The 288,358-nt window shown below is 42.7% G+C and overlaps 2 protein-coding genes across 2 annotated transcripts; one reads left to right on the top strand and one right to left on the bottom strand.

The window, feature by feature from the left end:
* Positions 1-44,105: 44,105 nt before the first annotated feature.
* On the top strand, positions 44,106-113,251 carry LOC143928158 (putative ferric-chelate reductase 1). The gene is made up of 16 exons (XM_077452851.1): positions 44,106-44,242; positions 54,540-54,735; positions 62,800-62,936; positions 73,596-73,690; positions 80,139-80,280; positions 83,344-83,526; positions 89,380-89,478; positions 97,442-97,589; positions 97,675-97,788; positions 98,776-98,891; positions 100,913-100,999; positions 104,357-104,454; positions 106,449-106,507; positions 107,524-107,667; positions 109,721-109,782; positions 112,276-113,251. Exons 2-16 carry the CDS (start codon positions 54,540-54,542, stop codon positions 112,366-112,368), a joined length of 1,773 nt encoding a protein of 590 aa, XP_077308977.1. The 5' UTR covers positions 44,106-44,242; the 3' UTR covers positions 112,369-113,251.
* Positions 113,252-123,527: 10,276 nt separating this feature from the next.
* On the bottom strand, positions 123,528-219,014 carry PALMD (palmdelphin). Its single transcript, XM_077452852.1, has 8 exons — positions 218,730-219,014; positions 187,853-187,933; positions 170,860-170,990; positions 142,823-142,937; positions 137,403-137,427; positions 132,493-132,606; positions 129,586-130,578; positions 123,528-125,552 (listed from the first exon to the last, which is right to left on the bottom strand). The coding sequence occupies exons 1-8, from the start codon at positions 218,772-218,774 to the stop codon at positions 125,509-125,511; spliced, it is 1,548 nt and encodes a 515-aa protein (XP_077308978.1). The 5' UTR covers positions 218,775-219,014; the 3' UTR covers positions 123,528-125,508.
* Positions 219,015-288,358: the final 69,344 nt, after the last annotated feature.

Consider the following 288,358-nt stretch of genomic DNA (forward strand, 5'->3'; position numbering starts at 1 on the left):
AAAAAATTGTCATTTAAAAATATAATTTGAAAAAAATGGCACTTTAAGAACTGTTGGCAGAAGTGACTTTTTGACGTAGCCTCCGCCCTATATTGTTATAGAGACAGGTGGGGGCCATCTGCCCCTCACTTGTCTCCATGCCCAGCCAGGGTGAAGATCCGAATGCCTCCGCCACTGCGACAGATCCGGAAGGAGGGCACCGGAGTGCGGGGGGAGGGGGCCCCCTCGCCGCCGATAAGTGATCTTGCAGCAAATCCTCCGCAGAGACCACTCTCATCAGACACCAGACCGCCGGCTGGACACAAGGATACCGAAGTTATAGCAGCTAGCTGCTGCCATAGCAACGATATCCCCCGTCAAAGTTAGAACGTTTATCGGCGTGCGGCGGTCCGGAAGTGGTTCATTTTTTGTTATGAAGTGTATATTGTTGTGAGAGCTGCTGTCAGTCACGGATCATCCATGTCGTTTACTTTTTTTTTTTTTTTCATTTTTGTATGCACTTAGCGCAATATCACATGTTTACTATACTGTGCTCTACCTAATAAATAACAAAGATTAAGTTCCAACTTCCAACAGATGGGATTTATATGAGAAGTAGTTGTCGAATGGGGGGTATTAGCATGCTGTTATTATATTGTTGATTACTAGTTCTGCCACTAGCTAGTAGTGTTGGGTGTTCTTCCTAATGGTACTACATGGTTAGGATGTAATTTCCTGTATCTGTGTGGTCATGTCTAATAAAATCAGAAAGGCTCTGCCTAATAAGAGACATATCTGCAGCAGCTTTCCAACACTGCTATTGTCATTTGTTGTATGTTCAGTCTGCATAATGTACACTGTTGCATCAGATAGTACATCTAGCTGTCTTTTTAAAGTGGTAATAGACTCTCTCCTACAAGTAAGCCTATAATAAAGGTAGGTGCATGTTCAGGAGATCTTCTAGCGTGCAGTAGCTGGTGACGTCACCGGAGCATGCGCTCTGAAGGAACGGCATACCTGTGCCTTTCCTTCAGAGCTGTGTGCTGTGGCTGAGACTCCCACTGACATCATCGCTGCTTGGCCCTTAAAGCAACCGTAGCATGTGAAACTGGAAAGAAGACCAGGTGAAGATGAAGCCTCTGTGGTGGTGACAACACACGGCTTGAGGGCTTTGTTTTAAGGTAAGTCTCTCATGATGTGCTAGTATGTGTTGCATACTAATATATTATGATATTGCCTTGCAAGAAGAAACTTTTATTTTTATTTATTTTTTTAAGAATTTACTACCACTTTTAGGCTCCATGCACACTGAAGCTCAAAAAAAGCTTTTTCTGGACACCAGATTGCTGGCAGAAAACGCTGGTTGAAAAACATGCTTTTAACAGCATTTTGTACTAGCGTTTATGAGCGATTATTAGTGTTAGCGTTTATGGGCGTTTTCAATAAAAATACACAGAGGACACTCCAAAAATCCCACAGTGCATTCCAAACTTGTGTGTTTATGAGCGTTTATTGGCGTTTGCCGTTTTTTGGCGGTGAAAAATGGCACTTTGAACGCAAATTTCTGGGGTTCAGAAAAAAGCCCAAAAACTCTACTGCTCATTAAAGCTAAAAAACTTCCATGTGTGCATGAACACACAGGCTAACATTGAGTGGAGTTTATGGGCTTTTAAAAAAAGATGCCCAAACTCCAATAAATTGCAGTTTATGAGCTCCAATGTGCATGGAGCCTAAGGATCTGTGTCGGTGGGCTGTGGGCTTGTGTTGTTGGCATCAGTTTGAGATGCTTTTGAGATAATTTCCAATTCATTGACAAGTGTATCTGCACTGCAGTTAAAGCGGGAGTCCGCCGGGACTCCGCGTTTTTTTTTTTTAAAGCCAGCAGCTACAAATACTGCAGCTGGTGACTTTTAAAATAGTGACACTTACCTGTCCAGCGCGCCCGCGATGTCGGCACCCGAAGCCGATCTCTCGATCGTCTCTCAGGTGCTGCCGCTGCCATCTCGGGTATTGGAATCAGGAAGTGGAGCCTTTCGGCTTCATTTCCCGGTTCCCTATTGCGCATGCACCCCCCTCCCCCCTGAAAGGTGCCAATTGTGGCGCCGGAGGGGGGGAGGGTTCCGATGAGCGGAAGGTCCACTTTAGGGTGGACCTCCGCTTTAACTTTCTTCTCACATGCATTTGATCTGTTTTAGGTGAGTTTTGCATGCCTATAGACTTGTATGGAAATGCAAAACACTCTTCAAGCATGCAAGCCCAAACAGGTTTGTCCAGCAAATCTGTTGAAGTGGCAGTTTCAGACATTTATCCTACCTGTTGCTTGGCTTTAGCTTTTGTTGTGGCTTTAGCGTAAAAACAAAAAACAAACTTGTGATTTTGTAAATTGCTGATTTTTGCAATTGCCTGGTCATGGTTTATCATCATGCTTTCTTTTGCCTACTTTATGATTAAAGAACACATGAAAACATTTATCAGATAGTTAAATACAAATCTGTTACAACACATCAAGTTATTATCTTATAATTATGTTTATGGAAACTGCTTTCTGTGCAACTTTTGACATTTTCCAGGTTAATACAGGGTGACTCAGTGTTTAATATCAAAACACATTGTTAATTTTATTTATTTGTCACATTTGAAGGTGGTTACACATGCAGACTTTATCCAACCACCCAGACTTTTCAGACTGTGCCATAAATATTTACCCATAAACTGCCCTGGGGGGCATGCTTATAGAAACAGGAGCACAGCCAGACATCCCCAGCACTGTCATAGAAGCAAACAATAGCAACTGGCTAGAATTATGTAAAATACTGGATCTACCCTGTCTACTCTAGGGGTGTAGTAAAAATGTTAAGGGGTCTGCTTTCCGAAGCCAAATGAAGCACAGACTTAAACCGGCCATACATGGCTCAAAATTGTGCTGGTTCAGCAGGGATTGGCAAAATTTAGGCCCATGTGGTTGTACAGAAGTCAGTCTACCGGTTAACTTCTGTACACCCTTCCTGACGGATTTCTGCTGCTTGATCAGCGCCATTGGCTATAGCCAGCAGTGCTGGTCAGTGAGTGGGCCCTCTTTTGCCCTGCATGTGCATGGACTCCCATACCTCTTCACTCCTTTAATATATGCACTTATCAAATGCCCAGGGCCCCGTTCATGTGACAGTCAACATTATGGCGGTACCCCAGCTTAGACAAGAGCCATATACTGTGTGCAGTGGTGTGACATACAGATTTACTCTGTGCGCATACCATCCCATGTCACTTCACACCATGCTCGATGTACTCCATGTTGCATTTAGGGGGGATATCAGTGAACCCATGCCCTCTCCACCAGTGCAGCGTAACTCTGCTATCTTACTCCCAGTGACAGAATGGGGTCCCACCATGCATGTAGTGTGGACCTCATGTTCACACTTGCCTAACTCCTTCAGCTCTCCTGTACCATGCGGCTAGGTTCATAGAGACTCCATACTGTGGGTTAAGTCCCGATTGCCTTTGGAGAACCGACCGCTAAAGAGCCAGAACACCGACTCCCTCACTTCCACTGGACCTGTCACCTTCATGGCGGCTATACATTCACACAAGTTCTTGGTTATCCATGGCAACTGCTCTCCTTCTCTTCTGGCAAGTTAACCCTTTTTATGATGACTTTTCTCCTGTACCTGGTGTGTGCTTTACAGGCTCTGTTCCTTCAATACACCATGTACAACCATGCACCCCTTTGAATAACTTCAGACCACTCCTGCCATGGTTAACATGTTTTACTGAACTAACTATTCTGTGGCTGCCCAGGCATACCTGTAAAAGTTGTGAGTCCATTTAAGTAATGTCAGTGACTGGTGAGTTCCCTTGGGGGCGCTGCATTTCTGCCAATAGAGTTGGAGATATGGTCAGAATCAATGGTGTCTTCAATGCTGAGAAATACAGGCAGATACTTATTCATCATGCCATACCATCAGGGAGGCGTGTGCCTATCCCCAAATTAATTCTGAGGCAGGACATTGACCCCAAACATACAATTTCGCTAAGAACTATCTTCAGCGTAAAGTAGAACAAGGAGTCCTGGAAGTGATGGTTTGGCCCCCACAGAGGCTTGATCTCAACATAATTGAGTCTGCTGGTATTTCATGAAGAGACAGAAGGATCTGAGGCAGCCTACAATCACAGAAGATCTGTGCTTAGTTCTCTTGTTTGGAACAACCAATCTGCCGAGTTCCTTAATAAACTGTGTGCAAGTGTACCTAGAAGAAATGATGCTGGTTTGAAGGCAAAAGGAGGTCACACCAAATATTGATTTGATTTGTATTTTTCTTCTGTTCATTTACTTTCCATTTTGTTAATTGATTAAAATATACTATTAACACTTCTATTTCTGAAAACATTTGTAATTTACAGCATTTTTTCACGCCTGCCTAAAACTTTTGCACAGTTCTGTACTATGTAACCAACTAAAACAGCTCTAGCTAAAGTGAACCAGTGTTCCCTCCCTGTACTTAGAGGCTACCCTCCTTTTTTCTCAACTGTGTTGGAAATGTCACATAGTTACACATCATTCATGTTACTGCGCAGCAATGCAGTGATAAGTGTTGCCATCCTGTGCAGTGAGAAAAAATGAAGACACGCTGCAACACACTACATATCACACCTGTGTTGCAGTGTGAACTGGGAAGAGAGAAAACAATTGTATTCTATGTGTCCTAGTGGTGGCCTGGCATTTATCCAGCACAGAAAAATGCAGATCACTACATATATAGTGTACACTAGACATACTTCACAGTCTCATTCATAACTGTTTTGTCCCCAGTTCTCTCGCCCTTTCACATTCTCCTCTGATATCTGCTGGCCCTGGGGGATCCATAACAGTCACTGCCACACTGCTGACAGGAAAGGAAAGAAATGGCTGCACACCACCATAAATCCAATGTCCATTTATTGATCTAACATGAACGAAGACTGCCACCAAGACTCAGGACACAGCCAGGAGGTGACGCGTTTTACACTTAATTTGTGCTTCTTTAAATTCTAAGGGACAACTGAATCATTAAGCCTTAAATAAGAGACTCCCTACCCCACACATGTGTTGGGTAATGAATACAGTGTCTGGGTATTTGACAAGTGAACTATCCCCACATATGTATGTTATATGTATACAAATAGTATCCTGATAATCAATTTTAAAAGCATATAATATACAGTGCAATGTTAAGAAACAAAACTGATATCCAGACTATACATAAATATAACAAAACTAAAGGATGAAAAATTAAACATTAAAAAACTAAAAATTATATAAAAATGTAAAAAGAACTATATAAAAAAAATGGAAAATCTGAATTAAATGTAAATAATAAAGAAGGATAGATGGAAAAAAAAAGAAAAATGAAAAAAATCCTAAACACAACTCTCTCTCGCTATATATATATATATATATATATATATATATATATATATATATATATATATATATATATATATATATATATATATATATATATATATATATATATATATATATATATATATATATAGCAGGTGATACTCAAAAAATTAGAATATCATTCAAAAGTTTATTTCACAAATGCAACTTAAAAGGTGAAACAAATATATGAGATAGACTCATTCCATGCAAAGCAAGATAGTTCAAGCTGTGATTTGTCATAATTGTGATGATTATGACAACAAGCTTTGTACATACAACAATATTGGACCTCTGAAAAGTATAAGCATGCATATGTAATCCGTACTTGGTTTGGGCCCCTTTTGCAGCAATTACTGCATCAATGTGGTGTGGCATGGAAGCTATCAGCCTGTGGCACTACTGAAGTGTTATGGAAGACCAGGATGCTTCAATAGCGGCCTTCAGCTCTTCTGCATTGTTCAGTCTCATGTCTCTCATCTTTCTCTTGGCAATGACCCATAGATTCTCTATGGGGTTCAGATCAGGCGAGTTTGCTGGCCAGTAAAGCACAGTGATTAAACCAAATTTTGGTACTTTTGGCAGTGTGGGCAGGTGCCAAGTCCTGCTGGAAAATGAAGTCAGCATCCCCATAGAGCTCGTCTGCGGAAGGAAGCATGAAGTGCTCCAAAATCTCCTGGTACATGGCTGCGTTGACCCTGGATTTAACAAAGCAGAGTGGACCAACACCAGCAGATGACATGACTCCCCAAATCAACACAGACTGGAAACTTCACACTGGACTTTAAGCATCTTACAGTGTGTGCCTCTACATTCTTCTTCCATACTCTGGGTCCTTGGTTTCCAAATGCAAAATTTGCTCTCATCAGAAAAGAGGACTTTGGACCGCTGAGCAACAGACCAGGTCTGTTTTTCTTTAGCCCAGGTAGCACACTTCTGACTTTGTTTGATGTTCAGGAGTGGCTTTACAAGAGGAATACGACATTTGAAGCCCATGTCCAGGATCCGTCTGTGTGTGGTGGTTCTTGATTCCACACGTTTCCCCTTCTACATAACTTTCTATTAATGTGCTTTGATACAGTACTTTAGGAACATCCAACTTCTTTTGCAATTACCTTTTGAGGCTTTCCCTCCTTATGGAGGGTGTCAATGATGGTTTAGATATTGTAATTTTGTGGGATTGTGGATTTGGCGTTTTCATGAGTTGTAAGCCATAATCATCACAATTATGACAAATCACAGCTTGAACTATCTTGCTTTGCATGCAATGAGTCAATCTCAAATATCAGTTTCACCTTTTAAAGTTGCATCAGTGAAATAAATGAACTTTTGCACAATATTCTAATTTTTTGAGTATTACGTGTGTGTGTGTGTGTATACCCAAACAAATTATCCAAACAGAAAGAAACACACTAATTAATGTGGGAGTGACACCCTAGTTCTTATGAGTGTATCCAAAACAGGAGATGAAAAACAATATATATATATATATATATATATATATGTGGAACCTCAGTACCCCAACTCTGAAGAGGGAACAGGACATAGATGTAAAAAGGATGTACCAAACACTCAAGATATGAACCCCAAAAACAGAGACCATGTGGTTGATTTACTAAAGGCAAATTCTACACTGCACGTGCATTTGGAAGTGCAGTTGCTGTAAATCTGAGGGGCAGATCTAAATCAGGGGAAGCTCTACTGATTTTATCATCCAAACATGTACAAACAAAAATGCTGTTTTTCATATTCCTTGCATGCCCCCCTCGGATCTAAAGTGACTGCATTTCCAAGTGCACTTAGTAAATAAACCCCCATATGCACTAAATACATTTAATCATAATGACTTACTGTGTAGATATAGAGGGGTAGGTGGTGCTGCCAAAAAACTCAAATGTGTAGTGATCAATCAATTAGTATAAAATCCTCATGGATGCTCATGAGCATTTGTATATATAATTAAGTGCAAAACAGGTGCTGATCAGTGAAGTGAAAAGTGCTTGTGCAAACCTGAAAATCAATTATTGATTCACAGAAAAACATATATAAAAAGTGCTGATGCTAAATTTCTAATAGTCCATGTAATGGCAGCAAAAAAATTACAAATTGTATAACAAATATATAATGTCCTTATAGTGACTTTCCAAAGTGACTTGTGAAAATATTGTCTTTATAAGTGATTTTCCTAAATAACTTATGCAGATTTTCCAACATGACTTATATAGAAAATTATTCACAGCTTCTGTGCAGAGAAGGGAAAACATTTGTGCTCCCCTCTCAGTTCCACACTCACCAGGTAGCAGCACCCCTACAGAGGTAAATCGCATGTAGACAAATCTGCCTTTGGTCTCAGTATCCAGGGGAGGAAAAGCCTCCTCCGCACTGCATTAGATCATGGGATGTCCACATATGAATGGATGGGAAAGATTGACGCTCGTAGTGTAAATCCAATAAGAAAGTTTTATTTGTCAATCACAAGTTTAAAAATGTCATTACAACTCATGCCAGGGACAATTGCAAAGAAAATTCATAGGTCTGGGACAGCGTGCGTTCCACAGACCGAATATACTAAAACCGTAAGTGATGTGATTGCGTTCCAAGCTCCACTTTCCTCATTTTGTCGTCAGATATCATCAGAAGCGTAATGACTTATGTCCCATTTGAAATTAAGGCTGGAGGGAATCTTAGTCTGAAGCTGGGAAATTCCAGAAGACCTCCCTCTAGGACAATATATGAAAAATATCTCCCCCCCTCTTGGGTGCTCATACTTTTTCTATGACCTGTACTTTCATAGCCGAAGTATCGCCAGCAAGACATGCCCTACAATGTTTTCCTGGCAGGACACTTGCTCCTCCTCTGCAGCACAGCAGAAATCACAGAGCAAATTCTTCCAGTAAGACCTCTTTCACACTGAAGACTAGCGGTAAAGCACCGCACGTTCAAGCGGTGCTTTACCGGTATTGTACGTGTGTGAGCGAGGCGCTTTTAACTCCAAAGAAGGGCTTAACAAGGGGTTAAAATCGCTCAAAAAGCGCCACTGCCGAAGTGATTTCAATGGCAGAAGTGGTGCGGGAGTGGTGTATACACCGCTCCCGCACCACCCCAAAAATGCTGCTTGCAGGACTTTTTTTTACATCCTGCAAGCGCACCGCACCAGTGTAAAAGCACTCTGGCTTTCACACTGGGGAGGCATTGGAGGCTGTTTACAGGTGATATTTTTAGCTCTAAAATGCCTTTAAATCGCCTTCAGTCTGAAAGGGGTCTAACACTGGCAGTTGTCAGAACAGCTGCAGCAGCCCTACTGAGTCCTGTGCACTGTGTGCAGAACAGGAGATCTCGGGAGGGCTGTTACAGCTGTTCTAATGACTATCAATGTTACTGGAAGACCTACTCAATAGAGTGCAAGCGGACCTCTGTGTATAGTACCAGTGAAATATGGGGGGAAGAGGGAGCACAGCCCATCACTGTTGGTGCCATATAAATCCTGTGTAATAAAAATAATCCCAGCACCCTCCAAGTCCAGCCGTGATACTCATTTAGGGCTCTTTCACATGGGACAGATCCGTGATGATCGCCCCGTGGACATCCGCTTGCTCGATGGAGCGATCCCCGCTGAGCAGGAAGATGGCAGGTCCATCCCTGCACACTGTTCAGGGACGGACCTGTCAGAGTCCCTCTTCATCCAATCTGCAGATGGATGGAAGAGTAGGAACGGAGCGGGTCGGATGTCAACAGACATGTCACCGTTGACATCCGACACTCCATAGAGGTCTATAGAGCATCCGTTCAGGTCCGCCTAAAAAACTGACAGGCGAACCTGAACGGATCAGTCGTGTGAAAAAACCCTAACTGTTTAACTTATATTCTGCAACTTGCTTTCTGGTGGGGCTTACACGTGGGAATAATCATAATGATGGTCTTATGATCCAGCTAAATTCTACCAGAATGTAGTTGACTCTAGGCCATGTCACACAAGCATGTCACACGAGCTACTGCAGAGACCACTTACCTTATCCTGTGAGATCACTGCCTCATTGGATGGACTAGGGAGATCTTGCAATCTAGCTATTCCCTCATTAGCTAATGGGATTCTGCAGTGCTCCAGGTCAGCAGGGGGGCAACTCCCATTGGGCAGTGGTTGCTACACCCCTGTGATATTGCCAAAGGCCTTGTTTCACCAACAGCATAAGCTCCAGGATGATAGACTTTAAAGAGAAGTATGGGGTTTGGGCTTTTTGCAGATTTATACTTACCTATGTGGATGCAGCGTGGGTCCCCCACTGGCTCTAACACTGAGAACCAAATGATAAAACACCACCAATCGCTCGGTTCTCACAGCTCCCTGAGCAGTCAGTCAGCACCTCTCTGCTTTTCCCCCTCCTCGCTCACTGGAGTGAAGAGAGGAAAGATCCCTGGTGTCGCACATCCATGGAGTCCCACGGTGGCATAAGAGAGACAACCTCAGCCTGGGCTCCTGCCAGGCCATGCCCCTAACTCATTCCTCCCTGCCCCCCGGAGCCTAGTCATGAGGAGTGCTGGGCTGTGGAGGGGTGGGAGCACTCGGCTCAGGCTCTCAGCAGCTGGGTGAGAGGCTGAGCCAGGTGCAGTTCCAAGCATGTGGGCGGATCCCTTCTGCTAGGGGGTTTAAGGTTTATAACTACCTAAGCCACCTCATGGTTGCAAATGTCTGCAATCCTTGAAATGTGGATGGCCACCTCAGTGAATTAATAAAGTATCTCACCAAAGGAGAATCTGTGGATTCCTGAAATGTTACTTGTAGCTCAGTGCAGGTGTTTGGAAAATTAGTGAGCCAAAACGCAAGCAGAATTTAAAACTGATCTCCAGGCACCAAAATTTTCACATATTATTATTATTTAAGGTACTTATATAGCGCCATCAATTTATGCAGTGCTTTACATATACATTGTACATTCACATTGTATACTCCGCAACAGCCACAAAACATATCCTCTCTTTGTAAACCAGACGCCTTTTTAAAACCCAGTTATTGCTCTGTAAATGTAGCAATGACGTCATCATGTAGAAAACTACAGCAGGGGGTGCATAAAAGATAGATATATCTATATATTTCTATGTTTACAAAAAAAAAAAAAAAAAATTAAAAAAAAAAAAAAAACACAAAAAGAAAAATATCTAAAAAAGAGGCACTGGTTGGATTGTGCACTATTAAAAAATCAAAAAAAAGATGTGTGTGTGTGTGTGTGTCTACTTCTTTCAATACTCAATACCAGTTTGGGAAGTCATTTTGTGTTTTCTGTCACAAAGGGCCTTATTTCCTATTGTCAAAAACCACTTTGCTATACAAATGCACTAGGACAGGAATATGCAATTAGTGGAAATCCAGCTGTTGCAGAACTACAAGTCCCATGAAGCATAGCAAGACTGACAGCCACAAGCATGAGACCCAGAGGCATGATTGACTTGTAGTTTTGCACCAGCCGGAGGTTGGCCAATTGCATATCCCTGAATTAGGACAATGTAGGAGACAAGCAACGTGAAAAGCAAACAAGAACCAAACTTAAAAATTTGAACAGACAATACATATTTCAAGAAAAATACATTTTTATTGCTCAGCTGGCATTGGAATAACCCCCCTACCATTAAAATAGCTGACATAGCGGTCACGCACCTCACGTGCTGTTTGGGGGGCTAAGCCAGGAAAGGCATGATCCAGCCCTGTCAGTTCTGGAAATATTAGTCCGGCCTCAGGCCCAATAGGCTGCAGGTACTGGTTACCTGAAAATTTCCGTAGAAAATTGTGCAGAATGCAGCAGCACAGAATCACATAGTTCAGTTTATATTCTGCAAGGTTGATCGCTGTCAGTAACAGACGGAACCGGCTGGCCATAATGCCAAAGGCACTCTCCACAACCCTTCTTGCTCTGGCCAGCCGGTAATTAAAAACCCTCCTCTCCGGGGTGAGGGTCCTTTGGGGGAAGGGTCTCATAAGATGTTCACTCAGACCGAACGCTTCATCAGCCAGAAACACAAACGGTAGACCCTCCACATTCTCGGCATCTGGTGGCAAGTCCAGGCCACCAGTGATAAGACGGTGGCAGAACTCGGTCTGCCTAAAGACTCCTCCGTCAGACATCCGGCCGTTCTTCCCCACATCCACATAAAGAAAGTCACATTGTGCCGACACCACCGCCATTAGCACCACACTATGGAACCCCTTATAATTCCAATAGTAGGACCCCGAATGGGGTGGGGGCACAATCCTCACATGTTTCCCGTCGATCGCCCCTCCGCAGTTGGGAAAGTCCCAACGGGCAGCGAATTGGGAAGCCACAGTCTGCCATTCCTGTGGCGTGGAAGGACACTGGGGAGTCAAACACAGGAAAAAAAAAATAGTCATTAAATAAAAACAATTCATAACAAATAAAACTCAAAAACATTTTGGAACAACAGTTAAACAGAAATATTGCAAATTTGTTTTCTGCAAAAAAAAAAATAGGCGGACCAATTCACAGATTAATCAGCCCTCTGATGGACCAGGGGACATAAATTAGGTGGGTAAGTGGGGTGGGGTGACTAATTAATGAGTATCCAACACCTGCAAGCAATTTGATTGGGGTAGGGTGACTAATTAATGAGTATCCAACACCTGCAAGCAATATTTATATCTATATTTATATCTATATCTATATCTATATCTATATCTATCTATCTATCTATCTATATCTCTCTATATCTATCTCTATATCTATCTATCTATCTATCTATCTATCTATCTATCTATCTATCTATCTATCTATCTATCTATCTATCTATATCTATCTATATCTATATATCTATCTATCTCTATATCTATCTATCTATCTATCTATCTATCTATCTATCTATCTATCTATCTATCTATCTATCTATCTATATATCTATATCTATCTCTATATCTATCTATCTATCTATATCTATATCTATATATCTATCTATCTATCTATATCTATATATCTCTATATCTATATATCTCTATATCTATCTATCTATCTATCTATATATCTATATCTATCTCTATATCTATCTCTATATCTATCTATCTATCTATCTATCTATCTATATCTATCTATCTATCTATCTATCTATTCATATAAAGGGGACATTCACATCATATTTCTGTCATGGATATTAAAAGTCATGATGAAATGAATACAAACATACAATGCATATAACGCATATAATGCAATATTAAAAGAACAAACTTACCTTCATATATTCCTTCTGCAGGACCCGAATAATGGCAGAACAGGTCTCTGGAATAATGATCCCCAGAGCCTGGGGGGAGATGCCTGTAGAGAACTTGAGGTCCTGAAGGCTTCTCCCTGTCGCCAAGTAGCGCAACGTGGCGACGAGCCTCTGCTCCGGAGTGATGGCTTGCCGCATGCAGGTATCCTGCCTGCTGATATAAGGGGTCAGCAAAGCCAGCAGACGGTGAAAAACGGGGTCCGTCATCCTGAGATAATTCCTGAAATCATCAGGATTATTCTCACGGATCTCACGGAGTAAAGGCATATGCGAGAATTGGTCACGCTGGCGCAACCAATTCTTTGTCCATGAACTCCTTCTCACCCTGTTCACAGACTGGGCTCGGGTCAAAGTATTAACCCCAACACCAAGCCCCAATATAGCACGAACTTGTTCCCGAGTACATCCACTCTCCATGGCTTTGAAACGGTCGGCTGGACAGACAAGCTCAACTGAACGCACTGAAGAACAGCCAGACCTATGAAGAACGACCTGAAACCCAGAAACGAGCGGACCAGAAGCGCCTAATAACAGGTACAACTGATCCACGCGCACCGAAAGACAGATACAAACCTCACAGGTAGACTGCGCCGCAGTGAACGGACAAATTAAGCTGAAGTCTGAAAAGCGCGAATCGTCTCTAACCAAACTTCTACTAACGCAAAGTCAGCAGAAGGAGCCCAAAGGGTGCTTTGCTGTGTCTTGGACTTCCTATTTCTAGTCCCGTCGTACGTGACGTACGTCATCGCGCACGCTTTCAGCGGACTGTTCGTCCATCGTGTGTGGTCAAGTCCGTTCATGCAAATTTTGAGCGGACTGTTTGTCGGATTGTTTGACGAACTAAGTTGGGCGAACAGTCCGCCCGAGTGTACGCGGCCTAAGACTACAAATGTCTTTTGTATTTAGACAACATTTTTTATATCCCGCAGTTCAGTGTTTACTGGAGGATTTACTGGATCGTTCTCAACATTAAAACAAGGAAATGATATTTACATTTTTTGGCAGTTCTATAAAGTCACAACAGCTGCTGATTAAAATGAAAAGTTATAAAAAGGCTTCCATAGCAATTAAATAGTTATATTTCTTCGAAAAGTGTAGTTTTCCTTGGAGATAACCTGACCTTCCCCATTACCTATCCCCATTGCTTTGAAGAGAATTATGTTAAAATGACCTGGCATGCATGTTAGATCATTCGGATTCCTGGTTGTGCTGCCAACATAGAAAGAAATAGATGTGTGACATAGGGTTAAAAGCCTGAAAACCCTATGATAACATTAAATTAATCAGACTTAAAGTGTATGTCTAGCCTTAACTTTTTTTTTCTGTTTTAGGTCTCTACTGTTGTCAGTGGCTCCATCTGAGAGATTTACCTTAACGTCTTTACCTGCTGACAATTCTTTTACCATGGAGGAAGCGAGGGGGACTCTCCAGCTGCAACATGGACCAAGTCTGGTGAAAGCAATGTCACCAGAAAAAGCAAAGAGGGTAAATATCTCTTACTGACCCCAGATTAAGGCCGGCCATAGACAGTTTGAATCTCGACAGAAGATTCAAACCATTAATAGGCAGGTTGAATGTACCAAGCTAGCAATAATCATTCGTTTCTCATGGCAGGGATGACTTCCCCTGACCACCCCCACGTCCCCGCTTTGAGCAGACAATTTGCTTGGCCGAAGGAATTCCCCTGTCAGCACTGTCTGTGTTTATGGGGGAATCGTGCAAAATCCTGTATCCATGGGCTACAGGTAAAAAAAAATTGCACCGTCTATAGCCTGCCTTACATTAAAGCGGAGGTTCACACAAAAATGGAACCTCCGCTTTTTGGAACCCCCCCACACACAAATTTGCCACCTTTTAGGGGGGAGGGGGTATTTGCACCCACTTCCAGGCATAGACTCCCACGGGAGTCTATGCCTTTCCCCGCCCCACCGCGCTGTCTGCTGGGACACACAGACCATTCGGATCACGCTGCGCATCTCGCGTATGCGCAGTAGGGAACCAGAAAGTGAAGCCAAGGCTTCGTTTCCTGATTCCCTTACTGAAGATGGCGGTGGAAGCATCCGAGGATGAAGCTGGACCCTGGAATACATGAGTGCCCTTATTTTAAAAGTCAGCAGCTGCAGCATTTGTAGCTGCTAACTTTAAAAAAAAATTTTTTGCGGGACTCCCGCTTTAAGGACCCATGCACACTGAGCATTTGTCCAGCTCTTCTAAACTAGTTTTCTCCTGGCAGGAGAAAAGCAGCTTCAAAAGCAAGCCCAAAGAGCAGAGCAGGCGTCCTACAGGGGAGGAGTCTGTCTGTAATGATGCGTGTCTGCACCTAGCGGGTGCTCCATGGCCCCCATCGCACGGACAACGCTGCCGTTCGCGGCTGTCTGCTGATCTCCCCCTTCCGACCCGTCCCCCTGGCTGCTTCCCTCCGCAAGGAGTATCTCCTCTACCTTCCCCCTTCGTTCCTTCCCCTCGGTCCGGGACGCAGGACAACGGGCCGTGCGGCTCCCTCGTTGGCGGGCTGGATGCCTCTGTGAGGTTTCGGAGATTCCATTCCATCGCTGGAGCGCTCGTATACCGGCGGCCGAGGCCGGTCCATTGACACTGCGGGCAGTGCAGGGCTGCGCTCGGTAAACTTCGGTAAGCCTCGGAAATGAATGCATAGTGCTCCGGACGCCATCTGCTGGACAAAGTAAGACACTGCCTATAGAACATATAGTGAATGTAATGTGCTTAGGAAAAAAAAAAAAAGCCTGAATCTGCTGGATCTTGAATGAACCTAATAGGAAGATAAAGTTATACTCCAAAAAAAAAAAAAAAATTATTACGGGGTAAGTGGACACACAAGTATAAAGTGTTATAAATACTCCGTATCGTATTTTCTGTCAAAGACTGGGACTGTGTGGTAAACCTGCAAGATCAACATTAACATATATTTAGGAACACACATTTTCTGGGGCGTAAATGTATTGGCAAGTAATTGAAGCGGTAAATTAAAATTAAGTGATTTACCTCAATAAAAGGAAAAAAATTTTCATACGATCTCGCTAGATCATTGAAAAAAGAAGGGGGAAGAGGCACATTTAACAAAAGCAATAGAGGCGATTAACCAATACCGTGCTAGATGAAGGGAAAAACAGCTAAAGCAGGGGCTACCCTGAAATCCCCACGCCGGAGCTTAGTCGCCAGCCCAGGTGCTATGAATAAATATGTTACACAGTCGGCGGTCACAGAGAAACAGCAGGCAGAAAAACCTCAATCTCAACACACAAAAACCCAACAGACAGAAAGTACTGAAAAAAGGGAAAGAGAAAAGAACAGAAAAGAGAAAAGAAAACTACAAACACAAAATATTTCTGCACAAGATATGGAAGTATTACCTGATGTTCCACCAGAGGAAGGAACAGGCTTAATAACTGAACCTGATCATACGGTCGAATTTTTTTCTCAACAGATACAAGAAGAAAACCTTCAAGTATTGCCCACTAAAAACGAGATAATCTCTATGTTTGCAGCCTTGGAAAATACCATGAAGGTGGAAATGGAAAGATTACATCAGAACCTAGGACATATACTTGAAAGGGTGGTAGAGGTGGAAAAAAAAGTGGAAAAAGACACGAATACAATAAAGAATTTGGAAGCAGAAATACAAAGGTTAAAAATGACTCAGCAAGATCAAGCATTTAAGATCGAAAATCAAGAAAATAGACACAGAAGAAAAAACCTAAGAATACGTGGTGTCCCAGACGCACAACAACGTGAGGACCTAACGGATATAATTAGGAAGATTTGTAATCCTTTAATGAATAAAGAAAGTACCAATGAGATAAAAATAGAAAGGGTGCATAGAATAAGGAAACCTAAAGGTCTCCCACAAGAAACGCCACGAGATATTATAGTGCGATTTCAAAACGAAGAAGAAAAATACCAAATATGGAAGAATATAAGATCAAAAGCACCACTAAGATATGAAGGAAATGGCATTCAGATATTCCAAGATATCTCTCAGGAAACTCTGAAGAGGAGAAGAGCCCTAAAACCGCTATTGACAGTTCTGGTGGAGAACGAAGTGCAATATAATTGGGGTTTTCCGGCAAGTTTAATAGGGAGAAAGGAAGGTCGCATAGCAAGACTAAGATTTCTTGAAGAAACCGCAGAATTTTGTGGCAAATTGGGGATCCCGGTTCCGGGGGGTGGGGTGGAGGGGAGAGTTGGAAATAGAGATGAAAATTAGTCCCGCCCCTTCCCGGGAGGAGATAGGGCGGAGGCGTGAAAGATGGAGACATAAACGGTAGAGAGGGGGGAGTTCCACTCCAAGGAGGGTGGGATGTGTTTCTATCTGGTCGATGAGGGGGAGGGAGGGAGCGGTGGGGGTTGGGGGCCCCTTTGTGTGTGGATTAACCACCCCGCCAATGATAGACGGGATGGGTGATCGCACCTTTGAGCAGAACTCCACCCTAGGGCCAAGGGATAACTGGAACGAGGACGTTCCAGATAATAGGTCCCGGACCAGCAGGTCAAATATACATCTAATGGGGGGATGGGGAGGGGGGTGGGACAGGAGGGTAAAGGGGGAGTGGGAGGTGGGCAGAGGGTGGGGGGGGAGGGTTAAATCTGTTGACAAGAAACCATTGCTCCCACTAAAAAAGGATAAAAAAATGTTAGATACGTATAATGCCAGAAATTAAAATAGCAACATATAATGTCAGAGGTATGAATTCTCCAAAAAAAAGATATAATATACTAAAGGAGCTGGAGCGTTATACAGTAGACATCGTGTTTTTACAAGAAACACATTTGCCTCTAGACTTAAGTATTAGATTAAACACACAGAATTTTCCAACGTGGTATTATGCAGACACCCCAACTAGGGGCTCTAGGGGAGTGGCAATTGGGATCTCTAAAAAACTCAATTGGAAAGTAGAAGAAATAAAAACGGACCCACAGGGGAGGTTCCTATTCGTAAAAGGACTAATAGAAAGAGTTAGATATACATTGGTAAATATATACTGCCCCAATAAAGGCCCAAAGAAATATTTTAATAAAATGCTGAACATTTTAGAAACATGCAAACAGGGTCATATAATCTTGGGAGGGGATCTAAATTTCGCCATAGATCCGTACATAGATAGCACTTCAGCGGCCATGGTACACGAAATTAAACAACATAAAACCCTGAAAAAGAAGATGCTGCAACATCAATTAATGGACACCTGGCGAATACTTAATTTAAGGAAAAAGGACTATACATATTATTCCACAGTACACGACATGTATGCTAGATTGGACTATATATTTGTAGACCACGAATTACTAGAAAATATATTGGAAGCTAAAATAGGATCTATAACCCTCTCGGATCACGCTCCCGTAATAATAAAATTAAAAGATCTAGGAAGAGAATATAGTAAAGGGTCATGGAGATTAAATGAGTCCCTCCTGGAAAACGTGGAAACAGAAAACACTATTAAACATGAAATTGAACAATATTTCTTAGCCAATGACTTAGAGGAGATCCCAAGGGCTACACTCTGGGAGGCCCACAAAGCCCTAATTAGGGGGAAACTAATATCCATTGGATCCTGGGTAAAAAAAGAGAGTGAAAAGAAGCTAAACGATTTAAAAAATGAACTTTACTTATTAGAGCAAAAACATAAGGGTCAATCCGATAAAAACATATATAAAGAAATAATACATAAACGTATGCAATTAAACAATAGATTGGAGCAAGAAGCAAGAAAAACTTACAAACACGTAGCTAAAGAAAGATACATGTGGGGTAATAAACCGGGGAAACAATTGGCTAGAATAGTAAGGGACAAAAAAGCTATTAATTATATAGAAAAAATCAAAAACGCGAATGGTGAAATAAAATACAGAACATCAGAAATAGCAAACGCGTTTAAAACATATTATAGTGCCCTATACTCAATTAGGAACAACGAGACTGAAAATCAGAAGGAGATCAGGAAAAACAAAATACAAGAATACTTGAGGGAGGCTGACCTACCAAAGATATCCCCCGAAATGGCTAAAAGTTTAGAGGCCCCAATTACTCCAGAGGAAATTGAGTATGCAATAAAGGATACGCCCAACGGGAAAAGCCCAGGACCAGATGGTTTTACCATCAGGTACTATAAAAAATTCAAACAGCTGTTGGTCCCCCAGTTATGCAAACTCTGGAATAAACTGGCAGAGGAGGAGCTCCCGAGGAAAGAATCACTCCTAGCTAATATCATATTAATTCCAAAGCCGGGTAAAGATCCTTCGAGTTGCTCTAATTACCGTCCAATTGCACTTTTGAATACAGATATTAAATTGTACGCAAAAGTGTTGGCAACAAGGATAAAAAATCTACTTCCAGAATTGATCAATGAAGATCAAGCAGGATTTGTACCAGGGAGGGAGGGTCGTGATAACAGTCTGCGAACGCTGTTATTAATGGGGAAGGATAAGGAAACCAACCCTCCAATGATTCTGGTCTCGATCGACGCAGAAAAAGCTTTTGACCGTGTTGATTGGATCTTTATAATGGAAACATTACAGTCAATGGGACTTGGCCCCAAAATGCTAAAATGGGTAAACAATCTATATACATATCCATCAGCCAGGGTGGGGGTAAATGGGAGTATGTCGTCCGCGTTTGATATGCAGAATGGTACGAGACAGGGGTGTCCCCTGTCGCCATTGCTATATGTGTTAGCTCTGGAACCCTTATTAGCAAAAATTCGCAACAACCCAGTCATAGAGGGAATAAGACTGGGGGGCGAAGAGCATAAAGTGGCGGCATACGCGGACGACATACTCCTATATTTGATCAACCCCCAAACATCTCTATCAGGTATGATGAAGGAGATCAAAGAATATGGGGCCCTTTCTAATTTCAAAATAAACCCAATTAAAACAGCTATCCTGAATATAGGACTAGACCTGCATGAGGAAGAAAAAATACGGTATAAATTCCCTTTCACATGGGAAAAAAAAGAAATAACATATTTAGGGATCAAATTGACTAAATCAATTCAGGGGTTATATCAAGCTAATTTTATCCCGTTGATAAACGAAGTCAAAGCGGAATTAATGAAGATGAATAAAGGAACAATATCTTGGATGGGAAGAATCAATGTGCTGAAGATGGTGGTACTGCCAAAAATTATATACAAATTGCAAATGCTTCCGATAAAAATCCCAATATGTTTTTTTAATATAACAAAAACATTATTTTCCAAATTTATTTGGCAAAAAAAAAAACCTAGGATAAAATTTAGTTTATTAACCAGGAAAAAAAATAGGGGAGGAATGGCACTACCGGATATTCACAGATATTATTTAGCAATTATTTTTTCAAGATTGGTTGAATGGACAAATCAAAATACAAAAAAGAAGTGGGCAAAAATGGAGGAGACACTGATCGGGTCACAATTAAAAAAAAATATATGGATTCCACCTAAATTTAGAGTAATTAGTAGCAGGACACACGATATCACTTTAACGGCACTAAAAAAATGGGACACAATACAGCGCAAAAATAATTGGCAATACAATTCACCACTAATCCCTTTGGAGGGAACGAGTTTTTTTACACCAGGACACGGCACATCACTAGGGAATCGAATGAGGGATTTACAATTAAAAGACATCTTAATGGAGGGGAAGTTAATGTTAAAACAAGATTTAATGACGAAGCATAATTGGCAAACATTGAAGGATTGGGAATACCTCCAGATTCAGCACTTCGTTAATTCCATCCCAAAACCAATAAGAAATGAAAAAAGCTTAACAGCAATGGAAAAATTATGTATAAAGAAAATAGCAGTTAAACATTGTGTCTCGCAGCTATACGACTGCTTATCGGAAATAGAAGGCCAAGGACATATCCCATCTACAGCTAAATGGGAGAGGGACCTGGGCTATGAAGTTGACGAGACCCAAATGATTAACTCAGTATATCAGTCTGTATTTGACACAAGATCAATAGAAGTAAATTATAAATGCCTAATGAGATGGCACTTAACACCAGATAAATTGCATAGAATGGCACCATCCAACTCGAAGTTATGCTGGAGAGAATGTGGGTTACCGGGAACGATATTCCATTTCTGGTGGGAATGCCCAGTAATAAACCAATATTGGAATAGAATAATAGAATATATAGAGAAAATAACAGGGCAAATAATACCTTTAACCCCAGGGGAATGTTTGTTTTTGGGGGTTGATGTAAAAACGAGTAAGTCTTTCAAAAGAAGTATACAAAATTCATTAATACCCGTTTTACTCAACGCCGCAAAAGCTCTAATACCAAAAAATTGGTTACAGGTGAAGCAACCCCTGATTAGAGATTGGATCCAAAGAATAGAATATATTAACAATATGGAATACCTAAGAAAAATGGAGGAAAATAAAATGATAAAATACCGTAGAACGTGGGAAAAGTGGAGAATATTTAAAAGGACGAAGCATTATACTCAAGCATTAACGGAATAAAGAATAGTGGGTATGGGGTATGTCAACAGAGGGGAGAGAAGATGGTAGGGCGGGTGGGGGAAAATCTAACCAAATAATGGTGTCAAATAAATAGTTAAGGCAGTAAGAATATGTTGGCAACGATAACTAAGTCGATATCAAGTTTATTGTGGGTTTTTTTTTTGTTTTTGTTTTTTTCCAAATATGTATGTGTTTTCTCTTTTTAATGGAAAATATTAAATCGAATTAAGCCTATTATGGGAAAAAGGAAAAAAAAAAAAAAAAAAAAGATTGGGAAAAGATAATGAAATTTTTGCCACAATGATGTTAAGAATACAGGATAAGACTCAGACAGCTAATCTGATTAGAATCCATAAACAACAAATCTTACTGAGTGGTAAAGAGAAAAAAAAAAAAAAAAAAAAAAAGCAAGCCCAAAGCCACATTTTTGCAAATGTGTTTAGGCTCCTCATTCATCTAATTTCAGTGTCCAGCATAGAAATGTATTCTGATCATTGAAATGAAAAAATGCTCAAGCGCTTGACACGCTTAGGCACGTCCAAGGTTTGTAAGCAGCAAAATGCTCCTGGACGTTTTTTTTTTGCCTCTAAACGCCTGTAAATGTCTATGTGTGCATGGGTACATAGGCTAACAAGGAGGGGCATTTAGGGAAGAAAAAAAGTCAATCGCCCTTATTCATGACCACTATTCATAATGCCTAAAAACCAGATAAGTTCTAATCCCTTTCCACTCTGTCCAAAACTAGTAAAAGTTTTCTTTGGCTTGACATACACTTTAACAATACAATGGCAGGTCATGGATGTTAAGTGCATGAATTATTGAAAAATTGCCAAAATAAACACCAATGACAGATACAGAACTAAGGAGAGTAATTTCAAGGAGCCTCTGATAAGCACTGCTAAATAAATGCTGTCATATTGTCCATCTAGAACTGTATAGACGGTAGACACCTTTGTTCCATATGTTATGGAAAGTATGACAATCCTGCGTGTAGCAGAGGGTGTTGTGATTAGTCAGAGCAATTTGTCTGGGTTTTGAATACGCTACATGGAAAGTCTCACTGGCTACTAGTATCTTCTCCAGAATTTTGCATACTTGCGTATATGTCCAAATCTATTTAATTGACTCTAAAGGCATGACATTGTTGAACTTTACAAATAACAACTTAAAAAATAAAAAATAATTTTAGTTAACAAGAAACATACTGTATATTCTACAGTAATAATTATGCTACCAAAATGAGTGTGTGCTGTAAATGCGTCCAGCATCGTTCCTGTTTCTTCTTGCTGGAGGCTGCCATTTTGCTGAAGCCCAGAGCCCCAGAGCCACTATTTTGGGGGCCACCAGGGAAGCCTTTCTCTGGGCAATTTAATCAGTGTCACCCTGCGTAAGGGAGCTTGTAAAGGCTCGAAGATGCTGGCATGGTAGTTAGACCTACGTGAAATTATATAGTCATAATAAATTGTAGAAACGCATCTTTTGGAGTGCTGGTGAATTCTTACTCTCTATGCACAGCACCATCTGTTGCAGCTATTACAAGCACTTTTTGAAGATATGTATGGTCTTAGCACTGTCAGGATTGTGTAGCTCTGTCTAGGACTCATTTGGGAGTCCTGGGACACGGTTTCAAATTCAAAATAAAAAGTACTAAATTCTAGATCCTCTACAAATGTTTCTCAACAAACACATATAGGAAGCAAAGGACAAACTCTTATGTACACTTGGGATCATTTCACGGGGGTGGCACAGGAGTAGTAGAACCAGGTGGTTGATCCGCATTCTTCACATTCCCTCTGACCACTCAGCTAAATACTAAGATTGTAGCTTGTATAGTATAGTATAGTACAGTATAGTGTGTATATATATATATATATATATATATATATATATTATATAGTGTATGTATATATATATATATATATATATATATATATATATATATATATATATATATATGTATGTATGTATATATATGTATATATATAAGAGGGCCAGTATGGTGGCCCGTAATTATGGGAGGAGCCTGGAGGATATTTAATCAGACCACCCACAACGGTCTGTGTCGGTTCCAGTGCAAGGTACTGCACATCAAGGGGCCGACTCTTCTCAGCTCCCTCACGGTCGACTATCTGTGCGTCCAATCGCAGGTGCACTTCGGCTTCTTTATTCGTGGTCTTCGTCGGCGGTTCCCGCTCATGGTCGCAGATAAGTAGTATCCGAATCTTTTCATATCATGTGCAAACTTGCGGCTTATCATGCTTACTATCCTGCACCCCTTTCGCAAAACCTACCTCTGAGTTGTTGGCACTCATGTCCAGACATCTTTCGGCACAGGCATAGTACATTTGTAAATTCCTTCTACCAAACATACGATTCATTCATAGATCCAAGCCTCCGAGTCCCTGTCGGTCGTTCTCCAATATCACTCGCCATAGGCTTCACTGGTTATAAAATTCACTGTTCTCATCCTTTTTTTAGATAAACCGGTATTGTTTGTATGGGTTTCTGTGGCTGATTGAGGTGTAATTAAACCCACCTGATGTCTTTCCTGCACTTGACTAGCCTGGGGGGGATGGGTGGTTGATAGGTGTTTGGTTTCACAGTAAGGAATGGCATACACTCTACAACCAATTCGTATCAGATACTCCTTACTGCCAATTTATATCAGTTTCATCTCATACATTTCTTAAGCTGATTCGTGTCAAATGCATTGCAGAGGCTAACTCTGCCAACTGACTGTGTGTCCACGTAGTTGTACCTTCGAGATCGGTCGTATATCTTCATCGATTGTCCCACGCTCGGACCGCTACACACTCGCTGTCGCAGGTAGGACTTTGTTGTTACCGCTCCTCTAAACTCTAATAGTTACATTATCATGTTCGTTTATCATGTTCGTTTTGCAAAAGTCACACCGTAAGTCTTTCTATGTCATCTTTCATGTATTTCATGCTTTCTACCCAACGCGGGTTTACTCAAGCTGTTCACTTCGCGGTCGATGCGGTCAAATCCGACATTCAAGCCCCTTAGTCACCTCGCATCTACGGCTGATTCGAATCTAGTCGCAACTTCGCTTCTATGTTTCGGATCCTCGGCAATCACAAGCCCCTTCAACCGCCATCACCATTTGGTCGATTCAAACCCAGCCATATCATCGGCAATACGGTCAGATCTGTCATACGAGCCCTGTAGTCACCTCGCATCTACGGCCGATTTGAATCTAGTCGCAACTTCGCTTCTATGTTTCGGATCATTGGCAATCACCAGCCCCTTCAACCACCATCACAATTCAATCAATCCGAACCCAGCCATATCCTCAGCGATACGGTCGGATCCCATATACGAGCCTCTCAGTCACATCTACGGAGGATTCGAGTCTAGTCGCAGCATCGGCGCAACAATTCCAGTCCTTGCCAAACACAACTCTAACAACCAAGCCGAATCCTGTTGCATCACCGACTCAAATGAGTCAAATCTTTTGCAGACTATTCCATAGCTATAGCCCAGTTCAAACTAGTCACATCAACTGTACGAATTCAGCAGTACTTACGTTTGACTTTCTCAGCCTATCCATACATGATCATACAATTCTCTCCACCAATTTGCTCAGTGTTGCGCACGATCATTCCTATATAATCACATTTCCTCTATAACCTTTTCTTTCGCCTTTCAACAAGGCTGCGTTCTTGCAATCGCTGCAAGTCTTTCTGCATTTGGCTCAAAACTGCCAATCGTCTCCAGTAGCAACACTGCTGCTCACCTCATACCTACACACTTATAATTCTGCAAAACATTGCTTTCACCTTTCAAATAAAGCTGCTTCCTTGCAATCGCTGCAAGCATTGATGCAATGGCTCAATACGGCCACTCATCTCCAGTAGCAACACAGCTGCTCACCTCATTCATTCATTCATTCTCACCTCATAATTCAATTTATAATTCAAATAAGCCCGCTTCCTTGCAATTGCTGCAAGTAGTTCAGCAAGTGGCTCAAACTGCCACTCATCGTCTCCAGTAGCAACCCAGCTGCTCATCATTTTCTCTGTCGCTTTCCCCTTTTTAGGCCAGTTAGAACACCAGTCAGTCCACCCTGCACCAGGTCTGGACAGTATCTCCCCAAAATAAAAACCCATTGTCGAGGGCTTGCATCTTGACCAGGGGGCCAGCTTTGCCCCAAACAGCTCTTTGCAATCCCCCTTGTCAAAACGAAATTCTCATGTCACCTTACTACAGGCTCCCATTCAACTCAGTTCTCGACCCCAACCAGTCGGCTTCACAACTAGGGCATAAAGTCAGGTGTGTAGTTCAATGGGATTCCCCCTTTCTCTTAAACACTCTTTCACTACATATTTTTACTTCACATACAGAATTTGACCTGCTCCTGAGGCGTTAGCAACTGTCACATACTTCTGTGCACTTCACTCTGTTTTCGAAGCACAAGCCTTCAATACGCAGACAAGGTTGCCTAATCTCCATACTTGCTGGCAGTGCAAGCATTAGTAGACCGAACCCACGTCAATTAACTACAGATCGCAACATTCCTACTTAGTATACCAGACTTCAGCTACCCACCCCAGTCCGCCCTGGGGCGCTCTGGTTCATTAGTCTGTGCCGAGCACAGACGGACACCCAAGCTATCGGTTACCTAGCCAGTCACCTCCTGCCTCACCTCGGTTGTCACGCATTCTTTTGAGTTTTCTAAAGTCACACTCCACAGCGCTCGAGCGCAAACCAACTGTCACTATGGCTGTCGTTCCTTGTCCTGTTCTTCTTGTTTTCCTTATGCCTTTCATCTTATCTACCCAAACACAACTATCCCCTCATACCTTTGCAACTTACCCCAAACATACGCACCCCCCCCCCCTTGCTTTTAGTTGACGCCATCTCGCAGGCAGACAGTGAGGACTTTGCCTCAGTCCTGCCATCACCCTTTGCGGGCTCAGCAAGCGGCGGTTTACAGTCTCACAAGAGCTTGGACCATTAAAAAAATAAAAAACTCATAGCAGAACGGTGTCGCAGGAGTAAATCCTACCCTGCCGCAGCCAGGAAACCAAGCTTTTAGGCTACTGTTTCCACCGCCAGTGGCAGCCCTTCCAGGCACCACTTCAGTCTATCTTCTTTGCAACTACTCAGCTGCACTCCTGGGTAACCACACTGTCAACAGCAGTCGCCGAAGTCCAAGCAGAGTGACAACCCTGGAGTTACGCCCAGCCGTGCCCCTACCAGCTCCAGTCACCACCGTCGTTCCCGTACCTTCACTTACAGGTACTCCCAACTTCTGCACTACTGTCTTCCCTGCACACCTTGTCCTAGCAGGGCATCTAGGAGGACATCTTGGATGACAACGACGTTAACTTAGCATCCCTCCTCATAGCAGTACACAACTTGGTCTAGAACAAGTCATTCGTGGGGAGATGTCTCCGTCATCCTGAAGGCCAGAAACCCTTTACTTAATTGCAAGCTCACTGTCACAGAGTTTGTTCTGGCCTTAGGGACAGTCAGAGACATGCTAGGCAGAGAAACCCCAACAGGAGGGTAGAATTGGACCCGTATCTGCATGCAGCAGGTCACAAGTATGCAGGGTGCCCATCCTTTGACTATCACCGTTCATTTTCAGCCAAGGCAGCAGCCAGACTCAAGGTGATCGTTTATCCCCCACCTTTTAGTGTTTCTCTCCCAGGTACAAGTCCCTGACTAAATCCTTAAATTAAGATGTGCCAGCTATAGCAGATCTGCCCATGGGAGTCGAATTTCTCACAAATTGGAATCGCATGCCAATGTTTATTCCCTCAGCATCTCTCTCTTCATCTCAGGTAGTCATGGTCACCACAGCCTCCACAGGTCCTCGCCTCAATTTTTGGCCAAGGCCGTGGCCGTCAGAAATCCTCTTGATTCCTGGGTTCAGTTAGTCCTCCTCTTTGTTCGACCTCTACCCCATTGTTGCAGCAGCTCAACTCTGGTGCAACAACTGGGCAGGACAAACAGTGACGTTCGCCACAGACAACCAAGCCACAGCCAGTATTATAAATAAAGGAGGTCCTAGTAGCTGGCCATCGTGGCCTTTCTGCGCAGGCTGGTGCCACTATCCCCACAGCACCAATCTAATGTCCTATGCGTCCACATCCCAGACAAACGCAATAATCTGGCCGACGCACTACCTGTTAACTTTGCTTCGTTATTTTTGCAGGAACCTGGAACTAACCCGACCATGTCTCTTATCCCACACTGGTCATAGCTAACCTCGGATTCAAACAAACTTTCACAACGCTACCTGCCTTATTAATCTTTCATTATCTCACAACACCCTGAAGGCCTACCGTGCAGCCTAGAGGTTCTATGTCAGGTTACTAGCCTCAAACCCCAGAGCAATACCAAGAATTCTCCATCACATCCTGGTCTTCATATCATGCCACCACACACAGTTGGCATTGTCACATAATACCTTAGACTCTACTCAGCTGACATCCAGTATTTCATCCCCTTATGAGATCCTAACAAACCGTCTTGTTTGCCGCCCATATGGTCAAGACCATGTTGTGCGGTATTCACAGGCAATGACCCCAAATCAGTATCAAACGGCTACCCGTCACCAGCGACATATTCCGAGACATGTCTTTCATCCTGTCACATTCCCCTTTGGTTAAATTCAGCCTGGTCGTTCAAGCAGCCATCTACCTGGCTTTCTACAGCTTCTTACGCCCCAGTGAATACTGTCACCATCCCAGTTGTAAAGTGTTACGTAGACGCCACCTCACACGCCATCAGACTTACTTCATCTTGCTCCTCAGGGTGTCCAAAACACAATAGTCCGGTCCAGGGGTTGACATCAAACCTTTCCAAACTCTCAAAGCCTGGTGCCCCGTGTCCATCCTAGATCAATTTTTTGGCCCATCTGTTTGATCCCTCGCAGGACAGCCCATTACTACCATTCCCGATAAATCCCCCCAGCAGCAACCAGTTCATTAGTCACGTCAGGTTCCTTTTGAGAAAATTAGGCCGGGACCCTGGCCATTTTCTTGGACATTCCTTCACATTGGAGCAGCATCATCAGCCTCACGAAACGGGGTCACAGTCCACGCGATCAAAAGATGGGCAGACGGGAATCCCCCTGCTTTACTCGATACATCCCCAATCCACAAGTGGAAATGTCATGAGCTTTCAGCAACTTTGCCCTGTTGTGTCTTGTTGTACATAAATTAATAATTACCTCCCTACACCAAATCTTTTGCGGCCTTCTCTTGGCATATCGCCCAGCAGACCAGGGCTCACCGCCCAGCTCTCCAGGGCTTACCTTACAGCAGACCAAGGGCACAATTCAGGTCTATTTTATGTTGTTAGTCTTGTGACGTGTTTATGTGTTCTTTCATATCTCTTAGAGAGGAGGGCTCCGACCATAAATAAGAGGGCCAGTATGGTGGCCCGTAATTATGGGAGGAGCCTGGAGGGTATTTAATCAGACCACCCACAATGGTCTGTGTCGGTTCCAGTGCAAGGTACCACCCACCCATTTCCCTTTTCAGAGTACTTCTCTTAAAACACGTTTCTCTACAGAAACATCCATTTACTTTCTTAAGGTATGCTTACCTTACAGCAGACCAAGGGCACAATTCAGGTCTATTTTATGTTGTTAGTCTTGTAACGTGTTTATGTGTTCTTTCATATCTCTTAGAGCGGAGGGCTCCGACCATAAATATATATATATATATATATATACATATATAGTACCGTATATACTCGAGTATAGGCCGACCCGAATATAAGCCGAGGCCCCCAATTTACCCCCAAAAAAACTGGCAAACTTATTGACTCGTGTATAAGCCGAGGGTGAGACATGCCTGTCCATCCCTGTGTGTGTGTCCGTCCATCCCTGTGTGTCCGTCCATCCCTGTGTGTCCGTCCATCCCTGTGTGTCCGTCCATCCATCCCTGTGTGTGTGTGTGTCCATCCATCCATCCCTGTGTGTGTGTGTCTCCATCCATCCATCCATCCATCCCTGTGTGTGTGTGTCTCCATCCATCCATCCATCCATCCCTGTGTGTGTGTGTCTCCATCCATCCATCCCTGTGTGTGTGTGTGTCTCCATCCATCCATCCATCCGTGTGTGTGTGTCTCCATCCGTGTGTGTGTGTGTGTGTGTGTGTGTGTGTGTGTGTGTGTGTGTGTGTGTGTGTGTGTGTGTGTCCAGCCTACCTGTGTCCCGAGCCTTTGTCCCGAGCCTCCGTCCCGTGTCGTGCCTTGCCTTCGTCCCGTCCCGTCCCGTCCCGTCCCGTCCCGTGCGTGCCTTGCCTTGCCTCCGTCCCGTGCCCTCTTCGTCGGCGGCCATTGTAAAATTCAAAAGCCGCGCCTCCTCCTTCGCCTGTGATAGGCGGAACACTGAATTTCCCAGCAGCCTGTGTTCCGCCTATCACGGACGTCGTATCATCCTCGTCCGTAGTACGAGGATGAGCGGATGCCCGTGATAGGCGGAACACAGGCTGCTGGGAAATTCAGTGTTCCGCCTATCACAGGCGAAGGCGGAGCCGGAGGCGCGGCTTTTGAATCAGAATGGCCGCTGTCTGTCTGCTCGACACGCTGATCGAGCGGGCAGACAGCGATGACTCGAGTATAAGCCGAGGGGGGCACTTTCAGCCTCAAAAAAGAGGCTGAAAATCTCGGCTTATACTCGAGTATATACGGTATATATAGTATAGTACAGTATAATACACACACTGCAAATTTATTTCAGCTTGCAGAGTTTGACATGTGGCCTATCAAACTTATCCACTGAGATTGCAGCACAGTATTTCAATACAAAATCTGCCTTGGTATTTAAAAAAAAGCCTGTAAAAACAGACAGCTGCTGCTCTACAGAAGTAGTAGAGACTGCTGCCCATTTAAAAGAGCCCTCAGTCATCACACTGTGTATCAAGCGCACTACGTTTTTTTTTCTGCAGCCAGTAAACTCCCCAGCATGTTATCCTATGTGTCCATGCACACATAGGCTGTTATCAGCGTTTTTTGGCAGGGGCGTTTTCTGGCTGGAAGAAAAACCAAGAACTAGTTTGTTTGAAAATAAGTTTTTCAGCTATAAAAAAAAATGCTGAAATGCAACTATTCAGCATTTATGAGCATTTTTGAGCCATAAGCCTTTGTGGGGGTATAGTTTTTCTAAAAACGCAAACACTAAAAAAGAATGCCAAATTGCTGCAAAATGCGACAAAACTCATGTTTTTAATGCGACATTGTATAGCTAAAGCTACTGGCACTTTTAAAACGTCCAGTGTGCATGAGTCCTACAAAGGAAGGGTGGTGAAGGTAAATGCCAATTTAGCATATCTCTTTAGGCCACAGACACACTTTGACAGTCATTCCACTGTGCCCGTGCACTTGAAAGCAGGGCCAGCAGAACTACATTGATTACACTAGAACAGTGATGGCGAACCTTGGCACCCCAGATGTTTTGGAACTACATTTCCCATGAGAGTCATGCACTCTGCAGTGCAATTAAGCATCATGGGAAATTCCAAAACATCTGGGGTGCCAAGGTTCGCCATCACTGCACTAGAAGCATAGCTCTTTTAGTGTAATCTGCAGGGTTGGCCTGTCAGTATTACAGCCTGATATCAGAGTGCAGGAGAGAGCCAGCAGACCTGTAGGCATATCTCCCAACATTTTGAGATGGGAATGGGGGACACCTACTAGCAAATGTATGCAGGCATAGGACGCGCCCCCTGCCACACACCCTTAAAGGAGAATTAATCCCAAAGAAAGGTTAATTAAATCCACAAGGGCTTTTTTTTACCACTACTATTCCTTTATATTGGCTTTTAAAATTTACACATGCAGCAATTTAGAATTTGGATGAAAGGTTTAGCACTGGGAAACACTTTTTGAAAGATAAATAGTGCATTTTATATATAACTATATGGATCAGACCAAAATGAGGGACAAATGAGGAGGAAAGAGGGACAGAGGGACATTGCCCCAAATCAGGGACAATCCCTCGAAATCAGGGACAGTTGGGAGATATGTGTAGGGAAAGCTCTCTCTCTGCAGCTGGGACCCTCTACAGCTCTTAATGTGGGAGCCCATCTTGTCTCTGTGTCGGTCCAGCCCTGTTTAGAGAAAATTGTATTTATGTTTGACTATCCAGATATTTTAAGATCGCAAAAATATAATAAAATATATTGATTGGAACATGAGAGCATCAATATAAAAATGGCTGAGCCTTCCTGAAAAAGACTACATCTATAGGGACCACTTTTTAAATTAGGGGTCACTGGTGGCATAGAATTGTGTTAAAAACTGCGTTCAACATTTTTTTCCTCAAAAGGCCTTATACTGTGCATACAAGTCTGGTAAAGAATCATTTAAAATGCATATGGTTTTGAGACAACAATTGTCTCAACTGCCAAATTATTTCCCATAAAGCAGCTTTTAGGGATAGTAACAAGAATCAGTGTCAAATTATCCAGTTATGGCACTCATGTATGTGTAGTAAATATATTTGTCAAGTGATAGTTGCCGTGGCCAATTGATAGGAGGTCAAATGATTTCACCCTAATTCTGGAATTGCTGCTCTTCTCTCATCTGTCACTAGATGGCCGGGTATCTGGTGGCATTAGATAAGACAAGGGCATTGCAAGGACAGATTAGGAATGAATGGGGTGTCTCAGCCAATGGGCAGGGATTTTCTTGAGACATATTATCTCCCTGTCTGTGTGTCTCCTGGGCTGATAGGATCGTCCAACTTCACAGGAGCCCAGCAGAAGGAGCAGCAAGTGCAGCTGATGACCTACTGCTTGTAACACCTGCGAGAAGGCCGCAGTCTACAGAACAGTACAGCAGGAGACAGGTGTACAGAGCACCACTGTCTACTTGACTACTGCCCCCCTGTCCACTCTGCTTCCCCCTGTCCACTCTGCTGCCCCCCAGTCCACTCAGATGCCCCCCAATCCACACTGATACCCCCTGTCCATCCCACTGCCCCCCTGTCCATCCCACTGCCCCCCTGTCCATCCCGCTGCCCCCTGTCCACTCTGCTGCCCCCCTGTCCACTCTGCTGCCCCCCTGTCCACTCTGCTGCCCCCCTGTCCACTCTGCTGCTCCCCTGTCCACTCTGCTGCCCCCCATCCACTTTCCTGCCAGGTCCACTCTGCTGCAACCCGGTCCACTCTGCTGCAACCCGGTCCACTCTGCTGCCCCCCTGTCCACTCTGCTGCCCCCCTGTCCACTCTGCTGCCCCCCTGTCCACTCTGCTGCCCCCCTGTCCACTCTGCTGCTCCCCTGTCCACTCTGCTGCTCCCCTGTCCACTCTGCTGCAACCCGGTCCACTCTGCTGCAACCCAGTCCACTCTGCTGCAACCCGGTCCACTCTGCTGCAACCCGGTCCACTCTGCTGCAACCCGGTCCACTCTGCTGCCCCCAGTCCACTCCGCTGCCCTCCTGTCCATTCTGCTACCTCCCTGTCCATTCCAATGCTTCCCTGTGCACTCTACTGCCCCCAGTGCACTCTGCTGCCTCCTGTCTATCCTTCTGCCCCCAATCCACTCCGCTGCCCCCTGTCCATCACACTGCCCCCTGTCCACTCTGCTGCCTTTGTGTCCACTTTACTGCCCCCTGTCCACTCCACTGCCCCCTGTCCACTCTGCTGCCTTCGTGTCCACTTTACTGCCCCCCTGTCCACTCCACTGCCCCCTGTCTACTCTGCTGCTCCCAAGTCCATCCCACTGCCCCCCAGTCCACTTTGCTGCCCCCTGTCCATTCCACTGCCCCAGTCCACTCCTCTGCCCCCCAGTCCACTCCTCTGCCCCCCAGTCCACTCTGCTGCCCCCCTGTCCATCTCACTGCCCCCCTGTCTATCTCACTGCCCCCCATTGTCAGAAACCATGAATCAGATTGAGAGAGAAGTTCAGTTAAATCACACTTGTTTAATAATAAAAGTATATAGAACAAATGTAGTCAAAACAAAGCCAAACTTTGGTAATCAGAACGGATAGTCAGACCAGCCAGAAACTCAGCAAGCAGGATCTGGAGCCAGAAGGAATGTCAGCCAAGCAAGTCTTTAACAGGAATGCAGGAGATCTGTGATGTTGACCAAGGCGAAGGCAGAGATCATCTGGGCTGGACGGCTTAAGTAGGCAGGACTGAGAAGCAGGATATCATCAACAGGTGAGTCACTGTGGAGAGATGGGAGCTAGCAATTAGCTGGCAATTAGCCGACAGCTAAGTGGTCAGCTCAGAGGAAGGAAAGGCTGAGCCCAGCCCTGACAGTACCCCTTCCTCAATGACTCCTCCCCCTCGGAGGACCACCAGGCTTGAGGGGAAAATGTCTATGGAAATCACGAGGAGGACAGGGGCATGTGCGTCCAAGGATGAGGCCCAAGAGCGTTCCTCCGGACTGTACCCTTTCCAATGCACCAGGTACTGTATGCAAACCTACGGTCAACAATGGACTGTACTTCATACTCCTCATGGGTTCTCAACCTGTACAGGGTGAGGACGTGGCACCGAGGTTGTAAAGCGGTTGCAGAGCAAAGGTTTTTTGTGAAAAGCAATGGGGACTGCACGTGTTTCCTTGCAGGTAACCATAGTTAACAGAGGAAGAACAATGATTTCAAGCACCACCCTCCTTTTACAGCGTCCAGTCTTTTATTCTAACTCAATCAGTGGTGATACGGCTGAAATGCAGTGTTTTTTGGGGGATTAAGAGGGACTTTGCAATTAATTGCAATTCATCTGATTTCTCTTCATAACATTTTGGCGTATATGCAAATTGCCATCAAAAAAATTGAAGCAGTAGACTTTGTGAAAATTTATATTTGTGTCATTCTTAAAAGTTTTGGCCAGGGCTGTACATTTCTAGGACTATTGTCGGCTAGGATTGCACCAGTAGGCACATCTCTCATTCAACTTCCCAAACATTGGCTGTAATAAACAATTCTCTGTCAATCACATGGAGGCTCCAATATAGTTCAATAAACTTTACTTATCCATATCATCAACAATGAATGCAAGGCATTCCAGCTTGGGAATTGTAGGTGCTTGTAGCTTTTTTGGTCCCCTGCAAGATCAAGGTTTCCACACTGTCTGCGATCTATAGCTAAAGGGGAGAGCAAAGGGAAACACCATCTTGTGCCCTTAAAGTGTTACTAAACCCACAACAGTAAAATCAGTCTGTCTGCATTGTGTAAAAAAGGCTGTTTGATCCTGGCTTCTCTGATCCTCCCCTCCTTCCACTGCCCCCTGATAATTTCCTGATAACACAGAGTCTATGAAGCCAGGCTGCACATGCTCAGTTTGGTGTGTATGGCTAAAGAGTTTTTATTTCTTGGGAGAGTGCATGTGATCAGCACAGGGCCAATCAGCACTGTGCAGACAGAGGGACAGGGGTTTTGCCTTCTCATAGGACAGTCAGAAAACTCCTCTTACAAGCCTGAACGAGTACTTGGATGGATACTGATAGAAGTCACAAGACTGCTATAACTGCTAATGAGAAAGGGTATTTAGCAGTCTATATTTACAAAAATAATAGCATTTCCATGTTCTGTGTACTGTGGGAGACAAAATATAGTGAATGCAGGGTCCTGGGTTTAGTAACACTTTAAAGTGGAAGTAAACCCATGGATTTAAACAGTTAAAAAAAAAGGCATGCCGGGAATGCTAACTGCACATTGGCTGTGCTCTCAGCCAAACTATCAAACCATCCAATGGCTGGTGTCATAACGAATCACATGTGCAGCACCATAGCAGTTGAAGATTAAACAGAGGCAGCTTCCTTGGCTGAAAACGATAGGGGAGTTTACTTCCACTTTAAGTCTCTCAAAAGACTATTGTCTATCCCAGTGGCGACTGGTGTTTTTTTTTTTTTTTTTTGAGGGGGGGGGGGTGGGGGCAGAAAACAATCCACCTGCCGCCCCCCCAGACAGCAGCCCCCCCTCCCCTCCCCCCACAGTCAGTTGGGGCCCCGCCATTACCCCATCTTGCGGGCAGCGTGACGGGCGGCGACGGCTTATCTCCAGGCTGTGGGCTGTTTGTTTGCTGCTCGGTCCCCCGGCATGCGCCTTTTCCCTTTTTATGTCTCCTGCCGGCCAATCTGATCTCAGATCTCCTTTTGGCCAATCGGGTGATGGGTCTCATGATCAAATTCCTGATTGAGCAGTGTTAAAAGGGGGAATATTCATCACATGCTTCACCCCCCCTCATTGGAATCTATGCATCCGGCACCCCTGCATGTAGATTAGAGACACATGGATAGGGGGTGTGATCCCCATGCGCCCAGGGCCATCTTAATGAGAGGGCACACCTGGGCACTGCCTAGGGGCTCCCTGCAATTTCCCCAAAGAAGCTGCTCCTTGAGCCCACGCTGCCCGGATATTGGGGGCCCTGCAATGGCACTGAGAGTGGTGGATACACAGGGGAGGCAGACTATCAGCGGTGCACCATGCTGTGCAGAACGATACCTATTTCACAGCCAGCAGGGAGGGGCATGGCCGGAGCGCCAGTGATGCTCTGACCCCGCCCCATGCAGCTTGAATGCTCAGGACTCGGAGACCATGGGGTTGTTATGAAAAGTTAAGGAACCTAAAAGTTAAAAACCCAAGAAGTCAGCACAGCACAGGGATGGTGGGAACCCCTCATAATGATAAATTCATCATAACAAACTTTCATTATTTTAACAAAAAGTTTACGAATCTAACGAAAATTCATATTTCGTACAAATCCAAATTGAATCGTACACGAATTATGAAATCATTTTTTTTTTCATACCGTAACGTTACGTAACGTAGGAAAAGAAAACACATTTTACGATGGCGCCCATGTCTAGCATGCACCCCTAGTGGATGTTGTTGATGAGGGAGCCTCTCTCCCAGAGGGGGAACATGGACAACTCCTTCACGCCTGGCTTCTCTGTTAGATAGTACCCCAGCTGGAAGACCCTAAATCCAAGCTCCAGCCACCTTTTTTATAGGGACTCCCAGTAAGCTCTTCAGAAGGGAGGCAGCAACTTTTAAGGGATCCTCTCCTTAATTTTTACCTGCCAACATGCGCAGTGCGGAGCCTGCTGTATTTCCTCAGGAAATAACAATGGATACAAGGCACCCGCAGCAGTGAGAAGAAAGGTGCAGGAAAAGCTGCGGGAAGACACAGCTGAACCAGGCACTGGTAAGTACCTGAAGTTTAAAAGTCAGCATTTGCAGCTGCTGATTTTTATTTTTTTTATTTTTTAAACGTTGAAGTTCCTCCCTAACAACTGCCCAAGCACATGCGTTCAAACACAAAACGCAGCAAATGGTTGCTTTTGACCTGCCTTGTCTGAAAGCAAACATTATCCCAGGAGAACATGCTACAAAGCAAATGCAATGCAAAGGAGGTCATAGGCAGCCTTTAAACTGTCATCCACACTACATCATTAAAGTAAATGGGAATCTGATAATCAATGTTTGATCTGCAGTTCAACGAACATCAAACACAGTAAAAAACACCCATCTACACAGGTCCTTGTACCCATGTTAAAAAAGGTGGTAAGTGTATCCAAGAATAAAAGCAAATATAGGTTGTACATATACATTTAACGCATTTATGTATTTTTCCTGGAGTATCCTTTGATGCCTATTGTTGCGAAAGGTAAATTATCTTTATCTTTTATTGTAAATGGCAGGATCCTCCGATGTCAACAAGTAAATTATTAAACTGACATGTTCAGAAGAACATGCTGAGCAGTTATCAGAACTGTGTACAGCTGGTATCTCTCTAACACCAGAGCCCCTTATCTAAGGGCACAAATGTAAGCTAGGAGCACTTATCAGCACTAAGGCCCAGAATGATGCTGGTATCTGGGAAACACGAGTCTCTAAAGAGAATCAAAGGGATAATGTTTGCTGCTGGTTTGGCAGAAGGTATCCCTTCATCCACAGTGTGTCATGTAAATGCATATCTGTGCGTGCCACATAATAGAGATTACAGTATCATACTGAACTTTTTGCACTTTCAGTGGAAATTAAGGAACCCTTAAAACCAAATAACAAAAGACTCCTGGCACAAAAGGACTTTAAAGTGACTCTAAAGTCATGTTTTTTTCTTTTCTTTAACCACTTTAATTGAGGGCATTTATACACCCTTCCTTCCCAGATCCATTTTTAGCTTTTGGCGCTCTCACATTTTGAATGCCAATTACTCAGTCATGCAACACTGTACCCAAACAACATTTTTATCATTTTTTTTCATACAAATAGAGCTTTCTTTTGGTGGTATTTAATCACCACTGGGTTTTTTATTTTTTGTGACATAAGTGAAAAAAGTGTGAAAATTTGAAATTAGTTTCTATGATAAAATTTTGCAAATAAGTAATTTTTGTGCATACATTAGGGCCAACATTTATACTGCGATATCTCTGGTAACAATAACCCAAATTAGTGTACATTATTTGGTCTCTGTGAAAGTTATAGAGTCTACAAGCAAATGGTGCAAATCATTGAAAATTGATCACACCTGTTGCACTGACGGCCACGGTTTCATTTCTTGAGGCCCCCAAATGTCAAGAAAGTACAAATATGCCCCAAATTAGCCCTTTTTGAAAAGTAGACAGTCAAAGGTATTTAGTAAGAAGCACGGTGAGTTTTTTGAAGTTGTAATTTTTTCCCACAATTCTTGGGAAAATTAAGATTTATTTTTCACAAAATTGTCATAATAACAAGTTATTTCTCACACACAGCATATGCATACTTCCAATTACACCCCAAAATCCATTCTGCTACCCCTCTCCTCACAGAGAGATCCAGCATGCAGGGAACACCATCAGGGGTTCTAGGAGCATACATTATACTTCTAATTTCCTAATGACCTATTACAATTTTTGAAGGCCCTGGAGCACCAGGACAGTGGAATTACCCACAAAATGACCACAATTTTGGAAAGCAAACACCCCGACGTCTATTCTATGAGGCATAATGAGTCCTTTAATCTGTTAATTTATTTCCACAAGTCTTCGGAAAACATGGAAAGAAATTTTTTTTTTGCACAAAGTGGTCGGTTTATAAAATATTTCTACCTCAAAGTATGTATATAGGAAAAATGACACCCCAAAATACATTTTGCTAATCCTCCGGAGTATGGCAATACCACATGTGTGCGACTTTGACACAGTCTGGCCACATACAGAGGCCCAACATGCAGGGAGCACCGTCAGGCGTTCTTGGAGCATAAATTACACCTCTTATTTCCTAACAACCTATTACACTTTTGAAGGCCCTGGGGCACCAGGACAATGGAATTACCCACAAAATGACTCCATTTTGGAAAACAAATACCCCAAACACCCTGATGTGATATACGCACTGTATTTAGTTTTTATCGATGCCTGGGGCCCACTTTTCATCTTGTACACAGCTTACTGATTTCATGATATGCCCTGGTGTAGATCCATAATAAATATGGACAGAAGAGACACGTGTCTGCATTTCACAATGTAACTGTGGCCGCATTGGTGGTAAAGGCCCGCTCGTTTTAGCGGCACTTTACCATTGTTTTAGCTGTGCTTTTCGCCCGCTAGCTGGGTGCTTTTAAAAATTAGCATGTTGTGGTGCTTCTGGATCGCTTTTCAGGTGCTTTGGAAGAACTGCTTATTCATTGCAATGGCCAGGGGCGTTTTTGGAGCGCTGTATACAGCACTCACAAACCTCCCTAAAGATGCTGCCTTTTCGCAAATTCGCCTTGATTTCCAGCTTTAAAATCAATTTTGAGAAATCATACGCACTCAATATTTCCCTTACCCCAGAAACGGTGGCTCAATGTAAACTCAACTTCCCATTCCACTGGAATGATAGAGACATAACTTACTTAGGCATCAAAATCCCGAGAAATCTAGATGACCTTTATACCATAAACTATCCTGATATTCTCAAAAAAATAAATAAGGATTTAAAACAATGGAACACAATCTCCTTCTCATGGTTTGGCAGAGCTGCTGTTATAAAGATGAACGTCCTTCCACGCCTGCTTTATGTATTACAAACAATACCGATACGCCTCCCTCCAGCTTTCTTCAAAGAGTATAAATCAATTTGCAACAAATTTTTATGGGGAATGCATAGACCCAGAATTAACTACTCACAGCTTACTCTGCCTAAGCATCTGGGAGGAATTGGATTACCTGACTTACAAAATTATTATACGGCCACGCACTTGACCAGAATTGTAGACTGGAATATTCATGCACAAGTGAAGGACTGGGTAAATTTGGAAATGGACTTTACCAATCTCCCCCTAAAATCGCTCCCGTGGCTGAGGTACTTAAGTTACAGAAAAAACATCGAATAACACCCTCTTATTGCACCAAAGCTGAAATGCTTCCGCAACTTGTGTACGAAAAACGTAATCTCCTCCAATCCGGGCCCGCTCACATCACTAAAGCTGAATCCAGACTTTCCCCCTGGGATGCAAAAAAAACTTTCTACAACAAAATTGGACTCATGACCAGATTTTACTACAACACTTTTATGCTAATGATCAATTACTGACGATCACCCAATTAGCCATGATTCACCAAAGACCACCCATACCTGCATGGACCTTTCAACAAATGTCACATTACATAAGAGCCACATTTGCCCTAGACCGTTAACACCTTTTGAAACTCTATGTACATCTACGACACCCCAGTCTCATCTAATATCGCAAACATACTCACTATTATTTCTACATATCAAATATAACACCTCCAAAGCCTGTGCAAGTTGGGAGAAAGAGTTAGGGGTAGTGTTGTCGCCTGAGGACTGGGAGAACATCTTTCTCCATATACACAAAGGTTCCCTTAACGTTACCACCCAAGAGAACGGATATAAATTGCAATCACGATGGTACAGGACACCAGTGCTCTTGAACAAATGGAACCCCAGCAGCCCAGACACATGCTGGAGGTGCCTCCTATCAAGAGGCACCCTATTACACATTTGGTGGGAATGTCCCAATATTCAATCCTATTGGAGGGCTATTCACGTTCTTATACAAAAAATCACTACCTATGATCTGCCTTTCTCTCCGGCCCAATTTCTTTTGCATCATACTACTGTACATACTGCATCTTACCGTAAATCACTTACTATTCATCTTATCAACGCAGTGAAACAATGTGTTCCACTATTTTGGAAATCCCAAACCAGTCCTTCCACTAAAGACTGGATTATGAGAGTCCAACAGATAGCTGAAATGGAGGAACTGATACATATTTACAAAGACACCCCTCAGAAATGTAACCATAAATGGGCCTGCTGGAAACACTTCGAATCCACTTCCGAATGTAGAGATATCCTTTTAAGACATACCTGAATATCCCTTGCATCTTCACGCCGATAACAACTCAACTCATATCTTGCAATTACGGCCCCCCATTTTGCTCTTTCTGGTGGTTTATGATCCGATCTAACTCAACTGAACATGGAACGTGGATTATTTGCAAAGCTCTATGTCCCCTTCCCTTTTCCCTCTCCCCTCTTCTCCCCCCCCTGTTCCTTTTTCTGTTACCCCAACCCTAGTTCCCCAACCCACCCCATCCCACTCTATATTCCTCCTTCCCCCTCCTTATCTTCCCGATCAAAGCATAAGAGTATGAAAATCTTAATATGAAACAGATTTTGCTTTACTTCTATATTCAACACCATGTACTGATGACATATTAAATGACTGTTAGTCAGAAGCTTAGTAGATTAGCTAGAAATGTACTTTTAATTGGAAACTGTAATGATTGGAGACCTCACAATAACAAACCTGACTCCTCTCCCTTAATCCCTTATTCATCTTTGTTCACGCTAAGGATATATTGGATATTTTCCGTTCCGCAACGATCAGGAGTTTATCTCTTTTACAGCCCGGTTTCCTTAACATGAGGCCAGGAAACCAATTCACACCGATAAATACCCCTACAGTAGGTCCCCTCGGCCCTAGGTAATCCCCTTCGAGTTATACATGTGAAACTGCATTTTGTTAAACTATAACAGATCTGAGGTGATGTACTATCTCTGATATATTGTATATGTTGTTGATCTCTGTTTAGATTTTCAAACCGATCTGTATGAACATTTGCATGTTACCCTAATTGTTCCAATAAAATCTTTAAAAAAAAAAAAAAAAAAGATGCTGCCTGCGGGATTTTTTATAACATCCCGCAAGCACACTTCCCCTGTGTTAAAACACTCAGGCCGCGTACACACGCGGGGACTGTTCGCTCAACTTTGTCCACTGAACAGTGTTTCGGCGGACAGTCCGCTCGTGTGTGGGCTTTCAGCGGACAGTTTCAGCGGACAGTCTGCTGAACAAAGTTTTTCGGAAATTCCGAAAAACTGTCCGCTGAAACTTTGTTTCAGCGAACAGTCCCCTCGTGTGTAGGCTTGTTCGTCAAACTAAGTTCCGCGCATGCTCAGAAAGGATTTACACGCCGAAGTTTGCATTGCAGTGTATAGGACGTCGTTTTCTAGTCCCGTCGTACGTGCCGTTCACGTCATCGCGCACGGTTTCAGCGGACTGTTCGTTCGTCGTGTGTGGGCAAGTCCGTCCATGCTAATTTTGAGCGGACTGTCCGCTGAAACTGTTTGACGGACAAAGTTGAGCGAACAGTCCCCGCGTGTGTACGCGGCCTGAGGCTTCACATTTGGGCGGCATGGGAGGCAGTTTTCAGGCACTATTTCTAATGCTAAAATGCCTGAAAACCACCTTCGGTGTTAAAGGGGTCTTAAAAACATGGTGCCATGTGGTGTGAACAAGACCTGAATACAGGGCCGTCTTAATAGCATCATGGGCTCCTGGGCAAGTAATGCACTGGGACCCCTACCATTCTGCCACAATTTACACAGCTACTCTCAAGAATTAAAGTATAAATAGTTGATAGAATTAAACATATATTTATTAGTACTTTCAATAAAATCAATTTTAAACTTGCAATGAATCAAAGACCTATCAACACAAAGGGTACAGTACAGGGGTGGAAGAAGAAAGGCAAAGTACAGAGGGGCCAGGAGAGCACAGTACAGAGGGGCCCGGAGGGCACAATACTGGAATCAGGAGGGCACAGTACAGAGAGGTCAGGAGGGCACAATACTATGGTTGCCACCTCATCCCTTTAAACTTGAACACATATTAATTACACAGGTTCTGTGGCCGATTAAGGTGGTAATTCAACTCACTTCTGCATTTAATTAGCCTCAGAACCTGTGTAATTCAAAGTTGTTCGGGTTTAAAGGGATGAGGTAGCAACTCTACACAATACTGGGATCAGGAGGGCACGGTACAGAGGGGTCAGGAGGGTACAATACTGGGATCAGGAGGGCACAGTACAGAGGGGTCAGGGGGGCACAATACTGGGATCAGGAGGGCACAGTACAGAGGGGTCAGGAGGGCACAGTATGGAGGGGTCAGGAGGTCACAATACTGGGATCAGGAGGGCACAGTACAGAGGGGTCAGGGGGGCACAATACTGGGATAAGGAGGGCACAATAATGGGACCAGGAGGACACAGTACAGAGGGTTCAGGAGGGCACAGTACAGAGGGGTCAGAAGGGCACAGTACAGAGGGGTCAGGGGGCACAATACTGGGATAAGGAGGGCACAATGCTGGGATCAGGAGGGCACAGTACAGAAGGGTCAGGGGGGCACAATACTGGGATCAGGAGGGCACAATACAGAGGGGTCAGGAGGGCACAATACTGGGATCAGGAGGGCACAGTACAGAGGGGTCAGGGGGGCACAATACTGGGATAAGGAGGGCACAATAATGGGACCAGGAGGACACAGTACAGAGGGGTCAGGAGGGCACAGTACAGAGGGGTCAGAAGGGCACAGTACAGAGGGGTCAGGAGGGCACAATACTGGGATAAGGAGGGCACAATACTGGGATAAGGAGGGCACAGTACAGAGGAGTCAGGAGGGCAAAGTACAGAGGGGTCTGGGGGGCACAGTACAGAGGGGTCGGGGGGCACAGTACAGAAGGGTCAGGGGGCACAGTACAGAGGGGTCGGGGGGCACAGTACAGAGGGGTCAGGGGGGCACAATACTTTGATAAGGAGGGCACAATGATGGGATCAGGAGGGCACAGTACAGAGGGGTCAGGAGGGCACAATGCTGGGATAAGGAGGGCACAATACTGGGATCAGGAGGGCACAGTACAGAGGGGTCAGGAGGGCACAGTACAAAGGGATCAGGAGGGCACAGTACAAAAGGGTCAGGGGGGAACAATACTGGGATAAGGAGGGCACAATGCTGGGATTAGGAGGGCACAATACTGGGATAAGGAGGGCACAATACTGGGATAAGGAGGGCACAGTACAGAGGGGTCGGGGGCGCACAGTACAGAGGGGTCAGGGGGGCACAGTACAGAGGGGTCAGGAGCGCACAGTACAGAGGAGTCGGGGGGGGGCACAGTACAGAGGGGTCGGGGGGGCACAGTACAGAGGGGTCAGGGGGCACAGTACAGAAGGGTCAGGGGGGCACAGTACAGAGGGGTCAGGAGGGTACAGTACAGAGGGGTCGGGGGGGCACAGTACAGAGGGGTCAGGGGGCACAGTACAGAGGGGTTAGGGGGCACAGTACAGCTTCTGGGACACTGCTCAGGAAATGACCATCCTGGGACAGTTTAGTAAAAAGTGAGTGTGAGGGTCCCGGCAAGTATGATGTAAGGCAAGACTATCATGGGGCCCCAGGGGCAGTGCCCAGGGGTGCCCATGCATTAAGACAGCCCTGCCTGAATGTCAGGTGAGATACAAAATCGGACATGTTTGTCCTTTGCTGGGTCTGGACTGTAACACACAGGATCTCTATTTGTGACTCTCATTATCACATCCCAATAAATTCCCTTTTTAAAAACCAAGGCTTCCTATCCTAGTGGGAGAGTGAGCTGAGCCTCATACAGCAGCTTACAGGACCGGCTGAATGAGCGCTGACTCTGATCTGTAGAAGGAAAAAAGTTTCCGAGAAGACACGCCCACCACAGAATGCACCCAATCATCAAGTAGGGCTGACACAGACACGCCTCCAGAGGTTTGGTGTCCTGGCTGCCGGTGAGTGTGGCAGTGCCGCTGTGTTGGTGGAAGTGGAGGGCGATCGGTCGGTGTGTCACCAGTGAGACCCCGGTGTGAGAAGGTAAGTACATGAGATTTCTATACAGTGTCCTCTCATATTACCTGATAGAAGGAGCTCATTGTCCTCTAGGTGGGAGCCGAGTTCCTGGCATAGAGTGTCACTTCCTTATGTCTGCACCCTGTGTGTATAATGTGTGTCTATTATGCGGTGTGGGCAGGACTGGCATTGTGCTGAGTCTATACACACCTACACCTCTCTCTGAAGTCCACAGCAGTGTTTCCGAGCTCTACTATAATAAATACAAGTATGTTTACCTGGGTGTGGGTCCCCTGATTTCCCAGGAGCCCAAGGTGTGGGTCCATTGATTCTGGGGATGCCCCAGGTGTGGGTCCCCTGATTGTGAGGACCCCAAATTCTGTGGATCACCCAGTTGTGGTTCCCCTGTTTGTGAGGATCCCCCAAGTGTGGGTCACATGATTCCATGTGTCCCCTTGATTCTGTGGACCGCCTGGGTGTGGGTTCCCCCTGATTCTGTGGACTGCATGGGTGTGAGTCACCTGGTTCTGTGGATCACTCGAGTTTGAGTCCCCCCACTGAGGATCCCCCAGGTGTAGGTCCCTCGATTGTTAGGATCCTCCGGGTGTGGGACTCCCAATTCTGTGGGTCCCCCTGAATCTGTGGATCGCCCGGGATTGGGTCCCCCCGATTCTGTGAACCCCTTGGTTTGGGTCCCCCCTGATTTTCAGGGCCTCCCAGGTGTGGGTCACCCGATTCTGTGGATGACCCGAGTGTGGGTTCCCCTCAATTCTAAGGTCCCCCCCCCACCATTGATGCTTTGGGCCGCCTGGATGTGAGTCTGCCCCCCCCCCCCGATGCTTTGGATCGCCCGGGTGTGGGTTAAAACTTGCCTCCTGGGATGCTGAGCTGTTAATAACCAGGCAGCTAGTCCAGTATTCCTGAGATTTGAAATCTTCTGCTATTCTCTGTGCAGCACGTCTGGGGCGGATTAGAGTGATTCTGATTGGTCAGCACCTGCGTGGCGAATTGCTAAGGTCAGCCTCAGAAGTGCTGCACAGAAATGAGCAGGGGTTTTACATCCCCAGATCTCTGGGCCAGCTGTTGGGCACTGACAGCTCAGCATCCTCTGAGGTAAGTACAGCAAGGGCCAGGGGGGTGGGGAGGGTGTTTTTAGTTCACCTTTTCATCTTCTTTCTGAAAAAGTGAGCAAATACTTTAAAGTGGCCTCCCATCAGAGTAAAGGGCCACTAGTAAAGCACAAGAAAACAGATAGGAGAGGGCTGATCAGAAATCTAGCCACTGGCATTCTGCACACAGGCACTTTTGCCCGCATATGCCAGTGCCCAGGATACACGGGGGACACCCTGCTCGCAGCCTTGTAAAAATCAATGACTGGCTGAAATACATAGCGACTGTACAGTGTTAAAGGATGCATGCCCTGAATGCAGAAAATCAATGTTTGGACCATACATCCCTGGGTTCATACGGCTCAGAATGCGAGTATCACTTTGAACAGCTCATAGCCGCTGTGTATTTTGACAGAATTACTGGCAGCGGACTAGAACTCCGCGATTAATCGTTAAAAGAATGGTGATCTCAATTCAACCCCCCCCCACAATCTTAATCCAGCATTTCCACGATTCGTGTAAAAAGTGCAGAGCAGTTCCCTGCTCACAGCTGTCATAGAAAAAAAAAAAAAGTAAGGCAATGTTTATCAACAAAGCCTGAAATTGAGATAAAAAAAAAAAGTATATTTTTAACCTCTTTCACACTGGGGCCACGTTTGTGGTAAAGCGTACAGGATTTTGACAGCACTGATTTGTGAATGACAAAATGCGACGCTCACATTTGAGATGCCATTCATTTGAATGACACCTCAAATCGCAGTGCGGGTCTTCTGCGATTATCGAGTGATGAAACAAGCTGCAATCACAAGCTAGGCGAATGGTATCTCAAATGCGAGTTCCATGTTTTGTCATTCACACATCAGCGCAGTCAAATCGCGGGCAAATTTGCCCAAAATTCAAAAGTGTGAATGCAGCCTTATGGTCGCTAGGGGGGCGCTTTTAACTCCAAGAAAGGGGTTAAAAATCCTGTTTTGTGGCGCTTTCAAATCGCTTTTCAGGCACTTTGAAAGAGCTGTCCATTCATTCCAATGGGCAGGGCAATTTGGGAGTGCTAAATACAGCACTCCCAACCCACCCCAAAGATGCTGCTTGCAGGACTTTTCGTAACATCATGCAAGCACACCGCCCCAGTGCGAAAAAATCACACTGGAATAAATAGGAGGTGCTTTTCAGGTGCTTTACAGCGCTAAAGAGCCTGAAAACCACCCCAGTGTGAAAGGGGTCTTGCAGATCAAAGGGATGACCTTCGGTCTGTAAATGAGAGCAGTTTAACCACTTGAAGACTAAGGGTCCTTTCACACGGGGCGGATCAGTGCTGATCTGCCCCGTGGATATCCGCTTGCTCAGCGGGGATTACCGGAGCGATCTCCGCTGGCAGGAAGATGACAGGTCTGTCTCTGCACGCTGCGCAGGGATGGACCTGTCAGAGCGCCGCTCTCCCCTATGGGAGATCGGGTGACAACGGACCACAGTGTCCGTCGTCACCCGATCTGATCCGATGACGGATGGAAAAATAGCTTTTTCCTCCGTCACACTTTTTCGGATCGGAGCAGGTCGGGTGTCAGCGGACATGTCACCGCTGACATCCGACACTCCATAGAGCTCTATGGAGCATCCGTTCAGGTCCGCCTGAAAAACTGACAGGCGGACCTGAATGAATCGTCCATGTGAAAGGGGCCTAAGCCTTTTTTTGATCCTTGTTTTTCAAATCTGTATTTTTATTATATATATATATATATATATATATATATATATATATATATATATATATATATATATATATATATATATATATATATATATATATATATATATATATATATATATATATATATATATATATATATATATATATATATATATATATATATAATTTATATATTTTTTTTTTTTAGCACAGACCCTAGAGAATAAAAATAAAATAGCGGTCGTTGCAATCTTTTATGTCACCACTGTATTTGCGCAAAGGTCTTTTAAATGCAAATTTTTTGGGGGAAAAATACACTTTAATGAATTTAAAAAAACTAAACAGTAAAGTTAGCTACCAGGCACTGGCGTGCACCCATTTTTCTCAAGTCATCTTCCAGGACGGCACACCTGAGAGATGAGAGGCTCCTCCCTACAGGAAACACAATCAATCGACAGCTGTTTTAAGTCCCCACCCTTCCCCTTCCCCTTGATCCTCAGTTTTTGATTGTGTTTCTCCCTACACAGCGAAACTGTTTGTTTTTTTCCAAATGACCCGAAGCCTGGGGCTGGTGGTCTCCCCCTGGGAGCCGGACCACAAGCCTGGGAAGCCTCTGGGTCTGGTAGGATATTCTTGTCCTTCCTGGGGGGTTCCCCTATCTTTTCCTCAGGGCGGGCAGCAGAAATTGGAAGAGCCCCCCTGAGAGCTGAAGGACCCTGGGTACAGTGGTGTACCCAGAACTTCAGGGGCCATTATCCTGTCTCCCCCTCCTTACCTGTACAGGTGGCTGTTCAGACGGGGGTGCTGGCCATCGGTTCTTTCCAGGGGGATCTTGTCCCCGACTCCTGGGTCCCCGGTAGCTCGCGTGGGCTGCCGGAGAGGGCGTGGCAACAAGCACCCGCGTCATTTTCAAACTTCGGGAAAATGGCAGCGGCGTTCTTACCCAGGAGGGAAGGCTGAGAGTCAGTAGGAGCAGGCGCCCACATCCTCCTTTCTCTAGAGCGAGGAGGCACCCGTTTACTACGGTGTATGTCTGCCTTAACCACCTCAGATATGAAGACGGGAATGAGGAATGGAAGGCATTGCCCCCCCCCCCCCATGTGTATATAGACTGACTGACTGGTAACCTAGCACCTCCCTATGGGGACAGCAGTTGGGGGGGGGGGGGAGCACTTTGGCGGCTATCCTCCTTGCGTGTGGACCATAAGGATGGAAAAGCAAGCCCGCTGGCTGTGGCAAAAAGAGGAAGACGACAACGGTGAGTACTTTACTTTCCTTTTGCCGTGGGAAATTAGCTGCAAAATCCCCAATTCCAGCCAGAGGGTTTCTGGGCATTTGAGATCTCACCTGGGGTCTGGATTCAAATAGCCCTTAAGCTTCTGCTAAAAACACCAGCTGCAGCCCCTCTTACATCAGAGAAGCTGTATGGTGGACAGGTGGTGCAGAGGAACGAGTGTGCCTAAACCACCTCAGATGAGAAAGAGGTAGGTAGGCCATTGCTCCCCCTTCCCCGTGTATATACTGACTGGTGCAGTGCAGAACTTGGGGTCGGGATACAAATAGCGCAGACGCCACTGCTAAAACCACCAGCCACAGCTCCCTCTTACAGCAGAGACACTGTGGTTATCGCAGCAGTAGGTTGCCAGCCTCTCCCTACATGCCCAGTTGTGGTACATTTAGTAGGGATGAATATAGCGTACAGAGGGGACCTGGTAGATACAAAGTTACTTACAGGCCAGGTATACCACTGAACAGGTTATTAATTGGGCAGTGGTTGGTGGATTCAGAAGCTCCCCTGGTCAGCAGGGGCAGTAGGTTACCGGCCCTATTAGCCCAGCTGCTAGGAATCTGAAGTTGCTTCACAATGTTTAAAAGCTGACCTAACATTCAAGGATGGGCAGAGACCAAGCTACTGTGTGGCACAGTAGGGGTTCCCTTGTCACAGATCCTCCTTTTGGAGGTTGCCTGCTATAGTTAACTTTCATAAGCTCCAACCTCCCACTCCACCTTTACACTGTGTTTATATTATAGTGTAGGAGGTAAGAAGAAACTTTTTTTATTGGTTTGGGCTACAATCCACTCAGTGGCAGATCTAAAGGCGATTCACCATAGATCGCTCCCTACATCCTTTTAATTGAGGATTTTCTGTGCAAACCTATGCAAGAGCTACATAATTGATTGCTTGAAGCCTGCAAATAGCTATTTACCTCCCAGGCTAAACTGGTAACCACCTCTTCTAGAGAGGTCTTAAATTGGTCTCTAGGGCTGGGCTCATTGAGACTTTAGTTGCTAATCAGCACCACCTGGATATGTGCTGGCTAGCGTTTGCTCAGTCTATGGAGGTAAGGTAGGACAACAACTACTACTAATAGTAGGGTGTCCAACCATTTTAGGATCTGTTCCTTCTCTGGTGGTGAAGGTTTAGTATCTACAGCCCAGGCTATGCCTATGAAATAAATTGCCTGTTGGTTATTTCATAAAGGGATAGACCATGACTCCTCATTGGCTGCACACCAGTAGACCTCAGTAGTGAAGGTTTGTGCTTGCTGGGATGTTTTTGTGGCACAGCAGAAATACACATTGAGATTTGTGACATCTCTGCTTAATAAGGACTATATTGCTGTACATCAGAAATGCACTGCACTGAAGCTTGTTTTCTGTCCTTTATATACTAAAGGTACTGCTTTGTTTGGCTACAGATCAGAAGAATACAACAGTGAAGGTGGTCTGTACTTTCTGGTTTTGTGTTGCACAGCAGAAATGCACATCATTGAGTCTGGTGACATCTCTGCTCATAATGGTTATATTGCTGCACATCAGACATACACAAGATTGAGGTCTGTCTGTGGGGCTTTGTGTCCTGTTTTACTGCCTTGTTGGTTACTTATCAGAAAGGCAGCAGTGAAGTCTGATGATCCTGATTTGCGTGGCGCTGTGCTGATTCAGACAGTGCTATTAACAGCAATGGCTGCCGAGTTTAAACATGCGATTTGACATGTTGAGTCGCATGACAAATCATTTCAATATGGATGTGCTATCTCTATTCATAGTGTTTTATTGTTGCACATCAGATTTATACAGCATTAAGGTCTGTGAGGTTTTGTGTCCTGTATTACTGCCTTATCAGAAAGGCAGCAGTGAAAATTGATGGTTCGAATTTGTTGGGCTACATAGTAGAAATACAAATTGAACCCCTGCCAGGTGTAGTACATATACTGCCTTTGGTAATCCATGTAGCACCACAAAGTGGTGTTGTGCTGATTTTAGCCATGCGATTTGACATGTTGAGTCGCAAGGCCAAATCGCTTCAATATGGATGTGCGATCTCTATTCAGAATTGTTATATTGTTGCACATCAGACATATACAAGATTGAAGGTTGTCTGTCCTTTTATGTCTTGCATATACTGCCTTATTGGCTGCATATCAGAAAGGACACAGCAGTGAAGGTTGCTTGTCTTTTTCTGATTTTGTTTTTGCTGCTCAGCTGAGAGACACATTGAGGATGGTGGCCTCTCTGCTCAGTATTGGTATATTACTACACATCAGACATACACAAAGATTGAATGTTTGTGTCCTGTATGTCCTATATTTACTGCCTTATCGTTTGTATATCAGGCACAGCAGTGAGCAGTGTTTCTCATGGATCTACCTTTCTGCATCTTAGGGATACACAGCAGGGGTTTGTTGGCTGCAATCCTCCAGGGAGTCACAGCATTGGGGACCCCTTACTTGTTCGACCTGAAAATTGCTATTTGTTTTTTTTTCCCTGCGACCTGTGTAATCTTGAGGTCTGTGGATCCAGGAATCAGGGACTGCTGGTGTCGCACAGACACAAATGGTACCCATTGGAAGCCATAGTATATGACTTCTCATGCGTCTTGCAGTCCCAAGTCGCAGGTTGGGTCGCACGGGTGTGGGAACCCTAAACTTATCTGTCCCTTCTGATTGAGGTTTTGCTACACAGCAGGAATACTCATCATGACGTTATTGTTTTATTTTGCAGCAGACCAGAAAGATTGCAGCTGTAAAGGCTGTCTGTCTTTTTCCTCAGTGTCTGCTTTTATGTTGTTGCACAGCAGAAATACTCAAGATTGAAGCTTGTTGGTGCTTTCTGTTTCAGAAAAACACAATGCTGCAGGTTGCTTGTGTCCTTTCTCAGTGTTGGTTCTATCTGAACTACACTACAGAAGTGCATGACAGAAAGGATTGTCTTGTGTTCCATATTTTTCCCTGTGGCATAGCAGAAATGCACAACACGGGAGTTGGTGTTCATATTAATCTTATAACTGTGGTGGTTTGTCAGAAATACACAACATAGAAGTTTGGGTCTTTCTGTCTTTATAGCCTTGTTTTGCTGTACATAGGTAAAGCACAACAGTAAAGGGGGTTCCTGTCCTTTCCGTATTTATATATCAGTTATGACCTAGCTAGCTGCACTAAAGAAATACGCAGCATTTAGGGTTTGCTTGAGTCTTAATGTTTTTACGTCTTGGCAGCACATCAGAAAACCAGACTATGAGGACTGTTTGTCTACGTTGAGGTTCAGATTTGGGTCTCTTCCCATATTTGATATATTGGTTTAGCTAGTCACACTCAGGCACACAACATTGTTGTCTATGCTTGTGTCCTTTCTGTCTAAATCTATTGTGCCGTGCCCACAATCTATGATCATTTTATTTGTGATATTAATAATGCATGTAGAACCTTTTTGTATTTCAGCCTTCTTTTCCATGGAGGGGCCAGGAGTTCGGGCTGCAGCTGCCACATGTCAGAAAACCTTGACCACTTGCATTCAGGGATGCCAGAACCATTTCCTAGGGTTGAAGCCCTGTAGGGTTATGGGACACTGGAGGAAGGGGATAATGATTCGCCCTGTTTAGTAAGAACTTGGAGAGTTCTATTCAGAGGAGTATTAGGGCCTAAGGATGAAGTATAAAGATGTATACCCGATCGAATAGGTTTCGGCTCGGTGCATGGCCTTCATTTTGCCCTTTTAGCAAACTAGACATAGCAATATGGGTAGTCTACTCCTGCTAGGGACTTTAATCTCCTGAAGAAGGCTCTCAGGCGTAAGTAAGGACATAGATTGGGCGTGCCTTAAACCCAGGGTTCAAGCTTCTGTTAATCTATTTCCCTTAAGTAGGCTTCCCTTTAGTCTTTTGCTGACATAAAGATAAAAAGGAAGCAGTTTTATTTCCCTCAACAGGATAGTGTTAAGACAGGCCCTCTTATTGATTAATGTAGTGTCCTTGTCTTACACAGGTCTCTTATTTATCTTTTTAGTGGTTCTAAGTACCGTATATACTCGAGTATAAGCCGAGATTTTCAGCCTCTTTTTTGAGGCTGAAAGTGCCCCCTCGGCTTATACTCGAGTCGCCGCTGTCTGACTGCTCGATCAGCGTATCGAGCAGACAGACGGCGGACATTAATTTTCAAAAGCCGCGCCTCCTTCTCCGCCTCCGCCTGTGATAGGCGGAACACTGAATTTCCCAGCAGTCAGTGTTCCGCCTATCACGGACATCCGCTCATTCTCATACTACGGACGAGTATGAGAGGATGTCTGTGATAGGCGGAACACAGGCTGCTGGGAAATTGAGTGTTCCGCCTATCACAGGCGGAGGCGGAATTTTGAATTGTAGAATGGCCGCCGAGAAGAGCGGCGATCCATCGGCACGGGACGGAGGAGGCACGGCACGGCACGGGACGGAGGAGACACGGGACGGAGGAGGCACGGGACGGAGGAGGCTCGGGACGACGGCGGCTCGGGACGGAGGCTTGGGACACAGGTAGGCTGGACACACACACAAGGCTGCACGGACACACACACACACACACACACACACACACACACACACACACACACACACACACACACACACACACACACACACACAGGGATGGATGGATGGATACACACACACACACACACACACACACACACACACACACACAGGGATGGATGGATGGATGGATGGATACACACACACACACACACACACACACAGGGATGGATGGATGGATGGATACACACACAGGGATGGATGGATGGATGGACACACACACAGGGATGGATGGACGGACACACACACAGGGATGGACGGACACACAGGGATGGACAGCCATGTCTCACCCTCGGCTTATACACGAGTCAATAAGTTTTCCAGTTTTTTGGGGGTAAATTGGGGGTCTCGGCTTATACTCGGGTCGGCCTATACTCGAGTATATACGGTAGCACCTACAGGCATAATAGGCCATGGTTGTTAGATGTGTGAGATAGGCAACATTGCTAACCTACAAGTTTAACATGTTTTCTGATTCCATTTTTAAGAGCCCATTTCACCTAGATACTGCATCTGAAGCGGAAAAGGCAGGAACATCTGTGGAGCAGACCTGCAGATCAGCCGCATGATCCAGCTAAGATGCCTTCATCAAGCATATGAGCGTATGGAATGGAGGTAAAGCTCACTGCAGAGCCAAGGTTCGCCAAGAGGGTTTTGCAGTGGCCCCACCCTAAGGTAGGCCTGAGGTACTTGTTTATCCTCTCAGGTGTGCCGTCCTGGAAGATGACTTGAGAAAAGTACCAGTTACTTACCGGTAACTGTCTTTCTGGGAAATCTTCCAGGACGGCAGGCCTACTTCCCGCCCGTTGGAGGAGGGAAAATTCTAGAACACTAGAAGGTGAGTACCTATGAGGAATGATTTCCCTTGTGAACCTGGTTCAGGAGTTACTTCTCTACAAACTGAGGATCAAGGGGAAGGGTGGGGACTTAAAACAGCTGTCGATTGATTGTGTTTCCTGTAGGGAGGAGCCTCTCATCTCTCAGGTGTGCCGTCCTGGAAGATTTCCCAGAAAGACAGTTACCGGTAAGTAACTGGTACTTTTTTTACACTATATGGGCAAAAGTACCAACGTGCATTAGGCCTGAGGGGTGTGAGTTTCTGGGGGGAGTGCAGAAAAACAAAAGTGACGCTGGATTCACACCTTTCATTTTGCGTTTTTATATGTATTGTCAATATTTATGAATTTTTACACACCGCCAATGTCATCAAAAGGCCCTATGATATGCACAAATTAACAACACTATCAGCTTTTTAAACAATTGCTAACCCGTTGACATGGGCTGTCATGCAGTCGTTGGATATTTGTTGGCAGTCGTAGGTTCACTTTAAAGGGTGTAGAGTTGCAATTTTTTTTAGCATCTTCCAATGATTATCTATGGTTTATAAAGTTTTATAATAACCACAAAGTAAGAATTAAGCTTACTTGCATAAAATGTGTTATTTATTAACCATTCATGCTAGTAACCTGCAGTTTATTTGACATAGAAGAAAACCATTTGTAGTAACCCAGAGGGTACACTTACCTCTGACTGAGTACCTTTGTTCTATAGCCGTCATGCATGCAGTCTTTACCTTGAAGCCACAATGAAGCAACTCTTTACCATGCTCTTATTACTATTATTAGTACTTTTGATACAATCTAAAAGGTTGAATTACCAGACTAATTGTGTCTTTTTGTATAGATGACTCCAGTGGCTGCTGCCCTTGTCCTTTGGCTTGTGATATACTTTACTACACCGGTGGACAGCTACCCTGATGGAAGAGTAGAACGAGTCTGCGGCTCAATGATGCCTCAGCATGGTCATGATCCACAAGCAGGGACCATTCATAGTATAACCGTGGATAAAACCACATTTAAACCTGGCGATCAGATTAAAGGTAATTTTTGTGTGTGTTTGTGTCTGTAGTGATGTTCTTTCTAGAAAACAGAATAGAAAATATTAATGTAGATGTATGAAAACCTATGTAACTCATGGCAGGTTTCTTCACATATGGTGGGGATGCCCCAAGCCTTGGACAATTCCTTTTCATCTTGCACTCTCTGAATAAAGCAATATAAATGTAGGGGTTCAGTTACTACAACTGGAAGAGAGTGCAAAATCTGGTGCAGCTCTGCATAGAATCAGCTTCCAGGGTTTTTGTCAAAGCTTAAGCCGCGTACACACGTAGCCGTCTGTCCGACGTACTTAGTATGGCGGACGTCCGCCAAACTGTCCGTCGGAATTTTCGAACGGGCTACTTACCCACACATGGCACTTTTTCAGCGGACTAATACGGCGGACTAAGTCCGCCGTACTAAGTCCGCAGTACTTTCGAAATGAACGGACTCGCCCACACACGCGGAGGAAAGTCCGCTCATTTCGAGCGCGTCTCCAGGAGGCGGGGCCCGCGAAGGAGACGTCGCTGGCCCCGTTGCCTGGTATGGACTTAAAGGGGAACCCCCAACGGCGAAAAAAATCGGCGTGGGGGTCCCCCCCCAAGTCCACAACAGACCCTTGCCCGAGCACGCTACACGGCCGGCCAGGAAAGGGGGCGAGCGAGCGCCCCCCCCCCCCTCCTGAGCCGTACCAGGCCGCGTGCCCTCAACATGGGGGGTGCCTTGGGGAAGGGGGGGGGGCGCGCGGCCTCCCCACCCCAAAGCACCTTGTCCCCATGTTGATGAGGACAAGGGCCTCTTCCCGACAACCCTGGCCGTTGGTTGTCGGGGTCTGCGGGCGGAGGGCTTATCGGAATCCGGGAGCCACCCTATGTGAATGAGTATGGAGTACAATGTACCCCTACCCATTCACCTGTAAAAAAAAAACACAACACACAAGGTTTAAAAATAATTTATTGCACTGCTCCGGGGGTCTTCCATATTGGGGGGGGTCTTCTCGCCGGACTCCTCCGCTATCTTCTGCTAGCTCTTTTACTAGTGGAGGAGCCCGGCTTTCTTCTTCGTCACTGCCCGGGGGTCTTCTACCGACTTCGGGGGTCTTGTCCCCCTCTTCGGGGGTCTTGTCCCCCTCTTCGGTTCTTCTTACAAAAAAAAACACAACACACAAGATAAAATAATTTATTGCACAGCTCCGGGGGTCTTCCATCTTCGGGGGTCTTCTCGCCGGACTCCTCCGCTATCTTCTTGTAGCTCTTTTGCTAGCGGAGGAGTCCGGCTTTCTTCCTCGCCGCCGGCCTCTTCTCCCGACTTCGGGGGTCTTGTCCCCCTCTTCGGTTCTTCTGCCGGGCCACCGCGCCTTCTTATAGCTCTTTTACAGGCGGTGGCCCGGTCTTCTGTCGCCGCTGCCGCCTTCCGTTCTTCTTCTTCTTCTCCTTCTTCTCCTGGAGATGTTGACTCAACGCTCTCTCCGGCCACAATGCCAGGGACGCGCTGCGCGGCCACTTATATAGGGACAAGGTGCGGTGTCACATGGCTTTATGTCACATGGGTTGGTGTCACATGGTGACCCCGCCCCCTTACGATGTCACAGTCCCCATGTGACATCAACCCATGTGACCAACCCATGTGACATAAAGCCATGTAACACCGCCCCTTGTCCCTATATAAGCGGCCACGCAGCGTGTCCCTGGCATTGTGGCCGGAGAGAGCGTCGAGTCAACATCTCCAGAAGAAGAAGAAGAAGAAGAACGGAAGGCGGCAGCGGCGACAGAAGACCGGGCCACCGCCTGTAAAAGAGCTATAAGAAGGCGCGGTGGCCCGGCAGAAGAACCGAAGAGGGGGACAAGACCCCCGAAGTCAGGAGAAGAGGCCGGCGGTGAGGAAGAAAGCCGGACTCCTCCGCTAGCAAAAGAGCTACAAGAAGATAGCGGAGGAGTCCGGCGAGAAGACCCCCGAAGACGGAAGACCCCCGGAGCTGTGCAATAAAGTATTTTATCTCGTGTGTTGTGTTTTTTTTTTTTTGTACTTTTATTTTACAGGTGAATGGGTAGGGGTACATTGTACCCCATACTCATTCACATAGGGTGGGGGGCCGGTATCCGGGGGCCCCCTTATTAAAGGGGCCTCCCGGATTCCGATAAGCCCGCAGACCCCGACAACCAACGGCCAGGGTTGTCGGGAAGAGGCCCTTGTCCTCATCAACATGGGGACAAGGTGCTTTGGGGTGGGGAGGCCGCGCGGCCCCCCCTTCCCCAAGGCACCCCCCATGTTGAGGGCACGCGGCCCGGTACGGCTCAGGAGGGGGGGGGGGGGGGCGCTCGCTCGCCCCCTTTCCTGGCCGGCCGGGTAGCGTGCTCACACAAGGGTCTGTTGTGGACTTGGGGGGGGGGGGGGGACCCCCACGCCGATTTTTTTCGGCGTTGGGGGTTCCCCTTTAAGTCCATACCAGGCGGCGGGGCCAGCGACGTCTCCTTTGCGGGCCCCGCCTACCTGGAGACCCGCTCGAAATGAGCGGACTTTTCTCTGGGCGGGAAAAGTCCGCTCATTTCAAAAGTACGGCGGACTGGCATACACACGGCCGGATTGTCCGCCGAAATGCGAGTCCGCCGTACTGTTGGGTCAAAAAAGTATGCCGGAGGCTACACACGGGGGGATTGTTTGGCGGACTTGAGTTTGCCGGACTTTTCCACCGGATTGTTTGATCGTGTGTACGCGGCATTAATGGTTCTAAAGCCTTAAGGGTTTTTCACCTTAAGGCTCGGTTCACACCATCACACATCAGGGGTCCGGTGCATGCTGGTTCACCATTTCAGGTTCAAATGAAATGGACCAAAAGACACACAAAAATGCATTGGACCTGCTGCGGAGATATGTGAATAGACCATAGAGAGCTGGTCAAAATCTCCTGCTATTGCGGATTAAATGCAGAGATCCCGCATCCAATTCACAATGGTGTAAACACAGCCTAAAAAATTCTATGCATTTAGGTGAAAAACCTTCTGTGCTGCGACTGTATGGGGCCTGGAGCGCCTGTCGGGGACCCCAGAAAAGGATTGGGGGCTGCTCTGTGCAAAAGAATTGTACAGAGCAGGTAAGTATCGGCATGTTTGTTATTTTAATTGAAGAAAGAAAAGAAGGTTTAATACCGCTTTAATTAAATAAATTAAAGTTGGAAGCTGATTGACTACCATGTACTGGTGCACCAGATTCTGAGTCCTCCAGTTTTAATAAATCCCCCTCATTAAATGTAATTCCTCAAATGAGCTGATTCCTCTCCACTGAAAACTGGATGAACTTCCACTGATCCCCAAATGTATTAAGAAATTGAACGAAATTCTGGAAGCGGAGAGATGAGCTCGTCTTGATAAAGCCCAATGCAACAGATTCTATAATGTCCGGGCCACATGGATATATTTTGACTCTTCTAGTTTCCTGCTGCTCATGCACAAGATATAAGATCGTACAACTGCTTTGCAAGACAGATTGATCTCTAACCTCCCACCCCAGATACAGACCTTCAGGTCCCGTGTCTCATCTTCTCTCAACGTTCCTTCTCCAGTGATTTTTGTATATCAAAAGTTGCTCAGAAAGACCGGGTTTGGATTGAGAAAATTAACAACTCCTATATGCTTGTTGTACCACTTCAATTTGCAATTTATACCATATTTGTATTTGCAATATTGCACCGTTGATCCAGTTTGCTTAACCAATTTTCAGCTCTGTAGCAATTTGAATGACAAATGTGCGGTCATGCTACACTGTACCCAAACACATTTTTTTTTATCATTTTGTTCCCACAAATAGAGCTTTTTTTTGGTGCTATTTGATCACATCTGCGATATTTTTTATTTTTTGTGCAACAAGTAAAAAAAGACAGAAAATTTTGAAAAAAACACGTTTTTCTTTGTTCCTGTTAAAAAAAAAAAAAAAATGTAAATGAGTGCGTTTTGCTTCTTCAATGACGGGCACCGATGAGGTGGTACTGATGAAGTGGCACTGATAGGTGGCATTGGTATGTGGCACTGATGGGTACTTTTGGGTGGCATTGATAGGTGGCACAGATGGGCACTAATGGGTGGGTACTGATGGATGGCACTGCTGGACGCTGATGGGTGGCACTGATGACACTGATAAGTGGCATTGCTGGGTATCACTGTTTTTATTTTGGTACATGATGGTGCCAATCAGTGCCCATTTGTGGGCACTGACTGGCACAGATTGGGAATCATTTGCACATGTGGATGGCCATGGGGTACATACCTGGCCATCCACATGTTGCCCACTTCCCTGGTGGTCTAGTGTGGGAATCTGAGAGGAGGCTGCGCTGATAAACAATCAGCGCAAATCCCCCCCCCCCCCCCGTCAGGAGAGCCGCCGATCGGCGTTTCCTCACTCGCAAGTAGAGGAGAGCCAATCACAGACTTCTGTTTACATCGTGATCAGCCGTGATTGGACATGGCTGATCACATGGTAAAGAGCGTCCGCCGGTCGCCCCATTCACCGTGATGCGTGCCCCCACGGGCGTGCGGCAGCATGTCCTTCTGAAGGACGCCATATGACGCCCAGTCGGGATAACAGAACCACTTCCCAGATGTCAATTTGCTATTGACCGGGCGGGAAGTGAGATATATATAAAAATAAAGATTTTAAGATATAACCGCAATAGGCAGTGCTGTATAATATTAGGTACACCACCAAGTCCCGCTATCAAGCCAATTTCCTAGAACGGGGCTGCCCAACTCTTTACCTTAAGTGTTACTAAACCCACAACAGTAGAATCAATCTGTATATGCAGTAAAGCATGCTTGTTATAATAAATGTTGAACCTGAGGGGTTAATACTCTGTATTATGTATGAAACCAGGCTGCACATGTTCAGTTTGGTGTGTATGGCTAGAGAGCTTTTTTCTTTTTCTTGGGAGAGTGCATGTGATCAGCACAGGGCCAATTGACACTGTGCAGACAGAGGGTCAGGGCACAGGGCTCAAATGAACCCCCCCCCCCCCCCATTGGCATCCATGCATCTGGCGCCCCTGCATGTAGATCAGGGGGGTGGACACATGGATAGGACCCCTAGTGGACAGACCATCACTGGTCTATGCCCAGCTAGGCATCGCTTTCTCAAGAGCTTGATGTTGTACAGGGGGGTTTAAGCCCCTAGGCCCCTAGCAGCCTCTCTCCCAGAGGGGGGAGAACATGGACAACTCCTTCAGGCCTGACTTCTCTGTTAGTACCCCAGCTGGAAGACCCTACTCATTGTGAAACCTAAGGGGTTAATTCTGTGCATTGTGTAAAAAGGCTGTTTTCCCTGATTCTTCATTTCTTCCACATATCTTCATAGAACAGAGCCTTGGGGGCTTTCTGCACATGCACATTTTGGTGTGTATTGTCAGAGTTTTTTTATTTTTTATTTATTTTTTCTTGGAAGAGTGCATGTAATCAGCACTGTCCAGACAGAGGGTCAGGGGTCCTACAGCCTCATAGGACAGTCAGGGGAGAACGAAAACTCCTCCTAAAAGTTTTAACCAGACACAGATAGAAGTTACTGCTCTAAAAGCTGATGAGAAAAGGTATTTAGCTGTTTATTAGAAAAATAGAAAAAGAAACTGCGCTAAGGTGACCAACAAATTGTGTAGTGGCTGGTCACCAGGGGGAACCAATTCAGCTGCAGCTTAACTGTATCACATAATTACAGAAAAACAATATAAAAAATAAATAAGCTGTGCTAAACCCAAAATGTGCTGTAAAGAATACCTCCCGTGCATGTACTTAACATAGACAGTGATGATATCACATAAACCTTAGCCTTACCCTTTCCATATGGGTAATATAAAAAGTGAAAAGTAATTGTGAATCCCAATCAAAAGTACAATAGTGCAATGAACACCCCAGTGTACAATTATTGAACAATATAAAAAACGAAAAACCAAAAGAGAAAGCCTTTCAAATAGGCTTGAATATAAATGAAGAAACAAATTCTTCCACTTGTGGATAGTGCCCAATCCGCCAACAAAGTTTATAGATCTACTTCTTATCAGAAGTTCATGACCCCCCACTACAGAGGGTCACAAAGCGCATGTAGATCTAAATATGTCCCCCAATCCGAAATGGATCTTTGCTGCTCTCCTTAAACCGCCTCTTCCGTCAGATAGATTAGTAGGTACACCTCTTCAGTATATCTCCCATATGGTTAAAACTCGAGGATACACATCATTTGCATGGAAGGAAAATAAAGCTCCAATAGTATAAAACCTTTTTTTTTTATTTCACTCCAATAAAATATAAGTTGCACTTACAGTGTACAGGAAAACATCAGCCCTAAGCCCTCTGCGCCGGCCGGACGCACGTGGATAAACCCATCCTTCCTGAATACAGACTACTCCACACGAGGTAACGTCAGCATGTCGCTCTTCCCTGCGCGTTTCGTAACAAAATTTACGTCATGCAGGGGCACATGGGTCATTTTGTTATGAAACGCGACTTTCTCTTTTGGTTTTTCGTGTTTTATATTGTTCAATAATTGTACACTGGGGTGTTCATTGCACTATTGTACTTTTGATTGTGATTCACGATTACTTTTCACTTTTTATTCATTTTTTATATTACCCATATGGAAAGGGTAAGGCTAAGGTTTATGTGATATCATCACTGTCTATGTTAAATACATGCACGGGAGTTATTATTCTTTACGGCACATTTTGGGTTTAGCGCATCTTATTTATTTTTAATTTAGCTGTTTTATATTTACTAAAACTTTTGCATTTCCATGTTCTGTGTGCTGTGGGAGATCAAATATAGTGAACACAGGGTCATGGGTTTAGTAACACTAAGAAACCATAACCCACTAATTATGCCAGTACTACCAGTATAATAGAGTGCTCTCCTCCATAATGAGGAGGCATAGTCTCAGCCTGTCACTGAGGAGGGAGGAGCATTTGTTCAGGTAAGTAACTGAATCCCAATGGAGAATATGTTATTGTTTTTTTTTTTTGTTTTTTTCTTATGATTTGCTATCCATTGTTCCCTGCAAATAATACAAAATGGCCAAAAGTGTAGTGCTGCCCCCTTAAAAAAAACTAAGTTAAAGCTGGGTTCTGCCCACCCCTTTAAAAATTTTAAGTCCGCAACTACACATGCTGTAGTTGCTGACTTTTAACATTTAGGAGGAATGTCCTGGAGTCCAGTCGAGTCCATCGGCTAGTCGAGTGCTGCCGCCGCCATTGCGGGTAAGGGAGCCTTTCGGCTTCACGACTGGGTTCCTACTGCACGAAACGCGCTGTGCTCTCACTGGTCCGGCAGAAGAGGAGGAGGAGGGGAGCTGAGCTGCTGACGTAATTTGGCGCGGTCTGGCCTCCCGGAAGTGGGGACAGGGTACCTGTAAAAAAAAAAAAAAAAAAAAAAACGAAAGGTGCCAAATCTGGCAGCGGAAGGGGGGGAGGAATCAGATTAACAGAAGTTCCACTTTTGGTTGGAACCCAACTTTAAATAAAACTAAGTAGAGCTACACTTTTTGCCTATTCAGTTCTAGCAGGTGTGGAAACGCATTTCAGTGATTAGCAGCATGCGCATTATATATTTTGGCAATGCAACACTTGCAGGAGTGGCAGATTCGTGGTCCTGCGCTGTGCTCAGTGGTTCAAACCACTGACCCCCTAAGTCACTGCTGTGTACTATGGTGAAGTAAGGGCATGTGGGGAAAAAACACTGATTATCTGAAAAACTTTAACAAACTCCCTAGTTGGCACTACCAGTATAACACGGATAATCCAGAAGTGCATTGGGCAGCCCTACAGCTTATAAAGTCACAAACAAAGAGGAGCTGCAGTACCTGTTGGGTGAGAAAGGGATTGCCAGAGGGCATGATAGTTTCCTGTTTGTAGAGTACCTTACAGAGTTTGGTTTCATTTTGAGTCTGACATTAATTCTATATATTGCATTTATTTTGTGCCCCAAACGTTTAATGCCAAATACACAAGGTATGATTTGTTCAAGTTAACCAGTGTTATCTGATGGGGTAAGAATGATTTACTGTTCTGCACTGCAGTTAATCGTGTCTTTACATTTCAGTCACATTATCGGGTCCACAGTTTGCTGGATTCTTTATCCAAGCGAGGGATGCCAGTCATTTGGAAGGCAGTGCAGTAGGCTCCTTCTCCTTAATTGATGATAGAATCTCCCAGCTTCTTACTTGTGGCACCGTACAGGTAAGGTTCTAATGACTTTTTGGTTCGTGTGCACTTGTATTAAGTTGATGTAAAAAGCTGGTGTAATAAACAGAAGACAGATTGCAACACTGATTTTTAAGTACAGTAATTAGTTAGAAACCATTGTTTCATAATCACATTGTTGTTTACAACATTTGCTTTCCTGTTGGTCAAATGGTGTTCTTTTTCAGTTTCAAAGGCCACCTCCTCCAGCTTCCACTTGATCCTCGGATCTGTAGACACCATAGTGTCAATCATTTTAGACGCTGAAAGGCGCCCGGGTGGGAAGAAGACCGGATCAGGAGTGTTCAGGTCCAAAACATTGGGATCCAGAGCTAATGCAATGATCCAAGATTATATTGAACTAAGCCCCGAGGCCCATAGGAGACTGAGTGGGCTCAAGGTGTCTCCTTGCCAGATTCAGCAGCCAGCCAAATTTGAGGAGCATAGAAAAGACCTGAGTTCTGGACTCTAGCAGCTGCCCTCTGTCTTGGGATAGTATAACAAGGACATCAATATAACTAGGCAGGCGTATGCTCCTTGTTTTGATAAAAATTCTAAGAATTAATAAGACCCTGAAAGCTCAAGTGGTTGGAGCTGGAGATGGTCTTGACCTACAATGAACCAAAGGAACTTGCGGAAGTCTTCTACAATAGGCACATGGAGGTAAGCATCTTAAGTCTACTGGAAACAAGCCAGTCACTTGGCTGGATCCCCTATGACTCGGGGATGATGTTTCCACCTAGAACTTCTCCTCTCCTTCTCTCCTGAAAATTGTCTCAGGTTTGCAAGGTCTAATGCCCCGTACACACGACCGGACTTTTCAACATCAAAAGTCTGACGGAATGATTCCGGCAGACTATTCGATCCTGTGTGGGCTGCAATGGACTTTTGATTCGCAAAAGTCTGACAGACTTTAGAAATGGAACATGCTTCAAATTTTTCCGCAAGAACTCTGCCGGACCCAGTTCCTACCGAGAAATCCGCTCGTGTGTATGCTAGTCCGACGGCCAAAAACCGACGCTAGGGCAGCTATTGGCTACTGGCTATGAACTTCCTTATTTGAGTCCAGTCGTACGTCCTCCCGTTCGAATCCATCGGAGTTTGGTGTGATTGTGTGTGGCCAAGTCCGCTCATTCGGAAAGTCCGTCAGAACTCTGTCAGAACTCCGGCAGAACTCCTTCGAAAGTCTGTCGGACATAAGTCTTAAAAGGCTTAAAAGGGATTGCTACACTACGCCTATTTAGAGGTGGGAACAGCAAGCCCCAGCCACAGCACTCGCTTTGCCGTAACTGACAAGAGCATAACCCACGCCACTGTGCGGCTGATGTAATTTGGAGCCTTATCATGGAAACCGACACAGCTTCCAAACTGAACTACAGAGTCTGAAAGCACTCCTGAATACTGTGTCCACATTCTCCGTCCACATTTCCATCCTTGCGATATGGCCACAATAGCCCAGGCTGACTTTCGGGCTATTCACTGCATCTTCCAACGAAGAGCATTATGCTTTATCGCCTCATCAAGGCCTCAGCCATTTAGAGAGGCAGCTTTTTAGATACTTCACATCTTTATCTCTAAATGGCTAGAGCTCAGCCATCTTGCTCCACTTATCCAAAATTATGTCCCCTAGTTCTGTTAAGAATGAGAATTTAGAACACTCTCTCTATGGCTATGTCTCCAAGTTGCGTGATTCAGAGTGTGACCCGATCCGACTTTACAGTCTCTGGATCAAAGTTGCATCAAAAGTCATATCAAAGTCACACAGAAACCCCTCAAAGTTGCTGGAACTGTAAGTTGCCTAGATTGGAACGGGTGCCATTGAACTTAGTGGGCTATGACCCGCCATGCGATCCCATTTGTCCAAAGTCACATGATAAGTCGCACTAGTGAAAACAGAGCCCAAAGGTGCTTGCAGAACTTCCTTTTGCTTTGCAGGAGACTCTAACTTGGACTCTACCTTGGTTGGGGAAGTTCCAGTTCTTCCTGGTCATCCTAGTGGGAGAACACTGACTGACTGTTGGACTTCGTGTGTGTGGCTTGTATTCTTGCACCACGTGCCTCACTGGGGATTCCATTTGTTGGAAAACACCACTGCCTGGGCTTAACATGGCTCACACAGAGAGTTGCCTTCTGGGACTGGAGTCCCACATTCCCAGCAGGCTCCCTCCTTGGAGCAGCTGACATAGTGGTGGGTGCGTAGAGGAAGATTCAAAGTTTCTGCTATGAAGGCTGGACCTTGACGGTGACCTATGGACAAAAACATCTGAAGAAAAATGTTGTGACTAAATTATGTATTTATCATCTTGTGCCATCAACCTGACCTAGAAAGACTCACAAAAGCTAAATGGGATAGAAAGGAAATGGTAAAAAAAACTCAGAGTACCCAGGTCAGAAAGGAAAGGGTTAAACCAGTGATGGCGAACCCGTGGCACGCATGCTGCTGCCAGCACGCTGAGCCCTCTCTGGGGGCACGCCAGGAAAAATGGAGAAAAGCACACACTTAAACACTGAAATCGTCCACACTAAACCATGAACTACATATCCCTCAGGTCTGAGGTTAGCGTGACATGTCCGAGTGGGCGTGACAAAAGAAGAAGCGGCCAGGGGTGACGTGCGTGCGCATGTAAATCCAGACATAGAAGCTGCCTCGTCCACACTGCACCCCCACATCAAACTACATCTCCAACAAATCTTTGGGGCCAGCGGTGATGTGTCTGGGGTGGGCGTGCCTGAGAGAACACGGCTCCACGTGGCTGTGATTGATCAGGGGTGATGTGCAGGTAGGATTGAGCTGCCGGATCAGGAAACACTGGAGACAGCTGAGATGTTTATATGGACAAAAAATAGAAAACTGCGCACCACGCTGTGGAATACAATTATTACTGAGAGCTCATCCACTCACTATCCAAAGTGGGGCTCAGTGTCCAAAAAGCTGCATACAAGGGAGAAGGACTGTGCCAGGGACAAGGAACCGTGAAGATGCCACAAAATAGAGCCACAGGGATCTAGCAATCAAAAATTATAAAACAAAAATAATGGAAAATTAATGACAAACATGTATTAATTAAAACAGGTCAAATACAAAAAAGATGCTCCTCCACTTACAAACATCTAAAAAGACAACGTTGTCTAAAACAAAAACATCTAGGTGCCGTTATGCATCCACATACCCAAACAATCGTGTAGTAACCATATAACCATGGAATGTATGGCTGGGTATACACAATGCCCAGCAAATGCATCCTTGCCAGTGCTCAGCAAATGTATCCCTGCATTCTGTGCGTAACACACTCCTGATCCCTGCAGTCTGAGCGGAATGCACTCCTGATCCCTGCATTCTGAGTGTAATGAATTCCTTTTAAAAAAACACAAACGTTTTTTTTTTCTGGGCAGAATAGTACGTTTTTGGTCACTAGGGGCTCATTCAGAGGGATGATCAGTCCCATCCTCTGTATAGAGCTGCTGGTAGGTTTAATTCCGTGTTGGCACTTTGAACAAAAATATGTTGATTTTGTGTGTCGCTCAAAAAGGTTCACCATCACTGGGTTAAACCCGCCCTCTCATACCTGCTACACCAGGGCTAGCCACATGGGGGCCAGTGATACATCCACAGTGTGAACGCACAGGTGATCAAATCATAGTAGAAACACACAGAGGCAGCATACCAGTGTAAGACCCCTTTCACCCTGGGGCGCTTTTCAGGTGCTTTAGCGTTAAAAAAAAAAAAAAAGCACCTATAAAACGCTTGAAAGAAGCCTCATCAGCAATCCCAATGTGAAAGCCTGATTGCTTTCACACTGCGATCCCTTTTACACTGGGGCATTTTTCAGGCGCTTTAGCTTTTAAAAAAAAAAAAAAAAAAAAAAAGCACCTGAAAGAAGCCGCAACTGCAATCCCAATGTGAAAGCCTGGGTGCTTTCACACTGAGGCGCTGCGCTGGCAGGGCATCAAAAGTCCTGCAAGCAGCTTCTTTGCAGCGCTTTTGGAGTGGTGAATACACAGCTCCTAAAGCGCCCCTTGAAATCAATGGGAAGCGCCTGCAATACGCCAGAAAAGCACCTGCAAAGCAATTTTGGCAGGAGCGCTTTTAACGCTTTATTTGGCCACTAGCAGGAGTTAAAAGTGCCCCACTAGCGCTCAAAAAAACGCTGGTAAAGCGCCGCTCGTTTAAGCAGCGCTTTACGAGTGTTTTTTGGGCGCTGACAGTGTGAAAGGGCTCTTAAAGCACTTTTGATTTTGATTTTACATAAAGATAGATCCCTCACATAATGATCAATGGTTAAAAAGCATAATTTGTTTTGCTTTGTCACATATTATACCACATCTAGGGGTTTAAGCCTTTAACCATTGATCATTGTTTTGTGATGTGATCTATCTTTTTATATAAAAATAAATCAATTTTCTAAAGCACTTCAGTGTTTGTGGCCTTAAAAGTCCCATCCAAGGGGGATTTGGGAACAGTCCTTTGTTCTAAAATAACTTGAGCCATAATACACTGGCTTCAATCAAACAAAATGTGAAATAAAGAAATTACAATTACTTCAAAAAACATTCAGGTAACAGTTCATCTTCACTGTCAGACAGTGTTGCCTAAGAACAGATAAGAGTGTAAAATCCTAGGACAAGAGTCTGGATTGTTGCTGCGAGCCTGAGGCTGCAACTGGTGCCCCTTCACTTTGTGCAGCTTTGAAAAAGCTACCCAAGGTTCAGGTTGTGAATGTACTGCAGTGGCCACATCCCTGGATTGTATAGAACAAAGGACTGTTCCTTCCCCCTTGGCCTTTGGATGGGCCTTTTAAGGCCACACTGAAGTGCGTTAGAAATTGATTTATTTTTATATAAAGATACATCATCACATACATTGATCAATGGTTAAAAAGATACTTTGTTTTGCTTTGTTTGTCACATGTATTATTATACCACATCTAGTGGTTATGCCTTTAAGTCTTTAACCATTGATCATTGATGTTGTGTGATCTCTCTTTTTATGTAAAAATAAATAAATTTTCGATTTCTAACAAACTTCAGTCAGTGTTTTGTGGCCTTAAAAGTCCCATCCAAGGGGGATTGGGGAACAGTCATTTTGTTCTAAAATAAGCCATAGTAGTACTCTGGCTTCAATCAAACACATTTTAAAGAAATGACAATGAATGTAATGAAAAAACAATGTGAAAGAAAGAAATTTCAATTACATTAAAAAAACATTCAGGTAGGTACTTAGTATCATCATGATACTACCTGAATGTTTTTGAATGTAATTGTAATGTCAGATAAAGATAACAGATTTGAAGATTTTTAGCTAGAAAAACGAGCCTATCCACATTTTGTGGCTTCAGTGCAGAACGGCGACAAGTGACAATGTTGCCCCCTGTGCTAAAAACCCTTTCAGAAGGGGAACTGGTTGCAGGAATGCAAAGGTATTTTCTGGCCAGTGCAGACAATCTCGGATACTGCTCCTTGTGAGTCTTCCACTAGACTAACGGATCATCTTCACTGTCAGTGTTGCCTAAGAACAGATAAGAGTGTAGCTCCAAGGACAAGCTTTCGGATTGTTGTTGGTGTGAGCCTGAGGCTGGATCTGGTGCCCCTTCGCTTGTCGATTTGAAAAAGCTACCCAAGCTCTTTCGAGCCTTCTTTGCATGACATTGTCCACTAGGAGTTGTAGGGGGGCTTTCCTTAACTGTTGTTAGTTTTGACATCTCCTCTTTTAGTCTGTTCTGGACAGCAGTTTTGTTATCTTCAAGTCATCTTAAACCTGGGATCAAGGGTTGTGGCTATGTCGAGAAGGTCTTGTGTTTTTTTGGTCCTGATATTTTTCCTCCAGATACCCCATTATCTTTGATTTCATTTTTCAAATAAGATCAGAGTCATCTTCCTGCAAAGCCAAAACAGAAGACTGAAATAGGTGTAGAGCAGGTTTCACAGAAGAGACACTGACATACTGCTCTCCTGAAAGAGCATCTGTGAAGTCTGCCAGTGGGGTGAGAGTCTTGTCCACAGCCTCCAGGATCTCTAGATCTTGCCACGTTGGCAAGAGGTGCCTAGCCTTGCGGTCAGAAGAGAGGACATGGGTGATGGCAGCTTGCTGCTCAAGTATCCTCCTCACCATAGCTTGCCTAGATCCCCACCTTGTTGGGCACTCTGTCTTGAGCTTGTGGTCTGGTAAACAGAGTTGTTTTTGTGCCTCAGAAAGCTCCCTCTTCCTCCTCCAACTATAGCTAAAACACCCGACAAGCTTTTTGCACAAACCCATAGCACGCTCAATTCGTGGGTCCTTCATTGCATTCTCTATTGCGAAATGAAGCCTATGGCCAAAACACTGCAATCGTGTCCAGTGATTTATGAATATGCCCTTTACAATGTTGCTTCCGTTGTCTGTAGTGATGCACACAAGATTCTTCTCCTCCAATTTCCAGTTGATGAGAGCATCCTTTAATCCCTGTGCCAAAACTTCGCCAGTGTGGTCCTCAGGGAAAAACCCAGTTTGTAGGCACCAACTTGTCATCTCAAAATCATCATTAATGAAATGGATTGTTAAAATCATGTATGGTTCCATTGCTCTACTGGACCATAAATCTGAAGTTTCTGCAAAATTAACTACATCTTGTAATTCCATTGCAACTCTTTCACAACATTTGACGTACAGACCAGGGATTGCAACACATGAAAAATAAGTACGAGAGGGCAATTGAAAGCGCTCATGAAGGGTTTGAATTCGTTTTTTAAACCCCTCTTTTTTCAACAGTGGTCATGGGAGCCATGTCTTTAGCCAGGTGAAATGTGATTTGCTTCTGTTATTTCTTTGCGTCTGAGAGAGTTTGTCGAGAACGGTGTTGCATTAAATAATGTTCCTTTGATTGACGTTTGTTTCGTATGCTTGCACTCCTTGCAGGTACTTTGTGATTGAGCACTGGCAGTATTCTTTTTCCCTACCGTCTCATATTCTTGTATGTGATTACGTTTCAGGTGATTAAACAGATTGGTGGTGTTACCCTTTGGTGCACGAACAACGGCTAAACATTGCTTGCAGTAGATGGTTTGCTGAGTATCATCATCTGGTTTGAATCCGAAATAAGCCCACACTTGGGAATAAGCTCCTCTTTTTGGAACAAAAACTTCTGGGTTTTTAATTTTATCAGACTCACTTGCGCATTGCTCTAACTCTGAGTCTGTGCCTGCGGCAGCTTCTGCACTGTCTGCATTGTCTGCACCGGCCTCTGCCTCACTCATTTTTCTACGGCCAGGCACTGCAGGCGCCAGGCAGGCATCTCCAGTGATTGTGCCGATACAGAAGACCCCCCCTGGGCTAAAGAGACCTGTGTATATTCTCCAAATTGCTAAGGTGTTGTTGCAGCTCTCTCTCTCTTTCTGTTATATTCAACTGGGTGTGATGTGGTGGACGGAAGCAGACAGATCTGTTGACAAGGTTCTTGTTGTATGTACCTAGAGAAAACAAATTGAGAGCGCACACTGTCATTTGCCATAGGTTGAAAACACTGTCTTAAGTTGCAGCTAGCTATATGCGCATTGCACATGCATGCACTATTGCACTCAGCACTGACATTTAAAAGACAACAAACAGTTTTTTTTTTGTTTTTTTTTAAGTCACACAACCTGGTGCTGTCATGGCTGGGCCCCAAACCGCTTGCAGATGACAGTCGGACAGGCTAGGCTATTAAAGAGGGGCATGTGAGGAGTGGACTTAAAATACTGGCAACAACCACTGTCCCTTAATATATTATGAATATTACCACAGTCAGTCAGCTACCCCCCCAGAGGCCCAGACTGAGACTCTCTGGGTCGCACTAGCTGACTACTGTGGTAATATTCATAAATAGGGGGATATCTGGGGGTAGCTAAGGGGGTAATATGGGGGTAACTAAGCTGACTCAGTCACTGTGGTAATATTCATAATATGGGGGTAGGTGACTCAGTCAGACTGTCACTGTGGTAATATACATAATATGGGGTAGCATAGCGACTCAGAATGTCACTGTTACTGTGTGTGTGCTGTGGTAATATTCATAATATGGGTAGCGTAGCTGACTCAGAATGTCACTGTGACAGTAAGTGTAACTGTGCTTGCTGCTGTGCTGTGGTAATAATAATCATAATAAGGGGCAGTGGTCCGCTCCTCACTCGGCTTAATCACTCACACACAGGCTCACACAATATACATGAATATACAATATACATGTGGTGGAAGGAGGAATCGACACTCACGTGTTGGAATTGGAAATCAGATCCACGGCGTGCACACACTGTTGTGCTGTGTTCATTTCCCGGCCACAGTGAGGGTACCGCCCACGCCCAGGCATCACGACTTCCAGTTCCACTCCAGCGGTGTGTGTGTGTGTGTGTGTGTGTGTGAACTGCTCCGCATCGCGCTCTCCAATGACTGACATCAGTTCCGGTTGCTGACGTCAGTGTTACACGCCGCCGCTTACGCAGAACTGGCGGGGAATATCGAAATCGCGGGTCATCCAGCCTGGAGATCGCGAGGGGGTGAATCGAGATCACAATCTTATTACGATTAATCGCGCAGCTCTACTTGAAACTCTTACAAAAGTGTTTGCGTTCCTAGTGTTTTCATGTATTTTTTGCATATGGGCCCTGGTGGCCAACCTGTGATCCCTTGGCAGCTTTTGTGCAGTCCTCAGGACTACCTAAGGTAACTGAAGACACTTAAGCTGCGTACACACGATCGGATTTTACTACGGGAATTGTATGATTACAGGCTGTTGGCGGAAAACCTGACCGTTTATACGCTCAATCTGACAATTGTCGGATTTTCTGCAAACAAATGTTGGATGGCAGGTTTTAAATTTTTTCCTGCGGACAAATGTCTGTTGTCGGATTTTCTGAGCGTGTATACAAAAGCTCAAAGTACAAACATGCATGCTCAGAAGCAAGGACGAGCTGGAGGCAGTCGATCCTGTAAACTAGCGTTCATAATGGAGAATCAACATTCGTAATGTGGCAAATTATGTATGAAATCTCAAAATGCAGCGCACATTCTCTTCTTTAATGGGATAATAATCAAGCTGCTTTGCTGGTGATATTGATGAGTTATGGCAAACGAATTTTCAAATGTGTTTTTTTTGTTTTGTTTTTTTGATAGCAAGAATAATATTATTATGCTTGATTTTTTTTATTATTTTTTTTTGTGCAAGTTACAACAACACCATTATTAACAATTGTATTTATTACATTGTAATACAATTGCATTGTATTTTTTTTTTTAAATGTAACCGCCTACTCCCAAACTGTCATTTTGAAGTAAAACACATAGCCAAGTATTATTCTTTTTATTGTGCATTGAAAAAAGCATGTCTAATTTTATTTTTCTATCTGCCAATAGAACTGAACCAAAAATTGAATTCTATGCATCCAAAAATCTCGAAAATATACCAAATCATTTATTCAACCAAAAAATAAAATAAAAACCTCATGCATATGTCCTGCTCCTTAATATAGGGGGTCAACAATGCAAAGAGTTGGTGAAAGCAGGGGTCTGACATCTGGAGATAATTCCGAAAATCACCCGGATTGTTCTCCTGGAGCTCCCGCAGCAAAGGCATATGACATAATTGGTGCCTGTGAATAAAGCAACCAATTTTTGGTTCAAGAAATCCTCCTCCTTCTGTTCCTGGACTTGGGTCAAAGCAATAACTCCAAGGCCAATAATAAATAACATGTTCTCTCCTCCGATTCCGCAACATGGCTGGTTGACGAACGGCTGTTCAGAAATGAACTGAAAAGTATGAAATGAAAAAAGCGATCAAACTTCTACTAACACGAAATTGGCAGAAGGAGCCCAAAGGGTGTCGCTAAAGAGCTGAAAAAACATAGTACGTCACTACGTTCGTGTTTGTTGGCTGACAGTTCCTTGCCGTTTGTATGCAAGACAAGTTCCTAGTCAACGCCCTTCGGACAAAAGTCTGAGGTTTTGTCTGCGAAAAATATGATTGCGTGTACGAGGCTTTAGTGTTTCCTATCTTAGTCCTCTAAATTATGCTTGTGGGGACCCTGGAGCTAGGACAAGGCTATAATTTGACCTACATTTACTGTCAATCAACAAGAAGAGGCAATGCTCAGGTTTCCTGCCAGTAGTGTGGTGGTTGGATAAGGGTCTCCACCTTTTTCTATGAGGCATGTGGCGTGACAGAGAGATGTCTTCTCTGACACTCTGCAGCTGGGTAGTGCACAGCAGACAGAACTTCCTTCAATGTTGTTGCAGTCTCTTGGTGGTTTAGGAGATAGATGAGGTGTACATACGGAGTTCACACTTTTACCCAGCCAGACTTTTCCCATATTGGGTGCCGCAGCCTGGTCACCGATTGGAAGCTGAGGCTCCAAGACAACCGTGGCCTGAAGGAGATTTTGGTTTGGAGTGTCTGGTGAAGTGGAATAAATTAAACTTTTGATAACTGATGAGCAGCAACTTTACTTTCTCTGTTTTGTGGCAGGAGAAAATGTTCCTTGAACTAGCTGTGGAAAATAATTAGTGTTGTGCTGACTGTGGAAAGTAAATATTTGCTGGAAAAACTGTCATTGGCGCATTTGTGTGTGTGTGTGTGTATGAGAGCTGTCAACAGGTAGGGTCATCCATTAGTAAGCTGTAACCTCTGCATACCTTATTTTCTTCCTTTTTAGGATTCTGCAGTAAGTCATGTAAACAAGAGGAAGAAGTCTATGGTGGAAGTGTATTGGATTGCCCCCAGCAATGCTCCACAGAATGTCCAGTTCCTGTATGTGAACATATTGCTTTAAATCCATATTGGGTATTGGTACAGGTTTAAACATCAGGAGTTACAAACTTTCACACAAGCACACACAATGGGGGACATTTACAAAAAGTGGTACACACAGAATGTGGTGTAGTTGTGCATAGTAGCCAATCGGCTTCTAACTTGAGCTTGTTCAAGTTAAGCTATGACAGGTAAAACCTGGAAGCTGATTGGTTACTATTCACAATTGCACCACAGCGTTTGACTCGGTTCCCTACACATGGCTAATGTGTAAGATAAAGTCTGCAGGCTTGGAGAGATCAATTTGTAAATGGATAGAAAACTGGCGAAAAGACCGTATTCAGAGAGTAGTGGTTAATGATCCTTACTCTGAATGGTCTAAGGTTATCAGTGGTGTACCCATGGTTCAGTGTTGGGACCCTTAATTTTTAATATCTTTATAAATGATATAGAGTCTGGGATTAAAAGTACCCATTCAGTCTTTGCAGTTGACACCAAGCTATGCAGTGGAATAACGTCCTTACAGGATGTCTCTGATTTACAAGCCGATCTCAATGCACTGTCTAATTGGGCAACTATGTGGCAAACAAGGTTTAATGTTGATAAATGTAAAGTTTCGCACTTTGGGGGCTCAGAATATGCATGCATCATACATACTAGGGGGAGTACAACTAGGGGAATCAATGGTGAAGAAGGCTCTAAAGGCTTTGGTAGATCATAAGCTTAATAATTGCATGCAATGCCAAGCTGTGGTTTCCAAAGTGAACAAAGTCCTTTCTTGTTTTAACCACTTTCAGACCGGACCATTTTGCTGGTAAATGACCAGAGGTCTTTTTACAATTTGGCACTGCGCTGCTTTAACTGGTAATTGCGCGGTCATGCAATGTTGTACCCAAACAAAATTTGCGTCCTTTTCTTCCCACAAATAGAGCTTTCTTTTGATGGTATTTGATTGCCTCTGCGATTTTTATTTTTTGCGATATAAACTTAAAAAGACCGCAAATTTTGAAAAAAAAATGATATTTTCTACTTTTTGTTATTAGAAAAATCCAATAAACTCAATTTTAGTCATACATTTAGGCCAAAATGTATTCAGCCACATGTCTTTGGTAAAAAAAAAGTCAATAATTGTATATTTATTGGTTTGCGCAAAAGTTGTCACATCTACAAACTAAGGTACGTTTTCTGGAATTTACGCAGCTTTTAGTTTACGACTGCCTATCTCATTTCTTGAGGTGCTAAAATGGCAGGGCAGCACAAAACCCCCCCAAATGACCCCATTTTGGAAAGTAGACACCCTAAGGAAATTGATAAGTGGCATGTTGAGCCCATTGAATATTTTATTTTTTTGCCTCAAGCGATTGAATAATGTCACTAAATGATATATTGCTCACACATGCTATGGGCATATGTGAAATGACACCCCAAAATAAATTCTGCTGCTTCTCCTGAGTACGGGGATACCACATATGTATTACAGTTTTGAAGGCCATAAAATGCCAAGATGGCACAAAACCCCCACAAATGACCCCATTTTAGAAAGTAGACACCCCAAGCTATTTGCTGAGAGGCATGTTGAGTCCATGGAATATTTTATATTTTGCCACAAGTTGCGGGAACATTACAAACTCTTTTTTTTTTTTTTTTACAAAGTTGTCACTAAATGATATATTGCTCATGCATGCCATGGGCATATGTGAAATGACACCCCAAAATAAATTCTGCTGCTTCTCCTGAGTACGGGGATACCACATATGTGGGACTTTTTGGGAGCCTAGCCGCGTACGGGGCCCCGAAAACCAAGCACTGCCTTCAGGATTTCTAAGGGCGTTACAGTTTTGAAAGCCATAAAATGCCAAGATGGCACAAACCCCCCCCCAAATGACCCCATTTTGGAAAGTAGACACCCCTAAATTTAGGGGTACACTAGTGAGACTAGGTAATAAATGGCGGGTGCCCTGAAACTATAAAAAAAATAACTAACCAACCAGCGTCACCTGTAACAGTTATATGGTGATCACTGGTGAAAGGGTTAACTAGGGGGCAATCAGGGGGCTTTATGCGGTAGTATATGGGGGTCCCTGGCGCTATAAAAAGCTGCGGCGAACCTAAATACCTACCTGCCTAACTAGCGTCACCTGTGACACTAATACAGCGATCAGAAAAACGATCGCTTATTAGGCTGGGTTCACACTGGAGCGATGTGGGAACGCCACGAATGCGCGGCGGGTTCCCGCATCACATGCCTCCCAGCGGCAGTTCACACTGCCCTATGCGAACTGCTGGGAGTGTCAGTGAAATGTTAATGACACCCCCAGATCAGTTCGCATATCGCAGTGCGATCTGCAAACTCTGATCGCATGGTGTGAACACCCATGCGATCCGATTCTGCTGCGGAACAAAAAAAGGGTCCCGTGCGAGTTTGCGGCGGGTGCGACACGAATTCAGCCATACTATCTGTATGGCTGAACTCGAATCGCACAGAGATCGGATGTGATTTGCACTGCAGTGCGGTGCGAATCACATCCGTTCTCATAAACCGCTGCAATGTGAACCCAGCCTTAGTGACACTGGCGACGGGGGGTGATCACGGGGTTAAACCTTTATTGGGGGGGTTAGGGGGGTACCTTAGAACTAAAGGGGGCTAACCCTAACTGCCCTAACAGTTATTACAGTCACAAATGACACCCGCCGGGTGATCAGGGGGTTAAACCTTTATTAGGTAATAAATGGCGGGTGCCCTGAAACTATAAAAAAAATAACTAACCAACCAACGTCACCTGTAACAGTTATATGGTGATCACTGGTGAAAGGGTTAACTAGGGGGAAATCGGGGGGCTTTATGCGGTAGTATATGGGGGTCCCTGGCGCTATAAAAAGCTGCGGCGAACCTAAATACCTACCTGCCTAACTAGCGTCACCTGTGACACTAATACAGCGATCAGAAAAATTATCGCTTATTAGGCTGGGTTCACACTGGAGCGATGCGGGAACGCCACGAATCGAACGCCATGCGATCCGATTCTGCTGCGGGCCAAAAAAAGGGTCCCGTGCGAATTTGCGGCGGGTGCGACACGAATTCAGCCATACTATCTGTATGGCTGAACTCGAATCGCACAGAGATCGGATGTGATTTGCACTGCAGTGCGGTGCGAATCACATTCGTTCTCATAAACCGCTGCAATGTGAACCCAGCCTTAGTGACACTGGCGACGGGGGGTGATTACGGGGTTAAACCTTTATTGGGGGGGTTAGGGGGGCACATTAGAACTAAAGGGGGCTAACCCTAACTGCCCTAACAGTTATTAGTCACAAATGACACCAATGCAAAAAAAAAAAAAAAAAAAAAAAAAAAGCAATTGGTGTCACTGTGACTGGGGGGGCAGGGGTAATTGGGGGGTGATCGGGGGGTAAAGGGGGGGGTGTGAGTGTGCCTGGCATGTTCTACTGTGTAGTGTAGTGCTTGTGCAACTCACCGATGCTCTCTCCTCGGTGCCAGAACGAAAAATACCGACACGGAGGAGAGAATACATCACTTCCTCTCCTGTGTTTACATTACAGGAGAGGAAGTGATGTCACCGGACATTTTCATTCGTCGGGAGCGATCGCGAGGGGGTGGCCATGAATGAATGGCCGTCCCCTCGTCCGGGATCGCTCCCGAACGAATACCGACCGCCGCAGGCACCGGGCGGGGGCCCGATCGGGCCCCCGACCCGCGGGCAGGCAAGGACGTACATGTAAGCCCTTATGCCTGCCCGTGCCATTCTGTCGACGTACATCGTCGTGCGGCGGTCGGCAAGTGGTTAAGAGAGGTATGAACTCCAGAGAGTGATAGATCATTTTTGCCCCTCTACAAATAATTAGTTAGACCTCATCTGGAATAATGCAGTTCAGTTTTTCGGCACAAGTTCTCAAAAAGGATATGGGCAACCAAACTGATAAGAGGCATGGACGAGCTCAGCTATGAGGAAAGATTAGAGGAACTGAATTTATTCTCCCTTGAGAAGAGGAGATTAAGGGGGGGATATGATCAACCTGTACAAATACATAAGTGGTCCATCTAGTCATCAGAGGACAAGGGGGCACTCTTTACGTCAGAAGGAAAAGAGATTTTAGCTCCAAATACGGAAGGGTGAGCTGTGAAAATGTGGAATAGACTACCTCAGGAGCTGGAGCTGGTTCTAGTCAGCTCAGTAGCTTGCTTTAAAAAAGGCCTGGATTCTTTCCTAAATGTATATAATAATATACTGTATTGGTATATAACAAGTGCTGGCGTATAACACGCGCACCAAGTTTAGGAGGGTATTTTAAAGAAAAAAAACTTTTAGGAGGGAAGTTTAAGGAAAAAAAACGTACATTTAAATGCTCATCAATGCAGCCTTATCCGTGTCCATTGCAGCCTTGTCAGTCATTTGCAGCCTTGCATGTCATTTGCAGCCTTACATTGCAGCCTTGCATGTCATTTGCAGCCTTCCATTGCAGCCTTGCATGTCATTTGCAGCTTTGTCAGTTTCTTTTGCAGGCTTTCCGTTTAAAAATGGCGCCGCCGAGATACAGAGCGGATGTCCTGTGTATCTCGGCGGGCGCTCGGTAGCTCTCGGCTATTTTCAGCCGCACTTGGTGGCTTCCGAAAGCTGCAGAGAACGGCCGAAAATAGCCGAAAGCTGCCGAGACCGGCAGAAAAGGCAGAAGAGCTGACAGTCGGCGGGGATCAGCATATAACACGCACCCACGATTTTCCCCTGATTTTAAGAGGGAAAAAGTGCGTGTTATACGCTGATAAATACGGTTATTTTTATAGGTAAAATTGATCCAGGTAATATCCGATTGCCTCTTGGGGGAACAGGAAATAATTTTTTCCCCTACTGGAGAAAACTTTGCTGGGGTTTTTTAATTTTAATTTTTTTTTTTTTTGCCTTCCTCTGGATCAACTGTAGGTATAGGATTGTGTATATGGGATTGTATAATTTTTATTTTCAATATATTCTATTTTTTTTTTTTTTTTTTTATTGGTTGAACTAGATAGACTTTGTCTTTTTTCAACCTGACTATGTAACCAGATTCTGTGTGCACCAGTTTTCTTAACCCTCCCTCAATATCCTTGAGCTTTTTAGCAATTACAGACCTGCAATAACAGCGTGTTGGTATTACAGAATGGATTTACACATACAGATTCTTTTTTAGCATTGTGCAACATAATGTAACATAAAAAAATGTGGGGAGGTTTCCAGCTTACAAAGATTGACTGACTGTAATACTTAACTATGTGAAAGAACTGGAAAACCATCTATGTGGTATCTTTGTACTTGTAAAACTTTATGGATAATCTTTAGGTGTAATGCAATTCATTAAATGTACAAGGTGGTATCCAAAATTTTCGAGACTAGTTTTGTAACACACCAACAGTCACAGGGAGCGCCAGCCTTCATAAGTCAGTGTGCCATTGGGTGCTGTTCTGACCATGTGCGTTACCACATCTGCTATTTTATCATGGACAGCAAGTTAGAACAAACGTTGTTTCTCGCCGGAAGCAACATGATTTCACTTCCGCACCCACCCTACTCACCAGATTTGGCTCTTGCGGACTTTACCCTCTTCCTGAAGATGAAGATCCAACTCAAAGGTTGCCGTTTTGACACCATTTGCGAGGTTCAGCACGAATCGCAGATGGTGCTTGAGCCGCTTCAAAAAGACTTCGTATTGCTGTGCAAAGGGAATATTTTGAAGGTGATGGTGTGTAAACGTAGGTAAATAATTACTTGTAAACAGAGCTAGTCTCAAAACTTTTTGATACCGCCTTGTATCATTAGACATGCGCATTTTCCATTTGTCATTCTGTCCCCCTTTTCTTCCTAATTTAAATCTATGTATGGAAAAAGTATATGTATCCAATATCCTACCACATTAAAGCCCCCTATTCCCCCATTCCTTTAAAAAAAAAAATTATTTTGGTTCAAAACTGGACAAATCTCCAAAATCGGAAAATGTTAAACTCTTATTGGTGGGTGTTGTGGTCCTAACGAGATTAAAGAGTATCTAGAATCAAAACCTTTTTTTGTGTTTGTTTTGGATAGTGGTAAAGGTCCAATTCCCTTGTAAGATTTTTATTGTCACTGGGGAAATCCACTCCATTTGTCCTGGCGACCATTATCACCTGACTGAAAGTAAGGGAAAATCCAGAGTTTAAATTTTCACAAGAACAGAACAAAGGACAAAAATATTTTGATGAGTAGATTTATTTCATAGGACATTTCCCTCATTTTAAAGGTTTATATGAAATCGTCTATAATTCTGTCACATTTTTTCAAGGACAGTGCTTGACAGCTGGTTGCTAGACTAAAATAGAATTGTATACAACTCTTCACTATATTTTAGGATGAAAGGTGAATATTTTGATGTATTGCACATACCGAACCTATAATTGTTTATTTTTTTTTCTGCTTTTTAGAGTCACTGTTGTTGCAAAATACTCAATTTACTGGGTGAAAATTCCAGGACCAATTGTTTCTCAAACTACTCCTCCACCTGTCATACAGATTTCAACTACTGCTGCATTACCAATACCAACCAAGTCGGCTCTAACACAGCGGGTACAATGTGATGTCTTCTATAACTGATTAACTGGCTCAAGCTGCATTTGAATTATATTTATAAGTAGTAGTCTTGTACCACATTAGCAATGAATTTAAAGTGGTTGTACAGGTAAAAGATTTTTACCTTAATGCATTCTCTGCATTAACCTTAGAAACCCCTTTCACTGGCAGCCCCTCTCCTTTATCTAGCGATAACAAACTGTATAGGTGTTTATTGAAATCGATGCCTCTAAATACCTTTTTCCAGATATCTTCTGGCCGGTCACGTGACTCTTGGCAGCTCTACAGCTCCAATCCAGTACTACAGCAGGAGGGGCCAAGATCTCCCTCTGACGTCTGCCGGTAAGTCACATGGCCGCTCTGCCCCTCTTATTGTAGCCCTGGATTGGAGTAGGAGTCACGTGACCTGCCTGAGCATATCTGAAGAAGGTATTTAGAGTCATCAATTTCAAGAAAGGCTTACGCTATAAGTTATAGCTGGATAAAGGAGTGTGACAGGCAGTGACACTTCTTAAAGTTGTATGTACTACTAATAGCAACAGGAGGGGGGACTGAGTCAGCTCACAAAGACACAATGAGCTGACAGGCAGGGAGGGAGGGGTGAGGGGGAGATGAGAGCTGCGCATGACAGAAGTGCGTAAACTGACCACGGTAATCAGGGCTTAGCAGCCATAATTAATGTGCCAGGTTTTTTACAGCTTAGAAAGGGGCAGGTTAGACAGCACAAACGCTATAAAGGAACAGGAGCGCCCTTTTTTTTTTTTTTTTTTTTTTTGGGTGGGGGGGGGGTTACAAACACACTTTTTTTAAGTTAAACATTTGTAAAAGATTCTCCTCCCAGCCCTCCCTTTAAACACTTCTCTGAGCCCAATCTCGATCCAGTGCTGTGCTCATTTGCAGCAGCTCTTCTCCCCTCTCTCTGCTCACAGGAGAGCAGCAGTGGGATCCATTGGCTCCTGTTGCTGTCAGTTAAAGCCTGTGAGGAGGGGGCGGGACTGAGCCGGGGCTATGTGTGCATGTCTATAGAAACCCAAAGCTCGGCTTGGGATTGAGCTTGCAGGAGTTCCCCATGGCAAGTGGCTTTCTAGAAGCTATATTGTCAGCACTGTAATAATAATAAAAGGCTGCTTCTGTGCTCTCTCTGTATTGCATATTTTGGGAATCATTTGTCATGTATTAAATGGGTAAAAAAAATAACTGTTTAAAATAAAATTAACCCAAACCTATTCGTTTTAACTGCTCCTTGTTCAATCCTAGAATAAAATTGAGTGGTTTGAGGTTTTTAAAACCTTAAACTTCCAGTATCCTGTAATATTTGAATCAAAGTTGCATACAGTGAGGACAGAAAGTATTCAGACCCCCTTAAATTTTTCACTTTTTTTTTTTTTTATATTGCAGTCATTTGCTAAAATCATTTAAGTTAATTTTTTTTCCTCATTTAATGTACACACAGCACTCCATATTGACATAAAAACACAGAATTGTTGACATTTTTGTGGATTTATTAAAGGAGAAAAACTGAAATATCACATGGTACTAAGTATTCAGACTCTTTGCTCGGTATTTAGTAGAAGCACCCTTTTGATCTAATACAGCCATGAGTCTATTAGGGAAACATGCAATAAGTTTTTCACACCTGGATTTGGGGATCCTCTGCCATTCCTCCTTGCAGATCCTCTCCAGTTCTGTAAGGTTGGATGGTAAACATTGGTGGACAGCCATTTTTAGGTCTCTCGCAAGATGCTCAATTGGGTTTAAGTCAGGGCTCTGGCTGGGCCATTGACGGAGTTGTTGTGAAATCACTCCTTCATTATTTTAACTGTGTGCTTAGGGCCATTGTCTTGTTGGAAGGTAAATCTTCAGCCCAGTCTGAGGTCTTGAGTACTCTGGAGAAGGTTTTCATCCAGGATATCCCTGTACTTGGCCGCATTCATCTTTCCCTTGATTGTAACCAGCCCTCCTGTCCCTGCAGCTGAAAAACACCCCCACAGCATGATGCTGCCACCACCATGCTTCACTGTTGGGACTGTATTGGACAGGTGATGAGCAGTGCCTGGTTTTCTCCACACATACTGCTTAGAATTAAGGCCAAAAAGTTATATGTTGGTCTTATCAGATCAGAGAATCTTATTTCTCACCATCTTGGAGTCCTTCAGGTGTTTTTTTTTTTTTTTTTTTAGCAAACTCCATGCGGGCTTTCGTGGGTCTTGCACTGAGGAGAGGCTTCCGTCGAGCCACTCTGCCATAAAGCCCTGACTGGTGGAGGGCTGCAGTGATGGTTGACTTTCTACAACTCTCTCCCATCTCCCGACTGCATCTCTGGAGCTCAACCACAGTGATCTTTGGGTTCTTCTTTACCTCTCTCACCATGGCTCTTCTCCCCTGATAGCTCAGTTTGGCCAGACGGCCAGCTCTAGGAATGGTTCTGGTCATCCCAAACGTCTTCTATTTAGGGATTATGGAGGCCACTGTGCTCTTGGGAACCTTAAGTGCAGCGGAAATTTTTTTTTGTAACCTTGGCCAGATCTGTGCCTTGCCACAATTCTGTCTCTGAGCTCTTCAGGCAGTTCCTTTTGACCTCATGATTCTCATTTGCTCTGACATGCACTGCGAGCTATAAGGTCTTCTATAGACAAGTGTGTGGCTTTCCTAATCAAGTCCAATCAGTATAATTAAACACAGCTGGACTCAAATGAAGGTGTAGAACCATCTCAAGGATAATCAGAAGAAATGGACAGCATTAAGAGTTAAATATGAGTGTCACAGCAAAGGGTCTGAATACTTAGGACCATGTGATATTTCAGTTTTTCTTTTTTAATAAATCTGCAAAAATGTCAAGAATTGTGTGTTTTTCTGTCAATATGGGGTGCTGTGTGTACATTAATGGGGGAAAAAAATGAACTTAAATGATTTTAGCAAATTGCTGCAATATAACAAAGAATGAAAAATTTAAGGGGGTCTGAATACTTTCCATCCCCACTGTATATTCGTTCTAACAGCATATTCAAGATTATGTAATTTAAAATGATTGACTAACGTGATGTGATTCATATTTTTTAGTTCAGCGCATCTGGATGTGGCCGCAGTAAATTCTGCGTAAGGAATCCAACTTCTTGTGACCCTGAGCGGGATGTAGAGTGCTTTTTCTTGTCCTTCCAGAAGAAAGCCAACTCCATGCAGGTTGAATTGAGCGGACCAGGGAAAGGTTATGTGTCGTTTGCCTTGTCACATGATCAGTGGATGGTTAGTACTAAGCCTATAAGCAGGTTCATTCACCAGTAACCTGGCACAGATTGTAACCCCTTCATACTAGGTCACTTTCAGCTTGTGTCTGCAGAGCTGGGAACATAAAGGGAGTTCCAAAACTTTGTTTAGGTTCCAGCTTCTTCAGTTTCACTCTTGATTTTCACTTTGTTTTCAATAATTGTTGTTGATTGTTGACGTTGGGCATCACCAAAATGCTTTTTTGTGGAACATTTTCATGTCTGAGATGGAACCTCATAACCAGGCAATTTGAGCAATTTTTTTTGGCCAACTGCACTACCTTAAAAGTTTGCCATTTGGTGGACCAATTTATTCAAGTCTATTAAGAAAGCTGCTTGTGTGCATTTTTCAAAACATCATTCAGTTCCTGATGGGGATAGAGTACGTGTGGGAGAGGATAGACTTCTCCCTTTGGCGGACCTGCCCCATTACCCTCTGCATTTCTTCTACCAGTGCTTGCCCCTGGCAAGTAATGAGAGCTGGGGACAGGCGCTTGCTATGAAAGCAATAGTCAGAAGCCTGTTGGTTTTCTAGGCGAGAGGGGAGGATAAATGAGGGTTAACTGTATATGCTGCAATAGTTCAAATTGTAATATGTTTTGGCTGTAAAATGAGTGAGACCCATAAGAACAAGATCATTTCCACAAGAGTTTTAATAAAATGGATTAGCACCTGAAAAGCTAGCACTTGATGGAGTTTTGGGCAAATGGAAAAACCTTCTGTTCTAGTATGATGATACAAAATTGGATTTGTGGCCTGTTTAATAGATTTGAAGTTACCTCAGATGGCTTTTTCAGATTAACTATTGACCTACACTTTCACACTTTTCCTAGCCCCCTTAGGCTGCTTTCACACTGATCGGCTTTTCTGTCCCTTTTTTGCATTAAAAAAAAGCAGAAGAAAAACACATTACCATTAAATCCTATGGAACTCCTCACACTAGTCAGTTGTAGGTTTGTTCCTTTTTCAAAGTCCTGCAAGCTGCATTTATGGTGCAAGTTTGGTGCTGTAAAAAATAAAATAAATAAAAAAATGCTCCAAAAACACACTTCCCCATTGAAACGAGTGGAAAACGCATCAAAAACACACCTGCAGTTGAGTTTTTGGTACGTTTTGAGCCACGTCCTTTTTTCACAGATGCAAAACGTACGTAAAAACGTCAAAAACTCCAATGCGTTTTTGCAACAGTGCTGTGTGAAGGCAGCCCAATGGAAATTTTACCCTGGCTATTCACCCTAAATAGCTAGTCAGATTTAGGGTAAACTCTTAATTATTCTGATAATAAATAATAAACAGTCCTTATTTAAATTCATGCCTGTGTTGGTTACCTCTGGGTACTCCAGTTTTCTCCGACGCTCCAAAGACATGCTGGTAGGTTAATTGGCTCCTGGATAAATTGGCCCTAGTATGTGTATGTACAAATGTGAGTTGGATACCTGAGATTGTAAGCGTCTTGAGAGCAGGAACTGATGTGAATGTGCAATATACTGTATATGTAAAGCGCTGCGTAAATTGATGGCACTATAGAAGTACCTATAATAAATAAAAATATTATGAGCCGTTAAACAGGTATTCCCAATAACTGTAATCTCTTGTTTTGCATTGTTCATATTTGTAAATCTAAGTCTTGTCAGGGCAGATATTTTCCCAAATTGGTGTCTTGGGAAAGGAAAGTTAAGGTCCACAACTGAGCTATTTTTAGACTGCACTTAGTCTACTTTTAAGAGGCACAATTGTTTATCCCATCAATTACGCTAAACACCAGGAAAATCTCCTACAGCTTTCCTATGTAATGAAGTAGCTGAAAACATGGATTCATTTATATTGGTGGCAACACTCGCTTGCTTTCTCTATTCACAACCACAGGAGGTTGGTATTTCAGGGATGTAGCTGGTTGGAAAACTTCCTCTAATAAAGTAGAAATTGACCCAGAACTACTCCCCAAGTTGACTGACGCCTTGAGACACCATTTCATTGACAATGCTTCCGAAGACCTCTCTCCCTTAACTATTTGGGAAGCCCATAAATGTGTTATGCGGGGGGAGTTCATTCGAGCAGGGGCGGCTCGTAAAAAGCTGGCCGCCCAACAGCTTCAAATGTTAACTGATAAAGTAGCGCTCCTGGAATCCCGACACAAGGCGACTTTGGATGCCTTACAGGTTCAGGAGCTGTTACAAACACGACAGGAGCTCAGGGATCTATTAGAGACGAAGAGCAAACGCACCCTCTTCTTAAAAAAGAGAATTTACTATGAAAAAGGCGACAAGGGGGGGAAACTGCTAGCCAGGGCTTTGAAAGACGCCTCCTTAGCTAACAACATCTTAACCATTAAGACAACAGACGGCACTTTGACAAACCGAACTGACAAAATAGCAGAGGGCTTTCACAAGTTCTACTCCCACCTCTATAGTGTTCCTTCCCAACATACCCCGGAAGGGCAACTGGGGGACAGGAGCCACATTATAAAAGACTACTTGGCTCAGAGTGGTATGCCAACACTTTCCCCAGAAGATGCAGAATCACTAGAACTCCCTATCTCATCCGAGGAGCTCTTGGCAGTGGTCAAGGGCCTTAAAACGGGAAAAATCCCCGGCCCAGATGGGCTTACGGCCCACTACTACAAAGTCTTTTTTTTTTTAGCCTTCTAGAAGACCCTCTTTTGAAGGTTTTTAATTTTCTCAATGAACCACGTAACCTACCAGACACTTTTTTGGCCGCACACATTACAGTACTCCCTAAACCTGGGAAAGACCCCACAGCATGCTCTAGCTATCGCCCTATTTCTCTTTTAAATTTAGACTTGAAAATTATGTCGAAGATAGTGGCGAATCGTCTGCGGACCTTTTTTACCACATTTGATAGGTGCTGAACAGGTGGGGTTCATGCCGGGGAGGGAATCCAGGGACAATGTGACTAAGGCCTTAAATTTAATACACCATTGTCGCACCGCTAGCGTCGAGGGCCTTCTCCTGTCTACGGATGCGGAGAAGGCCTTCGACAGGGTTGCTTGGGATTACTTATTCCAGACCTGTAGCCACATTGGCCTGAGACCTCACATGTTCTCCTGGATCTCCTCCCTTTATTGGAACCCTACCGCCCAACTCAAAATTAACGGTACCTTGTCGGAACCGGTACTTATTCACAATGGCACGAGACAAGGGTGTCCTTTGTTCCCTCTCCTATTTATTCTATCCCTAGAGCCCTTTATTCGTACCATCAATAACACCCCCTCCATTGAAGGCTTCCAGGTTGGCCCGAAGACCTACAAAGTAGCTACGTATGCAGATGATTTATTGTTTTTCCTGGTACAGCCCCACACCTCAATCCCCAATCTACTTAAGGCCTTTTCTATCTTCGGTTACATATCAAATCTTAAAATTAATTACACTAAATCCGAGGCGATGAACCTTTCGTTGCCCCCAGCTACACTTCATTTGGCCCAACAGAATAGCTCCTTCAAATGGGTTACAGATTCATTGACTTACTAGGGATTCAGCTCACCCCACAGCTCCCCGCCATTTACGCCAAAAATATTGTACCCTTGTTACGCCGGTTAGAAATAGATTTAACCAAGTGGTCCCTCAAACACTTTTCTTGGTTTGGCAGGGCAGCCGTCATTAAAATGGTGACACTACCCAGGGTATTGTATTTACTTCACACTTTGCCTGTTGAACTTCCAGCAAATTTTTTTAAACACCTACAATCTATTTTGCGGAAATTTCTATGGGCCGATAAGAAACCCCGTATTCGTATACGCACTCTAACGCGCCCTAAGACAGAGGGAGGACTGGGGTTCCCCGATTTTAAATTCTACTATTATGCAACGCATCTCGCACGCATTATCGACTGGCACTGTCACGCTAACAGAAAGGACTGGGTCTCCCTAGAGGAAAGTTTCTCGCTAACACCTCTTAAATTCTCGCCTTGGATACCTTGGAACAAATGTCCAGTGGGTTTTGCACAACACCCCCTAATCAGGGCCACTCTGAAAATTTTCCATAAACTTGCTGCCTCACACCGGATAGCGACAGTACCAGGCCCTATGTCCCCTATGACCCAAAACCCAGACTTCCCCCCCGGGCCTAGAGCCTGGTTCTTTCTTACTTGCGGATTCTTCTCCTATTCTCGCCTCCTTTATATTGGCAGGTCAGACGCGTTCGTACAGCGATTTACGGGACTACATCTCACTCCGAGCGCTATCCTTTTGGAGCTATAGACAAGCTTGCCACTACATACTGACGTCCACAAGGAAACAGACCATGTTGGGGGATCTCACCACCTTCGAATCCTTATGTCACAAGGGCGAACCAGTGGCGAGAACCACCTCCGTCTTATACGCATTCTTACACGACCTTGAGAATCAGGAAGCACCCAGATTCAGGGTTCAGTGGGAGTCGGCTCTCCAAACACAGTTTACGGACATGCAATGGCAAAATGCTTGTATACTAGCGCATAAGTGCTCGATTAGCACTAGATTGCAGGAGAATTCATATAAGCTTCTCTCACATTGGTATGCCACTCCGGATAAAGTGAAGAGATGGTACCCGCTGTCCTCAGACTTGTGCTGGAGATGCGGCGAGGCTAAGGGCGATATGCTACATATCTGGTGGAACTGCCCCAAGATAAGTAGCTATTGGGATCAAGTGTTGGGACTAGTTAGACAGATAACAGAAACCAAGATGACTCTCTCCCCGGCCTGTTGCTTACTTCACATCTCTGACCTCTCACTGGGGTGATATAAAAGATCCCTGACCAAACACCTTCTAATGGCAGCAAAATCACTGATCCCTAAATATTGGAAATCCCAACTAATACCGACAGTGAAAGAATGGTTGGGCCTGGTTAACCTTATTTATACAATGGAGGAGCACTCGCTATTGCAGATGAAACGGCTGACAGATTTCACACAACCTGGTCCCCGTGGGTACTTTTCAGGTACTCGGATGCTTTTTCTAGACTCGCTAAGGGGTGATTGTGATACACCTACTTTAGGTGGAATGTGGCTCTCCGGCTCCCCCTCCCCTCCGGGCCCGGTGGGGAGGAGCTGACGGACCCCCTCCGTTGAGAGGGGATCGCTCTCCGTTGTCGCCTTGCTCTCTCTTACTCTTCTCCACCTTTTGTTCATACCTGCTTTTTCTTTTCTCCTTTTATTCTTTTCTTCATCTCCTTATACCTACCTCCTTCTTTGGAATTCATTGCCAAGATCTACAGATACCTGGCTACTGATTCTAATGTACAATTAGTTTTATTGGCATGATTTCAATGTGTTTGTGTATACACCTGGATTACGTTTTGAAACCGTTCTTGTAACGGATCTGCTGCTCAGGTGACAAATTTATTTCTTCTTTTCTTTTGAAGACAAGCTCAGACTTACTGTTTATCTGTTGGATATTTTGCTGTATACGGTAATATGATGTAACCTATGTTTTCTACTGTATCTGTTTATTGGCTTAATAAACTCTTTTAAATTGAAAAAAAAGGAAATTAGTATGGAGAGTTTAACACAATGAGGAACCAATATTGCCTGTGTGGCAGTAATGGGGGGGGGGGGGGGGGGGTTGCCTTGTATACACTGGTAGTGGTTATGCTGTTGTGCTGTTTTTGTTTCCCCATTGTGTTCCTGCATCTCTCTAATCTCATGACAATTTAACTGGGTAATTTCTAAGTTAATACGTACTATGCCTTTAGGTGTGGCAGCTAAAAATATCATCATGACTGTATTACACCCTATTAGCAATTGTAGCAGTTTTCTATTTTTGTCATCTGCTGTGGTTCTATACATGGCAACTGGTTACTTGCTGCCAGATAATCTTAGTTTTTTTTTCTTTTGCAGGGAGATGATGACTACTACTTGTGTGTGATGGATGGCCAGACAGTTGATGTAAACCCGGCATACACTACAGGGCGGATGCACCCAGAAATAGCATCTCCGGTAATGATGAATTTTCTGTACTTGTTTTTCTGCTCCCTCCCCCTTTTTTTTTACGTAAAATATTGTTCACATTTAGTAATGCTAATAATAATAGGAAATATTGTCCTCTTAAGTCCGCCCTCTTTTTTTTTAGTCTGTCTATTTAATACCTTTCTGCCAGTTCCAGTAGGCTTTTTCATAAAGTTTTGGAAAGAGCCACATGCTCAATTTTGGGGTTTCTCCAAAGGTATTGGTGAAGGTAGCATGGCTACCAGGTACTTTTAAGCTGGGTTCCCCAATGTTGTATTAATTACAGGATTGATGATGTAGACTTCATTGAATCTTTAAAACAAACATAAAGTGTTTATTATTATTTTTTTTTTTTTTTTATCTAGTTTCAGCAAATACAAGGTGGTTGCAACAGTTTGTGATTTGTTTGTTGATTTTGGATGATGTGAGAAGAGCTATGCACACGCTTAATTCTATACTAATTAGTACTGATTTATTATGCTTACTGGATATGACGTTTTTAAAGAATAGCATATTGTGCTGCACACCTTTTGAAAACCTTTTTGGCTATCAATATATATTGGCAAGCTGTAACGTTTTCTGGTTTATGATACTTGGTGAAATTGACTGTTGTCACTGCTACCATTTTGCCACTGATACAATTGACTCTTTTCTGAGGGTAAGTGGGTATGGTGTCCATTTTTTTAGGACATTCCAATGAATAGAACCCTTCATTCTCTTTTAGTAAATAAATTAACAAGGGCCAGCAGGAGATGAGAGAAGGTGCTAGTCTGTAGCTGAAGAATTGGGAAGTGTTAAAAAGAAGACTGACCTAGAAACATACTTGTGTTTGAGGGATATGAGAGTAAGGCATTTGTATCCATTAAATTGGAAGATCTGAAATGAGCCAAAAACATGTGTGGCCATTTTAAGTACACCTGTATAGCATCCACAAAGTGCATATGGTTGGCAAAAAAACTTGCGTTTAAAAATTGTGCTCAGACGGAATAGCCTTATGTGTTCCAAGAAGACATTTCCCAGATTCTTACACAACCAGTATCCTAAACGGTTCCCACTGGATTAAATGTAACATAGATTCATTCTGTGTATGCTACAACAAATTCTGGTCATACTATTTACTTTTCACAGCATAATTTTGAGACCTTTTTAAATATGCATATGCATAGCACATTTTGGTTAAAGAGCTAAACTGTAGAAGCTACCTTGTAAGAAACCTTTCATTCACATGTCGTTCAAAGGATCATGCCTCTTTGGATCAGCCCTAGATGTTCTCCTCAGGGATGTTACTGGTGGTAAGAGGACTCCTCTTCCCCAGAGGAAGAAGCCTAAAAAAAAAAAAAAAAAACTAACCTCTGATCTTCTCAACATTTGGTTCCTCCACTGCCTCAACTTAGGCAGGGCCACCTGTAAAGTCTTGCACTCAAGTGGTCCAAATTCTCAAATAAGCCTTCTTTTGCTTGAAATTACACCCCCAGTTGAGGGAAATCTGTTGGGGACACTTGGAGCATTTTGCATTACAGATGCTTGGATGCACAAGGTAGTGTCTCATGGCTACAAACTTGAGTTTTCGTTCCTGTCCCTTCCTTGTTTACTCTCCCCCCACACATTCCTGGGTCTCCTTGTTCAGGTCCAGTGGTGGCTGGTGGGTTCTTCTTTTGGGGGGTGGCAAACAAACAACACCCTCCCCTGGGGTTTGGCATGGCACTGAAACTGCATATCCCCCCCCCTCCGCAGGCGGCCTGGCACTTGCCCACTCATGTGGCGGGGCTGTGGTGTCCTCTCCTGGAGTGCGGGAAGCAGCCACGGCGGCTCCGGTGTCTGCTACTCCAGCTTCCCTCATCTCCTCATCTGACAAAGTGTTAGGCATCTAATAGGATCACCTGATGCTTTGGCTAATCAGGAAACAGGTCTCGCAGACCTTCCTCCTGATTGGCAGGGAAGAACTTTAGTGTGATAATAGCTAAAATTCATTCGCTATGGTCACACAACTGGGTAGGCTCAGAGCGCAATGCTCAGCACTCAGCACTTTTTTTTTTATTCGAGCCCCTGGCTCTAATCAGGTGCTTCAAAAAAAAAAACACACACACCCCACACAATCACTGGAGCCACTGATATGTAGATCAGAGGGCCGGACGCATGTATGGATGGGCTGCCACTGCTCAGGTCTTCAGGAAACATAGTTCATGTTCTTGCTACTAAGTGGTTTCAGGTTTTTTTCCCAATTCCAGAGAGGGCATTTGTCCCCATCGCAGATGTCAATGCCTTGCATGTCTTCATTCGGGTCCACAAAATCTTCATGAATCAACCAGATCTGTCATTGTCTCCGTTCATCAGGAAGACGTTTTGGACTCTGTAGACATCAAAGATACTTACTTGCATATACCAATTATTGCAGCACACCAACATTTTTGGAGATTTGATGAAGGGCCTTGACCCTGCCATTTGGCCTTTCTTCAACAACTGGGCTGTTACCAAGGTGTTTGCTTTATTGTTAACCTCAGTTGCACTCTTGTGGCATCTTCTGGGCTATCTCTGGCTTGGTGGCTCAGTAATCCGGGTCTGAAGTTTGAAAGTTCTGGTTTTTGTCACTTTGGATGTCAGCCTGTCGGACTGGGGGGAGTCTTGGGCACATAGTCAGCACAGGAGTGCCAGGATTTAGCAGCTGGGAGAACAGATACTGTATATGTAGCTACACACAGAAACTGGGACCAGACCATGCATGTATATCTTTAAAGTGAGATTTATTTACAGTGAACAATAACCACACACTAACAGCAATAAACACAAGAATGCATGAAAATCAAAACTGAACAGCTAATATGCAGCAACCCAACTAACTAAATATACAAATATATACACAGAAAATATTCAGGGCAGGGGAAAACTGTGGGAACCGATGGGAAGAAGGGAAACAAGACTGAAAGGAACAAGGCAACAGGATACTGGATACAGGGCAAGGTTAAGGGTAAATGGTAACAGCGTCTGGCAGCAACACAGCAAACTGGAAAATGGGGCAGGAGTAGCCAAAAGCCTGAGGCAAGGTGCCATAGCAGAAGTGTAATTTGCTGGAACCTACTGACTGGGAGACCACTGCTGGTGGACACTGGAACTGCAGAAATCGGCCCAGAGCACCATGGTGCCACCAGCAGGCGAACTTGATCCTGTGTTTGAGTTTCAGGTGACTTAGCTGTTCTTTAGCATTGGGCCACCCTTGGATGGCCATCTGATCAGGTTTCGGTCAGTGCTGCCCCCTTTTTTTTTTTTTTTTTTCTTTTTTAAGCCTAGTCAGCCATGTATATTTCTGGAATCCACAGGTGGAAGCAGTAGATGCTCTGTTGGCTCTACGGGATCAATACACCCTGATATCCCCCATCCCCAAAACTTTGTGCACCTGGTCTGAATCAAGGTGGAAGGCAGTCTGGTGAACCTCATTGCTTCAGACTGGTCCAGGCAGATGTGGCATGCTGTAAACCCAAACTAAAGTGCAGCAATCCATAAAACAAAAATAAAGATGAAATAATCTTCGTATGGTGTGCTAATCTAGTTAGACATCTAGCACCACTGGTCTAGCAGATGCACTGTGGGCTCTGCCAGACCATCCAGACATTGTCCCAAGAGCTGATTTGTCACCCTACTTCATTCCCGGCTTTTATAGCACAGCTGTTTTGAAGCACAGGTTTTAAACGACACGAGCATCTGAGCCCTGATTCCTATATTGCTCATGGCTTGCAAGTCTACTTTCTGCGAGGTCTATAATTGGACATGGAACGTTTACGTCACTTGGCGTGAATTAAAGGGCTTTTACCCCAGGGGTTTCTCCATAGAATGACTTCTCTCCCTCCTGTAGTTTGAATTTGGACCAGAGTTTAGCTCTGTGCACCATCAAAGGTCAAGTATCTGCTCTCTCAATTCAGTTTTCAGTTGGCCCGTCACCCTTTCGATTAAGACCTTTTGTGTAGGGGATCTCAATGTGGTTCCCCCTTCATTTTTCCAGTATGAATCTGTGGGATCAGAACCTGGTTCTCTTTGCACTCCTGAGTTTGCCATTTGAACAGATTAGAGAAATTCTTCCTCTCTATCCTCGATGCTATAACATCTGTGGTTGTCTGAACTGACATTCTTATCTTGCAGTGAACCCTTTTTGGTAGTGGATAGAGACAAGGTGCTGTTGATGTCTGGTACTTCCTTCTTGCCAAACGTAGTCCCTGCCTTTCACTATAACCAGAACATTGTTCACTTGTCTGTCTCCTATCCCTAAATTCTGTGTATATCCCGTAGTTTGGGCTGTGCAAGTCTATCTCTCATCCACTGATTCGTTCAGTAAGACATATTTTTCTTTTTTTTGTCAGTTCCAGTTTGGACCACAAAAAGGGTGCCTCGGGTTCTGATTTTACCATCTCTAGGTGACTGAGACAGGTCATCATTAAAGTTTATGGGTTCAAGGATCGGATATCCCCCTTTCTGTTTCAGGCTTACTCTACTAGATCTGTGAGCGCCTCTTGGGCTTTTTAGCATTAGGCAATGATTTCCCAGATTTGTTAGGGCGCTACCTTGTCTTCTGGTTACACAAGTTCTACTAATGTTACGTATACACGATCGGATTATCCGGCATCTGGGCTCTAGTGGACTTTTTATTCCCAAAAGTCTGGCGGACTTAGAAAGAAGTTTTGACTCAAAATTTTCTGCTGGACTCGGCAGTCCGGTGGACAATCCGCCCGTCTGTGTGCTAATCCTCCAGACTTTTGAAATGAACGGACTTGCCCACACACGGAGAAGTCTGTTCATTGTGAACATGGCTCCAGGTAGACGGGACTAGTGAAGGAAATCCTCACCTCCCATTGGTGAGATTGACACCTCGCTAGCCCCGTCACCCAGTATGGATTTAAAGGGGAAGCTCTACACTGAAAAAAATTGTGTGGGGGTCCCCCCAAAGTCCATAGCAGACCCTTATCTGAGCACACAGCCCAGCCAGTCAGGAAAGGGGGTGGGGACGAGCGAGCGCCCCCCCCTCCTGAGCTGTACCAGGCCGCACGCCCTCAACATGGGGGGATGGTGCTGCGCCCCCCCCCCCCACCCCAAAGCGCCTTGTCCCCATGTTGATGAGGATAAGGGCCTCTTCCCGACAACCCTGGTCGTTGGTTGTCAGGGCCTGCGGGCGAGAGGCTTATCAGAATCTGGAGCCCCCAGATTCTGGCCCCCCACCCTACGTGAATGAGTATGGGGGACGATGTACCCCTACCCATTCACCTGGTGAAAAAAGTGTACATTAAAAAAAACACAACACAGATTTTTAAAATACTTTATTAGACAGCTTCGGGGGTCTTCTCTTCTTCCGTCTTCGGGGGTCTTCTCGCCGGACTCCTCCGCTATCTTCTGCTAGCTCTTTTACTAGCGGAGGAGCCCAGCTTTCTCCTTCGCCACTCTTCGGGGGTCTTGTCCCGCTCTTCGGGCGTCTTGTTCCGCTCTTCGGTTCTTCTTGCCTCCACTTTCTTCTTCCAGCTCTTTTACTAGCGTTGGTCCGGTCTTCTGCCGCCGCCGCCGCCACCTTCTTTATTATTTCTGCTTTCTTCTTCTTTCGATGTTGACACAGCGCTCTCTCTGGCCGCAATGGCAGGGACGAGTTGTGCGGCGAAGTTTTTTTGGCGTTTTTTCGGTGTAGGGCTTCCCCTTTAAATCCATACCAGGTGAAGGGGCTAGCGAGGTGTCAATCTCGCTGATGGAGGTGGTGACATTGACTTCCTTCGTTAGTCCCATCTACCTGGAGCCACGTTCAAAATGAACAGACTTTTCTCCGTGTGTGGGCAAGTCCATTCATTTCAAAAGTCCGGCGGATTGTCCGGTCGTGTGTGTCTGTGTGTGGGCATGTCCGCTCGTTCGGAAAATCAGCAGGGCCTCCCCTGCAAAGTCCGGCGGGTTGTCCGCTGGACTAAGTCCGCCGCATAGTCCGATTGTGTCTACACGGCATAAGTGGACATTCCTGTTTTTTTTATTTAATGTCCGCTTCGAGTATAAGGTCCTTCAATTAGCTGTTTGAGCTGCAGGCAGTTCTCAGTTTCTGTTGTTCATGTTAGAACTGTTAGCATTGTTTGTTGTTGCCAACCTCTAAGCTGGGCTGCTTTTGAAAAGACCTGAAGACTTTTGTACTTCCTTTTTTTTTTTTTCTTGAAGTTTGAGGGCCACAGGTTCCACCCTTCTGTTTATGATCATGCTTTTGTTACTGCTTTGCTACAAAACTGAGGTCTTCTGGTAATGGGATGGGTTTTACCCTGTGCTGGCCTACAGTTTATTTTTGCTTCCCAGGGTCCAATCCTCCTGTAGACGGTAGTAGAACTCAAAGGTTTAAGGCTTCCTGTTTCTCTCATTGGACTCCAAGATAAGTATTTTATGCAGAGTACAAAAATTCTATTGTCTGCATGTATATAAATATTTCCAGCTCTGTTCAAACTTTTGGACTCCTTCATACATACACTTGTGTTTTATATATGGTCTATGACTTCTTGCTTGATGTGTGTGGTGTACTTACCTTTGCTGTAGATGCATTTCTTCTGAGAAAGAAAAAAATAGAATTGCCTTCTAGTATCGGCGGTTTAAGGTGCGTATTTTCAAGCCAGCAGAGAACCCTTCATATGCATCACTTCAGTTGATTCTTCCCATAAATGTCAGGACCACTTAAGGGCTTGTTCACACTTGACTAAACTTCTAATGATTTACAAACACCCCTATGGGGGTTAGACTTGTGTTAATGAGCTGTAGTATGGGCGTTAGTCTGGCGTTTTTCAAGCGTTAATGATGAGTTAAAAATGCTCCCCAAACACCCTATGGGCAGTTTTGAAGCATTTGAGTGTTAAGGTGCGTTAAAACAAATACCTATTTCATTAGTTAATAAACTAATCTTAACCCCCTCCCCCGCAACCACACTGAAACTCCCAGCCAGAACATTTGCGACACAATGCTAACGCTTCATGTCTTGTAAGTGTGTTGTATATTTGCATAAGCGTTTGAGGGGTGTTTTTAACTCCTGATTTTAATGCCAGTGGGAACTTAGCCTAATAGCTGGTTCACACTAGGACGACTTGTCAGGCGACTTGGCCACCTGACAAGTTACGTTCCATTCTGTACAATGTAACTATTCTATTAGGAGCGACTCAAGTCGCTCCGACTTAGAAAAAGGTTCCTGTACTACTTTGGGGGTGACTTGAGGTGACTTGCATTGACTTCTATATAGAAGTCGTTTTGCAAGTCACCGCTGCTGTCGTGTGCAGGTCGCCTCAGGCAGTCGCACTGCAAGTCGTGCTGCCTCAGTGTGAACCGGCTCTAAGGATACTTACTTTTACTAGAAAGTTGATTTGTTTCTGGTGAGTCATCCAAACGACTGGGGTGTGAGCACTTTATTTGTTACTGGCTTAAACTCTCGGGCAGCTTGCGGAATAGAAATTCACACAAGATAAAAGAAAAGGACTTGCATATTCTTCTAAGAGAACTTTTTTGGCACAATATATATATATATATATATATATATATATATATATATGTTTTTAAGCACACTGATTGCTATAGAGACTTGATTGATTGGAATGCTATGCACAGTTCTTTGATAGAACATTGATAAAGAGATTTAATTGTCTTTTGATATTACACTTTCATTTATTGTTTTCTTATGATGTGATAAACTTTTTTTTTTTTTTTTTTTTTTTTTGGTATATTTAAGCGCTGCCAATAGGGGTACGCTTTTTTTGCTAGCTGCTGGGAAGTTTTTTGAGATGCTTATCAGTTTAATTAGACGCAGCTTTCTATTTCATAATCTTAAAAAAAATTATATATTTTTTTTAACAGTGGATGAGTTGTCTGAGGCAGGGAATTAATGTCACTTTCCAGGGAGAAGGTCTACTTGTAAGTAAAGTGTTTAGCTTGTCCTTGCTGTAATGACAAATAACGTGTTATGTCATAATTACAGGGTGTTCTGCAGGACATTGCATGGCGTGTGGCAGACGGAGTCCTTCAGTGTTCTTTCCGCAGGGCCATCCGGATCCCATCATCTATAGAGAGGTTTCCTTTAAATGGCAGTTACTACATATTCTTAGCTGATGGAGATGCAGAGAATGGTATTGCTCTGTACATTTAATCTTGTAGCCATATTTTAGCCATATTTTAAAAAACACATTGTAACTTATAAATAATATTTTTAAGGACTGATCAGAAGACATCATAGACAACCCCTAATAACCAAAAAAATGTTTAATGTTAGTGGAACTCCTGAGGATGTTGGAGGATCACGATCTCCAATACTCATAAAATTTCATGGTAAGTTAATGCTTCTTATATATTTTAAAAGACCTTTTTTTTTTCCCCCAAACTTGAAGTTTATTGATGTTTATGAGACCCTTTAATTACCTTGAGCATGGTTACATACAATAGTGTACAGTTCCATAGTATGACCATACCCTTGACTACCCTTCCCTGAGCCAGTTCTATAGGCTGGGAGTCTGTAGGTTACTAATTTTTGTCCCTCCAGATTACTCAGTAGAGCTTTACTGAAGAGGCTTTAAAAAATGAAAGTAAAGTGGCCTATCCACATTCAATTAATATTTTTGTAACGCCAGAAGGAAGCGTCCCTTCTTGGAAACAAACTGAACAATCAACATGTCCTTCACTGGCAGTGTTATGTTGTGCAATGTGTATTCAATTACCAAAATGATGTACCCTTTCAACACACTGTCACACATACTATATGCACTTGCAAACTATGAGTGGGTATGTGATTAGACTTCGTAATCTTTGTGCTGACAAAGAAATGATTTTAGAAAACTTTCATATTGGTTAGTTAAGCTTTCATCCATTTCTAAAGGTTTATGTAACCATCCTCACTACATTGCACAAAGAATACAGAGCCAAAAACTTTTTTGTGCGGGTGTGTTTTTTTGGATAAAGTAAAAAAGGCTCAAAACCCAATTTTACATGGTATGTTTCCTGTGAAAGGAAGAAAAAGAAAATCTCTGTAACTGAGGGGTATTCCTGTCTTGAGCAGTTGTCACTGAAACGTGGAATATTTGCCATTGCCTTTTTGTTCTGGTGATAGCTCTAAAATTAAGCATTTCTCCTCCTTGTCCCATTAAGGTATGTCAAAAAGGCACATTGGGAAGGGAGAGACAAAGCCTTCTATTTTAAAAAGCTAGGGGGAAAAAAATTACAAATACATTTTTAATTGTATTTGAAACCAAAATTGCTGATATTGGACAACCGGTACAATCACATTGGGGCAGATTTTTCTGTTACTTATTTCTTTAATAGGTGCTATGATGTTCCTGGCCTGGATGACCACAGTTAGCATTGGTGTTCTTGTCGCCCGCTTCTTCAAACCTATCTGGCCAACATCGACATTGTGTGGAGTGAAAATATGGTTCCAGGTGAGGAAAGGATTATTCTATTAAACAAGTCTTCGTCTTCAATTTTCTTAAGCTAGCATTAAATGTACAGTGTGACTCTTAGAAGATGGGTCACTTCAAGTAAATGTGCAAACCTGGAAGGTAAATTTAAAGGCGAAGAATGGCATAGTCCAAATAGTTTTACCTACCCTCACCTTAGAACAGTTGTTTTTTCTTTCATCTGTTGCTCTTTTTATTCTGTGTTCCCATTCCAAGTCATGGTTAGGGGTGAGTAACGGTCCACTTCAGGTTTGAAAGTTCTCTCTTGTGGCTGCGCTCTCCTCACAGGCTCAGGACTGAGCTACAACCTCGAGCGTGCATGCAATCCATTGTAACATTACAAAAAGGGTGACCACTGCCTCCACCTATAGCTGGCCATTGCAGTAAGCAGCATTTGAGGGCAAATAAGATATAAACAGGGCCCAGGATAAATCCAAGGAAAAAGAACGAGCTTACTTACCGACCAGCCCACAGACAACCAAATCAACCTGTCTAACAGTATGCGCTAAAAACAGGTTTGGTCTGCATGGGTTTGCAAATGCATGCATAAGCACCCTGGTATCTGTAGTATCTATCTCTAATGAATGAGCGACCCCACAGTGGAGACACATGCATTATGATAGGTGGAGAGCAGATGGTCTGAAGGGGATCCTCACCCCTTCTTAAATGTACAGAAGCACACTGAGCACCCAGCATGTAGCTTAAGGGCTGCGAAGGTGTCAGTGCGTTGCCTGACCAATACACAGTGATACAAAAATGTGACCACTGCCCCCACCTATAGTTGGCCATTACAGTAAGCAGCATTGGGGGGCTCATAAGATATAAACGGGGCCAAGGATAAATCCAAGGAAAAAAACAAACCTACTTACTGACCAGTGCACAGACAACCAAATCAACCTGTCTAACAGTATGCGTTAAAAACAGAGGTTTAGTCTGCACCTTTTTTGTATCCCTGTGTATTGGTCAGGCAATGCACTGACACCTTCGCAGCCATTGAGCGCTACATGCTGGATGCTCAGTGTGCTCCTGTACCTTTTTAAGAAGGGGTGAGGATCCCCTTCAGACCATCTGCCCTCCACCTAACCATCAGAATGCACGTGCCTCCACTGTGGCGTCACTCATTAGTTAGTGATAGGTACTACAGATATCAGGATGCCTTGGTGAGGCTCTGTAGCTTACGCATGCATTTGCAAATGTGTACAGACTAAACCCCTGTTTTTAACGCATACTGTTGGGTTGATTCGGTTGTCTGTGGGCTGGTCCACGGCAATGTGAAATCAAATTGTCAATAAGAAACGGAGGCACATAACTGTATGCTAAGCTGTGGGGGTTGCAACTCCAGGAGACTGTACCAGAAAACAATAACTTTATGTTCTTCGTCCACTTCCCTGCTCCACTCTGCAGAGATAGAGCACTTCTGAGAAAGATTGACATTGCAGTTCTTTTTCTTTAGTGTGTTTTATTGTGTCACTGACACAGTGAGAGATCCACTCTCGGCCTGGAAGAGAGGAGGGAGAAATGATAGCATGTGCTGATGGGATGATACTGGATGATGGACCTTAGCACCTCCCAGAATACAACTCCACAACTCCTCTTTTTTTTTGGTCCTTGAAAGTGACAGATTATTTGCCAGCAGCACTTTGGTTTTGCCAGACACTTGGTCCTCTGCCATGCATTTTGGCTCCTCCCACTAGCTCCTACATTACTACTGGACTGAATAGTAATGTCTCCAACCAGCAAGTCAGGTTTGACTAGGTGTGCCTAAAAAAGCTACATTCTAGTTCCACAGCAGTTGTTTTACTTGCAATGTTGCAGCTTCTAGGTTCTCCTGAAGCCAGCATGTAGCTTGTGAGTTAGGCAAAGTTCCCCTAGGTCTAAATTCTTCCAGTGAAACAGTTGAAATCTGTCAAATGCTTCCTCTTATGTAACCAGTTTTGCTATAAAACACAAAGAGTCTACCAAGTTATTTGTGAGAGTCTTACAATTGTTTCTTCTTTTACCAGGTACATCGTATTCTTATGGTGACCACAGTGATGCTAACAGCGGTGGCTTTTATACTTCCTTTCTTATACCGTCGTAAATGGAGTAATGTAAGCGAAAATGTGATCTGTCATAGCGCAGTTCATAGTGTGTCTCAAGTCTGAAGTGTACAGTAAGATTAAACTACACATAATATGGGCTCTTTATATAGGCAAATTTTAGTCTATTTTCAGTGTGTGTGCATATTCTTTTTTTATTTGCAGTGCTTGCCTTAAAACACAACTGAAACCATTTGCTTTGGAGCTGCCAGTTGTAATTCCAGGACATAAGTGTTAATGTCTTGGATTGAGACTGGTGACTTAAGCAAGACGGGAGATTTTCTGTGGTTGGGTGATTTCTTGTGAGATCTGATATGATCCCAACCAGCACATGACCTGGCTTTAGAAATCAATTTAGTCATTGTTTAATTTAGTTTTCTATCGAAGACCGGGATAGAAGAGTGGAATTCTAGTTATTTTTTAAAGCAGTTTTTAAATATGGGCTTCATATTTAGTATTTGCTTGCTTTTTAATTTTGTTGTCCCAATTATAGAGCTTGTTAGATCAGCCAGTAAAAGGTGCTCGACGTGCAATTGTCCTATTAAAAATTGAGTTACGCTGTCAGCTACAGAGTGGGCATTGTTTTTAGCAACTCACCTGGCCCTGACTTGTATTGTACTTGTATTGTGAGAAGTAATAAATCTAACCAATTGTGAAGCATCAAAGGCTGCTTTTGCTATCCTCTTGAAAATTCTAGTTGCTTGTTATACTGAACCTCTACTTTGAGTCACTGATCCAGAACAAGTAATCAGATGAAGAATGTCTAAGTAAAGACAGAGGCCTTTATCTGCATCCTGGTGCTGGCTCAAAATATTGAAGTCAGAGGGGTCAGCAGGACAGCCTGGCACCTAGCATTTGCAAGGAGTGCTTTAAAATTAAAGGATGTAGGCTATTTACATGAATCCCAAAACCTGGCCAAAAAACTCCCAGAGATCGGGTCCTCCTGTCTGTCCTCCTGTCCGTCCTTGGTAGGATGTTGCAATGATTAGAATCCGAGAGAGAACTCGCTCCTGTGATAGTGAGGTGAGCAATATTGATTGGAATTGTCTTGGCAATCTCCTAGCAGCAAAGTAGGAATGAGGAGACGTTATTTACTGTTACTGACCTGGAACAAGGATGCAGTATTTGAATCAAGACATCCCTGTTCTGCATATTTTTTGCTCGAGAGTGCTTAGTAACACAAGCATCCTAAATTGCCCACAGGCTGTAGAATTTTATGTTGATGACAATTGCACCTTAAAGTGGTTTTAAAGGCTCAAGTTTTTTTATCTTCTTGCTTTCTTTGGATGTATGCATAGAGCGGGGCTGGGGCAAGCATGCACCAGTGCTTCCAGAGCAAGCGGCTTGCTATTGGGGGCACTGGCTTAAAAGTTGAAGCAAGTAGAGCCAGTGGGGGACCCGAAAAAAGGCGGATCGAGGCTGCTCTGTGCATAACCACTGCACAGAGCAGGTAAGTATGTTTGTTATTTTGTTTTGTTTTTTAAATTAGCCTTTAATGTCACCTTAGAGAGCCTCAGTACTTTTAAATATATACCTTTTTAGGAATAAGAATACATTTTTTTATTTACCTTTTTTATCAGAGCAAACTTTAGTCTAAAATATACAAGGTTGGTGCAACCTATGTGAGACCTGTGCTTGCAGAATAGATACTTCTAAGTAACAGAGGCCATGTTTGTTAGCACTATGAGATGGCATAACTGCTTACCTGCTTCGTAATGATCCAACTTTGATAATATAAAAAAGAAATGGAAGCATGTACAGCCAAGTTGGGGTTTGATAGGCAAGTCTCTCTCATGTTAGGTAATTCTCATTCTATGTTGGTGATCCTAAGTGTTGTATTATGGAAAAGGTTAATTGAATAAGAGAGGTGGTGATATTGGATACTATAAGGCCTCATGCACACAGGCGGTGAGGAGGCTGAAAATATATCCAGTGTAAAATTCTGGGTGTTTTCCTTTTCCGGGGAGTGACAAGTGTCATGTACAGCCAATCATTTGTATGAAGGCTGTATGTGGCATGTGCAATTTATCTTGCGTGGGAAAATGCCTAGAATTTTGCACCGGACATATTTTCAGCTTCTCACCATCTGTGTGCATGAGGCCTAATCTCAGCAGAGCCATCTCTCCCCTGTGCTAGGCAGATAAGTCATCAGTAATCGAACAGAATAGTGTATAGTTTGATACACTGAAGAGAGTTACCTTGAGACCTTATCTTATAAAATACTGTATTAGTGCTCAGCAGGTAATGGTTGCTTGTGATATTTCCATAGCTGGAATTTTCTTTAAAAAAAACAAGCACTAGTATAGCTTCCTGCTTTTCTAATAAAAGCAAGTCTAGTTCATGTAATGCCCCGTAATACCCCGCTATACTTGTGCTAGCAAAAGTAGGACAAAGGGACCTGTGGATATTTGCATGTCTTCAAGATGCAAGGGTAATCCACAATGCAATAGGTTCGTTCTCGCTGGGACTGTTCCAACACCCCCATAACCTAATAAGTCAGTTGGTTAAAACTATTCCCACCCTCACCAACCCCCCATAACTGACTTTTTGCATTCTTTAATAGGTGTTTGCTAAAATTTATGGAAGCACCCTCAGTTTTGCAATTACTGATCTTCATGTTACTGTATTGAAAGGATAACTATAGCCATTGTTTTTCATTCTGAATAGAGTAAGGGAGGGTTATAACCCCTGTCTGTCTTCCTTTCCTTAAATGGGACAAATGGAGAGGGTGAATCTCCCTAACTGGTGCAGGGGTATCAATAAAAACAGGAGTTTTAGGTTCGCTTCACACCTCAACCGGCCACGGATCGCACAACAACGCTGTGCGTCCCTGTTTTCCATGTCAGGGATGAATCTGGGCAGAATCTTTGCCTGAATTGGGCCCTGAAATGGAGGCAAAGATGCACAGCATATCTGCAGTGAGCTCTGCAGTTGTGCAGTGAGCTTCGCAGCCGCCCCAGAGAGATGATAGTCAGTCACGTTCTCCTACCTAATTGCAAATTGGATGTGTGGAAATCCCCATACAATTCGCTTAAGTGTGAACCCAGCCTAACTCCATCTCCATTCTATCTATACAATTTAGTTATACTTGCATTTTTCTGCCTTAGGCTCTAGGTCTTCTGATCTTTGGTTGATAGAGTGCTGTTCACTGTCTACAGATTAAATGGACCTTTTAATACTTAGATGCCATATTCTTTTACTTCACTTACAAGAGTAAATATGTCTGTACAATAGAAAGGTACAGCAGGGTTGTGTCTGCGTGGAAAGTGCTGCTCTGCGGGACATTAAGGTATCTCCTTTTTAATGATGTATAGGATTTTGGAAGACCATACGTTATGTAATTGATAATGAAATCTTGTATGTTTGCAGCGGGCAGGTTATCATCCGTATTTGGGCTGTGTCGTTATGGCTTTGGCAGTTCTTCAGCCTGTAATGGCAATCTTCAGACCTCCGCCTCATAGTCCCAGGTATAAAATCTGCTACAACACATTTTTTCCAATAAAGAAGTCGTTGATTCACCATGAGAGAAATGCAGAGGCTGCTGTAGATGACTTGCTTCTGGAAAAGAAAACTGCCTGGTTGTCCAGAACAAGTAGTCATAAGTCATAAATTCTGACATGCATACTTGTTTCAGGTCAGCAACTCCAAGTGTTCAAGTTGGGGCAGTTGGGCAACTATAATTTTTAGGTGCGCAGTGGCAGCCCATTATTTTAAAATAGTATTGTAACAGGTCAACTTTAAATTAAGATATTTTAGGGACTTTGTTTAGTTGACGAGGCATATTTTAGGGCTACCTTCCCACTTTTAATCCTAAAGGGAGAAGAGTAACGCAATGTTCTAGCTTTTCAGTTGTTATTTCAGCACAGTGTAGAAATACAAGATTTACCAGCCTCCTGTCTATTCATTGCACAACTTTTTTCTGTTTAGTTTTAGCCTCCTTGCTGGACTGATTTGCTTAGGCCCAAAGTTGGTTCACACCCAAGCTACCTCTGTTTATCCATGGTTGCGCAGTTAAAAGATTTCTTATGGCCTCTCTTGTCTATTTCACAACTGGCCTGCCCTAAGCAATCAAAACCATCTCTGCCATATGTGGCTTTCCCAGTTTCCTTTACCACATATACACCCCGACACTGCTACTATTACAGTATGTATATAACTTTCCATGTGTCTATTTGTGGTTTTGAAATCTCTTTTGTGCTCTAACTCCAACATCCACTGTTCCCAGCTGACTACCAGCATTGAATGTTTTAGGGACATTAGGCAATAAAGGCTGATTTATAAAGTTGATGCCTCAACCCAAAATACCAATTTAAAGAGCCTTCAAAGTACCAAGTCTGTACATGTGGGAAGTCCAGTATAATGCTGGCTGTTGACTTTTTCTGCACTGCCCAAAATAAAATGTTTCTAAACAGGGTAAATGTGTAGAGTCCCTCTTGCCTACCGCTTTGCAGTACTTTGTGTCCCCAGCAGGGGCTGTGCAGGCTTTATGCAGATACTGATTTTTAGAAAGTCAGTATTTGCATGGGGTTTTTATGGGGCTTTTGGGGTGGATCTGGGTGGTTTTGTACCACTGAAACCTAGGATAAGCAGGTAAGGGGGTTTATCTTAAATCCCCCATGGTTTACTTGTACCTACAGGTAAGCCTATAATAAAGCTTACCTGTGTGTATATATAGTGCAGTAAATATCTCCTAAACTTGCACCGTTTAGGAAATATTTACTATAGTAGCAGCTGTCAACCTCACTGGCGCATGCACACTGCACTCTCAATGGATGGTGTGGTGTCCATTAAGAGGTCCATGGCTCATGTGTGCATGCGCAGGAGTGACATCATTTTAGCTTGGGCCAGTCAAACAGCTGAAACCTGTGAACCCAGAAGGAAGACTGGGTGAAGATGGAAGTATCAGAGAGCCGTGACAGCGCACTACGGGATGGCTTTGTTCTTAGGCAAGTCTTTTTCATCATGGGCTAGTATGAGATGCATGCAAGTTCATTGTGCTATTATCCTACAGAGGCCCAATGTTTTGGATTTTTTTTTTTTTTTTTTGCGGTTTACTACCGCTTTAAGCTATGCAAATCATAATTTTATATTATAATGTAAGGTGCTTGGCATAACTCAGGGGTCTCAAACTGCTGGCCCTCCAGTTGTTGCAGAACTACAAGTCCCATCATGCCTCTGCCTGAGGGAGTCATGTCAGCCTTGTAATGCCTCATGAGACTTGTTTGAGACCCCTGGCATAATTGATTGTGAGCTAAGATACCTATTGAAGTGATGGCGACCACTAGACTGAATAAACATGTTTATATGTCAGACCTATTCCTGCCAACCCATCACTCTGGCTGGGACAGTTGAGTAGACCGGTGTGAAATCCTATCTGACTTCAAGTCTCTTCTCTGCATTGAAAACTGTCTAATTTTCCTCTTGATTCTGTTAGTAAACTACATTTTTTTTATTGTTACAGGAGGTCACTTTTCAATTGGACACACTGGGGGGGTGGCACAGCTGCCAGAATTATAGCAGGTATGTTGTGTAATAGGGGGTTTCACCACTATTTGCACATTGCTTCTCTGCAATAATTATTACCTTTTGCAGAACAGGTGACACCACCACTACTATGTTCTAATATACTGGTTGATTTGCATCTGTTATTATTATTGTATGTAGGGGGTTTCAGCATTATTTGCACATTGAAGCTCTGAAATTTCTCTAAATGTTTTTGCAGGGGAGGGGGTGGCATCATCACTACTATATTGCAATGCATTGGTTGATTTGCACTGGATATTTATAGGTTTTACCATTGCACTTATAAGTCCGTTTGTAGAATTGTATAAAGCAAGTGTAGGGTTGTGCTGCATTTTTTGCCTTTTTAGTGTTATACAGAGGCCAGGACATACTGATCACCATTGTACGCCATGAAGAAACCTCCACTTGCTGATCAAGCCAACTTGCTGGCCACACCCACCTTTTTGGCCACTCCCCTAGGTGTGTGGTAGCGTGCCACATTAGCACCCTCACTTTTACCTCAAATGGCACCCCCAAAAAAACATTCTGCAGCTTCCCCTGCCTGGATTGGATTTGAATTTTTCCGCCCCATCCCGCCCTCCAAGTTTTTTTCTCTTATCTTATATTCTTAACATTTGGTAGTCATAGCCCAAAAAATTCTAACAAGTATAATTTTTTTTTTTTTTTTTTTTTATCTCATGGACGAATTGTGAAAAATAACATATATATCATGCAATCATTCCATTAACACCTACCACATATACTTTATATATCATTTGAGGAAAATATGCTTATAAAATAGTTTACCATTTGCCAATAGAAAAAAAAAGTATGTCCCCGAATTTAATTAAATAAAATCTGGTCACCTTCATTGAGAAGCATACATACGTTTTGTCTACTCCTATATTTGTAGTCTCCAAGCAACATTTGTTACAGCAGTAATTGTTACATCACTGTGAAATTACATTCTTAATAAATAAATTAAGTAAACAAACGTTAGACTTCCTTAACCAATATTTCCTTTTTATTTGTAGTGGCTGCAATCTTCCTGGGTATGAACTTACAAGCTCTGGACCTCCCAGATCCTTGGGACACCTACACAATGGTTGGCTTTGTACTATGGCACGTCTGTATAGACATCTTGCTGGAGTTGCACAGTTTCTGTCTCCTGCGCAGTGGTGAGCTTTGTTGGTAGCACTCTGTGTTCTCCTGGCTGAAAAGCTACCTTAAGATCCCATAACGTGTTTTTGTTAGCATAGGAAATGATACTGTATATTGTTCTGTGGGATTCAGTATAGAGAAACACTGCTTTTATTTAGGTGGATTTTCTGGGGTTTCCAGTTGGAGGCCCTCAGTAATTGAAAACTGGCACAAGTAGGTTTATTTAGTAGGGAATGACCAACAGGCACTGCAGTAGCTCATTATGTCCAACTAAAGTCTAGTCTGAATTCTGCTTTAGTTTATTGCGCTGTGCACAACTTGTTGCTTTTTGTACTCTGCAAGCCCAATAGTGTCTAAAATGCAATGTTAAACAGTGACTTATGATGAAGCTTTGTACCATTGGCATACAAAATGGTTACCTGTAGCTAAGCTTTACTATAATTATTGCAGGCCTGTGAGTTTTTTCCCTGGCTTTGGTGCAAAATAAGACAAACCTCCAGCATGGATTTTGTGACTATTAAAGAGGTACTGCAGCATCTGAACAACCCCTTTTACTTTAAAGGCTTACCTTTTTACTGCCTTCAGCACAGCAAGCATACTCTCCTAGCCAACAGGTCCAGCATTGAGCTGCTGGGTCCTCCTCTCTGCAGCTGCTGCACAGGTCTGGCGCTGCCATGTTGTCTGTGACAGCTGCCGGCCCTTCTGGGTGAAGGTGCCACTAGGCCCGCCCCCAGGGCCGGCGCTCCCTCTAGGCAAACTAGGCTCTCGCCTAGGACACACTGCTGCCCAGAGGGCGCAGCTGGCCCAGCTTCCAGAGACTCCACAGCTCTATGCCTGTGCGCACAGATTGGATGGATATCATGTTGTTCGCCAGCAGCTGCAGCCAGCGCCACAGTCTACTCCATCCGGCATACTGCTGCAGCTAGTGCTGCTCACTATCACTGTGCACAGTGCAGGCCTAACCTGTGCACGAATTGGAGCATGACCCAGATTGGTTGATGTTAGCTGGGCCGGAATCTCTCTGCCAATCCGGATTGCAAATAGCAAAGCTGCCAGCAGTGCCAGGGGTCCGGTCCAGGACAGGTGCCAGGCAGTGCTTCCAGTCAATGAGGTGCTGCGTGCGTCATGCCTCAACATAATTTCATCCTCCCACCCACACAACAGAGCAGTTAGTCCCTGTCCTTCCCTACAGGTAGCCGAGAAGGTAAGGTAAGAGAGAAGAGATGGGGGGACCAGTGTGATCCCCAATATTATATATCAGCACCAGTATTATAATATATACAAAAGCAGCAGTCTTTTAATTTAATAATACATAATAAAAGCCTGCTGCTTTTTGTTATAATAAAAGACTGCTGCTTTAGTATATATTCTATTACTGCTGATATTGATAATATAATATTGGGAATCACACCGGTCCCCATGTGTACTTAGAGGCTGAGAGTTGTATTGCTAGCAATTTCAGTCCTGTCATTCAGCTGTAGGAGCCGATAGAAATATGAATCAGGTTTTTTATCATTTAAAAGACTTGCGGTTTGCTGATTGCAGCCACGTGTCTTTTAAAGCAAATTGCAAGAACTAATCGATAATGAGAATTTGGGGGGATGTGCAAGTAGCTGGTCTTGACTAGGGTGAAAAATAGTCTAACACCGGCCCTGCAACCCCCCCCCCCCTTTGTCATTCAGAGGCCAATTCTGGAGGCTGGGGTGCGGGCCAAGACTTTGGAGGAAAAAAACCTGTATGTAAATAAACAAAAAAAAAAGCATATATTGGCACAGTTGAGCAGGCGCAGGATGAAGAAGAGGAGAGTGCCGTGGGAGGGTGAAGGTCCGCTTTAAGCATCTCCTGACATCACTATTGCTGAGGTCCAGGATGGCTATCTCTGTTGTGATTGCTACCCTGTAATATTTACCTTGGTAAGTTGCATATGAATAAAATACTTTTTGTGATAAATAAAGTCTTGACGATCGATGGCTTATTTTACACCAGTCATTCATCTTTATAATCTCGAAATGCGTCCCTCTCGTTTTGGGAAAATACTCAAGTATTTTACTCTTTTTCTGCTTCTCACAGAATCGGGAAAAACAGAAGATGATCAGACTTGGATACTAAATCCTTCCTTTATTGGGGAAGAGGTAAGTCTATTCTTAAAATTCATAAATGTATACTGCATCTGTAGATCATTGTCAGTTCTTCTTTTGCAAGATTCCTGTGTATTGCTTCCCAGCAATCGGTATAATTCAGATTTTCATTCTTCGTTTATTTTTTTTATTTTTTTCCAAGTTTTGATTGATTTTTGTAGAACAGAAGTTTTGTGTTCTTTTTGAAAGGTGATAACACAAACCGGTTTTCTACTTATTCACAGAGAAAGCTGAACTCTCATCTCTTCAGCTTTCACAGGAAAAATAAGAACTTAGGCACCATCAATTCACTCAGTATAGAACTCCCATAGGGGATCTTGTTTTGCACCACTCCTGCTGTAGGCCCTATAGACACAAGGTTGCTATGGCTTTCATTCCCATATTAAATCTACATGCAGTGCTGTTCTATCAGTGGCCCTTTAGGGATTGCTTTCTGTTTCATCCAAATTCTAGAAACCCTTTAAAATAAAAGTGTATATGGAAATAAGTTGCTTGTTTTATAATAATTATGTAGCCCTTCCTCTCTGGCAAGGATAATTTAGATTCCAGTTATCGGGAAGGTGAATTAGTATATTTTCATTGAGCACCTGTTGTGGTCTTTTTTTTTTTTCCTGAATTAATATAAAGGTTTGTAGATTGGCAACAAGAAGCAGCTGTCATTGACAACAATTTTGGGTGAACTATAAAAATTCTTGCTTATAACCTTCATAGTATATTTTTATATAGTAATGTATGTATGTATGTATGTATGTATGTATAACATTGATATTGTATATCTTTTTAAAATGTGTACATCTCAAGGCTAGGTTCATATTTGTGGTTCATATTGTGTGCTTGTTCGCAGGAACGAGCACAAAATTCCATGCTTTCCCACAACCCACAAAAAAGTACACCGCTTTTACAGGTGCGTAGCGTGGCATTAATCCTTAGTGGCACTCCAATGCACCTTGATAGCACGTGAGCCAGAAGGCATCATAGCCATGCATTTTGGTGGAGCATAATTAAAAAAATAAAATGTGGGGGTCATTAATTTCTTTTGTGTGATTTCACATGTAGGACAATCCATTGAAATGAATGGACTGCCATAAACATGATGTGCAAAAAACGCATGCGTACCATCCATCAGACCTGCATTTTAATCCCAACTCCAGAAAAAACTTATTTTGTATTGAATGTCACCTGGAAGGGCTAATGACCCTACTGGTGTGGTTTTTTTTTTTTTTTGGGGGGGGGGGGGGGGGGGTTTATGCTGTAAGAACAGGAAGTGATGGGAAATCTCTGCAATAAAACAAAGACAAAGAAAAATTCCTAGCTCAACTTTCCAACCTGCAACCAACCAAACTATCCTAATGCCCCATACACAAGGTCGGACATTCCGACAACAAAATCCATCGGATTTTTTCCAACGCATTTTGTCTCAAACTTGTCTTGCATACACCCGGCTGCACAAAGTTATCGGAAAATCCAATCGTTCAGAACGTGGTGATGTAGAACATGTACGACGGGACTATAAAGAGGCCAGTAGCCAATAGCTTTCATCTCTTAGTTTATTCTGAGCATGCGTGGCACTTTGTCCATCGGAATTGTCTACACACGATCGGAATTTAAACAATCAGATTTTGTGGTCGGGAAATTTTAGATCCAGCTCTCAAACTTTATGCGTCAGAAAATCCAACGGAAAAAGTCAGATGGAGCCCACACACAATTGGATTTCCCGACAACATGATCCGATCGCACATTTTCCGTTGGAAAATCCGACCGTGTGTATGTGTGTGTGTTTAGTTTGCACATATTTGCAAATGCATAATTTATTGCATATACAATATATAATGCGTAAGCTTCAGAGACAGTGACAAGGCACCCCAGTATTGTCGGCAGTCCTAACTCTATAAACTTGGAGAGCCTCAATAGTAGGAGCACATATAAAGTAATCTCTCCTATTGTGGGGAAGGTTTAGAACAGGGATATGCAATTAGCGGACCTCCAGCTGTTGCAAAACTACAAGTCCCATCATGCATCTGCCTCTGGGTGTCATGCTTGTGGCTGTCAGTCTTGCTATGCCTCATGGGACTTGTAGTTCTGAAATAGCTGGAGATACGCTAATTGCATATCCCTGCTTTAGAACATATGACAAAACTTTATTGCTTTTCATATCTTCTGTCTTCGCTCTTTCCATTTCTCATATAGGCTTCATAGGGACAGAAAGTGAGGCAAAATCTGTTCAATGTAAGGTCACAGACTAATACCTGGCAGAAATATTAACTCCTTCCAACACTAGCCAACATTTAAATGCTTTGACTAGAGCTAGGCTTAATTCAGTTCCCTCACTCTGTGGTCAGCATCACTGTTAGATTTTATTATAAGGTTTTTTGTGTTGGCTTCAGCGCCTGTAACGCTCAAATTCAGCACCAGAGGGCGTAGCTGTCTTCCTATGTTGTGCTCCATCCCCATTACTGGTATGCCTAACTGCTATTTTTATATTGTCAGGGACACACCTTTAAGAAGATTGTGCTGACAATATACATCTGTGGAAACTTTGCCTTTTTGATAACGTTCCTGGCTGCGATCTACCAACTTTGACCACACTCAGGACAACTAGCCTTTATTACTACAGCAATTACAGCAACTGTGCAAAACTGCTTTCATCTGCCTGCGTGTCATAAAAGTCTGGACATTTGATGATGCTGTAAGGATGACTCCGAGCTACCGTCTGATAAACGAGTAATTCACCTCCATTCCTTAAGAGACTGTTTTAATCAAATAATGGAGTGCCTTTAAAAAGTGATAACCATGTATAGGTTATTTTTATATTTTTCTGGGTTAAAAGGTTGTGCTGTTCAGGTGTTCAGTGAGCAGGGTAAATAGAATCGGATCTATTCATATAAAGAAAAATTAATTCAGAATATTTGTAGTGTGCCTATAACAAAGGAGCTCCTGTTTCCAAGCAAACAGAAGATGAGTTGAACCTTTCACTGAGAAATATGGAGACGGTCGTGGCAGAACTCCTTCCTAAAATTCTAGTTACCTGGCTGTTTCGGGGCTTCACAACGGAGTTGGACACGCAAACCAAGCATATAGAAAATGAAGTCCTAAATCTTTTTCTGCACAATTGATTCCTGGTCTAGAAGTATGCCATTGGATTGATGTGACTTTTAGGGCAGTTGAGCAGTGGTGGCCTCCATACATTACCCGCCCCCCCCCCCCCCCCCCCCCGGATTTTTTTTGAAAATCCTTGCACAATTTGTTCGCAAGTAACTATTTGCAACTGCAATGCAAAGTAGCATAATTCATATTTACCAATCCGATAAAAGGGAATATTTAACCGCTATGAATTATCGCGTGAATGGAACTACGTGTACCTAGAAGTATATATCTGTCTTAGTTAATGCATGTACAGAATGAACAGCAAATCAGCCATGCACAATTATTTTTTCTAATGCAGCACACCACAACACATGGTAGTGTGTTGCAATGCATGTGCTTGGATTAATGCATAGGGGTGCCATTCACAATGAATAACGCCTCATAACTGCTAACGCATGTAACCTGTGTTAATGTACATTGCTGTAACGTGTACATTTCTACAACACGCCACATGGGAATGGGGTGACTAGGTCCTTAGTCTTGTATTCTAGTGCTGTATAATTGTCATTTTGACTTGGCAGATGTCAGTCTTGAAAATATAGTTGAGTGTGTGTTTTTTATCATACAGAGTTGATGGCCAACCACTATACCTTTTCCAATTTGTTCAGCAATGTGGGTAGGTCTATCGGTGAGCAGAAGTCCTAGGGTGACACTTCTGGCAATTTGTATTACTCAGGGACTGTCTGATCACAATCTCCATGCACTGCACATCTGATGAATAGCTGAATGAGGAAGTCATGCTGTCTGGTGGAGTCTTTTTAATGTAAAATTAAATCGGTGCAAAAAAGTGACTCTCTTTAATATCTGAAAGGTATCCAACAAGGTTGGCAAAAGCTGCACTTTTCCACCCAAAGCTAAAATGGATTTGTTGCTGGGAAACAAAGAATTGAAAATTGTTGATAAAGTGTAATTGTATCTTCTAATTTTGTCCCTTTGCCTTGGCCTGCAGCCCCATGACAGCCTTATATTTGCCTTCTCCAATCCAGCAGGATATTGCTCACTAAATCACACAGCCACTTGTCAAAATGGTTCTAGCCAGGCTGGCACATGTACTCTGCACTTTCTTTGGTGCATGTGTGGGTTTGTCGGGAACCATTTCACAAGCAGCTTTTCAATTTAGTTTGTAAAATACTTTATATCCCTAGATCTATGGACAGAAAGGGTGTTTTACTTTAAAGCTACCCTTAAATGGGTATTTTAGACCAGGGTGGAAAAACTTAGTATGGAATTCAGGAGTAAGTCTATCCAATCTGGGGGCCAGCTCAATTTTTTAGAAGCCAACCCCAATGACCACAGGTAGAGAAAACCTCAAATGTTAGGTGTCAGGTGTAATTTTTAAAGGGCTTTAGCTACTTGGCTGCTGGGATTTGTCCAGCCCTTTTTTTAGACTTTTTAATTGCAAATCAGCCTTCCTTTACCCATCAAACCCTGCAAACAGTACTTGTGTGTGTCTAGATAATCTGTCAGACATTGGCCTAAACATTGGCGGCCCAATCTGTACATGTGTGGCTGGCTTTGAGCCTAGTACACACGTACAGAAAATCAGCAGGTTCAGCATGGCTTTCAGTACATGTGTACCACTGCTGTCTGTTCAACAGAAGCCGGTCTAAGGCTGAATTCACACCTATGCATTTTTAGTGCTTTTTTCATTTTGAAGATTTGCACAACAGAACGTGTTCCATAGGAAACCATGGTAAATGGACTGTAGTACAAATCTGCAAAAAGCACTAAAAATGCATAGTGTGAATCCAGCCTAACAACCAATTTCTGTCTAATAGTCTTGCTGGAATATCAGCCTTTAATCAGCACTTGCAACCAATGACTGCAAGCACTGATCAGTGTATTCTGGTGGGGGTGGGGAGGAGTCCCCAGTCAGAATACAATAGCACAGCGGTGGGAGATTCCCGCATCACACATTGTTGTGATGTTTTGTTTTTCTTTTTGTTTTGTTGCTGTTTGAACAAAAAAACACAGCTTTATATTGGAATCATTTTAACCGATTAGCCATCATCAAATTCAGAAAACAGTATGAAAACAGTATGAAGGAGATTGTATAAAACAAATCCATGATTTCAATCTGCTCTTGAAATTTGCTTTATTAACAGAAGTATAAGGTTTGCTTTAAAAAAAAGTTGACTTGTGTCAGTAATTATGAAATATGAAAATTATATTTAATGAGCAAAATTCTGGTAGCTGTTAGAAACCAGCAAAACTTTTTTTTTTCCTTTTTAACTGTATAAATGATAGTTGGAGGCTGATTGTTTTTCTGCAGGCGACAAGAACATTTCATCATGGTTTTTATACACAAGCCCTAAATTGTTATAGAATTGCTATTATTTTAATAAAATGCTCAGGAAATATCTTTAAATAATTTATTTGAAATGTCTTTGCTATATTTGTAATAGTCGGGGAGACTCCTGGTCTCCCTGACATGTTGTATATGAATCATTAATACAGGCTGTTAATATTTGTACATATTTGATATGTAAAATAAAGTACCAATACCTGTACAGAAATTCAGATACTGCGTTGGTTCGTTTTCCTGTTCTTAGACATTTTAGGTAGAAGGGTATAGAAGTGACAGGTAGTGGTAAACGTTAATGAGATTACTAATAAAGTTTTTGTGCCAGAAAATACAGTATATAATATATATTAAACTTTTTTTTTTTTTTTTATCATTCACTTCAATAGGTTCCCAAAGTGTGTATACATTTTGGTGCACTTAAAGTGGATGTAAACCCTCACATATACTCAGTGAAGTGAACAGCCTCAGTTGATACACAGAGATGAAACAAATCTTACAGTGCCTTGAAATTTTCCACATTTTGTTACAACCAAAAATGTAAATGTATTTAATTGGGATTTTATGTGATAGGGCAACATAAAGTGGCACATATTTGTGAAGTGGAAGGAAAATGATAAATGGTCTTTAACATTTTTTACAAATATCTGAAAACCATGGTGTGCATTTGTAGTTGGCCATCCTGAGTTAATACTTTGTAGAACCACGTTTTGCTGCAATTACAGCTGCAAGTCTTTTTGGGTCTGTCTCTACCAGCTTTGCACATCTAGAGAGTGACATTTTTGCAGATTCTTCTTTGCAAAATGGCTCAAGATCTATCAGATTGGATGGAGAGCATCTGTGAACAGCAATTTTCAAGTCTTGCCACAGATTCTCAATTGGTTGTAGGTCTGGACTTTGACTGGGTCATTCTAAAACATGAATATGCTTTGATCTAAACCATTCCATTGTAGCTCTGGCTGAATGTTTAGAGTCATTGTCCTGCTGGAAGGTGAACTTCCACCCCAGTCTCAAGTCTTTTGCAGACTCTAATGCTGAGTACCCATGGTCGGAATTTCGGCCAGCAAAAGATTACGTTATTTCGTTACGACGGGACTACGTTCACGCTAGTAGCCAATAGCTTTGGTGTAGGAATTTGATCTGAGCATGCGTGGCACTTTGTCTGATCGGAATTCTCTACACATGATCGGAGTATGTCCGATCGGAGCATTTTGTCGGAAAATTTTACCAACAAGTTGGAAACTCGGATACTCTGACAGAAACAGTCTGATGTAGACCACACACACAGTAGGAATATCCGACAAAACGGTCCGATCAGACACATTCCGTCGGAATCTCCGACCATGTGTACAAGGGCTTAGAAGCAGCTGTAGTGTTACACTATAACTGCAGCATTGAGGTGAGCATGCAGGTTTGTTTTTGTCTTACCAACCCCCAAACTTCTCCTTTTTAAGCAAAATTTGAAAAGTGGGCATGCTCAACAAGCTGAGGAAAATCAAGAAAGAGTGTAAATATAATTGACCTAAAAACAATTGGTAACATCCTTACTGGGTGGTTAAAGAGTAAGTGCCCATTCACACCAGAAACTGCACATTTCCATGCATTTGTTGCAAGTTTTTATTCGCATTTACAGTTGACGCATGTCTTCCATCCACGTTTGTCCTTTGAGGTCACTTCCTTCCTCTGTCTTGCTTTGTGCTTTTATCGGTAATGTGTTAAATGCTTTTGCATGCATTTTTGCATGTTTGCAATGTGGAACAATAGAGCTTGTACTTTTTTCACTGCACTGTAATGGTGTGAACTATGCCTATAGGATAACCTGGATTTTGAACTGTCTATGCAGTAGTAATGCAGTCAAAAGTGCATACAACTGCATCTGGTGTGAATAGGCCCTAGAAGTGGTGCTGGCATTTACCTTTTCTGAAAAAAAAAATGTTTCTCTAGGTTCAATTCTGCGCTGGCTTATGTCAGAATCCCTAGGCACCTGGCTCTTCTAAAGAGGCAGGGCAGACCACTGATTCTGCCTGGCAACAGTTCAGATTTGTTTTATAGACATGAGCACAAAAAGAAGCCTGATGCATCACATTCTCCAGCAAAGGAAGTATTCCACATTTTTTTTTTCCCAACCCAGCAAGACTTAACATACATGTTGGCTAACAATTGCAGGAGTATTTAAAGGGTAACTCGACTTTCGTGGGGAAAAAACAAATCGCAAAAAAAGAAAAATATAGAGTATACAATTGCGACACAAGTCATATTGTAATTGAATGTTATTAAAGATTACCTTTCCTTTTCAATCTGAATCCCCTGTAGTTTACTGAAAAATGCAATCCAATATGGCTACCTGGAGGTGTTCTGTACATAGAATGTGTGCTGAACACCCCCCAAAAAAAATTATTTTCTGCTTGTGTGATTGGCTCACCAATTATACCCAGAAGTCTGCCTAATGCCGCGTACACACAATCAAACAATCCAGCGGAAAAGTCCGGAGGACAATCTCCCCGTGTGTGGGCTCCGGCTGACTTTTTTTTTTTTTTTTACCCAAAAGTCCGGCGGACTAAGAAAGTAGTTTGATACAAGTCAGATTTCATGCACCCCCTGGAACGAAAATTAAATTTTTAGTGAGATATTTCCAATAGGAAATCCCATCTAAAGGGATGCAGGCCCAGCAGCTTTCCTTATTAATGCCCTGCAGGTGCCACAGCTGATTGATAATTATGAAACCACTCCCATTAGATTCACTTCCCCATATGGGCACAGACAAACGCACAGAAATCTTCAGAATAACAAAAGGTAGGAATCTGCAACAAAGGTTCTTATAATCCTTGCAATGCACATAGATCACCCAAGGGTGAATGTTTTTTTTTTTTCAACAAAAGTGGAGTTATGCTTTAATTGTATTAGAGAGAGAAAAAAAGAGTATGCTAACGGTTAAAACATGTCAAAGCGTAATGTCCAAAAATACACCATTGTTCCCTCTTACACTATTTATTCCCCCAATACTTGGAAATCATACAACACAAATAAGTACGTGGAGGTAAGCACAACAGAAAACATATACAAGACAGATTAAGGCACAGTCCCTTTTTAACAATATTTGAGCGTAAATATGAGTAATTTATTTGGCATAATATGTGCTGGTCACGACTAGTATTGGCAGAAAAAAAATCAACAGGCTTCACCGGGGTGTTTTGGATTTTGGATAATGCATTCAATGACCAAAAAATACCTCTGCAGGTGAATGTTCATAATGCAGTGTTTTACATCTAGATCTAATACTTGTGATAGATGACAATAAAAGTGTACATGTTAGAACTTTTTAACACTGTTAAACATAATAAAATTAGTAACAGAAATATGGTAGCGTGTACAAGTTGCCTGGTTTTGTCGAGAAACATCTTATAGCACAAGCTCAAAAAGTTTTATGGGGGGGGGGGGGGGGGGGGCACTTAGTACTGAAGGTTTAGAACTTCTGTTGTTTTTTTTTTTTAAGTCTGTCTCCATTGGGGGAATTTCTTCTCAATTCCTGTTCCTGAGTGTCACCTAAATAAGGAATGAAACTCTTTTTCTACACTTAAATGTATTTAGAATACTATAAACATTCACAAGGATACTGTATGCCGTAAAATATCAGATGATATTATCTGCTCTCTGGAGATCTAAGGTTACTGCCTTGCTGGGTAAAGCAGGACTAATGTTCTAAATGAGAGAGATCATTTGGCTGGTATTTCCCAAGAGAGGTGGTACCTTTTATTTTGGTCATCGGCTATCAGGCTATTTTACTATAAAGTCTTCAAGTGCAGGGTTTCCATCCTAGGGTAGGTGTGCCTCAAAGGATACTTGAAAACAGTGGTGGCCTGTCCATACAGGGCGCAGGGGCTCCAACCCCCTAATCCATGCACCCGACCCTTAATCTACATGCAGGGTGCCGGACGCATGGATTTTTGTGGAGTTTTTTTTTATCTTTTGATGCACGTGATTAGAGCCTGAGGCTCTAATTGGCTTAAAAAAAGAGTGGGCTCGGGGCACAGAGCACTGCGCCCCGAGCCTTCCCAGTTGTGTGACAATAGCGAATTAATATTCACTATTGTCTTCCTGATTTTCCCCCTGGCAAACCAGAAAGTGGGTCCTGAAACCCGATTGATCAGGTAGTCTTAAGATTTCCGCCTAATCGGATCTCAGGACCCACTTCTAGTTCGGCCAGGAGGAGAAGCAACAGCCCCATCCGTCTCCCGCAAGGAGGGGGGATTCGCCCCCTTCCCATCCATCTCCTGTGGTGGGGGGCTTCACATTAGTTTGCCACCACCGCCTAAAATATTGAGCATCAGTCTGCCACTGCTTCAAAACATTTTTTTTTAATGGCAGAAAAGGGCTGTGGCAGTGCCAGGTACCTAAAGCATTATTAAACCAAAAATGTAGTTTATTGCAGCTTACCAATCATTAAATGCATATCAAGTGTCTGCATATGTTCTTTTTATTTTTTTATTAGGATTTGCACAGACACCAGCATTGTCAGTATGGTGTAAGTGGTAGAGTAAATGTACTAGCAGATTTAAATGCACAAAAAAATTGATGCCAAACTCCAGCTAGTACTTTTTATTCAGTTACAGCAAACTGATTTTTTTTCTATTTAGGATAAAGGTTTTACATTCATTTATTAAAACTAATCATTGAAAGCACCCCTGCCAGTGTTAAATCGATTGTTTCCTCTCTATAAACTGATGCATCTGCAGGAGAGCTTGTTCTTATAAAAAAAACAGACTTACTGATCGGATCACCAGGTGAAAAGAGAAGGAAGAAAGCCTAAAAAAGAAAAATAATGCAGCCATCACAGCTAAGTATTGTTAAGGCGCAATATAATGTTTGCTTTTGGGTTTAAAACTGCTTTAATTCTGTTTGTTTGGTCCACGAAGTACAAGGCTGTGGCAGGGGCAAGTCTGTCACCATGTTTTCAGACACTTATTCTATAGTTGCAGCTGCCTGCACCTCAATTGGTCCCTGCTGGAGTGATATGTTCTTTTCCCATATTAAGTGTGGATGTTGCCTTTTGTGCCTTGGTGTGAAAATTAAGTAGCATAGAACAAAGACTGTGAGACCCAAGTCCTGGGCAGCACAGGAATTGCCATGACCCACCTTATCTCCAAGTCCATTAAGTTGCCTCCTTAAGATAAGACCCACTCCACTAAATTCCCATGGAGCATTGAAAGCATTGTGGCCCTCCCTAAATTGCAACATACAGGGGAGCCGCCAGACTTGTAAAATTGCTCCATCTGCATCCTCCATGGCCCAGTCACCCATTGTGGAGAAATGCCTAGCCTCCCAACCCACAACAGCCCCAAAATACAGGCAATGCAGTGTCACAAAATAAAAGAGGCGCCTTCATAGAAAAAATGGCTGCTAGTACTAATAGTAAATATACTCAAACCTTTGCTATGAAATATAATAAAAAGTGCAGTGCTCAAAAAAAGAAAATGTCTGGAATATTCTTCACCAGGCCTGTGCAGTTTACAGAGGAGAAGCTGAGTTGGATGCTCACTTTGAGAACCTATTGACAAGAGCTGACAATGCAAAGAACTAGACTGAGAAGATCCTGCGCCAGACAGAAGTTCTCTTACAGCCCTATCCTAGTGCATGGGTTGAAGAATTCTTGTGTGAGAAGTTGAACAGAAAATTCCCCTCTTGAGGGACAAATGGAGAATTGCGGCGTCAGTACATGAGGCTGCTAATGACTTTGGACCAAGCTCCCCATTTGGACAAACGCTCATCAAGGTTGGAGAGACTCGGAAACATTTAGGAATTGCAAGAGACTTCCCTCTTCAAACTATTTTTTTACCCCTCTGTGCAATTTCCTAAAAGGTATCTGGAAAACCATTTCAAAGGAGAGAAGAATCTTGCAGTACTGCTGCTTAGATCTGGATGCCTGCAAAGCATGGGAAGACAAAAGCACCAGAGCCCAAACCTGTGTCCTACCATTCATTTGGATGTTACTATGTGATACATACCTCGTCAGGGCCATATTGGGAGGACCACTTCCTTAAAAGGACCGTTCTTAAAGTATGAATTGCTGGGACCTGATGATTTCTACTGTGCCTTTTTGCTGTTCACATTTTTGTGCAGCAATCTGATTTGTACTCGGAGTCCGTGTTGAGTGCATTGGACTGCTGGTGGCACACACCGTTGAGAAATTTAACTATATATTTTTTGTTAAGATCACGTTTATTTCACTTTTACTTTTTATTTTTTCACTATATTCTTTCAATACTACACTATATATACAATTTTTTACCCTATTTGTAGGGTGCGTCTGTTCCACATAGTCCTGCCAAATATCTGTTGTTTTCAATGGTAAAAGAGTCCAAGACGTTGCCATCTCTATAGGGTCATCTTTTAAAAGGGACTGTCTCCAAGGTCATAAAGTTGGTTTTTGGATGATGTCACTGCACCCAGGTTGCTGCCTAGAATTTGTGCAGCCATATTCTCTGGTGAGTACATTGGATTGGTGGTGGGACACTTTGAGGAATTTGTTGGAGAGTTCAGAAAGACTTGTATATCACTGAGAGGTGTTAACATCCCTATGAGCTATCACTAGCAAAGATTTGTATATACTGTACATGGACTACTTTTTTTTTCTATTTAAATATTTTAAAACATATTTTTGGGGAAAGTTTGCACTTCATGACACATTCCACACTTTTTATTATAATCCGATGTCACAGGCTGCACCCCAAACAGGCCCAAATATAACACTGCACACACCACTGCAATGTGGCACACCCCAAAGAACTCCCCAGCCTCTGTCTTTCATCCCACTTACACCAGCAAAGCTCTATTTTTATCCTCGTACTGACACCTACACAGTGGCATTTTACCTTCCACTTTAAGCCCTTCTCACTGTTGGTGCAATTTAGTCACATCCGTCATTCAGTGTGATGTGATATTTGTACTGCTATTGGCCCAACCCCCACTGAGGGGTACAATTTATACAAATAGGTTGCCAAGGGGTACCCAAGTGGGAAAAAAAGGTGGGGGACCACTGATTTAGTGGCTCTACATTTCTGTTAGTATATGGCAAGTGTAATTTTACCCCACCTTTGTTTTAAAGATCTTGGTGTTGGATGCAGCAAGGTTGTGGATAAATAACAGTAAGGGAGGATTTTACCTGGGACAAAATTTGCAAATAAACATGTACATACTGTATAATAGTACTTAAAAAAATGATCCACACGATCACTCTCCTTAGCATTTTTGTTGATGGAGAATAATTGTGGTCAAATAAAAGTCTTTGTCACAGAATTTGTAGCTGATTTACTGAAACTAGTTTCATGTGGCACTAGCAACAAAATCTCCTGCCTTGGTCAATAATCACGTTATCCAATGCACCCGCTGATGATCATGGTACATCAGCAATTGGTAGCTACCTACAAACGAATTTCAGGCACTTTGGGTTGTCTACTTTTTACTGTAGAGCTCCAGTAGAAATCAGCCTAAACAAGAACTATAAGAAAAACCTTTTTGTCATTTTGGATAGAGCAAGGGAGGGTTATACCCCTATTAGGTTTATTTTTGCCATCCTTGTCCCATTGGAAAGATTTACCTTCACTTCTTGTCCCATAGCCAAACAGGAGAAATCTCTGCAAATTAAGAAAATCTCTTGGGGGCCCCTAGGTCACCAGAACTAGTGTCCCTATTGAAAGATTTCCCATCTATTGCTTATCTTTTAATGATAATGGTCAATTGGACAAAGCGAGAGGGTGAATCTCCCTAACAGGGACACAGCAATAAAAACTAACAGGTGTTCTAAACCTTCCTCTCTCTATCCAAAACCAAAACAAAAAAGTTTTTACTTTAGTTATACTTTAAAGATCAATTCGAATACCCTTCTTTAGTGCCAAGCTTATGTTAATGTGCTGTTTTGAAGCTGCCTAACAGTTTTTTAATAACTACTATGCAAAAATACCTGTGCTCAAGGTTAAGTCACTTCGTGGATGAAAAGTGGATATTTTCCATAATGGCACTTGTGAATATAGGAGGATCTGCTGTTGAATTAATCAACATTTTGTGCAATCGAAAGTTTGTGTCTCGGGCTGTTGAGATTATTTTTCTTCTTGAAAATTGTGATTCACAATAAATATGTATGAGGATTTTTGTCTGGAGTTCTGTGACAATAAGGTTTTATTGTTTACTTAAAGCAAGTAAAAAGAGCAATCTATCCTGAATGCCATACGAGGGCTTGGATTAATTTGTAAATCATTTACAATTTTTAACACTGATGCTAAAATATGAAAGCAGAACAAAAGAAAGAAAATGCATTTATTTGTCAAGTGATATCTTCTGCAATTGCAACTGTCCATAGTCAGTAATAGTTACATAAGAGGAATGGTAATGATATATGCCCATTGCCATACTGGTTATTGTCTGGAGCAAGTTGTTTCATACATGGAATAATCCTGTTTGCAATGCAACTGAATGGAGAACATGGAATGAGTCTTAGTGATGGGTTCATCCAAAGATTTTCCACTATACTTTGATCTCTTTGTCTTATGTGAAATGCCTTTCATGCTAGATAGACTCCAAAATGAATTTCACCTACAGTCTGCCTATTTATGCTGAACTGTAAAGCAAACACCAGTACAGCAGCCAATGTTGTCTTCTTATTTAATGAATTAGCTGGGTAAAAATATATTTGTGGGCATGCCAATCAACAAAAAATGGCTTCCTCACCAGTGTTTCAAAGTATTTTAGGAAGGAGGAACAGTCATCAGGTATCAGAAATACTTTCTGAAGCGGTTCATACACAAGTAGGTTGAGTTATGTAGTCCTTCTGGTTCTCGGTTATGAATAGCCAAGTTACAATATATTTAGCTACATTCCCATTTAACTGCATCCACTTGCCTTGTGGACCTTCATACAAAGTCTTCTTAAATCTCATCATGTCTATAGTTCCTCTAAAAAAGGGGTAGCATCTATATGTTTCGGTTGTCAACAGAGAAGGTCTAAAATATTTGCGCTTATGTGTGGTCACCTTGATACTTGTCTTTCCAGTGACATCATATTATACTGGAAGCCAACAAAAGCAGAAGCTATAGTAAAGATAATGGGATTATCACCTATATTGATCTACAGCCACCAGCATTCCAATTTTGCCCTAAAGGTTATACTCATGGTGGTAATGGAATGCAATAAATGGAATAATCAGTTTACTTTTTGCTTTCAGCCCTACTATATTTTATGTAGCAGTTTTACCTTTATCACTATTTGGTCATTTTGAAAATTTTGTGAGAAACAAACATTACTGAAATTTGTAACTTGATCATGTACTGCATTTTAAATTTGTAATTTGATCATGTACTGAGAATTTATGATGGGCTGCTTGAAACTCTCATGGTAGTCACGGTAGCTCAAACAGTATATGGGATGAAAACAACTCCCATGACTTGTCAAAATCCATTCAGACATTAACTAGACAGAATAAAACATCTGGTTATACAAAAGCATCTGTCAAGTATATATACAGTTATCCTACAGCTGTTGCCATCATTTCCTGTGCAATACTGTTGCATCCGTTTCCTGTTCAACTTAAAGACTAAACATTTGAATTTTCAGTTAATATACATGTATGGCCAAAACATTTAAGAGCCCTTCCAGCCTTTACATGAGTCAAGTGGCTGGAACTTCAGATGCCTAAGCACCTTTTATGTCTGAATATATAATCTGATGTAGTACAACAGACAACATTCGGGAGTCAGCATTGTTCAAGAACCCATCACCACTGTCAGTGCAGTACTTGTCTGCTTCACCGACACACACAAAAAGAATAATTCATCAGTAATTATGTAACTCTCAATTAGTATGATTATGATGCATGTTTGATATTTAATTTGCCAGCATTCTTTCATGATGTAAGACCAAGCTTGGGAATAGGTGGAAAATTCAGACAATTCTTGCCTGGATCTGCTTCTGTTTACATGACTAAGTAAATGCAATAACAAATGACACTGACAGCATGTATCTTCCTGGTTACATAAGGGATCGCCTTCCATTATCAAAACAAAATAAAATATTCCTATATAAAAACACATGAGCTTGCATAGCAATAGACAGAAAGCTGAAGTATAGGAGATGAACACCAGTGACTCTCCAGCTATCGTTGAACCACTGGAGCACCATGAATGGGTTGTCTGTCGCAGGAACAAGAAGAAAGTCCATGTAAAACTAGTATACACAAAAATTCTGGGGATCTTCTTCATCCATATCTCTTTATGTAGTTATGAGTCTTATATCACTTTTTTCCCCAGCTTGGCCATTCTAATCCTCAATGCTGTAGACAAAAAGAACAGAATCAGAGCCATATTTTCTTTATGTAATTTATATAAAAAAAAAAGGAAAAAGCTGGTTTGCCAACTGTTGAGATTTTTTTTAAATGGAAAGTTAAAAGCACTTCCAAAGTGGGATCGCATAACACATCAAAATGTTCCTGTAAACTTTTTTTTTTTTTTCCTGAAAGGTAATCTGTTAGGGTAGTTGTTAGCAAGCTTAGCAAAGGTTCCTGTCTTAGCAGGACAATGGCATTGGCTGTATTCCAGAAATGGTGTTAGGTCCACGGCAGTTACTAACAGTGCATGATGTTACATAGGACTTCTATAGACATAAGTCCTGGTTAGGAGCCTCAGCCATCACAAGTATCATATCCATCTTGAAATGAAACTTCACAACTGTTTGTACACCCTTCCTTCCCATGCTCCTTCATATATTAAACTGCAGTCAATTCTGCAGGCACAATTCAACTGATGAAAGATCCTATTTGAGGAAATATCTTTCCATAAACATGCATGCTCTGCCCATTCCAGTTTTCATGTTTATATACATAAAACAAAAATGGGATAGCTGGAGCACACCCATAGCTAGCATTTTAAATCACCACAACCCCCTCTTCCCCCAGACTTTAGTGCCTTCCCTCTCTTCACTCCTTAATTGTGGAGGGCTGATAATAACATTAGAAATGTGTTGTGCCGTGTACACACGATTGTAAATTAGGCCAGCAAAAGACCGATGAGAGCTTTTGGTCAGAAAATGTGATCGTGTGTATGCTCCATTGGACTTTTGCTGACCGAATTTCGGCCAGAAAAAGATTGAGAGCATGTTCTCAATTTTTCGGTTGGAAAAAGTTCCTATCCGTAAATCCGTTCGTGTGTATGCAATTCCGACGTGCAAAAACTCACGCATGCTCAGATTCAACTACGAGATGGAAGCTATTGGCTACTGGAATTCCGTCAGGAAAACCAAAAATTCCGATCGTGTGTAGGTGGCATTACTGTCACTAAAGGCTAAGTTCACCTTTGATGGAAATAAATAAATACACGTGATTTTGCATGTAAACAAATGTGTATTTATTTAATTTTTTTCATAGAAGCCTGTGGATCAGTGGATTGTGGTTGCTATCTCAGATTCCTGCAGACACTACCTATACCACTCTGCCAGTTCCTCTGTATGGGCAGACAGTTACTGAGCTGCAGGAAGTGTCAATGGACTATAAGAGGGCGCTGACCGGCGCACGCTTAGTCCATTGAGAACTACAAGTCCGTCTGCCACAGTGGCAGAAATTACTTGTAGTTGATTCATTCACAGTCGCACCAATTTAAATATTGTGGAGCAGCTGTTACAGGGGCTCTGGGGTAGAGGGGGCTGGTGATTACAAGCATATTCCATGTTATACCCTAAATATGGGTGTAACATGCTGGGAAAGGTAAATCCATCCTTTAAAGTGGAACTAAACCCTCCTATCCTTTGCAGACAAGGAAGCTGCCATCGTAGCCTCTGTTTGATCTGCAGTTCAGTTGCCATGATGCTACACATGTGATTCGTTATGACTAGGGTTGCCACCTAATACCTTTGAAACCAAACACATGTTAACTGTACGGGTTCCGTGGCTGATTAAGGTGGTAATTCAACTGACCTAATGCCTTATCTGAATTAAATTAGGCACAGAAACTGTAATTAAAATGTGTTTGGTTTTAAAGGGGTGAGGTGGCAACTCCAGTCATGACGCTATCCATTTGATGACTTTAAAGTTTGGTTGAATCCATAAGCAAATGTGAGAGTTGTCATTCACAGCATGGCTTTAATGTAACTGTTTGGGAAACCGTTAAATAAGATAGGTTTAATTCCGCTTTGAGCGTCAGTGGCTGTGTGCTGCCTCTAGAAGCCCTGCCGATTTGGGCTATGGCTATGCAGAAATCTGGCTCAGCTTGTATGTGATTACTCTGGCATAGCTGACACAATGATCACATAATCGAAAAACATTTGCCGCAGGTCAGTGACAGCCTGGGGCTGACAGCTACCAGCCACACAAAGTGTCAGCTGTTGGCTTTTTAGAGGAATGGGTTACAAATGTATTCCCAGCATAGAGAAAGCTAATATACAAATTGTAGGTGGAAAGGGGTTACTGGCTGAAGCAGGTGTGCAGACCTAAAATATAAAACACTGGATTTTACCATGCAGGCTAGTGTGAACCTAGGCTTAAAGTCAGAGATCTTCTCATTTGAGTCCCTGAGTAGCATAGCAAACCCTATGGTGTTTCTTTTTAAGTTTGCCAAAAACTGAATATCATACTTGGCTAGACGTTATTCTTTCTGTTGTAATAGGTTTGTTAGATACCTAAGAATATTTTCCTATTTAAATTAAAATACATTAATTGTAATAATTTTATATTGTAAATTTAAACCACACAAAATTATAATACCGTCATGAAAGAAGGCTGTTTCGCAGTGATTTGAATAGGATCACTATTTTGATTGTTAAAATTTATGATTCTTAAGATTTACACATAAGGCTAATCAAATGATTGTGCCGATATCATAAGTAATTCATCCTACATAAAAATCAGGACATGTGTTGAATGTGTAAATATTCTGAAATATATACAGTACTTGTCAATGGAAATAAGTATAAGCAATCATTAACTGTCACTTGAAGATTTTCATGGCATATCGCTTATCACAGTAATAATGGTATCGTTATTTGTAGTCTACAAATTTAATGTAGTTTCTGTATCGCTTGTGTAAAAATGTCTTGCAATAAGAAAAGTAAGTTTAAGAAATATATATATATATAACAGTTCCCTGAGAGTGTTTAATATTTTAGATGTTAAAATGTGAAAATAAGTGCGTGCACAAAGTATACATCCATAGGAGTGCTGTATACTTGCTGTGATCAAGTCTCTACAGGAAAGGCATAGTAAACGTCCTGAGAGTTGAAGACATGTACTCCACACTGATAATTGCTTTCATGAGAGAGCGGTCACCTGACCAAGACATTGTTTCATCAAGAAAGATTACCTCCCCATGCACTTTGTGTCAAGGGGCAAACAGAGAAAACAAGGGCATTGATAATGAAATACTGTATGCAGGCTGCATATGTTGATTTCCTTCTGAAGATGCTACTTACCTGGTTGTCTCTACAATCAATACTTTACACCAGTGGCCTCGAGCAAGCAATTTAGACCAAGGACAGCTGGATCAGGTGGCAGTGGGCAGCAAGAATTTTCAGAAGGAAACTTTGGCAATGTTAGCCAATTATATTTTTTCAGAACAAGCTTCCATAAAAAGACTTCTGAAAATCACTTTGTTATAAAAGTACATAACTAGATCTGGTCCATAAGAAGTTAATGTAAACCAGGACATGTATACACAAGTTTCACGCTTATAAGCAAGTCAGGTACTTTTGCGATGTGTTGCCAAATGTTTGAGTTACTTTAATTTGTCCTCCAGTTGCTTAAGGATCAGCTTCTGCATGGACCAGTTTCTGAGTTGCCTTGAACCGCTTTTTGTTGCTTTTGCATTCATATTGATATGTATGGGGAATAAAAGCAACTCAGATGCAGTATTGAATAAAATATGTAGGTTGCTATCAGTGTGCTCAAAAGCCCTGCCCGGTTTCCCTGAGTTGTTGCAGTAAGTGCAAGTATGAACTGTTGTTCTGTCAATAGGAGGTAAAATCAACAAGTTCTACGTGTTTGTCCTTGTTTATCAGTAAATCTTATATAAAAGATAAATTGCCCATACCAACCAGTCAGATTGCAATTTTCACTTTCCAACTGTCAGTTCCCATAGCAGATTTGAATCTTATTGGTGGTTGTGACTCACTGATAGACAAGTCCTGTATCTACTATAGTTTAAATTCGATTTCTAAATTTAGCAACACCTGAGTTACTAAATCATGCAACTCTAATAATAATAACTCAAAATTAAGCCACATTAAACTTGCATGATAGTTCTGCTAGTACAAGTTCGTAAGAACAAAGCAGGGATGTTACATTATAGAACAGCAATTGCGTTTCTTCACTCGTATCTCACCTGTTAATGATGGGTCCTCAGTTCCATCATCTGTCATCTGTTTGGAAACAGGAACATAGTTATGAGGACCCAGGCTAGATTCTTGTTCTTGTAAGGATATTGAGTTCTTGTAGGGTTGAGGACCATGCAGTGTGATATTGTGTTTGGGTAGTTTATGTGCAACGCTATTTGGCAAAGGAGGATTAGAAATGGGTTCTGCTTTGGTTTCCGGTTGCTTAATCAGTCCTTCCACAGTTGCTTCTTCTTCTTTGTCATTGTCATCATCAATGATGACCAGTTCAGCTCGAATGACTCCCTCGTAATCTGTAAGTGGTCTGCTTTCATTTTCATCAGCATCCTGATAGCCCATGAAAATCATAGTAACTGGCTCAGAGCCATCTATGTAACATGGTGTGGCATGGACAACACTGTGTTGGACGTCATCTTCCATATTGGCAGCAGTAGAGTGTTTGGTGGTGCATCCTTCTGAGTTAACAAACACTGCCTGATGGTAATCTTCTTTCAGTTGTGGTTCTACATGGGTTGATTGTCCATTTTGCATGATAACTTTTGGCTGTGAATAAACTGGGGCTTTTGGCACAGATTGAATCTTTGGGAATATATCTTCCTCTACTGTCGGACTGTGACCATTTTGCTGGTTCACAATGATGGGTGAGTTGTGACCATTTACATTTTGTTGAACCTGCCCTTTATGGAGGGTGGAACTGTTGTAAGGGTTGGAGAACACGGGTTCGTGGTATTCTGTGGGAGACTGTGTGCTCTTCTCTGTAGCTTTCCTTAAGAGTTCCTCTACTTCAATGGGAGCAAGACTGTTTATGTCATTTTTAGCTGTCTTTCCTTCAGAGCTTACAGCAAACACAGACTTCCTGCCATCATCATAAACTTTAACTCCTGTATCTTGAAACTCACTGGAGGGGACCGGGATTGAGGATAACACTATGTTCTTTCCAGTCTTTGTGTCTTTTTCAACTTTGATTTCCATGGCAAATAATGCTGGAACGAAATTACATTGTTATGTAGAATATTCAGGTTTTTGATTTTGATTATGAATAAAGCTGTAAATCTCCCTGTAATAGGCACAGCTAATACAGTGATGGCATTGGCTTTTGGGTCTCATCCCAAGCGGGTGCCCTGCTGCTTAGTGAACACAGGAGGTCACTTGCCCAGCACAGGCGCCATTTGGATAACACATTGCATCTTCTCAAACAATCCAAAGCGTTCTCTGATTGAATGATGTGGAGATCATGGCATCACCGCCCTGCCCCTCCACCTCTTCCAATCAGAGAGCACTTTGCATAGAGTTGCTGTGCAATAGCCTGGAATTCAACTTGGATTTCAACTAAAGATTATATCTGTGTAAAATATTTGTTCTTTAGGTCAGTGGTCATCAACCCTGTCCTCAGGGCTCACAAACAGGTCAGGTTTGCAAGATAACTGAAACACATCACAGGTGATATCATTTGCTGCTCAGTGATTGCAGTATTCTAGTCTGCATCTCCCCAAGTTAATACATAAAACCTGGCCTGTTAGTGGGCCCTGAGGACAGGGTTGATGACCACTGCTTTAGGTGATCATTTAAAAAAAAAAAAAATTATATATATATATATCACTGTATTGTCAAAAATATTGGGACATCTGCCTTTACACACACATGAACTTTAATGGCATCCCAGTCTTGGTGTCCGTGGGGTTCAATATTGAGTTGGCCCACCCTTTGGAGCTATAACAGCTTCAAATCTTCAGGTCTTTGGTGTTCTATCGGGTAGGCAACTTAACTGGATAGAACAACTTTGGGATGAATTAAAGTGAAGACTGTAAGCCAGGCCTTCTTGTCCACCTGTGCCTGACCTCACAAATGCGCTTCTGAAAGAATGGTCAAATATTCCCATAGACACCCTCCTAAACCATGTGGACAGCCTTCCCTGGAAGAATTGAAGCTGTTATAGCTTGCAAAGGGTGGGCCAACTCAATATTGAACCCTGCAGGCTAATGCCACGTACACACGATGGGAATTTCCGACAACAAAACCGTGGATTTTTTTCCGAAGGATGTTGGCTCAAACTTATCTTGCATACACACGGTCACACAAATGTTGGGCAAAAATTCCGAACGTGAGAACGCGGTGATGTACAACACGTACGAGGAGCCGAGAAAAAGGAAGTTCAATAGCCAGTGTGGCTCCTTCTGCTTGATTCAGAGCATGCGTGAACTTTTGTGCGACGGACTTGTATACACATGATCAGACTTTCCGACAAGTTTTGTTGGCTGAAAATTTGAGAACCTGCTATCAAACATTTGTTGGTGGAAATTCCGACAGCAAATGTTCGATGGAGCATACACACGGTCTGACTTTTCAAAAACAAGCTCACATCAAACATTTCCCATCGGAAAATCTGACCGCGTGTACGCAGCTTTTGACTGGGATGCTATTAAAGTTCCTGTGCGTGTAAAGGCAGACATCCCAATATTTTTAGTAATATATTGTATGTGTTGCTGGGCAGCCACTGTTTATGTGCTGCGTTCACTGTGTGCTATCAGCACAGACTGAGCTTTCGCAGTCAGCGCATTGTCTGGGCTGCAGATCAGTAGCCAGATGGACTAGCTTCCGATCATGTGACCACTGTGATAGTGCCAATCTTTCTTCCCACCCTTGAACTGTTCCAAACTATTTAAAGGGACATCAGGGCAGACGGGAAGGGGGTTAAGAGAGTAAAGTTATTCATACTAATAATTCTTCACTATTAACATAATGTGCTTTAATACTATGAATAAACCCTACATAAGCAGCTCTTTCCAAGCACCTTAATAGACACGTCAGCGGATAGTGTGAGTTTTTCAGTACCAGTTTATGTCTGTTAGCAGAGCAAAAAGTAATTAACAGGAAAGTGATACATAAAATAAAGATACCCTTTCTTGGTTCTTCCCCATTCTCAGTATGGGCGCTTTCCATTTTTCTGACAAATTTTGGCTTATAAGAAGGTGGTAGGTCTGGTATGCCAGCATATATATCTTTTATGGGTTCTGTGAAATAAATCATTATTGAGAAAATGAAACATGTATAACAATAAAAGTTCAGGCATTATAGACAGTAAAATCTAGGCAATTTACAACTTGATAATTTTTTGTTGTTCTTATTAAAAAAAAGATTGAAATAAAAAAGTTCAGGGTAGCCTTGTGTAAAGAACACCTGAGATTGCATACGTCTTTATTTGATATTTGATCTGTCATAATTACCCACATGGCTTTCATATATAGAATTGCTACTTTGCTGCTTTGGTGACAAAAACATGGTAAAATTAAACCATGTCCCAAAAAGTCCATGACATCTAGCCCATGCCTAATTCTTAACCTGACCCCATTGACTTTCTTCCTTCTAAAACCATTAAAATGGACCTGTGCCCAGATCATGCATGCTAAAGTATTTGGTTTGTTTTAAAAAAACAAACATGTCATGCTTACCTCCTCTGTGCAGTTGGTTTTGAGCAGAGTGGCCCTGATCCTTCTATTCTGGGGTCACCCAGTGCTGCTCCTGGCTCCTCCTCTTCTCAAGTGCCCCGTCAGAGAAGAGCTGTCCCTCTGAACACCCGTGCGGGTGTGCACCCGTGTCCTGCTGCTGTGTCCATTGACACAGGCAGCAGGACTTGGCCCCGCCCCCAGCTTCTGCGTCATTGGATTTGATTGACAGCAGTGGGAGCCAATGGCTGCACTGCTATCAATTCAATTAGGACCGGAGACACCGGCTTGAGTGGGGGTGCTCGTCTCCAGAGTATGAACGATCGGGCTCAGGTAAGTAAAAGGGGGGCTCTGGGGCGCAGATGCACTACAAGAGGTTTTTCACCTTAATGCATAGAATGCATTGAGGTGAAAAACAGCGAGGGTTTACAACCCCTTTAAGTATAAAGTATACATATTTTTGAAAAAGAAGTAAAACCTCTTTAAAACAAGCCTCCGTTCATCTACATATCTACTGTATAAGCATTGTGAAGAAACAGAGCAGTGGGGGTTAAAGGAAAATTACCCACTTGAAGCCTATACTGACACATTTTGTTTACAGTTTAAAAATCAGCATTTTTTTTCTAGAAAATTACTTAGAATCCCCAAACATATATTATATATATATATATATATATATATATATATATATATATATATATATAGTATCTCACAAAAGTGAGTACACCCCTCACATTTTTGTAAATATTTTATTATATCTTTTCATGTGACAACACTGAAGAAATGACAATGTAAAGTAGTGTGTTTACAGCTTGTATAACAGTATAAATTTGCTGTCCCCCCAAAATAACTCAACACACAGCCATTAACATCTAAACCGCTGGCCACAAAAGTGAGTACACCCCTAAGTGAAAATGTCCAAATTGGGCCCAACGTTTCAATATTTTGTGTGGCCGCCATTATTTTCCAGCACTGCCTTAACCCTTTTGAGCATGGAGCTCACCAGAGCTTCACAGGTTGCCACTGGAGTCCTCTTCCACTCCTCCATGACCACAGCATGGAGCTGGATAATGTTAGAGACCTTGCGCTCTTCCACCTTACGTTTGAGGATGCCCCACAGATGCTCAATAGGGTTTAGGTCTGGAGACCTGCTTGGCCAGTCCATCACCTTTACCCTCAGCTTCTTTAGCAAGGCATTGGTTGTGTTGGAGGTGTGTTTGGGGTCTTTATCATGTTGGAATACTGCCCTGTGGCCCAGTCTCTGAAGGGAGGGGATCTTGCTCTGCTTCAGTATGTCACAGTACATGTTGGCATTCATGGTTCCCTCGATGAACTGTAGCTCCCCAGTGCCGGCAGCACTCATGTAGCTTCATGCAGTGCCTTCTTAAGAGCATTATCCCCCCCCCCCCCCCCCCCGCAGACAATACAGTGCACTGGGGCCCTGTCTACACAATCACGCATGATCTTTCTCCTCTGCAGCCTTTTTCCTCTTCTGTGCTCCACTCAAAACATTACGTTTCATTTCTGCTCTAAAGGTTATTTTCACTAACGCGTAATAAAGTTTATTTTTCGTCACCCTTCTTACACTTCCTCGAACTAGTGGCAACTCTAAGATTGATATATAAGGGGGACACATAAGATATTACAGTCAAAACTTGGGGGGGCCCGGGCACTAATAACTTTCACCACTAAATCATACAACTAAAAAAAACTAAATAAATATATATAAATGTACACACTCACACTCTGGTGCTGCTGGTGCTGCCTGGTGGGTATTAATGCTGGCATGGGTACTGCTGGTGCTGGTGGGTATTAATACGTGCGTGTGTACTGCTGCCTGGCTCCTCTGAGACGCAGAAGTGTGACAGGAAGCTGCAGCATGTGGCTGCAGTAGAGAGCAGAGCCGATGCTTCATGTATCTGTCAGAGGCGGAGTGCATTTCATATCGCCTGTGAAGAGCCTAAAATACACAAAAAGCATCGGCTCCATTCTTCGCAGTGACAGCTGAATCACACTGCCCACTGCTGAGTCGCTGACTGATATTGGGACTGATTGTTTGGCACTCTGTCTCTGTGAGGGAGGCAGGGGCTGCACCGCACAGCACTGGCACAATGCGGCAGCAAACTTTGTGACATTTGAATGATGCTTGGCTGGGGCCGCTGCGCAGGTGGGGCCCCCAAGGCAAGTGGGGCCCCTGGGCAACTGCCCAGCGTGCCCATGCGAAAAGATGGCCCTGGCCCCATGCATTTTATCAGTGGGTCTAGTGAGAGACCGGGAGCTCAGTGGGCTGAAGAACTACAAGGAGTGATTGTAGTGGAATAGAAAGGAACTGGTAAACTTTGGGTTAGGAACTGTTAAAGACCGTTGCCATAGGAGACAGCATTCCTGCACATACAGTTGCAGTCCTACTGGATGCTTTTCCTTGCATAGCTGTCCACCTACTAAATTCTCTGAGTCTGCCAATTGAACTTGCAACTACCTGGCCCTAACCCTCTCTCCCCCAAAAAAGGTTTGTTAAGAAAAATAAACTTTCTTTTGCATCCAAGAAGTGTCTGATGCCCAATAACTTTAACTACTCTGCACCTACCATGCCTCACAACCCACTACATACAGAAGGATGTCAGCTATCCCTGAGCCTGGAGGTTCTCATGAGATCAAAGGAGGCATGGGACCTTGCTACACGTACATGTACATGATTTAGCAGCAAGTGGTTACTAATGCTAAGGGGGGGAGTTAAGTGATACAGTGCTGCAACCTGTTTGATTGCTTTAGACACTGCTCAAAGTAGAGGTGAAAGCATATCCCTGTGTCCAAGAACATGGGGTGCAGGCCTGTCCTAAAACCAATCAAGGGGGTTAGTAAATGTAAATAGGATATTCATAGGGTGACTAAGCCCCTATGGGTGTATGATTTGATGGAGACATGTAGGCCGAGGCCACTCTTTATCGTTTATTCACCTGGGCTGGTTGGAAGTAGTGGCGATCCTTTCCTATTTACATTTTACTGATCATGTGCTGCAGTTACCTTATCAAGGGCTCAAACTATCATTTACCACACCTAAGATCACTGTGCCAAAAAATAGCAATCCAATGTGTGGGCGGGGCTTACTGCTCACTCAAGTGTGGGACCTGGAGCGTGCTCTCACTATAGTGCTCCCAATGGCTGGTTGAGGCCAATTTTCACACTGATACAGAGTTAAGGGGGCACTCCAACTTGAAAGCAAGGCTCCTCCTCCAGAACTCCAAAGTCCAGTTAACTCTTTGTAATCTGGGGGTAACTGTTGTAACACATTACCTTGTACACTATGGACACAATTCTTTAATATGCTTCAGAACACGTCTCCTTCACAAACATTTTGCAACATTTCTGAGACAGTATTGCTGACCTATCCAGTAATCCTATTCACTTGGATTCTAGGAAGCTCATGCATGTGCATTGTCTGTGCTTATTCTTCTCCTGAGGCCTCCCTACATCTTCCTCCATGACTCCCAGGCTAGGTCCCTGGAATGCCCTGTGCTGTGAGGTTGTTCCCAGTATGAGGGGGACTTGGTTGCCAAGGAAGGAGCCTAAGCACCTAGCTCCTTCACTACCAGGGCCTCCATCACCCGCTTGTCTACTGGCTGGCTGCATATGCACACAAAACTAGTACTGTAGTCATTAGCAATGGCAATATAGCCTCCTCCGAACAGCTTCTTCTCTTACTCATCTCTGTCCCCTGCTAAGCCCTGTTCCTTGGATTCACCATCCTTGCACCCCTCTAGTGACTTTGGACCAAGCAATTTAGGTACCATCAAAGTTCTTTTACTGGAGTAGTTAAACATAACTAATTAACAGTTCCCAAAGGCATTTTCTATATAGATTCCTCTACAAAGTCCTCTAAATGCCCTTTTAGTTGTGTCCCTGGTGCTCCCTTTTGCTCCATGAGGTGGTCATACCTTAAATAGGTGAAAAAGTCTATTAGTCCATTTAGCAGCAAAGTCCACATCTATTGGAACACTGACTAGGCTCCCACAAGGGGCAATTAAATTCCCAGCACCTCTCTCCTTTTCTACCCATATGGAGAGCAACCAAAAATCCCTGACCTAGATACAGTTTCCATTTTATATATTTTTTCCAGCAGAGGGTGGTACTTCTCAGAAAAGCCCGGGAAAACCTGGCCAGCAGTGTTAACCCTTAACTCTCTGGCAGCACCACTTCTGCTGAGCAACATTAACTAAATAGTGCAATTGATTCAGCTGAAAAAAAACTTAACCCAAAAAGATAATTAACACAGGCAGCAACGGTACCTTATTAAGCACCTGCTTACAAATGTCATTCATACTTTACAAATATTATTATTTACTGAATACCACCCATGTACATACCTTTTCGAGCTTCTGTTTTCACGGCCTGCAATAATTAAGATAGCTAGATTAAAATGTATATCTAAGCCCTGCCCACAAACAGTTTCACTCTCTTAAGCAAAAATGTATTTTACAAAAAAAGATAACCCAAAAACTTTTATATTGTGCCGTTTATTTTTAAATAAAAAAAAGGTAGCATTGTATTAAACCTTATTTTTTTGTGTACTTTTTTTTTAAGTTTACTAAATCAGTATTAAACCCAAAAACAAAAAATAATATATTGCAGGTTGCTAGTCCTTAGATGTGGTGGTTGCATTTGTTTTCTTCTTTTAGGCCTTTTTTTTCTTTTCTTTTCATTTGGTGATCCTGCCAGTAACACACTTCCTGTCCTAGGGTGTCTCCACACTGGATGGTGGAGATATGGAAACATCCTTAGATAGCAGCATTGTCCATCTGGGGAGAGGGCAATGTTAGGTTCACCAACCATTGTAAGCACCCCTGTCAGTGTTAAATGGGTTGTTGCAACCCTCTAACTGACACTTTTGCTGGACAGCTTGGTCTATTAAAGGAAGTTGAAAAATAACAGATTTACTGGCCAGATCAACAGGCGAGAATTTAGGAAATTCTAAAAATGAAAACAAATGCAGCTGCCACATATAATTATTGGTAAGCTGCAATATAATAATATAATACATTCTTGTTTTTGATTTTAATACCGCTTTAATATTTTAAATTAAAAAAAAAATCTATAACAGCATCACAATGCAGGTCACAATGTTTTATAAACAAATTAAACAATATCCTAATAGTGCATCTCTAGAACAAAAGAAAGAATGGCACACATTGATTTGTTAATAAAAATACTTTTTTAGTTTTTTTTTTCAATTTATACCCTTTTTTATTTAAGAGGAAATCAAAGAACACATTTTACAGAAATCATACATGACATGGTATTGATACCTAGCTACTAAACCATTATACATTAGGTTAAATTTTCCACAGAACAGAATACAGCAAAAGCAACTATCTCCCCTCAGTCATGCACTCAGTACCCCCACCCCATGTCCAGGGCCCTAAAAAGTGTCCCGGGCTCTGAAGCGGTCTCTTTATATAATTCATAAATGTCATACCGTCTCCTCCTTCCCATTTTAATCAAAAAAACACCACAGAATCCAAAAACCATAAGGACAACAGAATAAAAGGGGGAAACAATATCTCATACCGTTCTCCTATCCTCCCCTCCCCTCCCTCCCACGGGTGTCCCTCCTTGGAGTAAACCGCTCCGTTATTTAATTCTTAATTAAAAGCTAAGTTGACCTTTTAAAAAAAAAAAAATTTTTTTGAAGGTAAAAAAAATGTGCATTTATTATTTTTTTTCTCAGGAGCCTGCGGAGCATTGCACCCACGATTGCCCCCACGCAGCTGCACCAACTTTAAATTGTTACAATAGGTGTGGGGAGAAAAACCGACATTCACTGTCACAGTGAGGAATAGGGGTGGGGGGGTGCATACTTAGAGCATTTGGCACCCGGGGCGGATCCTATATCTGGCACCTCCCCAAGTCGGGCAAGCGACGCACATGTAGCGCTTCCGTGCACTCCAGCCTGGAACCCGGAAGAATCCTCCTCCTTCTACACTCCTAGGCAGCCAGACCCCTCCTCCTCTGCAAAAATGTCACGATCGACCCAAGGAGTGTCATCGGCTGGCCCTAGACAGAAATACATGTAACTGGCAGTGGCACACTTACTATGTGCTACTGCCAATGGCGTCACTAGGGTTGGTGTCACCTGGTGCAGTAAAACATGGTATCACCTCCACAAAAAAATACATATTTTCCTGTTTTCTGAAAGTGCACTGAAGATTTTTGGTGCGCTTTCAGAAAATGCAGAAAAAAAACACCCAGCCTAATAGAAATCTATTGCACTGCAGCTATAACTGCGGGCAAAAGGTAGGAAGGCCCCCTTTACATTACACAGGCCCCATACCTCTGGACCCCTTTTACATTACACAGCCCCCACACCTCTGGACCCCTTTACATTACACAGTCCCCACACCCCTGGACCCCTTTACATTACAAAGCTCCTCACCCCTGGACCATTACACAGCCCTCGCACCTATCGACCCCTTTACATTTCACAGCTCTGCACCTCTGGACCCCTTTACATTACACACACACACACCTTTGGACCACTTTATATTACACAGCACCCACCCACCTCTGGATCCCTTTACATTACACAATCCCCCACACCTCTGAACCACTTTACATTACACAGCCCCCCACACACCTATTGACTCCTTTATATTATACAGCCCCCACCCCCTGCAGCTCAGCCCCTCCGTACCTTATTCGGGCATGCAGAGCAGGAGAGCGGAGCAGGGAGCAGGAAGCAGAGAGGCAAAGAGAAACAGCAGTCCTGAATAGACAGCGTGAGCTACCAGAGTTAACTTTCCAAGTTACCCAGCAGGTGATTGGTTTCTAGGTCCTCCTAGCAACCAATCACCTGCTGGGTAACTTAGAAAGATAACTCCAGCAGCTTTCACTGTTTATTCAGGTATTCAGGACTGCTGTTTCTCTCTCCCATTCTGCCTCCTGCTTCCTGCTCCACTCTCCTTTGTTAATGAGTGGCGGAGGCAATCCAGCGGCTGGCCCAGGGTGTCACCCCACTGGCAGTTGTCGCCTGGGTGTGGCTTGACACCCCCTAATGTGTGGCACCTGGGTTGGAATGCACCCCCCATGCCCTCTCTGTTGGTATGCCACTGGGGGGTGCTGCATTGTAGCATGTTACATATTACACCCTAAATAGGGGTCTAACAGGTAACATGTTACTAAAGGTGAACTTAGCCTTTAAAATGGTAAACATCAAGTATTAAACAAAGTCAGCACTGTCATTAGCCAGGATTTTGAAACATAAACCTGATCCTTAAATATGATGGTTCAAGAAAATGAATGCAAATAAAAATAACTGCAATATATTTACTATACGCTATGGGATTGAATTGCTAAAGGCAAATAGGCTGTTAACTTTGCAAAGGAATTTTCAATTATCTTAGTAAAGTATGTAGTGAAGCTCTGCTGGCTTTCATAATTCAAAGACGTACAAGCAAAAGTATGATGTTCTTTTTTTCCTTGCACACAATTGGGTATTGTTTGTAGTGATTTTTTACCACATTCAGCAAGTTGAGGAAAATTTCAAAGTGAACAGCCCATTTGACTTTAATATCAACCCCTATTTTATTTTTCTAATCTGATTTTTTTTTTTTATGTTTCTCATTGTTAACAACTCAAAGGGAAAATAGCCTGCTACCAATTTCTAAGAACAGGTGGAAACATACAATCCATCCAATGTGACCATACAGCATCAAACTTACCCATGGCATTATGCAAATAATAAGGTGTTCTGTCAGTAAGGGTGTGCCAAACAGGCCAGTTAGAGTGACAACTACTTCAACCCAGTACCTCTTTAGTTTTGGGCATTGCCATAAAAAGTGAATTAGGGTCCCATTTGGATGGCAACATCTGTCACAGCTGGAGTCAGCCCTGACTCTGATTCTTTGAAGAAATTAGTGGGTTCTGTGTACTCTATGTAGGAGAAACACCTTGGTCAGTTTGAGGAGGGGGGGCTACAAAGATCAGTTGTGTAGACTACACAATTTGATCCCAAGCATTATTGATAATAGGACCTAAATCTGAATCTGGAAGCTAAGGAAACTTCAATAAAAACCTGTCCACCAGAGTCAGGTACTGAGAGATGATGAAATAAGACCTTTGGTCGTGGGCACTTCTACTAAACTATCTATTAACAGTATTGGGGAAAAAGACATGGAGGCCTGCTCCATCTGCAGTTATGGATCATGCTTAAGTTGAAGGTATTATTAAAACCACTTTGGGTCTAAGGAGAATTCAGAGGATAATTGAGAGGATTTAAAGGCTAAGTTCACCTTTTTGAGAAAAAAATATTAAATGTACATATTTTTGGGATTGTGCATCTTTTTCCACAGGAGTCTGCAAAGCATTGCACCTGTGATCAGTGGATCATGGATGCAATGCCAGGCTTCTGCAGACAAGCCCTACACAGCTTTCAGCTTGTACTTCTGTACAGGCTGTCAGTTTGAAAGCTGCAGGGCTTCTGAATGAATTAAAAGGGTGTTCATCAGCACCCCCCCCCCCCCCTCGTAGTTCATTGAGAACTACAAGTCATCTGCCGGGACTTCTCTCATTCACAGATTACTGTAAAATAAATGTAAATTAAGGAGTTCTGGAAAGTGCAAGCTGTCCCAAATTGGAGTAAGCCTGGTAAGGTTTGAGATTCCCAGTATTTTTTTTGCTGCAGCACAAATTTTCCCAATCAGGAGGGAAGTGACTAGGGTGGGTTTTAGCTTGGTGTGAATAGGAGTCTCAAAAGCATATAAGGGATGTCTATTGTAGAATACAACTATAAGTATTTTGAAAGATATGGTACAGTGGTTCTCACTGTCCCAGCCTGTCAGATGTCATAGTTGGGCAGCAATAAAATACACCCAGGCATTTGGGGCTCCAAGTCCTTCTGAAGTTTTGGGGTACTGTAGGAGCTCAAATGAATCCTGCAAGTTTTGCTTCTCCAAATAAAGTCTCTGAAAATAATTACTTTTCATAAAATACCCTAAATGGATCCAGATTGGGAAGTTATGTAAATAATATAAAAGCTGCGGAAACATCTATATTTTAGTTAATGTCTTCAGTGAAGGGTACTGTTAATGTTACAGCATACAGAACAATGGCATTTTGTAAATGGGGAAAACTTTTTTTTTTCCCTGTTTTAACATCACTGTGCCCATGTGCACAAAGCCAGCCATAAAGACATATTTTGATGAATTTGTGAGAAGGAACTCAAGTGGCTTGCAAAGACCTCAACCCCACTGCACATCTTTGGGATGAATTGGAATACCGATTGTGAGCCAGGGGTTTCTCATTCAACATCTATACCTGACTTCACAAAAGCTCTTTTAGCTGAATGGACACACATTTCCACATACCTATATCTGTGTAGGCAAGAACCATAATAACTCTATCCTGACAGTCTGGCTGCATACTGGACCCTCCTTTGGCTTCTAATTGAAGACTACAGCCAATCAGATGGGCCCAGTGAATATACCCTTCCTGCTGGGAAGGAGAAGGTGACTTGATAGCTGCTCACGATGTGGTACCATGGCTCTTGGCTACACACATATGGGGTTAGAGGTCAAGGGGAAAGACAATACTTGAACTATTTTCACTTGGTGGCACCTTAGTTTTCCATGAGCTAAGAGTCCTCTTGCCCCTACCACCCCCTCCATCCATAGATGCTCATATTTTTTAATATTTTCTGCATTTTTCTGGCTTTATGCAAACAATTGGAATTGTAACCCTGAGCATAAAGCTTAGGTTGACCATACCACATTACTGGTAAGCCTTTACATACCTTTATGATATCCTCTGTAGTTCTCTCCACAGACTTCAGTCTCTTTAAGACCTGTACTTCCTTGGCAGACAGCTGTGTTTCTTGCATCTCAAGATCGTCAATCTCTTGCTCTAGTCTGTAAATAGATAGCAGTGAATCCCCTTGTAATGTGCTAGACAAATGTATTCAAAATATTTTAAATTCTGATATTTAATGCTCTTGCATTCCTGCTATTCCTGGAGATTGGCCTAAACAGACCTGCAGTGAACTTGACTCTCAGAGGAAGTTTGCATATCAGTATCAATGGATAAAGCACGCTTCTAGAACACACTGTATTTATCACTGTCATAAACATGACACAAGTACGTAAGATACATTTCTTCCCTCCATATTTTATAAAATTTGTTAGGGACATTCCTGTGAGGTTTAAACATATTATGATGCCACAACTTTGGAAGATATAGAAGTATAAGTAGCACCATGAGTACACCTACCTAGCTCCTTACTCTCCTAGAGGGATCCTTACCTCTCCTCTATGCTTGTGTTTTTATATTCTTATATTGATATACATATCTGCATTATTAACCCGTAATATCCATCTCCTGTATTGGTTTGAACAAGCTTTATTTTGGAGAAATCCCCCTGAGGAAGCCACGTGACCCTGTAAAGTACTTGTAAAGTCACACGCTATCAGGTGAGCGAATATGTGATGGTGGGGAAGTATGAGTCAATTATATTAAATTACCACTGCAAGGGCATATACACAAGGAGGAGACTTGTATGAGGAGCACTTATTTGAAAGACTATTTGTATGATATTATTATTTGGACTTTTTTCTTTAATAAATTTTTTATAATTTTTTACTTATTATTTGATTTATATATTGGCATATATGTTTATTTGGATCACAAGATGATTACCAAGGATTTTTACCAATACTTCACCAATGTTAACATATCCAAGAACACATTATCTAATAGGAGATGGTGTAATTAATACACAGAGGAATTGATTCACTAATTAGGAACGCAATTAAGAGTGTTTAATTTAATAGCGCGACACAATATTTAGATTTATTAAGGTTGCACATATATATATATATATATATATGGGAATGTGTTAGGTGTCAGCAGCTCTCATTAGCTATATAAATTGGTAGCTCATAAGGTTTTGAATAAAGTTATGTTGGAGTATTATTGTATTTTCCGAAAACTCAATTAAATTAGAAATAAAACTAGAGGACACTTGATAGTTTTTTTTCCCAACCTTGTCACATAGCATGTGCAATATTCTTCAAAACTACAGTACATTGTAAACACAACAGTTAGAAGCAATTTAAGATTTTCAATGGCAATTAAATTAGTTGTAATTAAATTATTATTACAGTTAAATTAGCTTAAATTAAATTGTTATGGTTTGGGATCAAAGCTATATAGGATGGAATTTTATGGTTTATTTTACCGGAGCTCCACTCAAAAAGGGGATGTTCCGCTTGTTTGCACACCCCCCCCCCCCCCCCCGCGCTGCCACATTTGGCACTGGTTTTGACAGGTACCCATTCCTACCTCTGACACAGATCACTGCATCAATCTGAGCCGGAAGTTTGGTCTCCCCTCCTTCCACCGCAGTCTTCTGGGACACATCACACGTCCCAGAAGACTATGGGACCATTCACAAGACGCAGCATGGCTCGCGTATATGCAATAAAAAACCTTCTGTGAAACCGTAAAAGGCTTCACTTCATGTTTCCCTTACTAGGGACATCAGGACCTGCACCTAAAGTTGATTGAAGAATCAGCTTGGAAGACGACATCGTGGGAACCCTGGACAGGTAGGTGTCCTTATATTAAAAGTCAGCAGCTACAGTATTTGTAGCTGATGACTTTTAATTTTTTTGTGGGGAGCCTGGAGCTCCTTTTTTAGAGCAGGATCCCAAAACCTTTCCTAGGAGAAGCATGGCTCCCAGAAAGAGCTTTGTTTTCGCCAGGGAACAGAAGGGAGTAGTCTAAGTTCACACAGTTTGTGACTTCTCCACATGAGTTGAGGCAGTGACCAGGAAAGTCACAAAAAAACATCATCTCAGTAGAATAATTTTATTTTCGCTGCACACACCCCAGTTTGTCTTGATCATACATAAGCATTTGTACCTCCCTACCAAAGATCCCACTTTTAACCAGGACAGCTTTAGAAAGCTACAAAGGCATTCTATTGTTCTGTTTGAGGAAACAAGGATCATAAGCTACTAACAAGACCAGACAAACCTTGTATGTTAACGAATATGTTTGTTCTCACAACAAACTACTCATTGCAAAAGAGTCTTTATAATTATATCCTAATGATATAAATAATAGCACTGCTTGTTTAAGGTATCTCAGTTCTCATGAATCTTGTACTGATGCCACAACTAATAAAGCCTCGAAAATCTATGACAAAAACTTTGCTCAACTAGTGTTCTCAAAATGCAACTTGTTATTATCAGTGTGAAATTTGCTTTATGAAAATATATACTGTAAGCCAGGGGTGCCCAACCTTTTAAAGAGAAAGGGCCACTTAAGCACTTGGTAACCAGTCGCGGGCCACAATGAGCGGAGTGGGCAGATGACAGGTCACGGCTACTCTATGGGCCCTCCAATCCGATCCAGCCAGAAGGAAGGGGATGGATTCCTTTCTTTTTTTTTTTTAGAGGATCGGATTGGAGGCAGGCGGGAGTAGACGGACAAAAGTCTGTTTACATCTGCCGCTCGGTAGAGGTGAATTGAGGGTCCAGTTGGGTAGGGCTGATCATGTGAAAAGGGCCTAAACTGCTTTGACGCTGATATGCTGCGGTTTGCCCACACCCCGGGTGCAGCATTGTGCACCTGTGTCTATCCTGAGGGTTAACTGAACTTTGCCATAGACTCTGCCTGTGGCAAAAGCCGGCACTGTACAGGAAGCATCGGCTTATGGGGCTCTGCTCTACAGCCACTTTCTTTCTCTACCACCAGCTTCATTCACAACACTGATGCTGTGGTATGACGGGTCTGTAACCTGCGATCTGGGCTTGCTAACCCACCATTCCGGAGCAGGAGGTCACGGGCCACATCAGAGGGCCACTGGTTGGCCACCCCTGCTGTAAGCCAATATTGCAAAAACTCTGAGAATCAACAAAAGGTTGAGTAAAGTAACACACTTAAATGACAACTAAGATGGTCTTATTATTGGATATCACATCTCAGGAATAATTACATTACTCAGCTTATTGAGTTTTGTATATCCTCCATGTTACAGCAGTTCTAAACCCTAATGTAATACTCACCTGTTTTATCAGATCTTTTAATTCAAGCAAATACATAATGCTTCATAATACTTACCTATGAGCTTGCTTCAGTTGGGAGCACTATAACACAACAGACAAGAATGACATTTGGTCTCTTTTAGGGTGACAGTAAAGGCAAATCAAACAATCAATTGATTTGCCTAAATACAAATCCCACCACTTTGACACCAATGACATGTGCCACCACTGTGGCTAGGTTTGGATGACATTAGCTAAAGTGAGGCCAGAGTAACTGCTGTATTTTAGCAACCTTTTAACACACTACATGAACATGTAGGATCTCTCATTTTGTCCTATGTAAACTGGTAAGATTAACCACAATACAGTATAAAAGCAATGTTCTGAGAAATATTTTTTACCTGTATGAACCTAGGCTTAATGATTTGTTTAGATAGATACGCTTTTTATTGATTAAGGCCCCTTTCGCACTGACGTCCCGTTCAGGCCCGCCTGTCAGTTTTTCAGGCGGACCTGAACGGGTGCTCCATAGAGCTCTATGGAGCGTCGGATGTCAGCGGTGACATGTCCGCTGACATCCGACCCGCTCCGATCCGAAAAAGTGTGACGGAGGAAAAAGCTATTTTTCCATCCGTCTGCGGATCGGATCGGGTGACGACGGGCACTGCGGTCCATCGTCATCCGATCTCCCATAGGGGAGAGCGGCGCTGTGACAGGTCCGTCCCTGCGCAGTGTGCAGAGACAGACCTGTCATCTCCCTGCTCAGCGGGGATCGGCGGAGTGATCCCCGCTGAGCAAACGGATATCCCCGTGTGAAAGGACCAGGGTAGTGTTGTAGGGTGATTGTAGTTTTGTTATATGTTTTACTTTTTCCCTCCCAAGTCCTTCTGTATCTTATGTTATACTTATGCATACAGTATTTTGCTCAACTGCTGGAAATGGCACATACAGTATATGGTAGATGAAACACATATTTCATTTTTATTCTGAATTTCTTTTTGAATTACAAACGCTAAAGGAGAATTGCACCTTTTTACTCCTTCAGACTATTCCTCCATCCCCCTGGGTCATACAAAAATACTAACCTTCAGCTGCAGAGCCACAGAGCTGGAGGAAGTATCAGTGGACAATATGGATCCACTTTGCATTGGCTGCAGCGCAGAGTACTGGCAATTTTAGTGCAGTTTAGTTGCACTTTGCCATAGACTTCTATTATGTCCTGTAGTTTTGGTGTATTTCTGAAAGCGCACCAGAAGGCCCTGCACGCAGGGGGCAGTGTGAGAGCAGCCTAAGTGCATTGATGTCACCACACTTGTGCTCCAATTAGAGCTACAGTCCCACAGTCATCGAGAGGAACTGTCATTTTTTTCATTTACAGCTACCTATACTGTGTCTGGGAAAAATGACAGAAGCAGGCATCAAGAAGAAAGCTACAGTCATCGAGAGGAACTGTCATTTTTTCATTTACAGCTACCTACCCTGTTTCCCCGAAAATAAGACCTAGCGTGATTGTCGGTAATGGCTGCAATATAAGTCCTACCCCCAAAATAAGCCCTAGTTGTAGGTCGTGTTTTCAGGTTAGGGCTTATTTTCAGGGAAACAGGGTAGGGCTTATTTGGGAGGTAGGGCTTATATTGCAGCCATCACCGACAATCACTCTAGGTCTTATTTTCGGGAAAACAGGTTATGCTGTGCAGGAAAAATGACAGAAGCAGGCAAAAAGCTACAGTCCTTTTAGTGGGAGGGGCAGTTTGGGGGTGGGAACCTTACATGGCAACCATGTTTCATGGTACATTGTAAATATGGGTTTACATGATACATGGTCTGAAAGCTGGAAGTTTGAACCACCTGACCTCCGGAAGGTTTTCCCCCCCCTGCCCAAGCAATTTTTTGCTATTCGGCACTGTGGTACTTTACACTGAAAAATAGTTAATTCCCTACCAAAAAGAAGTACTGGAACTTTAGAGGTACCACAAAATATGAATGTCAGACATCCAGGTATTGTTTCAAAACACAATACAATTACAGATCATGCCAGTATATTGTTGGAGCTCCCAGTTGGTCACCAAGAGGATCTCACATAAAATTCTTTCTCTCTGATATGTTTTGCAGGACAAAAGCCTGTTTCCTCAGGGAGAATGTGCATAAATCTCTCCTCTAGGTTAGCTTTACATGTAACTTGTTCCCAAACATTGAAGAATTGCAGCCGCCATGCTGGAGAGGCAGTACAAATTCATCATTTACTATGTAAAGGCATTATTAATGGTGGTCCCAATAGTCCGTAACTATCTCTTAGCCCTTGTACGCACGGTCGGAGATTCCGACGGAATGTGTCCTATCGGACCATTTTGTCGGATATTCGGACTGTGTGTGGTCTCCATTGGACCAACTTTTCCAACTTGCCGGTAAAATTTTCCGACAAAATGCTCTGATCAGACACACTCTGATCATGTGTAGCCTACTCCGACGGACAAAGTGCCACGCATGCTCAGCTCAAATTCCTAGATTCCCGTCGTAACGAAATAACGTCATCACGTTATGTACAATCAGATTTTCTGACAACTTTGTCCGACCGTGTGTATGCAACAGTTTCAGACAAAATTCGTCGGACAAAATCCAACGGATTTGGTTGTCAGAATTGCTGACTGTGTGTACAAGGGCTTAGACTATCCCGAGCGTCCAAAAGCAAAAGGTCCCCCAGAATCCATCCAGAGAATCAAGCTCCAGCAAACTAGTCTTACTGCCTCTCCAGCATGGTGCCTGTGATCCTCCAAGTTTTGGGAATAAGTTACATATAACCTGCTGCAAAGATTTATGCAAGTTCTCCCTGAGGAAGTGGGCTTTTGTCCTGCAAAACATGTAATTTGATTTGGTGTCGTACCTCTAAAGTCCTAGTAGCTCTTTTTTGGTAGGGAATTAACAATTTTTAATTGTTTAGTAATAGAGAATGTGGTACCAGTAAAACCTTAGAATAAGTAGAGACTCATTTGTTGAGATCTCCTTCCTATTTCTTCAAGTTTTTTGCACTGTGCTACTTTAACTGGCAATTGTGCGGTCATGAAACACTGTACGCGAATTAAAATTATATATTTTTTTCCCCACATATAGAGCTTTTATTTGGTGGTACTTCATCACCACTGGGTTTTTTATTTTTTGTTATATAAACGGAAAAATTTGATTAAAAAAGTATATTTTCTACTTTCTGTTATAAAACATATACAATAAAATCGAATTAATTAATACATTTAGGTCAAACTGTATCCTGCTACATGCTCTTGGTGAAAAAAAAAATCCCAATAAGTGTATAATAATTGGTTTGTGTGAATTTCCAGTTGAGTTAATATCCGGGAACATAAATAGGCGTGCTTGTGTCAGAAGGCCGCGGCCTTACTTGCATACAAACCAATGATCATTTTAACTACTGTTTTGTAAGTACAATCTCAATAAACAGTTTGACTATTTCCTATGGGCTTCACCATGCGGTGCTTTCTCTTCATTTGCTGGTGATACCGGTTTTATGATTGGGGAATGTCATAAGCCAATTGGATATCGGATACACTGATTTAAATTGGCCGTGGCACTTGGTTTACAAAATAATATGCATATCCATCAGATATAATAAAAATTGATAACAAGATCAAATAGCGTATTCTATTTCGGCTCAGTCAAAGGACTCAAGCCAGATAACGCAAACGATAAATTACAAGTCCCCCCTTGATGCAAGCGTGACAGACCACATAACAGTGGCTGCGAGAAGGGTGGGTAGATGGTTGCTTGTTTGTCCTGAGGTTGTCCTGAAAAGGCCCGTTCTCTAGGGTAGGTTGCTTATATAACCTTCTTTCACCAAGGGTGAAACTTCCAGAATGGCATGTGATGAGGGGAGACCCAATAAGACACCTGCACAGCTAAGCTTGGACACAATTAAAGGGGCAATGGCCCCACACCCCTGTATTAATAAGCCTGCATTTAAATGAGGATAACCTTCAGATCAGAGCCGCAGCCACAAGCCCATGATGGTGGGCCCACATTGTGCCCACCTTAATTCATTCCTAAAGGGGTTGTAAAGCTTTGTTTTTTATTTTCTAAATAGGAATAAATATAAAATTTAAGCGAGTGCATTGTTGATTCACTTTCCTTTTCCTTCGATTTCCCTTCTAAATGTTTTTTTTCTTTCTGAATTTCTCACTTCCTGTTTCTCTTCAGTAAACTTCACACTATCATCTGAGCGGTGTTTAGTCAGCCAGAACAGCTTACTGAACAGCTTACTGAGGAGGAACAAGAAGTGAGAAATTCAGACAAAGAAAACAAGGATAAAAAAAAAAACATTTAGAAGGGAAATCGAAGGAAAAGGTAAGTGAACGAACAATGCATTAGCTTAAAGGAACCTATTTTGAAAAAAAAAAAAAAACCTTTACAACCCCTTTAACATACTCCAATTTTTACAGGTCTTGACATGAAAAAGCATTTAGATCTTCCCACAAACATAAAACATACAGTATGTATGAACCCTTGGCCATTTACTGCATAAGCCAAACTTCTGTAATGTGTGAATGGAACCATCAATGCAACCATGGAAGATGTAAAAAATTATAATCTGCCTACAACTGCCGTTCTGGCAATTCATGATATGATCTCTCTTCATTTAATATTAGCCAGCAGTGAAGACCAAATTCATAATTTTATTGTTAAGATATTAGAACTAGAATGCTCAATTCAACCATGATCCTTGCATGAGATCAGTAACTTTAGCACTAGCCATTTTGTTAGTTTCAGATGTAGTGCTGGTATATGTATACTGGGGAGACTAGTGCTCTTGTGGATTTTCCATATCTTAAGATTGGACTCCAGAAAGGACAGAAAAGTATGTATATGGGAACATCTCCAGAGTAATGGACAGCAATAAATGCTAAAATCAAAACCCACCTTGTTCCTCCCACAACTGAAAAAGTATTATATAATGTTCCTTTTCACATGCTGACCAGTTACCCTCAGCTAGGAAAGCACAGTTCTGGTTAAAGATTAAACAGCCAGGAGTATGAACAAATAATCCTCACGAGTGCCAGAGACTGAAACAATCAGCCTGCTAAATCGCAGGATTATAGAAGCTTTGGCTTTAAAGGATAAATCAGTGATACATGCGCCACCACTTATCTCACATTAAGGAACGCATCCAACAGCTATCAAAATCTATGCCTACTAAACAAAAAAAATACTAAAAAAATAAAGACAAAAAAATGAACAAAGAAATGAGCCAAGCAAAAATGAACATAAACAATACTTTGTAATTAAAATAGAACTTTTGGACAATATCAAAAATGCCTTTTAAGATGCAGTCCGCCACTAGCATTAACACAGAGGCTTTTCTTTTTCTATATCCCTCCATAAAATAGTTTTATTACCTTTTGATCCTGCCAGTAGAATTGTTGTTTTTTCATATCCTGTTACTGGGGCGAAAACACTGTTCATTCTGTCATGAAATCATGCAGTGTTGTGACCCAGTGAATTTTTTTTTTTAAAACCAAGTGAATAAAAACGGACAGTTATAAGCACCCAGCACTGTTATATGGTTTTCTATGACCCTGGTAGCTGTCACTTTTGCTGGATATTTGAGTATCCATGTAAATGTGGAAAAAACTATTTTAAAAAGTGGAATACAAAAGGGATTTTTATACTGAATACTTTTGTTGTCGGCTATAACTCCGCACAGGTACCAGAATATAAAATAAATAAATAAATAAATATATAAATATATATATATATATATATATATATATATATATATATATATATATATATATATATATATATATATATATATATATAATTTTTTTATTTTTATTTTTTGCTATGGGCCTTTAAGTGATATTAAAAAAAAAAAAACAAGTGGAATACAAAACTGAATACATTTACTGAATACTTTTGATGTGGGCAATAACCCCATGCAGGTACCGGGTAATAATATTTTTTGCTCTGGGCCTTTCATTGACATTTTCCTTAGCTGCCTTCATGTGTCAGTTTAATGTAGCAGGCATTTGGAGATATGTATTATTAAAAACCCGTTGCGAGACTGCTAAAAGTACAATATGTTATCAACGGTAGTTGAGAGTCACTGGGTCTCAACCTCTGGTTGGGAGCTGGGGACATACAGTAAACACCCACTTTTCCGGATGGAAGCATCTGCTCCAATTTGCACCTTGATTTATACCTTCTAGTTGATTTACACTAGAGGAACAACACAATTAGTTCTGACACAGAGCCATAATAGCGCAAGATGACCTTTGCAAAAGAGTAATGGATTGCAAGCTATTAAATGTTTGCTAATGCCACACAGTATGTAAATAATTTATATTCTCAGTTGAAATCATTAAATGAGTATTTCTTAAATTAGGAATCATTCACCCAGGACAGAGACTGTCCTCTTCATGTAATAGCATACAAGTTAACATTTTATAAAATCAAAAACTAAATGTAAGCTACTGTATGTCTACTGTTGAATCTGAAATCACAATCTGTCCAATTCGTTTATACGGTTTTCATTGAATGCCACTTTTTCTGACTGAAGTCAGTCTGTAAAGCAAACACTGTAGGGAGGAAGGGTCCATCCAAAACTGGTCTCTTTGGGGAAAACTGAAATCTTTGACTCAACTCAACTCCAAGAGGGAGATTTCAGTTCCATCCCAAACCACCATTGCAAGTGACATAGCTTGGCCCATGCATCACTCTTGTACATGTTTTCTATATACAGTGAGTGCCCTGCAGAATTACTTAGCTTGCACCTGAATGAAATAATATCAATACTAAAAACACAATCATAGTGGCCAGCCACTGTGGTTATATACAAATATGCTACATTTGACTGACCGATGTGTGCTATCAAAAAGTTCTTGTCTTGGCCATTAAGTTCACTACTCTTTCAATGAGTATCTCAATTGTAACCCATAATCAAAAGCTAATAGTCAGAAAACAATTAAATTGAACGGAAATATTACCTAATCAACAACAAATTTCAAAGACCCTGCAACAGCTATAAAAGTTTAATAGTAATGGAAACCTGCACCGTGCTTTACTGACCTATAATACTGTATAGATGAACAAAAATATATTTTAGTAGTGGGATTCTCTAAGAACTACAAAATACTTGTTCTGGGTCAATGACTCAGAAAATACGGAGGCCGTTGGATTAGATTGACAACTTCACCCCCTTCCTATCCACGCCAATTTTCAGCTTTCAACACTGTCACATTTTTAATGACAATTACGCGGTCATGCAATGCTGTAACCAAATTACATTTTTATAATTTTTTCACATAAATAGTGCTTTCTTTTGATGGTATTTAACCACCACTGTGTTTTTTATTTTTTGCTAAAAAACTAAAAAATACTACATTTTTTTTCCTGCAGCTTCTTTTAGAAAATATTTTAAATAGGTAATTTTTCTCCTTCACTGATGTGCACTGATGAGGCTGTACTGATGGGTGCTGATGAGGCGGCACTGATGAGATGGCACTAATATGCAGCACTCATAGGCGGCACTGACATGCAGCACTGATGATCTCTGATAGGTGGCACTGATGGGCAGTAATTGATGGCACTGATGGGCAACCATAGGCAGCACGGATAGGTGGCACTGATGGGCAGCACTGATGGGCAGCACTAGCAGGCACTGATGGGCACTGACTGGCATCACTGATGGGCACTGATTGACATCACTGCTGGGCACTGTTGGGGCTGCACTGATAAACAGGGCACTGATGATCAGTACCCTGATTATCTGTACAGGTCTCCCTTCTGAAGAAATGCCACTGATCGGCTCTCCTCTCCTCACACGCTGTCAGTGTGAGGAGAGGAGAGCCGATACCTGGCATTTCCTTGTTTACATGTGATCAGCTGTGATTGTACACAGCTGATCAAATGGGTAAAGAGCATTGTCATGTCCCAGTCATGTCTCTGCTGGCGCGCAATCAAGGTGAGACTGAGGCGACATCATATGACATTGTCCCAGAACAAGAGAGCTACCCCGCCGCCATCATTTGTCTATACCAGTGTTTCTCAACTCCAGTCCTCAAGGCGCCCCAACAGGTCATGTTTTCAGGATTTCTCTCAGATGAAACTGCTGTGGTAATTACTAAGGCAGTGAAACTGATCAAATCACCTGTGCAAAATAATGGAGAGCCTGAAAACATGACCTGTTGGGACGCCTTGAGGACTGGAGTTGAGAAACATTGGTCTATACGGCAAACGGGAGGTAGTTAACAGTTGGGGAACTGCATTTTCCTGAAAAATCAGCAATGCCAGCTTATATGCCTCCTTCAGTATCGGTTTACTTTAATAGGAGCAAATTTACGCACATCAGTGCACTTGCTCTATTCATTGTAAATGGCAACCTAACACACTGTAAAGAAGATCACAACCCACATCAGCACTGTGGTGCACTGCATTGCAAAAGGAGGATTATGTGCTTATTTTTCTCCATTGTGGTATATTGGTAGCCGATTCATAGGCGTGTGTGTTAATGCATCACAACAGAAAGCTACAGTGTGAATCCAATCACAAAGGCAACTCTGCTTTTAGTGAACTTGTTTTTTATAGAACTCCTCCCGCTATAATCGATTCTCTAGGTCCTGCTCCTGAGTGCTTCATTATGGACTTTTCCAATGCTGAACTTTTTTCTTCAAAGCCTTCTTCCTTCAAAGCAGTCCTGGTTGATCCTTTACCCTAGGTTCACACCCATGCGTTTTCAGTGCATTTTTCAGCTTGCAGAAACACACTACAGTCCATTTAACATGGTTTCCTATGGTACATGTTCACATCTATGCGTTTTTTAGCCGGTGCGTTTTTGTACCATAAACGCAAGTGTTGTGTTTGTGATGTGATTTTTGATGTGCTTTGCGTTTTTTATTTTTCCATTTAAACACTGTATATAGCTGATTGCTAAGGAGTGGGCCGGGAAGCCAGCCAATGCATCCTCAAGAACTGGTGAGTCATCAGCTGTCAGTGGGCTTCCCCGCTGACAGCTGAATGTAAAAAACAAACAAATTTCCGGCAACAAAAAAAATGTGACAAAAATGTGAAAAAAATGGTGTGGGGTCCCCCCCAGGTCCATACCAGACCCTTATCCGAGCATGCCTCCTGGCAGGTCAGGAAAGGGAGGGGAGGAGTGAGCGCCCCCCTCCTGAACCAAACCAGGCCACATGCCCTCAACATGGGGGATGGGTGGTTGTGAGGGTCTGTAGGCAGGGGGCTTATCGGAATCTGGAAACCCCCTTTAAGAAAGCAGGCCCCCCCTATGTGAATAAGAACATTGTACCCCTACCCATTCAACCCAAAAAGCAGTGAAGTGTTAAAAAAAACAAGAGACGGTTTTTGACAGGTGCTTTATTAAAAATGAAAAATGTCCTCCGACGTAGCTCCAATGTCTTCTTTCTCTGGTAGTTCCTTCTCCCCCTGGTGCTGTCTTCTCCTTCAGCTATCTTCTCCTTGTGCTGTCTTCTCCTTGATCTGTCTTTTTTCTCGCCGCTTAACCACTAAAAATTGTAAAAATGATCTTCTTCTAAAGCTGTCTTAGTTCATTCGTTGTTGTCTCCCGCTGTCTGCCTTTCCTTATATAGCCATGGAAAGTGGCTATCCGATGACGTCACCCAATTTTATTTTCACATTCAGCTGTCAGCGGGAAACCCCACTGACAGCTGATGAGTTATTGGTTGTTAAGGATGCGCCGGCTTCTCCTTAGCAACCAGCAATGTACAGCGTGTTTAAAGAGAAAAAAAATGTAAAGCGCAAAATGCATGAAAACTGCATGCAAAAATGCATAAAAAAAGGGTTTAAAAATACAAAAAGCACTGCAAAACATATCTGAAAACACGTCAAGCACAGCTGCATAGATGTGAACCTAGATTATGCTTATGTGTCACATAGTCCCCATTCATTGCTGATGATGGCTCTGCATAAATTCTACCTAAGCATAGATATCCATGGGAATGAACAGAAATTGTGGTGTGTAGATGCACTTCATTTAAAGTGGACCTTCAGTCATTTTTTCATCTTTCCATATATTAAATATTCTGCCCTTGTTGTTTTAACTTTGGATAGTAAAACATTTTTTTTCTGCCAGTAAATACATTGCAGAACCCACTTCCTGTTTCTTTTCTGGTAAAAAGTCTAGGCTTATGACATCATTCACAGCTCTCTCTCTCTCTCTCTCTCTCTCTCTCTCTCTCTCTCTCTCTCTCTCACTCTGCTGAAAGTTTGCCAGGAAGGGAGGGGGATGAGTAATAAGAGGGCCTATGAGAGCTGCAGAGCTGGAGGTGTCTTTGTGTGTCTGTGTAAATCCAGGAAGTGAACAGGCAGCAGCTTCAGCTGCCCACAGTTAAAATGGCTGCAGACTTGGAGTGGAGGGAGATGTCTGCAGCATATTTGGCAAGTACAGAATCACAGTATATATTAAATAAGATGCAAAGTGGTTGGAGGGAAGCTTCAGAGTGGCAAATATATTTTTATTACAGATTATGTGAGCAGACTGCAGTTCCACTTTAAAATAAATGTGTCCATAAATGTGTGAATCAAACACATCTTTTTTTTTTTTTTTCATTTAGAATAGAATAGGAAAGAACTATAAGTTCTACTGTGCCTTTTCCCTGTTGGGATGATTCACACTTACTTCCTGAATCAATAATCACTATCACTGTGACAAAAGGTCCGAGCAATCTCTACAACAGGGACACAACAGAAAATCAGTCTGACAAAAGTTTTAACCCTTTTCTACACAAAGAAAATAAAAAGGTTTTTAGATGGTGTCCGAAGTTAAGGTGCCTACAGAAATAACCCTCTTTTATCATTTACATGTGAGGCCTACTGTAAGGCTTTTCATTTCAAAACATTTGTTTAACATTGTTAGCTTTACAATTTATTATTTCTATAAAAGATATGTAAATGTGTGCTTAATTTATATAACACTTAGAGGTATATATATATATATATATAAAAATTTGCATAGCCATTCATCCATTTGTAATCTGAAACAGATGTTCCTTAAGCTATTTTCTCTTCTGACCCAAGTAAAGTAGTAAAATATTGCATTGTGGCCACTAGATGGAGCTGCTGAGTATGAGGAAAGACATAATGTGAGATACAATGTAACAATTCTAGAGATTGCTGGAGGGAATTAACAAATAAAAGTAACCACTGTTTCGTTCTTTGAATTGCTACATTATATCCTTTCTTACTACAACATACATCACCCATAAATGTATGACCATTGACAGATTAAAAGAGAAGTTTGGGTTTGTTGTGGAAATTCCACTTTACGCTATGCGTAATCCATGTCTCCTGCGCTAATAAAGCACCCTTTCAAGTCTTTGGTATAATGCATCTGTGTACAACCCCATTTCCCGTATCTTCCCAAGTAAACAGACATGGCCACCATCCTCACAGCCTTAGCTCCACAGGCAGACCTGCCGATAATGGGAGCTTTTTTTTTCTTTATTTATATTACAATAGAGCTTGTTAGCTTCACAATCGGCCAATCAAGCACAGGCATTCCTTCAAACAGGAGGAGTTATACAAATCTCAACCAATGAACGACTAGGGGAGTCTATGGGGCGTGTCTGGGCAGGGGCAGTGTATATGATTTCCCGCCTCCTGTACCTGAAAGCCATGCTCTCCAGTAAAAGCAAGGAAGCACATGGCTGGCCTCATAATCATGGACGCTATCCTGACCATAATGCATTTAAAGACTGCCGTTTTCACCATTGGCGTGAATCCTTATTCTGCTTTGTTCAGAGAACAACGCATACCTGGATTATACTACCATTCCTGAGGAAGGGAGATTATCTGCAGGGACACGCCATAGCCTCCCTATGTGCTGATCAGACACACAGACAGACGAGCGCACAACCCCTATAACTGATCATGTCTTTGCAGAGTGAACACATCCCCCCCAGACGATCGTCTGTGCATTGCACAGGGGCCCCCTCGTTGGCGGACATATCCACACTCTGCTAATACTTCTCTGCATCCTCAAGAAGCTTTCCACTACCAAAACGGGTCTCAACCAGTGTCAGTCTGTCCCAGTGTGCTCTTTACAGCAGGCTGTAGGAGAACTAACACTGGGAGACACTGACAATACGATCAAACACTGCTGATCACTCAGCTCTCAGTCTGCAGGCTGTAGAGAGCTGGTGACGGTCAGTCACCGGCTCTTTGCTCTGCCCCCCCCCCCCCCCCCCCAGTGCTCACTGGAGTGCTGGGCTGTGGAGGGGATGGGAGCGGCTTGCTCAGGCTCTCGGCAGGTCACTAAGAGGCTGAGCTAGCTGCCGGTCCAGGCATCTACAGTATATCACAAAAGTGACTACGCCCCTCATAGTTTTGTAAATATTGTATTATATCTTTTCATGTGACAACACTGAAGAAATGACACTTTACTACAATGTAAAGTAGTGAGTGTACAGCTTGTATAACAGTGTAAATTTGCTCAGCACACTCAACACACAGCCATTAATGTCTAAACCGCTGGCAACAAAAGTGAGTACATCTCTAAGTGAAAATGTCCAAATTGGGGACAATTAGGCATTTTCCCTCCCCGGTGTCATGTGACTCGTTAGTGTTACAAGGTCTCATGTGTGAATGGGGAGCAGGTGTGTTAAATTTGGTGTTATCACTTTCACTCTCTCATACTGGTCACTGGAAGTTCAACATGGCACCTCATGGCAAAGAACTCTCTGAGGATCTGAAAAAAAGAATTGTTGCTCTACAGAAAGATGGCACATGCTCAGCGTCATATCCACAGATTGTCTTTGTAAAATAGACGTATGAGTGCTGCCAGCATTGCTGCAGAGGTTCAAGGGGTATGGGGTCAGCCTGTCAGTGCTCAGACCATACACCACACACTGCATCAAATTGGTCTGCATGGCTGTCATCCCAGAAGGAAGCCTCTTCTAAAGATGATGCACAAGAAAGCCCACAAACAGTTTTCTGAATACAAGCAGACTAAGGACATAGATTACTGGAACCCTGTCCTGTGGTCTGAAGAGACCAAGATAAACTTATTTGGTTCAGATGGTGTCAAGCGTGTGTGGTGGCAACCAGGTGAGGAGTACAAAGACAAGTGTGTTTTGCCTACAGTCAAGCTTTGTGGTGGGAGTGTCATGGTCTGGGGCTGCATGAGTGCTTCCGGCACTGGGGAGCTACAGTTCATTGAGGAAACCATGAATGCCAATATGTACTGTGACATACTAATTCAAAGCATGATCCCCTCCATTCGGAGACTGGGCCGCAGGGCAGTATTCCAACATGATAATGACCCCAAACACATCTCCAAGATGACCACTGCCTTTCTGAAGAAGCTGAGGGTAAAGGTGATGGACTGGCCAAGCATGTCTCCAGACCTTATACCTATTGAGCATCTGTGGGGCATCCTCAAACAGAAGGTGGAGGAGTGCAAGGTATCCACCAGCTCCGTGATGTCGTTATGGAGGAGTAGAAGAGGATTCCAGCGGTAACCTGTGAAGCTTTGGTGAACTCCATGTCCAGGAGGGTTAAGGCAGTGCTGGAAAATAATGGTGGCCACACAAAATATTGTCCTTTTGAGCCCAATTTGGATATTTACACTTGTTGCCAGCGGTTTTGACATTAATGGCTGTGTGTTGAGTTATTTTGAGGGGACAGCAAATCTATATTGTTATACAAGCTGTACACTCACTACATTTTAGCAAAGTGTAATTTCTTCTCTTTTAAGTGAATATAATTTCTTATCTTGTTACAATGGCATCTGAAAGTGGGTGGGATATATTAGGCAGCAAGTAAACATGTTGTCACTGAGGTTAATATGTTGAAAGCAGAGAAATTTGGCATCGCAGTTTGTTGTATATGGAGTTGAGTAGCCGCAGACCAGTCAGGGTGCCCTTTGCTGACTCCTGTCCACAGCCAACAGCACCTGCAATGGGTCTGTGAACTGATCCTCAGAGCAATGGAAGAAGGTGGCCAGTCTGATGAATCATGTTTTCTTCTACACCATGTGGATGGTCGGGGTGTGTGCATCACTTACCTGGGGAAGAGATAACACCAGGATGCAGTATTGGAAGAAGGCAAGCTAGGGGAGACAGTGGGGGTTATTTAGGAAAGGCCAATCCACTTTGCACTACAAGTGCAAAGAGCACTTGAAATTGCACTAAAAGTACACTTGGAAGTGCAGTCACTGTAGATATGAGGGGGACATGCAAGGAAAAAAAAACAGCATTTTAGCTTGCACATGATTGGATCTACCCCTCCGATTTACAGAGACTGCACAGTGTGGCCCTAAACCTCATCTTCTGGAGTCCCCCGGCGGCGCTCGCCGCTCCTCCTCGCATCGGTAAACCCCCTGGGAGAAGCGCTCTCCCTGGGAGTTACCTTGCGGGCGTGCTCCTGAGTCCAGCATTTGCATGCATAGACACAGAATGGCGGACTCTGCCCTGCCCACTGGCGCCCGCATCATTGGATTTGATTGACAGCAATGGCTGCGCTGCTATCAATCTATCCAATCAAGAGCTGAGCAGAGAGGTACAGCATGTCTCCACCAAGGGAACAAACTGGCTCAAGTGATTAAAAAGGGGGGGCTAGGGGGCCAGTCAGTGTCAGAAGTTTTTTCAAACACAAAGGTTTACAACCCCTTTAAAGGATCTGCTACTGACTGCTTGGTGCCAGATACCACAGCATACCTTCAGAGGTCTAGTGGCATCCATGCCTTGACAAGTCAGGGCTGTTTTGGTGGCAAAAGGTGGAACTACTCAATTTTAGATGGGTGGTCATAAAGGTATGTGGCAATGTGTGTGGCCATAGGATACAATATGGGCATCTCTTTGCTCTGCTCTGCCTGCTGCATATCTACATGGAGGAGTTAATCAGTGCTCAATGCAGAACAATGTGTACTCTGACTGCAGGAAAACATGAAACAGAACAATAAAAGGCTAACAAATAGGGTGGATGATGAAAAGGTCATTGCACTCTACAGTTGCTCAGAAATCAATGTTCCATTGGAAGCATTATACAACTCCAAATAAGGTAGTAATAATACGAGTGCTGTGTCTGATACATTGTAGGATGACAAAGCTCAACCAATAGTTTGATCTTATTAATGAAAATGTTTCCTTGTTTAACCTTTTCAGCCCCGGAAGATTTTACCCCTTTCCTGACCAGAGCACTTTTTGCGATACGGCACTGCGTCGCTTTAACTGACAATTGCGCCATCAAGCAACATTGCACCCAAACAAAATTGGCATCCTTTTTCCCCCCCACAAATAGAGCTTTCTTTTGGTGGTATTTGATCACATCTGTGTTTTTTATTTTTAGCGCTATAAACAAAAAAAGAGCAACAATTTTGAAGAAAGCGCAATATTTTTTACTTTTTGCTATAGTAAATATCCCCCAAAAATATATAAAAAAACGTTTTTCCCTCAGTTTAGGCCAATACATATTCTTTTACATATTTTTGGTAAAAAAAAAAACGCAAAAATAGGGGATATTTTTATGGCATTTTTATTATTTATTTATTTTTTACTAGTAATGACGGCGATTTTTATCAGGACTGTGACATTATGGCGGACATGTCGGACAATTTTCAAATTTTTTGGGACCACTGGCATTTTTACAGCGATCAGTGCAATAAAAATGCATTGATTACTGTAAAAATGTCACTGGCAGTGAAGGGGTTAACCACTAGGGGGTGATCAAGGGGTTAATGTTTTCCCTATTATGTGTTCTAACTGAAAGGGGGATGGGACTGTGCAGGGGAAATGACAGATCTCTGTTCATACTTTGTATGAACAGATGATCTGTCACTTCTCCCCTCAGAGAAGTGGTTCTCGGTGTGCCCCGAGCGATCGTGGGAGCCTGGCGCTGATCGCGACCGCTGGGCACTCGCACGGGCGAGCAGTTGTACTGCTTTTGTAATGTGGCAACATGGCTCGGCTGCGTGAATCGCCGTCATGTTACGTCGGTAACGTATTTTGCACCCCCTAGTGGCGCAGCCGAGCCATGTTGCCACAGTACAACTGCGGTGGCTGGTCAGCAAGCGCTTAAAACATCTATATTTACTGCTTACAGTGACATCATCCTGCTGAGCTGTATGTGTATGTACTGTAGTAGAAGACTGTGAGCAGGTAGATAGAGATGTGTTGTATTGCAGATAGACATAGCATGTTTCTTCTGTAATAAAGACCTGCCTGCTCACAGTCCTCTACAAATAAGGTTTAGTTCTGCTTTAAAGTGGAACTTTAGTCAGTAAACTAAGTCCTGCTAGATCACTTCAGACTGGCCCCTATTGAAGGAATAGCATATATTATTGTTATGTAAGACATTAAAAAATATGTGTCTTTAGTGTTTAATATCCAGTAATACACTGTTTCACCCTGCTCTGCACAGGCTCAGTTGCTCTCCATTTTTAGGCACTACTGAGTTTGTAGAGGCCGATCTGCTGACAGCCTTTAATCGGAATTAAAACCTCCTATCCTTTACAGCCAAGGAAGCTGCTTCCGTTTGATCTGCAACTGCCATGGTGCAGCACATGTGATCTGTTATGATGCAAGCCATTTGATAGTTTGGTTTGGTTAAGGACACAAGCAAATGTGACAGTTAGGAATCCCACGATTTCAGAAATGTAATTCTTTTTTGAAACCGTTAAATCTAAGGGCTTAGTTCCGCTTTATGATTTACTGCTGTGCAGGGGATGGGCTTCAGCAAAACAGCTGCCTCCGGCAAGAAGAAACAGGAGCAATGCTGGATTATTTACAGCAGACAGTAATTTTGGTAGCATAATTATTAATGTGGAATGTACACTCATCGGGCACGTTATCAGGCACGTTATTAGGTACAACTGTTCAATAGCTTGGTAACACAAATTGCTAATCAGCCAATCACATGGCAGCAACTCAATGCATGTAGGCATCTAGATGTGGTGACGATGACCTGCTGAAGTTCAAACCCAGCATCAGAATAGGAAAGAGGATTTAATTGACTTTGAATGTGGCATGGATGTTGGTTCCAGATGGGCTGGTCTGAGTATTTCAAAAACTGCTGATCTACTGGGATTTTCATGCAAACCATCTCTAGGGTTTACAGAGAATGGTCCGAAAAAGAGAAAATATCCAGTGAGTGGCAGTTGTGTGGACAAAAAGGCCTTTTTGATGTTAGAGGTCAGAGGAGAATGGGCAGACTGGTTCAGGATGATAGAAAGGCAACAGTACAGTAACTCAAATAACCACTCATTACAACCAAGGTATGCAGAATACAATCTCTGAACACACAACACATCGAACATTGAAGCAGATGGGCTACAGCAGCCGAAGACCACACCGGATGCCAGTTCTGTCAGCTAAGAACAGGAAACTGAGGCTACTATTTGCACAGGTTCAACATAATTAGACAATAGAAGATTGGAAAAACGCTGCCTGGTCTGATGAGTCTCAATTTCAGCCATGACATTCAGATGGTAGGGCAAGAATTTGACGTAACCAACATGAAAGCATGGATCTATCCTGCCTTGAATCAATGGTTCAGGCTGGTGGTGATGTAATGGTGTGGGGGATATTTTCTTGGCACACTTTGGGCCCCTTAGTACCAACTGAGCATAATTTAAACACCACGGCCTACCTGAGTATTGTTGCTGACCATGTCCATCCTTTTATGACTACAGTGTATCCATCTTCTGATGGCTACTTCCAGCAGGATAATGCACCATGTCACAAAGCTCAAATCATCTCACCACTGGTTTCTTGAACATGATAATGAGGTCAATGTACTCCAATGGCCTCCACAGCCACCAGATCTCAATCCAATAGAGCACCTTTTGGATGTGGTGGAACAGGGGATTCGCATCATGGATGTGCAGCCGACAAATCTGCAGCCACTGTGTGATGCCATCATGTCAATACGGACCAAAATCTCTGAGGAATGTTTGCAACGCCTTGTTGAATCTATGCTATGAAGAATTAAGGCAGTTCTGAAGGCAAAAGGGGATCCAACAAGGTGCTACCCTGCTTCCCCGAAAATAAGACCTAGCGTGATTGTCAGTAATGGCTGTAATATAAGCCCTACCCCCCAAATAAGCCCTACCCTGTTTCCCCCAAAAATAAGTCCTATCCTGAAAATAAGACCTACAAGGACTTTAACTAGGGCTTATTTGGGGGGTAGGGCTTATATTGCAGCCATCACCAACAATCACGCTAGGTATTATTTTTGGGGGAAACAGGGTAGAAAGGTGTACCTAATAAGGTGGCCAGTGAGTTTATGTTACTAAAGAACAATTATTTTTTGTCAAGTTGTTTTGGGTAAAGTTCCATGAGTTAATCTGCTGGAGACACTATAACATTCTCGGACCATCTTGTTGGTTTCTATGGTAATGTTGCTTCAGCCAAGGCAAACCCACAAAATGGAAAAATGTCTATATGCCTTAAGATTACCAACCCTTATTTCTTATTACATACTTTATACTAAGTGAACGAGAAGTGTGTTATTGGCAGGATCACCAAGAGAAAATAAAAGGGAAAAAAGCCTGAAAAATGGAGAGTAATACAACCAGATCTAAGAATAGATAGATTCCATTTTTGTGTCTATGCAAATTCTAGGGCTGGTCACGTCTCTTTATTTAAAATACTGCATATAGTTACTAAAACTGATACAAAATCAACAGAGTAAATTCTTAAAAGTTTGAAAAAACTGTAAAATAACATTGATCAGAACCTATGGAGCTTTCTTTTAACAAGGCCCAAGCTGGACTTATCAATGCCTCTTACACTAAATAACTGATATACGGGGAATAACCACGATGTAAAATCCGCAGAATGATACTGCTTGGATAGGGCAGGGTGCAGAAACCCCAATTAACCAATCAGACTTCAGTGTACACCAAAAGATAATTTCAGGTTGGCCCCGTGTTTTTGAACATACTACAATTACAATAACTACCGTATACACCTTCTCATGCTGAAGGAATCTCCTTTTCTGGGTCAGGATACGGCCCTTAAGACATCTATGGGGTTTAACTCTACAGAAGCAGCCAGGGAAAAGAAAACATTTGGCAGAAGGTTCAAAAGATTACGAGAAATCACAGCCGTCCCCTTCTGGTTGGCATGAATCTGAGGTGTAGAGCTTATCTTATCAAATTTGTGTCAGTTCTTTGAATGGGAAAATTGGAATGGGTGATGTTACCCTAAAATCATCCCAAGTATTTTACTTGTACAGTTATCTGTATAGAATATTCGATATGACTGCTATTGTAAAAACATTGGGACTGATTTACTAAAACTAGAGAGGGCAAAATCTGTTGCAGCTATGCATGGTAACCAATTAGCTTCTAAGTTTTTCAATTAAGCTGACAAAAACAAAAAAAAACAAAAACAAAAACTGGAAGCTGATTGGTTTCTATGCAGAGCTGAAACAGACTTTGCACACTCCACTTTTAGTAAATCAACCTCATTGCATTCCAATAACATGGTTAATACAAGTATTTTACAGTATTACGTATGTGAATTCCTTTTTTCCTTCTTGCCTAGATGTTTCCACTTAACCACTTGCCGGTCGCCGCACACCGATATACATCGGCACAATGGCAGCAGTGGGCAAATGCACGCGCCGCATACAGCGTGACCGTGTGAGCCTTGTTTACATAGGCACTCCCCCGTTCTGAGGCTCCATGACACGTTCGCCGGGATATCGGCAGACATTGAGTCCGCCGGTCTCCCGGCGATCGTGTCACGGAGCCTCAGAACGGGGAAGTGGCTATGTAAACAAGGCATTTGCCCATTCTGGCTTGTGTCATGACAGAGATCACTGCTCCCTGTCATCGGTGTCATGTACCTTGAAGCCCCTCCCCCCACAGTTAGAATCCCTCCCTAGGACACACTTAACCCCTTTATTGCCCCTTAGTGGTTAACCCCTTCACTGCCAGTGTCGTTTACACAGTAACCTGTGCATTTTTATAGCACTGATCGCTGTATAAATGACAATGGTCCCAAAATAGTGTCAAAATTGTCTGATGTGTCTGCCATAATGTCGCTGGCCCGATACAAATTGCAGATCTCCGCCATTACTCATAAAAAAAATATGAACAATAAAAATCGCCTATTTTGTAGATGCTATAACTTTTGCGCAAACCAATCAATATACGCTTATTGCATTTTTTAACCAAAAATATGTAGACGAATACATATCGGCCTAAACTGAGGAAAAAAATTGTTTTTTTTATATATTTTTGGGGGGTAATTATTATAGCAAAAAGTAAAAAATAATGCGTTTTTTTTGTTTATATCGCAAAAAATAAAAAACGCAGAAGTGATCAAATACCACCAAAAGAAAGCTCTATTCGTGTGGAAAAAAAGGACATCAATTTTTTGGGTGCAATGTTGCACGACCGCGCAATTGTCAAAGTGACTTAGTGCCGAATCGCAAAAAGTGCTCTGGTCAGGAAGGGAGTAAATCCTTCCGGGGCTGAAGTGGTTAAGCTTTGATAAAAAAGATCAATAATAAAAAAAAAAAAAAAAAACTGGAAGCTGGTTGGTTTCTATGCAGAGCTCAACCAGATTTTGCACACTCCAATTTTAGTAAATGAACCTCATTGCATTCCAATAACATGGTTAATACAAGTATTTATAGTATTACATATATGAATTCTTTTTTTTTTCTTCTTGCCTAGATTTTTCCCCTTAAATAGAGGTTCAATGGAAATGTGAAGGTGACCCCAGCTGAGAAAAACATCCCTTTAACAGTAATCATAGAACGTTCCATAAGCCAGGCTAACAAGACGCTGTGACCTCTGTCAGCAGTCATACAGATAAGTTATGGCCTAGGGTATTGAAACGTGCCTAACTACAAGAAAAGCTGAACTCAGGTGAGAAACAAAGAAGGGGCATGACCTTAACTAACATAAAGGAGTATTCTAATCAGATGAGTAAAACCATGCTAAGAAATCTGCTTAGCACATATTAGCAGTTAAGGCATTGTTCTAAGTAATTGCTTCTATTTAGAGCTCAACTGTGCTACTGTATGCACAATATCTGTGTCATTGTGTCAAAGGATATCTACCTTACCTATTGAAGGAAAAAGTAGCCATGATGTTTTAAACATGCTATATAGTAAAAAAAATAAAAAAAATATGTATATATTTTTAAAGTGGAGGGCCACCCGGAAAAAAAAAAAATATCCTTGTAAGGGAAACAGGCAGTGGAGTCTTACGGCTTCACTGCCCGTTTCCTACTGCGCATGCGCGAGTCCCGCAGCTACTGCGCATGCGCGAGTCCCGCAGCGCTTTCTGAATGGGACGCGCTGTGTTCTGGAACACACAGTTCCCAGAACACAGCGCGACTCATTACCCAGAAGACGCCGCAACGAAGACAGAAGACAGAAGATCTCGGCGGAGGAGGAAGAGGAAGATTAGGAGAAAGTGCCTAGCAACAGGCATTTCTGGTAAGTAAAAAAAAAAATTTTTTTTCATTTTTATTTTTTTTATATTTTTTTGTAATTTTTAATATTTTTTTTGTTTTCAGGGTGGTCCTCCACTTTAAGTCAGCAGCTGCAGTGTTTGCAGCTGCTGACTTTTTTTTTTTTTTTAAACGGCCCTCCGCTTTAAATATTTAAAAAAAAAAATACTTTACAGGTATACCCCACTTTTAAGTACACAATGGGGTTTATTTACTAAAGCTGAAAAGTGCAAAATCAGGCTCACTTCTGCATAGAAACCAATGAGCTTCCAGGTTTTATTACCAAAGTTTAATTGAACAAGCTGGGGTTAGAAGCTCATTGGTTTCTACGCAGAAGTGAGCCTGATTTTGCACTTTTCAGCTTTAGTAAATAAACCCCATTGTGTACTTAAAGGTGGGGTATGCCTGTAATGAAGATAATTCAATCTGTCTTATGGATGCCATACATGCTGCATGAAATGATCAATTTATTTTCCAAATAATCTCCCGCGATAGAAATAGTCAATATAACACACACAGGGAAGTGGAATTCAATTTGTAGTTCAGATACGATCATAATTTATCATCATAAATTATCGATTGCATCCCTGATTCCGTGATGTAATGTCATAATCTATTTTGTATTTTTTTTAAATATATATATGCATCCTATTGTGACTTATGGGAAATAAGTCTCCAATTAATTTTTAAACTTTTCTAATAAAATATCAATATATTTTCATTATATTTGTTGTCAAGGAATTTCTGCCTTTAAAAGTCCCACAGAGGAAACTGTTAGATTTTGTAGCCATTTTTCAGGGATGTGGGCAGACATTCCGGTTTCATAGATCAATGGTATTATCACAACTTAATGTAATAATCTGATCGATTGCATTCATGAACAAAGTATTTCAGTGCTGCTGCACCCAATCAAACATTTTCTGCCATGGCTGATCAACTCAGTTTAAAACAAGTCCAATTTAAATTGAGACTAAATCAATCGGGGGCAAGTTATGGCTATTCAATTATTTGTGGATTCAGTTGTTTTGATCAAATCGCACATCAATCCCATACAAAATAGGCATTTCCCAGGTATTACGATAAATATATGACAGCACTGTCAGTATCTTATTTCATATGTCAGAAAATATATGTGCTCCAAATTCATATGTGGCATCAATAAATATAAAAATATATAAATATAACACTCCAAACTATAACACTCCAAATCTTAACTTGCAGAAATGTGATTTGGTTCAGTGCACACACCCCTGTGAATCCTCCACCTTCCACTCTAATACCTCACCAGAGGCAATTACCTGTCTTATCTCGCTCAAAACACAATACAGGTCCAGTTCTCTTCCAAAATGGTATTCCTATTTCTCTAAAACTCAAGAGGATAACGATGGAAAGCAACAAATGGTCCATATGTAAAACGCTCTATTTTTAAGAACATTAAAAGCAATACATTGCACTTAAATGGTTTAAGTGTCTCTCCCGACACTAAGGAATACAATGCATATTTCTTTAAGCTGTGCCGGTTCCAGCTGCATACTAAGGCTGCAAACGGTCATAGCTGTTCTGGATAACGTCACTTCCAATAAACCCCAACCTACGCGTTTTGTCAAGATGACATCTTCAGGGCTTATTAGACATGAAATTATCCCGCACAGTGGTGCCCAATTATGGCCTAAAGGCCCTGCACACAAAGGCTGAATATCGGGTGGTATTGACCTGTTCATGGCCAGTGTGTATGGCAGCTGTTATGACAGAAGGTGGTCAAACGTACGACTTCTGTGAAAGGGGTATGACCGGAAAAGGTCTGCTGATCAGCATCTGACTGCTAACTGGTGTGTTCTGGTGGGGGGGGGGGGAGGCATCCCCTGGTGCCCCCCTGTCAGAGTACAAAAGCCGAGCAGGGGGATCGCTGTACTAACATCGGATTGTTAATACAGAATCTTTTTGTCGCTGAAAGACAAAAAAACTGATAGTGTGTTTAGGCTTTAGTGTGAGGCCGGTGCCAGCATGGCCTAATGACATTTGTGTTTTATTCTTTAGTGTTTCTCAGCAATCCTGAAAGATCGGCCCCATTCACACCTGAATGATTTTCTGCTTGAAGCTTGTAGCTCTAAAATGCTCAACAAGTCAAATCCCATTTATTTTAATGGCCCTGTTCACATCTGAGTACTCTATCACCCGAAGCAAAATGTCCAAAGCTCAAAAAAGTACATGAGTTTCTTTTCGGCAGATTACAAGTGTTTTTGGTCCCATGGACTTCAATAGAAACGCCTGACTTGTGCGTTTTATGAGCTTTTTGAGGCTCGTTTTATGCTCAAACAGCAGCTTTTGACCCCTAATCTCATCTTCAGCTCCCCCTAGTGCTTTCTACTGACTATACAAAAATGCCCGAAGCTGTAAAATGCTTGTAATATGCGTAAATAGCTGCAAAAAAGCTGCAAAAAATGTCCAGAAAACACCAGTAAATCGATTCGCTCAATTTCCTGCCCCCCCCCCCAGCCAGCCAGCCATCCCCTCTACCACCCTGCCAACCGTATAACCCCCCCTCCCATCGATCGCTTTTTCGTCTGCCCCGTCACTTGATCGATTGCCTGTCGCCCGCCAGGCCCTTCACAAGCCCCTGCACTTACCCCATCCAGGTGGCAGCTTCCCCCCAGCATCTCCTTCAAGGCCAGGCGGTTGCTTCTCCTCCTGGCCAATAAGGAGTTAGGACTCGTGGCCAATCGGGTCTTAGGACTCCCGGCCAATTGGACTCAGAAACCACTTCCTGATTGGCCTGGGAGGAGAAACAGGAAGACATTAGCGAATGTTAAATTGCTAATGTCACACAACTGGGTGGGCTTGGGGAGCAGTGCTCTGCGCCCTGAGCCCACCCTTTTTGAAGCCAATAAGGCTCTACTCATATGGCTCTAAACATGTGCTTCTAAGAAAATAATAAAAATTGGATTCCATGTGTCTGGTGCCCTGCATGTAGATTAGGGGCCGGACTCATGGATTGGGGGAGGTCCCTGTGCCCCTAATGGATGGGTCACCACTGAGCGTAGGAGTGAATGGGAATACGTTCAGGTATGAATAAGAATACATTTTTGTAAATTGCAAAAAACTGAACAGCTAAACATCTGTCACATCTGTCATATGTTGTCTATTTATATCATTAGACAATTCATTTATTTATTTTTTTAAACTGACGTACGAATGTGAGAAAGCAGCCGTAATGCTAACTAAATGTGCAATGCTGTATTATTGTTAGCAGCATCCTATTAACCATCCCTGCCAAAAACAAAACATAAACTGCTTGCATCAACAGGGAAACAGCCAACAACTATTGCTACATTACAAACCTGCCAATGTTATGTTCCAGGTCTTTGATCTGATTCTGGTCTTCTTGGTTTTGTCTCAGCATGTCCTGCTGTTCCTCTGGGCTCATTGTATTTAATCCATCCAGCAGCCATTTTTCCCGCGTGGCTTTTTTCTAAAAATGTAATAATAAAGACTTTTTCATATGTATCATAATACCAATATCATCAGTAGATACTATAAAGAGTTGTTTCAAAGTTTCCATGATTCTAAAGCTTGTATTTAATATCTTTTTTTTTTTGTGCCATTAGGGTAGGCAAAGAGTTATGTATATATCAGGCATGTGGGCGGCTGCTGTGCTGACTCAGGCACTGCTGCACAGAAGCCCACTGTTGTTTGTGCCCACCACTGCACAGCAACTATGAATTCATTCAAAACTTACAAGCGAGTTTAGGAGGAACCAGGTCAATCATTATGTTGCCATGGAGAGCTTTGTTAGACTTGATTTAACTTTTTAAAGATCATATCAAAACTGAAATGCTAGAAACGTAAAACAATCATTTTTAGAGTTTATAGTCATTTTAAGATGGTTTCATGTATTTTAAATGCCACAGAATTTGTCTTCGCATCACTCCCCTTTATTCCCTTTTAAAGAACCTCTGAGACTAGGAGAGGGACGCCCAACACTAGAAGACGGTCAGGTTCTGCTGCAGTTCATATTTGCTATCAGTGAGCATGCTGACAGCAGGAGAGAGCAGGGAGTGTGCTGCTGCTCCATCACTGTTGTATGAGCAGACTCAGGATATGTTCCTGACCAGGCTCTGCTGCTGTTGTTGCTGCAGTGAAGGTCAATGATTTGTCTGTGTACTCTGGCCAGACTGCCTGGATCCGAATACTAATTCACAAATCCCAGATAAAACACTTCAATTTTTTTACATAGTTGGAGTATTTACTTATTTTGCTTTAAAGTATACATGTATTGCCCTATTATACAAGCTAAAAGCTAATGTTGCAAATCAGATACCACATAGTGCCACAGTGTACATTTAGTTTGCCATCCTCCACCCCCAAAGTGCTGCTGGAGCAGTGGCGGCCTGCCCACTAGGGGCGCACGGGCACCGACTCCCCTATCCATGTGTCCGGCCCCTGATCTACATACAGGGCACAGACTATGAAATCCAATGGATGGGAGGTGGGGTTTTTTGAAGCACATGATTAGAGCCAGAGGCTCTAACAGGCTTCAAAAAAGGGTGGGCTTGGCGCGCCGAGCACTGCGCCCGAATTCACCCAGTTGTGTGACAATAGTGAACGAATATTCACTATTTTCACACTAAATCTCCTCCCCACCCATCAGGACGTGAGACCCGTTTCTCAGTTGGCCAAAATGTTAGACAATCCTATTGGACACCTAGTGCCTAGGAGGAGGAGACAGGAGATGCATGGTGGAAGCCCCCGTGCCGGAGGAGAGGACACCTACCTGTTACATAGTATGATTATGTGCAGACTGCTGGATTCTGTAGAAATCTTCACTGCCAGCCTGCCCTGTCCTCTTCTTGCTTCTGAACTTCTGGTGCTGTGGGGGTTAATGGCTTCGGGTTTCTGGGCTCAGCTCCACTAAAGATGATCTGATGGGGACCCACCCCCTTGTGCCTTCTCCTACATTGGGTAAACTTCTTTCACTGATTCCACAGTCTGTAACATGGTCTGTGAATGGGGGGAGTCTGAGCCAGAGGAATCTCTCTACCAATCACAGACTGTTACAGCCAGTTTATTTAGTGAAAGACTTTTTCTTAATGGAGGAGAGGTAAAGATGGGGTGTGTCCCTATAATCTTTAGCCCTAAGACCTGAAACTGTTAACCCCCACAGCGCCGGAAATTCAGCAGCAGGAAGAGGACAGGCACTCTGCAGTAAAGATTTATACAGAGTCCAGCGGCCTGCACATCGATGGACATACTACATAACAGGTAATTAATGCAACTAAAGCTTTAGAAAAAAAAATACAGTAAAACCTTGGATTGTGAGCATAATTTGTTCCTGAAATGTGCTTGCAATCCAGAGCACTCGCATATCAAGGCAAATTTCCCCATAATGCCGCGTACACACGATCGGAATTCTCATCGGAAAAAGCTCTGATGGTTTTCCTGGCGGAATTCCGATGGAATTTCTGCTCAATCTGTCTTGCCTACACACAGTCACATCAAATTCCGATTATTTATAACGTGGTGACATACAACACGTACAACGGGACTAGAAAAAGGAAGTTCAATAGCCAGTAGCCAATAGCTTCTGTCTCGTAGTTGAATCTGAGCATGCATGATTTTTGGGGTGTCGGAATTGCATACACATGATCGGAATTACCGATAGAAAGTTTTTCCGTCGGGAAAATTGAGAACATGCTATCACTTTTTGGCTGGCGGAAATTCGGACAGCTAAATTCCGATGGAACATACACATGGTCGCATTTTCCGATGAAAAGCTCTCATCAGTCTTTTTCTGTCCGGAATTCCAATCGTGTGTACGCGGCATAAGAAATAATGAAAACTCATGACTCATTCCACAACCATTTGTAACCATATTGCTAGACTTAGAGATAAAAAAAAAACACAGGTTATTGGCATACTCTAGCTGGGGTTGTTTCTTTTAAAAAGTCCTAATGAGGTGACACAAAGGTCAAAAAGAGCAGCATCATCTAAGTTTACTCTAGTATGATCACAGTTTTAATGTAAAAAAAAGTGGAATGACACTTACAATGTTAAAAACAATATCCAGCATTAAGGAGTCTGGTGCTCATCTGCCTAAAGCCGCTGGTAACGTGGCCATTGGTCCGCGGGGGCACTGATGGCTCCCAGCACTTCCTGGAGAACTCAGAGACACTGGGGAACTGATGATGTCACTTCCGGGTGCTCTGAACGTGCACTGCACCCATCACACCTGACTGGAGTGTCTACGAGTGTCTTTGAGTTCTTTATATTTATATAGATTTCCTACGATTCCTGTCCCAGTGATGGTTGTCACAAAGCAGGAAATGATGGGATACCAATATAATTGGGGCATATATAGCAATAATAATACTTTTTAGTAGACTGGGGAAGAGTTATGCCGCGTACACACGAGCGGACTTTTCAACATCCAAAGTCCGACGGACTGAGTCCGTCGGACTATTCGATCGTGTGTGGGCTGCAACGGACTTTTGACTCGCCAAAGTCCGAAGGACTTTAGAATATGGAACATGCTTCAAATTTTTCCGAAGGAACTCCGCCGGACCCGGTCCCTTCGAAAAATTCGCTCGTGTGTATGCTACTCCGACGGACTAAAACCGACGCTAGGGCAGCTATTGGCTACTGGCTATGAACTTCCTTATTCGAATCCAGTCGTACGTCATCACGTTCGAATCCGTCGGAGTTTAGTGTGATCGTGTGTGGCCAAGTCCGCTCAGCCGAAAAGTCTGTCAGAACTCCGACGGAACTCCTTCGGAAGTCTGTCGGACTTAAGTCCTCTCGTGTGTACGGGGCTTTAAAAACCTTGTTTATTGCTGTCTGTGTCCCCAATGGAGAGATAACCCCTTACTTCCAGATAATGGTCACCGAAACAGGATAGGGATAGCCCCCGAAAGAAGGTTTAGGTATACATTTTGAAAAAAAAAACTGACCAAGGTTGTAACCCTTAATTAACCCAAATCTAAACATTTTTGAAAGTTATACTATGTTGGGCATTTTGCATGTTGCATTTGATGGAAAGGACAATTTGATGGAAGCAGACATGTTATAAAAGCTAAAGCTGGCCACAGAACTCTGAGCTATGGAGGCATGGTCCAACTGTGAGAAGTACAGTTATTTGGCCAGATATTGGCATAAATGTTAACACTAGAGTTGCCTAAGCATTCATATTTATGTCTGTGGAATAGGGAAGGACAAAGAGAAGGGAGCAAGGAAGAGTCACTGCTGGTGCTGGCATAAATTAGAGGAGAGGAGCAAGTAAAAAGTTTGTCAACCTTGTCCAATCAATCAGATAAAAATGGCCGACTCTCATCTCTTCTATGGCCACTTTAATCAAAATTCATCTTGGCTGCTTAAAGGTCAAAGCTTTGTTTTCTATCTTGAAGTGTCAGGCTGATGTAACCCAAGTTTGGAATGAACATTGTTTGAAGGCATTTCAACACATTCTGTTTATCAAGTGCACGTGTTTCAGAGCAAACATAATTATGCACAAAGGATGTCTTTCTGTGCCCGCACTGTATTTATTTTTCAGCAGACCACATGGCATGCACTCCATTGTTCCCAGTTCTCTACTGAAAGAAGTAAATCAAATCTATCTCTGTGGTATGTGCAGTTATATAATTCTATGCAAGCTTCACAATATTATGATCTGAAGTCATAAAGGAATTTTGGACTATGAGAACAGAATGTGTGCATATGTAAAACTGAGATGTTCATTCCAGCTAGTGCTGACATTCACCAGATAACTCGGATTGTGACAAAAATCCAGTATCAGCAAAACTGCTGAGAAATTTAAATCCCAGTGATAGCAGAGCTAATAATAGGTGGCAAATACTTACAGTAAGTACACCCTCACATTTTTGCAAATATTTTATTATTATCTTTTCATGTGACAACACTGAAGAAATGACACTTTGCTACAATGTAAAGTAGCGAGTATACAACTTGAATAAAAGTGTAAATTTGCCTTCCCCTCAAAATAACTCAACACACAGTCATTAATGTCTAAACTGCTGGCAACAAAAGTGAGTATACACCTAAGTGAAAATGTCCAAATTGTGCCCAAAGTGTCAATATTTTGTGTGGCCACCATTATTTTCCAGCACTGGCTTAATCTTCTTGGGCATGCTGTTCACCAGAGCTTCACAGGTTGTCACGGGATTCCTCTTCCACTCCTCCTTGAGGAGATCACAGAGCTGGTGGATATTAGAGACCTTGCGCTCCTCCACCTTCCGTTTGAGGATGTCCCACAGCTACTCAATGGGGTTTAGGTCTGGAGACATGCTTGGCCAGTCCATGACCTTTACCCTCAGCTTCTTTAGCAAGGCAGCTGTCGTATTGGAGGTGTGTTTGGGGTCATTATCATGTTGGAATTCTGTCCTGCATCCCAGTCTCCGAAGGGAGGGGATCATACTCTTCTTCAGTATGTCACAGTACATGTTGGCATTTATGGTTCCCTCAATGAACTGTAGCTCCCCAGTGCCGGCAGCACTCATGCAGCCCCAGACCATGACACTCCCACCACCATGCTTGACTGTAGGCAAGACACACTTGTCTTTGTAAGCCTCACCTGGTTGCCACCACACTCGCTTGACACCATCTGAACCAAATACGTTTATTTTGGGCTCATAAGACCACAGGACATTGTTCCAGTAATCCATGTCCTTAGTCTGCTTGTCTTCAGCAAACGGTTTGTGGGCTTTCTTGTGCATTATCTTTAGAAGAGTCTTCCTTCCGTGATGACAGCCATGCAAACCAATTTGATGCAGTGTGCGGCGTATGGTCTGAGCACTGACAGGCTGTTCCCCCACCCCTTCAACCTTTGCAGCAATGTTGGCAGCGCTCATATGTCTATGAGCCCAAAGACAAAGACAACCTCTGGATATTAGCACATGCACTCAACTTCTTTGGTCGAGCATGGCGAGGCCTGTTCTGAGTGAAACCTATTCTGTTAAACCACTATATGGTCTTGGCCACCATGCTGCAGCTCAGTTTCAGGGTCTATCCAATCTTCTTATAGCCTAGGCTATCTTTATGTAGAGCAACAATTCTTTTTTTCATATCCTCAGAGAGTTCTTTGCCATGAGGTGCCATGTTGAACTTCCAGTGACCAGTATGAGAGAGTGAGAGTGATAACACCAAATTTAACACACCTGCTCCCCATTCACACCTGAGACCTTGTAACATTAATGAGTCACATGACACCAGGGAGGGAAAATGGCTAATTGGGCCCAATTTGCACACTTTCACTTAGGGGTGTACTCACATTTGTTGCCAGAGGTTTAGACATTAAGACATTAATAGCTGTGTTGAGTTATTTTGAGGGGACAGCAAATTTACACCGTTATTCAAGCTGTATACTCACTACTTAACATTGTAGCAAATTATCATTTCTTCAGGGTTGTCACATGAAAAGATATATAATAAAATATTTACAAAAATCTGAAGGGTGTATTCCCTTTTGTGAGATACTGTATCACCAGTCACTAATGGTGACAAGCCATTATGAAATGAAGAAGAGAAACAGAAAAAAACTTAAAAAGAGAATTAAAAATTATAGATCATTTGTGAGATTAGACCTGTGAGTTTAGAAGGCCATATTTGAGGCCATCCTTTTGCATTTCAATGTTTTTGAATAGTACATACCAGCATCCCTCTATTTTAGATGATGCACCTTCTCCCACTGCACATGAAGCTGTGTAGGGGGCCCTCCTCAAAAACCACTAGCCCCTCCAATCACCCTTCGCCCTGCCATTTGGAGACTGGGCTGGACACAATTGTGCGCCCCTTAGGCCGTTCAAACTGCATGCATGGGCAATTCGCTCTGCCCTTCTCTAGCTGAAACAGCTGAGCTTAACACATATTCACACAGTACACACATAATTTTAAATGCCCTGAGCAGCCATAATAAGCTCATTTAACGAAAGAGAGAGCATGTGCACTGCTTGTGCAGCCTAGAGTGTCTGCTAGGGGCACACAACTGTAGTGTCCAGCCCATTTTGCAACATTGGTTTGGCAGAATTAATTATGGCTAGAAGGAATTCTTTCGGAAATATCCTCACATTGATTTTAGGATGTAAAACAGCATCCCTTCTCCAGCTTTTCTGAGCATGTAAAGGGTATTGATAGTATTATAGAAAAGGCGGACAATGATGTTTCAAAAAAGTTGGAAGTCTCATCTAAGCTATCAAATGATGAATACTTAGTGCATCAATAAAAATCTAAATGTGGGTGATTTAATGACAGCCAGTCAAGAAGACAAATAAAGGACAGAAAGGTAGTCTAATGCCGCGTACACACGTAGCCGACTATCCAGCAGACTTTCCGTCGGACTTTCCGAACGGGCTACTTGCCCACACACGGCTATAAGAAGGCGCGGTGGCCCGGCAGAAGAACCGAAGAGGGGGACAAGACCCCAGAAGTCAGAAGAAGGGTGGCGGCGAGGAAGAAAGCCGGGCTCCTCCGCTAGCAAAAGAGCTAGAAGAAGATAGCGGAGGAGTCCGGCGAGAAGACCCCCCGAAGACGGAAGAGCCCCGGAGCTGTGCAATAAACTATTTTTACCCTGTGTTGTGTTTTTTTTAAACTTTTTTCACAGGTGAATGGGTAGGGGTACATTGTACCCCATACTCATTCACATAGGGTGAGGGGCCGGTATCCGGGGACAAGGTGCTTTGGGGACAAGGTGTTTTGGGGTGGGGGGGGCCGCTTCCCCAAGGCACCCCCCATGTTGAGGGCACACGGCCTGGTACGGCTCAGGAGGGGGGCGCTCGCTCGTCCCCCCCTTTCCTGGCCGGCCGGGTAGCGTGCTTGGACAAGGGTCTGATGTGGACCTGGGGGGGACCTCCACGCCAATTTTTTCGGCGTTGGGGTTCCCCTTTAAGTCCATACCAGGTGGCGGGGCTAGCGACGTCTCCTTCGTGGGCCCTACCTACCTGGAGACGCGCTCGAAATGAGCGGACTTTTCTCCGGGCGTTAATTTCAAAAGTACGGGGGACTGGCACACACACGGCCGGATTGTCCGCCGAAATGCGAGTCCGGCGGGAAGATTGGAGTGCAAAACTACTTTCTAAGTCCGCCATACTTTCGGGTCAAAAAAGTATGGCGGAGGCTACACACGGGGGGATTGTCCGGCGAACTTGAGTTTGCCGGACTTTTCCACCCGATTGTTTGATCGTGTGTACGCGGCATTAGCTAGAAAGTCAACACAACAAGAGTATAAGTTGGTGAAGTAAAATTAGAAAAATATATACATAAAACTATTTTTCAGAAATAAAAAACTTATAATTGGCATGTGCGTATGTATTCACCCCCTTTGTTATGAAGCCCATAAAAAGCTCTGGTGCAACTAATTACCTTCAGAAGTCACATAATTAGTGAAATTATGTCCACCTGTGTGCAATCCAAGTGTCACATGATCTGTCATTACATATACACACCTTTCTGAAAGGCCCCAGAGGCTGCAACACCTAAGAGGCACCACCAACCAAACACTGCCATGAGGACCAAGGAACTCTCCAAACAAGTAAGGGACAATGTTGTTGAGAAGTTACAGTCAGGGTTAGGTTATAAAAAAATAAATCCAAATCTTTGATGATCCCTGGGAGCACCATTAAATCTATCATAACCAAATGGAAAGAACGTGGCACAACAGCAAACCTGCCAAGAGATGGCTGCACACCAAAATTCATGGACCAGGAAAGGAGGGTATTAATCAGAGAGTCAGCTCAGAGACCTAAGGTAACCCTGGAGGAGCTGCAGAGTTCCACAGCAGAGACTGGAGTATCTGTACATAGGACAACAATAAGGCGTACTCTCCATAGAGTTGGGCTTTATGGACAAGTGGCCAGAAGAAAACCATTACTTTCAGCAAAAAACAAAAATGACATGTTTTGAGTTTGCAAAAAGGCATGTGGGAGACTCCCAAATTGTATGGAGGAAGGTGCTCTGGTCTGATGAGACTAAAATGTAACTTTTTGGCCATCAAAGAAAACGTTATGTTTGGCGCAAATCCAACACATCACATCACCCAAAGAACACCATCCCCAACAGTGAAACATGGTGGTGGCAGCCTCATGCTGTGGGGATGTTTTTCAGCAGTCAGGACTAGGAAACTGGTCACAGTTGAGGGAAAGATGGATGGTGCTAAATACAGGGATATTCTTGAGCAAAACCTGTACCGCCCTGTTTGTGATTTGAAGCTAGGACGGAGGTTCACCTTCCAGCAGGACAATGACCCCAAACACACTGCTAAAGCAACACTTGAGTGATTTAAGGGGAAACATGTAAATGTATTGGAATGGCTTAGTCAAAGCCCAGACTTCAATCCAATAGAAAACCTGTGGTCAGACCTAAAGATTGCTGTTCACAAGCGCAAACCATCCAACAGGAGCTGGAACGATTTTGCAAGGAGGAAGGGGCACAAATCCCAGTGGTAAGATGTAGCAAGCTCATAGAGTTATCCAAAGCAACTTTTAGCTGTGATTGTTGCAAAAGGTGGCTCTACAAAGTATTGACTTTAGTGGGATGAATAGGTAAGCACATTGACTTTTTTTGTTATTTTGCCTTATTTGTTGTTTGCTTCACAATAAAAAACAAAACAAAAAAAAACATCTTCAGAGTTGTGGGCATGTTCTGTAAATTAAATGATGAACATCCTCAAACAATCCATGTTAATTCCAGGTTGTGAGGCAACAAAACATGAAAAATGTCAAGGGGGGTGAATAGTTTTGCAAGGCACTGTATTATCAATGCACGTTGCTGGGGGAGCACGTTGCTTATTGGGCACTTAAACCCCCCCCAGTCCCAGACCAATTTTCAGCTTTCAGAGCTGATGCACTTTGAATGACAATTGCGCGGGCATACAACACTGTACCCAAATGAAATTTTTATCATTTTTTTCCCACAAATAGAGCTTTCTTTTGGTGGTATTTAATTACAGCTCGGAGTTTTATTTTTTGCTAAACAAACAAAAAAAGATGTAAAAAAAAAAAATCATGTTTAATAGTTTGTTATAAATATTTTTCTCCTTCATTGAAGTGCGCTGATGAGGCAGCACTGATAGGCTGCACTGGTGGGCACTGATAGGCTGCATTGGTGGGCACTGATAGGCTGCACTGGCGGGCACTGATAGGCATAGTTAAGGCGGCACTAATAGGCACAGATAAGGTGGCACCGATAGGCACAGATAAGGCAGTACTGATGGGCACAGATAAGGCGGCACTGATGGGCAAAGATGGGCACGGATGGGTGGCACGGATGGGTGGCACTAAGGGGCACTGATAGGTACCACTGATAGATGGGACTGATGGGCACTGATAGGTGGCACTGGTAGGTGGCTCTGATAGGTGGCACTGCTGGGCACTGATGGGCGGCACTGCTGGGCTCTGATGGGCACTGGTAGATGACACTGATGGGCACGGATATGTGGCACTGGGGTGCAGCACCGTTGTTGAGGCAGATTGTGGGCACTGTGGGTGGCACTGTGGGTTGCACTGCTGGGTGGCACTGTGGGCACTGCTGGGTGGCACTGACGGGGGGGCACTTATGTTTTATTAAGGTGGCACTGGCAGGGGGCAGGTGGGCATTGGCAGGGCTGGCCGTGATCGGGACTGATGTCCCGATCACGGCCGCCGGTGATCGGCTCTTTTTTTTCTCCTCGCGCTGTCAGCGCGAGGAGGAATAATAGCCGATTACCGGCTCCGTTGCATCACATGATCAGCTGTCATTGGCTGACAGCTGATCACGTGATAAGGGGTCGGGATCGACCCCTTGCTCGGATCAGTGATCAGGCGAGTCTCATAGACTCGCCGATCACAGAGCGCGCCGCGCGCGCCCCCCAGGGGGCGCGCAGGCCACTCGTGCACGGGACGACATCAATAGACGTAGTCCCGGCAAAGGAGGTCCGCGCTGTAGCCGTCATTCGGCTATAGCGCGGATCTCAAGTGGTTAAGGCTTCTTTCTCTACGTGATTCTTTATACAAGTGATATGCACTTCAAGCTCTGCTCTTCAGCGATTACACAAAGCATACATAGCAAACTGCACTGAAAAGCACCAAACAGGCTGCTGGTGACCCTGTCTCTCTCAGCTCTCCTTCCACTCTGTAACATATGCTCTCTACCACTCCTTCTGGCAGTTGTGTCCTCTCTCCTCAAATTTTCTTACCTTCACCCCTCAGCTTATATATATTACACTCCCTTCTGTCCTCTTCCTATTATGATCCTACCAACTCTTGCTAATTCTACATCCATATACTAATAAAACCTCTTGGACTCTGGGGCATGTCCCTTTATATAAATCGCACTCCCACATTACCTCCCTCACCCTCCTGCTTCTCCTAACCTCTGATGACATGTGCCCAAACACTGGGCCTCTATCGTTTGGCTTTGCCCGGCACTCCTACCTCTCTACACCCTCTGGCAGCAGCTGCAATCCACAGAACTTGATCTCTATTCTCTTCCCAAAACCAGCCTCCTTTTCTCTTGTGCTCTCTGGAATGCCTGCTCTGTCTGTAACAAACTCACCTCCCTCTATGACCTGTTTATCACAACTTCCTTTAACCTTCTTGCCATTACCAAAACCTGGCTTCCTGAATCTGACACTGCTTCCCCTGCTTCCCTCTCCCATGGTGGCCTTCTCTGGAATCACTCCCCCAGACCCAGTGGATGGAAGAGAGGTGTAGTGGGACTCCTTCTAGCCCCACACAGCACCTATCGGTACTTTACTTTACCCACCTCCCACTCTGACACTCTCATTGTATTTGTCTGTTTTCTCCTGGGTTTCTAAGAATTGCTGTCATCTACTGCCAACCTTGACCGGTATCAACCTTCCTCCTCTCACTGTCATCCTTCCTGGACAAGCTCGTCCTCCTCACTATGCGCAGAATCAGGCCCCGATGTCTACAACCCTGGCAAACAGAAGTCTCAGAAAACATCCCAGGAGGACTTCAACCAATATAATTCTGCCCTCCAAAAATACTATTCCCTATTATCACATCCTCATCTAATTCCTGTCAACACTTTTGTACCTTTAACTATCTACTCTGTCCTCCCTGTCTCCACCCACTAACTCACTCATTGCCCAGGAGATCGCCAATCACTTCAAAAATAAGATTGATACAATTTGTGAGGAGATCCCCAATGTGCAGAAACCTCACCCAATTAAAACCCCATGTCCACAGGTACAATCATTACTTCCTTCAGTCAACCCTGCTAGTCTTATCAAGGTTGATAAAGTTTTTTCTAACCCCCATCTAACCACCTGCCCCCTGGATCCTTCTCCCACGCAAATACCCCTGTTTTGCTCCTGTTGAGATCATTAGTAAGACCTTATCTGGAATATGCAGTTCAGTTTTGGGCACCAGTTCTCAAAAAGGATATCGGGGAACTGGAGAAAGTGCAGAGAAGGGCAACCAAACTGATAAGAGGCATGGAGGAACTCAGCTATGAGAAAAGATTAGAGGAACTGAATTTATTCACTCTTGATAAGAGGAGATTAAGGGAGGATATGATAAACATGTACAAATATATAAGGGGTCCATATAGTGAACTTGGTGTTGAGTTATTCACTTTACATTCCACAAAGAGGACAAGGGGGCACTCTTTATGTCTAGAGGAAAAGAGATTTCATCTCCAAATACGGAAAGGTTTCTTCACAGTAAGAGCTGTGAAAATGTGGAATAGACTCCCTGCAGAGGTGGTTCTGGCCAGCTCAGTGGATTGCTTTAAGAAGGGCCTGGATTATAAGTGTACATAATATAACTGGGTACTAACATTTATAGGTAAAGTTGATCCGGGGTAAATCCGCTTGCCTCTCGGGGGATCAGGAAGGAATTTTTTCCCCTGATTTAGAAAATTGTATCATTCTCTGCTGTGGTTTTTTGCCTTCCTCTGGATCAACTGTGGGTATAGAATTGGGAATATGGGATTGTATGATATTATTTTTTTTTTTTTGTGGTTGAACTGGATGGACTTGTGTCTTTTTCAACCTGACTAACTATGTAACTATGTAAATGCCACGTTCACCCTCTGACTCTTACACTCCCTAACTCACATCTTCAGCCTCTCCCTCTCTTCAGGCATCTTACCCAGCTCTCTAAAACATGTGCTAGTCACCCCCATCCTTAAAAACCCTTCACTGTTCTGTACTACTCCTCCTGGACCCATCTGCTGCCTTTGACACAGTGGACCACCCCCTCCTACTTAAAAAAACTCCACTCCTTTGGTCTCCATGATTGCATTCTTCAGTGGTTCTCATCCTACCTATCCCACCCCACCTTCAGTGTCACTTACAACTCTACTGCCTCCTTTCCTCTTCTATTCTCCATCGGGTTCCCCAAGGTTCTGTTCTTGGACCTCTCCCTTTCTCAATTTACACCTCCTCTCTGGGTCAGTTGATTGCCTTCCATTGCTTTCAATACCTTTTCTACGTGGATGACACAAATCTATCTCTCTACCCCCAGCTCACTCCATCAGTCTTCTCACACATCACCAACTTACTAACAGACATATCAGCCTGGATGTCACATGACTTCCTCAAACTCAACCTATCAAAAACTGAGCTCATGATATTTCCTCCCCCACGCGCCTCTTCCCCTGATTTCTCTGTCAAAATCAACGGCTCAACTATCAACCCATCCCCCATGACCAGATCCTAGGTGTAATCTTGGAACTATCCTTTCAGCCCCACATTCAATTTCTGTCCTAAGCTTGCCGCCTCAACCTCCATAACATCTCCAAGATATTCTCCTGCCTAATCAATGACACCACAAAGCTTCTAAGCCACTCCCTGGTCATATCTCGCCATGACTACTGCAACTCCCTCCTCATTGGCTTACCTTTAGCCACTGCAATACCACTTTCGCCCCTTCCTGCCCAGGACAATTTTCAGCTGTCGCACTTTGAATGACAATTGCGTGGTCATGCAACAGTGTACCCAAACAAAATTTTTTACATTTTCTTCTTACAATAGAGCTTTCTTTTGGTGGTATTTGATTTATTTTATTTTTTATTTTTGCTAAACAAACTAAAAGAGGCAGAAAAAAAAGCTTTTCTTAGTTTCTGTAAAAAAAAAAGTTTGTTTTCTCCTTCACTGACGGGCACTGATGAGGCGGCACTGATGGGCACTGAGTTGGCACTGATAAGGTGGCACTGGTGAGGAGGCACTGATATGTAGAATTGATGGGCACTGATAGGCGGTACTGATATGCAGCACTGATGGGCACCGATAGGCGGCACTGATATGCAGCACTGATGGGCACTTATGGGCACTGATAAATGCCACCGATTGGCACTGATAGGTGGCACTTATTGGCACTGACAGATGGCACTGATGGACACTAATAGATGACACTGATGGGCAGCACTGATGATGAGGCACTGACAGGTGTTACTGCTGGACACTGATTGACACTGTGATGTGTACTGATTGGCACTGTGGTGGGCTCTGATTGGCACTGTGGTGGGCACTGTTTGGCACTGTGGGGGGCACTTAGAGTCATAACATGATTGAGGATGCAGTGCGTGCTGGCATGTTATCCTGCTGGGCGTCATATGACGCCCAGTCAGGATAACAGAATCATTTCCTGGCCATCAATCTGCTATATGCTGGGTGAGAAGTGGTTAAATAGGTTATTCCCCTTCAGTTCATCATAAATGTTGATGCCAGGCCCATCCATCTTACAAATCGCAAAGCATCTGTTATCCCTCTCTGCCAATCCCTCCATTGGCTGCAACTCAACCAACAAATTAAATTCAAGATACTATTAATACCTTACAAAGCCATCCACAACTTGGCCCCCAGCTACATTACTAACCTAGTCTCAAAATGCCAACCAAATCGCTCTCCTTGTTCCATCCAAGACCTCCTGCTCTCTAGCTCCCTTGTCATTTCATCCCATGCTCGCCTCCAAGACTTTTCCCTGAGCCTTTCCCTTCCTCTGGAATGCTCTACCCCAATCTGTCTGACTGTATCCTGCTTTGTCCATTTTCAGATGATCCCTGAAGCTCATCTCTTCAGAGAAGCTTATCTGACACACACACACTAACAACTGTACATTCATTTCCTCCATCAGCACATCCTCCAAAGTTATTACCTTTTGTATCTGTTGACCCTCCCTCTTAGTTTTTAAGCTTTAATGAGCAGGGCTCTCTAATTCCTATTGTATTAAAGAGGAAGTAAACTCTTCCACTCTGATGCTTCCTTTCATTTATTCCATTATAATAAGTAATTATCAAACTATAGCCACTGTAATCCAGCCAAAATCTCATATTACTTACTGTTTAAAGAAACTTTAAAAAACTTGTTTCCAGGGGTTAGGCAGCACCATCTTAAGTATTGTTTTCTGAGTCCACAGTGGAGTGTATTTCTGCCCTTACATTGAGCACTTCCTGTACTGTTAACCAAGCCTCCTTCTCAATCCAACGTTTCTATGGAAACCCTGCTTCCCCATTTATAGCTGACTTGTTTTAGTTCATAGTATTTACTTGTGCCGATGGTCTAATGTTTGTCTTTGTCAGTCTTATCAGCTTCAGCTGATAAGACTGCAGTAATGGCCAGGTTTACACTGCATGTGATGTCACATGGTCACATGGTGTGTAGGAGGAAGCTATGAGTGATTCTGCAGCCTCCTGGGATTTCAGTGGTGTGCTGTAGGAAGTCCTGATAACAGATAGATAAGCACATAGAGAGGGTGCCGTAAATCAGGGGAGATCTGGGCATGCTCAGTGACGTCATTCTAAAGAACAAAAAGGATTACAACAATACTAAGCAAGTAAGGAGATATCTACAAGCAGTGTTCATAAGGGCTTTTTATGCTGATTTACATGGGACAAAGTTGTGGGGGAGAGTTTACAACCACTTTAAAGTGTATTGTAGTTGTACTGTCTACCCTCAAGTTGTTTACGCAAGTTGTGTGTAAACTATGGGCGCTATATAAATCCTGTACAATAATAATAATTATATTCCACTAGAAACCTAATTTAAAGGTCTTCTGTCCAGCCTACTTTGATTGCATGGAGGCCAGATAGATTAGAGCTAATGAATATTTCTGATTGCCAAAGAAGACAACACTTCCTCGCCTGACAAAGATGAAGTGTTTGATGAGAATGTACAAGTTGACTTTGCTAAAGCAATCCAATCCTTTTGGCAGTAAAATTATTTTTTTGAACAAAAACACTTTATATTTATGCAGCTGCTTGTATAAGGCCTAAGTGTATTTAGGCAGCTACTGAATTACTTACCATTCACTGTGTGAATGCATTTTAAATAGATAGTTTTGCCTCTTGTGCTGTTATGTCACACTGACTGTTTTTATTTACTGATTAATAATGGCACTAAAAGTTTCTAAATTTAAAAAATGAAGATACTGTTTAGGCTACAGAAGTGTTATAATGGCCACCAGACATTTTAAAGTGATATTAAAGCTCCATTTTTGTATATATATTTTTTATAACAAACATGTTATACTTACTTGCTCTAGTTTTACACAGAGCAGCTCTGATTCTCTTCTTTTCGGGTCCCCTGCCAGCACTCCTGGCTCCTCCCCCTCATGCAGTGTCCATGAAGAAAGCTTGCCCTGGGGGCACCGATGCATGCTGGCTTCCAAGCCACTGATCTATGCATCCATAAGACACATAGAGCTGTGGCTCAGCACCACCCCTGCTCTCTTCTCATTGGCTCACTGGCTGTGATTGACAGCAGTGGGAGCCAATGAGGAGGGAGAGTCCCCATACAGCCGAACATCGCTGGATCAGAGGGGGCTCAGGTAAGGATTAGGGGGGCTGAAGGGAGCACTGCACACAGAAGTTTTTTTACCTTCATGCATTATGCATGAATGTAAAAAACCTTCAGCCTGTAGAACCACTTTCATCATGGATCACAGATGTAACTGGTGTAACTATTTTTTTTTTTTCGATCTCTGGACACAAACCACTTACAAGCATTTTGGGCTATAATAAAAAGGCGACCAGGAGAGCAAGACTTGTAAACAATCACAAGAGGCTAATGTAAGCATGCATCTATGGCGGGAGAGGGTGTTTTAGTTTATATTAAACTCCACAGTACTTTTTAAATGCTTTAAAATGCTCCAAACAACAGTAATAAAAGCAGATAAACACGGATAACAAAATGTAAAAATGAAAGAAGATAAACCCACTTAACATAATATTTATCAATGAAAGCAGATAAACTCACACAACATAATATTAAAGCCAATCAAGGCAAATAACATAATATTTATCCATAAAAGAAATGGTGCAAATAAGCAAATTCTGGAGATACAAGGAAACTATTTTCAAATACCGATATACTGCAATTTGCTGTACCTTTAAATGATGTAGTTTTAATTTTCCTTCTTCAATTTTAAGGCGTCTTTGTGCAATTTCTTCTTGCAACTTCCTCTTATCCTGAAGCAAAAAATATATATATATAAATTAATCGATGAATAATTTATGGAAACGTCTAACTAAGGTATGGTCATAAAAGTCCCAACCCTACCTTCATTATATAATGACCTAATGTTGTCCAGTTAAAGCGGAGTTCCAGCTGTTTCTGTGTTTATTAAAAGTCAGCAGCTACAAAAAGTGTAGCTGCTGACTTTTAATAAACACACACTCACCTGTCCCACGATCCAGTGATGCAGCCACCTGTAGCCTTGGTTGTCTCCCCCACGCTGGCATCACTAGTATGGCACCCGGCTGTGACAGCTGGGTGCGCATGCATGAGTCGCAAGTCTCTTGAATGACCAGGCAATCTTTTGGGACCTGTGACATGTCCCAGAGGAGGAAGGGGGAAGAGGAGAACTAACGCTCAATTCGCCTAGGTAGCGAGAGTGGAAGTGGGAGCTGGGTACCTGTCAAACCAGGTACCCCCCCAAAAAAAAATCATGCCAAATGTGGCGTGTCAGGGGGTCAGGAGTAATTAAAGCGGAAGTTCCACTTTTGAGTGGAACTCCACTTTAAGGACAAACTATTTAAGGATATTCTATTACTATTTAGGGAGCAACAATGAGAACATCACCTGCTGGAAATGTACATTTTTACAGTAGTGATTTCCTGGCTTGGTGGAAAATCTCAAAATGTCAATGGGTGAATAGCATGAGAAATGACAAGTCATAATCATACAGAGGACAGACAGATGTCTCCCCATCTGTCATTCTCTAGAAGTTAACTCCCCACCTGTGGCCACCCCCACAGTGTACTTCCCAGGGTCTATTGGTTGCCTAGCTTTGTGAAAGATAAACTCCTATTTCCTTTAAATAGGTGTTCAAAGAAACAAAGCACATGCCCTAAATCAATAATATTGCGCTCCCCACCTTAAATAATATTGCATTCTATTCATTGGCTCCTGCTGTTGTCAAAGTCAGTTAGCCAACCAGGAGAGAGAGGGGGTGGGGCCAAACTGCAGCTCGTGGTTTGAATGGGCACACTGAGCTGCAGCTTGGCTTGGGTGCCCCCATAGGAAGCTGCTTGCTGTGGGGGCACTCATCGGGAGGGAGGGGCCAGAAACACAGAAGAGGGACCCAAGAAGAGGAGTAACTGGGCTGATCTGTGGAAATCCACTGCAACAGAGCAGGTAAGTATAACCTGTTTATTATTTTTAAAGAAAATAAATACACTTTACAGTCACTTTAATTGCTTTATAAGTATAAATGTAAAAATCTTGCAAAGTTGTTGTAAAGTCACAACATAACAATGAACACATTTATGAAATAGTGTATATTCAAATAAATCACCAACACACACATTTATATCTAAAGGTGAACCACACTCTTTAGGGTCCACAGTCATCCAGTAGAGTACATGTCACCTTCATGGCCACCACCATCAGAAAATCATACCAAAAACTACCGCTTTCAAAGTGAGCATACAATAATCTGATCATTAGTACACAGCTTTCAAGAGCCAATCATGACAGTTCATTTGATAATACCCGATGGGACTGGCACGAAAATATTTCTCAAACAATATCAGATCATCCAATTTTCATGTAATCAGTACAGTTGTTGCTCAAAAAATACAATACAAATACAATACATCACATTACATCACTTCCAAGATTTTAATCTGTTGTAGGAGATGTTTTGGCACTTTAGTAAACTCTTCATTTTCCTTCTGAGACTAGAATGTAAAAATAAAAATGGACAATTATTCGTCCAATAATCTCATTGTGTGCACCAGGCATAAGGATTGAATGGGTGCGCATGCACAGCAATAAAAGATCACCACACGGATGTTTTGCGGAAAAGGATGTGCAGTGTGCATCGCCAATCTGAGCCATACAGTCACGTATTTGACTTGGTCGTCTGTGCTAAGGGGGGTTAAATAAGGGACAATTGTGCCAAAGGTCAACACTGCCAGATCACAGTATTTTGCGTAAATAAGACCATCTTGCATGCCAAAAATAAAAATCTGAATTTCCCAAGTTCCAACCCAGGTCATTTGGTGTTTACTATAGCGAATACAGTATATATATTTTTTTTTATGCAAAAAATTAGATAAAAGGAATTGAAGGGCTATCCCATAAATATACATAATTACAAAGTATACAGAAGAAAAGGTTTTACATTTTTAATCAAGCTAAATTATTTTACACAAACATTAAATAATGTAAAGTATAACTAAAGGCAAAACTTTTTTTTTTAGATTTTTATAGCGTGGAGAGGGATTAGTCCACCTGTCAAGGGGGTGGGGGAAATGGGATGAGTGGCAGTGCTGGCAAGGAGTTGGGATCAGTGGCAGTTCTGGTGGGGGATGGGATCAGTGGCAGTGCTGGGGGGAGTTCTGATCAGCCAACTTAGGTGTCCTTGATCAAGGTCATTTGCTGATCTGAGATCTGTAGTAGGGACTTTTAATGGCAACTCTAATCATAGGTAGTGTTACTGTGTCTCCAGCTTCACTGTGTCTCCAGCTCTGTGGTGTCTCGCAGCAGTGACACCTATGCCGAAATCAGGAGATACTGTCTCTACTGGCCCCTCCCACTTCACATTCCTCCCCAGTCAACTGACCTCTAGTCTCTCCCTCCCAGCCATGCCGTGAACTGAATAGATGGCTGCAGGCTCCAGGAACAGCCCAGCAGGGTGGCTACAGGCTCCAGGGACAGTCCTGCTTGGCCGGCTACAGGCTTCAGGGACAGTCCTGCTGGGCGGCTCCAGGCTCCAGGGACAGTCCTGCTGGGCGGCTACAGGCTCCAGGGACAGTCCTGCTGGGAGGCTACAGACTCCAGGGACAGTCCTGCTGGGAGGCTACAGTCTCCAGGGACAGTCCTGCTGGGCGGCTACAGGGACAGTCCTGCTGGGCAGGTACAGGCTACAGGGACAGTCCTGCTGGGCAGGTACAGGCTCCAGGGACAGTCCTGCTGGGCGGCTGTGAAAAGGCTGAGAGAGCAGTGCGGACTTCAGGAACAGCCCAGGATTCGGTGACCCCGGGCAAATTGCCATTCAACCCCCAAGGGGGTCCCGACCCCCAGATTGAGTACCACTGTGTTAGGGTCTCATTAGTACTAGCTAAGAGCACAATTTTGGACATATATTTTTTTATCCTTTTAATTTCCATAAACCTAACACCAAGAACTAATTGTGTTGAGCATACATTTTTCTGAAAAATGTAGAAACCTTTGCATAAGCACATACTAGATATTTATGTTGTTTTGTGTATGTAATTTAGCACCATTCGACAACTAACACCTCATTTTGAGAATCTGCACTATAATTCTGGCAGGGGAAAACATGTCCTAAAACAGTCAGCAAAACAAAAGTAAATATTAAGGTTTAACCTGGGAGAGCTAAAGATTATAGTTTTTACAGTGGGACATATTCTTGCATACAAAAACAGATAATTGTTGGCATAATGAATATACAGTATATACTGTATATACACAGTATATACTAATATATATATATATATAAAAATAATATCTCACAAAAGTGAGTACACCCCTCACATTTTTGTAAATAATATTTTATTATATCTTTTCATGTGACAACACAGAAAAAAATGACACTTTGCTACAATGTAAAGTAGTGAGTGTACAGCTTGTATAACAGTGCAAATTTGCTATCCCCTCAAAATAACGCAACACGCAACCATTAATGTCTAAACAGCTGGCAACAAAAGTGAGTACAACCTTAAGTGAAAATGTCCAAATTTGGCCCAATTAGCCATTTTCCCTTCCTGGTGTCATGTGACTCTTAGTGTTACAAGGTCTCAGGTGTGAATGGGTTAAATTTGGCCTTATCGCTCTCACTCTCTCATACTGGTCACTGGAAGTTTAACATGGCACCTCATGCAAAAGAACTCTCTGAGGATCTGAAAAAGAGAATTATTGCTCTACATAAAGATGGCCTAGGCTATAGGAAGATTGCCATGACCCTGAAACTGAGGAAAGGTTCCCCCCAGAATAGGCCTTGGTCCAGTTGTGTGCATGTACTCAGCATCAAATACTGTACACACATTCCACGATTCTAAGATGGAAAAGAGGGACATCCTGTAGGATTGAATATGTAGGTAATAGACAGGTCCCTGTAACATGGACCATGAGAAGTTTGGGATTTAAAAAGGACAAACAATTATACTCAGCTAGGTGAGGTCCCCCACCAGCTTTGCAGTGAGAACTGAGCAATCAAATGCTGTGGATCGCTCAGTTCTCCCCATCTGCTCTCTCCTCTGGTGCTCACTGAAGAGCTGGGCTGTGGAGGGGGCGGGAGGAGCAGGCTCAGTCTCAGAGCACATCATTGAGAGGCTGAGCCAGGTGCTGGTCCAGGTATCTGGGGGGTTCCCGACTATGTGGTCGGGATCTTTCCTGAGCCTGGACCCGCTGTGACCTCAGAAGATAGTGGGTTTTAGCCTACTGTAGGCTGAAAATATGTCACCGGAGAGCAGAATCAACTGCATTCCTGTGATCCATAGGAGAAGTATGACCAAAAAAGCTTTGGCCATACTTCTCCTTTAAAACATATGAATGATCAGTTAAACCCACTAGGCTTTCTTTACAAAGACTTTTTCTTGGTAACCATTGCAACGCTCAGAAAGATGGATGAAAAAAAATGATATAGCAATTGGTTAGGTTCTAAACCATGCTGTGATTGCTGAGCTAGTGTGGTCAACTGGTCAACAGTGTGATCCCTCCCGCCACTTCAGTTTAACCACACTTCTCAGAAAAAGAGGTACTGTATATCTAATGAGGTTGAGAATTGAGAATGCTCATATCTGGCAGCAGGTGCACAGTGGAGACCAGGATCCTCATTCACCACAGCAGGGGGAGGGGATCAGCTCAGGTCATAACACAAACACTCCTGATTGTCCCTTATTTAACCCCCCTAAAGTATTTGGTGGGGCTGGGAAATCTACAGTATCTGCTGCCTGCCAGTAAACATCCACTGCACTCACAATAGTAAAGGATTAGTCAGCGCTGGTGGGGCTGTGTAATTAATCTATGGGCTGCTAGTAAACATCCACTGCACAGTGCAGTGGAAGTTTACTTGGAGCTTGCAGATCAATCACACAGCCCAGTCAGTGCTGATTGACTTCTTTAAGTGCAGCCCTAATTCTGTATATAGCAGGCACATATGGACATCTTACTCTTGCTGCCATGTGCTTGCCTTTATTGATATAACTTCCTCAGATAAGCCATACACCCAGGTATGATCATCAGTAGCACAGTCATTGCAGGCTGCCAGTTTTCTCAGATCATGTAATCTATGGCCAAGCTGGTTCACAGATATGATTAATGGAGATTGACTGTGAGTGTTTGCTCTAGGGCACCACCTGCCACTACATCTTATCTTCATGCAACCTCCTGCAAATCTAGCTACTAGTACTGCAATAGGAGGAGCGTCTGTGGAGTCACCTAGAAGTGTACAGTATGTCTCGTCTGTTCCTCAGTTGCCTGCCTGTCAGGGAGATGTATGCATGAACACCACCTTCACCTGCACCAGGCCTACACATACAGTAGAAACCTGTTCTCTGGAATTACATAGAGATGGTGGTGTTTCCCTGTTGGTCTTCCCCCTCCAGCTGGCTCTCTAGGGCATGGGTCTTCAAACTATGGCTCTCCAGTTGTTCAGGAACTACTATTCCCATCATGCTCAGTCATGTCTGTGAATGTCAGAGTTTTACAATGCCTCATGGGATGTGTAGTTTCGCAACAGCTGGAGGGCCGTAGTTTGAGGATCCTTGCTCTAGGGGGTTGCAGGCTTCAGTGATATTATTAGATCCTGTAGGGTGGGGGTTGGGTTGCAGCTTCTACTGGTTCTAATAATAATAAGGGCTCAGTCAGCATTGGCAGGGCTGTGTGAGCGATCTGTCGGCTGCTAGTAAACATCCACTGCATTCATAATAGCACAGGATCAGTCAGTGAAGACAGGGTTGCAACAGCTAATCCAGGGCAAACAGTGTGTGTGTGTGTGATACTCCACAGTGAGTGATCTAATTCTCAATTTTATTGTTATATTTTGCTATATGGGAAGATAAGAGAGAGGTTGATGGCTACAGTGCTGTGCTGTAACTCCACCATAGCAATGCCCATAAATTGGACTTCAGCTTGGGGTGGAGCTGACAGCCACCACACACACATAAAAATGTGCTTTTATTGGGTCAGAACAGGCACAGTGCTACATGCATTTGGTGCTCTGGGGTATTCAATAAGTTATTGGGTATTCAATAATTCAAAAAGAATATTTAAGTTATGATGATACATTTCTTAACAGTACATTTATCGTGCTGTGTAATCTGCTTTAAGGGACCAGGAAATCATTTTTTTGGGGTTTCACAAAGACTTTAATTACTGCTTTGTTACAGATATTAAAATATGGAAATACACACACACACACATATATATTATTGCATTTATTGCATACCACAATAGTTGAAGCAACACAATAATTTTAAATATTTGATGAATGTTCTCAGATGTATCAGGCCAACAGCACTGAGTAACAACAGAATGTACTGTAACATTAATTGGCATCATACAAGAAACTTCCTTCCTGTAGCAAGAAAATCCTTTGTTAAACTGTACTATAAATGTCTATAGTCCCACTACTTTAGAAAGTATGCAGCAATACCTGTAACAAACAGGACATGTTCTAATTTTATGAGTGCAAATAACCATATTGTGCATTTGTGGTAAATACCTGCACACTTATTTGGTGAGATAGGTTACAACTTAAAGCGGAGGTCCACCCTAAAATGGACCTCCGCTCATCGGAATCCCCCCCCTCCGGCGCCACAATTGGCACCTTTCAGGGGGGAGGGGGGTGCAGTTACCTGGATAATCCAGGTAACTGCACCCACTTCCGGGATAGCTGTCTGCGGAAAGGGGCGTAGATTACGCCCCTTTCCGCAACTGCCCGCCCCTTTGCGCAAGTGCCCCGCTGCCTGCTGGGAAACACACAGTTCCCAGAGGCAGCGGGGACCGTCCGGATTGCGCCGCGCGGCTCGCGCATGCGCAGTAGGGAACCGGGAAATTAAGCCGAAAGGCTCCATTTCCTGATTCCCATACCCAAGATGGCGGCGGCAGGACCCGACAGACGACCTAGCGATCGGCTTCGGGTGCCGACATCGCAGGCGCGCTGGACAGGTAAGTGTCACTATTTTAAAAGTCAGCAGCTGCAGTATTTGTAGCTGCTGGCTTTTAAAAAAATAAAAAAAAACGCGGAGTCCCGGTGGACTCCCGCTTTAAACACCAACTTCTTAGACTGCTGTCAAAAGTGCTGAAAAGTCAACTAACGCTAAAGCAGCGCTGACAGCACTCTGCTTGCTCCAATTATTCACTGTATTATATTTGAACCTAATAACTAATCTTGGATTTCACATTTTTCGCAAATATCTGGGAAACAAATTGCCTGTCTTCAACGTTTTTTATACTTTCACCCATGCCACTGGCTTCAACGTCCTGTGTCCTAAGTGTAATGCCCTGTACACGCGGTCGGAAATTCAGACAGGAAAGGTCCGATCAGATTATATTGTCGGAAAATCCGACCATGTGTGGGCTCTATTGGACTTTTTCCGTTGGAAATTCAGATGGAAAAAATTTGAGAGCAGGACAAAACCCGATCTGACTTTTTCTGATCCTTTGTAGAGAATTCCGATCGGACAAAGTGCCACGCATGCTCAGATCAAATTACGAGACCAAACCTATTGGCTACTAGCCTCGACATAGTCCCGTTGTAACGAATGAATGTCATCATATTCCGAACGATTGGATTCTCCTACAACTTTGTCCGACCGTGTGTATGCAACACCAGTTTCGGACACAATCCGTTGGAAAAAACCTGAAGGATTTTGTGGTCGGAATGTCCGACCGTGTGTACGGGGGCTAAGGGTCTGCCTGTTTACATAATCAGCCCCAGTAGCAAAAACTGATGAAGAAAGCAATGATTTAATCACACAAGGAGGCTATTTCTGCACACAGGGTAAAATGTCCCTAATGCCATGGTGACCATGATTGCAAGACAGCAACATTTGAATTCTATATCAGCTTTTAGAAAATCATATAACTACTAATTTAAACAGTAGTAACTTTTAAAGCACACAAAAAACACAAACAAACTAAAACAATATATACTCATATAATATAAGAAATTATTTTTGTGAAGTAAAAAAAAAAGGGAAACCAATATAAATGAATCAAAAGTCTTATAAATAATTCAATGTGCCCAAAAAAAAACATTCACACTAAACATTGTTTAAATTTAAAAAGTGAATTGTTCTTACAACGTAAATAATCCATAAATCATTCAAAAAATCACTTCTTGGACAATCCACCCAGTGACTCTTAAATCCATAGATAAATGCATTCCACTGTGCTCCATTTATTAAAGTTTGGAATTGATCTCACCAGAAACTTTTGCCAATCTTGCCACAGAAAGGCAAATACAGCATGGGTCTATTTGAAATAGATTACCTGGACCACCACTTGGCTCTGAGCAGCAGTGAGCTAAGTGGCCAGTGGGATACAGGGGGTTATTTACTAAAACTGGAGGGTGCAAAATCTGGTGCAGCTCTGCATAGAAGCCAATCAGGTTATATTGCCAAAAGCTTAATTGAACAAGCTTAAGATAGAAGCTACATAGAGGGTTAACTGTAGATGAAGGAGACATCTCACTAGTGACTGTGAATCTAGGATCTAGCAACTGGTAATTCAAGTTTATGCTGGTAACACAGCTGTTCCTGAGAGTGCCAAAGCCAACAGGCCAATTTTCCAGTGTCTCACCCACAAAGTCGACTGATGCAATTGGAGATTTACAGACATGGGTGTAGGTAGTTAAAAAATCCATCTGACAATTCCATGGTAACTCCACTTTGTGTATTTGTGTGTATATGTGTATATGCAAGCAGGATATTACTGAGGCATACAGGCTTCAAGGTTACAATAACATTTCAATCAGACTTTCCCAGTTTCATCTCAGCACAGGTGGCATTGTCAGCAGCTTAGTCACTTTCATATGTTGGGCTCTGATAATGACATTGTACAGCTGTGTTTTGTTTAGGTAGCAGAGAGATTATAATCCATTTTTAAAGAATAGCATATTGCTCCCAGCTAAAAGGATAAGCACCAACGTAAGAGTAGGTTGAATCAATGAACAATAGCCATCACCTCCAAAAATAGTTTTATGAAAAGTGAAGCCATAGTGAGTATGAGTTGTCATGAGTAAGGACGCTAGTTTGAAACATGTAATTGCGTTGTGATTCTTTTAAAAGAATGAATAAAAGTTGACATTTTAATATCTTAAGCGGCACTGGCTATTCTACATCGGTTTTACGCAAACACAAGAACTGTGACTGAACAGACCATGACACTGCTGAAGGAAAGGGAATGTTGCAGGGTGAATAACCTGTTCATCCATGATTTTCTTTCACCTGTATTTTGGAGAGTTCAGTAGTCAGTACTCAGTAGCAGTTGTGCCTATGTACCTAGTTATCACCAAGGTTATAGTGTTCAGCTCCTGTATTTACATAAACTGTCTGTTCTGTCTATCTATGATGTTCTCTAGAGCAGTTGGCGAGTAGAGGATAGGGTTGGGTAACAACAGGTTCCAGCATGATGTAAGATTGCATGCCGCCCAGTCCTGTGTTAAACTGGCTTTAACAGTGGCATTCTGATTTCTTATATTGGATTTCATATCATTTAGGGTAAAGATACACAGCCCAAGCATGTTAAACAGTATATTTTCAAGGTTCATTGCTTGGCATTTTGGCACATAGTCCATTGGTATATATACACTATATGGCCAAAAGTGTTTAGACCCCAGTGGCGTCACTAGGGTTGGTGTAACCTGGTGCGTTAAAACATGGTGTCACCCCAACCCTCCCCCCGGGACTGAGCGGCCTAGTGCTTCAGAGCGGCTCTCCTCCCATAACCAGCCACAATGGATGGAGCTGGGATGGGATTGGGGGGATGGAAGAAGCCGGATGGGATTGGGATGGTGGATAGAGCTGAAATGCGATTTGGGAAATGGATGGAGCCAGAATGGGATTAGGGGAATAAATGGAGCTGGAATGGGATCGGGGGATGGATGGAGACAGGATGGGATCAGGGAATGGATAAAGTCGGGAAGGGATCAGGGGAATGGATGGAGCCAGAATTGGATTGGGGTGGTAGATGGAGTTGGGATGGGATCGGGGTGATGGATGGAGCTGGGATGAGATTGAGGGGAATGGCTGGAGCTGGGATGGGATCAGAGGGATGGATAGAGCTGGGATGGGATCACGGGAATGGATGGAGCTGGGATGAGATTGGGATGGTGGATGGAGCTGGGATGGGATCAGGAGAATGGTGGAGCTGGGATGGGATCGGAGTGGTGCATGGAGTTGGGATGGAATCGGGGTGGTGGATGGAATTGGGATGGGATCGGGTTGACAGATGGAGCCGGGATTGGATTGGGGTGGTAGATGGAGTTGGGATTGAGGGGAATGGAGCCGGGATGGGATCGGGGGATGGGTGGAGCCAGGATGGGATCAGGGGGATGAATGGAGCCAGGATGGAATCAGGGGATGGATGGAGCTGGGATGTGATCAGGGGAATGGATGGAGCTGGAATGGGATTTGGGTGGTGGATGGAGCTGGAATGGGATCGGGGGAATGGATGGAGCCAGGATGGGATCGGGGTGGTGGATGGAGTTGGGATGGGATCGGAGTGATGGATGGAACTGGGATGGGATCGGGATGGTGGATGGAGTTGGGATGGGATCAGGGTGGTGGATGGAGCTGGGAGGGATAGGGGTGGCGGATGGAGCCAAGATGGGATCAGGGGGGTGAATGGAGCCGAGATGGGTTAGGGTTGGGTGGATGGAACTGGGATGGAATTGGGGGATGGATGGAGCTGGAATAGGATCTTTAATTGGAAGTGGGTGGGGGTTAAAGGATATGTGCTAGGGAGTGCTTTGGGAGGGGAGAGGAATTGTGCTGGGGGTAGCAAACTTCAAATCTGCCCATCTCCTTCTAGCACAAGTCCTCTCTAACCGAAAGCAAAGCACCCTTCTACCACATATCCTCTAATCCCCACCCCCTCCCTAAAATGTACTTCTTACATAGTAGGTGAGGTTGAAAAAAGGCACAAGTCCATCAAGTCCAACCTTTGACTTTTGCCAGCATAATTGTTAACTACCCAGTTCCAGGCCCTCCAGAAGTGCCCCCCCCCATCACAATGTCCCACAAGACTCCTGTTATTACAAACAATAGCGCCAGACCCTGGGCAGATGCTATAGCGTGCTGTCCCTCCTCCTCCTCGACTCTTCCTCCCAGTCTGTGTACTTGTCATGTCAGAGCTGAGGAGGAGGCAGCTATAGTCTGGTGTGCAGTGAGTGCAGACGGCAGTGAGAGGAATGTATTTGTGGCGTGTGGGGGGCGTGTGTGGGACCATGACAATCAGACCATGGGCACCCTGCCTGTCTGTCTGTCTCTGCCTTGGTCCCTCCTCGCACATCGTATGTAACTAACAAAATCTCGGAAGGGAAGGAGGAAGAGGAGGGAGCCCCTGTGCTCCTCTCAATGCGGCGCCGGTGTCACCCGGGTGCGGCCTGCACCCCCCGCACTCCCATAGTGATGCCACTGTTTGGACCCCTCCCAAATTATTAAGGTTCAGTGTTTCCTGGTGAAAGGTACTGTTAAAGCTATAGCATACAATGACATTTGTGCACTTCCAACCTTGTGGCCACATGACTGTACCCCTGTGTACAAAGCCAAGTTTGGTTTGAAGGAACTTGAGTGACCTGTAAAGAGCTCTGACCTCAACTCCAATGAGCACCTCTGTGATGAATTGGAGCTAGGCAATTTAGGTCTTCTTGTTCATAATCATTAGCTAACTTCACAAATCCTCTTTTGGCTAAATAGGCGCAAAATTACTACAGACACACTCCAAAATCTTGTGGAAAGCCTTCCCAGAGGAATGTAGGCTGCTATAGCAACATTGGGATGTACTAGAAATTCACATATTTATGCCCATGGTTTTGGAATGGGATGTCCAGCAAGCTCATCTAGGTGTGATGGTTACACGTCCACAAACATCTGGATATATAGTGTATGTCATATTGGGTTCCAGAAAATTTGAACTGCCAGTACAATATTTGCATCCTCATGCAAGATGTCTTAAGAGCCATGGTGACAGTGACTATTGACAACCAATAGGAATCCTACTATCTGCATTAGAGGATGGCTTGACTAATAACATTTGATTTCTTATCACCCATCTATAACCAACCACTACCAAAAATAACAGTTCTAGTAGGAAAATCCTACTATTCCCTCACTGACCATTGTTTTGTTTTGTTTTTTGACACCAAGCATGTTACTACAACGTGATCTGAGCTAAAGAATTATAACCTGACACTGCTGCAACCTCACAGGAATTCTGATGGTCTTTATAGTTAGATGTTTAGAGCTGCTACAAGGTGAAAAACCCCATGCTCAAGTACTAATAAAGCCGGCATCATATGTTTAGAGAAACTGATCTCTGGAGCATGCTACTGCTCACTTAACTGTGCTTTGGTATGAAGACACAAAAGAAAGTGTTTGTGTCATTGTACCTAAGCAAAGTTGACAATGGCTCTTGATTTAGCATAAAGGTGACGATTTTCATAGGTTGTGACAATTTCCTATTGACGTCCATGTATCTTGTGTCTTTGACATCTTGACAAAGTCATTGTGCTTTCTAAAGACAACTACCCTTCCTATGTTCTCCATGCAATTCTCAGTTGCATTAATGATGACTATGCATAATACATTTATAATGGCCATGTCCTAAAGTTACACTATTTTTGAAATATGATATGGAGCTGCTGAAATCCCACATAGCACATAGTTATGAACGTTAATTAAAGTTTATTAAATGCCAAAATGTTTTCTTCAGTTTTATATACAGTAGGGTTCTTTCACTTTTTGTTCTTAATGTACAACAGGAAGCAAAATAAATAATCCACAAATTCAGACAGTTGTCCCTATTGAATACTTTTCACATTTCCTGTCCAAGTGACAACTTTGGATTTTCCTTCACATTCTATCCTAATAGAGAATAAATATAATTGATTACACAAAAAGTTACTGCTAAAAAAAATTGCTAAAAGACCATTTTACATTTATATCAGTTATACTTCAACTTTCTTTTTACTCCTAAATGTGGGTCATTTGTTGGCTGAGCTTGACTTTGTAGCAGCCAGCATTATATAGCAAGCCAAAACAGGCATATGTGAAAAAAAAAAAAGGCACTCACTGGCACGTTGTGATAGTTCTGTGTAATTTTGTGGGTGTTGCGTCTTTTATTATAGTTGTTAAAAAGGTATGTTTCTTCTGAACTGGACTGAACTATGTAGAGACAGAAATGAATGAAGTGTGGCTGGTAGGCAGACTGACTGCTGGTAATTGTTGTACATTTCTAATAGACTTCTAATAAAAGGATAAAACATTGCACAGACTGCTCTTGGCTTATTTAATAAGGCTAAAACACAAACCTGCAGAAACCAATCACCTTCTACTAGAGTGCTCTAAACTGATTTATGGTGAAATCTGATTGGTTGTTATGGTTACGGCACTTTCCACTTTATCATTTACATCTGTAAATCATATAATAGGGAATAAATTATTTATTTGTTTTCTATAATTCATGTACCAAATAAAATACATTATATATATCTCTTCCAACCTCACACTACAATATTACTCAACATAGGAAATGGTTTCATAGCAACAGATTCACTTAGCGGAGATCTGGCAAGCTAGTCTCAAAGTTCTGGAAGTTTTCTATTTTAATTTTACTCTAAAGCTGGATACATACTATACACATTTCGGTAGATTGTTTTCCTTTAGATTTACCAAAACCATATAATATGAGGTCAAACCTTAGGAGTTTCAATTTGTATGCAATCAGGCAGGCCCTTGCACTACAAGGTTTTGGTAAATCTAAAGGAAATAAGGAAATCTGACCAAAAAAGTTTTATAGTGTGTATGTATCTCAGCAGGCATGGACTGGCCATCGGAACTACCGGGAGTTTCCCGATGGGTCGAATGGCTCAGTGGGCCAGTCAGGTGCAGTCCTGGAGCCGCTCATCTCTGACGTTGAGTGATAGCGATTTCACTCCTGTCAGGAGGAGCAGCTCCATCACTTGCTGGAGAGAGCATTAAGCGTTATGTTCCCTCCAGCCTGCAGGGGGAGATAGACAGCCAGCAGACTTTCCTTCCTCTCTCCCCAATCACTTGTTATCACATGACTGGAGAGAGGAACGAAAAGCTGCCTTCAAAACTATGGATACATGTGGGAGGGGGAGGAGAGGGAGGACACTCTGATGTGAAGGGGGCTGCTGGTGGGGACTCTGATGTGAAAGGGGCTGCTGGTGGGGACTCTGATGTGAAGGGGGCTGCTGGTGGGGACTCTGATGTGAAGGGGCAGCTGGTGGGGACTCTGATGTGAAGGGGGCAGCTGGTGAGGACTCTGATGTGAAGGGGGCAGCTGGTGGGGATTCTGATGTGAAGGGGCAGCTGGTGGGGACTCTGATGTGAAGGGGACAGCTGGTGGGGACTCTGATGTGAAGGGGGCTGCTGGTGTGGACTCTCTGATGTGAAAGGGGCAGCTGGTGGGGTCTCTGATGTGAAGGGGGCTCTTGGTGGGGACTCTGATGTGAAGGGTGTTGCTGGTGGGGACACTCAAAGTTAAAGTGGGCCGGTCATGATGAAGTCCAGGGCTACATTTTTGTCCCAGTCCAGCCCTGGTTCTTAGGGTGCAATGCGTAAAACCTCATACACACTGATTTTCTGCTGTTTTTTTCCTTCAGATTTACCAACACCATATAATATGAGGTCAAACCTTAGGAGTTTCAATTTGTATGCAGTCAGGCAGGCCCTTACATTACATGGTTTTGGTAAATCTGAAGGAAAAAATCATCAGAAAATCTGATAGTGTTTATAGTGCTTAAGACATTGCGGGGAGCAATGGTGATGTTGAAAAAGTGTCTTATATCAACCAATCAGAAATGATCGATCTGATTTTACTAATGATTTTCAATAATGCATCTATGATGTGCCTTCTTGTGAGATGAAATTGGAGTGGTAGCTATTGAATTTTCTTTCTTATTATCATCATTCTTCTTCCCACTCACATACAGGATAAAACATTGTGAGCCTTTATGCTATCACAATGCACATTATGGAGTCAACCTAAGTTCAGCAAGAATGTTTTAGCTGCCCTGATGCTAACATATAATTAGTTTGTACTGATGGCTGTATTTTGAATATCATCTGCGTTTTTTGCAGTGTACTGCTTAATAAACCTAGCAAAGTACTATTTAAAAAGCAACTGTCATGAAATTAATTATTTTTATTTATTTATTTATTTTTCCATAATTTTTTTTTTAATTCTATAATACCTTTTCTGATATAGACAAGAGTTAGATGGCTGCTAATACACTATATTGTCAAAAGTATTGTGATGCCTGCCTTTAAATGGCATCCCAGTCTTAGCACATCGGGTTCAATAATGAGTTGGCCCACCCTTTGCAGCTATAACAGCATCATGTGTAGGGTATGGGGTAGATGTGGGATCACAGATACTCCTGCAGAGGCACCATCCCCTGAGAATGTGCAACTATGTTTAAAAAAAAAGGGTAGGACAAGGTGGGACTTTAATTGTGCGTCAGAGGAGTATAATGAAAAACAAAATACACATACTTGAATTATAGAAAAATATCTAAACTTTATTAATCTGCCATTACTGTGGTACCTTCTAAGAGTAAACAAATTAAAATGAGTTATAGTTTTGGAATTTTGACATCAGGGTGTGCAAAGTCCCAAACAAAATAGAAAAGGTATGGCCTACGCATTTTCCCGGACAGTTCCGCTTCATCAGGGCCTTGAGAGAAGCACAGTGGATATCACATAGGTTTTAAAAATATTAATAAACAATGTATATGTGACATGATTAACCTGAATAAAAAAGTTTCAGATAAATGAAAAGAAAGTAAAAGGATATGGTAATACATTTGTTTCACATAATGTGAAACAAATGTATTACCATATCCTTTTTCTGGGATGCTACTCTCAAAGCCCTGATGAAGCGGAACTGTCTGCGAAAAACACATACGCCATACCTTTTCAATTTTTTTGGGACTTGCACACCCTGATGTCAAAATTCCAAAACTGTAAAGCCGCTTACACACGGGCGGACTGTCTGGCCAACTAAGTCCGTCAGACAATCCGACAGACAGTCCGTCCTACTTTTGAATGAACGGACTTGACCACACACGATGAACAGACAGTCCGTTGAAAGCTTGCGCGATGACGTGTACAGCACGTACGACGGGACTAGAAATACGACGTCCAATACACTGCAATGCAACCTTCGGCCGTGTAAATCCTTTCTGAGCATGCGCCATACTTAGTCCGTCCAACTAGCCTACTCACGAGCGGACTGTCCGCTGAAACCAAAGTTGGACGGACAATATTACAGAAATTCCGAAAGACTTAGTCCGCCAGACTGTCCGCTGAAAAAGTCTGCTGAAGCCCACACACGAGCGGACTGTCCGCTGAAACACGTTTCAGCGGACTAAGTTGGACAGACAGTCCGCCCGTGTGTACGCGGCCTTACTCATTTTAACTTGTTTACTCTTAGAAGGTACTGCAGTAACGGCAGATTAATAACGTTTATATATTTTTCTATAATTCAAGTATGTGTATTTTATTTTTCATTATACTCCTCTGAGGCATAATTAAAGTCCCACCTTGTTCTACCCTTTTTTTTTTAAACATAGTCGCATATAACAGCTTCAACTCTTCTGGGAAGGTTGTCCACAAGGTTTAGGCGTGTGTCTATGGGAATGTTTGACCAATCTTCCAGAAGCGCATTTGTGAGATCAGGCAGTGATGTTGGATAAGAAGGCCTGGCTCACAGTCCCCACTCTAATTCATGCCAAAGGTGTTCTATTGGGTTTAGGTCAGGACTCTGTGCAAGTCAGTCAAGTTCCTCCACCCCAAACTCACTCATCTTTGTCTTTATGGACAGGTACATGAATGCAATACTATTTTCTACTTTTTCTTAAAATGTAAAGAGTAATCATACATAGAATAGATTGCCTTAAAATGTATGGCTGTATAAATGTTTTTCTAATAATTCTATCAGTATAAGTGGCAGGTTCAGACATGAGAACTTGCTGCTGTCTTTACAAATTACATTGTAACTAGGGTTTCTGTGGGTACAACAAAGGCCACTGTGAGATAGTAAAGTCTGATAACCCAAACTGTGTGGAAAGTATGGGGAAGTCATATTGAACACAGTGCTACCATCATTTCTCCAAAATTTCTCCAAAATTTGAAAATCAGTGACAAAAACCATCCGTGGTTGGCAGCCAGAGAAGGTGACAGAACAGAGACACAATTTTCAGAAAGATTAGATAGAATGCAGATATGTCATAAAACCTCCACTATCAATGTCAACAACGACTCTTAATGCGTCCAGTCATAAATGGTTGATGTAACCCAGAAGTAAAGATCCAGAAAGCTCATGTGACACATTACACCAACTACTAGAGACATAAATAGGATTCATATATTTTGTGTCTATTAAATCATAATTTCATTCTGGTTTTCAGATTTCAGAATGCACCTCGTCAAATTGAAATATAACTATATTTAGAATAATTGGCTGGAGCCTAATAACACTAATAACACTTCAATACCCCTTCAGCACACCCCTCTTTGCTTGCTTGTGTTAATTCTATAAATGCCTTCCCCGAGGACCAGAAAAGATGGCTGCATTTGCATGAGACTCTTGTTCAACATTAAAACCACTGACTCTGATACATTACATTGGACTTACTCTTTAAGCAAACTGAATTCTGCATGGAACTAAAGACCAAGCAAACCTTGCTTAAAGAGAAGGTCCAGCCCCCCCCCACGAAAAAATTTAAAGTCAGCAGCTACAAATCCAGAGGCCAGAAGAGGGAGCGCATGCTCCGCAAACATGTCTATTGGTTCACCATATCCCGGAAGTGACGTCAGCCCCCGACTCCCTTCCAGATCAAGGAAGTGTTGGCTACCACAGGCGTAGCCCGCTTTGAGCTACTAGCGAGAATGTTCACGCACACCTGGCAATTTGTGCCCAATGCCTTTTACTACTTTACTCTTGTGAGTACCTATATCCGTTTGTAAATTCAATTTACTTTTATACTGCACTTAGAGTGGCACCTGTGTTTTATCCTCAGCTGTTCCAGAAGTTGCTTCTTACCTTCCACTGGGCTGCCTTCCAAGTGCTAACACAGGGTCATGTATTAGTAATTTTTTAAATTCCCCTTGACCATCTCCATCCCCCATGATGTCAAGCAGGCTGGCATGCTAACACTGAGCTTGCCACAAGCACCAACTTATTTCTGTGTGTTGCTACAAATACTGTAGCTGCTGACTTTTAATATTAGGACACTTAACTGTCCTGGAATCCAGCGATGTCGGCACCCAAGTCAGTTTTCCATTGACTCCCGGGTGCTTCCATTGCCTGTAAGGGAACCCAGCAGTGAAGCCTTGTGGCTTCACAGCCGATTCCCTACTGCACATGCGCAAAGTGCTCTGCACTTTAAGAATGGCCCGGTGGCGGGGGAAGGAGGAGGGAGTGTGCAGTGAGATCACCTGGAAGTGGGAGGGGGTACCTGTCAAAACCAGGTACCCATTCCCTCCTCCCCCCCCAAAAGGTGCCAAATATGGCAACGGATGGGGGTGGGAGGAGGCAGATAAGTAGAGCTTCCCCCTTTTGGGTGGAGCTCGTTTTAAGTATAATTTACATTTAGTGTTTTTTGTTTTTCAGTTCCTTATTCTCTGTTTTCTAATATTCTTCTTCTGTAAATATTTTCCTGTAAGTTTCTCTTTCATTAAAACAATATTTAAAAATGTTACACTAAATCTCTGAATGCAGTAAACAGAAAAACAAGTACTTTGCATCTGTAGAAAACTACCAATTTGTAAACACTGTTACATTCCTCTCTGGGCATGGCAGTGAGGGATACAGAAATTCCTTTTAAAAGGCCAGAATTGAAACAGCAGATGCTGTGCACAGTGTGCATAATCATTAAAGCACATGGTGATAGCTACTGTGTCTGTGGAAAGAGTTAACCTAGTAGTTATCCTGCCCCAGTGAAAATCACTCTCAGTATGTTGGTGCTTAGATTGTTGTCCCAGAGCAGGAAAACCTCTGCACAGGGTGCAATCTTAGAGTGTAATTGTCATAGCCATCTTCCATCTTGACAACCTTTGTCTATGAAGTGGTTGCAAACCCTTACATATACCCAGAGAAGTGACTGACCTCGGGAGATACACAGAGATGAAACAAATCCTTCTACATAAGTTGTTTCTCTCTGCAGCCCAATCTTCTCTACATCTGTTCAAAGTGCTAAAATATAAAACTTGTCTGAGAAGTCAGAAAAAGGAGGTGGAGAGCTGAAGTTATACTCTGCAGAGCTCAGTGAGGAAAGCTCTAAGCCCCTGTACAGGAGGTCGGACATTCCGACAACAAAATCCGTCATTTTTTCCGACAGATTTTGTCCGAAACTGGTGTTGCATACACATTGTTGGACAAAGTTGTCGGAAAATCCGATTGTTTGGAATGTGATGATGTTATTTCGTTACGACGGAACTACGTTCAGGCTAGTAGCCAATAGCTTTGGTCCAGGAATTTGATCTGAGCATGCGTGGCACTTTGGCTGATCGGATTTCTCTACAAACGATCGGACAAAGTCCGATCGGATCATGTTGTCGGAAAATTTTATATCCAGCTCCCAAACTTTGTTGGTCAGACATTCCGGCGGAAAAAGTCCAATGAAGCCCACATGAATTATCCGACCATGTGTACAAGGGCTAAGAGCTGTTTGGAGGGAAGGGACACACGCCCCTTGACACAGCACACATGAACAGAGCTGAGACTATCAATCATCTGGAGCACCCTCCCCTGTCACCATTTTTCTCTTGGTGTCAGGAAACTAATCGGAAGTGACTAATGCTGATAGCAGACAAAAATTAAACTTAGTGCTCTTAAAGAAGTTGTATACCCGCAAACGAAAAAAAAAAAGAAGAAACCCGTAAGGCAAACGAATAATGAGCTAGTATGCACAGCACACTAGCTCATTATGAAATATGTACCTAAGTGTCGGCATCGCATCCTGGTCACCACTGAGGGAGCTGACATTTTCCCCTCTGCATTTCTTCTTGGTTCACAGCTCCGGAGCTGTGAGTGGCCGGAGCATGAGCATGTCCATTCCGGCTAGTTACGGCACGATACCCCAGAACTTCGCCGGACCTTCACTACGCATGCGCTGCTGACGTCATCGGCTGCATGCAGGGTGAATATCTCCTAAACCATGTAGGTTTAGGAGATATTAATTTTACCTACAGGTAAGCCATATTATAGGCTTACCTGTAGGTTAAAATGTAAAAAGGGGGTATACAACCACTTTAATCGAGACGAGTAAACACTAGAGCAGAATATGCTTTGTTCATAGGTCATGTCTGAGGTTTACAACCGCTTTAAGCTCTATCCACATTCAGGCAGACTTTTTCCTGAGTGAAGACATGATTTTGGCAGAGATGGACAGTTTGTTGATTTCCTTGGGTGATGCTCAATGTAACTGCAATATTCATGCAAGTAAATCTGTTAAGTCCAATGGTTTATGTGTTTAGGTGGTATTGTCCACTTGTCAATATCTACAGTATATGTTAAATGATCTGTTGCTGAGTGTGGTGATACATATTAAACACAGACAAGAATGAAGTAGGTAGTGCTTAGCGGATTTCCTCTGTAGAATTTCAGTACTCATCAAAACGTAGGATGCTGTTTGAGTCTTGGCAAGAAACACAGTTATAAGTGTTTAAGTGTTAGATGACGTTTTATCAAATAATGAGCCAAACAGGTAGTTTTGGGAGCCAATTTCCAAGTAGGAAAGTTTTTGTGAATGGAAAAGGGGTTATATTTGAACAAATAGTGTTACTTGGAACAACTCCAGCAAAATAAATGGTACGACTTTGTGTTACTCATAGGTATCAAATTATCATTGCTCTGCTATCATTGCTCTAGTGAGTAAATGAAAGGAGATATCATGTTTATCGCTATGGTGAGGACAACAAGTGGAAACACATACAATGAACTTCATGTTAACAAGCGTAAAGCATGTATTATATAACATCACACATCTCCAGTAGAATGACTTCATTGGATGTGTATAAGAGTTATCATTAGTTAGTCAGCAGTAGGTGACTTTGAACATGTTTGGGACATACTTAGACAAATAAAAAAAAATACAAAAGAAAGAAATGGGCAGACTTGATGAACCACTTGGCCTTTTTCTGCTGCCACGTTGTTAAGTTTCTATATTTCTATTAGGAGCGATCTAAGAAATACATATCTAAATAGTTCTAGAGTATATATCAACCAAATCGCTAAAGCTTCACATAAGCTATAAAGTAGAACTATAGGTAAATGTTAGGTCATTTTAGAGTACGGGACCCTGTCATATTTTTTTGTGTCCCATTGCAGAGATTTCCCTTCACTTCTTGTCCTATAGCCAAACAGAAAGTGAGGGGAAATCCCTGAAAATAAAGGGAATTTCTTGGGGACCCCCAGGTCACCTGAACTAGTGTCCTCATTGGAAGATTTCCCCTCTATTACTTTTCTAGGGACAACACAACTTGTGATTTTCTTTTACATTCACTTTCAGTGATAATGGTAAACAGGATAAATAGAGAGGGAGAAATGTCCCTAATGGGGGAACAGACAGAAATAAAAACTGACAGGAGTTCTAATGCCTCTCCACTCTATCCAAAACTAATAAAAAGTTTTGACTTTAGTTATACTTTAACATTTATTGTGATTCCAAAAGTCTTTTCAATCGTTTTAAATTTGCAGTTTTATCATTAAAAGAATACCCACTGTTCCTGCTATAAAGTTATTTGTTCTATAATAGGGCAACAATTGTCTCCCTATTGTGTTCCTGTGTTGTCATCCTGTTACATGCTTTGCTGGTGGTAACTTCAACTGGCCTCGTTGACACATTGGTCCACTGTTGCCATTATCAAGCAGCCAGTCCGGAGCTGAAGTAGCTGGAGCGAGTGCTTGTAGGATGGGAAGTGGCTGAAAGAGGCTGAGGATATTTGCAACACTGAGATGGTAAAAAGTATAAAAATCATAAAAAATATATTTTATGAAAAAAAGGCTATTATTTATAATACAACAATCAGCGCAAACAAAATGTCAATGGTGTTTGTGTTCCTTCTTTAAAATAAAGTATTGAGTTTGCAGTTGTGTTCTGGGAAATGGGAAACAACCTACAAGGCCTCTAATGAGATATCTTTTTTTTTTTTCCAAAAAAAGATACATTTTTATTGAGAAAGTAAGTTCAATAAAACAATAACATCAATCCAGCACAATTTTCACACATGACAAGACACAAAGTCATCATCATCAGTACCATGGCAATAGGAAATAAAATTCCAAAAATAAAGATAATTTAGGACGCATAACCTCACAATAATATTCTATCCATAACAGGGTCAGTGGGTCTAAGGCCTGGGGTCTCCAGTCACAAGCCCCAGATCTTGTGCTGGTATAAGAAGCGCTCCAATCTGAGCATACTACCTATAGATTTAACTAATTCGGCATGTGTAGGGAGACAGTGAGATTTCCGATGAATAAGAAGTAGAGCTCTATTAAAATGGAAGTAAACCCTTTTTTTTGATCGTGTGCCTACAGATCAGCCTGTAATAAGGCTTCCCTGTAGGTACAGTGCATATCTCCTAAACCTGCACGGTTTAGGAGATATTCACACTGCATGCAGCCAGGGACGTCCCCGGCTCATGCGCTCTGAAGGGACGACATACCTGTGCTGTCCCTTCAGAGCTCCGTGCCACAGTCCTTGAGGAGTGATGTCGTTGCAGTGCGGCCAATCAGATGGCTTCCTGCTATCAACCTGTTATCGACCTGTAAATCACCTAGGACAGTGTTTCTCAACTCCAGTCCTCAAGGCGCCCCAACAGGTCATGTTTTCAGGATTTCCCTCAGATGAAATGGCTGTAGTAATTACTAAGGCAGTGAAACTGATCAAATCACCTGTGCAAAATAATGGAAATCCTGAAGACCTGTTGGGGCGCCTTGAGGACTGGAGTTGAGAAACACTGACCTAGGATACCCAGCACACTGCATTTGGGATTGACAGGCAACTTGGGCCAGCGCCAGAGTAAATGGATTAGATCCCCATCATAGGATCTGGTAAAGCTCCCATCTTAAAACTTTTTGCTGGGGTGTCCGATGAGATATCTTGGTCTCCTGTGTAAGAGTTTAACATTCTGATTGTAATACGGTTACTATGTGCAATGCAAGCCATTTCTTTCCAGAAGCCTTTTATATATATATATATATATATATATATATATATATATATATATATATATATATAAGGCCCTGTGTTTAGTGTCTTTTGAATACATTGCTGAAAAAAGAGAGAAGCTTATCCTGGCAGTTAAAAGTTGTATCTTTAAATCCCAGCTGGCTCCTCCTTATAACATTATACAGAACATCTTGAGAGGGATTAAGGCAATTAGATGTAAGATTTTCATGGTCCCATTAGAGCAGGCACAAACTTGAATAAACAGCTCCACTTTGCTTTTTTTTTGTATTCAACAGGCTCAGGTAGTGCTTGAAGAAAGCTTGCTTGATGGCTATAATTGTTTAATTATTCATTAACTCATTAGAAGGATTCATGTAGACTTCTGATAATACACTCAATATTATATTGTTTCCCACTGATACTTTAGCTGCAATTTATACTTTAGCAGCAAACCTCAATTTATCAGCGAGAAATGGATAATGGAAACAATATAGATTCTTCCAGTATGTTTGTTCTGTTGAAAACTCTCAGATGAGGATACAGAGTAGTTACTTAAATACATAGAGAGCATTGTGATAAAGGGTGACTTTATCTCTTAAAGTGTTACTAAACCCAGAACCCTGCATTCACTATATCTGGTCTCCCACAGTACACATGGAAATGCATTTTTCTATAGTAAATACAAAACTGCTAAATACCTTTTCTCATCAGCAGTATTTAGCATTCTTGTGACTTCTATCAATGTCTGGTGAAAGCTTGTAGGAGGAGTTTTCATTCTCCTCTGACTGTCCTATAAGGCTGCAGGACCCCTGACCCTCTATCTGGACAGTGCTAATTGGCCTTGTGCTGATCACGTACGCCCCCTCCCAAGAAAAAAAAATAACTCTCTAGCATTACACAGCAAACTGAGCATGTGCAGAGTGACTCCAAATGCTGTGTCTTGTCAGGATATGGATTTGGGACAGTGGAAGAAGTGGAGGATCAGAGAAGACAGGATCAAACAGGCTTTTTACACAATGCACAAGATTAACCCCTTAGGTTCCACAGTGAGTATAACAAGCCTGCTTTACTGCATATACAGACTGATTTTACTGTTGTGGGTTTAGTAACACTTTAAAGAGCAGTAGGCCTTATATATTAAACGTGGCTTTGCTACTATTAATAACCAACAAGATACTAGCTGTCATTTTTCATTATGTGGGTTGAAGAATAGAAAAAAAATCTTGATTGGACAACAGCTTGTCCTTTGCAGTAACACAGCTTTCCTACCTAGCCAGCACTATTGCCAGAAGTAAATAAAGGAGTATCATTATACATCCTTGTTGACAGCTTTATAAATGACAAAATACATTTGATACTCAAAATTGTGCAACATGTCAGGGCAACAAATGTAAATGTAAATTTAAAATCCAGGTTTTTATGATATAAATCATTACAGTAATTACACTAACCTGAAACCCTATACACAAAATTATTAGTCAACATTTTTCAGTCTTTTCTACTCCACCCACATAAAGCTTACTAATTCCTGAAATTCAGACGGACATGTTGATTTGAATGCTTGTGTAAGTTAAGTACTCTCTTATTCACTAGAGAGAATATATTTTTTTTTAGGTTTTTAGATATGAAGCAGCAGACTGCTCAATGTGTTTCTTTGGAATACCAGTTGTTACATGTCAGTAATTTCTTTGTATATGTGTATTATATGTCTACTAGAATTCTACCTCATTGTTACAATGTCCACCCTGCCCAAGCCGAGCCATCCCGTCCACACTGGGCCCCACCACAGATACACATGTGACAGTGATCTTATTAGTATAAATAGTGATTTCAGATTTATGTTAGGGTCTGTATTAGCTTCCATTCTGGTAATAGTTACATAGTTAGTAAGGTTGAATAAAGACACCAGTCAATCCAGTTCAACCTGAGTGAGTACACACTCACATTGGTCCCGACCCTCAAGGAGCTCACAATCCAAGGTCCCCAACTCACATTCATATACTAGGGCCAATTTTTGGACAGAAGCCAATTAACCTACCATCATGTCTTTGGCATGTGGGAGGAAACCAGAGTACCCAGAAGAAACCCACGCAGGCACAGGGAGAACACGCAAACTCCAGGCAGCTAGTGTCATGGTTGGGATTCAAACTAGTGACCCTTTTTACTGCTAGGTGAGAGTGCTACCCACTACTCCACTGTGCCAACCACTGGGTCACTCAATGAAATAAAAAGGTTGGACTGATCTTTGTACTCAAATTTATGTATAATCCATTAAAGAGCTCTCTAACTTTGAACATTACCATTACAGAGTCGCTAGCCAGAAGAATTGTTAACAGTACATGCATGATGGCCACAGGAAAAGGCAAAGCAGCCCCACACTAGCGAGCTACAAATGAACAACCATAGCCCCCGCCTAGAGACCACCCATTCTAATATGTTTCACTGCATCGTGCAAGTCCAATGTGGTGAAATGCATTCGAGCTTAACATGTTCCAAGGTATTGGACTTAGTGATAGAGGAAGCTTGATATGGTAAAATGCATTAGAGTGAGTGGTCTCCAGACGGGGCCTATGACTGTAGTTATTGATGAAGAAAAGCCTTGATAATTTGTACATCACTGACGTGCCGCCTTTTTTGGTGTTTCTTGGAGTGAATATGGTTTCCTTTAAGCCTAGTAACCAAGTTCCATTAGATGGCAGGAGTTTTTGCCTTTGAGCAAAAATATCTGCACGGTCTCTTAACATGTGTGCTGCTGGCGTTATCACTTGAAGACTCCATTATTTTGGTCTCCTGCTGTGATGAACAATACAAGTAGTCTATTCTCTTCAGTATATTAGAAATGAATGCTGAGTATCCTACATTACGGAATCTTTCTGGCCATATGCAGCACTAACCAAAGCAATAGTTATTAACATACAACCGAATGGATGGTAGGGCTTGCTAATTAATCCAGCACAATGAGTATTGGTGACACACAGAGCAAAATAACCATAGTAACCATCTAATAACTGTTTGCTTTAAAGCCCAAAGGAACTTTCAGTTTATATAAAAAAATTAAGTTTTCCTGTCTGTTCTTTTTTTTTTTAAAGAGTTGAAAAAAAAAAGTTCCCAGCCAGACAAGGAGCCTTGCTCTCTGTAGAGGTCCAACATACCCTCTTAGCTCTGACTCAGCAGAAAACATGTCAAGTGTCCTCTGAGACCGTTGCTTCACCACAGAGAGTAAGGGTTGGAAGCAAGGCAGAGGACGGGCTTTTCTACTCAAGCTATGACTTCCTTTTAAAGAAAACCCATAGCAAAGCTTTGCACTCCTTTTGTTTTGATGTAACTATAATGTATTTAGCTCATTTAAGGGCAAACATACTGTTTATACTTCATCTATATATACCAGTGCATCAAAAACATGTTACCAAAAAGTCCATACACCACTCAATAAAGTGTCCACATACAGTAATCTGTTATACAACAAAAAAAAGTGCTATAGTGCTGTGCAAAAAAGTTCATCAAAGGTGTAAAAAATCCATGAAGGAAAAGTGCCTCATTACGGTCTGGATTAGGGTCAGTGAGAGTGGTACGCACGATAATTTACCACTGAATACACTGCAGTGGATTTCAAAGTGTTTTATTGTGAATTTTCCTTGGTGCAAGGTGTAGCACCACCATATGTGAGTAGGGAAATTGAGTTTTTTATTTAAATAAACATCTAAAGGTTTTACACTATGCTGATCCACCTTGCTTTTTCATGTGACGTCTGAATGAGCTCTACGAAAGGACTGCTGGATAAAGTATATAGAGGAGGGCTAACCCCCCGGTGAGAGTGGAGGAACATCAGAATCATTGTGGATCCTCTGATAACAACAGGCTAGACATGACTTACCTGTAGTGGGTGGTCATGGTGATCTGGTGAGTTATCTGGTGTGGCAAAGATGGTGAAGCACTGGAGCACTTTCTTGGAAGATTGGGGACACGTTTTAAAAATATTAAAGACAGTTTAAAGAGCTGCGCCAATCGATGAAAAAATAAAATAAAAAATGGAAATAAAATAAAATAACCATTAATCATCACACAAGAAATGGCTAAAATATTCAACCACTTCAAACCCCATCTATACGTCCATATGGATGTATATATGGGGTTTGAACTAGTTGAATATTTTAGCCATTCCTTGTGTCATGATTAATGGTTATTTTATTTTATTTCCATTTTAAATTTTATTTTTTAATCGATTGGTGCAGCTCTATAAACTGTCTTTTCCATTGCCTGTGTGTGTACCCCACCAGAGCTGCTGCCTATAAAGGGTTTTAGTGATTTTTTTTGGCCAATTAATTGATCTAGTAATTAATCAGCTAACCAATTATTAAGAATTTTGTCTAGCGTGGTTTATTTTTCCCATGTTTTAAAAATATTGTTTGCACAACACTGGGGCACTTTTCCTTAATGGTTTTGAAGATTTTTGACACCTTTGATGGGCTTTTTTGCACAGCACTATATCATTCTTTCAGTTGTATAACAGATTACTGTATATAGACACTTTATTGAGTGGTATATGGACTTTGTGGTACCACATTTTTTATATTTTATTGCACTGGTATATATAGATGAGGTATATGAGGTATATAAAGAATGTTTGCACTTTAGGTGATTTAGATATTGAAGTTACAGGTCAGAGCTGTATAAGTTTGGAGGATTATTGTGATATCCCTTGCTATAAGAATTGACATACAGCTGCTTCACCTGCATTTTGATCCCAGCGCTGGTGATATAAATTTTTCTTATTTAGCTGATTTAAATTGAAAATTCAGTTGAGCATTAAACTATATTTTAAATAGTTGCTAGGAGTTACTGCACTTTGCACCTTTTCGTTGTTCTTTTCAACTGCCTTATTTCCTGTTGGGCTCCAGTAAAAAAACTGTAGGAAAGGAAAGTTTTTTTAATCAAATCAACCACTACATCTGCCATTTTTTTCATGTTGGAAGAGGATAACACTGTGGCTGGAGAGTGCAAATCCTACAGTAGTGCAACTCCGTATAGAAACCAATCAGCTTCCAGGTTTTATTGTCAAAGCTTAATTCAACAAGCTAAAGTTAGAAGCTGATTGGCTACCATGCACAGCTGCACCAGATTCTGACTGCACCAGTTTTAGTAAATCTATGGTTCATGAGTACACCTTTCCTCTGCTTTTAAAATTTGTAGAAACTTCGGTATGAAATAGTTATAAAATGAGAATTTGGGTGACAGTGGTCAGAAAACATCTACCTATGTAAATCATTAGCATGCAGAAAAAATACCTGTGACCTTTTAATAATCAGCTGAGCTGCAGTATCTTGTCCAATGTGCCTCAAGTGGATACAGGTAAATTTACTTTAGGGCAGGGATAGGCAACCTCGGCCCTCCAGCTGTTTTGAAACTACAAGTCCCATGATACATTGCGAGACCCTGGCACAGGCATGACTCCTAGAGGCATGATGGGAATTGCACACCAATGCACATCCACAATGCACTGCAATGCATTTGTGTTGTGGTAGGTACACCACAGCATACAGGTGCACATGCTCTGAAAAATTGTGCAGGACCTTGTTTTTTTACTTTAAGGTGCAATAAAAGCTCATTCAACACCCAGGAGCTGATTCACTGAAACAATGGAAACTGTTTACATGGAAAGCCAATGCTCACTTTAGAAAGTGTATATTCTCTTTGCAAAGTAAATGTTAACAAAAATAAGAACTTGTGTTCACTTTGAATATCTAGTTGTGTGTAAGGGAAATTTAAAAAACATCATTTTTGCTACAACGTGATTGATTGATTGCAGTGAACAGCTTCAAGCAATAAAAATCCCCAAAAACCGTAATATATTGCAGCCTACCCATAATTAGCTGTGGTGGTTGCATTCATTTTCTATTTGTAGGCTTTTTTCCCTCTGTTTTCACCTGGTGATCTGGCCAGTAACACACTCCCTGTATTAAAGTCCCCCCACTCTGGATGAAGAAGCACAGGGGGCACAACAAACAGAAGCATTGTCAGTCTGGGAGTAAGGGAAGTGTTAAATGTATTAGCTGATTTAGATGCACTAACAAATTGAAGCCAAGCTCCGGCTCAGACTTTATAATCAGTTATAGCAAACAGTGTTTTCCTTTTGGGATGAAGGTTTTACATGAAAAAAATAAAAGCTGATTACTGTAAGCACCCCTGCCAGTGTTAAATGGTTTGTATCATCCCTGCAAACGGATACATCTGGAAGAGAGCTTGTTCTTTTGAAAAACAACAGACCTACTGGTCAGATCACCAAGTGAAAACAGAAGAAAGAAAGCCCAAAAAAGAAAACAAATGCAGACATTACATTTAATAATTGGAAAGGTGCAATATAATATATATTTTTTTCTTTTGGGTTTATTACTGCTTTCACCTTATTTACTAAGCTCAGTAAACATTTTACTTTGCAATAAGTGAACAGCCTAAACTCCTTTAGCAAATCAGCCTATATATCTTATTTAATTCCTTATTTGCCAAGTAATAGGTATCAGCAGGTTTGGTGCTTTTTTTCTCACTTTATAGCAGGGAGCTCCTTTGATTTGGAAACTCTCAAGCTTGCATATGCTTATTCATAACAGATGTCCCCAAAGTTATAATACCAAATTATAACATTCAAAAACATCAAATGGGGTGCTGGGTGCATATCCAACCACCCATCCAACCAAACACTTCCCAGACACCAACATGTGAAGAGACTTTTGGGCCAGTTGACTAGCTTTGGCACCAGTTTATTTTAATGTCCCCTTCAGGTGGACCCCCACACTCAGGGGACTGGTGACTTCATGGTTGGCTCACGAGATTGTATGAATGACGGATGCACTTGTCCTAAATTTGGACGCTGACAAACCCAGTAAAATATGCTATATAATTAGCACTTTCCAAAAATTTTGGAAAGTTGCTATATATCTGTGGACGTGGTAACCTGGCCAGCCATGGCTCTCTTTTTTAAGATATTACAATGCTATATAATTAGAAAAATGCAGGATGTCCAAAAACACTTTTTTTTTTCTTTTTAATCTCTTGCAAGTCCAAATCTTTACCAGCTCAGGAACATTTCAATTTTTTTTTTTTTCCATGCCCTTTATTCTTTCAATGTAAGTGTCACCCAACGCCGGGTCAGCCTATGACCCAGTGCCCTTGAATGGAGTACAAAGTGGCCAGGGTGTCACTCTTTAGCTGTGTCACGCTAATGGTTATATCTCTGTAAACACTTACCCTGACAAATGTTCACAGCTGCTATAGCAAGTTAATATAACAACTCATCATACAAACATGAACCAAATTTAAATGATATGTTATATAGTGTAAAAAAAATTAAAAAAATTAAAAGAACTTACGGTAATGGCCAGGAGCCTTTCTTTCAGCAATTCTGCTTCTTCCATCCTGTAAAGTTACACAGAAAACATTCAGGATCTGACAAGCTGGAGAGTAACTGGAGCACAACTGAAGGAAAGGAAGAGAGCAGCTGCAGGTTCCAAGAGAGATCTATTAATGTGGAGAGAAGTGGAGAGTTTCTTAATGGGTTGAAGCAAGTCTGAATGGATCAGCCCAGGCAGGCTCATGTGAGAAGGGTGTGCTCTACAGGCAGCCTCTCACATAACCGGTGGCTTTACTGACAGGCAGCAATGACACACAGCACAAGTTCCTATCTTAACAAGCTGTCAGCTCTTTGACTTAAGTACAAAGATATTGTATTTCCCCCGTGCACTTTTGTGTTACATCACACTGATTCCAGTAGGTTGTGTTTTACAGTATGTCCTGTGTTTGTATAGCCCATTACATCAATAAGGGATGAAGGATAAATTGCAGAGCGCTGATTTAATAATAGATACAAAAGTGTATGTATAACGCTAGGCTTTTTTCCAAAAAGTCTATAATAACAGGAGTATTCTGAACAAAAGAAAAATAAGACTCGTTCAGCTGGCTTTCTTGTCTTTTTGCAAGCACATACGTTTCTGTTTTTGTTGTTTTTTTCTTTTTACAATGGGGCAACATTGTAGCATCAATCAGGAACTTGTATGAGTATATATTCACGCAATCCTCAGAAACCAGCAAGTGTAGACCAAACACAACCCCCAACCCCCAAATCAATAAAGGAACTCCAACTTTGGAAATACAAATGCATGTCAGTCTCTGGATTGTTAACGCACCTAAACCCTCCCTTTACCTACTCCAAAAAGTGCAAAAATAATCTAGAAGCCCCTTTAATTTACTTGAATCCAAAGTCACACAACATGCAGGGTCTTCAATCCTCTATGTTTTTACTACAGTGCAGGAGGGTCCTTTTTGAGTACCCACATCTCTGCCTGGGTGAGACGGGGACTTCCCATTGGTTTTCTCTTGGGGGGGTATTTCTGGGTCCAAAAAACTGCAATGAGTAAAAAATATTGGCCTGGACTCCAGCACTAAATCATAGGTTGTCCCCGTCAGATGGGGCACTGCAAAGGCTTAGGTGATTTTACGTATAATTGAAAAGCTGTTAGAGGTTATTTTTACATTGGTGAATGGGGGGGGGGGGGGCGGGGGGTGCATGATAATGCATGATAATGTATAACCCAAGATTTTACCCAATAACTGACTACTGCTTCAGAACCATGAAGCCATAGTTGTCAAAATTCTCCTCTACAGGTACTTTGTGGTGACCAAAGCCTTCCATACAAATACAATAGTTCCACACACAAATCTAGACATTTACCTAGAAATGTTGGGGTAGGTATAATAGGTTGGTCAAGGGGTGGCCTTTAAATAGACTCCACCATTTTTCCCTGAGTCAAGAAGTGACAGAATCTCTTTCATTACCTTCAAAAATATGAAGTAGCTAAACATTGTTTAGATTGAAAGTGTTACTCCACCCAGATGTAGGAAATTAAATATACTCCATGGCAAATGTCCAGGTCCCACTATTCAGAGGATGCCTTTATTTAAAGTGGAAACTCTCCCATAATTTTTTTTGTTTGTTTGCTTAGAATAGAGTGTGGGAAAGTTAGAACTTTGTCAGGTTTTAATTGATCCCTTGCTGCATTCACAACATTGGCTTAACCTGCCCTCCTGAAACTGTTCCAAGTAGTAAATCACATGGTAGATCTATTTGGAGTCTGGTTTCCTGGGTCCATTTAGGCACAGTCAAAATTCCTAAGTCTTGATGAAGTCTTGATGAAGGGAGAGTGTGTTTGGCCCCTAAAATGCATTGAGTTTTTCTGTTATTAATCAATTTGATTTTTAAAAACCTTGGATTTTTATGGACTTTTATGGCACTCTCATTGGCCTGTATATTGGCTTAAATTGCTGCCTAGTACTGTTAACATTAGCACATATTGGTGGTCAGCAGGGCCGACGCTCTCACTAGGCGAACTGGGCATCCACCTAGGGTGCACTGCTGCCAAGGGGGTGCAGCCACGACCTACTGACTGACCCGTCAGCCTGGCCAGGGAGGTTGGCAGAGGAGACGATCACAACTGGGTAGTTGGAAGAGGTGCCAGACATGAGGTTGGCAGAGAAGGTGGGCACAGCTGGGAAGGCGGAGGAGGTGTCAGGCATGAGGTCAGCAGAGGAGGCAGTGGGCACAACTGGGAAAGGGGGGCAGGTGGAGGCGTAGCTGCAGTCCAGTGAGTCCACTCTCTGATCCTGTCATCTGTGTGACCCAAGGCAAGATGAATGGCACCCCTGCGCGGGGGGAGTGTTAGTCTTGCCTAGGGGGCTAAATAGTTAAGCACCCTGGTGGTCAGTGGCAGTGAAAGCTAACCCCCATCTCTCTCCTGCATTGGTGGCCAGTGGCAGTGAAAGCTAACCCACAATCTCTCTCCTGCATTGGTGGTCTGTGGCAGTGAAACATAACCCCACCCTCCTCCCATATTAGTGGTTATGGCAGTGAAAGTTAACCCGCCTATTCCCTGCTCCCCCCCCCCCCCAGCATTGGGCGTCATGACAAGTTGACCCTCCCACCCCTCCTGTGTTGTGGTCATGGCAATAAAAGGTAATCCTCTCACCCTCTGCAGCGGTGGTCACGGCAGTGAAAATGTTACCACTCTCCCCCACATTAATTGCCATGGCAGTGTTAACCCCTCATCTCCCCCTTAATTGTTGATCATGGTAGTAATAGTTAACCCCTCTCCCCCCTGCATTGGTGATATTGGCAGTGAAATGTATTTCTTCCATATTTTTGGTCATGTCAGTGAAAGTGTTAAATCCCCCCATCCCATCCTGTATTGGTGGTCATGGCAGTGAAAGTGTTGACTCCCCCTGTATTGGGTGTCATGGCAGTGAAAGTGTTAACTTCCCTCTATGGGTGGTCATGGCAATGAAAGTACTAGCCCCCCCATCTTCCTCTTCTGTATTGGTGGTCATAGCAGTGGAAGTGTTAATCCCTGTCCCATTGTTGATCAATTACCTATCACATGTTCCTGTGACGCTCTTTCTCCCCAGTCCAGTATTTTTCTTGTACTGTGGATAGCAGTAACGCACCCACAGTACAGCCTCTCAAAAAGAGCACAGACTTACAGAGAGCAACTGAGTGCTCAGCACTGCACTGGCACTCTACAATCTGACTGGTGCCCAATAGCCAGTGGGCCACACGTAAAAGGGCCAGCAGATCGCGTGTTGGGCACAAGGGCTTTAAATGAACTAATTTGCCAATATTTCCCAAGGGTAAGCACTACATAGGTGTACCTTTTATTTAAACCCGTCCACATACTATCCCAAACTAGAAAAACTGATACACTTTAAAGCTGGCCATACGTTGGCAGATTTTCAAACAAAGGTACATAAATTCATATGAAAAATTGTATGAAAATTCTCAGTATATTTGATGTCATTCAAAAGTATGTCAATTTTGTCTGCTGTCAACATTCAATTTTGGAACAAACAGACTTTCCCAAATGAAAATTACATACACAATCAAAAAAGACCATCAATTTTACCTTTCTAATGATTAGGAAATTAGACAAACATCCTTAAAACAAAAAAATTCTACCAAAATTCTCCTAGCTAGCTTAATATGGTTGTAAAGGCAGAAGGTTTTATATCTTAATGCATTCCATACATTAAGATAAAAAGCCTTCTATGTGTAGCAGTCCCTCTCCTGAGCTCTGTCTCTGTCCAGCGATGTCCACGAGTGTATCAGCCGTCTGCAATTCTTTTTCCTGATTGGCTGAGACACAGCAGCGGCGCCATTGGCTTCCGCTGCTGTGAATCAATGTCAGCTAGCCAATCAGGGGAGAAAGGGGGCTCCATGTCTGAATGGACACAGGGAACTTTGACTTAGCTCGGGGGCCCCCATAGCAAGCTGCTTGCTGTGGGGACACTGAACAGGAGGGAGGGGCCAGGTTCACGGAAGAGGGACACGAGAAGGGGAGGATCCGTTGCAATGGGGCAGGTAAGTATAACATGTTTAATATTTTTTTTTAAAATCACTTTAAGGCTTTATGTACACTGGCCTACATTTACCGTGGATGCAGGAAAATGCAAAATGTGCCTATGTACATTATTTACCAAAACCGGAGAGTGCAAAATCTGGTGTAGCTGGGCATGGTAGCTTCTAACTTAAGCTTGTTCAAATAAGCTTTGGCAAAGACCTGGAAGCTGATTGGTTTCTATGCAGAGCTGCACCAGATTGTGCTCTCTCCAGTTTTAGTAAATACATCCCATAGGCTTTTATGGAGTTGAGTTTAAGAGCTTTGGTAAAAAAAAATGCCATAAGTGCCTAAAATCAAGTTTAGGAGCTCTGCCAGTGTGGGCTAGTTTACATGAAGCCTTATGAGTTACTGTTTTTTGCAGTTCCTCATTTCTCTTTGAGTCATCTATTTATTGTTCTAAGATGACTACTGTAGTAGAAAAAAATAAATAAAATCACTTTGTGCAAAAAAAAAGCTAAACTTATACAGTGATGCAAGTGATATCATACTTAACATAGTACAGTATGGCAGAAAATTTGCTAAAGTCGTTGCCGATATATGGTAATAAAGGATAATCTGCCTTGTTAAAGTATATATGTTTAGAATGAAGTGCTGTAATGAGAATAAATAAATAACTGGTGAAAATGGAGCATTTAAAGTGAGTCATGTTGACTGCATGCAGTTTTTTTCAAATGCTGAATGTTGTCGCTATGGAAACAGTACAGAGTTTTTATTTCTGTTAGTACATTGTGTATAGCATATGTTCTTGTGCGCGGAAGTGTAAGGGCAGCCACCAATCTACAGAAGAATGTATTGAGAAAGGAATGTTGATTTATTCTTGGGAAAAAAATCATGTCATGCTCAATTATGTCATGTATACTGTATATATATATTTATATGCTAGCACTCCACAATGGGAGGTTTAGCGTTCATTTTTTTTAATTTATTGTAACCACCATGTATACTTACTTTTATACACTGTGTATACTTACTTTTATACTGTACATAAGTTTATGCATGTTTTAGTATTATTTATTTATTGCTACATGTTCCGAGTTTAGAGAAAGTATAGAATTGTAATTGTATTTTCTAAATTTTTTTGGTAAAAACCAACATTTTTTATAACATTGCTTTTGTATTAGTCTGGAAAATAAGAAGAATTCTATGTATATATTATATTTAGCACTTGCAGATAGCAGGTGGCATGATGAAGTCAGCATTTGTGCGAAGTTATTTACTGCTATGCAGTATATGTCCTGTGTTTTGACAAGATCTAGCAAGAGATCAAATTCCACATCTAGCTGAATGAATCTAAAGAGGGACGGATTTTAGTTAGATAGACAGCCATATGCCTGTACACACGGTCGGACATTCCGACAACAAAATCCATCGGATTTTTTCAGATGGATTTTGTGCCAAACTTGTCTTGCATACACACAGTGGGACAAAGTTGTCAGAAAATCCGATTGTTCACAATGAGGTGACGATTGTTGCGTACGACGGGACTACGTAGAGGCTAGTAGCCAATAGCTTTGGTCTCGTAATTTAATCTGAGCATGCTTGGCACTTTGTCTGTCGGAATTCTCTACAAACGATTGGAAAAGGTCTGATTTTGTTGTCGGAAAATTTTAGATCCAGCTCTCAAACTTTTTCCATCAGGATTTCCAACGGAAAAAGTCCGATATAGCCCACACACGATCGGATTTTCCAACAACAAGATCTGATCAGACCTTTTCCGTCAGAAAATCGGACCGTGTGTACAGGGCAAAACTCAAGCGTGACCCAAGCAACATTTTCCCCATCCCATTAGCCCTCCACTGAATACACCTGAGCAGAATATATACCGTATGTGAAATAAAGGGTTTGTTATGGTGGGTATTATTTTCTGACACACAGCTGATGTTGGATCCAAAAATAATTTTTCTGGCTGTCTGTCTTCACCTTCTTTATGTTTGCCAAAGCAGGTCAAAAGGCTGCTTAAAATGTTATAGAAAAAAGTAAGTATTAAAAGTGCATGCAAACCCTAACAATGGACTTTTATTCTTTCTCCCCTTTTGTGCAGTAAATATACCATTGAAAGCATTTTGTTATATCTGTTTGATAAGTGCAAGTAAAAACATTGTATTATAATAGACAGATAGAGCAATCACAGATACAGTTAAAACTAAACTTTACTAAACTTAAACCTCTATAACATACATTGATTGCAAATAAAAAATCACACATACAGTGACTAGTGGAAAAAAATATATAAAAAAGTGCAAAGTCCCAATATGCAAAAAGTTCACAATGTCCAGCGTTAAATGTATTATATAAATTTTCATGTGATATATGCTCCCATGCAGCAAATTCACATGCAGCAAAATTGATATTAACCACTTCAGCTTCGGAAGGTTTACCCCTCCTTCATGACCAGGCCATTTTTTTTGCGATACGGCGTTGCATTACTTTGACTGACAATTGCGTGGGCATGCGACGCTGTACTCAAATAAAATGTATGTCCTTTTTTCATACAAATAGAGCTTTCTTTTGGTGGTATTTGATCACCTTTGCGCTGTTTACATAAAAAACAATATTTTTTGCTTTCTGATATAAAATATTCCCAATAACACAATGTAAAAAAAAAATCTAATTTCTTCATCAGTTTAGGCTGATATGTATTCTGCTACATATTAAAAAAAATCACAATACGTGTATATTGATTGGTTTGCACAAAGGTTACAGCATCTACAAACTATGGTATATGGTATATGGTATATATATATATATATATATATATATATATATATATATATATATATATATAGGGCTTTTTTTCTCAAACAATAGGTGCTGGAACTCAACCACAACCCCCCAAAACCCCTTCACCCACACACACCCTCCACATCAAATAGTGGGTGTGGTCAGTCAAATTTCACAAACAGTTGGAGGATCTTAAAGGGGCATTAAATACCAGGATTGCATTACATACAGAGTACAGAGTTCAGGAGGGTTACACACAGAGTGCAGAGCTGTCACTTGTAAACACAGAAACCAGACTTCTGTGTTTACAAGTGATTGTAGTGAGCAGACCCACCCCCCCAGGGTCTGAGCCAGAGGTGGTGGAACTGAGTTCCACCAAGTTCCCCCTGAAAAAAAGCCCTGTATATATATATATATATAATTTTTTTTTTTTTTTACTAGTAATGGCAGGGATCAGTGACTTATAGCCTGACTGCGATATTGCGACGGACAAATCGGACACCTAACTGACATCTTTGACACTTTTTGGGGACCAGTGACATTAATACAGTGAGCAGTGCTAAAAATATGCACTGTTACTGTACTAATGACACTGGCAGGGGAGGGGTTAACATCAGGGGCAATCAAAGGGTTAAATGTGTTCCCTGTGAGTGATTACTAACTGTGGGGGAGGTGCTTTAATTGGGAAAATGTAAAGATCCATGTTCCTGCTTAGCGGGATCAGCACATTCCCCTCTCACAGAACTGCGGTCTGCCTTGCTTACAGAGGCAGACTGCCATTCTACCTTTCTCCTGAATGATGGACGGGTCCCGCTTCTGCTGTGTCCAATTACAGTGGGAGAGAGTCCCGTACGCCCCAGATCCAGAAGTGTCAGATCACGTACCAGTCAATGCTAAAACTCACCAGAATAAAAAGGAATGATGGCATGAAACAACCCAATGGATCCTTTTGACCACAAATGATGTCACCGCTACTGCTAAAGCACCACTTACTTCATGATACTCAGACCATACTCAGACCATCCTCATTTTACCATATCTCAGACAGGGAAGCAAAGGGAAATCTCAATCTCATCCAATCTCATTTATTAAAATAAAACATAATCAAATGCACTTACAATGTAATGTACCAACTCCAGCACTGGAAATACAGGCAAATAGTTAAAAAAAAGCCAGGTCAGACGAACATGGTGACATCACATCTGTAAGCCTCTCCCTATGCATTTTGTCTCCCAGATAATAGTGAAATATAAAAAAAAAACACCAGTTCTGTAACATTCCAGTTTGTGTATATACAGTATCTCACAAAAGTGAGTACACTCCTCACATTTTTGTAAATATTTTATTATATCTTTTCATGTGACAACACTGAAGAAATTACACTTTGCTACAATGTAAAGTAGTGGATGTAGACCTTGCATAACAGTGTAAATTTGCCGTCCTCTCAAAATAACTCAACACACAGCCATTAACCCCTCTGACGGTATTCCCGAGTCTGGCTCGGGGTGGATTTTTTATACCAAGAGCGGTATCCCCGAGTCAGACTCGGGACTGCATCGCTGGATCCAGGAGGAGGTTTACTTACCTTCTCCCTCGGATCCAGCGTTGTCTCCCCGCTGTACGAGCGAGCCGTGTCTCGCTCGATGCATTACATCGCCGATCTCCGTGCCCTGCGAGCGTTGCGACGCACGGGCACGGAGATCGGCGCCAAATTCAAAAAGTGAAACAAACAGTAAACATACAGTATAATGTAATCTTACAGATTACATTGCTGTATGTAAATATTTCACATCCCCGTTGTCCCTAGTGGTCTGCCCAGTGTCCTGCATGCAGTTTTATATAATAAAAACTGTTCTTTATGCCTGGAAACTGGAGATTGTCCATAGCAACCAAAACTGTCCCTTTACATCAAAAATGATTTTAGACCAACTAGAAAACAGCGATAATAAATTAGAATCACTCGCAGAATTGAGCGATAGCGATTTGTGGGGAGATCCGTCATCAAATACTGAAAAGTAATGACAGTGACAATTCTGCAACTGAGCAAATTTCTGTGTTTTTGATTTGATTACATTATTGAATAATTTTTATTATTGTTATATTATTATTTGGTACAATTATTTATAATTATTTATTATATTATAATTTATGATTTAATTTTTCAAACTTTATCATACCCGGGATGTCTGCTAGACTCTGGTTTGGACAGATTTAAGAGAGTTATTCCTAAGAATTGCAGGACTACAATATAAAACGCCAAATTTTCATGCAAAATAATGGTACCGCTTTTAGCACCTAAAATCCGAAATAATCGTACCGCCAGGGAGGTTAATGTCTAAATCGCTGGCAACAAAGGTGAGTAGATCCCTAAGTGAAAATGTCCAATTTGGGCCCAATTAGCCATTTTTTCTCCTCTGTGTCATGTGACTTGTTAGTGTTACAAGGTCTCAGGTGTGAATGGGGAGCAGGTGTGTTAAATTTGGTGTTATTGCTCTCACTCTCTCATACTGGTTACTGGAAGTTCAACATGGCACCTCATGGCAAAGAACTCTCTGAGGATCTGAAAAAAAATAATGTTTCTCTACATGAAGATGGCCTAGGCTATGAGAAGAATGCCAAGACCCTGAAACTGAGCTGCAGCATGGTGGCCAAGACCATACAGCGGTTTAATAGGACAGATTCCACTCAGAACAGGCCTCACCATGGTCGACCAAAGAAGATTGCACATGCTCAGCGTCATATCCAGAAGCTGTCTTTGGGAAAAAGATGTATGAGTGCTGCCAGCATTGCTGCAGAGGTTGAAAGGGTGGGGAATCAGCCTGTCAGTGCTTAGACCATAAGCTGCACACTGCATCAAATTGGTCTGCATGGCTGTCATCCCAGAAGGAAGCCTCTTCTAAAGTTGATGCACAAGAAAGCCCGCAAACAGTTTGCTGAAGACAAGCAGACTAAGGGCATGGATTACTGGAACCATGTCCTGTGGTCTAATGAGACCAAGATAAACTTATTTGGTTCAGATGGTGTCAAGAGTGAGTGGTGACAACCAGGTGAGGGGTACAAAGAGAAGTGTGTCTTGCCTACAGTCAAGCATGGTGGTAGGAGTCTCATGGTCTGGGGCTGCATGAGTGCTCCCGGCACTGGGGAGCTACAGTTCATAGAGGGAACCATGAATGCCAATATGTACTGTGACATACTGAAGCAGAGCATGATCTCCTCTCTTCAGAAACTGGGCCGCAGAGCAGTATTTCACCATGATAACAAACCCAAACACACCTCCAAGACGACCACTGCCTTGCTAAAGTAGCTGAGGGTAAAGGTGATGGACTGGCCAAGCATGTCTCCAGACCTAAACCCTATTGAGCACCTGTGGGGCATCCTCAAAGGGAAGGTGGAGGAGCGCAAGGTCTCTAACATCCACCAGCACAGTGATGCCATCCTGGAGGAGTGGAAGGGGACTCTAGTGGCAACCTATGACACTCTGGTGAACTCCATGCCCAAGAGGGTTAAGGCAGTACTGGAAAATAATGGTGGCCACACAAAATATTGACACTTTGGGCCCAATTTGGACATTTTCACTTAGGGGTGTATTCACTTTTGTTGCCCAGCGGTTTAGACATTAATGACTGTGTGTTGAGTTATTTTGAGGGGACAGCAAATTTACACTGTTATACAAGCTGAACACTCACTACTTTACATTGTATCAAACTGTAATTTCTTCAGTGTTGTCACATGAAAAGATATAATAAAATATTTGCAAAAATGTGAGGGGTGTACTCACTTTTGTGAGATACTGTATATAAAACATGAATAGTGTCCATCCGCAAATAAATTCGAACCCATCAAATCAATAGTGTGAACCTTCAATATCTCACTTCAGTGTGACCACCTCCAATGACACACCACAACTTACCAGATGCTAAGACCCCAAATTATAGGAGGTCTTGTAAAGCTCAAATACATCAGCGCTCTACACAGCCGATGTACAAACTGTCTTAGTCGTTCACTCCTCCATAAGGCTCAAACCAGATGAATGACAGAATGGGGCGATAAAGCAGAGGAACTTCATAATGTAGCGTGTAGAGTAAATAATTTATTTGTAAAAGAAAAGTACTCAAATATATTTATAAGAAAACAGCATGTCAATGTCAAACCGCTACCACCAAGCAAGCGTGATGACATTTCTACTAAGCTTTGCCCAACACTTTTGTCACAACAATGCCATCCAAGGGCACCCCCGCACTGGAATTTGCACTCTAACTTTTTGTTTTTTGTGATTTTGTCTTTCACTTGGACTTTGTATTATTATGACACTTTATATTTAAAGAGACAATGAAGTATGCTTTTATTTGTGCTTTTTGTATTGTGATACCAGTGCTGCTGTCTGTGATTACTTGCCACATATTTTTCATTCTCATTAATTTATAGTTTTTTGGCTTCATTGCTTTATTTTTATTTATATTGGGCACTGAGTGCAGGTTTTAATTTTTAATCACATTACTTACCTGTAATAAGGTATGTACCACAGTGTGCAGGCTGCTGGATTCTGTAGAGATTGTGTTTGCAGGGCTGCCTGTCCTCTTCCTGATGCTGAACTTCCAGTGCTGTGGGTGCTAATAGCTATGGGTCTCTGGGCTCAGCAGCACTAAAGATGATCTGATGATAACACAGCCCCCTCCTACCCTCTCCTCTATTTATAAAAGTTATTTTAATGATTTTTATGCTTGTAATGGGATCTGTGAATGTGGGAGAGTCTGATTGGTCACATGATTCTCTCCCCATTCACAGATCGTGTTCCAGGCAACATAATCAGTGAAAGAGGAGAGGGCAGGAGGGAGCTTGTTCCTGGAATTCCATCTTTAGTGCTGCTGAGCTTGCGGACCCAAAGCTGTTAACTCCCACATTGCCAGGAGCTCAGCAGCAGGAAGAGGACAGGCAGCACTACAATGAAGATTTCTACAGTATCCTACAGCCTGAATATTGTGTTTCATACTTCATTACAGGTAAGTAATGTGACTAGAACTGTAGAGGAAAAAAAAGCCAAATTTTAGCTATAATCTTAGAACTGGCGGTACTTTTCTGACTTGTGAAAAAGGAATACAATGAGTTATTGGATAAATATTTCCTCGCTATAATGGCGAATTGACCCCCCATTCAGGTCAATGCTAACTTTATGCAGCACAGGAAGAAGTGTAATGCTAATATATACTAAAACTGTCCATCTAAAACTGTCCAATAATTATAATCCCATTCTACTTTTGTGCGCTTATTCCTATAATTAGTCACTTCTGACCTTTCTGTTGGTAATAATGAGGGCCTCTGCTTGTCAGAAGTACAAGGAACAATCAGGACCAACACATCCTTGTGCTTGCATGACAAGGGAAGATACTTTGTCAGCTTTTGTAATTCTCTTGAAGATATAAACCCATCTTTGGGTACCTAAAACAGCATTGAGTTTCGATCTCTTCATAAGCCCTTAGCCAGGTCATCAAATTCTACATTAAGTAAAATGTTTGAAGTTGGGGACCATTAAAACCTGCACAGGGACTGTTATTTTTAAACAACACGAGAGGTTTCCAAAAGTTGGCTCAGCAGTGACAGCTGCCGCACCAGATACTAATGTAAATACATTCCATGAAAGATCTTTAATTAAGTGCTAACTAGACAAACCTTGTGTATTTTGGTTGGTTGTCCTTGAAAGATGTCCTTTTATTGAAAAAAATGCTTTTATTTCACTGTTTTTTTTTCTCTATCTGTGAAATAACATTGCATGCAAAACGGCTCAATCACTTCCATTCTCCCCACGGCCCCCCCACCCCCAGGAAAAGCATCACCAGCCATTAGAAGTTTGAAGAACCCCTAAGGGCCGGTTCACACTGCGGGCGATGCGAGGCGACACGACTTGCCTCGCCGCGATCTGACAAGTTGCCCCCGTTCTGTACAATGGAACCGTTCTGAGAGGAGCGACTCGAGTCGCTCCGACTCAGAAAAAAGGTTCCTGTACTACTTTTGGGCGACCTCGGGGCGACTTGCATTGACTTCTATACAGAAGTCATTTGCAAGTCGCCGCTGAGGTCGCGGCAGGTCGCGGCGAGGCAAGTCGGTGTCGCCTCGCATCGCCCGCAGTGTGAACCGGCCCTTAGGCTGCATTCACACCTGAGCGTAGCGTGTTTGAACGTTTTTACCGGCGTTTTGTCGCGCGACAACGAGCGTTTTGTCACACTACAACGCGCGACAACGAGCGTTTTGTCACACTACAATGCACGACAACGAGCGTTTTTTTAACTTCGGCGTTTTTTTTCAGCCAATAGGAAAAATATTTTTCATCTGCTTATTTTTTCTTGAGCAGATACAGCGTCAAAACGCCCGTAGAAACGCTCGTTGTCGCGCTAAACGCTCGAATCGAGAGTTTCCATTAGTTTCTATGGTAATGAAAACGCCCAAATCAGCCCAATTCGCGCGACAAAAAAGGGTCCGGAACTTGTTTGAGCTTCAGGCGTAGGGCTTCAGGCGACATGGAGTGGAGATGTGAACCATCTCCATTGAGAATAATGGATTTTTTCCCCTCCAGCGTTTTGTAGCTTCAGGCGTAGGGCTACAAAACGTTCAGGTGTGAACGGGCTGTAAGAGCCCCAAGGTTTCCCTGAAGATGGATGGATTGTGGCCACACATCTGACAGTCCCCTAACATCTAAGGGCAGTTTTCTAATTATTCAATGTATGTGTTTTTGCATAAAAGGCTACTTGGAGTCAATCATATGATGTCTTGGTTCTATTGGTTTGGGTCCTCCTCCGAAAGGTAGGGTCAGCAGAGTTTAAAGTTGCTTCATGAAGCTCAACATATCCTAATTATTGATGTGTTGATTGAACTGCTAAAAATCAACAATACTTTTAGCATGCTGGCTAAAACAATGAGGCAAATTTGCTTCACACTATTTAACACTACTATCACAGCAGAAGAGTTTGGACTTGTGGTTGCAGTACTTAGACCCTTAAATAGCTAATTTTGGTGCAGACATACTGTGTACTGTAAAAAAAAAATCTGCCATATTTTTGGATTACTTCGAAATCTGTATTTCAGCATTAAAATTATCAATTTTTTTTACTTTGCACAATGGCATAAATCTGTTTTGGTACTTGCCAGAGAGTTAAGCCGAGTACACACGGGCGGAATGTCAGAAGACTACGGCCAGTTAAAAAAAAAAGTCAGACATTTGGTCCGTGTGCATGTCTTCTGTCCAACAGATGCTGGCTGTTCGGATGTGCTTCCTGGAAAACCAGCAGCCGAGCAGCTCCCAATCAGCGCTCTCAGCCAATGGTAGAGAGGGCTGATCAGAGTGTGGGGGGGCCGTCCAACTGTCAGAAGACAACAGCTCAGCGGGGGTGGTCACTGTGCAAACCTTGCATAGTTAGTTCAACGGCTCTGGAACAGAGCTATCAGTTTTTTTGCACAGAAAAAAAACTGTAGTGTATACCCAGCTTTAGGGTGAGAGTGCTTAGCAGGGTTAAGGATAGGGTTAGCTACTAAACATTAGGGTTAAAGCTAGCATACAGTAGTTAGTATGGTAAAGGTACGTATAGATTTTAGAGGGTGATAATCTGTGCAGATTTGATCTTTGATCTGATTAGGACAAGCTATCACTAAAGTACTATAGAGTGCTTTATCAAGGTATAATTGGAGGAGTTTACAAACAGCATGAGGAGGCGACGGCAACGCTGTATCCTAGCCTAGGCTGACAAGCGACAGTCTTATGGGGCAGACTGGGCTGAGAGGCAAATTAGTCTAGTGCCCCCATAAAGCGGCCACACTGCTTCCGGTATGTGGGCGGCTGGCATTCTGCAACTGTGGTGGGGGGGGGGGGGCGCCGCTTCTAATTTTGACTGTCCTAGACCCCAAACCTTTCTCACTGCGCTGTTTTCTGCTGCACCATTGGCATGGTTATATCTTCTTAGTACTCTCCATAAAATTATCAGAAATTTGTGCTTAAAGTAGAACTATGGGCAACACTTTTTTTTTCCATTTTGGATAGAATAAGGGAGGGTTATAGCCCCTGTCAGTTTATTTTTTACCATCCCTGTCCCATTGCAGAGATTCCCCTTCACTTCCTGCCCCATAGCCAAACAGGAAGTAAGAGGAAATCTAAGCAAATTAAGGGAATCCATTGCCCATCCCCTGCAATCAGAACTAGTGTCCCCACTCGAAAATTTCAAAGTAAGCCTTAAACAGCAAGCCGTGTGGCCTTGACAGGAAGGGGTGGGTCATATTTAAAATAGGGGGTGTACGAGTTTAGTCAGGCCTAGGGCTGCACAAAACCTAAATACACTACTGGGGGAGGGAAGTGGAAAAGTAGGTTGCCGCAACTGGAATAGGTTTTTACCCTATCAAATCATTTGTTTCCCTCAACAGTAGCCAGCTAACTTGCAGACCACTAACAGATATATGTTTGTCACCTGATTAAGCTAAATCTAGTAAAAGTCATCATGTTTATGAGTAACCATAAGGCTAGTTAACTGGGATTATTGTAGGAATGCTATGAATTTGTGTTATAGGTAAGCTATAAGGTTAGCATTAAACCTTGAAAACTTATATGCGTATACATAATACATCATAGACAAATGCTCAGTATTTAAATACATATCAGTAACCAAAATGTACTCATGTACAAGGTTTTTTTTTTTTTAATCCCAGGTTTCACATGCTGAACAGTTGGAATTTGCTAATTTCAGGTGCCACAACATTTTGTAGGGCCCTATACTAACAAAACATTAAAAATGTATGGAAGAAAGGCATTTTTGCATGAAAGCTGGGTGGTCATTTGAATCCAATACTGGTGGGAACATCTCTATCTGTAGTAAAAAAAATAAGAAATTACTTAAAAATAATATAAAAAGCAACAATTAAATAATGCTGCAACCTGAATAGTTGTGCCATGAGAATGTACAAGTCTATATGGCATAGCTATCTGAAACCATTTTTGACGATTATGATAAGGATCAGATTAAGACAAAGCATTCAATCATTTATTTATTTATTTATTCAGCTACCCACTGCCTTATTATATCACAATACAATCTCCAGTTTCAGTTTTATAATCTCCTTCAGTGTAATGTCACCCAACTATGCTGGGCAATATTTACAAGTCTATTAGAAATACCTGGAGTCTGACGATCGGTAGGAAAGTATGCAGCACACCAAAATAAACACATTGCAGAGTACAGACCAACTTTCAGTCAGCACTGTGACTTTCCTACCTACTGCCTTTCAACTGTTTCACAGTACTGTCACATGCAAACCTGGTATATAAAGACAGTTATTATGAAGAGATCATGGACTTGCACAGCATGGCACACCCTTGGCATGTCACAATCCATTCAGTTTCTCACACCATTTCTGTATTATTCACATTAATTTTTCATCACGCTGAATAAAAACAGGAGTTCACCATCTCATTTCTGAAGTTTGAGAACATCAATTATAAAAGTGATGAATTAATTAGCCTTTTTATAGATTACCAAGGAAAGGAGGGTAAGCAGTAGGCTAGTCAACAGCTAATTTATGTAATTGGTTTCCTTATGGAATATAGGTTAGCCTACCCATACTGAGAAGAAAGTGTGACAAGACATCTGGGCCTGACAGGACCCACCAACAATATACCTTGTGACCTAGCCAGGCTCATACAAGGTTAACACATCCTTCTTTTTCCCCAAATTAGGGCTAAAGGCACAAGGACCCAACACTCATTTATTGCACAGTACATCGCAACATCCCAATATCCAGCCCGCAGAAAAAAATTCTCCCTTTCTTGATTTACCAGTGCGAAAGGGTTTTTTAGCAGCACACAGTGCTACATTAATAGCTTTAATTGAATAATTAAAATAGAAAAGTGAAATTTGTACAGCTCTAGTGTAAATGTAGTGAAAATAAATAACTTCATCATGAGACTCGCTCGTCCAAGAATAATCAAACACAAGTCTATGAATACACAATCCTATGTACTCTCTTTAATAATTAGCTCATATTAAATTGGATTAAATGGGCATCTAACAAAAAGCAGCATATTTCTAAATGAAGCAGACTTTACATTTCCCCGGTTAAAGTGCAGTGAACCCATTGGCCTTTTGGAAGTATCTAGTAAATAGTAGTCTACCATTGTTAAAGGATGCGTATTTTAATAGAGGCTGTCTAAAGAAATATGAAAGGGTGTGGTTTAGTTGGTCAGCAGAGCCTGTGCCTGCCTTAGAACAGTCTATGAGTTAATATATAAGGTGCCTTTAAAGAGAATCGATAATGATTAATTGGAGCCTTCCTATATTTTATAGTAAAGTATATAGTATAAGTTATGGAGTGATTCTTGATAAATGGAGCGGATGGGTATATAAGCTGATGATGATGTGCAGCCAACATTAGAGCACAGGTATGTAGACACAAAGTGGTTTAAGGAAGCTACAGAAGATCAGCAACACTGAGATGCAAATAAGTATGAAAAAAACAGTACTTGAAAAAGCCATTGCAATTATGAAGCACAGTGCTTTAGCAAGTCAAATGCCACCCTCTTAGGGTTTAGATCTATTCAAGCATGTCTGTCCTTTCGTTTGCAGAATTTGTAAATTTATTTTAGTTTTTTTTCTACCAATAATAGCTTGTGTATGGGCTGCCTATTTTCCCAGCAATACACATTTGAATATTGTTTGGGTGAGATAGTAGATCTAATTGTCTGAAGACAAGATTTGCACAAACATGTCGCTCTCCAGTGACTGTTTCCATTGTTTTTCTAAATAATATAGGTGGGCAGCACACACTCTAGTTACATGTATCATTGTTAAAACCCAAATCGGTTGCAGATCAGCACAGATTCCATCGAAGAGAGGTGACATCTCAGTTAGACAACTTAAAACTGTTTATAGGCAGCAGATATATCAAATATAATAAAATGAGATGAATTCTTCCCTTATGTGTGTAGTGATGGCGGACTATAGGGTAACATGATGTGCTCTCCTCATCATTCATCATCTAAAGTTGTATCCATGTAATGCTGGACGCCAGTGACTGTGATCATATTTGTGAGCCAACCCACTGCATTGTAGGACTAGTAGTCTGTGTGACCAGCGGTTCCATTGCATAACTATACACCAGGACTACGTATCCCATGGATCTTTACTACCATCCAGGGGACTTTTGGGAGAGACTACTTCACGGCACCAACTCAGCAGCTCGACACCCCGCTTGTTCACACTGCGCATCTGTGTGTCATCGCTGGTGGCTCCATTGACGGACATCTCTTCACGAGTCGCTGACTTCAAGGCATCTAGTTCTGACCAGAAATTTGGTGAGAGGGCAACCGCCCAACTTCTGCACTATTTCCCTGGTTACTATATTGGAACACTGTGTACAGACACCTTTAACTTTGGAACACTTCACTGCACTTCTATTTGAACACTGTACATAGACGCCTTTACCTATAACCACTTCAAGGAGTACCATTAGCCTGTTTAAGCCAGTCAGTCTGTTCATTCATCACTGTGCCGTATTGGATATAATCTAATGAGCTCCAACTGCCTTTGAAGACTATCAGGCCTGCACCACGGACATTGCTGTTGTCACTTATTAAAGGGCCCTACACTATCCTTATTCTGTCTGATCTCTCATAAGGATTTAAAGATTAAAAAGTCCAGCCTGGGATTCCCCTTTAGAGAGTAACTACTTGCATTAAACACGGAACCATTCTTTGTCCTTCAGGTCATGCAACAGGTGGTATACCATTGTAAATATATGTATCTTGTATCTTCTTACTGTTAAACGGTTCTTAAGCTGTCTTGGGAAAATTCTTTTACTGAGTCTGTGCTATTAGTACTCAGTTGATCTATTGCCCTCCTTGACAAAATAATACTACTTGTTACTTCAGTAAAAGCTAAGTTAACAATTGACATGTGTGATTTAAAGGTGCTTGTGAAAAGATGTCGGAACCCAGAGTGTCAGGTGGGTTGGAAGGTTAACAGGGTCATGGTGATGCAGAGGAGCAAGTAAATCCAAGCAGTCCTCAAGGGGACCATGCTACATGTGTGCTAATGACAACACATGCACTGTGTTTTTCCCATGGCTTGCATGATGCCTACCTTTAGTGCACATTGTAAAAACGGAATTTCCTTCCTTCAAAGTTATAACATTAATATATCAACCCTGACACAATAGACAAGAGCAGGTGACTGTACTCTTTCCAGAAACATTTTAACTCTAAATAATATTGTTCAGACCACCAGATGGTTTATATTTTTCGCTGCATATTTATGATGCAATGTAATGTAGTACGGCATATTCAGAATATGATCCTACGTGATTTTACTGAAGTTATGTTAATCCTTTTATGAACTGGATTTATGTAATGGAGACTGAAATGAGCCAGCTGTCACCTAGAGAGTCCTTAAAGGCGTCCCAGCAATGACCAGGCAGAAACCAAGATCATACAGTCATTCCATGCTCAGATATCAGACTCCAGGCGGCAGCTGCTACTATGTCTGCAAGCAGCATAAACACAAGCTCTAGACAATCTCAGCACAATCCTCTTACCACATGGAAATAATATCCAAAAATAAATTGATATCTAAAAATAAGTCACGACAAGGAAATGAGAAAACACCATTTATCAATGTGTGTAGTTCAAGTTACTACCTTCTAATGATCCAGAAAATATAAAGGCTAAAAGATATGTTTTAGGATTCTGACAAACGAGTCATTTTAAAATGTAAAAAGGTCTTGTACAAAAGAGCTGTGAATAATGAATAGGCCGAGAAGCCATACATGGGTAGAATGATTTCTTAATGTTGGGTTTGGCTTTCCTATTCTGCCACTGATTTAGCCATCCATAGTGGTAGCCAGAAGTAACCAGCATCAATGATCTGGCATCTGCCATATTTTGCTCAAGAAAAGAAATCTTCAGGTATGTGCCAGGGAGAAGCCTTTGCATGTATATAAATGTTTCTAGCCATTTACCATTTTAACAGGCATCCATCAACCAATGCATGGGCCATTTCTGACTTGAGAATTCGTTTTACAGAGAAGTTCTTGCATGGGCTATGTTCTTCTGTCGAAAGAACGCATAATATTTTGGCCATTGTTTGGAATTCGATCTGGCAATGGTCTCAGTATCAGTTTTCCTCCAAGGGACCAAGTTGGTTGTGTTCATCCTAAAGCAGGAATATCTTAACAACAGCTGGAACACGAGGAGTTCATATGTCAAGTGTAGACAGGGTACACTAACACTGGTGAATATAGTGTCTATTTTTATACTTATACTTTTCTGCCCCAAAATACTTTTTTTGTACATTTTTTAACTTTATATTTTTATTGATTTTAAGGGATTCCACAGTTGTGTAGCCCAGACAGTGGAAAAAGTTCAATGCTTAGAACAAAGCATATAAAACAGCACTGGAAACACCATTAGCAAAAAAAAAACAGTGGCTTTGAGTCTAGGGCCAATTAACTAATTAATTAATGTCACTGGAAGCTCGCCTTCATGGTGAAGGCTTAAAAGGCTTAGGCATTGTGGCCCGTAACATTCTATACATCAAAATACAACAAGTTGCTTAAAAATGACCAGAATCTCATAGTAAATGTTAATGAATGTTGGAGATCTTACTTTAGGAAATAGCATGCTGTGTGTCCAAATAATGCCCCTCACTGCCCCTGCAATAGTAATAAATGTAACTTAACACTTTAAAATAAATCTGTGGTTTGCCCATGCAGTGCAGAGTAACAGGTTCCCCTGACTCCCCTAACCCACAATACATACTTATCATTCGTTTACTTCACTGCTTTTTGGGTAAAATAGTTAATCCGCCCAGTGCCCACAGCTTATAAATCTTCCTTTTACATTAAAATACCTCCACTATATACCTTTTTGGCTGATCTGTATATGACGGTCATATGATAAACTGCAGTGTGCCTGAGTGTTCGGGTAGGAGGAGATTTAATTATAGCCTTTGTCCTCATGTTGTTATGGGAGGTGGTTCATCCATTAATCAAGATGTGACATCCCACCCACTGTGTTTTTTTATAGTTACTGGACATGGAGGAGGAGGGAGGGACTGGGCTGTCATTTACGATCTGTATGCACACCTACATGTGTGATGTCAATATTATGTGACCTAAAAAGCTCAGCTCAACAAGGAAATAGTCTCTCCAGCAATAGAGACCAAACTGAGCATGTGCAGCAGTATTACCCTCACTGTGTCTTATCTGGCCTTGCCAAGAGAGGCCCTGCAGGAGGAGGAGGATCTGTCCATACAGGATCACAGAGCCTTTTTACACAATACAGAGAATTAATCCATTAAGTTCCACAGTGAGAATAACAAGCATGCTATTCTGCATATACAGACTTAAAAAAAAGTAATTCCTTTAAGTCTTTAGTCACATCATTTACCTGTAAAAAAAAATGTCTGACATTGTGCAAGTAGCTGAATCCTGGAGAAATCTTTGCTGCAATGATGTCTGTCCTCTTACTACCTCTGAACTTCCAGTGCTGCTTCTGCTAACAGCTTCGGGTCTTCAAAGAGAACAGCAGTACAACTGATCCTTCCTCCTCCTCCTAAGAGAAAGGTTGTTTCATTGATTACACTTCTTGTAATTGTGAATGGGAAGAGAATCATGTGACTCATCAGACTGCCTAATTCATAGGTTGGGTTGTATGCAGTGTAACCAATGAAAGAACTTTTCTCAATGGAGGAAGAACAGGTGGGTCCCCATCAGACCAAATGTTTGGCTGTCCTGTCTGGGGGCCTGAAGCTATCTGGAAAACACTGCAAGTCCAGAAACAGAAAGAGGACAGGGCACTAATGCAGTGAAGATTTCTCCAGGATTTAGATGACATATTTAGATAACGTGGGACATCCTTCGTTACAGGTAAGTGATGTGACTAAGGCCTCTTGCACACGATACTGTTTGAGCATCAATTATTTCAGGCTATTTTTTGGTATGTACTTGCATGTATTTTCACGCATATGCGTTCACGCAATTTCATGTATTTTCATGAGCATACACACACCTTTTTTTGTGCTCACAGTATGTTAATGCGGGATTGCGTGCATTAGCCATAAATTACTGACAAAAAATGTAGATTTTTCTATTTATTTATTTATTTTTTTCTCTGAATGCACAGCGCTTTTTTACGTGCCTGTGTGCATAGGCACATTACAATTAATGGGTTGTATTTTAGCTTAGTAAAAAAATAAGCTGTACTGAGCTTTTTCAAGCTGCAGTGTGCAAGAGGCTAAACTTCTGCTTTAATCACTTTGCTTCTGGAGGTGAATGGAGCAGTGAAGGCTACAGTACACACATCTGTTGTAATAAAAAGGTCCTTGACCTACCAATAAATTCTGAAATTCTGGATCACAAGACTGGCTGAACGTTTGCCGGGTAAAACAGTTTAAAGTGGTTGTAAACCCTTACAAACCACTTTGGCCTACAGGTAAGCCTAGATTAAGGCTTGAGTATAAAAATGAAGAAAACCGCGCTAAAACACCGGTGGGGGTTGGAAATCAAAAAGGATAGTGGTAACAATGGCTACAGACAAATACTAATTGTATCACTAGGTTGCTGCCACCCACAAGGAGAGAAACTCCAATTGGGGTTTCCTCCAAAAAATAGAACAATATGGTAACCGGGGTAGTAGGCGCTACCTACAAATAAAACTCCTTACAAATAGAGTGAAGAAAAATCCTTCTGCCGGGATTCCTCAAATCCTATAAGATCCTAATTGTTTCCAACAGGATCAAAAAACGGTACAAAGGGTAAACCCCTTTGATCGCCAGATCAAAGGGGTCGCAATGGGGGCAAAATATGCCCCTAGTCTGGCGAATTTGTTTATGGCGAAATGGGAGGAGGATGTCGTCTATGCCCGTGTCAGGCCGCAGCTGACCTTTTGGGCCAGGTATATAGACGACATCCTCCTTCTATGGGACGGGAGTGAATCGGATCTCTCCCTGTTTATGAGTGAGCTTAACGCCAATACCAGGGGTATACACCTCACTTATGAAGCCAGTCTTACCAAAATAAATTTTTTAGACCTTACTATTACTATTAAAGAAGAACGTTTTATTACATCAACTTTCTTTAAAACCACCGATAGGAACTCCTTTATACCTACTACTAGTTGCCATCATCCATCTTGGCTCAAATCAGTACCTAGAAGCCAGCTCTTAAGATTGAGACGTAACTGCACAGAACAGGATGTTTTTATACAACAGGCCCGTGTTCTTACTCAGAGGTTCATTGATAAAGGTTATCCATCTGAACCCTTGACATGTCTGATAGATGAGATTAGTCAAGTTGAAAGATCCGATTTACTAAAGGAACGAGAAGGAGGTCGTCAAAACAATTTCCGTTACCCCTTCATCACCAATTATTCCTGCCAACACACTAGGATCAAACATATACTTAAAAAACATTGGCATGTACTTAGGAACGACTCGGTATTGGGAACTATTTTGCCTGACAGACCCCAAGTAGTATATAGAGGCGTAACATCTCTGAGGGACAGGGTGGCCCCTAATGTTTTGGACCCACCCACTAATCGTCCACATTTTTTCTCAAACCTTACTGGGTACTATCAATGCAGGAAGTGCACGGTATGTAGCTTAAATGGCTGTCGGTCTAGGAGAAGTACTACCTTTAGATCTACGGTCACATCTAGGTCTTATACCATAGAACCTTTTATCACTTGCTGCTCAGAGGCAGTGGTCTACATGCTGGAGTGCCCTTGTGGCCTCCAGTATGTAGGGCGGACCAAACGTGCTTTACATGTACGTTTGAACGAACATATTGGGAATATCCGTAGAGGATATACCCAGCATTCGGTCTCCAAACACTACCTGTTGGCACACAACAGAGACCCTACCAACACAATCTTCATGGGAATTGACAAGTTCAATCCCCATTGGAGGGGAACCCATTTGGTAAGAAGCATTTCCAAGCTTGAAATGATGTGGATACACAGATTAAAAAGTTACGTCCCTCATGGTCTTAATATTGAAGTAGACGTAAATGCATTTATTGACAATTCTTGAATAATATATGATTGGTTGGAATGGTTTACCGTATATACTCGAGTATAAGCCGAGATTTTCAGCCTCTTTTTTGAGGCTGAAAGTGCCCCCCTCGGCTTATACTCGAGTCATCGCTGTCTGCCCGCTCGATCAGCGTGTCGAGCAGACAGACAGCGGCCATTCTATGATTCAAAAGCCGCGCCTCCGGCTCCGCCTTCGCCTGTGATAGGCGGAACACTGAATTTCCCAGCAGCCTGTGTTCCGCCTATCACGGGCATCGTCTCATCCTCGTACTACGGACGAGGATGATACGACGTCCGTGATAGGCGGAACACAGGCTGCTGGGAAATTCAGTGTTCCGCCTATCACAGGCGAAGGAGGAGGCGCGGCTTTTGAATTTTACAATGGCCGCCGACGAAGAGGGCACGGGACGGAGGCAAGGCAAGGCACGGCACGGGACGGGACGGGACGGGACGAAGGCAAGGCACGACACGGGACGGAGGCTCGGGACAAAGGCTCGGGACACAGGTAGGCTGGACACACACACACACACACACACACACACACACACACACACACACACACACACACACACACACACACACCTGTACTGCCCACTAAACATGATGGGATTTTTGTCGTGGCTATGACGCAAAGTGGCTGCTGGATGGTCTTCTCTGTGTGGGTGGCCAGCGGGAATAAATCTGCGACTCAACTATTCCCTTTTCCCTGCCAAAGTGAATGGGTCCTCAGCCCTGGTTCACACTATATTGCCATGCAGCTAACACTGCAAACCCTATTCATTTCCGCACTGCGTTTTGCGATCTGCTGCGGGTGTAGGTGCAGGTAGGCTGGACACACACACACACACACACACACACACACACACACACACACGGATGGAGACACACACACACGGATGGATGGATGGATGGAGACACACACACACACAGGGATGGATGGATGGATGGATGGAGACACACACACACAGGGATGGATGGATGGATGGATGGATGGAGACACACACACACAGGGATGGATGGATGGATGGACACACACACACACAGGGATGGATGGACGGACACACAGGGATGGACGGACACACAGGGATGGACGGACACACAGGGATGGACGGACACACACACAGGGATGGACAGGCATGTCTCACCCTCGGCTTATACACGAGTCAATAAGTTTGCCAGTTTTTTTGGGGGTAAATTGGGGGCCTCGGCTTATATTCGGGTCGGCCTATACTCGAGTATATACGGTATATAGCTTGGGCTTCCTGTGATCGTTGTTGCTTTTTTAACTGTAAACTTGGTGTGAGTTCCATGAGCCCTCAATGAGGTTTTTTGCCTTTATTAATTTTTCTGTATTTGTGGTCTTACTACTTTTATTATTATTATTATTATTATATTATTATTTTATTATTTCATTGGATACCTTCTGATAAATATACTTTTCAATTGGTATTTGAAAGGAATTTTTTTGTAATTCCTCTTTTTCCCTCAATGTATTTTTATGATAATTTTGCATTTTTATTTTATAGTTCTTAAAAAGATTCTGGAGGGTTATAATTATGGGTTTGCTTCTGCGTAATGGTAGGGCAAATTTTTACCCTTTTCTCCTTATGCAAAATGGTGGACTGGGTGATAGTATGGGCATTCCAGTCCTCTTTCCCTCACCTAACATGGTGGATTGAGAGGACAACATGGAGCTCAGACCGAGGCTGTTTGTTTATGATTTTGTATATAGGCGGTGCGTCAGAACGCCATCCCGCATCCCGTGAACACGTCCGTTTGAGACGAAACGCGCGTAGGGAGATAGGCGTTCTGACGTCTCCGCGTTCTACGCCCAACCAGGAAGTGCGGGCGGCACACGAGTCCGGCCGGCTCGTTTTTTATGTGATCGTTTTTTCTTTACGTATGTGAGTGTAATTTTTTTAAATTCTACTTTATTAAACCAAGTGGTTTTACGCTATGCGAGTGTCTTTGATCTTTTATATATGATCCACGATACCCTCGTTCCCTGATTGGAGGCTTCGTACTGGAGATAGAGACAGCGTGGTGTCAGCAATCTACGACACCTTCGTTCCTTGATTGGAGCCTTCGTATTGGAGCCTTCGTATTGGAGACATAGATGGTGGGATGCCTGTGACGGTTCACCCAGAAACCCCTGTGCTGTTGCCTTATTGATCTCACTAACACTGGGATCTAAAGCTCTGGTAAGCGGCCCCTCTTCTCACTGGTGGAGGATTGTTTTGAATATTTTCTACATACACGCATTTGTGGATAAAATTTTTTTCACCTTAATACCAAGTTTGAAGAATCAATAATAATATTTTTGGACTAAAAATATCATTTTTTCCTTTATCACATATGAACTCTTTATGGTTTTTGAATATTATTTTTATTAATATTATTTGTTTAGATTTAGCACACATTGTTATTTTTGTTTCAATTTACATTAATTATTGTGGGTGCTTTCTATATTATTTATACTAATTTCATTTCAGATCTAGTACACACTTTATTCACTCTATGATGATATGATAGTACCCATATATACTATTTACTAATCACATTTTTGTTTATTTAATATTGTTTTTTATGCTTACTTTGTATAGGTTTTGATTAGGTTTTAGGTGTTCGATTAATTTTTAATTTCTAATTTGTTTTTAGCGCAGCTCATTTTTTTCACCTATTTAGGATCAAAAAACGGCAACAGAAAACAGTTCCTACTAGAATCTATTACAATCATAAAGATAGTCTAATGTGTATCGGCCACACCCTGCAGAGTAAGGTCGGTATATATAAAAAATATGAATATAATCCTGAATAGATCATGTATTCATCCTAAAAAATATATATATATAATAAAAAAAGGGTATATGCCAAAAAGTGCTGCTATTATGCGATTTTCCAAGTTACAAGCTACTCAAATGTCCCAAAAAACAGCAATATTCCTACTGGAAATTAGTTCCTGAGATTAACAGATAGATCCAATAAACGAAGGAGAAAGGAGAGAACTAAAAACCAAACAACAACAGACAAAAGACAAACAATTGTATATGTGTATCTGTTGCTAAGTGCAATATTGCCTAAAATCGCATTAACGCCAAGATATATTTAAATAAGCAAATTCCCAGAAAGAGGTGTATATAAATGTGCTAATGAAATTGTAGTCAAAACTTAAATATACAAGCTATAAAAATAAAAATGCTAGTATAAACATATATATAAAAAATATATTATATATATATAAAAAGTGCATCAAAAAGTGCGGGTGAAGAAACAAAAAATCAATTAGCCAACAAGTTAAATAAACAATCCATAATGAAAAAATATATAAATATAAAAAATATATATAAAAAGCAAACAAAAATAAAAATAAAAATAAAAAATAAAAATAAAAATAAAAATAGAAATACAAACAATACCTTTGTTTATGATAACTTGTTAAAAGGGTCAGTAATGTTATTAATGTTTATAGCAGTAAAATTATTGTTATCATGTATACAGTTTCTGTGAGTTCCCCTTGGGATAGATCACCCTCATGTGCTGTGTACCCAATAGGTGGACGATAGATGGTTTTCGGATTTATCCATTATTTATTATAAGTTAAATCTCGTTTTTTGGATATCCTCCCCTCGCCTTCTGGCTTGGGATTGGGTGGTACTAACATGCGGATTGGATATGGTGGTTGTCACTCCTTCAGACACCAGGCACAGCCCATTATTGTTCGTTTGGGCGTCGATTACGACTGATGGCCAATCAGATGCCGTTTAATCTGGGATTTTTCCTATTTGAGATGTAGGACGTAGTAGCGTGACACCGCCGCTGAAGACGTCAATGACGAAACGCGTTCGACGGAGTTACGCTTATTACGTTAGTTCCGTTGGTTGGAACGCAGTTGGAGTACAAGCCGCAGCTGCGTATCTACCGAGCGGCTTCCACGTTCGGATTGATTTTTACGCTAGAAGGGCTCTATCCCTGGGGGACTTACATAAACTGGAGTGACCATATGCAACAGGGTATAACCTGGTACATTGTTTCTAAGTGGTTTTTGCACTCTTAGTCCTTTGTTTTTTGGGATATAGTGCCATTAGCGTATGGTTGATTATGTATTTTTTTCTCCCAGCTTGGTTCTAGGATTTACTATCTGTTTTCCTGGAACGTTACCATTTATTTATAAATGGGGGCTGAGTGATTTTTTAGTGGACTGTATTTCCATATCTTGTCTCAACATATGAGATTTGTTTCTTCCATTTTTTATTTTTATTTTTATTTTTATTTTTAATTTTATTTTAATTTTATTTTTATTTTTATGTTTTTATTGTTTTATATTTTTGTGGCAATAAATTGATTTTTTATACAAATCACACTATTGAGGCTACAATTTTTTTCTTATGAGGACATATGAAATCTCCCCTTGGTTGCGATTGAGGAGCTGGATATCGGCAGGGATTGAGAAACCTCTCTTCGGATGCGATTGAGGAGCTGGATATCGGCAGATTTTGATCTCAAGGCGAATTACCCCTGCAGGGGTACATTCTTCTGGTGAGTGGGGTACCTTGTGGGGGAACACAGAAGTCACGTTCAAGATTGCACAAGAAGCACTAAAGTCACTTTTTTTGCACCTTTTTTTGCACTATTGAAGATTTTTTTGGACAATTGGACACTATTTTTGTATTTCTATTTTTATTTGCATTTTTATTTTTATTTTTATTTTTGTTTGCTTTTTATATATATTTTTTATATTTATATATTTTTTCATTATGGATTGTTTATTTAACTTGTTGGCTAATTGATTTTTTGTTTCTTCACCCGCACTTTTTGATGCACTTTTTATATATATATAATATATTTTTTATATATATGTTTATACTAGCATTTTGCACTTATAGCTTGTATATTTAAGTTTTGACTACAATTTCATTAGCACATTTATATACGCCTCTTTCTGGGAATTTGCTTATTTAAATATATCTTGGCGTTAATGCGATTTTAGGCAATATTGCACTTAGCAACAGATACACATATACAATTGTTTGTTTTTTGTCTGTTGTTGTTTGGTTTTTAGTTCTCTCCTTTCTCCTTCGTTTATTGGATCTATCTGTTAATCTCAGGAACTAATTTCCAGTAGGAATATTGCTGTTTTTTGGGACATTTGAGTAGCTTGTAACTTGGAAAATCGCATAATAGCAGCACTTTTTGGCATATACCCTTTTTTTATTATATATATATATTTTTTAGGATGAATACATGATCTATTCAGGATTATATATATATTTTTTATATATACCGACCTTACTCTGCAGGGTGTGGCCGATACACATTAGACTATCTTTATGATTGTAATAGATTCTAGTAGGAACTGTTTTCTGTTGCCGTTTTTTGATCCTGTTGGAAACAATTAGGATCTTATAGGATTTGAGGAATCCCGGCAGAAGGATTTTTCTTCACTCTATGTGTAAGGAGTTTTATTTGTAGGTAGCGCCAACTACCCCGGTTACCATATTGTTCTAGATTAAGGCTTACCTGTAGGTCCAAGAAATATCTCCTAAACCTATACGGTTTAGGAGATATTTGCCCGAAGACAGGCACCTCTGTCTACAGCGCATGCACCGTAGACAGGGGCGCGCAGGCGCACTGAGCGCGCCATTGTCAATTACGAAGTTGCCGCGCATGTCGGCTCCCGTGCGCATGTGCGGGAGTGACGTCATCGCGGCTTCACCGAATGACAGCGGCGGAGCTGCGAGACCCCACTGAGAAGATGGATGCGCCGGACTACAGGGGACAGTGGTGACATCACTGGCTCCTGTGTCAGGTAAGTGACACATAATGGACTACTATGCGATGCATAGTAGTCCATTATGCTTTGCCTTTGCAGGGAATCAAAGAGGAACTAAACCCATCAGGGTTTACTTCCTCTTTAAGCTCTAGCACTACTACCTGTAGTTTATTAGGAGGTAAAGCTACTTAAAAGAGGGTTTCTTTTTCACTATATGCAGTAGCTTTGTAACAGCCAAACTCACTAACTTACTGCAACATATTAGTAGTGTAACCGTTATAATATCACAATGAATTATTGCTGTAAAAAATTGTAACATGGAAGCAAGAGCTGATAGCAATTCTTGACTGGGCTCATATACAAGCTAATCAGCACCCTCAACAGATTATAATAAAGGATTTTTTTTTTCATTCTAGTTGTGCTCAACTAGTTTCAAACTTGATGTGGAGGAGCACATACACTATATTACCAAAAGTATTGGGACACTTGCCTTTTACATGAACTTTAATGGCATCCCAGTCTTAGTCCGCAGGGTTCAATATGGAGTTGGCCAACCCTTTGCAGCTATAACAGCTTCAACTCTTCTCGGAAGGCTGTCCACGAGGTTTATGAGTGTGTCTATGGGAATGTTTGACCATTCTTCCAGAGTGCATTTGTGGGGTCATGCACTAATGTTGGACGAGAAGGCCTGGCTTGGAGTCTCCACTCTAATTCATTCTGAAGGTCTTCTTTCGGGTTGATGTTGGGACTCTGTGCAGGCCAGTCAAGTTCCTCCACCCTAAACTCATTTATCTGTGTATTTATAGACCTTGTTTGTACACTGGTTCACAGTCATCGTTGAACAAGAATGGGCCATCCCTAAACTGTTCCCATACAGTTGGGAGCATGAAATTGTCCAAAATGTCTTGGTAAACTGACACTTTAAGAATTTCCTTCACTGGAACTAAGGGCCCAAGCCCAACCCATGAAAGACAACCCCACACCATAACCCCCCTAATGAGTTGGACCAGTGCAAAAAGCAACGTCCATAATGACATGGATAAGGGAGTTTGGGGTGGAGCAACTTGACTGGCCTGCACAGAATCCTGACCTCAATCTGATAGAACACCTTTGGGATTAATTGGAATGGAGACTGTGAGCAAGGCCTTCTCATCCCACATCAGTGCCGGACCTCAAAAATGGCCTTCTAAAAGAATGGTCAAACATTCCCATAGACATACTCCTAAACCTTGTGGACAGCCTTCCCAGAAGAGTTGAAGCTGTTACAGCTGCAAAGGGGGGGCCAATTCAATATTGAACCCATGATGCCATTAAAGTTCATGTGGGTGCAAAGGCAGGAGTTCCAACACTTTTGGCAATATAGTGTAAATCATCTACTCAAGTCTATCTCCAATGACAGCATATGGAGAGTGAGCTGGTTTAGACATTTATGTTGTACCTGTATATACTGTATACGTATACACATAGGATTCAATGAAGTCTTCAAGGGTAAATACTATATATCCCATCAAAGGTCCCCATGTGGTTAAAGACGCATTCTAGTATAAATAAAAAGCAGGATAATGTTTTATCAAAAGCAAATGTAACCTTCCTAACTTGCAATGGGAGGGCATCAAATACATCAGTTATTCAGTACTGAGAGCGCTCACAATCTCCCCACCATCTCCACTTCATTATGCTGACTGGAACACAGTTCATGCAGGAGCAGAGCAGAGAAAGCACCATATGAATCTTTTTTCTGATTAACTATGATAGCTGAAAAAGAATGACCAAAACCAGGAAAAAAGGAAATTGTGACAAGGAGAAGACACCATGAAATGTAATTGTTTAGTTTAAATATTTTATTATTATAGTAACGTGTTTTAAATTTAGGAAAGATGCACTTAACGGAATTCTTTCTGGGTTTATCATCCATTTTATATAATACATCCAGGAAATCTCCTGTATAGAACATATACATTTAGAGTATAACCTTGGCCCATGTCAGCTGATCTCCTTTACACATAACAGCTAGCTGGTGTTAGAAGAGATTACAAAGTATTTTCCAGGAAATTAAGATTGCATTACTACATCATGACAAGCACAATTTGCACGATATAGCTATTTATTACACTAGTAATGTAATTTAGAAAGGATTAAAGCCATATAGAAGATCATATAGAGTCTAAACAATCGCTGTTAGCTACATAATTTTTTTTTTACATCAGTTTTCAGAAAATAAAAATCATTTATCCTTGGACTCACTGCAAGCTTAATAATTATTAATTCAATTTTAATTGGCCAGAAAACTGTGAAAATGGGCTAATTTGTAGTTAAAGCTGGAGTTTGCCCGTTTTTTTTTTTTTTTGCTGACTTTTAAAATACGGACACTCACCTGTGCAGTGTGCCCGCGATGTCAGCACCCGAAGCTGATCTGTCGCTCGGCTCTCGGGTGCTGCCACAACCATCTTCAACTTCACTTCCCGGTTCCCTACTGCACATGCGCCTGCACAATACGGACATTCCCTGCTGTCTCTGGGCCCCGTGTGTTTCCCCGCAGACAGCAGGGAAGGAACAGGAAGTGGCGTAAATACCCGCAGATTCTGCGGCTATCTATGCCCGGAAGTGGGTGCAAATACCTGTATTATACAGGTATCTGCACCCCCCTCCCCCCTGAAAGGTGGCAATTGTGGCACCGGAGGGGGGAGGGTTCCAAGGAGCGGAAGTTCCACTTTAGCGTGGAGCTCCTCTTTAAGTAATTTGTTTCTCCCACTAAGCAGTAACAAGATCTGTACATTTTTCCACCATATGTACAAGGATAGTCTAGTTGATAGTGGCATCTAGTGAAAACAGAAGCTTGAAGTGATTGTAAAGCTTCTTTTTTTTTTTATTAAAGCGGAGGTCCACCCTAAAGTGGAGCTTCCGCTCATTGGAATATTCCCCCCCCCTCCGGCACCACAATTGACACCTTTCAGGGGGGAGGGGGTGCAGGTACCTGTACAGTACAGGTATCTGCACCCACTTCCGGCGTAGATTCTGCAGAAGCTACGCCCCTTTGCGCAGAATCTACGCCCCTTTCCGAAGGTCCCCCGCTGCCTGCTGGGAAACACACAGATCCCAGAGACAGCAGGGACCATCCTTATTGCGCAGCGCGACTCACGCGTGTGCAGTAGGGAACCGGAAATGAAGCCGCAAGGCTCCATTTCCTGATTCCCATTCCCAAGATGGTGGCGGCAGCACCAGAGAGACGATCGAGGGATCGGCTTCGGGTGCCGACATCGCGGGCGCACTGGGCGGGTAAGTGTCATTATTTTAAAAGTCAGCAGCTGCAGTATTTGTAGCTGCTGGCTTTTAAAAAAAAAAAAAATAATGGCGGACTCCCGCTTTAAAATAACAAACATGTTATAGTTACCTTAATAAGTATATAAACCATAGGAGAAACATAAATAAATATACCGCATTTGAATATAGTGAATAAAGTCCAATCACGTAGCTCATCCAGTGTTTCAATAGTGAAAATAATGAAACGAAGTCTACTAATGATTCCCAGAAGGTCGAAACGCTGTCACCAACACCTCTGTGCTCCCAGAACTCTCACCTCATAGGCATAAAACATAAGCCTTGGATACCAATCCAATAGTAATCAATAAGCTCGCCTCCGGGATCACAGCTGCAGCTCTTCAATAAAGGATTTCGTCCCACATGTAAGGTAGACCAGCTTTAAAAGCTTTAAAAAAAAAAAAGCCTGCTTACATGAATACAATAAATAAGCGTTCAGAAGGTTGAGCTTGATAAAGGCTTGAAGTATGCCCCAATAAAAAACTTAAATAAATTTGACACATATATTGGAATACGGAAATATGTGAGAATGATCAATATTAAGAAGTATATTTTGAGTAATCCGCGAACACGTCCAAATAAACCATGCCCTAGTTCATATGTAATTGAACATAGCACATTACATAATAAATCTCTCTATAACCCACAGTTACATGATAACCAGCATATTGAAGTTTTAAAAAAATTAGTGCAACAAGATTTTGATCAACTGAAAATTAAGTACATGATCCTATACACAGGGCTCAAAATTTCAAGTCCTGAGCTACTAGCCAGGCCTTAAGGGTTACTCGCCACCAATTACCCCACCCAATCCCTACCATGCCCCACCTAACCCCACCCCTATACACTCCCACATAAATTCTCATGAAATGACACTTAAATGTTTAATGCAGAATTAAGTTACACAAATAAATATTAACAACTTTATCACCCATGCCCATCAATGCAGCCTCACCTGCGCCCATCAGTGCAGCCTCACCCATGTCCATCAATGCAGCGTGACCAGTGCCCACCAATACATCTTCACCTGTGTCCATCATTGCAGCCTCACCCATACAGCCTCACCTGTGTCCATCATTTCAGCCTCTCCTGTGTCCATCATTGCAGCCTCACCAGTGCAGCCTCACCTGTGTCCATCATTGCAGCCTCACCATTGCAGCCTCACCTGTATCTATTATTTCAGCCTCACCCATGCAGCCTCATCTGTGTCCATCATTGTAGCCTCACCAGTGCAGCCCCACTTGTGTCCATCATTTCAGACTCACCAGTGCAGCCTCACCTGTGTCCATCATTGCAGCCTCACCAGTGCAGCCTCACCTGTGTCCATCATTGCAGCCTCACCTGTGTCTATTATTTCAGCCTCCCCAGTGCAGCCTCACCTGTGTCCATCAGTGCAGCCTCACCCATGGAGCCTCACCTGTGTCCATCATTGCAGCCTCACCAGTGCAGCCCCACCTGTGTCTATCATTTACGCCTCACCCGTGCAGCCTCACCTGTGGCAATTATTGCAGCCTCACCCATGCAGCCTCACCTTTGTCCATCATTGCAGCCTGACCCATGCAGCCTCACCTGTGTCCATCATTGCAGCCTCACCTGTGTCCTTTACTGCAACCTCACCCGTGCAGCTTCACCTGTGTCCATCATTGCAGCCTCACCAGTGCAGAGGGAGCAGCCTGAACATCATAGCGGAAGAGAGCGTGGAGGAAGAGGAGAGTGGCTTGATCACAGAGCAGGGTTTGCCCACTGTAACAGCTCACATTAGAATTGCAGTCCGCATGCCATCACACACAGCCCCGCTCTCCTGACCCCGCACCTGTGACAGACAGAATGCCGGTGCAATGCCAGGGTGTGTTCTGTCTGTCACAGGTGTGGGGTCAGGAACGCGGGGCTGTGTGTGACGGTGCGCAGACTGCAATTTTAATGTAAGCTGTTACAGCGGGCAACCCCCATTCTGTGATCAAGCCTGCTATCCAATTCCTCCACGCGTCTTCCACTATGATGATCCGGCTGCCCCCTCTCTTTCTCCACGCTCTATTCCTCTGGGGATGGGAAACCGGCTCCCATTCATCCCCTGTCAGCGTTGCTCCCCCCCCCCCACTCCCAGGAAGCTCAGATCCTCGCCAGCCACTCAAAATGCAAGCAGGCAAGTGGAAAATTTGAGGGCTGCTATACATATCAGAAAAGGTATACACACTTTGACGGCAAGAAAGGATATAGTAATGCACCCAGCCGACAACAGCGGTGGAGTGGTAGTTCAGGCAAAAGAAAAGTATCAAGAAAAAATTGACCGTCAACTACAAGACACCTCCACATACATCAAATTATTGGGAAACCCAACAATACAATGTAGGAAAGAGCTGGAAAAGTTTATCCATTTGGGAAGAAAAATATATTAAATACTAAGGAAACCAAATATTTCATCCCTGAGTCTTGTAGAATACCAGTGTTTTACACCATTTCGAAGATCCATAAAGACAAAGAAAACCCGCCGGGAAGACCCATTGTGAACAGGATCGATTTCCTAACAGCAAGATAAGGCCAATATATTGACAGCCTTAATCAACTAGCAGTACAACAATCAAAAGGGAACAATCTAAGGGATACCAAGCATGTTTTAAAGCTTTTAGAATTGCCATCGGTGTTAGAGGGAAGAACATTACTCGCTACGGTGGACATTTCTGTCCTCTATACAATTATTCAACACCACCAAGCTTATGAGGCTAAATGGCTGCTGAGTAAACTCAAATGCATGCAAAGAAAATATCTAATTAAATGCATTGAATTTTGTTTGAAGAATAACTATTTTTATTTGAAGAATAACTATTTTTGGCACAATCAAGCTTATTATAGACAAACAACTGGGATAGCAATGGTAGCAAAGTTTGCACCAAGTGTGGCTAATGCTTTTATGGCACAGTGGGAAGAAGAGGCAGCGCATAAGAATTCACTGATTGAACTGGCACTTTATAAAAGATTATACGATTAAAGAAGATTTATCGACGATCTGATTATAAATTGGAATGGATGTTAAGCTTCATTGGAAAAGTTTCTATCTAATTTAAACGAAAATGATAGGAATATTCAATTGACTTGGAAGATTGAGGGAAAGCAAATTAACTTTCTTGACTTGTAAATTAGTAATGAAGGCAATAAACCTGTTACAAGAACCCACTTCAAAGATGTAGCTAGGAATAGTTATCTGCCAATTGAAAGTTGTCATTTTAAACCATGGCTTTACAATATCCCAAAGGGACAGCTAATAAGAATTAAACGCAACTGCATTAAAGATGTTGACTACATGACCCAGGCTCAATTCATTGGGGGTAGATTTGTTAACAAAGGATATACCAAACAATCTATTCAAAAACAAATAGAATCAGTCAAATAAATTGACAGACAATGTATGATATATGAAAATAAAAAAGCTCAGCAACAAATTTTAGAAGCTCCAGCTCTCATTTTAGACTACAATGTTCAACATAAAGATGTGGAAAAATTGTTTAGAAAACATTGGCATGTACTAAAAGGGGATAGACATCTACAGAGTATTTTTTTTTTGCAAACATTTTTTATTGGAGATTTTTAACATGCAAGCATAGTACAGACTGCAACAACCAGTCTTGTAAAGTAATACAGAATGTCACAAGATTAACAAAGTACATGAGAACAGTGTAATTTACAGCTAGTTATAGCAGGCAGGGTGGGGATACCGGCACGTTTCACTTAATGTATCCACCTACAACAGAAGCATGTGTGTCCTCATACCCATCGCTGTATGGGGTAAGGTGTCCCTGGTCTCAAGCGTTCTCGAATTTCTGAGGGTAAGCAGATGAGGTGCAATCTGGCCCTTTGGGGGGCCATCCTATTTCCGGTCATGGAATTAGTACAGTAGTAGGGTTGTAGATTTTGCTGGAGTAATAAAGGAGCGTGTCGTTTCAGGGCATTTTGGACAGCTACCTCTATGAATCTTGGGATCATCATCGGATTTAGCTAGGGTCGCGAGGATGGCTATTAATGAAGCGTGGGGGAGAAAGGGTCCAGTTGTCTATGGGTACGGGTAAGGGAAAGTAGAGATGTGGAGGGAGTGGTGGGGATTCCCTGTCAGCTCCGTACCCCAGTCCTCCCTGGGTGGGAAAGAAGCTTGTATTCGGGGGTAAAGAGAAAGTGAAACCAGCACGTCGGTCATGGGCTTGATGGATTAGATCCTCCATTTCCACCGTTTTCCTGATTCTCTCCAACCATTCTAAAATGGATGGTGGTTCGGATGCACGCCATTTGGCCGGGAAACATAGCTTTGCTGCGTTTACCATGTGCATGGCGAGCAAATGGAAGTACAGTTTTTTGGGGATCGAAAGCAAGTTTAGTAGCTACAGAGTATTTTACCTGATAAGCCCGCTTTTATATATAAACGAGAAACAACATTAAGAGATTTAATAGTTAAAAATGTGGTTGAACCACCTCCTAAGATACATTTTTCCTTCTTTATTGGGAAAGGTTTTTTTCTATGCAAGTATTGTTTTGCATGTCAACACTCAAGGAAAAAGAGTGACTTTGAAGCCACTAGTACAGGAAGAATTTATCCCGTTAAAGATTTTATTAGCTGCCACACTGAGGGAGCAGTGTATGTTCTAGAATGCTCCTGTAAATAACAGTGTGTAGGGAGAACAAAAAGGGCTTTAAAAGCCAGAATCAAGAAGCATGTACAAAATATTATCAAAGGTTGTCCTAAGCATAATGTATCTAGACATTTTGCACTTGCTCATAATAAAAATCCAGCACATTTAGTATTTTGGGGAATAGAGAGATATAATAAGTCGTCGAGAGGAAACCATAAAATTGGATCTTTGAGCCAGAACAAATCAAAACGGATACACAAGATGAGAACACTTGTGCCAGATGGATTAAACATTGAGTTTGATCTTATTTCCGGTGTGCATCAAACTGCTCATTGGTTCACTTAGTAATTATCCTCTGGTGAAATAGTTATAATTTATATATATGTATGTATTCTCTAGGTCCCTTCTTTGGCCCACTCTGTATAGTAAGATTATGTTCACTTATATGAAATACAGTCATGTACCCTCAATAGGATTTGTTATAATTTGCCAGTTTAAGGTCACATTTTAATTTTAATTTTATTTTTATATTTTCATATTTGTAATTGTAAATATTTTAATCAATTAATTTCAATTGATATATTAATAAAGACTATGCACCATCTTTAGCGATTGATCTGAATAGCTAATTAAACATTCAGACTTTCAGGCCATAATGTACGTCTTTTGCTATGTAAGTTTATCTTATACACCACGGAATAATGGCTGCTTTGTTTTGGTCTGCAGCAAAATGGCCACAAAGTCTTCTTGATCTATTATTGCCTGTCATGATGTGTGTGTCATAGGGAAAATGGCCATCGCAATAACGTTTCCCATTGTGCCGATTATCTACAACAAAATGCAGTAAGATATACTTCCTGTCTGTAGCATATAAATAGATTTATTCAACATCCAATCCGGTACCCCTGAGGAAGTCACGTGGTGTGACATAACGTGTAAGGTGTGGCTGGAGCACACCATGGACCGGAAGTAATGTGAGAGGTGGTGTTTTGTCTTTCTGAGCGCTTATTTATTGTATTCAAGTTTTTTAAACTAATAAATGGTTTTGTTGGAGGTTTGTCTATGTTACATGTGGGATGGAATCCTTTATTGAAGAGCTGTCATCCCGAAAGGGTAGTTTATCTGTTTCTATTGGATTGGTATCCATGGCTTATGTTTTATGCCTATGAAGTGTGAGTTCTGGGAGCACAGAGGTGTTGGTGACAGCGTTTTGACACTCTGGGAATCATTTATAGACTTCTTTTCACTATTTTGACTATTGGAACACTGGATGAGCTATGTCATTGGGCTTTATTCACTATATTCAACTATATTTATTCATTTTTCACCTATGGTTTATATATTTATTATGATGTTGTATTGAAGGTTTTGCGAAAGATCACTGTACATTATATTTATTTTTACATGTGTAGTTGTGAACACTTTTAGGTTTTGCAACATTCCCACTATTTGATTTTTTTCTGTAATTTATTTTTTCACGATTACCTGGTAGCACAGAGGACTATTCATATATTATGTTATACTTACCTGCTCTATGCAATGGTTTTGCACAGAGCAGCCCTGATTCATCTCTTCCCCCCCCCCCCGCCGAATGCTCCCATTGCAAGCTGCTTACTATGGGGGCACTCTTGCATGTTTGCTCCCGAGCTCCGCTCTGTGTGCCCATTCCTTGTCACTGGCTCTGATTGACAGCAGCGAGAGCCAATGGTTCCTGCTGCTGTATCTGAGCCAATGGGGAGCGAGAGAGCTCTCATGCACATCGATGGATCAAGATCATGTTCAGCTATGTATTTAGGTGGGGCTGTGGGGGGAGCTACATTCAGAAGGTTTTTTACCTTACTGCGTAGAATACAAGAAAGTAAAAAAACTTTTCCCTTTTCAACCACTTTAAATACTAAACTTGTTACTCTGAACTATAGTTTCCAGTAATGAATCTGTAGACATTTTTGGTCATTATCAGCATCACAACTATTTTTGGGATAATGAGTGACCACAGCACAGCATAGCTAAATTAATATATATAAACCTGTAAGCAGGTGCTTAAGAAGGTATTATCATATTGTAAGTGTTGTTTGTCGTTTTTTTTTTGTTTTGTTTTTGGTAATTGTGCCCTGTTGGTATACTTAGTATCACTGTATATTGCAAAATGGGTTAATTGCACTGTTTAATTATGTTATCCTTTATGTAAGTCCTGAGAAGCAAGGAAGGGTTAATGCTGCTGGCCAGGATTCCCCAGGCTTTTTGAATTTTGTGACCTGTGATCACAGGAAGCCATCAGCTGTGCCAGATATGCTAAAAATAAAATAAAATAAAATATACAACTGGTGCAAGATCAAAAATCACTATTTGTAAAGTTTTTATTCCCTGTCAATCACTGGGATTATTTCCTATTGGATGGGACTACTAAGGTAGTCAGTGGGATTGATTTATCAAAGAAGTAAAGGCTGGTCACTTAAAATTAAGTAAAATGAATCACTTTATAATCCTCAGCTATTATTTATTATACTACTGTATTAAGCATGGGTGGGTACCAACACTCCATTACACACGTGGATTCTAGTGGAGACTGTCTTATTTTCCATATTTTGAAGCTGTTGTCTCTGGGACAGTAAGTAAGGTGAACCCTGTCTTACAGAGCTTAATCCAAAACCAACAAATATGTAAGTAAAATAGTAAATAAGTAAAACATGTTAAAAATATTACAGGCTGTAATTTGCTGTTATCCCGTGTATTAAATTATTTAAGAGCGTAATGCTCCCTAAACTTACTTATATAAGTAGGAACTGTCTGAAGATTTTTGCACTTGCCCCCATCCCACCTTAATCCTTCTAAAGAAAGGCTAAAGGACTAAAGGCCTTTCCCTTCATCTCCCCTACACCCCACTTTTCTGATATACCTACACTTTTTGGAGCAATAGTTAAAGCAAATATGTGTGCAGAACTGTGATGGAAGCTGTATGATTGCTGTTTTGTACATCGTTATGTATGCCACGTGTGACAGACTCACGAAAGCACTCAAGCGGAGTGTAGGGACATTTCGTCACGCCATGTAAATCATAAAGAAATGATTTAAAAACAGGTCCATTTGAATGTGGTCTTTTTCATTCAACATCAGGATGACACGTTTTCCCACTCGTGAAGATTTTACTGCTTCAGAATATTAACCAGAAGGAAATTCAATAAACATTTTTATAACATTGCATCCGGTGGGAAGGAATTCAGTGCAATATTATGAAATAAACATTATATACGTTATCAGCTGTGTATATTTTAAATACTTGGAACTGAAATATGTGAGAATACCTGCGGCAGAAATAAATACCATCCTCTGGTTTCTGTCATCATCAGAGCGGAATGTAAAATACAAAGTACATTTTCTCAATAAAGGTATGCCAATAAAAATGCACTCTGTAAACAGAACTGTGTATTTACTTTTCAGGTTTCCCGGATCACTTGTACTTCAGGACCAGATTTATTGGCATATTGTGTGTCAGGGTCAACCTTAAACATGTAATTTGTTATGGCATAGGTTACTGGCTAACAGACCACAGCTATATATTTTTTTACACCAATGTAAACATAAAAGTAATACTGATGATTAGGGGTTAGTGTCGCAGATCGAGATTTGTAGAAGTAATTTTTGTTATGAAGAAATTCAATAAGAATGTAAACGTTAAGATTTCTGAGTCTGACTAGGATTGACAAGTTTAAAAATTAGTTATGATCAAGAGTTAGGATTCAAGATGATGGTTAACTTCCCTCCAGCCGCCTAACGCATACCTGTGGTAGGAGGAAAAGTGGACTTTCATGTCCAGCTGCTGCATATACCGTATGTATCCAGGGCAGATAGAGGTTTTGTGCTAAGAGTTCACTCATTGCACACGCCTAACAGACCAAGCCAGCTGTCCCTGACACTTCTTTGTCATGACTTCTGATCATCAAAAGCAAGGGGTATTGGGTCCCGATCATGTGATCATTGTGAGAGCCAATCAAGTCGTCAGTGATAGAGAAGCTGCACCTAGCATTAATGCCCATTTAAAGTGCCCTCAGGAGGTGGTGAGAAGTGTATCACAAGCCCAAAATTTTTTTTTCATTTTGTATTCAGTGTGGAAGAGTTGGTGCCCCAGTCAATTTTCTTATATGTGTGCCTGTTATCATCAGAGCAGGTGTCCCCATTGGAAGATTGTATATCACATTTCGTTAGACCCCTAATGCCTCCTTTGTACTCTACAACAACAGATTGAGAAAAGAGAATCCATGATCTGCTGTTTCCCCGGTTCTGCTTACCTGAGACTTACAGCTCTGAACTCAGAAGTTCTCAAAGCTGAGAGCTTCTGGTTTAAAGTTGATGTTCAGCTTTACCTTCAGTCTGGTACAGTTGTATAGGCTCATCTCATGCACTGAAATTGTTTATTCTGATTTCTCTGCACACTGAGAGCTTCTATTAGTGTGCATTAAGAAGTGCAGGAAATCTGATAGAGCCTACCACATTTTCTGGCTGAAGGACATCCAGCATCATTTAATTATTTCCTTCCTAGCTTGCATGTCCCCGGCCCTTCCCTTGTAGCATTGGAATTCAGTTCCTTCAGTCATGGAGGCTCAACATGTGGACATTATCTAGGGTTGTCTGTGTGCACATGCAATCTACCTAGGAACTCCCACTCCTCCATACAGATACCTGTCAAGGCGTTTTGATATTTGCATAACTCCTCCCAAGAGCCAGCCCATTGTTCTGGAGAGAAGTATTGAGGCAGGATGCTATGATCTTTTCAGGAAGCTATGTAACTCACCAGTCATGATTTGCCCGCATTGCTTAGAGAAGCACATATGCCCAGTGATGACATTACTGGGTCTCAAATAAGGTAGGCCATGAAAATGGAAAAGTTTTCATTAACATTTTAACAGCATGTTGATTATGAGAAAAATGAAAAACCAAGGAAAGCTGAATGTAAGCACAAATTAGGGCTCTTACACATAACAGTAGTCATATTTCCTCTGCCCAGGCAGCCCGGATGCAGCAAGCAGCTTTCCATTGATATTAATGTATATGCACTGCTGTACTCATGAATGCAGCAGTACTATCATAAACACGAGTAAAACGCACAGGCATATGCAATAAAGTCATGTGACAGTGCTAAGGCCTAGCAACTGCCCACTAAAAAAGATTAATGTCACATGGGACACATCATATGCAAGTTTAAACTTTACTCCAACTCAGCTTTTCCCCCCATATGCTACAATACAACATGTGTGCCTCTGAACTCTAAAATAACAAATATTGTCTCAATGCAAGATGTATGAGTATTATTCCATGAATATCGGTGTTCTTTGTGTATTTTTTTCATATCTGTACAGTAATCCAGTGTGAAATGTTTCGGCTGTGCAGGAGCTTCCTGTAATAAAGACCAGTCCCTGCTGCTCTATTTCCTTGTGCAGGTGATTGGTCCTGTCTCTACCCCCTCCTATAGTTTTCTGCACACAGCATATAGTGGGCATGGCCTGCTGGGTCTCACAGCTTTGCTCTCTGATGGTGTCACTACTACCTTTACAAAGTAACATTTAAGCTTGCAAAGGCATGTGGTGCACCTGTATGCAGGTGCAGTCTACATTCTCCAGTGCAGGTGGTCTTCTCCCACAGTGGCACTGCAGCCGGAGAGCAAGTCAGGAGGAACACAGATCCTATATTGGTTTCCTGGGTCACCGGGAAAGCATACAATTGGATGCTGCTGCCCCATGTGATGCCAACAGTTATCTTGGGTCAGACAGAGCGTATTTAAGGCCCTGGCTCCCAGGTTTGGCATGCATTTGTGAGTTGGTAGAGTATGGACAGATACCCCGCCTGGTAGAGACAGTGCTAGCGGTAGGGAAAGGTTCCTGATGAGGAGGGAAAGTGTAGGGCTCACAACTTCTCAGGACACCTGCCTGTTGGGCACAAGACAGCCATGCCCCATTCTTTCTCTCTCTACAGATACGAGAGCTCAGCTGCACTCTGCTTTCTATGCGCTGTTGGAACTGAGTGCTCCTGGTCAGGCTTATTTGTAAACTGTTTCTGCATTATTTCAATACAAGTTTTGTTCATTGCACTGGGGCTAAGTGTGTTAGTTCGCCGCAATAGCCTGCACCCCACCTACATACCCAAGGATGACTTTTATTGGTGGCTATAAAGGAATATATTTATGCAGTGCTTGCCACCAAAGGAGCCACTGTTTCCTGGATCCCCTGGTTTCCTTTGCCCACGACTCTGTAATTAGCACCACATATGCTGACACACCTGGGCTGAGGGGGAACATTTATTGCTAATAAATATATAGTACCTCAGCAGTTTAAAAGAAAGAAACAAAGTAACTGTTCAGCAAATATGTGCTACAATAGGTATACAGTTGGTGACAATAAGTTGAATAAAGCACAGTCCCAGAACCCTATATTGGGGGCAGCCCCGTCTAAAAGTAATGGTACTGAGGCAGTAGCCCAGCAGTCTAAATAATCCCTCTTTTTGCTGGCCAGCATGTTGTGGCCCAAACTGATGTTGGAGCACACAAAAACATTCCTTCATGCTCTGGTAAAGAGCACCCTCGCTGTGACTCAAATGGGCAATACTGTTCCTTTAATAGGGTGCAGTGGGCTGGCCAGTGCCCTCTCACCAACTTTTGTGATGACAGCAGATGACCTTTCTCTATTCCCCATCTGTAAAACATCCCAATGTGTGACCACAATGCTCTCTCCCTGACTCCATCAGCGCCAGTGGTGATCTTTGGTATCAGGGTGGATGACTTCTTTGGTGCCATTTCCATCCCAGATGTAGCGGTAAACATTCCACCAGTGACCATAGACACAATTACAACTGTGCCTGTCCCTCTGTGTGCACAAACAAGGACAGCAGCAGACACAATGGGGGAAATTTACTAAAACTGATGCACATAGAATCTGGTGCAGCTGCGCAAAGTAACCATTCATCTTCTAGGTTTTATTGTCAAAGCTTAAAGGGCTTCTAAAGTCAGAAGGTTTTTTTATCTTAATGCATTCTATGCATTTATGTGTGCAGCAGCCCCCCTAATACTTACGTATGCGCAGCCTATTGCATTAAGGTGTGCACCCCAAAGCTCAAAACACATATGGGTGTGTGTGTGTATACACACACACACACACACACATATATATATATATATATATATATATATATAAAGATGGTGTCAGTAGAGCAGTGGACAATGCCAATAGTTTTTATTATTTTATGTATTAGTTTATTTCTTATCATTTTTTACAATTTTATTTTTTTAGTTATCTTTGAAAAAAAATTTTTTTTAGAAGAAAAAAGAAAAAAGTTAAACATCAGGGGTCTAAACAGGGGGAATATGTGCCACAAGGGGTGATAAGGGTGTGCCTGAGCCCATCTAAATCCAGCAATATTGTGCGAGAGCCTGGGCTGTCTGGGACTCTCCCTTCTGATTGGCTGAGACACAGTAGCGGGCACCATTGGCTCCCGCTACTATCAATCAAATTCAGCGAACCAAAGAGGACAAAGAGGGGGCAGAGCCGAGCCACTGCTCTTTGTGTCTATTCAGACACGAAGCCGCTCGGGTGACCCCATAGCAAGTTGCTTGCTAGGAGGGCACTCAGCAGGAGGGAGGGGCCAGAAGTGCTGGGGAGGGACCCGAGAAGAGGAGGATCTGGGCTGCTCTGTGAAAAAAACACTACACAGAGCAGGTAAGTACTTGTTTATTATTTTTAAACCCCAAAAAACAAGACTTTGGTTATTATACACAACTGCACCAGATTATGTGTGCATCGGGTCTAGTAAATCTCCGCCAATGAAACTGCAGCTGCTCCTCTCCCTGTCAGCTGCTTCATTTGAATGAAAGTTTTTGTACCTGGTGTTCAGATTTAATAGGTCACAGGCATTCTATTGGGGATATATAGATACATACAGTATCTCACAATAGAGTACACCCCTCACATTTTTGTAAATATTTTATTATAGCTTTGCATGTGACAACAATGAAAAAATAACACTTTGCTACGATGTAAAGTAGTGAGTGTACAGCTTATATAACAGTGTAAATTTGCTGTCCCCTCAAAATAACTCAACACACAGCCATTAATGTCTAAACTGCTGGCTAGTGATGGGCGAACGGTTCGCCCGGCGGTCGTTTCGCGGCGAATTTCGGCTGTTCGCGGTCCGCCCGTTCGGCCCGGCGGACTTCCGTGTTTACTGTGTAAAAGAACTTTGACCTATGATGACACATCCATCATGGAGTACAGGACAGCCAATTGAGACATTACAGCACATGGACACTTGGACATTCCCCCTAACTTATAAATACACCCGATCCGGCGGCCATTTTACATTCTTTCTAGGGAAAAGTTGCTGTGTGGAGCAGGGAGAGATTACAGTGACCCAAATCGCTAGCTATTTGGTACACAAAAGTTCTTTTCAGGACTGGTATAGGTGTTAGGTGTAGTTCAGGATACGCAGTGCTGTGCTAGTGATTGTTGCAGCAGCCTGAGTGTCTTTTGTCAGTTTAGAGAAAGGGACAGGACGGTGTGTGCTGCAGGGACAGCCAGTTTAGTCATTAGCTGTTACTATCAGGTCCACAAAAGTGCTATTTCAATTATTGTTCCAGTAGCCTTTGTTTTGTCAGTTTATATAGGGACAGGCAGGAAGCAGTGTGTGAGGCAGTGAGGGTCAGTTTAATCAGTAGCTGTTACTATTAGTTCCACAAAGGTTCTTTTCAGGACTGGTATCAGTGGTATGGTAATAGGCTTGCACACGTATAATATTCTTTCTTTCAAATATAGGAAGAATATTATACTTGACTGCTGCCCTTCTGCTGCAGTCTGCTAATCATCCACAACCCACTTGTTCCACAAAGCTCCTTATAAGGACTGGTAACTTGGTCTGTCTAGGGTGCTACAGTACATAGGGTTGAGTGAAGTACAGTCTGCCATTCTATAAAGACTGGTATAGGTCCACAGTACATAGGGTTGAGGTGCACTACTGCTGACTGCTGCCCTATACTGCAGCAGTCCTTCATCGGTATAGGGACTGACGTACAGTCTGCTAATCACTCACACAAAACCTACTTGGTCCACAAAAGTCCTTATAAGGACTGGTAACTTGGTCTGTCTAGGGTGCTACAGTACATAGGGTTCAGTGAGGTACAGTCTGCCATTCTATAAGGACTGGTATAGGTCCACAATACCTAGGGTTGAGGTGCACTACTGCTGACAGCTGCCCTATACTGCAGCAGTCCTTCATCGGTATAGGGACTGACGTACAGTCTGCTAATCACTCACACACAACCTACTTGGTCCACAAAAGTCCTTGTAAGGACTGGTAACTTGGTCTGTCTAGGGTGCTACAGTACATAGGGTTCAGTGAGGTACAGTCTGCCATTCTATAAGGACTGGTATAGGTCCACAATACATAGGGTTGAGGTGCACTACTGCTGACCGCTGGCCTATACTGCAGCAGTCCTTCATCGGTATAGGGACTGACGTACAGTCTGCTAATCACTCACACACAACCTACTTGGTCCACAAAAGTCCTTATAAGGACTGGTAACTTGGTCTGTCTAGGGTGCTACAGTACATAGGGTTGAGTGAGGTACAGTCTGCCATTCTATAAGGACTGGTATAGGTCCACAATACATAGGGTTGAGGTGCACTACTGCTGACCGCTGCCCTATACTGCAGCAGTCCTTCATCGGTATACGGACTGACGTACAGTCTGCTAATCACTCACACACAACCTACTTGGTCCACAAAAGTCCTTATAAGGACTGGTAACTTGGTCTGTCTAGGGTGCTACAGTACATAGGGTTGAGTGAGGTACAGTCTGCCATTCTATAAGGACTGGTATAGGTCCACAATACATAGGGTTGAGGTGCACTACTGCTGACCGCTGCCCTATACTGCAGCAGTCCTTCATCGGTATAGGGACTGACGTACAGTCTGCTAATCACTCACACACAACCTACTTGGTCCACAAAGGTCCTTATAAGGACTGGTAAGGTATAGGGTACTACAGTACATAGGGTTGAGTGAGGTACAGTCTGCCATTCTATAAGGACTGGTATCAGTCCACAATACATAGGGTTGAGGTGCACTACTGCTGACCGCTGCCCTATACTACAGCAGTCCTTCATCAGTATAGGGACTGACGTACAGTCTGCTAATCACTCACACACAACCTACTTGGTCCACAAAAGTCCTTATAAGGACTGGTAAGGTATAGGGTACTACAGTACATAGGGTTGAGTGAGGTACAGTCTTCCATTCTATAAGGACTGGTATCGGTCCACAATACATAGGGTTGAGGTGCACTACTGCTGACTGCTGCCTTATACTGCAGCAGTCCTTCATCGGTATAGGGACTGAGAGTTTTGTCACAGGGTCATTTAAAAAATGACAGGCAGAGGAAGAGGCAGGCCCTTCCGCAGGGGTGGTAGGGGTAGGGCAGGAGCAACAGGCTTGAGCCAAAGTGGAAAGTTGCAGAAGGTGCGTTCAATTACTTTAAAGGACGCACCAGACTTGGTTGAGTGGCTCGCTCAGCCTTACTCTTCTGCACCCTCCTCATCCTCTCGATCTGCACCCTCTTCTTCACTCTCTGCTATGTGCACCCCCAAAGACACTACCACCAACAACACCACCACCACCACCACCACATACCTTCCGCTTGAGTCACAGGAATTATTTTCCGATCCATATCAAGACATTTCTGATGCGCAGCCACTCTTGGTATTGGATCAGGAAGAGGAGGCAGCAACAACCGCTACTCAGCAGTCTGACGACAGTACCCAGATCAGCCCAAGGAGGAGGTTGGTCCCCGGTGTTGCGGCCTACTCCGAGATCTCTACTTATAGCGGTGGGGAAGGTGACGTTGATGATGACGTGTCTAGTGATGTCACGTGGGTGCCCACAAGAGAGGAAGAGGAGGGGAGTTCAGAGGGAGATATGGACCAGCAGATAGGGAGGAGAAGCAGGAATAACTTACATTGCACAGGAGGGACAAAGCAGACTGCAAATGTATCAGGAGCGAGTCATCGACCATGTACGGTCACATCTGGCGGTCCCAGGACACCGGCATATGGCTCCGCAGTGTGGGCTTTTTTTAACGTGTCCGCTGCTGACAATAGCGTTGCCATCTGCAATCTTTGCAGTCAACGCATTAGTCGCGGTAAGCCCAACACTCACCTAGGGACGACCGCCTTAAGAAGGCACATGAGCAGCCATCACCGAGCCGAGTGGGAGCAATGGAACACACAAAGCCACACTGCAGGCTCTCACCGTCCAGCCTCATCTTCTACTTCTCCTTCTCCTCTCTCCTCACAATTGTCCTCCACTCCACCTTCCATCACGCCAAGCTCACGTTTTTCTGCAAAAAGGCAGGCTTCCGTGGGCCTAATGTTCGAGCGTAAAAAAATGATGACGCCGGATAACCCTCTTGCCCAACGGTTAATGGCTGGCTTGTCAGAATTCATAGCCCGCCAACTACTGCCATATAAACTGGTGGACTCGGAGGCCTTTCGCAAATTTGTGGCCATTGGAACACCAATTGCATGCAGGGATTGCATGCAGGGCTGACTCTCCTTCTCCTCCTCCTCCTACTCCATCCTCCTCCCTCTCCTCCTCAGCTGACTCCTCCTTTTTCGCTGCTAGCGTCTCTTCCGCTGCGCCGCCCAAGCTCCCCAGAACCTATTCGACATGCCAGGTGAGACGTTGCCATGCCGTGCTGCGTCTGTTGTGCCTAGAAGCCAAGAGCCACACTGGCCCGGCACCCCTTTCAGCTTTGCATTCACAAGCAGATCAGTGGCTAACACCGCTCAATTTGACAGTTGGTAAAGTGGTGTGTGACAATGGTGCCAATCTGCTTAGCGCATTGAAACAGGGCAAAATCACGCACGTGCCATGCATGGCACACGTCTTGAACTTGGTCGTGCAGCGATTCCTTGTCAAATACCCTGGGGTCGAGGACATCTTGCGGCAGGCAAGGAAAATCTCGGCCCATTTCAGAAGATCTTACACGGCCATGGCTCGCCTTGCTGACAATCAGCGGCGACACAATCTGCCGGTCAGACGTCTTAGTTGCGATTGCCCGACGCGATGGAACTCAACCTTCTATATGCTTGATAGGCTGCTCCAGCAGAAACGTGCAGTTAACGTCTACCTGTATGACCTCTGCGGCAGAACCGGTTCTGGGGAGCTGGGTTTTTTTCACTGCGCCAGCGGCTGCTCATTGAGGAGATCACCAAACCGGTCAGTCGCAGCCATGGCGCCATCAGTGACATGGTACCTTATGCCTTCTTTATGGAGCGTGCATTGCGTCGTGTCATTGATCAAGCTGTGGAGGAGCAGGAGCGGGAAGATGAGGAAGTCGCAATGCTGGATGAATTCCCAGGGGGGGCTACTCTATCTGAGACAAGTGAACAACAGGAGTCTGAAGAGGAGTCAGAGGAGGATGGTGCCGGGGCGGATGAGGAGGAGCAAGAAGAGCATGCTTTAAACCTTTCTGGGATCCCTGTTGTTGTGCGTGGATGGGGAGAGGAGAATTAAGAGGACGACATTATCCTGGATGATGAGCAGGAGCCAGGCCACCACACCGCTTCCACTTTAGTGCAAATGGGGGCCTTCATGCTCCAGTGTTTTAATAGGGACCCCCGTATAAAAAGCATAAGGGTCAAGGACCAGTACTGGGTGGCAACGTACTTAGACCCCCGGTACAAACACAAAATGGCGGAAATGTTACCGCCGTCACAGAGGGCTGTCAGAATGCAGCACTTCCAGGCCTTGCTTCGAGAAATGCTGAATTCTGCTTTTGCGTGCGCTGGCAGAGGAGCAATTCCCACTCCCAGGGAAGGAGTTGCGGGTACCAATCCAACAGCGCCTGCAAGAAGAGGCCGGTTTGAAGAAGTGTTGGTGACTTCGGATATGAGGTCATTCTTTCAGCCGACCCATCGACAGGTGTCATCCGGATCCAGCATCAGGGAACGCCTAGACCGTCAGGTGTCCGACTACATCGGGTTAATAGCCGATGTGGACGCTCTGAGGAATGATGAACCCCTGGACTACTGGGTGGGCAGGCTTGACCTCTGGCCAGAGCTTGCCCAATTTGCAATCGAACTGTTGGCTTGCCCCTCATCCAGTGTCCTGTCCGAAAGGATGTTCAGCGCAGCAGGGGGGATCGTGACCGATAAGCGTACTCGCCTAGTGTTAACTACCTCACATTTCTAAAAATGAATGAGGCATGGATCTCGGAGGAATTCAACACATGTGACCAGTAGATCATGTATATGTCTATAAACAATTTTTTTAATCAAGCACAGAGACCTTCTTTCTTCATTTGGCTCTCTTCCTTGTCCAAAAAAAGCACACCGTACTATATGCCCGTAGACTCCTCTTTGAAGAGATTGAGCGGTGTCATATTTCTACTGGGGCTGCTTATTATGAGGGGCTCCCACCATCCCTGTGCTGTGCTGACATCCTCCTGGGGCTGTACCTCTGCTGTGCATATTATGAGGGGCTCCCACCATCCCTGTGCTGTGCTGACTTCCTCCTGGGGCTGTACCTCTGCTGTGCATATTTTGAGGTGCTCCCACCATCCCTGTGCTATGCTCATTATGAGGGGCTCCCACCATCCCTGTGCTGTGCTGACTTACTCCTGGGGCTGCTTATTATGAGGGGCTCCCACCATCCCTGTGCTATGCTGACATCCTCCTGGGGCTGCTTATTATGAGGGGCTCCCACCATCCCTGTGCTATGCTGACATCCTCCTGGGGCTGCTTATTATGAGGGGCCCCCACCATCCCTGTGCTATGCTGACATCCTCCTGGGGCTGCTTATTATGAGGGGCTCCCACCATCCCTGTGCTATGGTCATTATGAGGGGCTCCCACCATCCCTGTGCTATGCTGACTTCCTCCCATGGCTGCTTACGGTGCAGGTGTCAGTGCTGTATATCACGGTGCTGATGTCAGTGCTCTCTGTCACGGTGCTGCTGTCAGTGCTGTATATCATGGTGCTGCTGTGAGTGCTTTATGTCACGCTGCTGATGTCAGTGCTCTCTATCATGGTGCTGCTGTCAGTGCTGTATATCACGGTGCTGGTGTGAGGGCTTTATGTCACGCTGCTGATGTCAGTGCTCTATATCACGGTGCTGCTGTCAGTGCTGTATATCACGGTGCTGGTGTGAGTGCTTTATGTCACGCTGCTGATGTCAGTGCTCTCTATCACGGTGCTGCTGTCAGTGCTGTATATCACGGTGCTGGTGTGAGTGCTTTATGTCACACTGCTGATGTCAGTGCTCTCTATCACGGTGCTGCTGTCAGTGCTGTATATCACGGTGCTGGTGTGAGTGCTTTATGTCACGCTGCTGATGTCAGTGCTCTCTATCACGGTGCTGTTGTCAGATCACTCTATTACTGTGCAGGTGTCATTGCTGTATGTCACGCTGCTGATGTCAGTGCTCTCTATCATGGTGCTGCTGTCAGATGACTCTATCACGGTGCAGGCGTCATTGCTGTATGTCACGCTGCTGGTAATCATCTCCTGCACCCTCTTCTTTGCCTACCCTGGTCCCTGACCTTCCCTCTCCTCCATTGCCTTCATGCGCTCCACAGTCCTGAATTGTCACAACAATTTCCCATATAAAAAAAGAATGCTTGTAGTTGTCGATCCCAGATTCACCTCATACATGTGTTATGTCATTGGCCATGTGGTGGGACTATGTTTGCACAGCTATTAAGTATTTTGTGGCTGCAAATTTGACCTGTAGGTTTGCGAAGTTCGCCTCCCATTGAAGTCAATGGGGCCCGCTGCGAACGTTCCGGTTCGCAAACTATCGGCCGCGTTCGCGAAACGTCCCGTCGGAAGTTCGTCCATCACTACTGCTGGCAACAAAAGTGATTACACCCCTAAGAGAAAATGTTCAAATTGGGCCCAATTAGGCATTTTCCCTCCCCGGTGTCATGTGACTCATTAGTGATACAAGGTCCCAGGTGTGAATGGGGAGCAGGTGTGTTAAATTTAAATAAGCCTCATATCCAGAAGTTGTCTTTGGGAAACAGATGCATGAGTGCAGCCAGCATTGCTGTAAAGGTTTAAGGGGTGGGGGGGTCAGTCTGTCAGTGCTCAGACCATATGCCGCACAATGCATCAAATTGGTCTGCATGGCTGTCATCCCAGATGGAAGCCTCTTCTAAAGATGATGCACAAGAAAGCCCACAAACAGTTTGTTGAAGACAAGCAGACTACGAACATGGATTACTGGAACCCTGTCCTGTGGTCTGAAGAGACCAATATAAACGTATTTGGTTCAGATAATGTAAAGTGTGTGTGTAGCAGCAACCAGGTGAGGAGGACAAAGACAAGTGTGTCTTGCCTACAGACAAGCATGGTGGTGGGAGTGTCATGGTCTGGGGCTGCATGAGTGCTTCCTGCACTGGGGAGCTACAGTTCATTGAGGGAACCATGAATGCCAAAATGTGCTGTGACATACTGAAGCCGAGCATTATCCCCTCGCTTTGGAGACTGGGCTGCAGGGCAGTATTCCAAAATGATAACGACTCCAAACACACCTCCAAGATGACAACTGCCTTGCTAAAGAAGCTGAGGGTAAAGGTGATGAATTGGCAAACATGTCTCCAGACCTAAACCCTATTGAGTATCTGTGGGGCATCCTGAAATGGAAGGTGGAGAAGTTCAAGGTGTCCAAAATCCACCATCTCCCTGATGTCGTCATGGAGGAGAGGAAGAGGACTCCAGTGGTGACCTGTGAAGCTCTGGTGAACTCAATGCCCAAGTGGATTAAGGTAGTGCTGAAAAATATTGGTGGCCACACAAAATATTGAGACTTTGGGCCCATATTTTGACAGTTTCACTTAGGGGTGTACTCACTTTTGTTGCCAGCAGTTTGGACATTAATGGCTGTTTGTTGAGTTATTTTGAGGGGACAGCAAATTTACACCGTTATACAAGCTGTACAATTACTACTTTACATTGTAGAAAAGTGTAATTTCTTCAGTGTTGTCACATGAAAAGATATAATAAAATATTTACAAACATGTGAGGGGTGTACTCACTTTTGTGAGATACTGTATGTCATAGTTGCAACTAAAGTGAAATTATAGCAGTCCAGTCCAGTAAGTACCAGCACTGTTGCCTTCTGTCACATAATATACAACATATTCCATTAACAGGTACACTTTAAATAACTGAAGTAGAAGTAGGCATTAAGATACAATGACATAGCACACCACTTACAGCCATAACCTCAGGAGAAGGATTTGGGAAGAGGTCCAGTACTGACGCCCTCATTCACATCCTGTCATTCTTTCTATATAAATAACTTCTGAATTCTTTGTTATTGTTGTTGCAGCCTCTTGTTCTCTACATGACCAACCACTGAGCCCTTCCAGTATCTGATACATCAGCCTTCTAGGAGAAAGTGAATTATTAATACATGTCCATAGTGAGGTCTCTCTGTTAGTAATAAAGATGTTAAAATAAAGAATCAGTTTATGACTACCAACTCAGTGTGAAGAGTGGAGGACAGGAAACCTTCTTCTTCCACTACGAAGCAAATGTTGCAACTTCAGAGAATGGACCATCTTACATATTTTAGAAGGCAAAGAGCAATGTTTCATAACCAAAATTAACTTATCAAATTCATCTTTTTATTTATATTTACACCTACACGATGCAGGATTTTGTACAAATTTAGAACCGACCCCTGCTAATCAAGAAGCTTACTTTAGGAATCAAATGCTAGATATCGCATACATATGGCCAACTTAAAGTGATTGTAAACCCTTACACATACCCAGTAAAGTGACTGACCTCAGGTGATACACAAAGATAAAAACTCCTCCTACACACAGCAGGTAAAATAAGTATCAAACACCTTACCATTTTTCTAGGTAAATATATTTCTAAAGCTGCTATTGACATGACATTTTCACCACATGTTGGTAACAACCCATGCGATCCATACATACAAAGAAACCAAAACATATATGTTCAGAAATGACGTTATGTGTAAAAAAAATGGAATGACACAGAGAAAAAATATTGAACACGTGAACTGAAATTTATTTAATACTTCATACAAAATCCTTTGTTGGTAATGACAGCTTGAAGACGCCTCCTGTATGGAGAAACTAGTCGCATGCATTGCTCTGGTGTGATTTTGGCCCATTCTTCCACACAGTCTGCAAATCTTGAAGGTTCCATGGGCCTCTTCTATGAACTCTGACCTTTAGTTCTTTCCATAGATTTTCTATTGAATTCAAGTCAGGTGATTGGCTGGGCCATTTTAGAAGATTTATTTTCTTTCTTTGGAACCAATTGAGCGTTTCCTTGGCTTTGTGTTCAGGATCATTGTGTTGCTGAAATGTCCAACCTTGTTTCATCTTCATTATAGTGGTAGATGGGAGCAAATTTTTATCAAGATTGTCTTTTTTCTATCCATCCTTCCTTCTATCCATGACACGAAGTTTGCCAGTAACCATTGTCAGGACAAGGTAATTCACCTGCTTCTAGATGTCACATGTCATTTGCCATGTCACCTGCTGCCAGATACCACATGTCACTTGCCACCGTCACCTGCTGCCAGATGCCACATGTCACCGTCACCTGTTGCCAGATGCCACATGTCACAGTCACCTCCTGCCAGATGCCACATGTCACTTGCCATCCATAGCCTGTCTCTCTCTCCCTTCCCTTTAGTTGGGCATGCTGAGGGCTGTAGTTTCCCTCTTAGGATTGCCATGGGCAAGTCCTCGGGACTACATGTCCCATGAGCCTCCTTTGCGCTCCGTTTTTGTTCGTTTTTTTCTGCCCAATAGGAAGGAGAGGGCACTGCTCCCCACTCCCAAGTACAGCAGCATGAGTAGGGGAGAAAGAAGATCCGGCAGCTGCTCTCTCCCCACAGAGACACAGCCGCTCTCCCCTCTGCTGAGCAAAGGAGGGAGGGGAAATGGGAAGGAAACAGAGCCCTCTCCTCACAGCGGTGGCTGGAGGGGGGCAGTACAGTTTCTCCTCCTCACACCTGCTCGCCGTTCCTATTATTTCCTGGCAGGGGGAGCATGCGGGAGGGGGGTCCGTGGCAACTGGACTTCGAAAAGTGTGCAACTTGTGCAGCAAATTTTAAATGAGCCTCAACATGCTTTTTCTTCAGCGATGGAGTCTTGCGAAGTGAGCGTTCATGCAGGCCATGGCGGTAGAGTGCATTACTTATTGTTTTCTTTGAAACAATTGTATCTGCGAAGTTCCAGGTGTTTCAGACGCTCTCCACAAGTGGTCATTGGCTCTTGAACAACTCTTCTGATAATTATTTATGGTGAAATTATGTTCTTTTCACTTCCAGAATATGACCCCAACAGTGCTCACTGGAACATTCAGAAGTTAAAAAATCCTGTAAACAATGCCATCAGTATGTTTTGCAACAATAAGGTTGCAGAGGTCTTGAAAAAGCTCTTAGCTTTCACCCATCACAAGATGTTTCTTGTGTGACATCTTGATAATGAGACACCTTTTTATTGGCCATCGGTTGAGACTGATCTCGCTAATATTAATTTGCACTGACAAGGGGCAGGATTGCTTTCTAATTACTGGTAGATTTCAGCTGGTGTCTTGGCTTTCCAAGCCTTTTTGCACCTCCCTTTCTTCATGTGTTCAATACCTTTTCCCTGTGTCATTCCATTTTATTACAAATAACTTAATTTCTGAACCTATTTATTTAGTTTTTTTTGTATGCATGGATTGAATGGGTTGTTTCCGACACGTGGTGAAAAATTTCATCTCAATAACACCTTTAGAAATATATTTAACTAGAAAAAAGGTGACGTGTTCAATACTTTTTTATAAATAAAAAAGGTTTTTATTGCCATATGTACATAGACAAAGAAAATATTTGAACACAGGGCATAAACAGTAATGAATACAGAAGTATGCCGTCACCAAACTAGTATACTGTTCAGACCATTGTTTACCACAAGTATAGCATTGTTTTCCATGTACATATAGCATTTTTTTTCTTTTTTGAAAATTTAAACATGTAAAAAGGAAAAAAAAGGTGTAAAAAAAAAAACAATAAAAATTTAAATAAAAGTAAATAGAAAAGGTACTGTACCTCTAAACCTGTGTGAAGTGTGCTATTTTCATTAGTCATTTGTACAATTTCAAGATAGACATACCTTGTTTTAGTGTAGGCTGTGGTGTAATACATTTTATCATAATATAATATATATAGAGAGACCCCAAGGGCTTACTGACACTGTATCATTAGAGTCAATCCATTTAACCCAGATTTTATGAAATTTTTTTGTGAATCCTCTTGCTTCGTATGTCATTTTATATAAGGTAACATTAGTATTAACTAGGACCTTCCAGGCTGACAGTGTTAAATGTTCCCTCCTGATCCAATTAAGTGCAATCAGTTTGTGTACATAAAAGAACAACAGTCTCAGTAGGGTCCTCATATTATTGCTCATAACTTCATCCTCTATTATTCCCAGATGCCCCAACAGCAGGCTACAGAGTTAAATACTTATTTTTACCCGCTGTACCTGTTAATTTTTGTCTTCGTATTTTGTCTTCTCTTCTCTACAGCTATGCAAAGTCCAGAATTTATAAAGCTTGTCTGAGTTGTCATTAAAAAAAAGGGGATGGAGAGCTGAAGTTACACTCACTGCAGAACACAGTGAGGAGAGCTCGGAGTGCGGATTGGAGGGAAGGGACACACCCCCTTCACACAGCACACAGGAACAGAGCTGAGGCTGCTAATCAGCGGGATGCTTCCTCACAAGTTAACCTTTCTCTCTTGGTGTCAGGAAAACTTGTGAGAAGTGACTCATGTGGATAGCAGAGGAACAAAGCAGCAGCAGAAATGACACTTGTGCTCTTCATAAAGCCAAGTACATGCTGTAGAGGGATATGCTTTGTTTGTATTTCATGTCTGAGGTTAGCAACCACTTTAAGCCCCCGTTCACATCGATGGGGCTTTAAAATCGTGTTACTTCAGAGCAATTTCAAAGCTGCATATCAGTGCGATTTTCACTGCCAATTTTATTGTGGATTGCAACTTCATACAACAGAAGTCTATGCAAGTCACAATGAAATTGGCAAAAAGTAGTGCAGGAACAATTTTCAAAGTCACTGCAACAAGAGTCGCAGCAATCTGAACAATTCCATTGCCGACAATGGGGTGTGACTTGTTATGTGATTTGGAACTTTCATCATCTGATCACGTTCAAGCAAAAACGCTTATTTTTATTTTTACTTGCACATGATTGGGTATTCCTTGCAAAGTGAAATTTCACCACATTCACTAAGCTCTGGGGGAAATTAACCTGCAAAGTACAACTTTCTTTTCAAAGTAAACAGCCTATTTGCCTTCAGTAAATCAACCCCTTCGTCTAAGTCAGGAATCTCCAAACTTTTTAAACAAAGGGCCAGTTTACTGTCCTACAAACTTTATGGGGCAATACTGTGGTCACTGGGAGTATAAAATGTCCTGGTGTAAGTGGGGGCAAACAATGCCCCATCATTGGTGTCATTGGGAGGAATAGTACCCCAATATCTTTATCAGTGGGAGGAAAAGTGCCGAATCATTGGTGTCATTGGAAGGAATAGTGGTCCATCATTGGTACCAGTGGGAGGAATAATGCCCGATCATTGGTGTCACTTGGAGCAATAGTACTCCATCATTGGTATCTGTGAGAGGAACAGTGCCCCATCATTGATGTCATTGGGAGGAAAAGCACCCCAATATTGTTATCAGTGGGAGGAACAGTGCCCCATCATTGGTGTCATTGGGAGGAATAGTGGTCCATAATGGGTACGAGTGGGAGGAATAGTGCCCCATCATTTGTAGAAATAGTACCCCATCACTGGTATCTGTGGGAGGAATAATACCCCATTATTGGTATCAGTGGGAGGAATAGTGTCCCATCATTGGTATCAGTGGGAGGAATAGTGTCCCATTATTGGTGTCAGTAGGAGGAATAGTACTCCATCATTGGTATCAGTGGGAGGAATAGTGCCCCATCATTTGTAGGAATAGTACCCCATCACTGGTATCTGTGGGAGGAATAATACCCCATTATTGGTATCAGTGGGAGGAATAGTGTCCCATCATTGGTATCAGTGGGAGGAATATTGTCCCATTATTGGTGTCAGTAGGAGGAATAATACTCCATCATTGGTATCAGTGGGAGGAATAGTGCCCCATCATTGGTGTCATTGGGAGGAATAGTGGTCCATCACTGGTGTCATTGGGAGGAATAATGGTCCATCATTGTGAACAGTGGGAGGAATAATGCCCTATCATTGGTATCAGTGGGAGGAATGGTACTCCATCACTGGTATCAGAGAGAGGAATAGTGCCCCATCATTGATGTCATTGGGAGGAATAGTACCCTGATATTGTTATCAGTGGGAGAAACTGTGCCCCATCATTGGTGTTATTGGGAGGGATAGTGGTCCATCATTGGTACCAGTGGGAGGAATAGTTCCTCATCATTGGTGTCACTTGGAGGAATAGTGCCACATCATTGGTATCAGTGGGAGGAATATTACTCCATCATTGGTATCAGTGGGAACAAAAGTACTCCATAATTGGTACCAGTGGGAGGAATAGTTCCCCATCATTGGTGTTATTGGGAGAAATAGTAGTCCGTCATTGTGATCAATGGGAGGAATAATGCCCTATCATTGATGTCAGTGGCGGGAATAGTAGTCCACCATTGGTATCCGTGGGAGGAACAGTACTCCATCATTGTGATCAGTGGGAGGAATACTGCCCTATAATTTGTGTCAATGAGAGGAATTGTATCCTATCGTTGGTGTTCTTGGGAAGAATCGTGCTCCATCGTTGGTGTCACTGGAAACCCCTTTGTTGGGGTCAGTGGAAGGAATAGAGCTCCAAGGGTGGGATAAAAGAAAGAAAAGGGGCACAGTTTGGAGACCAGTGGTCTAAGTTGCAGATGTTGTCTTGGCATTTTGTTAACCATTTGTGAATCATTCCTGCTTCGACTTGAGAAAAGGACTTTTAAGAGCCAATTAAAAAAAAATTGAACAAAAAATTAAAATAAAATATCGCTCACAGCACTCAACTGTTTTGTTGCGTGTTCACAAATACAGGCCCGTTTACTTCATACATATGGTGAATAAAAATGTTACAATTTTTAAAAAGTTCCCTTGACGGATATTTAAATGCCTGGTTTATAAATCTGAATGGGTGTCTAGTAGGTAAAACAGAGACCTGTTCTCATTTCTCTCAAGGACTGAAAATACTTGTACACATTTGGGAAGATAAGTGGCAGCATTTCTCACCCGGGAAGCACTTCAATACTGGTGGTGGCTTTGAATAAAGACTGTCTTGTCCCCTTACTATAAGAGAGCAAAGTGAGGCCCACCAATCTGCTGGGCACATTTTTGCTCTGGAATTTGCCACTGATTTGTCATATGGCATTTTTCAGCTGCTGCACCAAGTGACTCTAAGAATAGACATGAAGTCAAAGTGCTTTTCTGCCAACTGTGGTATGAGAATGCTTAGCAAATTCCTTCAAATCTCATGACATCAACTTGGATATGTTCAAAAGTGAACAGAACAAAGGCGGCTGAATAAAGATTTGATTACTGGGAGATCGTTGTTTCAAAGGAGCCAGAAAAACAAGTTACAAATGCATAATAGAGACACAAATTAGTCACCAAGTATATACAACAATATATCCAAACACCCATAAGCAGCGTTTTCAATATGTAGTTTATATTAAACTGTTCAGCCCGCTTAACCACTTCAGCCCCGGACCATTTTGCTTGCTTAAGACCAGACCACTTTTTGCGATTCGGCACTGCGTCGCTTTAACTGACAATTGTGCGGTCATGCGACGTGGCTCCCAAACAAAATTGACATCCTTTTTTTTCCCCACAAATAGACCTTTCTTTTGGTGGTATTTGATCTCCCCTGCGGTTTTTATTTTTTGCGCTATAAACAAAAATAGAACAACAATTTAGAAAAAACGCATTATTTTTTACTTTTTGTTATAATAAATATCCCCCAAAAATATCGAAAAAAAAAAATTTCCCTCAGTTTAGGCCGATACGTATTCTTCTACAAATTTTTGGTAAAAAAAATCACAATAAGCGATTATTGATTGGTTTGCGCAAAAGTTATAGCGTTTACAAAATAGGGGATAGTTTTATGGCATTTTTTTTTTACTAGTAATGGCGGTGATCAGCGATTTTTATTGTGACTGTGACATTATCGTGGACACATCGGACATTTTTGACACATTTTTGGGACCATTGTCATTTATAAAGTAATCAGTGCTATACAAATGCACTAATTCCTGTGTAAATGACACTGGCAGTGAAGCGGTTAACCAGGGGGTGGCAGTGTAGGGGTTAAGTGTTCCTAGGAGCGTGCTACTAACTGTGGGGGGGCTGGGATTTGTGTTAGTGAACACTGATCTCTGCTCCAATCACATGGAGCAGAGATCAGTGTCACTTGTTGCTAGGCAGAACATGGAGATGCTGTTTACAACGGCATCTCCCTGTTCAGCCACCCCGTGAGATGATCGCGGGTATCCCCACGGCGATCGAGTCTGCGGGACCCGCGACCGAACTCACGGGGTTTCTGACCGCCACGCCAGCGCGCCGCCGGTGGTACGCACGCGTTGGCAGGGCGGCATATAAAAATGCTGTGCCATTCTGCCGACGTACATCAGCGTGCGCCGGTCAGGAAGTGGTTAAAAGTAATATTTCAGTTTTTGACTGGTATGCTAAATTACCTGTTTTGTTTTGTCTTGGGGATTCAGGAGATGGTATCTCGCTGCCATAGATTTTTGGTCTCTTACCACCTCACAGCATCCTCAGGTGTATGCAAAGAAGCATGAAGAACAGAGAAAAAAAATATAGACACAGACTAAAATTAAGGAATACATAATGAAGATTAGATAACATACATATAAAAAATAGAATACTTCTAAACAAAAAAGTGACATAATTAAACATATGTTAAAGTGTTTGTTACCATGTACTTGTATGAGAAGGTCTCCTGTTCTCTTTGTATTGCTTCCTGTGTGTGAAATCCCTGTTGTTACTTTGCTTTCCTATTAAAAACTGACCGCACTAAGCATGAGAACACACTGGGGTCAGTTCTCTAGTTGTGCTGGGAACTCAGCCTGCTGTTCTCCAATGAGCAGACTTGTCCTGACACGCCCCCGCTGCACAGCCATACACTGGCAAGCTCAGTGTACTGCTGCTTCTCCTCCCAACTCTTATGCAGCTGAGAACAGAGGGAATGTGATCACTTACATAAAAGGGGAAAAAGGTATTTACAAAGTTTTTTTAGATCTATACAAAAATGTTTTGCCTTTCATGGTTGTTTTACAAAGTGATCGTGTACAATCACTTTATGTATCTGCTTACATAAAGTGTATGTGTGGTTAAAACTTTTTTGTTTTGGTGAGAGTAGGGAAGAGTTGAACCCCCGTCAGTTTATTTTTTGCTGTTTTTATACCATAAGTGAAATTTACCTTCACTTCCTGTCTTAGGGACGCAGTAGAAAATTGCAACAGTTGTCCCTAGAACAGGTGTCTCCATTGAAAGATTTGCCCTTACTTTTTGTTTTTGGGACAACTCTAACATTTAAAATGGATGTTTCCAAGCTAATAGGACAAAAAGATTGGTGAATCTTACCAATGCTAATGCAGTCAGCAATAAAAGCTTGACAGAGGGTCTAACTTTTCCCTATGACCAGGGCTGTCTTTAATATTGATTGGACCCTGGGCAAATATTTTCTTGGGCCCCCATGCAATTTTGCGCTTCACCTACTCTGAGTCATACAATAAATAGTAGCTAGATTCAAATTCAGTTCATTGAATCAGATCAGGCAGCGATTGCGATTTGTTGCCAGAGGTTACAGCATATCGTTACAGCACACATTACAGCTCACTGATTAGTTGCTTGAGGTTACAGCACATGATTTCTGCCTATTGATTGGTTGCTAGAGATTACTGTACATCAATACTGCTCACTGATTGGCTGCTAGAGGTTACTGCACATAATTATTGCTTACTGAGTGGTTGCTAGTGGTTACAGCACATCATTTCCTCACCGCTTGCACACCATGGACTGGGGAGGTGAGCAGACCCATCAATAGGCAGAAAACTAGGGATTCTAGAACTCCTGGGATCAGTGGCAGTGCTGGGGGGAGGGGAGGGTGTAATCAATGGCAATGATTTTTTTTACTGACTACCAATATAAAGAGGCGTTTCAACACTGGCCAATATGTAATAGGGGTTTACACTGACCACTAATGTAATAGAAGCATTCACAGTAACTGCCAATCTAAGGAGGGATTTACACTGATCACCAATGTAAGGGGAACATTCACACTGGCCACTAGTGTAAATGAAAGGATTCTACACCAAGCCCCTTTGTATTGAGAAGATTTACATTGATCAGCAATGTAACTGAGACACCATCTTTATCCACTCTGTCAGTACACCTTTGCATCCTAAAACCCCTGCTAACCTTTGCACCCCAAACCTCCCCCATCCTCTCCACTCCAATCCCCTTCTACTTTAACTATTCCTCCTCTGCTCATCTTTGCAACCACCTTCCTTACCTCTATACATCCCCTCCTCGCTCGCCTATGCACCCCAAACTGTAATTCCGTCTCTGCCTACCTCTGCACACCCCACACTAATTTGCTTAACTTTGCAGAACAGGCTGATGTTTGGCTTAATAACCACAGTTGGAGGCACGACTTTTAAGCATGCCCCTTTACCTCCCCAGCGGGTGGCATTCAGTATAGGTGATGGTGGATATGACCTCAGGGGGGCATGATATTCATATATAAATAAAGGCAGGATTCATATCAATGCCGCCGGCCACCTCTATTTACATATGAATGCAGGCACTATTTACATATTACTGCCACCACTATTTACATATCAATGCAGGTTATTTACATGTAAACACAGAGTCTGCAGGTGAGTTATCTGTACACAATAGAGCAAAACTGGACAGCATTAGTAGCAGCACTTCACACTGAGATATCGGGACACAGCGTGGGACTAAAACTTCAAGGGAATTTAAACCAGGATAGTTGGCAAATAAGAGGCAGCTGCTTTGGGCCTCACAACAATGACAGTTTTGCTTAGAAATACACTTTAATGACATTCAAATTATTTTAAGGGAGATTGAAGTAAATATGTTTATGTGGTGAGGGGATATTCATATGTAATATTTTGGGTAAGTTCCAGATTGATTGTGTAAGAGCCGGTTCACACAGCGGGCGATGCGAGGCGACACGACTCGCCTCGCCTCGCTCTCGCAAGTCGTCCCCGTTCTGTACAATGGAACCGACTCGCTCCGACTCAGAAAAAAGGTTCCTGTACTACTTTTGGGCGACCTCGGGGCGACTTGCATTGACTTCTATACAGAAGTCATTTGCAAGTCGCCGCTGAGGCCACGGCAGGTCGCGGCGAGGCAAGTCGGAGTCGCCTCGCCTGCACTGTGAACCGGCCCTAAGAGTACTGCAAGCAGATATTCTTTCTATTTTTCCCCTTTCGTCTTTCAGACTTCTTCTACCTACCTTATATGGGGATTGCAAAATACTACACCTTACATTTTGATCATGTTCTTTTCTACAACCTATATTTTGCTATATGCAAGTTGGGTGAAGTTACACTTTGCAAAGTGAATGTGCTCCCTCCCTTTAGTAAATCAAACACACTGTGAGTAATAGAGAGGCCTGAGGCACTGTGTGTAATAGACAAATATGAGTTAGGCTGGATTCACACCTATGCATTTTTACTGCTTTTTTGCATTTTGCAGGTTTGCACTACAGAACATGTTCCATAGGAAACCATGTTAAATGGACTGTAGTACAAATCTGCAAAATGCAAAAAGCACTAAAACTGCATAGGTGTGAATCTAGCCTAAGCCCTGTGTTGTGACACATTAGAAAAGTGGTGATATGATGGGGATACAGAGAAGTCTCATAGGGGCACAAGGTATCAGAAGGACATACATGGTACTGCCTGTAATAGAGAAGTATGATAGTGAGCTGTATTTTCTGTAATGCATAAAAAGCTGTTTGTGCTGGAGTACAAATCATACTGGTGGCATTGACATGGAGGAGTGTTTTTTCCCTGTAGTGCAGATCTCTCTGGTGGCAAGGACACAGGGGAGCTGTGGAGTCTGATGGAATATTTTTTTCGGGGGAGACAGCAAACAAACCAAACGCTGACACTGCCCCCCTCCCGGTCGGGTCACAGACACTCCCACTCCACCAATTGGTCACCATCCCCACACTTATCCCATCTAGGTCGCGGGCAGTGCTTCCTCCGGACAGCGGCTTCTCCTGCTTCTCCTCCCTCCTCCTCCTTGGCAGCCAATAGGATTGATTCATCTCTCTGCCAATCGGGGTGACGGGTTTCAGGGTGACCTGCTTCCTGATTGGCCGGGAGGAGAATTAGGAAGACAGTAGTGAATATTCGCTATTGTCACACAACTGGGTGTGACACCCTTTTTTTAAGCCAATTAGAGCTTCTGGCTCTAATCACATGCTTCTAAAAAAAAAAAAAAAAAAAAACCCCATTGGAATCTACACGTCCAGCGCCCTGCATGTAGATTAAGGGACGGGCGCATTGATTAGGGGGGCGGCACCCCTGCACCCCGTATGGATGGGCCACCACTCCAGGGGAGTGAGCTGTGTGTGCTAGAGATGCAGATACCACTGGTGACATGGAAACCAGATGTGAGCTATGTGCTGGAGTGTAGTTCTCACTGGTAGTATGGGCACAGAGGAGTAAGCTGTGTTTGCTGGAGTGCAGAACCTATTGGTGACATGGAGATGTGAGGTGTGTGTGCTAGAGTGTAGGTTTCATTGTTGGCATGGACACAAGGGAGTGAGCTATGCATGCTAGAGAGAAGATCCCAACTGTGACATGGAGACTAGATGTGAGTTGTGTGCTGGAGTGCAGATACTATTGGTGACATGAAAACTAGATGTGAGCTGTGTGCTGGAGTGCAGATCCTATTGGTGATGACATGGAGACTAGATGTGAGTTGTGTGCTGGAGTGCAGATACTATTGGTGACATGAAAACTAGATGTGAGCTGTGTGCTGGAGTGCAGATCCTATTGGTGATGACATGGAGACTAGATGTGAGTTCTGTGCTGGAGAGCAGATACTATTGGTGACATGGAAACTAGATGTGAGCTGTGTGCTGGAGTGCAGATCCTATTGGTGATGACATGGAGACTAGATGTGAGCTGTGTGCTGGAGAGCAGATACTATTGGTGACATGGAAACTAGATGTGAGCTGTGTGCTGGAGTGCAGATCATATTGGTGATGACATGGAGACTAGATGTGAGTTGTGTGCTGGAGTGCAGATCATATTGGTGATGACTAGTGATGGACGAACGTTTCGCCCGGCGGTCGTTTCGCGGCGAATTTCCGACTTTCGCCGTCCGCGGGTTCGAACGCCTTTTTCCGTCGTTCGCCCCGGCGGACTTACGTGTTTAATGTATACAAGAACTTTAACCTTTCGTGACACGTTTATCATGTGTTACAGGACAACCAATTGAGACATGACAGCTCATGGACACTTGGACATTCCCCCTAACCTATAAATACACCCGATCCGGTGGCCATTTTACATTCTTTCTTCTGTCACTGTAGGGAAAGGATCCTGTGTGGAGTAGGGACAGAGAAAACGCTAGCTATTTGGTACACAAAAGTTCTTTTCAGGACTGGTATAGGTGTTAGGTCAGCAGCCTGAGTTTCTTTTGTCAGTTTAGATAAAGGGACAGAGCGCTGTATGCTGCTATTTTAGGGACAGCTCAGCCAGATTAGTCTTTCTTCATCATCATCATCATCATCATCATTAGCTGTTACTATCAGGTCCACAAAAGAGCTGTTCCAGCTAATCGTTCCAGCCTACTCTTTTTTGCCAATTTGTATAGGGACAGGCAGGAAGCAGTGTGTCAGGCAGTGAGGATAATTTTAAAGACTTGCTGTTACTATTAGTTCCACAAAGGTTCTTTTCAGGACTGGTATCAGTGGTACGGTAATAGGCTTGTACACGTATAATATTCTTTCTTCCAAATATAGAAAGAATATTATACTTGACTGCTGCCCTTCTGCTGCAGTCTGCTAATCATTCACAACTCACTTGTTCCACAAAGCTCTTTATCAGGACTGGTAACTTGGTCTGTCTAGGGTGCTACGGTACATAGGCTTGGGTGCGGTACAGTCTGCTGTTCTGTAAGGACCGCTATCGGTCCACAATACATAGGGTTGCCGTGCACTACTGCTGACCGCTGCCCTATACTGCAGCAGTCCTTCAGCGGTATAGGGACTGACGCACAGTCTGCTAAACACTAATACACAACCTGCTTGGTCCACAAAAGTTCTTATAAGGACTGGTAACTTGGTATAGGGTGCTACGGTACATAGGCCTGAGTGCGTTACAGTCTGCTGTTCTGTAAGGACCGCTATCGGTCCACAATACATAGGGTTGACGTGCACTACTGCTGACCGCTGCCCTATACTGCAGCAGTCCTTCAGCGGTATAGGGACTGACGCACAGTCTGCTAAACACTAACACACAACCTGCTTGGTCCACAAAAGTTCTTATAAGGACTGGTAACTTGGTATAGGGTGCTACGGTACATAGGCCTGAGTGCAGTACAGTCTGCTGTTCTGTAAGGACTTCTATCGGTCCACAATACATAGGGTTGCCGTGCACTACTGCTGACCGCTGCCCTATACTGCAGCAGTCCTTCAGCGGTATAGGGACTGACGCACAGTCTGCTAAACACTAATACACAACCTGCTTGGTCCACAAAAGTTCTTATAAGGACTGGTAACTTGGTATAGGGTGCTACGGTACATAGGCCTGAGTGCAGTACAGTCTGCTGTTCTGTAAGGACCGCTATCGGTCCACAATACATAGGGTTGCCGTGCACTACTGCTGACCGCTGCCCTATACTGCAGCAGTCCTTCATTGGTATAGGGACTGACATACAGTCTGCTAATCACTAACACACAACCTGCTTGGTCCACAAAAGTTCTTATAAGGACTGGTAACTTGGTATAGGGTGCTACGGTACATAGGCCTGAGTGCGTTACAGTCTGCTGTTCTGTAAGGACCGCTATCGGTCCACAATACATAGGGTTGCCGTGCACTACTGCTGACCGCTGCCCTATACTGCAGCAGTCCTTCAGCGGTATAGGGACTGACGCACAGTCTGCTAAACACTAACACACAACCTGCTTGGTCCACAAAAGTTTTTATAAGGACTGGTAACTTGGTATAGGGTGCTACGGTACATAGGCCTGAGTGCAGTACAGTCTGCTGTTCTGTAAGGACCGCTATCGGTCCACAATACATAGGGTTGACGTGCACTACTGCTGACCGCTGCCCTATACTGCAGCAGTCCTTCAGCGGTATAGGGACTAAGAGTTTTGTCACAGGGTGATTTAAAAAATGACAGGCAGAGGAAGAGGCAGGCCCTTCCGCAGGGGTGGTAGGGGTAGGGCAGGAGCAACAGCCTTGAGCCAAAGTGGGAAGTTGCAGAAGGTGCGTTCAATTACTTTAAAGGACGCACCAGACTTGGTTGAGTGGCTCACTCAGCCTTATTCTTCTGCACCCTCCTCATCCTCTCGATCTGCACCCTCTTCTTCACTCTCTGCTATGTGCACCCCCAAAGACACTACCACCAACAACACCACCACCACCACATACCTTCCGCTTGAGTGCAAATGGGGGCCTTCATGCTCCAGTGTTTTAATAGGGACCCCCGTATAAAAAGCATGAGGGTCAAGGACCAGTACTGGGTGGCAACGTACTTAGATCCCCGGTACAAACACAAAATGGCGGAAATGTTACCGCCGTCGCAGAGGGCTGTCAGAATGCAGCACTTCCAGGCCTTGCTTCGAGAAATGCTGCATTCTGCTTTTGCGTGCGCTGGCAGAGGAGCAATTCCCACTCCCAGAGAAGGATTTGCGGGTACCAATCCAACAGCGCCTGCAAGAAGAGGCCGGTTTGAAGATGTGTTGGTGACTTCGGATATGAGGTCATTCTTTCAGCCGACCCATCGACAGGTGTCATCCGGATCCAGCATCAGGGAACGCCTAGACCGTCAGGTGTCCGACTACATTGGGTTAACGGCCGATGTGGACGCTCTGAGGAGTGATGAACCCCTAGACTACTGGGTGGGCAGGCTTGACCTCTGGCCAGAGCTTGCCCAATTTGCAATCGAACTGTTGGCTTGCCCCTCATCCAGTGTCCTGTCCGAAAGGACGTTCAGCGCAGCAGGGGGGATTGTGACCGATAAGCGTACTCGCCTAGCTCACGACAGTGTTAACTACCTCACATTTCTAAAAATGAATGAGGCATGGATCTCGGAGGAATTCAACACATGTGATCAGTAGACCATGTATATGTCTATAAACAATTTTTGGAATCAAGCACACAGACCTTCTTAATTCATTTGGCTCACTTCCCTGACCCAAAAAAGCACACCGTACTATATGCCCCTACCCTCCTCTTTGAAGAGGTTGAGCGGTGTCATATTTCTACTGGGGCTGCTTATTATGAGGGGTTCCCACCATCCCTGTGCTGTGCTGACTTCCTCCTGGGTGTTCTTATTATGAGGGGCTCCCACCATCCCTGTGCTGTGCTGACTTCCTCCTGGGGGTTCTTATTATGAGGGGATCACACCATCCCTGTGCTGTGCTGACTTCCTCCTGGGGCTGCTTACGGTGCTGCTGTCAGCGCTGTATGTCACGGAGCTGCTGTCAGCGCTGTATGTCACGGAGCTGCTGTCAGCGCTGTATGTCACGGAGCTGCTGTCAGCGCTGTATGTCACGGTGCTGCTGTCAGCGCTGTATGTCACGGAGCTGCTGTCAGCGCTGTATGTCACGGAGCTGCTGTCAGTGCTGTATGTCACGGAGCTGCTGTCAGCGCTGTATGTCACGGAGCTGCTGTCAGCGCTGTATGTCACGGAGCTGCTGTCAGCGCTGTATGTCACGGTGCTGCTGTCAGCGCTGTATGT

This window comes from Lithobates pipiens, unplaced genomic scaffold (assembly GCF_037356315.1).
Source record: "Lithobates pipiens isolate NorthernLeopardFrog02 unplaced genomic scaffold, aLitPip1_a1.2 Scaffold_23, whole genome shotgun sequence".
Taxonomy (NCBI): Eukaryota; Metazoa; Chordata; class Amphibia; order Anura; family Ranidae; genus Lithobates; species Lithobates pipiens.

What these genes read in the sequence shown, in the direction of transcription:
- LOC143928158 (XM_077452851.1), top strand. Translation starts at nt 54,540, where the DNA reads ATGACTCCAGTGGCTGCTGCCCTTGTCCTTTGGCTTGTGATATACTTT. An exon ending in CCACAGAATGTCCAGTTCCT is followed by an intron (nt 73,691 to 80,138) that starts GTATGTGAACAT and finishes TCTGCTTTTTAG; the next exon opens with AGTCACTGTTGTTGCAAAAT. An exon ending in AGCTGCCAGAATTATAGCAG is followed by an intron (nt 106,508 to 107,523) that starts GTATGTTGTGTA and finishes TTTTATTTGTAG; the next exon opens with TGGCTGCAATCTTCCTGGGT.
- PALMD (XM_077452852.1), bottom strand. Translation starts at nt 218,774, where the DNA reads ATGGAAGAAGCAGAATTGCTGAAAGAAAGGCTCCTGGCCATTACC. An exon ending in TAAAACTACATCATTTAAAG is followed by an intron (nt 170,991 to 187,852) that starts GTACAGCAAATT and finishes TTACATTTTTAG; the next exon opens with AAAAAAGCCACGCGGGAAAA. An exon ending in CTGGAACATAACATTGGCAG is followed by an intron (nt 142,938 to 170,859) that starts GTTTGTAATGTA and finishes ATCTATTTACAG; the next exon opens with ACTAGAGCAAGAGATTGACG.